General features: G+C 41.8%; 9 protein-coding genes across 14 annotated transcripts; 5 read left to right on the top strand and 4 right to left on the bottom strand.

The window, feature by feature from the left end:
* The first annotated feature begins 2891 nt into the window (after positions 1–2891).
* On the top strand, positions 2892–6629 carry CLDN5 (claudin 5). Its single transcript, XM_032127654.1, has one exon. The coding sequence runs from the start codon at positions 2991–2993 to the stop codon at positions 3639–3641; it is 651 nt and encodes a 216-aa protein (XP_031983545.1). The 5' UTR covers positions 2892–2990; the 3' UTR covers positions 3642–6629.
* A 12723-nt stretch (positions 6630–19352) lies between these two features.
* Positions 19353–31707, bottom strand: CDC45 (cell division cycle 45). The gene is made up of 19 exons (XM_032127943.1): positions 31576–31707; positions 30279–30338; positions 29888–29980; positions 29302–29439; positions 28584–28727; positions 27606–27661; positions 26961–27009; positions 26290–26351; positions 25872–25922; positions 24976–25095; positions 24449–24580; positions 23976–24074; positions 23568–23729; positions 23239–23377; positions 22778–22861; positions 22189–22307; positions 21712–21788; positions 21036–21102; positions 19353–20383 (listed from the first exon to the last, which is right to left on the bottom strand). Exons 1-18 carry the CDS (start codon positions 31624–31626, stop codon positions 21038–21040), a joined length of 1701 nt encoding a protein of 566 aa, XP_031983834.1. The 5' UTR covers positions 31627–31707; the 3' UTR covers positions 19353–20383; positions 21036–21037.
* A 416-nt stretch (positions 31708–32123) lies between these two features.
* On the top strand, positions 32124–38372 carry UFD1 (ubiquitin recognition factor in ER associated degradation 1). Its single transcript, XM_032127944.1, has 12 exons — positions 32124–32230; positions 32370–32502; positions 33216–33248; positions 33664–33785; positions 34108–34238; positions 34652–34724; positions 35229–35297; positions 35825–35890; positions 36178–36225; positions 36585–36673; positions 37077–37158; positions 37558–38372. The coding sequence occupies exons 1-12, from the start codon at positions 32228–32230 to the stop codon at positions 37630–37632; spliced, it is 924 nt and encodes a 307-aa protein (XP_031983835.1). The 5' UTR covers positions 32124–32227; the 3' UTR covers positions 37633–38372.
* C18H22orf39 (chromosome 18 C22orf39 homolog) lies at positions 38372–40180 on the top strand. 4 transcript variants are annotated; one of them, XM_032127950.1, is made up of 4 exons: positions 38372–38604; positions 38696–38863; positions 39109–39304; positions 39475–39566. In XM_032127950.1, the coding sequence occupies exons 1-3, from the start codon at positions 38578–38580 to the stop codon at positions 39259–39261; spliced, it is 348 nt and encodes a 115-aa protein (XP_031983841.1). In that variant the 5' UTR covers positions 38372–38577; the 3' UTR covers positions 39262–39304; positions 39475–39566. The 4 variants fall into 4 exon arrangements, with proteins under 4 accessions (XP_031983841.1, XP_031983837.1, XP_031983839.1 ...); XM_032127946.1 differs by lacking the exon at positions 39109–39304 and adding an exon at positions 39830–40180 and having other exon boundaries at positions 38506–38604; XM_032127948.1 differs by lacking the exon at positions 39109–39304 and adding an exon at positions 39830–40180 and having other exon boundaries at positions 38506–38604; positions 39475–39620.
* A 160-nt stretch (positions 40181–40340) lies between these two features.
* MRPL40 (mitochondrial ribosomal protein L40) lies at positions 40341–43127 on the bottom strand. The gene is made up of 4 exons (XM_032127945.1): positions 43032–43127; positions 42341–42424; positions 41157–41312; positions 40341–40790 (listed from the first exon to the last, which is right to left on the bottom strand). Exons 1-4 carry the CDS (start codon positions 43073–43075, stop codon positions 40481–40483), a joined length of 594 nt encoding a protein of 197 aa, XP_031983836.1. The 5' UTR covers positions 43076–43127; the 3' UTR covers positions 40341–40480.
* A 331-nt stretch (positions 43128–43458) lies between these two features.
* On the top strand, positions 43459–76114 carry LOC116453037 (protein HIRA). Of its 2 annotated transcripts, none has more exons than XM_032128061.1 (25): positions 43459–43590; positions 50508–50570; positions 51324–51434; positions 52236–52326; positions 52828–52922; positions 53754–53849; positions 54678–54838; positions 55680–55847; positions 56376–56489; positions 58018–58088; positions 60439–60544; positions 61106–61327; positions 61940–62025; positions 62481–62675; positions 64064–64234; positions 66211–66415; positions 67189–67293; positions 68097–68245; positions 68963–69124; positions 69882–69940; positions 70914–71019; positions 72171–72293; positions 73231–73394; positions 75094–75182; positions 75685–76114. In XM_032128061.1, exons 1-25 carry the CDS (start codon positions 43554–43556, stop codon positions 75799–75801), a joined length of 3066 nt encoding a protein of 1021 aa, XP_031983952.1. In that variant the 5' UTR covers positions 43459–43553; the 3' UTR covers positions 75802–76114. The 2 variants fall into 2 exon arrangements, with proteins under 2 accessions (XP_031983952.1, XP_031983951.1); XM_032128060.1 differs by having other exon boundaries at positions 66196–66415.
* Positions 76115–78109: 1995 nt separating this feature from the next.
* Positions 78110–145583, top strand: PPIL2 (peptidylprolyl isomerase like 2). Its single transcript, XM_032127928.1, has 20 exons — positions 78110–78213; positions 78304–78353; positions 78770–78815; positions 79435–79497; positions 79659–79710; positions 92587–92638; positions 94901–94992; positions 95696–95785; positions 104347–104422; positions 105027–105187; positions 106738–106813; positions 107994–108100; positions 119806–119895; positions 121249–121282; positions 129370–129487; positions 132006–132062; positions 141628–141700; positions 141839–141901; positions 142388–142527; positions 144207–145583. The coding sequence occupies exons 1-20, from the start codon at positions 78182–78184 to the stop codon at positions 144298–144300; spliced, it is 1566 nt and encodes a 521-aa protein (XP_031983819.1). The 5' UTR covers positions 78110–78181; the 3' UTR covers positions 144301–145583.
* Positions 145584–163649: 18066 nt separating this feature from the next.
* Positions 163650–186071, bottom strand: YPEL1 (yippee like 1). 2 transcript variants are annotated; one of them, XM_032127573.1, is made up of 5 exons: positions 185689–186071; positions 181753–182035; positions 170558–170601; positions 169028–169136; positions 163650–168065 (listed from the first exon to the last, which is right to left on the bottom strand). In XM_032127573.1, the coding sequence occupies exons 2-5, from the start codon at positions 181867–181869 to the stop codon at positions 167976–167978; spliced, it is 360 nt and encodes a 119-aa protein (XP_031983464.1). In that variant the 5' UTR covers positions 181870–182035; positions 185689–186071; the 3' UTR covers positions 163650–167975. The 2 variants fall into 2 exon arrangements, with proteins under 2 accessions (XP_031983464.1, XP_031983463.1); XM_032127572.1 differs by lacking the exons at positions 163650–168065; positions 169028–169136; positions 170558–170601; positions 185689–186071 and adding an exon at positions 184510–185073 and having other exon boundaries at positions 181918–182035.
* A 15055-nt stretch (positions 186072–201126) lies between these two features.
* Positions 201127–240655, bottom strand: MAPK1 (mitogen-activated protein kinase 1). The gene is made up of 9 exons (XM_032128460.1): positions 240319–240655; positions 223509–223691; positions 222283–222472; positions 216788–216904; positions 214947–215061; positions 214267–214398; positions 211988–212097; positions 211138–211265; positions 201127–208873 (listed from the first exon to the last, which is right to left on the bottom strand). Exons 1-8 carry the CDS (start codon positions 240459–240461, stop codon positions 211149–211151), a joined length of 1107 nt encoding a protein of 368 aa, XP_031984351.1. The 5' UTR covers positions 240462–240655; the 3' UTR covers positions 201127–208873; positions 211138–211148.
* Positions 240656–244213: the final 3558 nt, after the last annotated feature.

Below are 244213 nucleotides of genomic sequence, written 5' to 3'. Positions count from 1 at the left end.
TGCTGCAAAAACATTGTGCCTTTGAGTTTAAAGGAATCCAGACTTTTCCAGCAAGGGTTTAACTTACAAGGAGGGATTTTCTTTACTTAACACCCCAAATAAAACATCATGCTGATTTGTACTTCCATTTAAGAAAGTAGAACCTTTTCATTTCTGGGAGTTTAATTTCCAGTGTTTTGACATTAACACCATCAGAAACCACAACGTGCTGATGCTGATGGGGTCCTCAGGCCCCCCAGCAGCTCTGTCAGTCAAGGTACCAGTAAGTCAAGTAAGCAAACCTGTGAGCACCTTGCACCAGTGGTCTCATTAAAGGTAGTCTGTGCAACAGACTTTTAGGATCAGAAAATAAAGTAATTAAAAACAGAGGTTGTTGCCAGTAACCAGGATAAAAGCTAATATCTGGGATAATGAAAAGAAACAGACAAAAGTGAAATACCAGGAATGGAAATGCCTCTAAGAAGAAAGGTTCGGTTGCTCTGTGATTATTAAGCATGTATTTCCCCAGAGAAATAATTGCCTTGGATTAAGTGATTTGTAGGAATCAGTTGCTGGGTTACAGGTAGCAAGGGAAGGTGGGGTGAGGGTTGCAGAGGTAAAACAAGCCATGGGCTGGTTTCCTTTCTCAGCCCAAAGACCCAGGCAGCTGCGCCAGCCCCATGAGTGCCTCCCAGCCAGCACAGGAGCACACACAGGCCATGTATCAGAGGAAACTCACAGTTCCGTGCTCCCGGGCAAGTGGCAAGGGTGGGGCTTTCCTGTGCTTATGGGCTAAGATAACTGGCATTTCTCCCCCCTTTCTTAATTGTTCTTCTGTGCTGTTCTCTATATAATCATTATTATCATCATAAATACAGACGTTATTCAGTTTCAGCCTGTGTTCTGGGTTTCTTCCTGTTCACCTCTGAGATATCTCTGTCTCTGTGGATGATTCTTTTGCACATTCTCCCTGACACCAGGGACTCTTCTGAGTGATTGTAAGCAGCCTCAGTTTGACAGACTGCACAGCCCCAGTCACACATTCCTCCTGGACTTGCACACTGGAATTTGCAGTTTTGAATAATGGAAGTAAACTGTATCTATTTTATATACAACTGGGAGAGGAGATAAATCCTCTGAACTCCGTTTACCAGGCAGCCTTTGTTAGGAAGACATTTTCCATGCTAGAAATGTTTGCAGCTCCTCAGGCAGAGATAATCAAAAGGCTGCAATCATCCTGCGTCAGCATGTCCAACTCCATGACGGTCCACAAGCTCCTGATGTTCTTGTATTTCTTTTTTTGGGTGTCGTGTGGCTATTTGGTGTCTTGCAGCTAAAGTTCATCTTCTGGTTGTTAAAAAAAGGAAGTGAAAGGCCATATCCAGTGTGCTGTGACCTTGTTGTCATCCTCCTGTTACTACACTGGGGTCCTCTGCTGAAGTCACCTGTCAGGATGTGCGCAGGGCATTGCTCCTTGTTACCTCAGCAGTCACATCCTCAGCTGTCAATCCATGTGATTCCTTTAACCTTTGCTTATTTTTTCTTCTGCTGCTTCTGCTTCACATGTGGACCTTTCCATTAATGCTGCATTCATATCAGTCTTAAGATTTGGATCACAAACCTCTGCATGCCACATTATGTGCTGTATATTTTTGTACAACAGAGAAAACCGCTTATATAGGGGCAGGAAATGTGCTCTTTTCAACTCTGTGATCTTCTCTACACTGGAAGGACACTTTGGGCTAACTGAAACTAAATCTAGTCAAACCAATTCAAAAGTCACTGTGAACATAACTTTCAATTTTGTCTAAAACATCCTAACTTACTGCAATCAAAACAAGCCTTTCTCAGGACACCCAGTGCAAAGCCACTGGAACACAGCTCCTCGTGAGTGCTGTGAGGCAGCTGGTGAGGTCTGTTCTCTTTCTCCAGCTTCTGTAACTGCAGCATTCACACCACAAACACTCCCTGCATCTGCCAGCCTGGGGGGCTGAGAGCTGCTGCTGGCTGCAGCAGGGGCTGAACCAAGGCTACTTTGCAAGAACAGTCCAGGACACCAGCAGTCATGAAGAGACTGTAGCAATTACAGTGTCTGCCCGGCCTGATGATAAAACCTCTTGTAAATACAGATTTTTGACAGGGCCATGTAACTCATTAACATACCATAAAGATTCAAAATGTACTCGAACAATTAAAACACTAAAGTCAGGTTTGGAGTCTTTGTGAAAACGTGTAAATTGTATGCCTTGCTCTTGGCACCAGGATCAGAACTAACAGAGTTTCATGCCTGGTGTAAGCTAAGAGCAGTTATTCTTCCTGGACCAAACTAAGAATCTGTCTACTGGTACTGACAGGTGACATGCAGATCCCATATTCAAAGCGCTTCCATTTTCAGGGTGGCTCCTAAGCGTTTGACAGTGTTTTCTTAACTTTTTGCCTGACAGTGTGCAGGAGAGAGCTGTGTCTGTCCATCAGTGCTCAGTCTTCTGAAAAATGATCGATTACACTCCGATAACCAGGACTTCCACACTGCTGGGTGCCTGTATTGGCAAGACCTCTCCACAGGTCTGGCTGCGGACTTTATCAGTAAATAGGAAATACACAGATAACGGCACTGAAAGGAATTTGAACAGCCGAAATCCGAGACAAGATGCCTCCCGCCCCACGCTTAACTGGGAACGGGCAGCGTTCCTGCGAGCTCCTCCCAGATCAGGGTGCCGGGGAGACCAGAGCGAAGTTTCCCAGCTCCGGCGGGACCCCTCGAGCATCAGGAAGGGCCGGACACCCGCCCCCTGCCCCTGGCCCGGTGCCGGCCCGCGGCGGGCGGTGCTGCTGCCGGGCAGGGCCGGGCCAGGCGGGACGGGGGCGGAGGGCGGGCGCCCCGCGGCTCCTCATAAAGCACTGCCCGCGACCGCGCCGCTCAGACCCGGCTCGGCAGCCGCCCGGGGCAGCGCAGGAGACCTGCCGCGCCCTCCTTCCTGCGGAGCCCGTGGGACAGCGGTGTCAGCAGCATGACTTCGGCGGCGGTGGAAATTTTGGGGCTGGGACTAGGCATCCTGGGCTGGGTGGGGGTGATCCTGGCCTGCGGGCTGCCCATGTGGCAGGTGTCGGCCTTCATCGACGTGAACATCGTGGTGGCGCAGACCATCTGGGAAGGGCTGTGGATGAACTGCGTGGTGCAGAGCACGGGGCAGATGCAGTGTAAAGTGTACGACTCCATCCTGGCGCTGCCGCCCGAGGTGCAGGCGGGCCGGGCGCTCACCGTCATCGTGGCACTGCTGGGGCTGGTGGCGCTGATGGTGACCGTGGTGGGCGCGCAGTGCACCAACTGCATCCGGCCCGGTAAGATGAAGTCCCGCATCGTGATCGCCGGAGGGGCCATCTACATCCTCTGCGGGGTCCTGGTCCTCATCCCGCTCTGCTGGTTCGCCAACATCGTCATCAGCGACTTCTACGACCCCACCGTGCCGTCGTCCCAGAAGCGGGAGATGGGGGCCGCGCTCTACATCGGCTGGGCGGCCACGGCCCTGCTACTCTTCGGGGGCTGCCTCATCTGCTGCTGCTCCTGCTCCCAGCGCGACGAGACCTCCTTCCCCGTTAAGTACTCGGCGCCACGGCGGCCCACGTCCAACGGCGAGTACGACAAGAAGAACTACGTCTGAGCGGGGCTGGCCCGCTCCGCAGCCCCGCGGGGCACGGACAGACGGCTGCGGGCCGGGAGCGTCTGCGGGGAGCTCCAGCGCTCCCCTGCCTGGAGGCTTTTCTTAACGGGGACCCCCGTGAAGCGGCGGCCCTAGGCAGGGCAGCGCCCGCTGCCCTCCAGCCCGGCTCCCCGGCGGGTCCGGCCGCTCCGCTGCGGGCAGCGCCGCGCTCGGCGCCGCCGGCTCCCGGTACTGACCGACCGCGCTGCCGGGCGAGCAGAGCCCTCCGCGGCCGCGCAGAGCAGCCGAACCAGCGTCTCCTCCGCCCGGGGCGGCCGGGGGAACCAAGGAGCTCGGGCGAGTCACGGCGGCGTTTACCGGGACGCCCCGTCCGGGCTTCGCCGCCGCCGCCTGCCCGCCCGGCTCCTGCCGCGGGCCTCGGCCCTTCCCCGGCGTTATCGTGACACTTGTGAGTACTTTACCGCCCGCTGTCGCTGCCGGTGCCTCGGGGCACCGCCTGACTGCTGGCACCGGGCGTCGGATGCGCCCTGTAGCCGAGGAGCAGCTTCCCATCTCCGTCATCTCTCCCAAAAGGCTACATTTGGCAGTTCCCGCTCGGACTGATAAGGGGGGGGGTTTGATCTATTTGGGCAAATAAAATAGGGATTCTGTCCAAAGCATGACACTAACCTTGGTCCTTAATCCCGCAAGCAGTAACTGTTTGGAGAAAGTTACTTGGCTTTCTTCAGTTGTTTCAGTCCCTCAGTGAAATGTATTGGTCTGTGTATATGAAACCTTGAAAGAGATTTCAGGTAGTTGCTGTCCTTTAGTGGAGTACAAATCAGATAACACTGAGTTGTCCCTTGAGGTTCTTCATCTCTTCTCTTTCTTCAGCTTATGCTCTGTTTTTACTTGAATATGAAGTCATTGCCAGAATTATTCGAGGACTAGATTAAGAAATCTAGGAGATCACTGTATGTCCTAGCTCCAGCAGGGCCTCTGCTCCTCTCGTCTGCACTACAGGAGACTGGAAACATAAAAACCGCCCCAGATACTGATGGTTGGGGGGAATGATGCCTTGGTGGCCTTCTTGCCAAGTTCTGCTTGCTGCCAATTTTGAAATGTGTGTTCAGTTGGACATGCACTTGGTTGGCTCCCCACTATGATTTTGTTAACATGTGCTTTCCTTCATTTACCAAATCAAGTAAAAAATTGCTAGAAGAATTTTACCAAAAATATCTTGACTGAGACTTTATGCCAGGTGATCGATCAGTTGTGAAGTCATGACTCTCACAGCTCTCAGCTCCTCTGCATTGCCTTGGTAATACTCTGCAGACTGGAAGGAAGATGGTTTGGGCAACACCTCCTGAACTTCACCACAGCCTGAAATATTAGCTTATACTTTTTTATTTTACACTGCAGAGACAAACCTTTTTAAGGGAAGGGCTTAAGGGGATGTGTGATACTCCTCCAATCTAATTCCTTGTAAATCCACACAGGATTATGCTACTAATGGTGGCAGCATCAGCATTGCCATAAGATTTCTACCAAGAGTTAGCGAGGAAATGTGCTGTTTATACTCCTCAGAGAGCAGCACTACGACCTCATAGGTCCTCACAATCACGTACCAATACAGTGCACACCTGCCCTGAGCATTAACTCTTGCAGCTTTCTGATAACACCAAACTTATGGGCTAACCATAGCCGTGGGTCTGACAGATTTACATTGACTCTGTTCTTGCCTTGCTTAGCAAACTTAAAATCCTGGAGGTATCAACAATTCACAAACTGGAATAAGAGACTAAAGCCTTGCCTTTGCAAATTTTGATGTTGAATATTGAGCACAAGATTTACCCTCTTGAAGATAACTGCTTTTGTTTTTTAAACACACAAATAACAGGGTCTGTTTTATCAGACAATACAAAAGTAGAGCAGTATGTCTACAACTACTTCTCTATAAAGAGGTGCAGTTCTAACGCTGTCTCCCTTTAAATAAAAGCTGTAATATTGTTTTTATGATGTGATATGTAGTTTTGGTACAAGAATGAAATGTTCTGTATTTCATCATTGCAACTTTTTAAGAACAGTATAACCTTGTCAACTGTAAATGTATTTAAATGCATCTATTTTGCAAGAAATCTACCAAAGTTGGCTTGTTATATGGTTTGGTGCCTTTATTTGTTTCATGACTACTTTATTTTAAGTTGTAACATCCAACTGTATTTGTCACCCACCCTCACCCTTGCTCAGCTCTCTGGTCTCTAGAAAATGAGTCCACAGATACTAGCTGAAATGCTGGACCTCACTCTCTTTTGTCTCAAGTTAAAGAACTAAACCCCGTTGACAAATGTCTGCATGTCTCTGAACAGCAGAGCCTTCAGAAGTGCTGCAGAATTTGCGGTCTGACCAAAAGATGAACTCTTTCTGGACAGTGCATCACTAGCATTTCAAATCAAAACTGGTGTCTTTGGGAGGGGGAGGGAAACCCACGCCTTAGAAGGGAATTTTAACAAGCCAAATTTCTTGTATCAAGGCAAGGTTGGATCCTCTTATAACCAAAATTCGAAAAAATTACACAGAAAGACCTCTTGGAAGAAGCCGGTGCTAACTGTGCACGTGCTACTAAACACAGCATCATCCTACCAAAACCATAACTTGTGGCTGAGGTCAGTGGGGCAGCACCCAACAATACTTGCAGGAAGTGGGGTCCATTTGTAAAAATATTTTTGCATTTACTCTCATCCTTCAGTATCCTTAGTTGTTGCTGTGCTTTAAAAGACAACCTGAGAGAACGCTGTTACTGATGGCACTGGCTTCGGGGTAAAAGTCTAAGTTGGTTTTTGCTATGATTTGTTTTCTAAGAACAAAGATCTAGTCCTGAACTTAAAAACTTGGAAGTGCTCAGGATCAAGCCTGAACCTCATCCCAACAAAAAGATAAACCTATAGCACTTGTTTACTATTTTTATTTTGTATTTATGATTATAAAAATAAAAACATGTAAACCAATCCCTGAAGAGGGTCACTGTACTTTGTGAAAGCCACTGGATTGTTTGGGCTCAGGAAAGTGGGGTGTGATATTGGTGCCCAGAGGGAAATTACCTGGGCTACCTTTGGGGAGGAGAGCTGGGTCACCTCCGGGGAAGAAGGAAGGGCTGCTCCCTTGCAGAGCAGAGCAGTCAGCATCTCAGCTCTCCACTGAAGCCTCAGACAAAAGAGAGCAAGTAGCAGCAGTTAGTCTTGTGATGTGAGCACATTAGGAAGTGGAGTGTGAGTCCCAGCTATTTTGGGAACAGCTCTAAGCACGAAGCTTTTAAAGCTTTCAATTTCTACACGTTTAAACTAAAAGGAAAAAATCCCACTGCTTGGATCAGCCCCAACCTGACCTGATACCCTAATTCTTTCTGCCAACTATTTCTTTTTTTTTTTCAGTGCATTCAAGCTGGGGAAAAACATTTTCACAGATGCAGCAGAACAGAATCTAAAAAACCCCCCAAAACCAATAAAGACTGGTAAAGTAAACTGTACAGACTAATTGCTAGTGGAGAAATCTGCCTAAGTTATATGACTGCCAGGGAGGACATTCAATATTTTGCAGATTGTTTTTTTTTGCAAGATTTTCAAGCTTTGTTCTAACAAACTGTTGCTTTAAAAATTAAGAAAAAACATCTTCAAAGCCTTCATTTTGCAGCATTCTTGCCAGCTCGGTTGAGATTAACAAAAGCTCCTTGCCACCCTCCCATTGCTATGCACATGCTGAGCTGGAAAAAGGGTGTCTGTCGGCTTGGCCTTTGTCCTGCTAAACGAACCATTTCATAGTTATGAATTTGGAAGTAACCTGCAGTTCATACCCTGCAAATCTGGTTAGATCCTGTCTGTGCAAAGAAGGGAAATGCACCAGGCAAAGGGAAAAGGAAGCTCAATCAGTCACGTTTGCTGCAGGATGTTTAAGGAAATATTTCCTTTTCCTGTCCAGAGATGTTTGTTGGGCATCTGCTCTTTGGAATATATGAAAGCATTTTACTCTTGAAGTGAGAAAGCAGTGTAACTTCAGATTTTTATTTAAAACCTATTCTCTGATCAAATATTATGCAAGGAATTTTTCTTTTTCCTTGGCCATCTTTCAAACTCCATAGGCAGGTGTCCTCCAACTCATCCATGTATCTGTAATGCTAGAAGATAATCCTGCCTGTCAGGAGCCATATGCCGCATGTAAGTGCCAAATTCATGCATATATTCAACAATATATTAATGCAGTATTCAGCATCAGATGGTACCACAATGCATCCCTTTTTGTGTGTGCACCGAAGAAGAAAATCATTAATTAAGTACACGTGTTTGAGGATTTGCTTTTATAAGTCTGCTTGGTAAAACATAACAAATATTCCTGCTGTATTAGATTAACTGGGAGAGAGCAGGTGAGTTCTCTTTTCAGGTCAAATACTGCATTTGCTTTACTTGTAGCCTGATTGTGATAAGACAAATAATTCCAAAAGCAAAGCCTCAAGAGGGTCTTATATTTCTATTTTGGACGTGACTGACTTCTGTCATTCTTATTTTGATCAGACCTTTGTTTGTGTCTGTGCATGTGTGACTGCTCCAGACTGTTCCTTGCTGACTCTCTGCAGCAGTAGGCTCTCTGTCTAGAAACCCCCTTCTACCTACTAGAACCCTCAGTTAGGAGAAAAGGAGAACTTCAACCACTGCGTCACTGATAAAACCTCCCACGGCAACAGTGAAGGCTTTACAGTTGCTTGGATACACAAGACTTCCTTCACCTTTTCTTTTTCTTAAACACAGATTGAGACATCATGAGTCAATTTAACAGTGTCCTTTGTCTGTGGCATTTGGGGATTTTGTTTACAACACTGAGCTTTCCCCTCCTTCCAAAGCTCACCATGTGGATTCAACCCAAAATTGGACAGAGAAAGGTAGGGAGTAGTAGGACTCAGCATGGAAACAAGTGTTGTGCTGAAGGTATCTACCCAGGGCTCGTGCCAGTCTTCTCATCATGCTTGAGCCCAGCTGCACCCTGGCCACTCATCTATTGCCCTGAGCGAGAGCTTTGCCTCTCTGAAACTGGCACCTATAAGTTTGGGTTGCTGATTGCCGTACCCAAATAAACTCAGGATCATGGGGGATCATATCACACAAACTTTACCACTTAAAATGTGAAAATACTCATCAGCATCAGAGCCTGTTTTAAAAGTGATACAGGAAAATGAATATATGAATGAGTCTGGATGTTACCCATCCTGACTAGAATTAATTGGTGCATTAACTGAACTACTGGCTTTAGCTTTTTGATTTGAGAACAATGGAATCATACAGCATGGGGAACTGTACATACAGCACTGATTAAAGCAAAAGAAGAATGAGCCTTGAAACTACTATCCAGCTGTTTTGGTCTCAGGCTACAAAAGGAAAAAAAATGAAAGCACCTCACTCCACAAGCCACAGCCTTTTCAACAAGGCACACAAATCTCATTACATTAATAATGGAGAGTAAATGACAAGACCACCTCTGATACCCAGTACAGAACAGTACAGAAGGACTTTGACCATCTAGAAAACCAGGCAGAAAATAAAATAAGCTGCATCTTTTACTCTGATCCTCCTTGAATGGCAAAAGCCACTCAAATTGACTAAAGCCCTGGCAGCAGCTGGTAGGGTATTCATAGCAGGTACAGTGTGTTCCTGAAGCTCAGTTGATATGTCATCCACACAAGTTACTCTTTCTTTTGGAAAAAATAGCCTTAGTTTAGGCATGAGGAAGTGCCCCAGTGCTATTACGTACAGCAATAGCAGTGGATCCATTCCTTACTACACCTCAGCTCCAAATCCAGGGATGTTCCCTTCTGGTGGATCCTCCAGGCTGCACTAGCCAGGCAGAGAGTTTGCATGGCCCAGGGAGGTGCTCTGGTGTACACAAACAAAACAGATGGGATGAAGCCTGTTCATGTTTATTTACAGTGAAGAACAAAAGTAAATGTTTAAAATAGCTGATTTTTCCAGGCAAACAAAAGATAACCCTCTCAAAAGTGACTCTGGTCCAGTGAGCAAGCTGTGAACTCTGTGCCAGTTGTATCATCCTGTGCCTCTGTCATTGCTGGCTCCTGCAAGGAGGTAAGTTACACATGCCCATTTTAGGTCTTACACCTTCTAGCGCCAGCTGTGCCGGCTGTGGAACATTTTGGGGTTTTTTGAGACAACCAGAAGATTTTCATTGGCTGAACAAATGCTCTAAAAGCTAGGAGCTGCACAAAACCAGATCCTACAACAACAATTTTAACCTGGTAGCAAAAATAGTTTGCCATGTTAAATGCATTTTTGGGTTTCAGCTGTGTATGTTCCTGAAGTTTCAACCAAGCAGGTTAGCTGACAGAGCCCTGAGTGACATTCCTCTTGATGCCACGCCAGGTACTATGACAATTATTCTAACCATATGTGGGTACCTCTGGGCTCCTTTCCCACTTTCAAACACATTCGGAGCTGAATCGATTCCCCTCTGTTACACTCATACATAACTCATTAGCATTAACTGTGCTGGTTATCAGAACACTTCCACAGAAGGTTAAACCTTAAGAGAATTTAGGCTTGGGCACAAAAGATCACTCAGGAAAGAAAAATAGGCACCGCTTGACAAGAACATATGTGAAATCTCAAAATGGTATGATTCAGTTTCAATATACCTTCACATATTTGAAGGATTGGGGCAACAAACAACAATCACCAATTCTTATCAGCTCTAACAAGTGCCTAGCACAGCAGAATTCTTGCACTATGTATATTTTTAGATTACTTGTCCAGTTATAATGTTCTGTCCTTACTGTATATCTTTTGTTAGAATTAGGATATCTGTTGCAGCAGCCGGGATAACCTTTAGCCTGAGCTACAAAACCTTTAACAGTTTCCAGTTATAACAGCAATCTTTCATTCTATAATACAAATAAACCCAAGTGTTATCTCAACACAGAAGACTCACATGAATACCCAATGACTACAGAATGATTTCACCATTTTTTTCCTCTATAATTTCCTGCTATTATTTCATTGGAAGCGACTGCCAAGATCCAAGCAACATAATACATTTCACTGTTTACATCTACTTTATTTTTGTTATACTGTTGACATTTCAAAATGTTGACATGCAAGGCAAAGTTTTAAAAATTGAACATCTACTTGAATTCCATTATGTTCTTGAACCCTTATGTTATTTTTAGACTGTCTCATTTTCTCCTGATTTTCTTGTCTTGTCCAGTTGAGAATATCTATGCACACAAATACCTGCCAGTTTTATAAAATCTTAACTCCCACAGCTTGTGCCATGGAAGAGGAATTTCTATTTTTCAGAAAGGTATAAGACACATTAATGTCCCTTTTCAGACATATGGAACTAGTTTCTCCATAAATATAATCTTTGTCTACTGTAACAATGTGGATTGAGCAGCAGTTTGGAGAAAGAGGGAGTTCCATTGGGTGGGTTAGGAAGAAATTAAACAAAGGCATCATTAAAGCAGTTATTCTGCAACTACAGATAGTGGATATTCCCAGAAGCCAATATCATTCTAAGATTCTTGGGCTAAAATGCTGTTGTTTGGATAATATTAAAAGAGGCTTCTTGTCCACCTGGGGTTATTAATGACTACAACTATTTAAGACATCCATACCATCATTATAGTGTTCCTCCTAAAAGGAACGCTATTATCCATGGCATCCTGCCCAGATTCCTGCAGAGCTGATTACATTCTTTAGAACCTGCACTTTTAGTTCAGTACAGCAATCCTGACTTCATACCTGGATGCTGCATGGGCTCATTTCACGCTCTGAAGCCATTACTGATGTCTGTCCTAAAGGCTGATCATAGGTGGTGGGAAGAGCAATCCATTTTTCTCCTGCCTCTCTCACAAGGTTGTAGATTTTTTTGCCTTCTCTGCAAAATGTATTCACAGCCTTGCAGAAATGGCCTCTGGCAGATTGCAGTGGAAGTGTTGAACTCCACTGGTGTGTAGAAAACAAGCCCACTTCAAAGGCAGGGTAGGAGGGGGCGCTAAATTGTAAGAGGGAGTTTTTTCCCCTTGATAGAGTTACTGAAGTCTGAGTCACGTCACAATATGAAATTGAGAATTTCAGTTTTAGTACCTGTTTCTACACAGGAATTTGGTTTGCAAAGGAAAGGGCAAACTGCAATCATTCTCCTGAACCAAAATGTCTTAGTCTGTCCTGCCCTCATAACATGGGCAGGCAGGATGCAGGAGCACTTAAACTGCTGTGGAACTTCACTTTGCGACCTTGCAAGTAACTCTGAATCAAACAGAAGGGTCTTAACTCAGAGGGAGAAAAAGGAAAGACATAATGATAGTGCTTCACAATGAGCAAAGTCGGGTAAGACTCCACCCTGCTGTAGGCACCAAACTGAGTGTCTGAGGTGACAGAGAAGGCACAGACACTGTACACTGATAAACAGTTAACAGGAATGAGAGCCTGGAAACGGAAATGAACATATCCAGGGCAGAAGCAAAAACTAAAGAGCTCAATTAACTTAAAATGTAAATGTAGAACTGCAGTTAACTTTTTTTTCAGATTGTACCCAAGTTGAAAGTACAATAGGAAAGGACTTTTTTAACAGACTAGAAAATAGTACATAGAACATGTATGTAGGTAAGGCGGTGAACGCCCTGGACAGTGGGAGGGTTTAAAACTGATCTCAGCAATGTACAAGTTTTTTTGTTCTAAAAACAAAAGGATAGAACTAATATGAGTGATTGGACCCCGGATAAAAACCAGCACAAGTTACTAAATATAAAGGCATGAGATGAGACTAGATATTGCTTAGCTAATAACTAATTAACCTGTCACAGTAATGTCCTTTTGGGTCTCCCTGTCCATTTGAATGAGGTGCTCTCTAATGTCCATCCTGATGAAGGAAGAAGTTGAGGCAAAGAGGAAATACAAAGTTTAATGAAAGAAAAGACCACAAAAATGTGCTGAATAACAAAAAAATGAGGGGTCATCACATTTTTTTTCCTAAGGGCTGTAATCAGGGAGGAGGAGGAGTAGCAGTGATTCTTAAATAGTTTCTGCCAAGTCAGTGCAGTACTCTTGGAGCCATGCACTGTATTTGCATCTTTGAAAGGCTCAGACAAGGTACCCTTTCTAAAAAGGAATCATTTATTGGTTTTTTGGAGATAATGGAACAGATGAGTAAGCAGATACATACATACATGGAGATTGGTCAGAATGGGGTATCAGCCCAGAACACAAACAATATCTACATTCACTGGCAAAAATTCCCAGTGAAGAATTAAGAGGGCTGAGAGTTTATTAGATAATATGAGTTAAAAAAAAAGAAGACAAGTTATTAAGACAAACAATGCTGGCTTCAGCTTCTAACTACTCCAAAAAAGTATACCTCTTCCAAACAGATCTTGTTGGCTCCTATCACCTCTTTGTGGAATGAGATGAGGGTTTTCAGACCGGGTAGATGACCCCCGTGCAGCTGTGCTACATTTCATTCCCCCTTTTGTTGCACAGACAGTTTAGTGGGACACACTCCCATATCCTATTCCCCTTCCCTCATTATTCACAGAAGAACCTTTCACTTAGCATTTCTAATAGCGCCATGTAGTGCTGTCGTTTCAGGAAATGCCTGGCTGTATTCACTGCTAAATCAAGCAGGAGTCGTGCTGGCAATTCAAGGAACACCTCATCAGAGGGAAAAAAGCAATTGCTGCTGAGCTATTGTTTTCCATTTCATTTCACACACTCAAAGAGCTCTGGTGACCACCCAGTGGGTGCCCTGAAATACAGATTCCAAGACACCTTCCTGAGCTAGAAAGGCACACCAGATTTACTGCTTACCCTCTATTGTTACTCAGTCTCTCTTTTCCTCTTAGTTCTTTATTTCCTATTTTTGTACTTCACCCTGTCATTTTCAGTCCTTTTCAGCTCCCCTTCTCAGTTTTGTATGCAACAGTTGGAAAGCTCTGTCCCTTTGACACAGTGTGCTATGCTCAGGGACTTTACTAAGGGGATATTCTCCAACAGGAGCCAGCAATTCCATATGAGTCAGAAAAATGAGTCAGAATTCAGTAGCTTTTGCAAGGAAAAGGTCTCATAAAAAGGATATGTTCATTAAGTTATTGTTTTAACTACTCTGTCCTTAACACTGATATCAGCTAATCTACTTACATGGCTACACAGCAAGTGGAACCAGCTGAAACAACAATACTCTTCCCCTTCTTCGTGTTCATGAAACAGCACACAGTGGATTTGCAAAGCAGGTAACCAAATCCAACACCCATGTATGCTGTTTTTGTGGGTGTGAAAAAACTGCAGCCCAATAACAGGATAAAGAAACCTAAACACGGGAGGGAGATTCAGCCCTTTGGTAGGAAGAATGGGAGGCAGTTTAGCTTAACATTGGAGGCAGATAACACAGCAGCAGAAAAATCTCACAAGGAGAGAAAACAGGCAGGCAGAGAGGGAAAAACTGCAGGATGGTTTGGCTTTTCCTTACAATGTTTTAGGGGGACAATATTTCCCTCCCTAGAACAGACATGTCTGGGAAATTCCATGAGTGCTTTACAACATGTGCATACAGGTCTTTAAAGGATTGTGCTTAATTTTTCAAAATGTAACTTTTACACAGTCCAGAAATGGTGCTGTTCTGATAGCACACACTTGCAGAGCCATTAACCCTGGAGGGTAATGCATTTTACTGACAAGAGCTATAAATAATGAAGAGCCTACCAGGTGTTGTATTTTTCAAGTAGAAAATGTTCTCAACCATGAAGATTTTGGCAAGTGAGAAAGTAAAGCTTGAGATGACAGGTAACATCTTAAAATTCCCAAAGAAAATACCACAATCAGTGTTGGGTGGTGATCTGGTCTGGTGCTAGATAGTCACCTGAACTCTCAATTATAGACAAAATTTGATCTTGTCTATAATCTGGATATTGATTTAACCTAGTAAGCAGTGACTGTGTAATTGAGGCAAACATGGACAGTGTAAATTAAACACTAAACAACCTCTGGCTCTCTTTAGAAGGCAATTATTTGAGCAGTGTGGCACATACCAAATTGCACCATGAAACACCACAGTTCTCAACTAAAGTATCAGGTTGCAGAATCATATTACAGCACAAGTTCTGCAGCTGTTGAGATCTTGTTTCCATTGTAGGGCAACAGTTTTTCAAACTTGAGATCCTGTAAAAAAAAGCTCCTAAGACAGTCTGCCCCACACAAGGGATTAGCTGGACATTGCTGAAGGCTCTTCTGAGTTTCATTGCACTTGGCACTTACCACTGGAAAAGACCAGAACTGTTGGGAGAGCATCTCCTTTTTTTTTTTTTAGTTTTAATGTATTAATTTTAACAGCTTCCATAGGATGTAACAAAGCCACTTCCAGTTAAAAGAAACTTCCCTGAAGGAAGCACAGCAGCCTCAGGAAAAAATTTATAATTTTTTAAATTTTTAATTAATTTTAATTAATAATTTTATTTTAATTAATAATTTTTTTAAAGATGAATGTCATCCTGTACAATAAGGAGGGGACATTTTGGTCAGAGCATGTGTCTCAGACGAGGAACTTAGCCAGGGTCCAAGAAGGTCATCTCAGACCTCAGAGCATGCTTGATCCAGTGCATTCTGGATTCTGGCTATTTGAGCCCTGAATTACTATACTGACCATTTTACATGCCCCTTCCTTCTAGGCTACTGATCCAGTTAGACTTTCAGATCAGACAGTAGATCGTTATTAATGGCATATTTATTTCAGGAGCCCTTTGGTGACTTCTTTCAGCAAATAAAAACATACTAAGAGCTGACTGTCCCTGTGAATTCTTTCCAATTCAATGGCAGGTACCTCCGATTTTCCACTGACATGCTGCAAATGAATGATTAAATGAAAGTAAATTCCACTGAGCTAAACAGTGGAAAGAGACACCAACACCACGAGGACTGGAAACACAGACAAGCTGCAGCAATGAGAAGAGGTGACTCTAAGTGCTACATCCACTTAAAAAGACAGCACCCTTTTGTTGTAAGGGAGTATTATCTCTTTTGCAAGGGCCAGAAAGGAATCATTTCAATTAAAACTGGTTTTGAAAAGAAAACAAATGACCCAGAATGTCATGGTACTTGTCTAACACAGGCAACCTAGCCATTAACGTGAAGGAATACCCAGAGAAGTCATCTACAGTTCTTAAGCAAGTGGCAAAGACTTCAGAGAAGGATGGTGTTGAATCAGGGAATAAAAAAATCCCCAGATCTCTTATTAAAATAAACCCAGACCCAGCACAGGAAGGAACTATGTCGTGATACAGCTCGTGTATACATTTTACCTTAGTTTAGTTCATGAGGTATGATTAGGCTTACCCATCAATTCCTACGGGATTGATTCTAATTCTGATTTAAGAATGACTTATGAGCCTTCAGCTCATTGAGAATAGCATGCATCAGCAACTCTGCTAAATGCTTGTTGTGATATCAAATTACCAGACAAGTCTTTGTCTCTCATTACTGAGATCACAGCGTATTGCCCAGCTACAAACCACAGGAGCAGACAGCAAGTCAAGGTAACATATGCCAGGATAAAAACCCAGCAGCCACAACTGCCTTGAGGGGGCAGAGGAAGTCAAAATTATTCTATCACACAGCAGCAGTGACTGGGAAACCCACATTCTCTGCTCTGTCAGACCCAGGGATGTCATGAGTTCGGGCACCATGAAGTAAAGGATCTCTTGCCTATTTTCAATATTTGACCTTTGCATTGCTTCTCTAATTCTGCCACCTTCTGAATGACAAAAATCAATAGTCAAATGCTTTAACAGAATGGGAGTCCAGTCTGAAATAAAAAGCTCACATAAATTTCTTTCCCTAGTGAATGTTCTGCAGTATTTCCTGCTAAGTGTTTATAACCCAAATGCTTGTACATAAAGGTGGCATTTTTGAGCTCCACCCTGGGCAGCTTTTTTTTCAGTTCTTGAATCTGCTCCAAGGGAACTTTTAGTACCACCTTGAAGCCAACAATGGTACACAAGTGCCAAGAGGGATTTCAATTTTTCCATTTAAAGAAACAAACATTTCACTGCTTTCTTTCCCTCAAGGCAAGCTTACTCACAAAGGAACTTTCAGAGGAATGTTTTCAAGAATATTCCTTCTATGAGGAAACCAAAACCATTGATTGACAGATGTACACATAAAATCAACAAATGATACTGTTTATTGCCATGAGAACAGTCCTGGTGTTTTACGTTTTGATTCCTCCTCAGTTGTGATTACTCCATTTCCCTTTTAATAAATACTGCTCTGTACTACTCCCCTCTTTACAAGTTAGCACACCCTGAGAGGCCAATTCAACCCAACAAAACCATCTTCAAAGAACTTCTGTACAAAAGAGACTGATTTTAAAACTTCCTCTTCTGGACCTTACAACTGGGGTACTCCAGACTAGTGATTAGAGTGATGTAAAGTTTTATTTCTCTTGTATTTCTGGACAGGTTAGCATTGGAAAAGTTGTCCTGAAAACAGGAGTGGAAAAAGTGAAACTGGAGCATAAAAGATGTCAAACATGTCAATTCTAAGGTACTTTTCCTACCTGAGTTCTCTAGAGTACGTGGGATTTAACTAAACAATCAAACAGCTCTCCTGCAATTCAACATTTTAAGACTGCAATGGCTCTCTCAGATCCTGTCAGGTTTACAAGTGATGATTGCTATCTACTAATATAAACTCAAATTGCTGATAGAGCAGCTAAAAACATCAGATTCTGAAGTAGCTCTGATTTATTGCATCTGCCATAAATGCAGAGCAGTAGGCTCTAAGAGAGTAGTCACAGGGAGTAGTGGGAAAAACCAGCAGATACTGTAGCTAAATTTGATATGGCTCATGAACTAGAGCTCCTATTGTTGTAGTATCAACTACCTTTTCATCTAAGTACCAAAGCATAAAAGACAGTCTGATGATAAACATATATACTCCTGTAGATCAAGACAAAATCTGCTTATATCGCCAAATATTCAACCCAGGAATGTTTTCTGTTCTTTATAATAAAAAGTTTTATGATAGCAAGTAAAAATAATGAATACTTGCAAAGTAATTTGCTTAGAAATCACTGAAGAGATTTTAACTTCCATTAATAAGAACAATCAGCACTAACACACTATTCCATAGAGTTGTAGTTTTTCATACAATATCTAGCTAGGCTGCAGATCTACTCACCAAAAGATACTGCACAGGCAAGAATTTTGCAAGGATCTGGGAGGAAGTGAATCCAGATTCCCAGATAATGACTGACAGTGACCAAACACACAGAAACCACACCTGGCTCAGGATGTCCTTGAGCACAAGCACTGGGACAGCACTTGTTTGTATCTGGAAGGAAGCACCATATGCAACTGCTTTGTTTCTCTACCCTTCCCCAGCACCTGCTTCTGACATTAAAGAGGCCAAGCCACTGACCAAAGCCCACTGGCCTCCCCCTGTGGCTGTTACTGCCACAACCAAACTGGCACAGACCGTGTAGGTCTTTCATACAAGGAAGCTGTAACATTCCTGAATTTTCTTTTTTTTTATTTCCTCCTAAAGAGAAATAGGAAAGGAGGTAAGAGTGAATTCTTACCCACTATGCAACCTTGACATTGGTAGGTACAAGTCTATTAAGTCACCACAATTCTTTTGTGGAAAGGAATTCACTTCAATTCCAATCAGATCAGGTCCTTACTGTGCAATTTCAATTATGTGTAAATTTATCACCCCATAAAGAAACCAGCCATGAATTACTGAGCAGGAATGGTATAAATCAGCTTGTTCAGTCGCTTCAGTACTTTCGTATTTAAGGTTTTTCATCATTTTATTTTGTTAGAAAAACCTAAAACATTTTAAAGGATTTGTTTCATACTGCTATTGTTCTCAGATTAGCAGCAGCAGGAATATTTAAAGACCTGATTAGGAGGCTATTATTACAGCAAGCCAACATGTTGGAAGAGTTACTGCAGCTTCAATATAATCCTTAGGGAATGTTTCTATTTGCATTCAGAGATGGCTAGGTGGAATATAACTGTACATTTAAGAGGCTTAGTTGATTTCTCAGTGCTCTATTTATTTTAAAATGACTCATTAGAGCCGTAATTTCTGTTTGGGATCATCAGTCAAAAGCATAATTATCTCTTCAGGCAGAGATGGCAAGTGACCATGGGGTTTACCTAACCTCCACAAATTTCAGTGGGCCACTCAAACCATCAAGTTACTGCTGCTGAATGAAACTGCTCCATAATTTCCTCATACAATTATTCTCCAGGTAGTATTAACATATTAATCTACAAATTCTAGAGCCTAAAATAAACTACATAAGGAGCATTGGATTCTATTGCACACATTGTAAAATGCTGACATGCAAATTTTTTTATCTGTTGGCAGACTCCTACCTTTTACATATTAATTGGCCTGTTCAAAAGACAGCAGAAGCTTCTGTGTTTCCATTTCCAGAGATCTAAAGCCCAGTAAGGCACTTCGGAAAAGTGATAGAATTATTGTATGCTGTGTAAAACCCAAAGTGTGCTGGTAAGGGGCAATATCATTTATTGCCAATACTACCTAGTAAGCATGCAAAACCAAAATTGATAAAGCACTGCTTTATCTAAGGAACCACAATTTTTTGGCCATCCCAGCTTGGCACAGGGATTTTATTCAGATAAGATGACAACATATAAAACATTTTTTAAAAACTCAAACCAGGTTTTGTTTGAATAAAAATAGTTTAATTAGGTTTCTATTGGCTACATTTAAATCACATTTAATATTAAATTAATCTGTATTAAAATATGTACAAAGAATGATGTAATAATACATAAACTACTTATTCATTATAATACATGAAAACATTGAAGTCACAGTGAATTCAAGCAAACACTTCAAGTAGAAAAGCATTCCACATGTACACATATACACACTCACCAATGCACAGCAGGGTAAGGCCAATAACCCATTTCATATGGCCAAAGTAAAATGAAAGCTGTTATGGAACAGGATAAGCTACTCTGTCAATATTTATAGTGCTACAGTCTACACAGAATTATCATAGTATTTCAGCCTCCTTCCAGGAAAACTATTCCCAGAGTCAAGCTACAAGTGACAATGCAGTATCACAATGCATGACTAAAAAGGCTTTATTAACACTGGCATTCCCCAGATTTTTCATTTGGTATTTGGCAGTTACTCAGTATTTGGATTTTAAAAACCCTAAAATCTTAAAACTCCTCTCACAAAACAAGTCTTTCAATTAAACTACAAGACTTCAACCTGACAGTACTAAAAACCAGTTTCAATATTCTAGAACTTCAAGGAGAGTTTCAAATAGTTTGTTCAAAAAAATAAAAAGCATTCAAGACAATTTTAAAAGCACATTTGAATGGTAATATAAATATGGAACTTCAAAACCTATTTTTTGTTATGGGTCAACAACTGAACATCACAAGAGTATAGTCTACTAATAAAAGCAGGTCTGATAAATAGGAATCCAATATACAAATACCAGGTGACAGCTTTTGCCATTACAAGGGTGGGATGTTTAGAAAATGATGTGTTCAGTATCTCTGTGCTGAGATCAAAATCCTTTTGACCAAAAGGCATAAAAACACCGGTCCAGGCCTGTACCAGTACCTAAGACACACCAAAACTGCAGCACCATGAACTTTGGAACATCCAAAATAATTTCAGAGGGTCTCATCCTCAGCTTCCAGCACAAGGAGCCAAAAGGCACCACTGCATAACAAGAGCAGAAGACAAAACAATCAGTAGTCGGAGTGTAAAGAAAGAAACAAACCGCCATAGAAATCCTGTAAGCCATGCATGACTCTGCTGTCTAACAAGCAGCTTTGAACTAGTGTGAAGCTACTTGTCACAACTACGAGTCTTATAGCCTCATCTCTGCTCCAGGCAAAAACTACACAGCAACATAAACTACAAACTTAACACTGTGAAAGAAAACTGCAAATTCTGCATTAATGTCAAAGCCAGTGGCACTGCTGTGGCCAAAATTCCATCCTGATCTCAAGCCATCAGAATTAAATGTCAGTAACAGAGTGCCAGCTACAATTGGCTAATATTGCCATTTCTCTCACAACACAAACACACGGTCCTTTTCCACCCTAAGTTAAAAAGCCACAAAAAGTTAAGAACAATGAAAGAGAAGCTCATGGATGACAAAACTTACATCTCTTAAGGAGGAAAAAATTTCATTTGTACATTGTCTGCCTCCTCCTCCTCCAAACGAAAACAATTGTCTTTGTAAGAAACTCCTAGCTTCAATTTATATTTTCACTAAAGGTTGCCACATTTTAAAAAAATATTCTACAGATAGTAGCAGGCTACTTGATTTGTAATAATTTTTAGATTAATCCTTACAGTGTCTTACCTTTAGGACAAGAGAGAAATGAGTGCATCCAGAAATTTGCTCCGATCTTCTGTTTTCAATTCAATTACTAAAATAGGAAATATTTTATTACAGGATGCAAATAACTGAAAGATATACCAGATGTCACACTTGAAGAACAATAAGCCTGAGTATACCAATTTATATTCTTACTCGACTTTAAAAAGGAGAAGCTATTTGGACAAAATGCAGAAGAGATTGTTTATTTTGTGCTTAGATCTTAGCAAACTAATTTCTAGGTGCTCACTACACAATATAGCAGGCACTTCTTAAATCTAAGAGTATTTCTTTGTATGTTCAACATGCATAGATAAATACATATTGTTAAAAAAGCCTGTCTCTTTTTCAAGCATGTGCAAGTTGGGCTGATTTCACTGCCTAAGCGTCTCATCAGTACCATGCTTGGTTCGGCTGCTAAATTTACAGCCTTCACACATAACATCACGGACTGTAAAGTGAAGTGCAAATGTGAAAACCCTTGCTGCATGCAAAATGCAGACTGCCTCGAAAAGATAAGTTTTTGGTTTCTGCAGCCGGAGGCAGCGCTTTGAGCCCGGGCCGAGCCCTCCCGTGGGTTGCGTTTGCAGCACAGACCCGCACAAAGGAGCCGCGCCAGCACCGCCCCCTGCGGGCCCCGGAGCGGGGCAGCGCTACTCACTCGACATCTCGAAGTGGTTGTGCAGCGTCCGGGAGTTGGTGCTCTCCGCAGCCTTCTCGAAGGCTCTTCCAAAAAAGCTGAGGCAGAAGTAGAAATACAAATAAGCGTCACAGGAAAGGATGTTTGCCAAGGTAGAAGCATGGAACTTTTTCCTGGCTGAGAGGTGGAAATGGCTCCCAGATGTTTTTCCAGGTGTATTCAACACGCACCTCACTTATTCACGTGCAAGATTATTTACATTGGAGGCTTTTAGAAGTGAAGTAATGGGCCATATAGTGAACTAGTTCCCTTTTTTAAGAAGGAAGGAAAAGAAAAAGCCTTGTAAGGAAGGTCTTGAAGATCTGTATCTTCTCTTGAAGTATCTCATGCACACTGTATGCAAAAGGTGTGTTTTTGAGAAGGATACAATTCAAGTCAACATAATCAGTGTTAAATAAGTACAGGAAAGATATATTTGCTTGTAAACGTTATGCTTACTTCTTTTTGTCCGAGCTTTCTGTCTCCGGAGGAATCCCCACCATGATCACAGTTCCCTGTTCAACATCCATGGGTGCAGCCATGACCAGGGGCAGCAGCTTGCAACGCTTGTTTTTTGTCTGGAAGTCAGAAAGCCTCTTTGTTACACAAGGCTCAGAAAGCAATTTAATATCAGTTCTCCATGTGAGATAGTATTACAAATAGCCACCTAAGGATACAGCTATTCCACAGTTCAACAGAAGGTGGTTTCTTTACAGGATCTCTTAATCCACTTCTTCCTTACAGTAAAAGTCACTTTAAGGACTAGTAGAAATTTCAGTGATGTACTCCCTCAAAACTTACAAAATTACACAAGTGTTTAGATTGTAATTATCTTAGTAATGAAAACGCAGTGCTATGAAGTGTCCCAAGTAGGTATCTTCCCTAGAGCAGCATTCACAAATATGCTAAAATCATCCAATCAATCAGCAGAAAAATATTATTAATAGTTTCATATAATGCTTTTAATAATCAGCTGCAAGTATCTGACAGAACAATAAGTACTACACCAGCCAGAAGGGTGAGAGTCAAAAGCTTTTGATTTACTTACAGAGCAAACAAACGATTTCAGTAAGTATTTACTAAGCAGGCACAGAGACACTGGTTTGGAAAACAGTTTCACATCTGGTGTGCCCTAGGAAAAGAAGAATTATTTCAATTACAATCCAAGATGATTCTTACACTTAATTAATAACTTAATTTTATTACCTACTGACAAGTCCAGAAGCTTTGTGTGGCTCAAAGAACACTAATAAGAACCATTACAATATAGGAGTTTGAGCTCACCCAGCTTTGCAGAGAAGCCCTCTCCTGTTTGTGAGGGCTGATTCTGCCTTAGGGAAGTTCAGAGCAATGTCGATATTGACCCATCAGAGGACAGCACAGTACAGAGAAATAGGTTCTTTCTTACAAAGTAGCTCTTACTGTGCCAAGCAGTTAGGGAAACTGCTATTCAAGGATGATACAGTCAAAAAGGAGAGTCAAATGAGAAGCCAAACACAGAATTCTGACCTCCATGAGGGCACAGTAGAGAAAGGGCCCCTGAGAAATGACAAGGTTGGTGCAAATACAGCTGGCCACTGTCTGCTGAATGGCACGTAACTGCTTTTTGGCTAGGTCCAGTCCTTGGTGCAGCTTGTCCAGGTTACCCCTGCAACAAAAAGAATAAAAATAGACACTTTCTTATTAAAATAAAGTTTTTCACATGAACACTATTCATGGAGATGTTTTGGTTTTTTTCTTCAATAGCTTACGAAGCAACAATTAATATTTTAGATCCATAATCCCAATACATTTCCCTAAATAAAATTGCAAAATACTTAAGAGGCATGTTTGAGTACCTGGAGAGACTGTCCAAAGCCTTAATGAAATTAGTTGTTTCAGGCCCCTCTTTCTCTATATTCTCCATGAGAGAAGTTGTTGCATAAACTATGTCACTTGCTGAGAATTTGTTCTTAAAGCCAAAGTGAATGCTGAAGGTCTGAACTCGTAAATCTTTCATTCTGCAAAATGAAATAAACCAGGAAAGTTTATCAACATTATCAACATTGACCAGTTGTCTCCCGAGTGTGTTAATCTAAAGAACATGAAGAAAAGCCTTATCCTAACATTTGCAACAAGTCTAGTGTTACTTTGTCAATCGAAGAACCATATTTTTAAAAGAACATATTAGATCTTCTTCATACAAAAATATTTGAACTTAATTGAAAAGTACTTTGAGATAAAGTCTTTGTATTAAAACAATTTACCCAAATTTGTTTGCAGATTCTTCAATCATCTCCCGAAGATTTTCTTTCAAAGATATGTCCATGGAATTAAATTTCTGTTTCACTTGCTTCAAAGGCAAACTAAGAACAGAAGGAAAAAATTAATTGACAGGTATGCCAGAGGAAACAGGTATTTTGCCTTTTTCTCATAGGACTTTTAAAATTATTAGATAATTTACTAAGGTTAAGTCTGACTAAACTTGCAGGCATTTGTTTTTTCAGTCATTGAAAAGTGGATGTGAGGAAGCAGAGGTTACTTTACTGATCTGCCATCCATAAAGGCATACAGCAAGCGTTCCTTGTAAACCAATACACAAGCTGTGTAACTCAGAGACACTACCACCTATTCAGGGCCCCACAATCATATTTAAAAACCAACAGCTTGACTACTTGCAAGCTATATTTTCCTGTAAGTCACTGAAAAAAAAAAAAAGATCCAGATTTTTATAACTCACCCCATGTCTGCCAAAAACTCCTGGAGCCTCTTCTGCCCTTGTACAGACCAAAGCTTAAGGCTAGCAGAGGTGTATGAGGTGTTACAGAGACTTTCGTAGAGAGACCAGTGCTGATACAGTGCCAGGCGCAGGCTGAACAGGAGTTATGGCAAATAACTGCAAGCACAAATATCCTCTGACCCCACAAACTCCACAACAAGTAGGTAAGCATTCAGCTGCCCTTACACATTGCATGTCTGTGCTGCACAAGATGCAGTGAGAAGCTCAGGTGATGTAACACAAGAGGAGCAACACTGACCTCAGTACAGTACAGAACAGTAACCAGTTCTGAAAGGTTAAGCTGAACTGAAGCTCCACAAGCTGCTGAAAGAGGGATTCATGCACAACAAACATTCAGATTTCCCTTTATTTTATTTCCATTCTCAGCAGAGATGGTGCTGGGATTTTTTTTCCCCTAGATAAAAACTCCAGAGGGGTTCACCAGAGAGGGGTAGTGTGTATTTTCCCCAGACCTTCTTTAAGGATACTCATATTCAAATGCAATTCTCATGCAGTCAATGGACAGAGAATTCTCTTCATCCTCGTTGCGGTGGTTGTGGCGAGACACGTGGCGCTGCAGGACCCCAATGTCAGTCACATATTTCATTCTTAAACAAAAACAAGTTTGTCACTTCACTTTCTGCCTGGGAATTTTTGTGCTTGATAACAAGAACACAAAATTGCTTCCTAAAATCAGCAGCATGAAAACTGTAGATACATTTTTAAACCCCCCAACTTGTTAAATAATATTTTTTCAATATTCATCTATACACCCATGCAATTACAACAAAAACCAACAGACTGACCAATGAAATCAGTTACTTATTACATTTATCTCTTCAAAAAAGTCCATGTATTAGTAACAATAGAACACCAGAATTAAAGTCGACACATGTAACACTAGAATTCTGATCATATCTAGTAGGAAATAACAAAAAAAGAGGAAAAATATCTGAAACTTGTTCATTAAAACTGTAAAGGCAGCTGGAGGATACAGAACATACAAATTTTTCCTTTAATAAAGCTGTATCAAGTTCATGATTAGGTAAACTACTATTAAACACCATTTCTTCCCAGACCAGAGGCGATTGATTTATAATTTTGTGAAAAACAAAGTTAGCTTAAAAATTCTAAATAATAGAAAGTAATTTTTTAAGACATATATATTCTTATTTTTGGAAGGCAACAGATCACATTCAGGTATTAATATATTTAATATCACTGTTAGTTAATTACATCTGTTATAATAATACCCTTACGCTTCCTGATCTCTACTAATTGCTGTTAGTTACTCCCAAAACCAAAATTTTAAAAGATAGACAAATAAATAAGGAAGAAGAATAATAAAAAAGATAAATTTAAAAAAAACCAACAACTTTCTTACTGAGTGATTTTATCTTGGACCCATTGATCTGTTAGGCCAACAATAGCCCACCTAAAATTTTTTTGGAAGAAAAAAGAAATAGAAAAAGAAGGTTAAACTCACAAATATTCCAATAGAGTGTATTATATTTAATCCTCTAAGTATATAACAGAATGAATCAGAAACATTGTTTACTAGCAGTACATAGAAGTTAATAACAAAATCATCTACTATTATTCCCTTTTTTGCAGACATACACACATAGTACCATTCTCCCTTTTTCCTTTTAATTAATTTACACAGATGCATCCTCTAGTTGAAGACAAGTACAAAAGAAACTGGAATCTCATACTGAAACCAAATAATTTTGGGAAATCTTGCCTGTCTTTGCGACAGGTTTAAGCTTCCAAACGCTACAAAAATGATGATAGAAACCTACCACAACATGTCATTCAAGTCCTTAGACATTATCCATGCCAGATCAAACATCACCATCGCAGACTACAAGAGGGAGAAGCAAAAAAGACAGGATAAATGAGCACAAGACACAGTTCACTAAACAAATAGAACAGTTAAATCTGCCAAGTACTAGCACGTGTTATTAAAGCTCTAGAAATCACACTGGAGTCTGACAATCTGCCAGCTGCTTCCTAAGATACTAAGTAGAAAGAAAAATATTCTAGAGAGCTCTGTAAATCTGCATTATATATAAAGCAAACACTTAATAAAATATAATCAGAGAGGCCAAATGACAGAAGGAACAGTTTGATGTCCTAAGTGCTATGTTTAGGATAGCCTGACACTTTGAAAGACAAACAACTTTCCTACATGCTCAAGTCTTTGAGACAGTATTTTGTAAATGATAGATACCCTTTTAAAGATCTAAAAAAACCCATAAAACATTAAACTAAGTTAAACTACTTGTATATATATATAATGTAGCTTATATATATATAACAATAAGATACAAAAATAGCAAGATGTAATAATATTATTATATTGAATAGTATTGTTAGGTAATTATATAATTGTAATTATAACATTGGATATTGTCTGATTACCTTTACATTCCCACCTTGAAGTTTTATAGCAAACAGAGTTTATACTTACTGAGGTCCCATGGTATTCATATTGCTCGTAATCAAAAAGAATTTCTCGTCTAAAATGGAGAAAAAAACCACATTTGACTAAATGCTGAACTGGTCATTGGATCCTATGAAAAATATAACCCAGAAATGGTGATTAATACTTAAATTCCATTTTAGCAATTAAAAATATTAAACTCAGGTTAGGAATTATCTGCAAAGCAATTAGTCTTTAGTAACAACGTGGAAGCCACAATGAAATGTACTCATAAAGCAAAAAGGAAAAATTTTTTACAGCATTATTCCTCAACTCCCATTTTATCTGATTTGTTTCTGCTCATTCCTATTGACTACAGTGGAATTGTAAAAGTAGAAAACATAAGCACAAATTTCACCCCAAGACAGGTAAGAATATTACAGCTATTTGAAGTGAGCCAATCCACCTATTGGTACTCAAATTTTAAATTACTGTTTACAATTTCCTCCATTTAAACACTTTTTTATGTACTAAGTATCTCTCTCCCCTTTCTCTAGCTTTTGTAAACAAAACTACAACTAAAGCATCTTGCAAATCACAGCTTAGTATCTTGTGTTTGTATACTTAACACAATTTTAATCAAAGAATGAAAGAAGAAGATAGAAGCAACACACGAAACACCTATTTACACACCTGCGTGCTTCCCATTCTCGCCTTTGTCGCCTTCTCATTGTCCTCTCTATTACCTCCTGTAAATTAATTTACAGCATGTTAAAAAGCTATAAAAAATATTCTAACAGATCAGCATCTAAATACCTCAATTAAAACTTAATTTAAAAAATGTAATTAAAATTTTTGTTTTAAAGCTTTCTTTAAAAAAAAAAAAAAAAGAAAAAAAAGAATATTGCCATTTACAACATCTAATGAGAAAAGTATTACCAACAATATTTCCAAGGAACACACATAAGATCTTTGTGAAATATTTAATAGATTTGAGAAAAGTTTTTGTGTATTGGTAATTTTCCTTTGAATTTGGTATCTTCTTTTGCTAAGATAGTGCCTTTTTTACATTAGTAGTAAAAAAACATACAATGCTAATGGGAAGATAACGTGAAATATATATTAATCTAAGGATGTCTTCGTATTTAGTTGCCCCTTAATGTTGCTGGTCTCATTCCTCTGCTTGCTTCTATAATATAAATAGAAAATACGCTGCAAGTAACATGGCAAATTTAATTTCATGTGTACACTTAATATACTTTTGTTAATTTACTGCTACAAGCACAGACAAAATGCATTGCTAAACTGTTTGAGCTTGTACCTTCACACTTTTGTTTTAGGAGTTCATATCTAAACAAGTTCTATTGCTAGACTGCCAAGCCCATAGCACATATTAGGAGATAGATCTCTCCAGTTCACTGATTATACAAAAAATTATGCATAAGCAAGTTCAAAACATTTTTTTATTTGGAGAAAATATTTCTGTGTAGTTCAGATAAATAATTTTTTTTATGTGAAACTGTACCTGTTGTAGTAGATTATTTTTAAATTGTACACTTGGATTTGTGATCTAATGGAACACAATTTTAAAATTAAATATTATTATGATGTAAAATCTATGTAATAGCAGAGTTATTTTTCTTCCTTTCACAACACAGCAGTGAAACAAACCTCTTCAAAGCGTCTGCGCTTCTCTAAGGGTTCTGAGCCATCACTTTCATTCTCTGAGTCCTCTTCTTCATCCTCTTCATCTCTGAAGATGTCATCATAAGCAGGAACATCAAGATCATCATCTTGCTTGACTAACAGCTTAATCTAGCAAGAAGAAAACTGTATTTTAGAGTAAGTATCTTATATAGTGAGCAAAATGGACTTTTACTTAGTAAAAGAAACTAAAAATTCATTTAGGCTGTGATTGATTCCTGACATTAAAAAATATTGGTTTTTAGTACAAATACCATAGTGATTTATAGACAATAAGAGTAAAAATCCATATTCCTTTGTTACAGCATTACTGAAATAATTATCATTTTAATGCTTGTTAAAATCAAATAATTTGTGCTTAATACTTCAAATTCTGTGTGTTGCTAGATGCTGAGGGATAATACATGTTACATTCTGGAGGATGTTTATCCTCTGATTTATGGCAATTTGATTTATAACAACAAGATTAACAGGTGTTTACTACTGACAACTACCACATTGCTAACATTAGAGATTTTACTACTGGAAAAAGGATTTTTTCTGATCATGTACATTACTACTGCAAATATTTACTTACTAATGCTGCTTTCTGACCTACAAGCTAATGCTCTAATGTCTTGCAAACACAGAAAAGCACTACACTGCTCACCACCACACTGTGGGGAGAAGAAAGAAAAGCTTTTACCTGTGTGTCATTGTAAACATTCACTACATTGATTGGTCTGTGACTGTCACATACAAAAAAAACAGTATCCTCTTCAGGCTGCAAGATTTCCAGGAGGTCAACATTGGCCCCACAATTAATAAGAACAAAATATTTGAACTGCAAACAAAAGCAGAAAAAAAGAATCAGAGTGTTACCCAAATTGCCAGGAAACATGGAAAACTGAAAACACGTTTACAAAACCTCCAAAGCACTCATCATTGCCAAAACTTGTATTTACTTTCTGATATTTGATGTCTCTGAGACAGAAAAAAAATTTTGAGGCAAAACATACAATTCAGGGATGTTGGACATCCAGTATCACCACCTTTGTATCTCAAAATGTGTGCAAACTTAACTTGACTCTATCAACATTACAGCACATTCATTCAAGGTCATGTTAAAAACTTCACTAGTTTATTACTAGTATGTTGAAATGCAACCACAGTTTTGAAGTAACCACTAATAATCATGAGCTTAAGTGCTGATATTTTAAATTGGGGAAGGGAAGAAGTTTATCTTTACAAAAGATGAGCTGCAGCTTAAAAATTTTCCAGTATTTTTTCACCTGATCTTTATGCTCGAGAAAGGCAGTTTCAAGTTCTTGCCACCCAGACACTGGCACGAGTGTGTATTGCACATGGTCACATTGAAACAAAGCCTGCAAGGAAGCAACAGATGTTAGCAAAGGGGAGGGGAAAAAGCTTCTCCTGCAACGCTACACCACGCTATGATTCGATTCCATAAAAATCTTTCAAATAAAGACATCCAAAATGACAAATCTACACAAACTCTGAGAGTATGACTCACCAGATTTCAGTGCTATAACTCATGGTAATGAACATTACAAAAGCAGATTAAACCTCCCCCCTTTTCCCAGTTCAAACCCATTTATAGGATCCCAGGGCATACGTATTTCTCCTACGTTCAGCCTGCAATGATAATGAACCAAGACTTACTTGGAGTATTTTACAGGCACATAATGCATCAACATCTGAAGCAACAAGAAGAAGAACACGCTGCAAAAGCAACAAAATAATAGCATTAATATATTTATATAGGTGCCAAACAGAGTGTGCTGGTACGCGAAATGTATAGAACACTGAGACAGCAGAAATTCAGATAGAGATTATCATAAGCATAAAACGGGATTGCTTCTGAATGGACACTGCACCCAAAATTAACCAGTTTGGATACCTGTCAATATTAAAAATAAGCAACTCCACATACCCAAAAGATGTCAGCTGCTTTAGGGAGATGTAACTACTCAGACTCCTCTGAACCTCACATAGTTTTTAAGTTTCACAACTAGTCAAGCCCTACGATTATTTTCATTGTGTCTAGAATGGCATTCATTTGCAGCACAGATCTGCAACAGAAAATCTGTAGCAAAATCAAGGGCAAGGCAAAGCAGGAAATAAATTCTTTTGCCTAAATTAAGGTTGGCTGGTATGGGGTTTTTTTTTCGTTTCATGAGAGCGTTGGTTTTTTTCTGGGAGGGAGGGTGTTTTGAGATTTCCTCACAGCTGGAGAAATTAAGATAAATACTTCCATTTGCACAATCCATATCATTTCACTGGTAGAAATCACAAAAGACCGTCCAACAAAAGCTTCACCGCCTCAGTGTACACATCCACTGTGAACGGAGTTAAGCAAGCCTGGGTTAAAAATAAAAGTAGCAGAGAGACGTGCCACAAGAAAGACTGCAAGAAAAACATTAAAGATGGCAGAAAACAGTATTTAGCGTCTGGGCAAGTAACACCGAAAGGGCTGGAAAGATACTTTAAAAAGTAGTTCAGAGATGTCATGGTTAAGCATGAGATCCAGAACACACAAAATCACTTGTGAGGAAGGAGGTGAACTGTAAGTGAAATCCCTGGCGAGCCCTCACCGCGCTGACGCTGCTTTGTCTCAGGTTCCCATGGGTAGAGAAGGGGGAAAATACCCAGGAAAGGGATTTTTAGGACCCGGGTGACTGCCGGGCCCGCTGCCCTCAGCGCGGCCGTCTGCCCGGTGCTCCCCGCGGCCGACCCCCGCCCCGCAGCCCCCGGAGCGAGGCCGCCACCGCCCCAGAGCACCGGAGGGCCTCAGCCACCGCCGGCAGAGCCGGGGACGCCCCGCACCAACCCTGCGCCGTGAGGCGCCGAGAACCGCGGCAGCCCTGAGGGGAGAGAGCCCTGAGAGGAGGCCGCTCCGCCCGCCACCGGGGCGCTTGGGGTGCCACTCCCTTTCCCGGTCACGGCCCGCTGCCCGCACCTGGGTGACGATCAGGTCGTAGAAATCCCGGCGGCAGTCGGAGACGAACATGGCGGGAACGGGCGCGCGCGGCGGGAACGGGCAGCAGCCACGGGCCGCCCCCGCTCAAACTGGGCGCCAAAGCAGCGCCGCGTCCCATTGGTCCGCGCCTCACAGAACGCTGGCCAATAGGAACGCGTCCACCTCAGCTCCCCTGCGCGAGCCGCCCAACCCCCTTCCGGGATTTCGCCAACGGGCTGGGGAGAAGGCGGTGACGATGCGCGCTGCTGGCCAATCCCAGGAGGGCCCCGGCCGGAAGCAGCCTCCTGGGTCTTGTCGCCGCGTCCGCCATCTTTGCTGCGGGCGAAGTGTTTACTTTGCCAATAACGCGAGCCCGGCGAAGAGGCAGCAGGGCTGCGCCAACACCCGGTGACCGAAGAGGAGCCAAGCGGGCAGAAGGGGCTCCCGGAGATGGTCGCCTCGGAGGGCTCGAGGGCTCGCGTTCCGCCCTCACCCGCAATGGCCGCGCGAGAGGCCGGCGCCGAGCGGCACTCTGGGAGGGGCGGGGCCGTGGGTGGGGCCCGGCAGAGCCCGTGAGGCGAAGGAGCGGCCCTGGCCCGGCCCGGCCCGGCCCGGCTGCCCCGAGGGAGCGCCCACCGCCGCTGCCGCCGCCATGGTGAGGCTGGGGGGCGGCCGGGGAGGTGCCGCGTCACGGCGGCGACACTTCAGGAGCTCTCAGTGGGTGCTGTGACACTTTGTGTGCTGTAGATACTGGTTAATGCGTTCTTCTCTGTATGTTGTTTTTTCCTCTCTAGTTCTCTTTTAATATGTTTGACCACCCCATCCCTCGGGTGTTCCAGAACCGCTTCTCAACCCAGTACCGCTGCTTCTCGGTATCTATGCTTGCCGGACCTAATGACAGGTCAGATGTGGAGAAAGGCGGGAAGAGTATGTGCATGTTTTATTTTGACTAATAAACTTGTTGGAAGAGTGTTTATGAATAGTGTCAAGTAATGCAGCTTTTGGCCAAGACAGCAGAAACACTGAAAACATGGTGACAGAGTGCTGAGCACCCTGGGTGGGGCTTTGAGGAAGGAGGAGGGGTCATCTTCCGTTGCATTACTCGGTAATTAAAAATGTTTACCAAGTGAATCGGGGTTTATGGGCATTAGAAGGAGACAGTCTTCTTTTATAAAGTTTCTTGTTACAATCTTCGATCTAGTGTAAGCCATGGAAGTTTATTACTTTCTGCCCCCACCGTGTTGTACCTCACTTAATCTGTATAAAGTAATAGATTGGCCAGCTTCATTTTCAGGTTGTCAGACTAATACTATGTTGTTTTGAGTTGGTATGGATTGAAGAGCACCTGTGAGCCCAAACAAGTAAAATCAGCTTTGGGAAAATTTTTCTTTAGTAATGGTATTGTAAAACCTTGTCTTCTCTTTTATTTTTCCCCGATTATAATTCTGAAATCTCCACATAGCAGGGGTATTTGTCATGACTGATTCTACTGAAGTCTCTGCCTAAAAATGAATTTGCAGATTTTAGAATCTGCCCTTTTTTTAAAGGAGATTTTAGAGAAAGGAAGGATAAAATTTTATGTTATGTACTCTCATACAGACGTGCTTTTCCTAATTTTACATTCTTATTCATTTCTGCAGTAATTATGCCACCATCAGCTTTGGATCAACTCAGTAAGTGAATACTTTATTCTGGAATAACAACCTTAGAAATAGAAGCAAATGTGTAGGCAAATACTACAGTATTTTAGTTATCTATTCAAGTCTTAAATAGAGACTGTGAGACTAATTAGTTTTAAAAAATGTATTTTGAAGGTATTTTTTCTGTCAGAATTAATGGGACTTGTCTGTCTTCAAGTACAGACATCTGAAGTCTTGGGTTGCCTGAGCATTTAGAGTTCTGAGTGTGATGCCAACACCGTATTTGTGTATCTGCTTTCTCTGTAGTTTTGAGCAGTTGGAATAATGGTGTGAGTGGAATCCTCTCCTATAGTCTGGCTCATTCTCTTGGTGATGTTTGATCTCTGAAAGCTTCAGAAATGTGCTAGTGGCTTTTAACAAAGAAAATTTTTTTCTCCTTTCTCACCAGGCCGCCTTAATATTACTTACCCCATGCTGTTCAAGCTGACCAACAAAAACTCAGACCGAATGACACACTGTGGAGTGCTCGAGTTTGTGGCTGATGAGGGCATATGTTACCTTCCACACTGGGTGAGTTGCCTCATGCTGGACTGTCAGAACCTGAAAAGTAGGATTAGCGAGTTGCCAAGTTTAATATTAGAGAGGTGGAACGTTTCCTGACAGTGCCTGTCTCTGCTGATCATGTTCAACAGCATGTTCAACAACAGCCTTCAGTTCTGGCTCAGGTTTCCCTCCACAGAAGTTTAACTGAGCAAAGCAGACTGCTTTTTAACATGCACCTGACTGTTCTTCCTGAAGTTGAATATACATGAGAACTGAGATACACAGGAGAGAGATTTGAAAACATCAGACATATTGAAAGGGCTTTGTTTGTTTGTTTCAATTCTTGCAGATGATGCAGAATTTGCTGCTGGAAGAAGGAGGCCTGGTGCAAGTAGAGAGTGTTAATCTGCAAGTTGCTACTTACTCAAAATTTCAGCCACAGAGTCCAGATTTTCTTGACATCACCAATCCCAAAGCTGTGTATCCTTCCTATTCAATTATGGAGTAAGGGGAAGAAATTTCTCTTCCAAATTGGAATGATCAAACAGAGCTAGTTTTTCAGGTGTGACTCATACGCTTCCAGTAGTAGGTGGCCACTGCTGCTCCTTCTGAAAATAGAAGGGATGGAGAGCTGATGTACAGAGGTGTGATCAGCTGTTGGTACAAAGTGTGGTCTGGAGTGAAGAAGGAGGAGTGTTGGCTTAAAATCAAATGAGTTTTGAGTGTCCCTTTGAAAAACTTGTACACCCTAATATTTACTAAAATCCTATCTGCAGTACTGATGGCTTTTAAACCATGTTTGAGAAACCAGGGATTAGAGATCTACAGTACGGTTACTTTAAAGCTTTGATGTTTCTCTGAAAACAAATATTTTATCTTAACATACTCCAAAGACTGGAAAATGCGTTGAGAAACTTTGCCTGTCTAACTACTGGGGACGTTATTGCCATCAACTACAATGAAAAGGTACAGTATAGGGTTGAGGGTTAGAGACTGAGTTCAGTTGTTGGATGTTGGTACTAAAACAATCAACCCAGAGCTGTGCCGTGCTTTGGACAAGTAATGCCACATGGCAGATTTCACAGTTGGTTTTCTATTGGAGGGAAAAAGGAGTCAGCTAAGTCTTTTTCTGAGCTGCTGTTTAAACTTTTAGAAACTTTAGAAACTTTAAAGAAAATAAATGTGCTGTTGAAGGTTTTACAAGTTAAGGGAAAGAATTTATCCTAAATTCAGAATTTGTTTTCAAAAATGTAGATTGAAGTACAGTAGGAGTGCAGCAAGGTACAGTAATAGATTCTCTGACTTCTAAGTTAAAAACTTTTGCTTTTAAGTTCTGTAGAGACCCTGAAGTGTACAGTCCTCAACCTAAAGAGCACTTACTGCAGTTTTCTTCAAGCTCTCTGAAGGGAAAGGTTTAGATATGCTTTTCTTATACACAATGCAATCTTAAAATATCTGTTACTGTTTCAGATCTATGAGCTTCGGGTAATGGAGACCAAACCAGATAAGGCTGTGTCCATCATAGAGTGTGATATGAACGTAAGTTAAAGCTGATGTGGAAAGTCTGCCCTAACTGTGCCTTCCCAAGAGGAGAGGGCACTTGTGCAGGGATAGCTCTGCACACCCAGCCCCTCTGATGCTGCAAGAAAGGTGCAGTCCATGGGGTAGGGAAGATGACTCATTTGAGAGTACTCATGGGCCATTGTAACCCCATCTGTGATCTTGATTAGCACCTGGTGTACCGTCAGGTGACTGCAGTGCCTAGAATTTAATGTTTGGCTTCAGCATGTTTTATCTGAGTTTTATTTAGTAGCCGTGTCTTGACTCATACTCCAGTGATACTGTGATGCTGTTTTACTGCTCTGTTTCAATGACATGCTAAGGCTCGTTCCTAGGAGGCTTGGTCTTTTTTTAGTTCTGAGTAAAACGTTTAACAAGCAAACTTCAGTTCTTTTTAGATCAAATGTAGTGATAATAGTTCATGGAGTTTTGAGGAATAGTAGTATAAAGCTTACGATTTAAAGAAAAATATTAATTTTCTTTTTTCATGCTTTTTGTGTAAATAGGTGGATTTTGATGCTCCTTTGGGATACAAAGAACCAGAAAGAAGTGCACAACATGAAGAGTCCACAGTAGGTTAAGCTTCTCTTCTTCCAAAATGTATTCCCTAGAAGTCAGCATTGCTTGTGGAGGGGAGCAGTGAGTGCCAACATGTTTTTTCTTTAAACAAGTTCTTAAGGTTAAACTTTACTTACCAGAAGCTTTTGCATGTGTTACTTAGGAGATTGTTGTTTACCAGCTGTTGTTTTTTGAAAGGGATTGTTCTGAAGTTTTGTTTGGTCAGAAATACTTGTAACTGTTTTCATGTCATGTACATGTCAGAACATGAACACAATAAACTTGCTTTTTCCCCTCACAGGATGTGGAAGCAGACCACAGTGGATACGTGAGTGACATAGGATTTCGTGTAAGTCCCCTATTTCTGCTGGTTTGTGAATGCTGTAAAATGGTGAGGGAAAGTTGTTCTGAGCAACTACAAAATATTAGTACCTGTTCTTAGAGGTGCTTGTTATTTAACTGGCAAGTGCCTGTGAATGTTTTATGTGATCACAGCCAGGAACAGCATGACTTACTCTGCAAAGGGCAGATGGGAGACTGAAACAGACCCCTACACCCACGATTCATCAGCTTATGTGTACCAAAAAGAAGTATGCTGAAATAAATAACTAAATAAAAATTGCTGTAAGGTTTTACAGAATATAATGTCCTTGTGCAGGGTGCTTTCAAATGCCAGGAGTTAAATTAAAACTCATTATGTATCCACAGGCATTCTCTGGATCTGGAAACAGATTGGATGGCAAGAAGAAAGGTGTGGAGCCCAGTCCCTCACCAATTAAACCAGGAGACATCCGAAGGTATATCTGTTTCATTCAGTTGTCAGCAAGTGAAGGATCAGTGTGTGAGCAGTTTCAGTTTTTATCCCTGCTCCTGCAATATAGACAAACTAATTTCATCATGAGCTTGCCTTTAGAAAAGGAATAGTTTTATCCACAGGCTAATGGAAACATGCCTTTGGCCAAGCTTCCACAACAACTCCAGTATTTGATTATTTACTTATCCAATCTGTGCCTACCTTCAGAAAATAATTCAGTTTAAATATTATAAAAAATAATTCAGTTTAACTCTGGAATTATTTAGAAAAGAAAATGTGCAGTCAGTGTTGGCACTACACTGACAAACAGAGAATAGGTCTCTCTGTGTTCAATTCAATGGTAAGTATAAAACTTAATTCATACTATTTTTATGCTTGTTTTCCAGAGGAATTCCCAACTACGACTTCAAGATCGGTAGAATCACATTCATTAGGAATTCACGTCCACTGGTTAAGAAAGTGGAAGAGGTAAATAAAGTTGAATCCTCCCCAGTTTTTGATCCAAGTTTATGGCCCCCCTCTCTTGTCTCTTGATTTTTTTACAGCATACTTCTGTTAAAAAGTGGTAGTAGTTTAGAATGGTTTGAATTACAGGAAGCAACCTCTGATGTCCTTGTTACTGATGGAAATAGATTGGCCTGATGTCGGTTTAATAAGCCAGTGCACACTTCTTTCAGTTGGCTGAAAGGTCACCAAAATGCTGTTTTACTTTCAGGAAGAAAGTAGTTTTTGTCTAGATTAAGGATGTGAAATATCTACAGTCAGTGGCTGCTCTGGAGTATTCTTGCTAACAATCATTCAGCTTTCATCACACACGAGCAATGAGCAAAGAGGTAACAACCTTTTTTCCCTCTTTTGATTTTCCAGGATGAATCTGGAAGCCGGTTTATTGCCTTTTCAGGAGAAGGCCAGTCCCTGCGCAAAAAAGGAAGAAAGCCCTAAGTTGTGGTACCTTCAGCTAGTTAGGGGGAAAATAAAATAACAGTTGCAGCATCTTGGGTCTTAGTTATTGCAGTTGAGAGATTGTTTTGCAACACTTAATAGGTGTTTTGGTTTTGGTTTCATGTTTAGAGCTGGAGATTTCAGGCTGTCTTGATTTTCAGTTGAAAATTAAGTTCTGGGAATTTGGAAGAAGCTTTTTGTATGTGTTGTAAAGATGGGAACATAGATCTCTGATAAATCTGAGAAGCAAAACTAACAAGCTCTACCTTACTAAGGGTCCGGTTCTTAGACTACATCCTCCCCTCATCTCCCGGGTGATGATGGTCTCATGTTGCTCTGTGCTTGATATTTTCCTCCCTCTGTATATATTTTGCCACAATTTCAGGTCAGCTTTTTTGGTGTGGTGCAAATGAAGGGTGACTTTGGTGTTTAGGACTTTTGTGCAGGGAGTCTCTTTGAGCTTAGCTTCGGGTGTTGGGTTATTAATCATTCTAAGCAAACCCCCTGTAACTGCTTTTTATATTTATAATTAATAACATGCCTTTTAATAGTTGAGATACTATAACGTAGTGTAGCAATCTCACGGTACGTGTAGGGAGAGGAGAGGCCCAGCTGCACTGCCCGGTGCCGCTTTGGAGCGGTGCGGGTGTATCCTGTGCGCCCTCTGGTCTGCCGGGGAGCGTACCGGGGTGCGGCCCCTGCGCTCTCCTGAGAGTCCGAGTAAAGGTTCCTCGTACCCAGCCGCGTCCCTGTGTGGTGATTTTGGAAAGACCGAAGGGCGGGGACTGCCGCGCGTCCCAGCGCCTCAGCCGGCAGCGCTTGTCACGTGCCGGCCGCCGCGCAGCCATTGGCTGGCGGGCCCGGGGCCGGTTTGTGCCGCCCCTCGCCATTGGGCGCGCCCGCGCGTGCAGCCGTAAGCGCGGCGGCCATTGGCGGCGGCGCAGCATGGCGGGCACGGGCGGCTCCTGGCGGGTGAGCGGGCGCGGGGCCGGGGGCGGCGGGGCTGGGAGCGGGAGCGGGCGGGCGGCGCGGCTCAGCTCAGCCCGGCCCTGTCCGTCCGCAGCCGCCGCGGTCGTGCGAGGACTACTGGGGGGAGTGGAAGCATTGCCGTGGGCTGCGCCACGCCTTCCACCACTACTACGCGCACGGGGAGCTGCCGGATTGCGGCCGCTGGCGGGAGGACTACGAGGCCTGCCGCGCCTGGGAGAGGGACCGCGCCGCCGCCGCGCAGGTACCGGCCCCGCTCCTGGTCTGTCCGGGGCTCTGTCGGCCGAGGCTGCTGGGACAGAAACCCCGCGGCCGCGGGGGTTGGGGAGGGTATGGCAAAGCAGGCGCCGGCTCGGAGCGGAGGTGGGTAGGGTTGTCTTAAAACCTAGTAAAGGATCCAGGGAATATTTTCAGTTTTCAGCTGTAAAAGCTCTTGATTTCTGTTACTGTGACATTTCCTTCCTAATAAGAAAAGCCGCCACGTTACAGGCAAAAGTCATTCCTGGGGTGTCCAGAAATGCCGCTGGCTACAGCCCCGCGGACACTGGAGCACACGAGCCCTGCGGCACAGGCTACAGCGGAACTCCTCCCTCCAGCCAGCCAGGACAGCTGCTGGCAGAGACGGTTCCGCAGGAGTGGTAGTTTCCTTCATAACGTAGGAGCCAGGGGCAAAATATAAATATGAGTAAGTTAAAAACTTGTATCCTGGCTTAGATAGATAGCATTTAGCACTTCTGCTTAAGCATGATAAATTTCTATTTCTCCTTTTATCTCAACTATTCACAGCAAGAAATCAGCTCTGTATGACTGGAACATCCAACACTACTATGGTAATATTTTTTTCCTGTATTTCAGGAAGCTTTGTGCAAGAGTGAAAGAGCTCGAGTTATGGAAAAACAGAAATATGCTCCAGTGTGGAAACTCAGGAAGAGCCCACCACCTGACTGGTATCTACCACTTGACCATGACAAATCAAATTAACAAGACTGTTACCTGTGTTGGTCAGTAACATAATACACAATTCAGAATTATGCTGGCTTTTTTTTTTCCTTCCACATCATCTTGAAGTTATACAACTGTAGCTCTGCCCTGCAATACTTTAGCATTCACTCAAAAATAATGAAATTTTATTTAAACATGGAGTATATTTAAAGGGAGATATGAGGTGCTTAATTTGATTGTGGTCTTTTACTGCTATCTTACACTTCAGGATTTCATCTCAGCAGGCAACTTCCAAATTAATGCACACATGATCTAGCTCTGAGGACGTCTTGCCCTACCAGCTGGCACTGAGGCTTTTGGAATGAGGTACTGACCCCAGGCATGCCAGATGGGGAAAAAAAACCAAGCTGGGACTCTCCCCTGCCAGCTCAGGACAATCCCAAACACTGGCATTTAAAAGACATTTCCCAGAATCAGGATTGTGGTGGTTCAAGAGCTTCTCACCTGGGGAGAAGGTGCTGCACACCCTGAAACTGCCCCTTTGTGGAACTGCTCGAGTGGTGGTGTGTGTTGTGGCAATATTCAACACTACTGAAAAATAAAGGTTTAAATGAATGTAGAGAGAGATCTGGTTTGTTTTAGGGCAAACCCATGGAAACTTAGTTACAACAGTTACATGGCAATATAAGAAGATTAAAAAAATTGGCTTTGCCACTGTGTAAGGTCATGTAGCTTTGCTAGGCGTGTTGTTACCTGCATAGTCATTAAAAAACCCCAAACACAGAGATACTTCATTTATTTTTTTTACAGTCACATTCTGCAGTGTTGTAACCTGCAGGAAAAATGTTTATTCTTATTCCAATCTTTCTTCCTTCAGTCGGCTGAGCACCTCCTGGCAGCTGAAGCAGGACCTCCTCCATCACTGTGTGTACACCTTGGTAATGTCAAGGCACTTTCCTTCGGGGGGATCATAGCCAGGAAGGGGAGGGGTGTAACTGGGTCCGTCCCTCTCGAAGGGGAAAAGCCCCTCATCCCTTCGGATTGCTGCCTGGTACAGCTCCTCAGATTCCAGGCGCAGTTCCTTCAGTGCCTCTTGCTGAGATTCTACAAGGGCCTTAATTGCTTTCTTTTCTGCCTCATCTTGTTTCTGTTTAAACAAACACCACTTCTTCAAAAGTAAAACTCTTCTTTCAGACTCTTCAGGAGAAAGAGCGGGAAGACTTCTCACCCTGATGAAGAGAAGGATAACATGGGTAATAGAGGAATAGCCTGACTCCAAAGACCAAACTAAGAAAAACAAAATGCTGAAACCAAAAATCCCACCACCAAGCAAAAAAAAAATCCCCACCAAACCCAGAGAATACATTGAATTCACTAATAATTTAGTCAGTCTGTGAGGTCTTCCAGTCAATCTAACAGGAACTGCACATTACTGTTTTTTCATTACTTTTAGCAAGAACAAATAATATTTCCTTTCCACATTTTTGTCCTGATGGAAGTGGGTACGGTTTTGTGCTAAGGTCGGCACTATGTTCCAGTTGTGCAGAGAAAGAAATTCACTGTGAGTGCAGGTGCATGGTGAAAGACCTACTGACCTGTTGCTGTCTGAGTACTTAAGTGGTGTTATAAAATCCTCAATTGGAATCAGTTCTGGGGCAGCTTTTTCCAACTTTTTAATCCTTTTCTTCATACGCTCCTTTTGTGCTTGCTCTTTCTTCACATCCACTTTCTTCTTCTTCTTTGGTTGTGCTCTACAAGGGAAATGGTAAATGAAAGAAGATATTTTGTCCTTTAATTCAACACCAACAACTTTCACTTTCCTTTCCCATGCTTAATTTGGTCCCTGACACACGTTCCAGCCATTAGCTTTATTCAGGTAGTGTAATTTCCAGGAGTCAGTGACATGTCTGCTGAGATTTTCTGCAGAGAGAACTGTAACTGCCTGGGAAAAGCAATTCTGTGCTGAACGTCAGAATGACCTGAAGAAGTTCCACAAAAATTGGATTGGAATTGTTTTCACTGGCTCAGAGTGCAGCATAGCAGGTTTATCATACAGTGGCTTGTGTTGGAAAGGACCTTAAACCTCATGTGGTTCTAACCCCCTCCCATGGGCAGGGAAACCTTTCCCTAGACAGGTTGCTCTAAGCCCCATCCAACCTGGCCTTGAACAAATATTCCTGTTATTTCACATTAAAGAATGCAAGTGGTTTTACACATGCTTCTAAAATTTCTGCATTTGGAGCCCAGTTGGGCTGTAGATGTTACTTCTCCATGCAGATCCAAGGTATCATTGCACACTCCACAAACACAAACTGACCCTCATTCCTGCCTTGCAGACTGAACAAACAACCTTTGTGGTGTGAAACAGTCCCTCTCCAATAGTACTTAAGAGCTACCTGGGTATTTTAAATCCAGCTGCATCAAAACAAAAACACAGACACTGAAATGTGGCACAGAAATACACGTGGGCTGCCTCTGCCTTCACAGCAAAGCATTTCTGGTTCAGCTGGGCTTTCATTGGTGTTGTCCAGCAGGGAATTCTGAAGCACTGCATAAATACCAACATTTCCAGCTGCCTTCCGTGGTTGTGCTACCCACAAACACAAAGTGATAATTGTATCACCTCTGAACTCTCCACAAGAGGTCAACAGTTCCTAACTGCTTTAGCATATAGCGACTTAAAAAGGTATACTTAAAGGTTAAATTTGGACTTGGGAAAATTTGTGCTCTCCCAGTGGATGAGAACACTTCTATGTAACTCCAAAAAAGCTGCACTCACCTGACAGGGAGGGATGTCCTGAACTCCAGCAATGAGCTCTGCCAGTGACTCCCTCGGAGCGGGACCCTCTGGGGCAGCCAGGAGCTGCAGGAGGAACAGGAACATAAAGAATAAGGAGACAGTGACTCTGGTGTCACTGATTCTGCACAAGAGCTATTTGTTATTCATATATTACAGTGATGAGTTTTGAACCATCTTCGGCCACTTCATTCACGGCAGGATACAGCGTTTGCCCAGAGATGCCCTCAAGAGCTTGAGCAAGGTAACTGCTCCCAAATATGGACTGGTCGGTGTGAGCCCACAGGGTACCGAGGGGTGAAACAGATACAGTGTTTGGATAGGTTATAGCGGTTCTATTTTTAAGCTCTGACAAAGACCCCTTTGAGGAGCTGGTATGGGAGAGGTCAAACCACCGCCGTTCAGATTAGGAGAGCGACGCCCACGCTCGTATCTCCGTGGGTGCCACGGGAGATCGAACTGGCCCGGGAGTCAGGACACCGACTTGTCCAGGTGCGGGAGCCCAGCGCAGGCCCAGCCCGCCGCGGGAGCCCGGGCGGGGGACCAGCTCCAGGAATGGGCGTGCGCGGGCTGGGCAGGCACCGCGGCTAAAGGGCGCTTCCCGGGCTCTCTCCCCGCGCTCCTGGGGCAGGGCGGCCGCAGGCCCGGTCCCGGAGCGCGGCCCCAGCCCTACCTGAGCCGGGTCCCGCGGAGCCCCCGCGCCGCCGCCGCCCACATGGCCCCACTCTGCGCCGCGCCCCCGCCGGCCGCGCTCCGGCCCCGCGTCCCCCGTTCCGGCGCACAAACGTTCCGCCGGGCGCCCTACGCGGAGCTCCCGCCCCGCCGGCCCCGTCCCGCTCCGCCCGGCAGGGGGCGTCCGCCCGGGCTGTGGTGGGGGGCGGTGCCTGGCGGGGGAACGGCGGGGTCGGGGGCGCTGTTTCCCGCCGGGCCGGTTAGGCGGTTGCCAGGCGCCGAGTTCCGGCGGTGCCGGATCGCCGGCGGCGCCGGGCGGGGGATGCGGCGGGGCGGCGGCGGCACCGGGACATGGAGCGGCGCTGAGGCGGCTCGGGCCGGCCGGGGGCGCGGGCACTGCGGCGCCGGGCGCGGGCCCATGGTGGCCGGCGGCCGCTGAGCGCCGCGGCCGCGGAGGCAGCCCGGGCGGAGCCGCCCTGGGGTCCCGAGGGCGGAGGCCGGCGGGGGCCCCGGGCGGGGAACAATGAAGCTGCTGAAGCCGACCTGGGTCAACCACAATGGTGAGGGCCGGGCGGGCAGCAGGTGCCGCGGGTCGGGCGGGCAGCAGGTGCCGCGGGCCGGGCGGGCAGGTGCGGCGGGGGAGCGGCGGGGGAACGGGCGGGCGGCACTCGCAGGGGGCGCGGGGCGGGCGGAGCCTTGGGCCGCTGCCGAGCGCTCCCCGGGCGGCCGCGGGTGCCGGAGCCCCGCCGCCCCGGGAACGGCGGGTGCGGGCGGGGGCAGCGGCAGCAACAAGTCTGCACCCCCGCTGTCCTGGCGGACGGGAACGGAGCCCGGTCCCTGGAGCTGGCCGGGTTCCCAAAGGCCGTGCGCGGAGAGCTCGTCCCCAGGAGGTGGCTGGAGGGGGCCGTGGCGCCGCAGCCCCTGGGACCCGTCTCGCCTGGCACAGCGTGTTCGCTGGGCACAGCCGCGCCCGGGCTCTGCAGGGAGGGCTGCAGAGTCTGAATGAACGCTGAGCTGCTTCCGCCGGCCAGGCACGGCCCCTGGGCCGCTTCGTGCTTGAGAAAGTGCGGAGGGATAGTTTGAATGGAGTATAGCCCGTGCAGGAGAGAGAAGGGAGTTTTGTGGAGAGGTCGAGGTGCCTCTCGGGATGAGTGTCGAGGGATGAGTGTCCAGGTGCCCCTCGGGATGAGTGGGTGTCCAGTGCACTGCACTGACCACACGGGTCTCACGTTGCTGAGGCAAGTACAGTATTAAGTCCCCCAATGCACTAAGCTGTGTTATCATTCTCCGTGAAGGGAAAAGTTTCTTCCAATAGTTCTCTCAAAACAACGCCCTGAGTTTATATATTATCCCACCTGTCAGTCCTCTGGTGATGTTGAGGAGATGTGTGAGCTAAAACAGTTTAGAGTGAAGAAGAAGGCTCTGTACTTTCCTTGTGTGGCAAATACAGGACAGCATCAGTGTTTATGTAGTATTTACATTACTTAGGATGAATTTCCAGATTAATACCTGTACTGTTCCTGGTGAAACAGTGAGAAGAAATCTAATATGAAGATCTCACTTTTGTTTATGCAAGTTTTGCCCTCAGATTCATGGGTAGAGCTTTATTTCAACTGCAAATTTTATACTCTGTCAATGTATAAATGTCATTAGCTGGGCTCGTGTAGCTGATTGGTATCTAGAATAAAACTAAGGTGGAGACCAGCTTATTCAAGCTGGAAAAGTGTGCTTTGAGTTAAAACCCCCAGGTACAACTTTACAGCTGCCTTTCTGCATGTGTTGTGTTCTTTGTGTTCATGCTGCAGATTTTGACAACAGTAACTTAAGCCTCGAGTTGCCATTCGTGTGTGTGTTTACTTGGCCTGCTCTCCAGGGACTCTATAGGCAGCAGGTGGACTCAACTTTGTAACCAGAGGTTGTAGTGAACTGAAGAAATGTGGAAGTGCTTTATTTGAGATGTTTTTTACATTTCTGCTTGGTTACTCTAAACAAATGTAGCATTTACATCTTAATCTCTGTGGTCAGACTGTCCTGTGCCTCTGTGTATCTTCAGTGGGGGCACAGGAGCAGCTGAATAAAAACTTTCAGCCCAAGTCCTTGCAGATCACAAGAGATTAGATCTGTAACTTCTTTCCTTATTTCTTTAATGGATGCACCTTTTGATATGGGTATGCATTTGAAATCTGTAGCAATTTAGAACACATCCAACCACTGCAGAACATAGGCTTCAGCCAAGCAGGGCTTCATTTATAGAGCACTGTGATACTTTGCCTGGTGGATAATGCACTATGCAGGACCTTGATAGTCCTGAATTTTACTCCTATTTCTGCCACTGACCTTTCGGGATGAGTTTGGCCAAGACACTTTGTCACAATTTCTCCACCTGTAGACGTTCACCACCAGCTCCCTTTGTGAGATGCTGTCAGGGCTGCAGAGGTATGCAGGACTGTGTGACAGTCACACATTCCTGTCCGTGGGGCAGGGAGTGCAGGATAAAAACTGGTGAGTTTAGTCAGCCCCTTCTAACGTACCCAGGTTCCGGATCCTCCAGGCATCGCTGCATGTGAGGAGTCTCTGTCACTCCCAATTTCTTGGCTCTGAAACCTCTCCAGAAACAGGGTGAAGAGAATTTACACTGTGTGCTGGATACTCTGATAGTTCTTATTCCTTTGATTTCTGCACGGGTACAGGGGGCTGCCTCACTGTTCTTATTTGTGAGTGAGTCCTGATAGCAGGGCTGGCTCTTCCACACACCAGATCCAGGGCTGTCATTGCAGTCTTTTCCTCTTCCCACTCAGTTTTGGGATTTTTGTTTTACTGAGTGGACTAGAATGATGCTTACAGTCATTCAGGAGATAATAGACACTAGAAGTTAGTGTTGTTGCCAGGTAATCCAGCACACCTGGGAATTGCATGCTGCACAGCCGAGATGCTGCATGCTTACAGTAAAAGCACTTCAGCACATTTTGGCTCTACAGGTTTTTGCCTTGGAGTTCTTAACGTCACTTTTTCTGAGTGCTTATTGGAATTATCTCTTGCTCAGATGCATTTTCTATAAGCTTTTCACGCACTTAATGTGGGTTTATTAGATTTTGAATGAAATTCTCATTATTGTTGTGTTCTTCTCTTCCACGTGTCTTTGACTTAGAGCAAGGAAGAATATTTAAAAGTGCAATCTAATGATGGTCTAATGACTGTAAGAAACAAGTGATGTGATTGGCTTCTCCTTCCCAGTGTTTCATTCAGTACCTCTATACAGATGCATCATGATCCAGCTGTTGCCTGTACATATTCAGCACACAGGGTTTTGAGAGCCCAGGTGCTTAAAGACAACTTATGCAGGCAAACACTGATCCCTGTGGGAAAGGAAGTCCCTTGCTGTTCCAAGAAACCCTTGCAAGCCCCAAGGTGCTGTTCATGTATAACAGCTTGTGGAAACTGGAGCCTGCTGTTGTTTAAATATAGGTATGGAGTTTATCTCTCCAAGCTGTAATGGTGGAATGTAAATATTTGAATTGATTTGTGAGTCACGTTGAATGTTACATATTAGATGGGCTGGAAGCAAATTCAGTAGAAACTCATTCATTTTGAGGTAGAAATTCACCTGAAACTGTTTTTATATTTCATTGATTATTGTATAAACAACAAACAAAAATGGTGCAATATTTAAAATTACTTTTATTCTTCGCTGGTGGATTTTTTTTAAAGATGGGACCTTCTCCTTGAGTTTCAATTATCTTACTTGGATCTTTTTGTTCCAAGCTTATTTCATTATCAGTATTTCTTTAAGTACATTATGTGTATTTGGGTACTTTAAACAAATGAGCCCACAGGACATCTGGTATATCATAAGGTGTTCTGTTTTTAATGAACCTGGTCTGCCTCCTCCTGCAATGTGATGCTGGGAGCTTCAATAATTTAAGCTTATCTTTTTTTAGAAATTATTGGAAGAGGTCAGAATGTCTTAAAACACACTGTGTAAGATTTTAGTGTTACTGCTTAAATATCACATTTTGTTTTGATGCATCATTACTGTTAGAAAACTCAACACATCTCCAATTAGGAGCAGGGGAAAGCTTCAGTCACTTTGAAGCAGGGACCTTGTGCCTTTTGGCTTGTTTCAACAGGCTCTAACAACATAATCTGATAAAGACATGAACTCGGGGAAGAAGGTGATTGCTATCAAATAATGGCTTCTTCATTATTTTGAGAAATTGAAGGAAGTGAAGAAAAATCCAGTATCTGTACTCAATTTATAAACCACAAGTAGTATGGAACAAGTCTTATAGCTTTAACCTGTTACAGTTATCCAACACTGTAAATGGCATTCTCTTGATAATGGTACCCTGGAGGAAAGAGCAGCCTGGCAATGACTTTGTCATGCTGAGTTTCTGTCCTGTGATCACCTCATCTGTTCTTTTCTTTTCTTTTTTTTTTTAGTAATTGGACATTGCGTACTGGGTAGATCATTGTGTATGATTAGTTACCTGTGGAATCAGATCCCTTCCTGGATCACAGTTGAGCCGTGTAGGAAACTTTGTTTTCCAGGGCTTCATTTATTACTGCTGCCTTTCCTGGGTGCAAAGTCCATACCTTCTTTAAACTTCACATCTAAAATAATGCCCTGTGACCTGACAACTTCCACTGAGGTTTGAGTTTTTAGGATTATAATAATTTATGAAAGTATCTGCTCAGTGCTTATTTGATTGAACCCCAAATTTATGCTAGGAAAAACCTAACAATAAAATGTTATCGTGCTGTGTAAATATATGGATAGTTTGTGTTTGAACACATGGTCTTCAATGCCAGTTCCCATTTATGCTGTAAAATAGAGGAGAACTGAAAGTGGTTTGGAGTGACCAGAATGATCAGAAGTGTGAGACAGCTTTTGTACAAGGAACAGCTGAGTAGACTGGGACTCTTTGGGCAAAGGAGTGGGATCGTTGGGCTGAACACAGTTGTGAGAGGCAGAAGAGGGATGAGTGTTGAGTGATTTTAATTCACTGCCCTTCTGTACAAGAATAAATTGCTTTAAAGTAACAAACAGCTGGTGCAGATCCATGGAGTAGGAGGTTTCTCAGAGTCCATGGCTGAGCAGTGGATCTGTTTGTGTAGGGGCTGTTGATGGTAATTATGGATCTGAGAAATGGCTGCTTGAATTTGTAGAAGAAAGTCCATTGAGGGCCCCTCATTCAAGAAGTCAGAATTGTAATTTCTTTGGAGTTGGAAGAAGCATTGTGTGCTTACCATTGTACAGATCCCTAGGGGCTTATCTAATGCTGATTTCTGAACACACAGTACTGGGCTTGGTGGACATTTTCCTTGGTGTGGCTAATTTTAAGCTTTTATGATGAATTTCTAGCTAAGTTACCTCTGGCTTTCTAAGCAAAGTAATTTGCTGAGTTTCTTCAATCCCACATGTGGATTTGTGAAAAATCTTTGCCCAGGAGAAGGGAGAGAGCTGATGTTACTGCTCCTGTAGAGTTGTGCTCTTAAGATAAGGCAGCAATTGAAGAGGCTGTGGTAGTTTTAAACATGTAGTAAAGGAAATGAAAATTATATCATGTCAGTAATTTCTGCAAAGCAATGGGTGCAATGACAATTTTTTGGAATGTGTAGCATATCTGCTTTGCCTGAATAGTAATGGTAGACGTTGCTAGGTTGCTGTTCTTTCTGATTTGCTGGGAAAGTTTTCTCTTGGTGTGAATGATACAGAGGCAAAATGAGCCAGGTTATTAGAATTTAAAGGTCTTTGACAGCTGGTTTCCTACTCTCCCCTACACATTCTAATGGCAAATACCAGAGTATATGAGCTCTTCTTGCCCAAGACTTCATGCAGATTGAAAAGGTCACCTCTTCCACCTCTAAGGTCCCCAGAACAGCCTTTTCAGTAAGTGTCAGTGGGCTCAACTACTTCAAATGATGCTCTGGTTTAATTTAAGGGAACTTTCACATTTTGAAAAGGGTAAAGTAAATGTTTGTTTCTTGCTTGTGCTTTTCTAAATATTCAGCTTAGCCCTGAATGTTGCATTTGAGTTGTTAGAATAGAGAGAATCAGGCACAACAAGCTGAAGAAAAGCCACAGCTCATGTGTGTCTCAGCTCATGTGTTCTGTGCGGTCTGAAGGACTTGGAAGGAATGTAAGTTGAGTGCCATCTTTCTGTGCTTAAGGTCTTTGCTTGGCTGCTTGCAAAAATTTTAAGGGAAATCACATGTCAGAGTTGCAATATAAATCCAAATAAAACAAACCTTAAAACAAGTCAACATAAAGGATACAAAAGTCAAAATGAAGCTGAATGTATATCCCTCAAAAAGTAAGAAATAGTGGGTATTTGGATGAGGATTTTATTAGAAGTTTAGTGTCAAGGATTTCAGTTGCTACAGTTGGACATAAAACTTGCTGTTGGATAAAATCCCCAGGTTTTATAATTTATGTCTTAACATTTCATGAAGATACAGTGCAAGATTGACACACATGGGAAATTTATCAACTAATCTTGGTGTGTGGGTACTGGTACTTTTGGCTGTTTGATAAATTGCCTTATTTTATATATGGCATATATGTGATCTTGCAGAGGCACTCCAGTTTGAAAGGGTTGGAAGTGCTGCCAGAAATTCTTTGGATGTGGAAATCGCATGCGTGTTCTTTCAGATAATCCTTAGTGGTAGCTCTTTGAGCATCATTGAAAGGCAGGAAGCTTATTGCTCCCCTCTTCCTTTTCCTCCTGCAAAGGTCAAAACAACTGTGAACATATAGAGAGCGTATATGAGCCAGTGGTTGGAGCGGAACAGGTTGGAAGTGAGGGATTTTTGGTTTCCAAAGCTGTTCCTCAACTATGTTAGTTATTTGTTACAGAGTTTACATTCTAGTAATGTTATTAACTTTCTTCTGAAAGATGTAGCATGTGGAGAATTGAAGGATTTAAGAGTAATTCTATTGTTGGTTAGTCCTCCTCTTTCTATATGGAAGCCATAAAATTGAAGCTAAAAATATTTGGGTAGAAGAGTTTCATTATCAGAATTTAAATTTGAGACGGGTAATTGTGTGACCAACAGATGCAGCCTGAGACTTGGGGAGGGTTTTAAAAAAACAAAAACAGAAACCAAAAGAAGACTTGCTTCAGGTTGTCAGCTAATGAACTGGAGAAACCTGGAAGAAATTCCATACTCAAATACAGTTTTGCCTTGTTGGCACTTGCTTTGTGGTATTACTTTGCTTTGAGGTATTTGGCATATCCTGCTGGATTAAGTGTCCTTGGTTATTGCTGGTTTTTGTGGCATGATAACTTCCATATAGGCTTTTAATAGGCTGCCATTTCTGTCAGCAAGCTGCTCTCAACCCTTGTAGTCAGCTGTAATTCTTACAACTCGAGCCTTTAGAAGAAGAAAGTCACTTGCCAGCCAAGGTTGTGGCATTTACTGCATTCTCTTGACTGTAAAACAATTCACTGTATGGCTGCTTGTTCTCTAATTCCAGGAAAGCCAATATTTTCAGTGGACATTCACCCAGATGGGACCAAGTTTGCAACAGGAGGACAAGGTAAGTCTGTGTACTGATAGAAGGCAGAATTTTGGGCTATAATAATAATAATTATTATTATATTGTGCCTTCACGGCACTTGAATTGACCCTTTTAAAAAGACATCACTTTTATCTCTAAGAAACAGTTAATTGTGTAAGCTATTAAAATATACTACGAAGTGCTGCTGTTCCTGCAGAAGGCAGGGTTATGTGTTCTGATGTCCTCATCCTCTTGGACGTCATTGAAATAGTTGCTGCTATCAGGGATTGAGTCGCGGTCATATGGGCCAAATTTCTTTTTAATTTGAAGAGGAACTGGATGTGCAGTTGGGCTTTTTCAATTGCTAAATAGTACAGCTATTAGGACAGAAAAATCCAATTATACAAATAGAATAGCTTAAGAAATATATGCAAAAATATTATTTGGTTCACAATAGTGAATAATTTTATGTTGGCTACAGTAATTGCAATTTAGTATTTGAATATATCTTTTCTCTTTTAAAATATATTTTTATTACAAGTAGTTGTCCTTGTAGTTGGTATCAGTTATGTACAGTACGACTTTTGAACAAGGCTGTATAAAATTGTTTTTAATAGCTTCAAGAAAAATAAAGCACTTCTGAATTGGTATAATTATATCAAAGCAGCATCTGTATTCAAATGTTTCCAAAGTCCCCGCTGCCTGCATTTTCACATCTGTTCTGGAACTGAGATTAATTTGAAAAACGTTTTTGCATTTATTTAGAAGGGGGGGCTTTTTGTTCTCTTCCAGGTCAGGATTCTGGCAAAGTTGTGATCTGGAATATGGCTCCTGTCCTGAAAGAGGAAGATGAAAAGAATGAAAATATTCCCAAGATGCTTTGTCAGATGGACAATCATTTAGGTAACAAAGTTGGCTGGTTGGGTTTTTTTGGTACTGACTATTGGTAATTTGCCAAAGCTTAAGACTTACATCTCTGTAATTGTAAAAATCATGCCTGTCCAGTGGTGAAGAATCAATAAAATACAGCAGAGTAGTCTCATACTTTGGCTGTACACTTTTCAAGACATCCAGCAGAAAATGTTGTTAAAATGTGAGGAAATGTGCAGAGGGCTATAGATACTTCTGGAAATCTCCTCCCTATAAACTTTTTTCAGCTGTGGCCATAATGTATTTGATAATACACATTCAGAGAAACTGGAGAGCTCTGAAGGAAAGGACAGGAGAAGAAATAAGTGTAAAAGATATATCATATGAAGTATATTGGTTATAGTTATAAATTACTACACTTATTACATTATAAATCATTACATTTGGAATTAATATGGTCACCTGACAAGCTGTCCCTTCTTTCTTCAAAATATACCTTTCCTTCTTTGCCCTCTTAATCCCACTTTATTTACCAGAATAAGTTTCCTTCATTAGAGGAATATTAATCTTTCTTCCTTCAAGCCTCTTTTGGTGAAGCTTTTTTAGATAAGGAATAGGGTTTTTTAAGTAAGAAATTCCTCAACTGCTACTGAAAGATAAGTACCAATTCATTTATCTAAAGCAGACAGAGTAACTGCTTTGAGTGGAAAAAGCCCACTTAAATCCTAAATATCTCCTGTCAAGTTTTGCTTATTTCTATTATAAATCCTGTCTGCAGTCCAGAATGACTTACTCACATATTTCATCTTACAGACTTTCTTTTCTACATTTCAGCTTGTGTGAACTGTGTGCGATGGTCAAACAATGGAGTTTACTTGGCTTCAGGGGGAGATGACAAGTTGATTATGGTGTGGAAACGAGCTGCGTAAGCATGTTTCTTCCTTCAGCTTTATATTTCATTTCAAGTAGGTTTCTCTGTGACATCTTAATGCTTCCTCCCTGTGCTGGCCTTTGGTAAGCTCAGTGCTCCACCTGGTGTGTAAGGAGCCAGAAGCTGTGACACCAAAGCACTGGTGGTGGTGATGTGGCCTCCTGTCCTTTGGGCTGGAGTGTGTCTGCCTGGGCAGTCTCTCTCCTCTGGAGGAGCTGAGACATTTTCTTCTGTCCTTGAAGAAAGCTTCCTGGTGAGATTTGAAGAGTCACCTTAAATGTTACCATTTTATGCTATCTATAGAAATTGTACATTTTATTGAAGTGAATTTTTTAATAACAGGAATTACTCTCTCTAAAAAACTGCATTTTTTTTCTTCTGTATTGTAGGAATAACTGACCATAAAATATAAGTGTACTGTGCAGCTGATTTTCTTTAAAAAGAAAGTGAAGAGCTTGTGGTGATTCTTTTTATAACTGTTTATATTTTAATTAGGTACATTGGACCTAGCACTGTGTTTGGTTCTAGTAGCAAACTTACTAATGTTGAGCAGTGGAGGTGTGTGTCGATTCTCAGAAGCCATTCAGGGGGTAAGTTTAAAGGTGTTGAATGAACATAATTTGCATGTATTTGGAAAAAAAATGCTTTTAGGTATCATGTTTTCTTGTTTGAAATACATATATTTGGTGGCAAGTCAGTAATTAATATTAAGAGCAACAATGAAAATTTAAAAATATATAATTTTTAATGAAATACAATTTTCATACAAGTAACTTCTGGCAAGTATGTAGGAGAAAAATTAACAACTAAGGAACTTATATTTTACTATTTTCTAGCTTAAAAATGAATCTGAAGGAAGTTAAACTGTATTTTTGATTAAATAAATGTTCACACTAGTAGTGAATAGTCTGATTGGCAAAAGACCAAGTTTTTGTAAACTAAAGAATATAAATGTTGATTTAGAAGAAAAATAACTAAAGAGCAATACAAAAGTTGAATAAACAAGTAATTTCAAATGCATTTTGTGTCTGCTGACATGAGCTATGATTAAAATCAAGATGGAAATCACTTTGTTCCAACACACGTGGAGTGATCAAAGTGAGTGCACTGTAATAGTTTCTGTTACTTTTTCATTCTAAACAAGGCAAAGTTCTTTGTGCAGCTGTTAGTACTTCCTACAATCACTAAACATTGCATTCTTTCCCTTTGGGTTATTTCTTTGATCCTCATTGAACACTGGAAGTTGCGGAGTCTCACTCCCAATGAATGTTGCTATGTTCTTTCTTACCTTCCACTTTAGTGAGGTGATAATAATTTCTCTGTGATAGCAAAATATTGCCACACAAGTTCTTTGTAAAAAGACCTTTTGACTTTCTGATTACCATCAGTCTCTTAAATGGAAACTGCTTCTTCCCAAACAGATGTGATGGATGTAGCGTGGTCTCCACATGATGCCTGGCTGGCATCCTGTAGTGTTGATAACACTGTTGTCATCTGGAATGCTGTCAAATTCCCAGGTGAGAGCTTTTAAGATGTGCCAGTATGTAAAGCTTTGTGACAAACTCTTCCCTCCTTGGGTGTATTTCACTGACTCTTCAAATCTCTAGGTGGGAATGGGTTGTCTGTCTTTTGAGGTGAAACACCTGCAGTCTGGCGGGTCAGTCTTCCTTTCAGGTTTGGGTGGCAATGAGCAGTGGATTCCACACTGCTGCAGACAGCAGCAGCATTCGGGTTGTGCTGCTGCTTTTATGTGAAAGTCACGAATGCATGTGTTTTATTTACATGCCATTTATTTTAAGCCTGCTTCCAATACTTACACCAGAGTCTTTAGACTTTGAAGCTAATTGTGCACCCTCTCAGCCTCCCCTCCCACAGTCTGATAAGCAAGAGTGTGACTGAAAGTAGGTTACCAGGTCTGCCAACCTTGTGTGTCTGTTGAGTCACAACTTTGACTTGGTTCACACTTGCTGCACAAAGCTGAATTAGTTGTGATAATCTTTGGGTGTGGAGGAAAGGGTGAATGTTTAACTGAAATTCCAGTTCAAGTGCTGCTTTTCACAGCTTCAAAGTGCTACTCTGAAGTGCTGGGACTCTGCTGCTCTTCCTGCTCTGATCTATGTCTTCTAAAGAGTTTTGCACTCCTTAATCTGGCCAGAGTTCTCTTTACCACTTTTTTATATCAGTTTTTTCTTAAGTACAGGTTCCAATTTGGTTGATATGTTGTTTCTACAGTAAAGGAGGTTATACTTAATATACTGTTTCAAAAAGATCGTCAATTTTCTCAACACTCTGTCCTAAAGGAGACAGCAGTAACTACTCTCTGTTCTCAATTTTTGTGTGCACAGAAATTCTTGCCACTTTGAAGGGTCATTCAGGCCTGGTGAAAGGGCTGACCTGGGATCCTGTTGGAAAATACATTGCCTCTCAGGCTGATGATCGAAGTTTAAAGGTGTGGCGGACCATGGACTGGCAGCTGGAAACCAGCATCACAAAACCATTTGATGAGGTACTTCAGAATGTCTGACTATTCAAAGTGAATTCCCTTAGAATGAGTGAAAACTAGAAGAGTAACTCTGATTCTGTGCAAACATTAATTAATTGAACAGTGCTGAATCAAATTAAGCTTTCAGATAGCAGCTTCAAAAGAGGGGAAAAAAGGAATTACTTTCTCATACAAAATGTCATTGACTAGAGACTCTTACTGCTGTTGGTTATTGTGGATGCCTAAGGTTTACATGTGTTATGTAAACAATTAAGTAAACTTCTGGAAATGTAGGGGTTATCCTGGGGAAGTATTGGCACACTGATTACAATAGTCTGGCATTCTTCCCTACGGATCTTCTATTGGCCACTGTCAGAAATGAGGTAAGAACTTAGGAGGGATCTTCGGTCTGGCATCATAGGGCTGTTATGTGATGACTTTGATCAAGAGATCAAGCTTCTGGGGACAGAAGCTGGTGCTTGGTGACTATGGTATTGTGATTAGTGCAATTACTCTTTGTAGTAGACCTGATCTGCTTCAATTCACATGTGAGCTGGTGTTGCAGCCCTGTCACTATGACTGTGATAAATACTGAGGAAACAGTATCCAAAAGATGTAACATTTGTGTTTCTTTTCAAAAAGTACTCTGAGTTCCATTTCCCCACCTCTTAATACGGCTTCTTAAGTTACACTACATCACCTGTGTAAATATGACCAAGTGCTGAGAGTTGTGAGGTCATTCTTTTATATTCACAAGAAACTTACTTTGTAATCATATTCTCTAAATCTGAAATTTCAATAGTTTGCATTTAAAACCCTATGTTTGCCAAACACTTTTAAAGCTCTAGTGTGTTTCTTTTGTCAGTGTGGAGGGACAACTCATGTGTTGCGCCTTAGCTGGTCGCCTGATGGTCATTATCTCGTTTCTGCTCATGCCATGAATAATTCTGGACCCACTGCTCAGATCATTGAGAGGGATGGATGGAAAACCAACATGGATTTTGTAGGGCATCGGAAGGCAGTTACAGTAGTGGTGAGTGAGTGATAGTAATTTATCCCTGAAGTTAAAACTTGCATGTGCTTTGCGATAATTTTATGTGTAAATGGGACAAGAGGTGAAGATGGGTGTCAAGATTAGTAAAGCAAATGCATAGTGGTGATTTAAAAATTTCAACTTTGCATGTTGGAAGCAATCAGGTTGCTCTTGTGATAAGAGAGCTGCGTGTAGATGAACAAGACAAGGGAGAATACAGGAGCATGTTAGGAATGTCAAACATCAGCTTTGTTGGCTGTTCAGTGACTTGATTAAAATGATTTAGGTTTCTAGTGGATTTCTGATCCCTAGTAAAATTAATATTGTTTGCCTTTCCTGTTAAGGCATTCAGAAAGCCCCTTAAGAAAACCTCTGCAGCTTTTGTCAGTGCTCTTATAGAGTCTGGTTCGGGACTTTATTTCTGTGAAATGTTGCTTTTTCACTCTTAAGTGGAAAATTTGCTTTTAAAGCAGATCTCCTGCTAAAATGTAATTACTGTGATAAAATTTGAGCATCTCATTTGTTCAGAAATTCAACCCAAAAATCTTCAAAAAGAAACAAAAGAATGGGAGCTCCACCAAGTCAAGTTGTCCCTACTGCTGTTGTGCTGTTGGTAGTAAAGATCGATCTCTTTCTGTCTGGGTAAGTGGTTTCTTTCCTGCCTTTGAACTAATGTGGTCATTGGATAGCTTGGGGGTTTAGCACAAAGGTCACGTGTACAGCATTAGGTCTTACATTTAGTTTTATGTTTAGGTTTTTTTTGGCTCTGTTGTTACAGGTTTAGCTGGGGGGGAAGGAAGTGGATTGGTATTAGTTCATTTCTCTAAAGGCAAGAGCAGTTAGAACCCAGTGGCAGAGTGTCTGCCCTGATAGTGGGGAGAAGCTGTTACAGGATAAAACATGTTACCACAGTTAATAAATGCAACCTTATTTTCTTCCTTTTACTTGTCTTTTGTCTTTGTAAAGGAAAGGGATATGAAAATGAATGAGCTTTTTAAGTATTCTTTCAAATTTTTGATATCTAGTTTGGGTTTTACTTTAAAATCTACACTAAAATTTTTATTCTGGCTAGAGAATATTCTGGCTACTAGAGAGGAGTAGCTATTTTCACATTTTTAAATGCAACTGGAAAATACAGGGAATCAATTTAACTGATTTGTAAAGCTTTGTGATGAGAACTTGTGCTAGAACACACCAGTTGCTAACTGTAATCTACTATTTATAGATTCCAGTGTGATATTTATCCATCAATCTCTGGATGCATAACTAAATCTGTTTCTGGTAATGGCTACCAGTGCATACCCATATCAAAGTATCACTCAGTATGTTTTACTTTCTATTTATACTATGAAGATTTCATTTGGAGTGGCTGTTAAGGTTACAGAAGGTAGTACAGAGATGCAAAGTTATAGGTTGCCTTTGCCCTGAGGAGCTTAATAAACACATATAGAGCACAGGCCTATGGAAGCATAAATAACTACTGAAGGTGACAGTGACACTGCATCTGTGAGCATAAAACTTCCTTGACCGTATCAACTTCTGCTTCCTTTCAGTTATACTATACACTAGAGATACTAAATCCGTTGGTTTGACATTAAAGAGCTTAGAATGTCTGATTTAGAGCAGATTATTGCGAGTTTTCATATTCAGCTCTTTATTACTAAGCTGATTCTTAAGTGCAGAGGAATTCTCTTTAAGAGTAATTGTGAGTCAAATTCCCTTTGCTCTTGATATGTTTCACTTTCTTAGACAAGTAGTCCGAGTGAGGACATGGAAACCTAATCTATTTTCTGTCTTCATGTGCTGGCAGTTTGCAACATCCTTATCTCAGTACAGCTTAGAATAGAAGCTGTCTTTTGCATCTGTGGAATTGCTTTTGGAGCAGCAGAGAGTGTTTTATGACTGTAGTGTAAAGGCAAAGTTGATTAAGAAATTCAGTCTGTGTTTCAGAACAGAGAGTTGAATGTCAGCTATTCTTCTCCAGAGCTTTTCTGTCCCAGCAGTGGAACGGGTGACTTGGTGCCTCAGATGCACCACCAGCCATGCAGCTGTTTCCTGGCCAGATCTTGTTTGGTGCATATTGTGAGGCTCTGGGAGAGTGTTAATGTGATACTATCCATGGTAGTGTAAAACTTCTACATTTCTAAGTGTTGTTTCTTGTTTTCTTAAGCTCACATGTCTGAAACGACCCTTAGTTGTCATACATGAACTGTTTGACAAGTCAATCATGGACATCTCCTGGTAAGTTGATTTCTGCTGTTTGTTATGGAAGCCAAAGCATTGCTATCAGCTTTAGGTGTACATATTAGCTGGAAATGCCTCAAAACAGTACAAATTGTGGCTGTTGGAACACAAGTAATTGGTTGCTGAAGGTTTTGTTTCTACTGCAACATCTTTGGTGTAATATTACCAACTAGCACATGGTCACTTGAGATTATTAACTGAACAAAAAGTAATGTATTTAGAACATGATACAGTAAAATAGCTGTGGAATGAGTTCCTACTTATGTTAGAGTTACCATTCTCTGACATTTTTTCATAGAGCGTATGTTTTGTAACATGACTTGGTGAACTTGGTTAACTTGTTGAGTTTCGTGTGTGTTACATCTAATGAAAAGCTGGTTAGACAATCCACTTTCTCAGCAGTCTACTGTCCCTAGTCTTGTTTTCCTCTTTCTGCAGTGAGTGGTACTCTATTCTCCTGCTTTCTTCCTAAGGCCTGGTCACAAAAATGCAGAAGTTAAAAATAGTTTTAAATTAACTGCAAGACTTAACTAATAAGAGAAAAATAACTGTGATACCACTCACCAAATGGTATAAAAAATTGTCTTCATCTATACATCAGGTGATTCAGAGACTTAAGGGTTATGTACAAGAAAAAGATCAGTATTTTTTATATGTTAGGCACACAGTTATTACATAGGTTGTCTTAATTCTATCGCTTCCTCACTTCTGAAATTCTCCCTTAATAGTTACAACAAAATCTTGGTGTATTTATACTGTGAATTTTCAAGCTTACAATTGTGTAACTTCCTGGTTTCTATGTGCCATGTGGATTTTGCCATGAAGCTCAGTGAACCACAATAAAAAGTTTTCCAAACCAAAACATTTTTCTTCCATCAACAGATTCAGGCTAGAAAGCCAGCAAGTGGAATATTTAATGAGAAGTACTGCTATTGTTATAATACAATAGCTTTGAATTATTTTGTTTTCCTCTAGTGTTTTTTATTTCTCCATCTGCAATTTGCACATTTTTCATGGCATGAAGTCATTTGGAGTAATAGCTGGTTAACATTTTGCAGTTTCTGAGGAAATGGTCTTGTGGGATACTTGAAAGACAAAGGATCATCAGGCAGCTTGATATTTTATATCCCGTTTACAAATTGAAACGGATGGCTAAAATGTCTATAATATGGAGTGTTCCCAGAAACGTGCTCCATTCTGAAAACAGACTGAGTAAATTCAGAGAAACCTAGTACTATTATATTATATATTATATATATATCTCTGTATAATTTCTGGTTTAGAATTTTAGACTTGGATCCATCAACATAATATCTGCGAATGATTATGCTTTTATGGAACAATTGCTTGGATTCAGAGGTCAATAGGAGCTCAGCAATTTTCGCTGCTAAGCAAGCAGAAAACTCTCAACATGATTTTACTGTTCTGTAACTTGGAGTACTGTCGGTGTACCTTATGGTGCACCTTCATGGTGCTGAGGCTGATTTCTCTGGATGTGGTGCTATCAGGGCACCAGCCACCACAAAAATAGGGCTTTCCAAATGCCTATAGCCATGGTACATGTAATAGTTTTTTAATAACTTGGTTAGGACTTTGGAATTCTGCCAGCTTTCCTTTCCTCTTCCCTTCTGTGTAACAATTAAATTGTAAGCCACTATGTTGCTGTCTCTGTGAGCTCTGTACTTGGAAGTGTCTGGGATTCAGTGTCAAAATTCATCAAGTATTTTTTCAAATGTGCAACAATAGGTTATATATGCAAGATTGTAATTCTATTAAGACTAGAATGTATAGTTTCTCCTCTCTGTCTTTGCTAAGGAAACCTTTTGAGACCTCCAGAAGAGGGTTACTACATATCCTCACATATAATCACATGTGCAGTTTGCTTAAAAACCCAAATAATGAACAATAACAAAAGCAAACCTATGTTCTTGCCCAGTACCAAGATTTTTGGACTGCTTGTCAACTGAGGGCCCCTTTCTTCACCCACTTCCATTAGCACAAAAATTTTGTTCATCTGTTGAAGGAAATACATTTATAATTTTCTCTCACTGTTCATTGTGAACACTATTCTGGTTTACCCCTTCAGGAAAGTTTTCATGGTGCTGCTCATGCCATGGGCAAGTGTATTGTCCCAATGCCACTGTCCTTGTGCAGTCTGCAAAGGAGCATTGGCACAGGGACTCTGCTGCTGTCATCCTGTCTCCTCACTGTCCCACTTCTTTGGTTCCATCAGTTATTGCTGTGATAATAAATCTTAAGCTGAGATTTTTATTGAACAATCCATCGTATTGCTACTTTGCATGAATGAGAGAGATGAAAAACAAAGTTGGACCTTTATTTCCTTCAGGACCCTTAATGGACTTGGTATCCTGGTGTGTTCCATGGATGGATCAGTGGCATTTTTGGACTTTTCCCAGGATGAACTTGGGGATCCACTCAGTGAGGAGGAAAAGGTACAGTAAGCACTCAGGGAACCTGTGATCATATTTCAGGGATGTATTGATTCAATTAAAATATTGGCCTATTTATAGAAGTATATAGTAACTGATTTCCATATTACAGAAAATGTGGTCTTGTCTGCTTTACAAATCATTAAAAAAGAGTAGTCAAGAAATGAATTTGTGGTATTAGTTTCTGTTCTGGAAAGAAAGAATTTGGAAAACATCCACTTGCTTACACATCATTATACATGTGAAGTAATTATTTGGCCAAGGCAACAAGAAGTGGGTGCTTCAAAACACTATAAAATTACTCTTTCACTTGCCTATATGCAAGTCTTTTAAAACTAATTGCTCTTGGCTGTTTTTCCTCATTGCTATTAGCAACTAGAGCTTTGAATTTCATTTATTTTACATATTGATTTAGTGTTAGTTGAAAAAAAATCTGGTGTATACATGATACACCAGAGGGCAGCTGCATTTTATGGATTCCATTAGATTTTTGTGATTCCATTGTATTCTAATCAGTGATGTCATGGTAGCACTGGTGGTCATTCACATCTTTAACACCCACAGAGCAACATTCACCAGTCCACCTATGGCAAAAGCCTGGCTATCATGACTGAAGCTCAGTTGTCCACCACCATTATTGAGAATCCAGAGATGCTCAAGTACCAACAGAGACAGCAGCAGCAGGCAGATCAGAAGAACGCATCAATTTGGGAAGGCTCTGGGAATGCCACAGCTCCCAAAGTGGCAAGCATGGTTAATGGGGAGAGCCTGGAGGACATTAGAAAGGTAGGTGCTCTTGGGTACTGTCAAGTACTGAGCCAATAAATACCAAACTGTTAGGAAAGAACCAACTTCTGTGCCCTTATTTACATTGAGTGGCACTTTTCAGCCTGTGTATGGCCCATATGACCAACTTAGTGGGTCATTTACTGGGTCTTGTTGAAAAGTTAAATGCTTTTAAGCAGAAGTAAGGCTACATGGAAACAGGCTTGTGGATGTTTCTGTGATGGGTGCAAAATTCTTGGTGTGCAGAAAGGAAACCAAGAGAAGCTAATGGAAGAGAAGCTGTAGAACTCTGCTTCAGTTTCTCAATGACAGAGGTTGGAAGCATTTTTAAATTCTCTTCTAAACATAGTACACAACTTCTAATTAAAGATTTGATATGCACAATGTTTTAGACTTGATTCTAAAGTGGAGAGCAGATGACATTCTCCACAAATGCCTTTTCTACAGATGGATAGATTGAAAATTGGAAATATGTGTGTTTATGGGAAAAAGTCTTTGCTAACAGATTTTCAATTGAAGCACTTTTTCAAATATACTTATTCTTATCAGTTTGAGGAAAAAAATAGCGTTTTCCATTTGTCAGAAATTATGATAAAATGTATTTCCCAACAGAATCTCTTAAAAAAACAAGTTGAAACACGAACAGCAGATGGTCGGAGAAGGATCACACCTCTCTGCATAGCTCAACTGGACACTGGGTATGTTTGAAAGCAATCTTTAAAATCCTTCTTTACCTTCTTATCTTTTTTTGTTGTTGTTTTTTTCCTGTTCCAAACTTGACTTTTTGTCTTAGAGCATTGCAAAGCACTTATTGGAAATAAGTGTGTATTCTTATGAAATAGAGTTTCAACCTGTGTTCTTTGGCCATAAGGTCTCACTTCTAATAGATCAGGCTAATACTAGTTATTTGCTGTTATAGATGAACAATGCTGTTATGTACTGTTGATTCATATCTATATTAGTACCAGCTTTACTATCCTTTGAAGATGAGAAATTACTCTGAGAAGGTACTGGGGATTTATTTAGGTTGTACATGAGTATCCACATGGGGAAAAAGGAAGAATGGAATAAAAATTCTAGCTAAAAATACTATTTTTCAATTACTTTTAAAGTGTTTTTAAGAAATATATTTGTTGTTCGTCTCTTTGTTTAGGGATTTTTCTACAGCATTTTTCAATAGCATCCCAATATCTGGAACTCTGTCTGGCTCAATGATGTCTTCTCAAAGTAACCAGCAGCTCATGTCACTAGATTCTAACACAGCAAATTCCCTTAATACTTCAAAGCCCTCTGTAGAGCCAACAGCAGCCAGTATAAAACCAACAGATGATGCAGCCAATAAAGATGGGTCAGTATTTGCTGTTTTGTTTTTTACTTACATGAGTCTGTTTAGTTTTTAGTTCTTGTTTATAGTTTTGTAATGAAGAAAATATTAAAGTGGTTTCCTTACTGCAAAACCCCAAGAATCTAACCTTCCTGAAAACATTGAGATTTTATTAGTATTTGGTTACTTTAAATAGTGATAAGTCAGGAATGAATAAATCCATATGCATAGTTCTGGCAGTAAACTTCAGTGCAATGAAGTACACAGCTGATTACTAATGCTTTAACAAAATCACTTACTTATAGGTTGGTGGGTTGCTATTAGTAAACAATAGAAGGTTTTTCCAGTAGTGTAAGTAGTGAAATCTATTTTACAGCGAATTCTGACCTGTGTCCTCTCTTCAAACATGGTAATCCTTCTTTCCTGTATAACAACCCCATCAGAGCACAGTAACATTGGCTTGTCAGTGCACATGTGCTGATTGGCCAGTGTGTCTTTCAAATTAATTACAGAACAACTGAGCTTTACTTGCTTTTCGCTCAGTGGTAGCACTGACCTGACTTCTTGTCAGTATGTTTTTATAGCATTTGTAACAGCATCGTGTCATTGAAACCTCTACTTCTCTGTCAAATTTGGTTAAAATTGGCCACAGATTAAAAAGTGAGCAGGTGGACTATGAGAAATGATTGATAGATGAAACTATTAAGTATCCTTTTCTTTGTAAATTGTACTTCTAGCAGCTTTTTAGTACAAGCATCAGTTATTTTAGAGCTGTTCATTCTCTGAATTCATTCTGCGAATGAATTGAAAAATCTCTAAAGTAAACAGCTATTGAAATAACAGATCCCCGGAATGCTTTAGTGTGGGGAAAACACATTCCTTTGCCCTAGAGTTACGCTTGGAAAGGCCTAATAATCAGTTTGGATTTTTCAACAACAAAATCTAAACCTGGCACAAATTGTTTCATCCCAAATTGTTTGATTGATAAACAGTAAAATATAATATTGAAATGGAAATATTTGGTAACCTGAACAAGGGGTAAAAGCAGGAATCCCTGCGATCTTTTTAAAAAGTAATCCTTTCCCTTTGCCTATGTAAGTACCAGCTGAAAGTATAATTTCCTTCCTGAATTTAAAATACATAATAAATGAATTAGGGTCTTTTAATCCAGATATGCAGCCACATGAAGCTCTGAGCTTTGAGGTGTATCACAGCTTTTGAGAGTAGCAAAGCTTGCAAAACACTGATGCATGAAAGAGTGGAAAAAGAATATCATAATTGACGATGTACTCGAGTGGAAGGCTTTCAACATGGTTTCCAGCCAGTAGCATGAGTGCTAGTTGTTACGAGCAACGCAGGTTACCAGTACTAAATTTCTTTCAATCCTTTTTTGCTGTCTCTTTTCTTGACAGTGTAAATGCTACCTCTGCCTCAGCTGCTCCTTCTGCATCGTCTTCCTCTGTGTTGACAACTCCATCCAAGATTGAACCTATGAAAGCATTTGATTCCAGATTCACAGAACGATCCAAAGCCACCTCAGGGACTGCTGTTGTAACAAACACAAATCAGACTGTTGTGGACAGGTAAGACATAGCCTGGGGAGGGAGGAAGATAATAATGCAGAGTTGAAACACTAATTCTCTGTGGTGTAGATGTCACAGTGCTGACACTCTAGAAGCTGTCTTGGGTTTCTTCCACTATTGGAGGGAAGGGGACGGCTATAAATAGGTACATTCTGTGCTGGTGTTATCCCTTTGTACATTTGTCCCTGGCATTTTGATGTCAAGCAGATTCTTCAAGATATTCCAAGTTAAAACTATTGTTGTAAGAGGCTGTGTGTACGTATGCCTGTGTGACTGAGTGCAGCTGGGCTCCTTAGAAGACAAAACCAGCCAAAAATAGCTAGCCTGCATCTCTGTACAAGAGAGCTTTACTTCAAGATAAATTACCATACATGTCAGCAGACAACCTCTCATCATCATAGCTGTAGTTGTATTTCAGTTTTATGCCTTGAAGGCATGTAGAGAAGATTCTCTGATTCTAAAGGGTTTTGGCTCTGGATCCACATGATTAAAAAAAAAAAGAAAGCATTTTGGTTTGTGACATAGTGTTATGGCATAAGTATTCCTGTTTCACCAAAACAAATGATAAAAAAATAGCAATCTTGAGAAAGAAGTATGTTGTTCCCTAGTTATTTTCAATAAAACATACTTTTATACATCAATATTTTTATGTCAAAGAGCTTAACCATGTGATGCAGAAGCAAGATATGTTAAATTACTCTCATAATTGCTTCTGATGTGTCAGTGAAATATGGATAAAAGTATATTGTTTGGCATAATTTAGATGCCAGAGAAGAAAGGTTTGGGTTATGTAAGGTATTTCTCTGAAGCCAAGTAGTTAAGGAATAAAGGCAAAACAGTGTGAGTTAATAACCAGTTATTGGAGGGAAGGAGAAGAGTATGATTAAATGACCTATTTTAGTGTCTAATGGTTAACAAGAGAGTTCACAGGGGTTGTGCTTTGTATTGGTTATATTATATTTAGTTATATAGGGACATGGATCTGTTGGACCCAAGTCCAGAGGAGGCCACAAAGATGATGAGAGGGCTGGAGCACCTCTGCTGTGAAGACAGGCTGAGAGCTGGGGCTGTACAGCCTGGAGAAGAGAAGGCTCCAGGGTGACCTTATTGCAGCCTTCCAGTGCCTAAAGGGGCTACAAAAGAGCTGGAGAGGGACTTCTCACAGGGACGTGTAGTGACGGGACAAGGGGGAGTGGCTTCAAACTGAAAGAGGGCAGGTTTAGATGAGGTATTAGTAAAAAATCCCTTACTGTGAGGGTGGTAGACACTGGAACAGGTTGCCCAGAGAAGATGTTGATGTCTCATTCCTGGAAGTGTTCAAGGCCAGGTGGGATGGGGCTTGGAGCAACCTGGCCTAGTGAAAGGTGTCCCTGCCCATGGCACAGGGTTGGAATAAGATGGTCTTTAAGGTCTCTTCCAACCCAAACCATTCTGTGGTTCCATAGTTATGTTTCCTGAAATGGAAGCTGTAGCAGTGAAGTCATTTGTATGGTTCACAGATACACATTTTGCAGTAGTCAGAACTGGGCAGAACTTCTGGGGATAGACAACAGAATGACAGAAGTTCTACATGAATAAGCAGAAAGTCTAATGTCCGCTGAAGGGGAAAAGATGAACTGCTCTGGCATCTTAGAGTGCTGAATTATTTGTATCAGCTCAGGGAAAGAGATCTGATTGCAATTGGAACTGAATGGTAAAATAAAGTTGCTATTTCCAGCTTTATCCAGTGGCTAACTCTGGTTTGATTAATTGTTTTTAAAGGGGAGAATATGTCTGATTGGTTCACATATATATTGCACATTGTACTTTTGGAAAGGGTTTGCCATACCTCTTCATCTTCCTCCTCCTGCCTTTGTGCATTTTGAAATACACTCAAAGAGGGCTAAGAAATGTCACTTTACCTGCAAGAGGGCAATGTGTAGGATACATGGCAACTTTTGGAATCAGCTTTTTTTTTACAGACTTTTTTTTTACAGACTGAAGGATCAGAATTTAATTAAAGACAATAAGCCCAAGGATATTCTGGAGAGCAGCAGTGACAGTGAAGAGAAGATTCCAGCTGTTAAACCACTCAGTGTACCCAAACGGAAACTGGAACTCGAGGGAGAAACAGTAGAAAAGAAGAAAAAAGGAAGGCCTCGGAAAGACTCCAGACTTGTACCAGTAACTTTAACTGTTCAGGTAAAATAAATAAGATTCGTTGTGGCTTTCAAAGTTCATTTTATTAAGTCAGTCCCATGTTGACTTGTTCATCGACTCAGGGAAACACAAGTAGTATCAGTCCCTCAGAATTTTTAGCCATCCCTCTTCCATGCCTTTAAACTTACTGATTTTAGAATTTAAGCTTAAAAGAAGCAGGTGCACATGGTGTGGCAAATGTGTTTATTTTTTACATAGATATGTAGCTACTTACTAAAGGTCCCAGCATGCTAAGTAATGATAGCCTGCCAAAGGACTGTATAGAATACAATGAAATGCCATCAGTTTTTGGTGGTGTATGATGGAGAGTGGTCCAAGAACAAGAAACTTGACTTGGATATGATGACTTAAATGGTTATGAATTTCCTCAGAACCCTAAAGTAGTTGTATTAGAGTTTCCATCATTTTAGGGTCATTTATCTATCATATAGATACCTGTGTTTTCAGTATCTAGAGCTTAGATTTTCCATGTAATATACCAGATTTTTCATGAATTAGTTGCAGCTGAAAATAGGGTTGTTTTCAAAAAAAAAAAAAAGAGACCACTTCAAGTTTGTTTTGTTTTTCTTTAATTCTTAGAAGCTATATTAAAAAACTTGTATTCATACAACTAATTTGAACAAGACTAATATTTGCAATTGGCATTACTTGGAATTTTAAGAAAATTCTCTTTCAAATCAATCTGTTTGGTAGAATATATTTGGTTTTAACATTTTTAATAGAAAAATTTAACTATTTCTGCTATTTTTTTCCAGGCCCCAGCTACATTGGCCTCTGAGAAGGATGCTGCTTGCATCTCTGCACCAGCATTAGCACTTAAACTGCCAACCCCAATCCCACAGAAATCGTTTACTTTGCAAGTAAGTGGGCTATAAGGAAAAATACTTTAAAAACAAACAAAAAATCCTGCTTTCTTTTAAATATTCTAAGGTTATTCACATCCTTGGATAAGTTAACATTTGAATGCATGCGTTTGTTGAAGTAAGCAAGATGGTGGCACTTTAGCTTCTAAGAATATGTCTGTATGAATAAAGATAATGGCAAACCAGCTAAAAATAGGACACTTCTGACCCAGCTAAACTTCAAGGAGGAGTGAGTAGCTCTGGTTCATGAGTCCCTCCTCCTGGTTAGCCCAAGTTGTGTGGTGGAGGTAAGAGGCTCTGGTGGGAGTAGCTGCTGCACTGTTACTGCAGTGGTGTTGGGAGTACACCACTGAAGAATAAAAACAAGGCTTTTCTGAGAGCTCTCCGGAGGTGCTCTGTATCTGAACAGGCTGGCAAATAGTAGTGCTTTAGGTATTTGTGAAATAGTTTTTATGTGTGTTTAGGCTGTGGTAGTCTGGTTCCAACTGCAAGACTGTGGGGAGGCTGGGCACATACAGACTTGATCTGGTGCCCATAATTAGGAAGCAGAGACAGACTAGCACAACCTTTCCTTATGTTTGTGCTTCAAATACAAAGAAGTTATTTGTGTTCTAGCCAAGGCCAATTTTCAGAGGTCTGCTCTTTTGAAGTGCCATGGTATATTTTGAAGCCACGTTAAACAGAGAATGCCATACTTAAATCTGTTCTTAAAGACATTGGTTTGGATCTAATAGTAGTTGTTGCTTTTTGGAGTAGTTTTTTTCCTCTTCCAAAAATTATTTTATTTTTTTGTATTTCAGATAAGTTCAGATCCATCAATGTACCTTGAAGTGGAGAATGAAATGACCACAGTGGGAGGTTCAAAGTTGAGCAGGTTAAAGTGTAATCGAGAAGGAAAGGAATGGGAGACAGTCCTCACCAGTCGAATCCTCGCTGCAGCAGGAAGCTGGTAAGAGAGTATCTTTTGGAGGAAGGGGGTCCTGAAGGCCAGAAGACACTTTTAGGTGTACAAAAGTACAGTTTACAGTTATTTTTCATAATAAATGTTTATGGATAAAAGTGTGCACCTCTCTTAGTCTCAGGTTTTGCTTCAAGTATTAACTCTATGCAGTCTTAAAACATCACAAATTCTCATTAGTGAGTTACAACTGTTTTCCTATAAGTTTACATTTCTCCTTTAAATTTCTTCATTAAAGTTGACTAAATCATAAGTGACAGGTTTTCAAGTGCTAGCTACTAAAGAACCAAAAATTTGAAATGGCCTGTTTTTGTCATGTCAAAGTATTTTCCTGAGTCTTTTGCTATTTTTTTCCTTAATTTTTCTAAATTTTGCCTAGTTTCAACTTCAGAGTTTGAAAGTGTATTTCTGAAGCCTGAGCCCTGAAAAAGAAGCAGCAGATTTTAAAGTTAAATACAAGTATAGGCTTGAAGGAGAGCTTGTGTATAACCAAAAGCTTTGCTGGTATTTCCAGCTATGCCCCTTGGTCTGTTTAGTTTATAACTTTTCCTCTTGGTATTGAAAATTTTTTCTTAAAGCTGCAATAGTTACTTTTTGGGGAATTTACCCAAGCTGTAGGACAGCTTAAGAATTCAGCCTGTTTTTATGCTACTTGCATTTGACAACATGCAAATGTTTCTTCTTTGTTTTGTTTTGGTTTTTTTCCAGTGAGATTGTGACTGTGGCCTGTGAGAAACGAACATTATCAGTATTTTCAGCTTGTGGTCGTCGCCTTCTTCCTCCTATAATATTGAACACACCCATTTCCACCCTGCACTGCACAGGTTCTTGCATCATGGCTCTCACCACTGCTGCTACGCTCTCTGTTTGGTAAGGGCCACGTTTGGCTGCAGCAGCTGCCTCAGGCCATGTTCATAGGTACCTTCAGTTGTGTCACTGCACTGCTGTTGAAACTGGAGCTTAAACCACATCAGGTCTGAACACAAGTCCACTTTTGAATAGAATATGTAGAGTTAACTGAGCAGGACTGTTTCTGTTTCAGCAGAATCCTGTTTCTGTTCTAGGACAGTCCATAAAATTGAACTTCATTCTAGAACAAAGATAAAGAATCCGCTAGAAGTCACTAGTTTAAGTGTTTGTGATGCATGTGGAATGGCATGGGGGGGAGGGGAAAGAGAAGCAAGGATACTTCCATCACTTTTAACCAATAAAGTACACAAGTTTTAAACTACTCCAGCCATTTTCAAGATGCCAAGATAAAAACAGTGGTAATTTATTTACAGTTGTTGAATTCAATCTAATGTCTCAGGCAAGTCAGAGCTCCTAAAGGAGTTGTTTGGATCCTCGGTGTTTGCTTTGCTGTAATGAGGTTTCCTGATAAAGAGCCATAAAAATTGTTTTCTGCTATTAACTTCTGTCTTACCATAAGGGGTTTGATTCTGCCAAAGTAATTTTGTCTAAGCAATGAAGAGAGTGTCAAAACAAAAAAAAACAAATAAAAAACCCCAAACAAACAAACTGCCTAATCCCCTGCTTGGTCATGAATAATGAAAAAGTGCATTTGTTAAAAGATTTTGGAGTTTTCAGTTGTTTGTTGACTGCAGACTTGTCCTTTTGTCTTTTTCAGGGATGTTCACAAGCAGACAGCCATTGTTAGAGATGAGTCTTTGCAAACAATATTTTCAGGTAATAAAAAAGTCCTTTAATTACCAACCTTTGAGCCCACCTGTACTATTTAGTGCCATTTATGAATATGCTGAAATTTTATGAAACCTGGAAAGCCTAAACAAATAATTTCCCTTCATTATTGTCTAATAAAGGGAAGTTCTTGAAATAACAGTGATGACAATATCAGTGAGCAGCAAACCTGTGTGAGATTCTGTAGCTTATAGTCTGCCTTGCTTCTGAATGTAGAAATTCAGTGTTGTGAAGATCACGAAATAAATATTTAATATAAATCTGCTATTACAGCAATTTCTCTGTGTAATTTGCATGTTTATTGTCTCAATGATGAACAGCAACTGATTATCTTCTGATTCATTACTTTAAAATCTTCAGTTTCAATCTGGCACAACACAAATCATCAAAAAAGCAGTGTCTTAGAGTACATTAGCTTCTGTTTTAGTACAGTACTGATCCAAACTAGCTAGAGAAGCAGTTGTATTACCAGTTTGCAAATGTCATCATTAGAAGTTACATGCAGAAGCCCTGGGCTTGGAATATGCTGGGAAATGAGACTCCAGCTATCCCACTTATACTGTGCTCTTAGCACACTTTTCTAAATATGCTGGGGTTTATAATTTTAACTTAATGGGAAAAAGAAAGCTAAAGGTTTCTTGGGTTACAAAAGACATAGCAGAATTGCTGAAGATTTTCCCTAGGTAAGGGGAATGTTCCTCATTAAGCCCATGTTCTGTATAAATTGCAGCATCAAGATCGATAATGTATTTTGCAAAATTGATGTTAATGCTACTGCATTGAGCCTGGTGCTTGCCATCATTAACTTGTGTCTTGACTTTCCTATCAGTACTTGAGAACAACATTGAACCTTTTTCTGTTGGTTGCTGTAACTGATAATTAATGGTGGATACAATTTCTGACCGTTGTGAGTCTTAGGCAAGACTCCAAAAGAAACACTTCGGTTTGATTTGACTTGTAGGAAGTGATGCAACTGTCTCTCAGATCTTGCTGACTCAGCATGGAATTCCTGTCATGAGCATGTCTGATGGGAAGGCATACTGCTTTAATCCTTCTCTTTCTACATGGTAAGTCATGTACTGTTTCCTGCTTTTGCAACTCAGAGGAGCATGTGTTCTGATTTACTGGGAAGAAATCATTCTACCTCAGAGTCATGGAAGAGTTACTACTAAACACAAGAAAAGGTTACACAGGAGTCTGTGTCTTGTTGGGGATCAGATAGGCTTTCCCCATGGAAAGGCATAAGTTCCTATAAAAAAATTCCATGGTTAAATTATTTACAGTGTCTTTCCAAAACAGGTTCTTTGTTGTCCTCCTAAGAGGAAAAAAAACATGTTGTAGTCCTAATATAATTGTTGTAATTAGTGTAATGGGCCTGCTTGATGAAAGGGCTTATTTTAACTCCTTCTCAGAATAATTGTTGTTATTCAACTACTTGAGGCTAATCCTCTGGAAAAGGAAAAACACCTTATTTGTTCTTTATGTCAAGGGAGTAAGGAGCAGAGGATGGGCTCTCAGCCATAATTCTGAATTTGCTGCCATTTCTTAGTTTGTACCACAGTTTGGCAAATATTTGAAAGAGCAATGCCTTTAATCATCATACAGATTTAAACATGATGAAGTAGCAAAGGGTATTTTAAATATTTGTACCGTTTTACCCCCGTGCTGTCTGAAGCCTAAACTTAGCATTGGTTTGAGCCACTCTCTTTCTTCTGGCATCTCAAGCAGGTGAAGGTGATATCCTTAATTAGGTGTGGGAATGTAATGTCAGCTCCCTCCATATGAAGGGATAGCTGTAATTATAGAAAAGATTGTCAATGTGTGTGTCTGGTGGTGGGGGGACACCTGACATAAGATAAAATCAAGTTCCTAATGAGAAAGTCATTACCTGTGTTCACTCCGGGCATCATTCTGGGTCATGGCTTCTTATTAGAATGTAAAATGGCAAGTAGAAAATTAATTTCTTTCCAAACTAATGGTAAATTACATTATACAATTAATATTTTCAACTTTGGAGGTAGGAGGGACATGGCACAAGCAGAATTTGGACACATAGTGGGAATAATCAGGGTGCCTGGGATTCCTGAGCACTTCAGTGATATTTTTTTTGGTTATCTCTGAAAACACAAATCAGGCTTTGAGGCAGAACAGAGCTGGATCCACTGACGTTGCTGTTTGCAATCCTCAGACTTCTTTTTTGGTTGTTTGCTTTTTTCAGGAATCTTGTTTCTGACAAACAGGACTCTCTAGCACAATGTGCAGACTTCAGGACTAGTTTGCCATCCCAAGAAGCCATGCTGTGTTCTGGGCCCTTGGCTGTAATACAGGGACGGACATCAAAGTACGCACCCGCTGCCTTCCTGTCGTCAGCACGTTTGTCTGGGTTTTGTCATGTCATTTATTCACGTGCCTGGATCACTGAGTTAGTTCCTGAAATGCCAATGGCTCTGAAATAATCAGTCGTTCATACAGTGGTTTTTTAAACCTTTGCATGTTTATAGTCTGTATCTTAATGTTGTTATGAGATTGTCTGGGGGGCAGGAAAGCACGCTCTACATGCAATCATTTTAAGGCTCCTCTTTATTGGGTGGGTAAGGTATTGGACAACTTTGTGTATGTCATACTTTTATTACCTAAAACAAATTATTTACATTTTGCATTTTAATTTTTAGTTTACCAGCTTTCTGGAGTAGGCCTACAATTTTTGAGCAGTTCAGTTGGCCTCAAAGAATCTATTTAATGAAGTCTTTGAGAAAGTTGAGATATTAGTCATCTAGTGAGTATTTTTAACATGTGAAAATATCACCAAGGAATTGTGTGAGCCAGAGCAGATTCCTGTAGGTAGTTTAACAGCCCATCCTCACTTGGATTTGAATTAGATTTCCCAGGCAGATTTCTTTGCTATTTCTGCCCTTCACATCCAAGTTTAATTTTTTTCTGGAGAGAAACTGTGTAGAGCTGTATGATTTTATTGCTCTTCTCTTGAGGAGAAGGGGAATTAATTGTGAAAAGCATTTGAAATACAAACAAACAACACTCTCTTTTTGAGAGAGACAATAACAGAATGAAAAATTCCATTGGAAAAAAATTCTAATAACTGGTTACTTTTTTCAAATTAGCTTTCTTATGACAATACATTTATATGCAGGAAATCCTTTAAATGCCTTATATCTTGTGTGCCTCTGAAAGATCAGTGCAGTATAGCTAGTGCTACAAAAAGATATATTCCTTAAACTTGTATCTGATTTTATGGCACGTTAATCTTTTTGGTTTTGCAGTTCAGGAAGGCAAGCTGCAAGATTGTTCTCCATGCCTCATTTAGTGCAACAAGAAACAACACTTGCATACCTGGAGAACCAGATAGCAGCAGCACTTATGTTACAATCCAGTCACGAATATCACCACTGGCTCCTTATCTATGCACGGTACCTAGTTAATGAAGGTGAGACCTGCCAGCCTCTGGTACTTCTCTGCAGTTCTGATGGGCTTTTAAGAAACACTGTTCATGTCATGTATATGTATGATTGCCCTTAACATCCTCCTTCTAGCACTTGGCTTCTGGACTCAGAGTTTGCTTAAAACAAATTGGATTTGCTTCTGCAGTGCTCAGTTCTCAGGAATCCTGTTTTGACCCAGTGACTGGGAACAGACCATGGTCTGGGGAAGCAGTGCCATCTGCAGACTCCAGTAATGGCAATTGCATTGTAAAAAAGCCCAGTGGTCTGTGAGGCACATCCTGAGTGTTGTCTTGTAGCAGCTACAGATGTTTCAGGAAAACCAGCAGCACCTTGCAAAATACCTAATGTTCCTCAGCCAGCTGGCAATTGCTGCCTGATGTGAACTGGAGGGGTTGCTCAGTCTCTGACACTTTGTACCAGAGCCCATAAAACTGCAGAGAATTTGCTTGTATTGCTTGCACTTTATTCTTTTACATTCTAAAATTTCAACTGCCTGTACTGGTGAATTCCATGTGTTAAATTCTGTGAGGAAAGAAACACACACGAAAGGTTCTGTGTGTCTATTTTATATTTGAATACATTTTATCTCTGTGCTATTATGTTAAATAAGGTTAACCATCTGACTTTACACTTTTTGGATTCTGAAGATCTCTCTTGTATCTCTGCCTGTCCACATTCATAATTTAGTAGTTCCCATTGTATTAATTCAGCCTTACTCCTCACCTTCCATAATCATTCTGCACCGAGGGAAATGAAATGGTTCGTGTTAGGCCACCTAATAGGTGTCGCCAGAATTAAAATCAAACTCATTAATTCTTGCCTTTTGACCCTTACCTTATTTAACAGGAGAGCTTACTGAACTGCATGTGGTTCTCTCTGTCCTTCCCCAGCTGAAATTAAAATATTCATCTTGGGTCATATGTTAAAGAGATGGTTGTACTTTTAAAAGCCTTCAGTAATTGAGAACCTCTGCTGGGTTCCTCTGGCACCTCCAAATGTTGCTGCCATGGATGGATGGATGGATGGGTGTCACAAAAACTGTGCTTTGCCAGATGTGTATTGCTGCTTCACTAGTTTTCTAGAGCTGCTGAATTTTGAAAATTGCACATTCTATTATTGACCCTTTATTCTTATGATTATTTCAATGTCCACTGAATTCTAATCCATTAAAATACTCCATCTGTTATATGTTGATTGACAAGTTACTCTTGCACAGACTTTGCTTCTTGCAAGGGAATTCCCCCCTCTGATTTTTGGGTGAATAAAGGTGGCCTGGAAACTGTGTGGTTTTATTAAATGTGTTTTGGTTTTTTAACAGCTGGTATGTTTTTTGCGGGCGGGATGGGGGAGCAGTGGGAGAGAGGTTGAGATCAGGGCAGCTCTTAAAACAAGCTGGAGTAATTACTTCAGACTTCAGTTTTTCTCCCTGTTGTAGATCATCTTTAGTAGTGGTTTTGGTTTTGAGAACCTTAAATAAGACCCTTCAGAGCTCTAAAAATCATCTTGTATTTCCAAAGATTTTCTGTAAGAATAGTAATATGACTTTCCAGAACTCAGTATTTTGGGCTTTATTTTATTATTTTATTTATTATAATTCTTTCCTGAATGTTGTCTGCTGCATTGTGGAGTGGTTATATGTAGTGAAATGCTTATGAATGTGATTTTATTTCTGATTATCTCCAGGGTTTGAATATCGTTTGCGAGAATTATGCAAGGATTTACTGGGTCCAGTTCATTACTCAGCTGGAAGTCAGTGGGAATCAACAGTTATGGTAAGTCCTGATAGTAGTTTAATGAAGAACAAGGAAGAGTTTCCCATAAAAACTACAGGGTATTACCTTTTCCATACTCTGCTCTGATCACATAAGCAGGCTTTATCCCATGGCACTGAGATTTATTCCATGTGAAACCACAGGCAAATGCTTGTTGACCCAGAGTCAGCTCTGGTGCTGTCTTGAGTATCACACAGATGAAGGAAAGTTGCATGTTCAGCTCTCAGCATTGTTCAAACAGCAGCTTTGAAACAGGGACATGCCAAAGACAGGTCTTCCCTCTCAGAACACAGCTTGGAGTCTGGAACTGCAGAGACTGCTCCAGCTTCATGAGTGTGCAAATGTAAAGACAGTTTGTATTCTGGGATTCATGGAAGCTGAGTGAGAACACAAAACACACAGCTCTCTCTAGGCAGGAGAAAGGGCATGAATCTTAGAGAGCTCTATGAAACATGTTAATGATAACATAGATTCTGAGGATGCTTTTCTGTTTTCTGTGCAGGGTTTACAAAAGAGAGAACTATTGAAAGAGCTTCTTCCTGTTATTGGACAGAACCTCCGCTTCCAGAGGCTTTTCACAGAGTATCAAGAGCAGCTAGACATCTTGAGAGACAAGTAGCATGTCCCCAGATTTTCCCTGTGAGGCCTGGTCCGAGAGAAACTTCTGAACAGCATTAACCAGAGACAGAAGAGGAGCGAGAGCCCGGTCAGTGGGGACACTCCTGAAGAAGGGCTGTGCCGCAGAGGTCCCAGCGGATTCCTGAAAACGATGAGTGGAGGAGCTAGACAGTTTCCCAAGTGAAACTTGACCATTGAAGCTGTTTCCTCTGAAGCTGAGGCCTCTGTTTCTATGGAAAGTCATGGATATGTACTTCAGGGGGATCCTTTTGGATCTGGATCTCATTTAATATTAAAACGAGCTGAGAACTGTTTGTGCGGTTTCTTGGATGTCCTGTGAAAAGCACAGTACTTCAGAGTACACTGAACAGCATATTTAACCCTGTTTAGGGTTTTTTGCCTGAGGATTTATTGAGGCTCAACACTATATTAAATTAGATGAATGAGCCACGTAAAAAGAAATTTCATAAATATTAAGGTATTATGCAGCCAATAGACTCTTTCCTGTGAATATAATAATAAGAGGCTGTTCTAACACATGGACTATTTTTGTACGAGAATTTGCTAACTTGTAATATGGAATTTTATTTGGCCAATAATCAGGCTATCACTACAAAGTCATCTTGTAGGAATTTAATTACAAAGGCTATGTTTCAAAGTAATTCTACCAAATTAACATGTCATCATCAGGTTTTTAATTTTTCAATGTTTGTAAAAGGCATTTTGGGGGGAGGGGGAGGGATACAATGGGGTGGCTCTTTTTGTAAGTACAAAATAAAAGAACATTGCATTGGTTTAAAAAAACAAAAAGCAAAAACATGGTCTTGAATTATTACAAAGGGCACAGGCATCTCCAGAAATGTCAACACAGGCTGAATCACGTTAATGTGTCTGGAAATAAATAATTCTGTCTGGATGATCTTTCCTCTGAAAGCGTGATCAGGCAAGTGCTGGTGATGTCTGTGGACAGCTACAGCGTTTGCCTCTGGAGCCCCATCTTGGCCGAGGGAGCAGGAGCTGTGTGGGAGTGCTCATCATCTCAGCCAGAGCCAAACAGGCTCCCCTCACCACTGACCAGAGTGGGAAGGAGCTTCATGCAGTTCTGGCCATGTTCCTTGTGGAATGCTCTTGGAATTCCACTGAAAACAAATCAAGTTGTTTTCTTTTCCCAGACTGCGCTTGGTGGTGGGAAAGGAGCAAGTGAAGGTGTTGGTTCTTTGCAGGCCCTGCTGTTTGGGTGTGCCTCAGTTTATGCCTTGCTTTGAAATGTTTTTGAGTAAGAGATTTGAAATGAGTAAGTGTATTTAAACCCTTGTAAAAGGGTAGTTTCTCCCCTAAACCTCTAAAAAACAATATCCTTCACCCTCAGCCAGGACAAGGAGTAGCTGTGGTGCTGTGGCCAGAGTCTGATAGTGAGAACCAGTTGTAATGTTGTAAATAATTCATATGCTGTTGCCAATTAGACTACACTCATGGGAACAACTATTCTGTTCTTCAGAGGAGAACCGTAGCAACATAGAATCATGGAATATTTGGGTTGGAAGAGATTTTGAGAAGTCCTTTAGTCTAACTCCCTGCAAGCAAAGCAGGTTGTGCTCACCCTTGTGCTCATGGATGCAGCCAAGGACCAACTGATGGGATTAAAACAGCAGCTGAACACCATCTTCTGGGGAGAAGGGGGGTCTGGTCCAAAGCCTGGTGCAGTCAGTGGGAGTCTGGCTATCCACTTTCATGGATTTCACTCCAGTGGCTTTGTGTAGACAGCTGCCAGGCTGATGGTTTAACAAGGAAAGAACAAAGCAGGAATGGATTCGGAGGTGTTTGTTAAGTGGAAGCTCCAGGACACCTGGCTGTTTCTTCCTGGTAAAGACAAGGTATCCAGACTCTGACTGTCCTCTGTACAGCCTTGTGCTATTCATACCAGTCTTGTAATGAAGGCTCTTTAATGGGATTTAAAGGTAATTAGCTAAGAGACAGTAAATTTTTTGTCGTTAAGTCTTTGAAGAGACACTGAAATACTTTTTGTGAAGAGCTGTATCCGTATTAAGACACCAAGTAGGTTTTTCTACCCAATTTTTCTTGGGAGGTTCTGTCACTGCCCAACAGAGCAGGAATACAATGATTTTAAATTCCATGCAAGAAAACATATTTTAGTGAAACAGAAGCCCTGGAAGGCTGCTCTGAGGCCCCACCAACCTTCTCCAGGCTGAACATCCCCGGCTTTCCCAGCCTGTCCCCCCCGGCCCGGCGCGGCCCCGGAACGCGTCTGCCGCCGCCGGTGTTTCCGCGCCGCGGCCGTTCCCCGCCGCACCCGGCGGAAGGCGCGGGCGGGCCCGAGGCGCGGCCCGGGCAGCGCAGGCCGAGCAGGCCGAGCCGCCGCCATGGGCAAGCGGCAGCACCAGAAGGACAAGATGTGAGCGGGGGGCGCGGGGCGGGGCGCGGGGGGGCCGAGCTGTGCGGGGCCGTGTCTGTGCTGCGCCTCAGTGACCCCTCTGTCTCGCAGGTACATCACGTGCGCCGAGTACACGCAGTTCTACGGCGGCAAGAAAGCAGGTAAGGGGGGACGGGCCGCTCCCTCAGGTCCCCGGGACAGCGGGTGCTGAGCTCCGACCCCCGGCCTGCGGCCCGAGCTCACGGTGCTGCTCGGAAATGCCGCGTTTGTGGCCAGATGAGCGTCCCCGCCCTCCGCCGGGTCTGTGCCCGCTGGTGGGGCAGGGCCTGAGCGTTGATCATCAGATTTAAATTCAGCGCTGTCGGTCTGTCAAAGCTCTGTTGTGACCTTTTTCCGGCAGTGTAATTTCAGTTCAGAAATTTTAGTTACAGTTTTGTAAGCTTCATGTGTTTATCCTTGTCATCAGTAAATTGCCACGGTTTATGTAGCAAAATGTAATTTTAAAGTGTTTCTTTGTTACCTAGAATACCATGTATTTATTAAAACCGTTGTGTGGGTTTTCTTTTTCCATAAACAGACCTTCCACGGACCAATTTTAGACGTTTATCATTTGATCACTGCAGGTAAGACAACAAATTTACATTATCATTATAAAATGACACATCTAGTTATCAGGCTGGTGACACTGAACTAAAGCCATCTTCTTCTGAGGCAATTACTTTCATTGACTTGTGCCTGCTGGGGCAGTAGCATGGCAAGAACAAGTTGAATAAGAACTGAAACAAAGTCTGTGTGACCCATGATCAGTGTCTGCAGAGGTTGGAGGTGATGGCTGAAAGAATACACAAGTGATAAAATAATGCAGAACAATTACTGTGTACATCCCACTCTTTCAAAATCTGTGTAATCAGGGTTCAAATCTACTTGTCCCTGCTCAGAATGTGCTTGGTCAGTCTCTCATCTTGCTGAGATAGTGATAAAGGTAGCTTGAAAAATATTTCTGCTACTTTTTTCTGTTTAGAGTTTACTGCTTGAAGTGCAGGAGTGAAGGAAGAGAGTTGGTAGAAGTGGGTTAGAAATCCTTGTTACTTGGGTAGTTCAGGAAGTTGCCTTCCATACAGAGGAGCTAACAGCTGCCAGGATTATGGAAGCATCCCTAACAAGGGATGCTGAATGTGATTGCCAATTACATCGTGATTTCCAGCTGATTTTGCCAACAAGAGTGTGTTCTCTTTTTTCCAGTTTGTCTCTGCAGCCATTTGAATACCCAGTGTGCACACCAGATGGGACAGTCTTTGACATCCTGTAAGTTCCTGTCTGTACTTAGCTTCATTTTCCTGTTGTTGAACTGCTTACAGCTGTGTAACCATCATTTGGTCTTTGCAAGTTAGCAAAAACAATCGTGGCCATCAGTAGAGGTTTCTGATGGTGCTTGTCACAAATTACTTTATCCCTTCTCTTTTCAGGAGCATTGTTCCTTGGATAAAGAAATATGGAACCAATCCAATCACAGGAGAAGTAAGTAGTGATGGGTGTATTCATATCATGTCTTTGCTTTCTTTATGCTCAGTTTTTAATTTAATGTTTTGGAGAAACAAAAATGCCTTAGTGAAAGCAAAAGAGATTGAATGGGAGCACAGTTTTGAAGGTGTGTGAAAGAAAGGAAAGCATTACATCTATTTATTTTTTGTAATTGGATTGTAAATAGGGCAGAGGTGAGTGGTTCATTTATATGAACTCCCATTTATATGAACTCCCAGCCTTCCAGCTGTGGCATAATGAGCATCTGTATAGATGGAAATACAAACTGTTGTTATGCTGGTGCTGCCCAGAAAGCCTAACTGCTCATTGATGGAAAAGACTCTACTGCTGCCTCATATAAGCAGAATTCTGGTCTCTACAGGGCAAGGGGCTGGCACCTCTCCATCTGGGTTTAAACTTGCAGCAATGTTTCTTAACCCAAAGGATATTTGGCATCATGCAGATTGAGGAGATTAATAGATGATATTATGAATGGAAAGCTTACACTACAGAATCTTTTGAGTTATCATGACAGTATATTTCAGAAAGCTTCTGCCATCATGGTTCACTGTGAGAGAAACTTTTGTGGGTCTCTCCCCCCTTTTTCTGCGTAAATGACAATTATGAAGGGATTGCTTTCTGTAATAGCATGAAGTTGTAAAACACTGAATAAGCAGGAAGTAGAGGAAATATTTCCCTGTTGGAATTAATTTTTTTTTCTGATGTGTTAAAGTGCATTGTTTATGAGGGCATAGGGGAAAATTTTAAGCAGAAACTGTTGCTTGAGCAGCTGAGATTTGTCTTTTCCTTCAGTGTGTGCAGTTACTTTTCCAGGCACTGGGTGGCAGCCATTGCCCAGGATTGCCGATGGCTCTGGGCTGTGAGATGCCTTCTGAAACATCTTGTGTTTGATTAAAGATCTTCCCGTCGGACAGATACGAGGAAAAGCTTACAGGTGCAACATTCCAAACTCTAAACATGAACAGCCTGTCTGAGACTTAATATCTTCCTGCAGGTGTGTTTGTGCAATGGTGAGATGATTGAAGGTGTTTCTTCACACGTGAAGAGGCCAGTGTGTTGTTGAGAAGGAATGAAATTACAGCTATTTCATTTGTTTTCGCCAGCCTCTCACCAACCTTGCTGCTCTCTGCATTGGTTGGGAGTTTTGGGGTGCTACCAGATCATTTTTTTTCACTCAGAGCAGCTCATTGCAGACTGTGAACCATGATGTGGTTTAAAATTGCTTCAAGTAAATGCTAAGCAAGAAGTGTAACGTGCCTGATTGTGTTGTGCAATGGAGAGAGAGGGAGGCTGTGCAGAATACAGTTGGTGAACCATAAATATTTAAGTGAATTCAGGCCTTGACACCTGTTAGTTTACCAGACTTTTGCCTCTGTAGTTGATCTGCAGTGCACTTCCAGCTCTCCTCAGTGTGCATCCACCCCTTTTCCTCTGTATCACTGTCTGGGGAGCCCTTTCTTCCCCCTTTTGTTCTGTGGTGGACTGGTGCTTGTACAGCTCTCTCCTCCACAGGACCAAGGTGTTCCAGATCAATTGGAAGAAAGAGGAGACACTTGTTCTCCAGAATAGCACACAGCCCTGCTGAATCCAGCCCTGTGGAGCTCTAAGTTGAAGAGTGGGGTTGAAAGAAGGATTGTATTTAGATTTTATTTTTCAGAGGGATAGCTCAGGTTTTTGGTAGGGGAGGATGGCATTGGACAGGAATGGGATAGGAGTGCTGGGATAAGGCAGGGTAGGTGGCAGAGGAAGTCAGTGAATTGAGCTTGTGCATCTCTGGGCTGCTCTGTCCTCTGTTGAATCTGTCACTGTGCGTGCACCCTCTGTTTCCTGTGCAGCTTGTTCATGGAAACCACAAAGTATCTTTCATAATGAATTGATGACTTAGAGAAACTCAGGACTCTCTTTATTTAGAGAGGTATTGAGCCAGATTAGCTGTAATGCCGTGTTGTGTACAGTAACTTATGAAGTTACTTTGCACAGGTTGGTGATGAGGCTCTGGAGAATTTTTCTGTTTATTTGTCTTGAAGTAAAAAATAGTAATGAAACCCTTTGTGGCTTGTACTTCTCTGGTTGTGGTTTGCTACAGGACAGATACTTTAGAGAAGTCAATAGACTATTTGAAAATGGGGTGTTAATGGTGCACTCTTGGCACTCACTGGTTCTGTCTAGCTGTCTTATTTCTGAAGTGGACCCCTCAGTGGAGAACTGGAGAGCCTTGTAGTCATTAATATATTTTGCTGTGCTCCAGGGGGTAGGACTGTGCTAGTCTTTTATTAATTGGTTGTTTGTGAACTGATCTATGAGGGATTTCTCTGATTCTTCTGAATCCTAAACTATTGGACTAGCCTTTGTTTTTAAAGAAATGCTGCAGTGCAAATCACCATTGACCTTTGTCTAGAATTTACCATGAGCTATTCTAGAAAGTAACTTTAGATTTATCCCCCCACACACTTTTTAAGAATGCATTGGTGTAAAAAATGCTTGTTTTACTGCTACACTAATAATTTTGGAGGAAGCAGTGCATTGCTTGCAGCTGAACAGTCTGTCAGCTGAACAGTCTGTCAGTTGGCATTGGCTCACTTTTTTTGTCAGCTTTGTCAGGACACTGCCCTGGCTTATCCTTACGCTAAAATTGCATAGAATAAAGAGGAAAGTGATAGTTAGCTCATTCCTTTTTACTGACAACAGCACTTTGGCATCTTGGGCTTGCAGAGTGTTGCAGGCTTGCCAGAATGTTTCATGTAGTGACGTTCTGACAGCCTGACCAGTGTGCCCACAGGAGGCAGCCAGCTGGGATCAGGATACCTGTTTCAAGTAGTGAGATTGGCCAGAGCATGTCTGGTTGATTGGAATCTCAAATATGAACAGATTAGCATGCCTTTTGACAGGAATTTCAAGGAAATTGTTCTTCTTTGTTGCGTGGATATGTTACATGTGGGCTGAGCTATTTTTCCTCCTGTGCATTGTAATGTGTCTGATGTCAATATCTATTTTTTCCACTCTGGTTCAGTGACATTGTCACTGTGTGTGGGCAGACCAGATTGTTGTGGCTGTACTTTCAGCCCCTATCAAGGCTCTGTAACCTTGGGCAAATATCTCTGTTCCCTTGTCTCAGAAGTAGCTACTGTCTTTGTCCCTTGTTCCCCCTTTTCTTTGGGAATTTAATTCTTTTGGACACTGGAAAGCCAGTTAATTCGATTCAGTCCAGTTAATTTAGCCTGGCCTAAGAGTTAGCTTAGGAGACCTGAAGATGCTGTGTGGTGGATTTATGAGACTGAGAGTCACATTTCTGGTCTGAATGAGGCAGAACAGAATTTGTGCTTTGCCCCATCTCATGCAAGGTTAAGATCCAGACCTGCAGGCCAGAGAGGGTGTTTTCTTAAGCATCACAAGGTTTTAGCTTCTCACTAGGTTAAGGAGGAAACTTTTTATAAATTCTGAGGGTTTTTTACAGGTTAGAAAAGCCTTTTGCTTAGGCTGCCTCTGAAGATAACCATAAAGAGGAGTCTGGTGCATATGAAGAAATAATAGAAGGCAGAGCCACTGACATGGAAAATGAGAACCAACTTTGGAGTCAGAAGGCTAAAAACCCCTGACTTTTCCCAGTGAGACAACTGCCTTTTAAAAAGAGAGAGCTGGACACAAAGCTTTGCTCTGTGTACAATATAAATATTTGCTATTTTTCTCCCACACTCTTTAATCCTGTATTTACCAAATAAAGCTGACTTGAGGTGAAGTTATGACTAAAATGATGAAATAATTGTGGCAGTACAGGTGCCTGGCTCCTGCAGTAAGCCTGTCTGATCTGGGCTTTGGAAGCACCAGAGAGCTTGTACCTGCAATACCCTGCAGCAATGGCAGCCTGCAGTGGACACCTCCTCCCTCCAGCACTGCTCATGAGGAATGTAAACAGTGCCCTTTTTATCAATCATTTGTTTGAAGTAAGGTTGGTAAGATGATGCTTGCCATAATAATTATAGGCACTTTCAAAACCTGTAACTTCTTACCCTCAAAAGAAAAAATTGCAACTAAATACTAAAAAAGTCTTTGGCTATCTAAATAAGGGAAATCCTGTCTGAAGAGGATGCAGAAATAGGGGCAAAGGTGAAACTTCCTTAAACATAAAAGTGTTTTTACCATGTTTGTATTTTGAGAGCATAGAGATAGAAATAGAAAACATTGATAATTGTTTTTTCACCCAGGAAGTGAACATAATGAGAAGGAGGGCTTAGGTATTTTTTTCTGCTTTTTCAATATTCCGAATAAAGAAACTGCAGTGTGTGAGCAATGCGGGAAATATCAAGTACTGTAGGAACAGGTGTTAAAGCACAGTTCAAGTTCCAAGCAGGACTTTATGGTTCACTACAAATTGCTTTCCATCTCTGTCACATAATCAGTGCAGGATCCCTGTGTTTCAGGAATGGATTCCTGAAAGTGGGTTGGATGAGCTTCACACATTACTGAGTCAGAGGTGTTGAGATCACAGTCACAGACAAAACTCATCCAACCCTGAGTCAAGTGGAACAAATCTTGGGCCTGAACTGGGAAGAGGACAAGTTCAAATTTCATGTGACCCTTACTGGCTAAATCAACAGTGACGATGGCTTTTAACTCAGTTCTATGGTCTGTGAGGTAATTTACTGCAGGTTGCTGCTTTAATTGTGTTATTCCAGGTGTGTTTCTAGATAATGAGCAGCAAATAATGGATGTCATCAGACAAAAACCTGTGATTTGAAGGTGACCCCGTTCAGGCCAGTGTAGCAGTGTACATTGTCAGGAAAATGCAATAGCTGTAGATAATGTTCGGTGGGAGGCATTTTCAGAGTGTTTGTTGAGGCCTTTCTGTAACCTGGTGGTAATGTTACCTTAGCATTCTGATGATCATCTAAAACTGGCACGTTGAAGCTGGAGTCAGATTTTCCTTGTGCTTTTTCATGTCTTTGTCTTGAAAAGTTTTCTGCACTTACTGTTCCCAAAGAGATTGTGCTTACTTTGAGCATTTTCATCTTCTGTCTAGATACAAAATACTGGCAGGAAAATGCTGTGGAGACTTCCACAGGCAGGCTATGTCCACATCAGTTTTCCATATCTAGAGTGCTGGGACTGTCTAATTAAGAGCTAAATAGGTTGACCAGTTGAGATAATTTTCATTATGTGGAATTCAGGGTGAGTCATATCCCTCTCACATTGTTTTTTTCCTCAGCATCAGAGCACAGCACCTGAAATCCAAGTAGTCTGCTGTGTTTTCTCCTTGGGGCTTTGGAAATGAGTGATCATTTAGGTGGATCAGTAACTTCAGGTCTCATTTGGATGTAATATGAGTGATGTATAACTGAGAATTTTAATTTTTCTCTAGAGAACTCCTTTCACATACATGTCAGAAGAAGTCAGCACATCTTCAGCTTTGAAATTCAAAGTGTATTTCTTAATTTGTCTGATGCAACTCAGGCCTTCAGATATTGCATAAGTTTAAATGTCAATTGCCCCCTTTTTCACCCTTTTGTTAAACTTACCATATTTTTCCTGTATATTTGAAGTGAGCTTTTTTCCTGTTTATTTGTAAGAAAAGTTTCAGTGTGGGGTGGGAATACAGTTTTTTTCTGGGTGAGTAACAGCTTATTACAGAGCAGAGAACAAAGCTTACAGAAATAAAGCCAAGGGAAGCTTTGTTGTTGAAAAATGATTCAGACAAATCGAGCTTGGTTTTCATGTGTTGCAGTAAGAGGAGTGAAATGATCAGGAGCAGAAAACTGGAAGACTGTCTGAGGTCTTCAGCTGTCTCAGTCTGCTTTGCAAACTGCGTGCTCTGTCTTGAACCAGTGTTTGCTTTCTGCCTGCTATGGCTGCTGAGAGCTTCTGCTGATGGTTTTTCATCTGATACATATCTTCTGTAAATTTTGGGTTTGACCAGCTTAGTCTTGTTTGTATTTGTGCCAAAATTGTGCTTCTCTCTGTTAGTGCTTACAGCTGTGTATTTGGCATGAAGGAATTTAATGCTTTCTTGACATTTTGTTGTTGAGACTTGTATTTTCCTCTCAGATGTTCTTCATACCTTTAAGTTCTCCATACCCTACATGGTCAGAGTTCTCCTCCACATCTCTTAAATTTGAATATATGTTCTTTGAACAGAGTTAATCTTAATTATACACAGTAAATGCTGTGTGAGTGCCTGCTACAGTGGTGGGAATATTTTCTAATCTCTTCCTGAAATACTTTGATAATACTTTGATAATACACGTGATAGTGTAAAACCAAAAACCATTTCAGTGTATGTGAGAGGAAAGGTGCTTTGAGAAAATGGCAATTAATTGCATTTTCTTTTGGTAGGCTGGGTAATTTCAGAAGCAGGTATTTATTTATAAGTAGCCAGGATGAGCAGTAGTTCCTCTTTTTCTCTTTTTTTTGTTGTTTCCAGTTGGATGTTGCTGCCTGTATTTCTGTGGGCAGTAGCAGCCTTTCAGACACGGGTGGTTACAGCTGTCGTCGTCAAGCATCTCTCTCCAGGTGCATTTTTGTCTGGAGCAGCAGACACAGGCTGCTGCTCCAATGCCCAGAATCCACTTTGAACGAGATGAACTCTTCAATATGCAGCAACTGAGCCGTGTCGTCTTACCTCATTGGCCTCAGAAATTATTAGCTTTTACTCAACAGTCTAAATGCATTAATAATTGACTAGTGACCATAAATTTTCAAGGCCCCTGGATAGAAACATATGAGGACATGATTCCTGCCCTGAGGAATGATCAGGAAGTCATGTGTCGTAACTGGAAATGGTCGTAAAACACAGGGGTGATCAAGGGGATGAAAATCCCACTGAGTCATATCCTGACAGATAACTCCTTTTTGGAGTTTTCTGAAAATTTCCCATTCTCCTTTGTTGCTGACAAACATGGATAGCTGGTTCTTTCTTTACCAGAGTTGTTTGTGTGTTTTACAGCAGTGTACCCAGCACTACTAATAGTTAGCCTTTATCTGTCCTAAAAAGGGGATTTATTTTTCAATTCCCTGTATCTTTGGGAAACAGCGAGGGTGAAGAAGATGAGATTTGCCTCTACTTTCTGCTCAAGTGCTTTATCAAAAAAAGACATATAAAACCTTCCAGTGTCATGAGTCACTGGTCAAGCTGCTGTTCCTCCTTCACACCTTGCTGACTGTGCTGGTGGTGGGCAGTGTTTGATCCAGTAACCCGCCTCTGGACACGGCAGATAAACATGTCTACCATTATTTCTAATGCATTATGTCCCTTACAGCAAAAAGGTATTTACATCTAGGTTTTACAGACTGAACAGATGGTCTCTTCTTTTCCTTTTCTGTGTTTTGGTGTAAGTGTGCACATTGGATGGGATTTTGTGACTGTGACACTTGAAAAACTAGCAGCTGTGAAGCGCTCTAGCCTTAAATGAGATGCAGCTTGAGGTTTCCCACAGATCTTTACTTGCCTGTTTTTCACTAAAATTGGAGACTAGATCTTTGATGCTTCTGCAAAGCTTTATTTTCTTTGAACTGTATTTGGCTGTGGGTCTCTGGATTGGTAGACTTCTGACTGCATTAAGACTGCAGGTTTGATCTTGCAATGCAGCCACACATCTTTTTCTCATGGTAATTTCTGTTAATGTGCTCTTTGATAGAGCAGCATTATTGCTGGTATCTGTGAGCCGTGTGTGTTATCAACCATATCTTTATGGTTCTCTGGACAAGGCTTTGGTGACCATATGGTGTCAGTTTAATTAACTTTTAAATATGTAAATACAGTGGTCTGGAAGTGTGTAATGAAGGATCTTCTGTGTCCATTTCCATTCTAGCCCAGCAGTACATGAAAACTGCAGTTAAACAGCAGCTTCATCCAAGAATGTGAATTGAGGGTATCTTTTTAGCATTAGGTAGGCAGCTGTGATAAATATGGAGCATTTTTGTTGTTGAATCGAACGTAGAAATAATACCTTGAATTGTGAGGCTGTTCTGGTCTCTTGGCTGCTGAGCCCAAATTTTTCATGCAGTGTTAAACTACACATAGATGGCTTATCTTGTTAAAACAGTGCTGCTGTTTCCAATTGTAAACCCTAATGTGTAGACCTGAGGATTTCCAATGCCCTTTATCATCATTAAATCCGTTCACAGGATCTGAAATAAGTAACATTATACATGGAATTATTCCAGTACTATTCATTGAATTCATGTCCCCATTTTTTGTGAAGATTTTGTAGCAAGGAAAATTGTAAGAGGGCTTCTTAAAATGGGAAGTTGTATGCAAAGTTATACGTAACAGGTCTCATCTCTAAAGAAACCAAAGCATGTAATACAAAATTCGTTTGCTGTTGTTAAGCTAAGCTTGGTACTTGGTAGCAGCACTGCGTTTCAATATTAGTGCTTGTTCTGGCTTTCTCTTCTGCTTGAGGTAACTCTGTGTTTCTTGTTTTGGTGGGATGAAAAACCATCAAATGGCCATGCCAGCTCTGAATGACTTTTGACCTCCTGTTATGAACCAGTTCAGATGTGACACATTAATTTTTCCCCATGTAGTGTGTTGGCCCTGGCTGGACCCCAGGCACTGCCAAAGCCCCTCTCTCCCTGGTCCTCCACAACTGGACAGGGGAGAGAAAATGTCACTGGGGGTTCATGGGTTGAGATAAGGGTAAGAAGAGATTTTCTTCTTAGATAAGTTATCCCAGAGGCCTTACCACCGTTTCTGATTGTCCCAGCCTTGGCCAGCAGCATGTCCATCCTGGAGCCAGCTGGACACAGCAGAAGCTTCCAGCAGCTTCTCACAGAAGCCTTGTAGCCTCCTGCTACAAAAACCTGGCCACACAACCCCAATACTAGCTTCCCTGGATTTTTGTGTGTTCCTGACAGAGGCCATTCAGTGTGTCTGATCAGGGGGTCCAATCCCCAAGTGCTGAACATTTGAACACTTACTCAGTTACTGTTGGTAGGATGGGAAAGTCTGTCTTTACTAAACGCAGTACTTGCTGCACGTCACCAGCTCTGCCCATGTGTGGGTAGAGAATCAGTGGAGCCCTTTTTGATTGCTTTTCAGGCTGGTGCATATCCAACAGGGTCAGAGCCTCATTAACAAGAAGAACGTGCAGCCAGAGACCAAAGAGATTCAGCGAGTGTAACTAATTGATGCGTGGGGATTGTAGGTCATATCTGCATGAGCCACCCAGCGATGACAGAGAGTGATTTAATTCGAAACAATTGGCGTGTTCCATCCGCGAGCTGCCACAGTGCCCCACTAACCTCCGTGGCGTCATCACCTCTGCCTGGGTATCAATAAAGGATGCTGCCCTTTGGGATCCCGCAGGAGCCACTGCTGTCAGCTGACAGATGAGAGCGTGCGGGGCGCTGGGGCTTCTCGCTGCCGCAGGAAAGTAGGTCACGGCCAAAAGTAGCCTTGGCTGCCTTTGTGGAAGTGTGCCTGTGAGAGAGGAGTCAGCTGAGAAAAGAGCTCGCACGGTTTTGCATTTGTTTTTTTTTAGCCCTTCCTTGCTGTGGAGCAGCTGGCACTACGTGCCATGAAATGCGTCTGCTTTCCAGTATTTCTGCATAAAATATTTTTAGAAGGGAATATGTGGCTCTTATTTCTGCTTAAGGGAAGTGGCAGATGCTTGTGGCCTTTTCATTTTCGTTAGGAATTTAGAATTTAATTAGATCAAGTGTTTTTAATAAACACTTTTTTTCCTCTTGCTTTCTTAACTGGAGCGTGGCTGAAACTGGATGGTGGGTGTGTGTCAGGGAAACTCAGGTTGAAAATAGTTTTGAACTTGAGCTATGTATGCAACATTTGTTCTCTTTTAAGCCTTATTAATAATAAAAAATACATGAAAACAAGTGCTTTAACTCATTTTAAGATTCATTCACTCCTGCTGTCTCTTCCCATGAAGATCGGCACCCGTTTGTGGCATAACAGTCATTTCCATGGCAACAAACTGTGTGATGGTACTTGGAAAGCTTTGACTTTTGATGGAGAATAAATAAAAGGAGATTCACCCACATGCAAGATAATCCTGGTTTTGTGTGAAATGAGAGGAAAAAAATGATATTATACAGGTGGCCTATATCATGTCCTTTTACACTTTCCTGGGTAATGTGTAGGTGTTTCAAAACTGGACCTTCTGGAAGTCCTGGTGTGTGGACTCCCTCCTTTGTGGCTGCTCTGTGTGCAGTTGCCAGATCCTGTAGCCTGGTCCTGGGCACAGAGCAATCCTTTGCAGCAGATCGTCACCTGGTTTTGCTGTTCTGAGGCTCCAGAGATTTCCTTTGACTAAACACTAAATCTCCCTCTTGCCTTGCCACGCAAGCCAAAGCACAGAGCTACTCCAAAGCTGACGTGTCAAGGTCACTTCTTCAAGAGAAGCCTGATAGAAGGCCAGTCTGTGGCAATAAAAGTTTGTAATATTCGTACAGCACTTCACTACAGGGTTCTCACTCCTGGCAGTATTTCAACTCCTGTATGACAATCATTGTTTTTTATTTACTGTTGACATAAGACTGTGTAAGTGCTGGTCTCTGTGGGGAGCAGATCCAGCACAAGCAGCTGATGCACCATGAGTAACTGATGCTGAAAAATAACCTTTTTCCATATTATGGAAAGGTATGACCTGAAATACCATACTATTTCCCTGGGTGTGGAGTGAGAGTCCGAGGACTTGGCAGCTCTTCTAACAATACATCATACGGTGACAGATGAAACAGTGCACTGCAGCTTTTGCTACCTTTAAAGTCTGCACAGCAGTTTAGTCTGTCTTTTCTACTAAATTTCTGTCAAGGTATAAATCTGAATCTTTAATCATGCTAAACTGTTTCTTAGGGAACTGTTTTCATTTTTCTTTAAAGGTGCTCGTATGTTTTGGGCATACCTCAGGTCTGCCAGGAGGATAATTTAAGGACCTTTCTTGAAATTATCAATGTTTCCAGTGGTTGTATTTCTAAAGAAGCTTTCTCTGAAACATAATTTTTGGGCTGTTGCACAACATGTGCACAGATGGATGCTGCTTTGTGTTAACAGTTGTTTAGGTTGAACGTATCTGTCCAGGATCAGATGATAATTTTGGCAACTCTGCAGTTCCCCTACTACTTCTTTGATAATTTTTTCTTGTAAGAAGATAAATAAATAAATAAATCTCTGCATTCACTTAGTCATTTCAGAAGCTGCCATTGCCTTTGCTGTCCTTTGTACCCCAACAGTGGGCAGATATTGGAGTGTTGTGGGTGGTTTTTTTGAGAATCCACTTAAGAAAAAGCAGCGGTACTGGTCTTCCATCACATAACTAAATATAACCGAACCTGGCCTCTTTTTTCCATTCCCACCTTATTCCTACTAGCTCTCATTGCTCTTCCTGCTAATAAATTAGAGAGATTGTTACCTTTCTGGCAGCAAATGAGCCTGCCAGTTGGTTGAGAGCAATTTGAGAAGCGCCTTCTATAAACGAATGAGTCCAGCTGTCATAACATGTACTCTGTAAACCAAGAATATGAATTTTGATTAGGCACAGAAAGCCCACTAACTTAGTTTTACACGATTTCTTCATTGCTCTTTGCCATAATGATTGAAGTAGCAGTGTCGGCACCGGGGCTGGCAGATCTCCACTCGTAGCTGTTTATTAAGAGCTGTCTGGGTTATAAAAACCTCCCTAATCTCTTCAGGTGTGTGTTTTGAGAAGAGAACCGATTGTTTCTTTTAAAAGGCCTGTGCTGTGTGTGCTTTTAAGGATCCATTTGGCAGTGAAACTGTCTCTGACAGCTGATACAATCAAAGGGTTTGTTTTTTTATAAGTCTCAGATCCTGACTCAGCCCTGCAGCTCGTTGGGCTGGACTTTTCGTCTCCAGCTGGGTGCCCCAGTCGGGCACTACCAGACCATCCCAGCAGGCTGTGCTGGTGGGATCACCCAGGCTGTGATGTGCCCTCTCTTGCCTGTGATGTACCCAAATCACATACTGACCCCATGGAATGACTGGCATACGTGGGCCTGTCATGTTACTGAAGGTTCACTGTTATTTTGGGTGTGTTTGCAGCTTCCATGTCTTAGGGAAGGCTGCCGGACAGGAGCAGCCTGATTGTCCAGAAATGTTTGCCAGCCCAACAGCTCTTCTTTTCCCATGTCAGAAAACCCTTCCAGAGAGAGGGCAGCAGAAAAATGCCATAGACATCCTTCTGATGAAGCATGGGAGAGCAGGAGTAGCTCAGTTTGCAGTGTCCTCTCTAGAGCTGGAGAACATTATCCCAACCTTGGCTGTCATCTCAGTTCCCTGTTCAGTGGAATTGTTACCTGGGGATTAAGTGGCTGAAAATCCCTCCTGGGACTCCCTCTGTGACCCCAAGTGCCTCTCCAGAGAACCTGTGCCTCCGTTTCTCTTTATTATTGCTGGCTGTCATGTGGGCTCCACTGCACATTTCCTGAGTAAAAGGAAAATTACAGTTATTTCAGAAAAGGCATTGAGCTTGATTGCCAAAATGGTTTGCTGGCTTTATGACTTTCATCAGAGGTCCCTGCTGAATTGCCCTTTCTTATCAGCAGTGATGATCTTTGCCTCTTAGCTTGTCATGCAAACTCCCTTTTCAGTCTGTGCTAAGAGTTGTGCAACTCCTTGAGCTGATTCCCCATGGTTAGCACTGTACTGTGTCAAATACAGCCCTGTAAACAAATGTATCCCAGTTCTCAGGCTCCCTGAGCCTTGTTTTTGTGGGCTGTCTGTGACTTGAATTCCCAGGGTTCTGATGATTCAGACGACTTGCAATATATTATTAATAAATTATGTACTATTAAAGTCCTAACAGTGATGTTACAGTTTCCTCTTATTTCCATGGTTACATTCTGTTGTGATTAATCTTTTTAATGCTTTATTTTCTTTAGAAACTGGATGCCAAATCACTTATAAAACTGAATTTTGCTAAAAACAGTGAAGGTAAGTGCAGTCATTTTCTGTGGTGGTGTTTTGTTGGTTTTTTTTCCTTAATGAGTTCTTCAATAAATTCTGGTTTGCCTTACCTCATGGTGAACTTAAGTAGTTTGTGTTCTCTATCATGGTTTTTATTTTTTGAGTAGAGTAATTGCTTCTTGTGAGTGATATGTTTACCTTCAAAGTTCCATTTCTCTTTTTCTTTACACTGGGGAGCTGTAAATTATTCAGCAATTTCACTTTACTATAGCTGCTACTGCACTAAGGTACTGTTTACTTTAAGGAAAGAATCAGAAAGAGTGAAATTTCTGTAATGTTATCTTATTTCTAACTTGCCTGTGGCAATATTTGCTGTTCACTTGGTTTTGAACAGCTTTTTGTTTATAAAAGGGATTAGACTTAAATGAACACGTGGGATTTTATGAATAGAAGCACACAAGACAGTTGCCTCGAGTTTTATTTCTGCAAGATATAAAATCTGCTTCCTAAGAGAGCATGGTAGGAACAAAAGAGAAGAGTGGAGATGAATTCATCTTCTACAAAGCAGATAATGATTTCTTTGAAATGAGAATGGCAAAGATTAGGTGGGAATAAAATTCTGGAGTGTCTGTCTCCTTATTTTACCAAAATCTGTGGATTACAAGCTCTTTTCTGTAGCTGATAGATTTCTTCTGCACCTTGTGTTCCATCTGTCTCAAGAGCAGGGTGTTAAAAATTGATCAACAGTCAGTGTGGCCAAAGCTTTTGAAAGATACCATGACATTGTGCTTTCCCTGAAGAAGTCCAGTTCATAATGCTGGGGTGGAATGACAACAGCCATACAGTCTTAGAAGCCTTTTCCTTAAAAAGGTGCATTCTGTGTCATTAACCAATCACGGGAAAATGCAACGAAAGACAAAAATTAAATGTTGCATTTCTGTCTATCAGCAAACTTTTCTTTAAATTGTAAGATGTGCAATGGTTGCTACATATGTAGGATCTTCTCTGTTCACACAGAAATATGATGCAAAAGGTCTTTGGACATTGCAGTTTCTCACATTTAGTGATCACTTATGAGTTGAGTACCTTCTATCCCGATCAACATGTGTGTGCCCTCAGTAGTTTTGCTTGTCCTAGAACTGAGAATATGGTGACTTGCTCTTTTTTATGAAGCTGGAACAAGGCCTCACATTTTACCAGAGTGTTTCTGTATCCATCAGTTGGGCCATACCCTGATGCCGCTTCCAAAAATCCCTTTCTAAACTTCTTGAGTTTCAGTCCCTTGTGGCAATGGCTTTCCTTCAGCCCTGGTGGCATTAACAAAAGTGTCCTCAGCTTTGACTTAGGCAGGGAGGCAGAGCTGCCTCTGATGGCACAGTGAGCACAGTCTCTCTAAGTGTTTGCCTCCCCTGTCCTCACAGGTGCTGGGAGCAGCCTGTTCTGGCCTCCCTGCTGGTTTTGATTTTCAAATGGTAATTTGAAAAACAAGAACCAAATAGGCCCAACTTTGATTTTCAAATGGTAACTAGGAAAAAAAGAACCAAATAGGCTCAACTTATTTCAAAAATCTCACTCGAACCCCCAGGTCTAGCAAACTGATCAAGTATTAATAACCTTCTTCTAATTGCTTTCTGCTGAGATTATCCAGACATTTTTCTTTTTCCTCCTACATTGCCTCCCATCAGTTTGCTTGCTGTTGACTTGCTTAATATTTGTGCTGACCCTCCTGGGAAAATTCACAGCTTGATTAGAGCAGAAGCTGGGTACCTTATTGAGTAACGTGTTCAGATTTAATGGCATTCTGCTTGCCACATTTGAATACAAAATGCTCCCCCTGCTTAAAGCACAACAGCTGTTGTGAACTTTTCTGTAGGCTGTAAGCTAAACTTTTATTCCTGGGAACAAGAGTGATACAGAGCACTGGACTCGTTACAAGGTACAGGCTCATGTTATCAATAGATCTTTGATTACAACAGTAGCAATTGTACTGTGGTATTTCATAAGTATCAAGCAAGCTGGACAAAGTTCCGTGTTGGGGGATTGAAGGCAATAGATTTCAGAACTGCATTTTCCTTGCTTGTTTTATAGTTCTCTTAACTGTTACTTTTTCTAGCACCTTTTCTGTCATTGGAGAATCAAAACGTTGTTGAAACACCATTGAATACGCACTGAAGTTACACTTTATATTAAAAATTAATGTAAATATCATCCACAGAGATCAGAGAAATTAGCTGTTTCAAAACAGTTACAGGTCTTCATGTGAAATTTAAACTTTTTTCCCTCTATCAGGCAAGTATCACTGTCCAGTGCTGTTTACTGTATTTACCAATAACTCCCATATTGTGGCCATCAAGACTACTGGAAATGTGTTTGCCTATGAGGTAGGTTCTCTGTTGCATTCCATTACTACTATTTTATACTTGGTGCATTTCAGTAAAGATCACAAAATGGTTTAGAAATACAGGTAAATTTTATTCTTGTTTTACAGCCAGGGAAATTAAAGGACAGGGAGATGGACTAACTTCACAAATTGTTGTCCAACTTTAGCCTTCAAAATAGGAACAACTTCAGAATATGAATTAAATAATATTTCTAAAACCTTAAGTTAATCTGCATGTACTGAATCTTGTATTTCAAAATAAGTAGCTCTTACATGCTCCTCAGTTGAAATAATAGCCAAATTTTCTGTTGTCTTCTTTTTGATACAGTGTCATCACAAAAACACAGATTGCCTCATTTCTATTCATATTAGTGAATGAAAAAGAGCATTTTAGCTGGAGCTGGGGGAATAGGAGAAAAAATGCCTTAATGGACACTTAAACTGCATTTTTATTCATGTTTTGTGAACATTTATGTGAACCCAAGTGGAATTTTAATCGTGACTTCTTTGTATAATCCTTACTGTAAAAGCAGGTTTATTTATTTTTTCGGTAGCAAAGAAATCCTTCAATTAATGAATCCATATCCAGTGTTGTTTTCTTTATGATGTGTACTTCAAGATTTTATTGATATCACATGTTTACTTGTAACATTTACACACGAGAATCTGATTTTTGCTGTCTGTGTCCTTTGCCTGGCTGTTAGGCAGTTGAGCAGCTGAACATAAAACCGAAGAGCTACAAGGATCTCCTGACAGATGAGCCTTTCACTCGGCAAGACATCGTCACACTGCAGGTAAACTTTTCTTTCTCTTACACCTCACACCATACAGCTTTTTTTTTGCAGAGGGTGAAATGCTATGTACACTGTTCTGGAAGGAAACTAGAGTCACTGAACAGAAAAACTTTGCTGTATTTTCTTTGTTATCCAGATGAGTCACAAAGATGCCATATAACAATCTGGAAGAGTAGTAAGTTGCCCCACGTGGCCTGTGGTATCAAAAGAAACAATGTTTAGAATGTAAAGTATTTAAACTTTTAGGAACTTGACATGTTACATTAAGACTGAAGTGGATTGTCTGTCTTACTCTTTCAATGATGTATAAAAGAGTCAAAGCTTCAGAAAAGTGTTTTCCATGGAATGTTTCTCTAAATGTAGAATCAAACAAGCAGCAAACCAGAGGATTTTCTCTAATTACTTGTTTGGAATGTTTTTCTTCTTAATAGATACCAGTGTTGGTTCTTTGCTGATTTTAAGAAAATTAAAACCTAAATTAAAAGAGCATTGTAAATTTTACAGTGTAAAAGATAGTTATTTGCAGATAAAGTTTCATATCAAAAGATCTAAAACTTTTGTTTAAAAATAGGTACTTTTAAGCTTGCATGGTTTCAAAACAGGGGAAAAAATATTCTAGGATCATTATTATTGAAATCATGAGTTAGTATGCATCTCATGAACTCTTAATTGCCACTAGCCAAGACTAATACAGTCTAATTCAAATAGAAAAATATTTTTCATTTATGTCTAAATTTAAATAAAGCGTAGCCCTTCTTCCCTACTCCCAGTGCTTAACAGCATGTTTTTAAATATTTTTCCTCTGTTCCTTTGGGCTTGTTGCTGTTCAAGCTAAAGCAACAAAGTAAAATGTTTTTATTCCAATGGATGCAAAAAATACAGCTTTTTTTTCAGATTGAAAGCTCCCAACAGAATGTTATTTCTGTGTAACTGCATGGTTGCTAATGGATTTGGAAAAGTGAAAAAAGACAAGTGTCTAAAAATGTGTCTGTGTACCCGTATGGAAAACCAAGTTATTTTGGACAAATAATTGAAATGTGCAGTTGCTAAAAAAATATTTTGGTATGTTTTGTAGGGTTGGAATTGAATGTATGTATAAAGAGTGTCTTCCTGTTACTTGCCTAGCTTTGATTTTTCACAGCTGCTCTAGTCCGCTAAATCTCAAAGTGCAACATCTAAAAATTTAGTCATTCCCTATGTGAGTTTTTATCAATATTTTTCATCTTCCCTCTTGACATGTTGGGCTTCTGTTTTGTTTGGAGGAATATGTCTAATATGAGACTAAGTAGATTCTGGTAGTTGTGCAGTCCAAGGTCACAGTCACACATTGCCTGCACCTCTCCCACCTCCATTTAGGGTGGTGTTCATAATGTGTGAGTAGATTTGATCCTCTTAAGTAAACAGTTCATTATGGATTGGTGTTAACTTCTGCAGTGTACAGTCTTGTGCTACACTCTTCTTAAATAAGGTTAGAAATAGCAAAGACACCCCCATCTTGGGATTGGACTGCAAGAGATTTGACCATCTGAATGCTGTTGACCAGATAAAATTTGACCTTTTACCAGATCGGGTTTTAAATATGTTTTTCAGAGTTATTTTTAACAAACAGTCTAAAATGGCTTCAGGCTATTGAAGGAGAAGTGAGAGCCATTTACTGCACTGCCCAACAGCCACTGCAAACTTGCACATGTAACTTGATTTTTTCCTATTCAAATGCTGCCCTACCCTGACTTGCTCTGTTGAGGCCAGGATTCAACCTGAAGTGGCATGACTAGCATGGATATTAGAATTGCTTAAGTATATGTGGTAGAGAAATGTGTTGTTATTTTCTCACAGTGTTTTCTTCATATAAATTATTGAAAGACAGACTGATGTCTCCTCTACAAGCTCTCTTGTTGACAGCACTGCAGGCAGCGTGGTGGCTTCAGGCTTCACACTGCCAAGCTCCACCACCTGTGGCTCTGTTTCTTAGCCAGAGTTCATGACTGCAATCTGTTGTGTTTCAGAGCTCTACCCCAATTCCTCCTTCTCTTAAAAACGTTTCAGTTCTGTGTTGAAATTTATCACTTTGCTGTTTTCTCATTCCCCCATGTAAATTGTGTGCTGTGGTATCCAAGAGAGCTGGAATTGAGAGTGAGTTGGTATCACTGACCCTGCTGTTTGGCAAAAAAGTAGATATAAAGGAAGTTGCTATTAAAAACATTCTTTACTTTGCAAAGAACAGCTGAATAGGGCTGTCTGTAATAGCTGTGTTTAGCAATAGAAAATAGCATTTCCAGAGGCTGACTCTGAATGTCCTAGGAAACAGATGGGGTACCTGTGTTTGGTAGTGAAATACAACATGGTAAGTGGAAAATAGGAATGATGTATCTTTACAGATTATTTGTATGATCACATTTTTCCTTATTGATACATAAAGGACAATCCTACATCTGCTTGGATTTTACCAGAATAGCAATTGACCTCAAACTTGGCTTCTCTCTCCTAATATATATAATTAAAAACAAAACAAAAAATATTTGCTCTTTTCAGAAGAGACAGAATTGCATAATGTGCTTTTCCTGTTCTTGGTGCTAAACATTATTCAAACACAAGTCATAATCCACCCTGTTATCTTTTCTGCTAAGCACCATCTCATCTGGTCGCTTTGAATTTAGTAGCAGTTATTTATGTGCTATTTACTTGTTAAAAAGGACAACTTTTTTTTTTTTAATTTGAAACTAAAAAAAGCAGAATCACAGCTTTAGTTGTTAATAATACCGTCTTAGGTCTAAGATGTGTTTCTCTTTGTAAAGGAATCCGCAGTGCTTCCTACGTGTAGTCCATATACAGAAATTGCTTTTTCCCCTGTTGAAATGCAAATATCCTGGGGTGGAGCATGGCAGTTTTTCATCAGCATATGGCCATATTATCCAGCCAGTCAGGGCAGGAGGTAAAGAGTAATACCATGTCCTGGTGTGCAAGATACATTACCAGTACTGGAATGGAGTTGTTGAGGCGGAAGAAGTCACGGATTCTAGTTTAGCATCTTGCTGATGATGACAGAAATGCACATGACATTATTCCATATGATACCCTTCCTAGATACAGCACTCCCAGTATGACTGGGTTTTTTAGACTGTAGCTCTTTACACTAAAATTTAAATTTCCTTTTCTTAGCTTTGTGATCTTGCTACAAGCTTAAGTCAGGTTTTCCATCTTCTGCAGTGCAGGTCTTATATTTTTCCAAGTTTCTCTCTCCTTGCAGTTTATCATTATTTCAGATAATTTTTCTCCCAACTGTACTGGTTCATATCTCTTTTAAATGGAATATGCTGTATGTATGTTGTCTGTGTTTCTCAGAACTTTAAACCCACTTATATTCTTTACCTTGAAAGATGATCAGCTCAGCCTAACTCAGCATCCCTTGAAAATGTCAGGAATGTGTTCCCAGCTGACAGACAACTCTAGTACTGTAAGATTAATTAGTTACACTTAATGGGTAAGGCAGGATGTAAAGCACTTGGAGATCTGTGGGGACAGGGTGTCTGTAATGGAAAAGCTGATATTGTTAACACTTGTTTGCAGTGTTCTTACCTCCCTCTTCTGCTTGCCATTCTGGTTCATTGATGTTCATCATTTCACTTTGCAATTGGTTTCAAGGTAGGATTGAGCACAGCTTTTGAAATAATATTACATTAGACCTCAGTGCAGAACTAGGTGATTCTTCCAGTCCTATATTTTACTGGTTTTAAGCTAGTATTCAGTTTAAATGTTTAACCTAATTTGAAATTATCTTCCAAGTTAAATTTTTGAGGGATTGAGTGCTAGATTTCAATATCTGCTGTCAAATCTTTATGACAAAATCTGGTCAACAGTCTGGTAGAAATTATTATTAATTTGTGTGAATGTAAATTGCATTGTGTTTCAATCCTATATCATACAAATTATTCTTTGTGTAATGATGTGGAACTTAATGGCAAGCACATAAATACCTGTCATCTGAATTCCCCCATATAACACCAGGCAGGCTGAAGCAAGTGTCTGCCCCAGCTCAGTGTGGAGAGAGGAACAGGGTCAGGTAGTGCTTTGCTGGACACGTTGGTGGACTTCCCATCCCAGCAAGTGTGAGAGGTCCTGAGGAGAGCAAAGTAAGAATGCTGAAATACCCAGCTTTCACATCCCATTTGGTAGGAAGTGTTCAGAGGAGTGAAGAACAATTTCCCCTTTAGCACCCTGTCAATTTGTCATCCTCCACTGTGGCTCTGTTCACAAACAAGAAACAAACTTAAGTTTGTGAGGATACAGCAGAAATTATTCCTGCTCTGGAAACTCTTCGAAGCTATTGCTGAGCTGTGTGCTGGCAGGGGATTTAATGACAAGTGTGGCTGTACTCAGTGGCAGTGCTGCAGGTGAGGCAGAGGCACACGTGGGAGATTCCTCCTTGCTGAATGAATTGCAATGAAGCCCCTGCCCTGCTGTGCCAGGGGTAACAGGCACAGTGCTCTGGTGGCAGCCTGCAGAGAGCCTTCCCTGGTAGATGCAGGCTAACAAATGCATCTTCTTTGTACTGCAGAAACGGGGGGAGGAAGAGAAGAAAACACCAAGTCTGGGTAAATGCTAACAGGTTTGCTGCTGTTATAGGGGAAAAAAGCCTTATACTGTTATGTGCTTCCTTATGTCAGTTTTATTGTTTCTATATAACCTAATCAGCTGTGGACAAGACATGGCTCCCAACAAGCTGTTAAACACCACTGACATTTGTGGCAGGAAGCACGTAATGAGCAGAGCTGGAGGTAGCTGAGCTGCACAGTGTTAATTGATATTTCACTCCTCAGCTATTCCTCGTTTGCTCTTTGTGTGACAGAAGGTCAGAGCAGATTTCCTCACGGCTGTGGGTGAGGTCTCTGTGAGGGAGAATCCTGCACCAATGGATGTGCAGAGTAGCAGGTAAGGAAGTGGGACATGGTCGGCATATGAGGGTGACAGTCCTGAGGATAATTAGGGATGCAGCATGGCCAGCCAAATGGTAAGAGAGAAATCAGGGCTAAAAGAAATCACACAGTGTAAACCTGCTGGTTTTAACCTGCTTTTTGGGGGGTTGTATGTGGCGCTTAAGATTAGCAGAGTTCAAGCTGTTTCCCTAAGTAGGTAAAACCAGAAAATTACTGGGAAAAAACGAGTGGAATAAAACTTGAGATTGTTTTCAGACCTCAGCTTTCAGGAAAACATTAAATAGGAGATTTTTAACAGTGATGATAGTTAGCAACCCTTTGAAGTCTATATCTGTGCTAGTAATTTGCTAAACTAAAGTTTATGGTTCGTAACCTTAGTAAGAAAAACCCTGAGACTGCCAACCATGGTGTTCTGAATACGTATTTTTAAACATGCTAAGGCAAACAAAAGTAGGCCATGGTTCATCTTCCTTTCTGGTTTCTGGGCACTTACACAGAAATTATTTCTTTAGGTCTTTGGGCCCCAGGCCTTAATCTTAACAGGATTGGGAACATCCCCATGAGTCCAGCCTTTCTCTGACCAGGAGAGGCAAGTAATTGATGAGAGCTTGAGGCTTTGACAATGTGAGTATGTCTGTCTGCCCATCCCTGTGGCATCTTGTTTGGACTGCTCTGATTTTGTGCCCAGTAACTGTCATGGATGCAATGAGAGGAGCTTGGCAGGCTAGTTATTAGTGTTTAGACAGTTTTCTTCCTGAAGTGATATGTCTAAAGACTGTGCAAAATTACAAAATTTTCATAGTCTTACCTTTAAAAAATGTGTCTCTTGTGTTGTAGGACTTGGTTAGGAAATGGTTTGTGTCTTCTGCAGCACAGGTTGGACTGGTCAGAGGTGTTTGTGCTCTTGGGGTCAGGTAGAAGCAACTGGTGTTCTGTGTTTGACTTAATATTCACTGCAGTTCTTTCACAGTATGCTAATTCAAATTCACACTAATTCTAATCAAACTAATTCTGATTGAACTTCTCTTAGTATATCAAGATGCTGTATTTTAGAGGGAGGAATAAACATGTCCTAGGTGTCCTGTACAAGATGATACTCCAATTTCAATTTGAGGAACCATTTTTGGGGGGCTCTTCCACTGCCAGAGGGAAATCTCTTTTGGGGTAGGAGTGTGGGTTGTCCCCCTTCTGGATGTGTGGTGAGACTCTTGCTTTGCAGAACCAGGAATACAAGGGACAACACTGTAAACCAAACCTTTGTCAAGGCCTCTATTGGAACAGATGGCCCACGTGGATGTGATGGGAGGACCTTGTACAGAGGACCTGGGTCACAGTTCTGGGGTTTGGAGTTCAGATCTCCCAGAGGGCAGATGGACAGCTGGTCTGCAAGGAGCAGGAGCCTTTGGCCTCTGCTGTCCTTCATACGGTAATGGATGCATTGCCAAAGCAGGGGCTGGTGGTGATTTGGAGAGCCCTGAGAAACCCCTTGCAAGGAAAGAGATTGTAAACATTTTGCTGGAGGTGCTCGATGCCTGTGATTCGGCTGGTTAAGCCACACAGATGTTTGAATGAACTGTGCCTGTGAAACTGTGTGGACTAATCTGATTTGTGGTACCCTGAGCACAGGGTTTTGTAAGACACTGGCAGTTGTGATGTCCTTTATTTATTTTTAAACAATCAATAAATCAATAAATGAAGAAGCTTTATTTAGAAGAACATCATGAAGGTGTTTTCTGTTTCATTTTTACTGCTGCCTTTCCTCCTGTCCATGAAAAATTGGTTTCAGGAGTCAGTCTTGCCTTTCAGTTTTGCCATGAACTGCAGACATGGATTGCTATAAATCCATTTATCTCTATTAATATTAATACACAGATATTTTTTCCCTTTCCTGAAAGGGTAAGCAGTGCTTCCTTCCTTCACCTTTTGAGGTAGTACATTTATGTGCAGGGCAATGATTGCTGTCTTGGAAAGCTGCAGCTCATGATTGCTGCGGAGTATTTGGGAGTGAAAATGTCTTGTGAAAACACACTGAGTTCTTTCTCCAATCTTTCTCCATGCATCTTGTTGACTGTCAGAAAGCAAGAGTCAAGATCATCTCTATTCACACATATATAAATATGTATGTAAAGTAATAGATAATAAATACACCTGAGTGCTGGTGTCAGAGGAAAGAAAAATGGCTAAAAAATAGATCCAAATTCCCTATTTCTTAGTAGTTTTATTTAAAGATTGTTTCTAAAGCAAGATTTTAAAGATGTAATTTTTGGGCGGGTTTTTTTGTCTTGATGAAGATCTATTGGAGTGGTATAGTAGGACAGGAAACAATAGAAAATTATTATCTGGTGGTTAGGAAAGGGGACAGCAGAAAGCCAGGAGGTCACACTAAGGTGGAGAATCACACAGCTTGATTTCATAAATGTGTTTTGGTTTTACTACCAGCAATAAAACTAAAAATGTACTCTCTGGTGGAAGCATACCATTTCAGGGATGAATGAAAGGCATAATTAGATCATTTTATAAATTATGGAGCTAGTAGCTCAGCTTGTATTAAGCATTACTTCTGGCAGAGATTAAATTCTCAAACTTTTTATCAACTGTGGTAGTCTGAGAAGCTTTGTTAAATTTTTTAGGATAATATATATAATACTATTCATGTTAGGACACAGTTCTTTGCATAGTATGTTGCATTGTTTTATCCTGAACTAGAAACTATTGCATATTATTTTGTTACTTTGCTATTTGAAAGTTTGAATTGTTTTCTGTAAGACAGACTTTCCATAAGTGACTGGGTGTCCTGGACTGATGTTTTGACCTTTCTGTGCTGCAGAGGAGCTTTGAGGAGAAAACCTTGAAGTCATTGTAAAGAGAGGATTAAAGACTGTTTAATAATAGTATAAAGTAACCTAGATCACCAGTAGGCATTCCTTGTCTCATTCTCTCTAACAAAAGGTCAAAGTTCTGCAGCAAGTTGCCTAGAGATAGCATAAAGAATCACAGTTAATGGACTGTGTGTTTCTGCTGTTTTCCTCCAGTGGTCACTAAATTGAATTTTCATAATAGCATTTTTTTTCCCATTATTTTTAAACATAGTTCTGTAAGCACTAGTGAAAAAAACAACTGTCAAAACAGTTCTTACTGCAGAGACTTGCTCTGAGGTTTTATTTGTATTTTGAAATGCATTGCAAAAGTTCACAGAGCATGTGCAAATCAGGCCCAGGGTTATAAATAGCAGGAGATAGCTTATGTGCATTTGCATAGATCTTAAACCAAAGCTCAGAACAAAGGAAAGAACCAGGGAATTGCATTGTTCTTGCTCCTCACTAGGATAGGGTAGACTCAGCTGAGCTCTGGTGGTAACTTCTGTGGGTGATATATGTGTAATATTATGTTTGGAACTGAATTCCAGATCCCTAAGGAGTCTGCTGTGAACAGACTCATTGCTGATGTTGGTTGGGGTTGATTGCTTTATATTTTTTCCATCTTTCTGTGGTTTGGGGAGTATGAAAATTATTCTGTCTCTCCCTGTTTGTTTATTTATTATGGTGGTGTCTGCCCTTTGGACTAGTCTGTTGCTTGGAATAGGTGCCTACCAAGGTCTCTGATACTAGGTTTTTTAATTATTTTCAGGATCCAACAAACCTGGATAAGTTCAATGTCTCAAACTTCTTTCATGTTAAGAACAACATAAAAGTAATTGATCCAGGTAAGGATGAATTGAAGGTAGGCTGAGAAAACACCAACCCAAATATGCAAAATCTGAAGATGATGTTATGGAATTGACTCTGTTTTCTGGAAGGACGTCTCTCAGTGGTTAGCTTACTATGCTCATATCTGATTTTGGGGTTTTTTTAATCTTGTGCAAGCAAGCATTTCTTTCTATTCACCTGGTCAAAGTAAGGGATTTTTGCATCACAGGCCTGGCCATTCAGTGCGGAGATGAAGGACAGAAGTTTATATTGTACCCAACTGTAGTTTGTCTTTATTGTTCTATAAAAATTTTACAAGACTTGAATGGACTTAGATAATTTCTAGTGGTTTCAAATAAATTTTCATGATAGTTGGTTTGATTTTTTTTTCTTGTACATCATATATTTATTGTGCTGTATTTTGGGTTACACTGTCATTAGTCTTATGCATTGCTATTTGTCACTGTGTCTGTAGGAATAAATACAGTTGCTAGACCTTTTTATTTAAAAAAAAAAAGTTGAATTAAAAAAAAATTGTGTAATTAGATATGTAATAAGCTGAAGGAGAACAAAATACAGTTTTTCTTTTAATTCTGAGTGATTTAACTTTGTCTTACCTAGATGAAGAAAAAGCAAAATTAGATCCATCTTACTATTTGAAAAATACAAATACAGAGACCCGAGAGACTTTACTGGAGCTTTATAAGGAATTCAAAGGCGATGATATTTTAGCAGCTACTATGAAGGCTCCTGAAAAGAAGAAAGTGGATAAGCTGAATGCAGTAAGTTGACTCAATTTGTAGTTTGGTACTGGTTGACTTCTTCAAGAATGGTAATAGTTGTTTTTCTTCTTAGAGGCCGTATTGCAGTATAAACAAACACTGCTCCTTCTGTTTTCTCTCACACAGAAATTTGTCATAGATGAAAATATGAGAATCATATCAGGATTCCTTAGACATGCATAGTATATGTCAGTGAGTTTCTATTTGTTAAATCATTGCAAATCAACCTAAACATTTGAGAAGTGGAGCACAGTAAGAAGGAAGAATCCTTATGATGTGGTTATGTATGTGTTGGCAGAACCTTTTTCCCAGGTTGTAATCTCTCACTCTGAGTTTGTTTATCATTGCTTCCTGCATTTATTGGCAGAGAGAGCACACTGTAAGGGTAGTGCAAGTGAATAATTTCTAGTGTGGGCAAATACATAAATCATCCACAGCTGCTCCTCCATTTTTTTTTCCACTGGAATGCAGGGGTTTAGTGGAATATTTTAAAGGATGTTCTTCTAGGTGCATGCTCATGGTTGTCAAGAGAAACAATTCATCTGCATCTAGATTTCCTACATCAAAGGCTGTTTGAAACGGGCAAGAGAGAGTATTCTTCTGTCCTTTAATAATTCTGGAATGTGTGTGCCTACTGGCTTTGTTTACCCTTACATGAAAACTAATAGCAGTGCACCATACAGCTTTTAATGAGAGGGCTTAGGGACAGATTAGGGAATGTATGTGACCAAGGAGTAGGATCACAAATGCCCCCTTTTTTGAGACATTGTAGTGTTACAATAAAAAAAAATGAGTAAGGAGGAGAAAAAAGAGGGCAGAGGCAAGGCTGTGCTCTACACATGTTGGGGAATTGGGATTGTCAGCTTATGATGTGGATTGGCATAGCTGTAAACTTGCTTAGGATGCAGGGAAACCTTATGGAATGAGCATTGACCTGGCCTGGACTCCTTACAGGCATTTCCCTGGAACTGCTAAACTTGTCTCTGGGTTTATTAGCTCTTTGTAATTTACTCCAAAATCCATGTGTGACATTAACATCTCCCATCTGCAGAATTACAGAGCTCAAAATAGACCTTGGGAACCAGGGGACGGTGCCTTTACATGCAGCAGGGCCGGCTGTGGGAGGGGGCTGGTTTGCTCTCCCCCACAGCATCTCTGTGGTTTACTGGATTTTCCTTCCACTCACTCAGCAGCACTGGAGGCTTCTACAGATGTCTTGGCAGAAGTACTCCTTGCCTATCTCCACCCATGGACATACAAATAAATTCTGATAGCAGAATCTTTGCATAGTGATATATTAAACTGTAGTGGAAGCACTAAGCCCCTTTGGCTCAGTGCATGAGCAGCCTTTACTACAGTTTCATCAGAGCAAATCTAGGCAACAGATGGAGAATTATCACTGTGCTGGGTATTTGTTTCTTTCAGTAGGAGCTAGAGCAGAAAGTCTGCCTTCAGAAGGATGACATTGTTTCTAATGCTTGTATAGTATCTTTGGTAGACAAATTCTAAGATCTAATGTCTTTTTCTCTTGCTTTTTCCTCTGCAAACAGGCTCACTATTCCACTGGAGCTGTAAGTGCTTCCTTCACCTCCACTGCAATGGTGCCTGAAACTACCCATGAAGCAGGTACCAGAACTACCTACCTACCAGCTGTTTATTTACTTCCCAGTTTTAAAGTGTGCTCCTTAGCACCCGTACATTTATGAGGACTGAAGGAATGCATTGGTAATTGGTCAGTACTGATGCCATGGAAATGTGTTCCCAGACCAGATATATCCTTACTTTCCAGTGAGCTTATTCTGAAAATAATGGAGCAATTATGATCTAGCTTTGGCTTTGAATGACAGGTACTTCTTTTGAACGGAAATTAATGAGATATTTCTATGCCCAGGGATGACAAAGTGACATATCCCCTTTTCTAAGTTAGGAATGAAATATCTCTCCTCAAATACCATACAAAATCTTGCCCACCTTTTTGGCCTATCCTGCTATTGGTTAGAACAACAGCAAATTTTGTGGTGGTAAGTTTTAGTTTACTGCTTTTCAAGGTTACACAAAAATGCATTTTAATGCAATAAAGTTTTCCTTTTATTCTCCAGCCTAATCACAAATGTATAAGATTTACTTAGTTTGGATATTGGTTAAATAACTGAGTCATTAGTATTTCCAGTTGACAAAATTGGGCACTAAAATTTAGATGTCACATACTTAATCAAAGATTGAACGCATTGCTAAAACTGCGTTTACCAAATTCAGTTCCTTTACTTGGTAAGTTACAGTGATCTGCAGGTGACTGAGTATAGAAAATATCTGTCTAACTGGACATTTTGACAAAATGGGAATGGAAACACCATCGATTGATCCTTTGGTTTGACTTACCAGTAATGTCTCCAGTAACAGCTTCAGTTGTTTTCAGAACTGGGTAGGTCTCTGTATGTCAGCAGTTTGTGGTTGACTGATGATTACCTGCTTGGCTTCCAGCACAAGAAGCAATTTGATTTCAAAGTTTGTGGTTGATAGATGTTGCTTGAAAATTATAGTTTGTAATACTGAATGCTTCTGGGATTTAAAATATAGATTATTTGGTTGGTTCTCAAAGAGTTGGCGGTTTACTATAATGGAAAGTGTTTTGCACAGAGATTAATGCAAGGATATCGTAGATGAATTGCAGAGTAGGATCCCTCAAGACCCAGTACCCCAGGAGAAGGGGTCAGACAGTAGAATCTATGAGTTGTTTACTGATGATTTCTAAAGATCAATGAGTAAGCTTACAGAGAGCTAATTACTGTCTTTTGCTTTGATATAGCTGCTATTGAAGAAGATGTTGTGAGATACCAGTATGTGAAGAAGAAGGGATATGTGCGACTTCACACTAATAAAGGAGACCTAAACTTGGAGCTGCACTGTGATATGGTACCGTGCCCCATACTATGAATCTCTGTAGATAACCACCAGAATTGGAGCTGACAGTGGAAATGTCCAAAGAAAGGAATAATGTGTAATTGCAGTAGATACAGATAGATAACTAGCTTCTAGTTCTTTTGGTGTATTTTCATACATACACAAAACTATGTTGTTAAACCTCTATTTAATTTTATTTATAATACTATATATAAAAATTTATTTATACATTATATATATATATATAAATGAATTAACTATATATATTTACACTATATGTGTAAGTGTTCTCTGTGAGTAGTCCCATCATTTTAGTGGACTACCTACAATATGCCAAAGTACATGTTTAGAGCTTCAAAGGGTCAGGATTAATGACCCAAACAATGACAAGGAAGGAAGAGAGAAAAGAGAAGGCAGAGCACAGTGAGACAGTGAGGAGGGAATAATCCAAGGTTACACAGCAGCTTATTGACAGAACCTCACTGAAACCAAGAGCAGTCTGTCAGTCTGCATCCATGTAGTTAAGATCCTCAGAAATATTTAAATTTACTTCTAAAGCCTGAGCTTTATAGAACAAACCTAAATGAAAACCTTAGAATATGTTTTTACTTCCTCTTGTCCCAGTTCTTAAAAGTTCAAGTTTTCAAACACCTTCCCTTTGCCATTAAGAGAAGTTCATTTTAAAAAACAACAGACTGGAGTTTTTTATAGTATATACAGTCTGATTCTGGGGGAACTCAGTGGCTCTTAAAATAATAAACGTGGCAAGACTTCTGATAGATGAATGAGTTGTGGTGACAGTGATGTCTCAGACGTCACTGCTTGGGTAGTGTGTTTGCTTATTTATTTGTACAGCCACTTCTATAAAAGGAAAAACGTTTTCAAACCTTCGATTGTTTACTGAGATTTTTGTCTCAGGATATTATAGGCCTGAAAGTTGATATTTTAAAAAGTTGAAGGACGTGAATAGGGGTTTAAATGGTAAAACTTCTGTTTCTTGTGAGCCTCACAAAGTTTAAGGGCAGTGATGCTGGGTAGGAGCTGGGGTGCCTGGTGTGAAATCCAGATGTACTGGGAGAATGCATTCATTGTTGTGTGCAAGAAAGAAAAAGGAGCAAACTGCATAAGCCTTCTGGCTTTTCCTTCTGTTCCCTTCTCTCACATGAGTAAGAAGCAAGATAAGTGTAAACATCTCAAGCTGATCTATGCAAACAGCAAGAGAATCTCCACAGCAGCATATCATGTTAGTAATTCTGTAGGTCTCCGTCATCCCTACAGGTGTTTTCCGTGCTCTTAAATAGTAACACTGTAATAAGGCAAAAAGCAGAGGATGTTAGTACAGCAATATTTAGGGGAAGCGGCAGAACGAGCAGATTGCATTGAATCATTTGTTTTGCCATATGTTCTCAAACTGGCTCCTGGCTAAAGCAGGCTGACTGCAGCTATTCTTACCAGCGTGGGCTTTTTGGCCACATGTGTGACCAGTGTCGCTCAGTCCTCAGGACCCAGCCTCAATTGCTCATTATAAACTTCCTGTATGATATCCATTGTGTTTCCTTTTTTTCCAGATGAATTCCTATTTATCTACCTTTCACACACAAAGCTTCTTCATGTACACACTGGAAGTGCATGCTGTTTTACACAACCAGACATTCTCAAACACTGGCCTCCAGCCATCTGTTCCTTTGTGTCAATTAAATCTGTGTGAATTAAGCAGACCTTTGGCACTGCAGAGGGGAAAAAGATATATATTTAGAATAAATAGGAAAAACTTGCTGCTTTAGGGAGGTGTTCACAACATCCACCTTCGGTCATCATCCTAGGTCTTTGAAATCAGTTCTTTCTGAGCGGCACTTGTTTTTCTCCCTTTACTAAATAAGGAGTTTGTGCTTTCTAACTTTGGTTTTCCTGAATCACACTGAGGTTAGCTCAGTGCAGACAGAGCAAACATCTTACAAACATATAGCACATGCAGAGGTCACAAACATATACACAGATCAGCTACAATGAGACTGAAAAACAAAGAAATTGGGGAAGTGCCAAAATTTAAACATTGTTAAACACTTCCAGTTCACCCTGCTTGTGAATATGCATGGCAATAGTCTTAATTAATCATATGCCAAGTTTTTATCAACTTTTCTGCCTTATCCAGTGCGCAGGCTGGACCAGTCCTAGGAGCTAATTGGAACTGGTTTATGTACAGAATTTGGTTTTCCTGTCAAAGCGTAGAATGTGGGTAAGGTCCTTGAATGCCGTCAGGGGGAACAGGACTGTACCATAATGCTCACTCAAAGTGCACAGGGGTTTTTTTTAATTGCTCAGGGATATCCTGTGCTCTGGTTGTTATGGAAGCCACCCTGGCAGTGATCATATTTTCCCAGTACTGGAAGTATATGATTGTGAAATGCTTAAGGAAGCTTGAGGATGATGTTGCTGTATAAATATGACAGATAAATACCTGTGTCCAGAGGTAGGACTTGCAACATTTAAATTACATTTCAAAATAGTCTTATGTTTAGATTTCAATACATGCTTTGAGGTGAAGTCTCTTCACTAAAATAGAGAGCAGCAAGTGACATACTCGCTATCTTAAATGGTGTGTGTACTGAATTTTCAGTTGGATTTTCATGCCTCTTGTCTGTGTTTAAGCAAAATATTTTTGCAGTTGTGCTGTCAACACTCTGCACTGCTTCTGAAATCTGCCCAGTATCTGTTGCCTTCAATACTCTCCTTGGGTGCTCATTCCCTGTCCCTTCACAGCTCTGTTGTCTCCTTTCTTTCCCATTTTTTATGAGCTGTTTGGCAGTATAAATTGTCTGTAGCTCAGTCTATATGTACATGTGGAAACCTTTGTTTAAAAATAAATATAGTGTTCTTCATATACTAGTACTTTAAGGTGCCAGTCAATAAGACTGATAGTGATGAAGTTCATCCTAGCACCAAAAACCTAATCAAGAAATGTTTTGTATTGATCCAGGGCAGGAAATCAGTGTTGCAGTGTGATTGAAGTCATCAGTTACTTTGTGACAGGACTCAGAAAGAGCATGAAATAGGACTAGAATCCACATATTTTCAGTGTTTGAAATCACTTGTTCAGAGCACCAGAAACTTCACTTAGGTTCCAGAAGGATGATGTGTGGTTTAAATCATTGACCTGAAAAAAGGCAATAAAAAGACTTTGGAAGATAAGCTGGATTTTTTCCCACCCTTTTGAATTTGTGCCTCAGATGAGCAAAGGTACAGTACCCTTCTCTCTTGGGATCATTGCAATGTGCCTACTGCTTTTTTTTGGTCATTTGTTTTTCTTCCAATCCTCCTATTCAGATACAGTATGTTCCTCCTAATGGGAACTAATCAGATGGCCATTGGTAGGGATGTTTTCCAGGAAGCTGAGATCAGCTGTGCATAAGCAACATTTGTTGTATATACTAATTGGATAAAAATTTACAAAAATTCTACTTGCCAGAAGTAATTCTGGGAACTACAGAAGATGTAACAACATCCAACAAGTGTTATTCTTTCAGTTTTAGTCTTATGCATGTCAAACACGTAAATTCTGAAGAAATAACTGATGAAAGGCAATTAATATAATTTCTTGTATTTTATTTACTGTGATTTTTGTAGTCTCCTCAAGTTCTTTTAGCTGCTTTAATCAGGGTGTTGCTGGGAACAGCTGCATATTATCCATGTGTATTCTACTGTATTAGTCACTATAGTGATGGAGTTATACCTTGTAGGTGGTGGAGCAACCATTTTTAAAAATATATATCAACATATGAATAAATATGTAAATATAATGCTCCCAAAGATCCTGTCAAAATGATGAACACGTGGTTTGATGTTCTATCTCCCTTCTCTACTGCGTGGGTCCTCTGCATACAAGTGGTCACTGGGGTGATGATCTGGTGATTCAGCACATGCCAAGAGCTGTAATCAAATACTTATCTGTAGCTGCCATGGCAGGTTTTATAAATTCACTTGTCTCCCTCAGGTTTAATACTTTAAGGTTTAAGGGCAAGATGGCAAAACAAAGAAGAATGTGAGACGGATTTCAAAGCTCCATCTGACACTCCACAAATGCTTTTTGATGTTTTAGGGCCTGGCAAACTCTGCTTAATAAAGATGTCTTGGCATAGCTTTCCAAAGAAGCTGTTACTCTACAAACATTGATGTTTTAATCTTTTTAGGCCTTCTGACCTGTTAAATATGCCTGTGATCTCTAAATGTGTAATCCAGCCCCTGTTCTTTGAAATCATCTCTCCTTTTGTGTGAGGGACTGTTCTGAAGATCAGAATCCTGTAAACTTCTTATCCATTTCCAGTGCCAAAGAAGTGAGTTGCTGAAAAAATCCTTTGACCTCCTGGCATGATGAGGTTCTCCAGTCTTCCCAAATCTCTCATTTTCTTTCTGATTTAAACCTCCATTCTACTTGCTTTCTGTCAACATGATAATGGCACTGTCTGGGAAATAACTGGCTGATGTTTCACCAGTATCTGTTCACTCGGTAATAGGATCAGAGGGATGAAATACAGTGGTCTTGGCATGGTTGTAATGGCTTTTTTAATATTTTTTCATCAAAATAGGCTATTATAGGAAGTGCTGCAACTCTCAACTTTGAGAGTTCTTGTCAGCAGAAGCTAAGAACAAAGCTGTGATCTTCCAGTAGAAGAAGAGCTGGATAAAAATTGTTAGAGAGGATGTTGTTACTTCTTGGTGTGCTTTTTCGTCAAAGTGGTACAATAGCAGGCAGATCTATTGCTCTTTGGGGCTGAGAGTAGGATGGCTCTATGCAGCCATCTTGATGAACAGGTCAACTTCTAGGTTGTTCTAAGTGATTGGAAGCTGATATTTTAATAGTTTTAACTTTGGGGGCATAACACTCTATCCTGGTTTAACTCCAGTCAGCAACTAAGCCTCACACAGCCACTCACTCCCCAACCAGTGGGATGGGGGAGAGGATCAGAAAAGGGGAAAACTTGTGGGCTGAGGTAATGGCAGTTTAACAAGTAAAGCAAAAGCTGCACACACAAGCAGAGCAAAATAAGGAATTAATTCATCATTTCCCAAGGGCAGGCTGGTGTTCAGCCATCCCCAGGAAAGCTGGGCTCCATCACCATAATGTTTACTTGGGAAGACAAACATCATCCTTTTGAATGTCCCACCTTCCTCCTTATTCCCGTGGCTTTACATGCTGAGCCACCTCCCCATGAACCTGTCCCTGCTGCCCCAGGCTGTCTATGTCTTTTCCTGGCAGCCTTTGGCACTGAGTAATTGGTGGGAAGGCATTTTGCACATTTGGACCCTTTCTGCCTCCCCAGCTGCCCTGGCGAGCTGGTTCTGGGAAGGGAATTGATTGTTATTGGATCATGCCCCTTGATTTTTGACATTTGCAGACATGAGGTGCAGACATCCCATACCAGCTGTGTCTGCCACTTACTGATCCCAAACCCCGAGCATGAGGTGGATGGTTTGGAGTTACACAGCTGCTGCTCTTCATCTTTCTCTGACGTGTTTCTTGTTTGTACCTTGGCTGCTCTGATGAGAGTGCGGTGACCTTGGGAGGTTGACAGCTTCTCTGTCTAGTATGGAAGTTGTTACAAGTTACATCTTCTGAAAAGGTGGAATTTATGTGCAGGCAGTTGCAGATTGATGAAGTGCCAGGGAGCTGCCATGGGACCTGCATTACTCCAAGTTTTAAGCTGCTGGAGGTTGTTTGAGTGCATCCTCATTTAGACTGTACCTACTTGTGCTGTCCTGCTTACCAGTCCATCCTTATCAGCACCCAGCCCTGCACTGTGCTCTCTGACAAGCTCCTTAACCCTTGGGTGACGACAAATTTGGATGGGTCAGTGGCGTGGGGAGAGGATTGTTTTCTTTTCTACCACTGCAGTAAATGTAAATACAAGTTAGAGGAAAAGTAGTAACTGTGGCTGACTCTGCCTCTGGAGAACTAGTAGTTAACATTGACAAATTAGATGAGTGAACTAGATGCCTTGTTTAATTTGAGTTGTGCTCAGCTAAACTGATTGATTGTCCCTGTGTTTGCAAAAATGTGAGAAGTAAAACTGAAGTGTGTCATCTTTTTACTGGCATCTTGTCTAAGCTGAGCATCTTGCTTAGATTTCAAAAAAGTTTTCAGTAGCATCATGAACGTCAGTATTATGGAATTAGATGCCTTTTAAAAGTGAAATTTAGCTATCTGCTGAAGTCTTTGCTAAATAGCTGATTAAATTACAGTGAGTTTCTGCGTAATGGGAATGCATTAATTCTGCTCTTTGTTCTAAGTGAACTTGGAGGCTTTGAGGTAGCAAAATAGGCAAATATTTACTATCAAGTCAACAATCTATTACCCAAGGCATAGTTAGCTTGTTCTGATTCTTTTTTATTATCAGTAGGAGTCTGGCTGAGTGTTTTACCCCGCAGTGCCCCAATGCTTTCATGTTTCCCAGTGCTCATTCTCTGGAACTGTGCTCTTCTGATCACAGATCACAAATTGCCCGAACGCGTTTGCTCGTGGTATAACCAGACTGAGAATTGTGTGCCTTAGATGAATTGTGGCTTTCTTGAACTGAACCACCATAGGCAGCTGTTGTTTGCCACCATCACCTGTCACTGGCTCAGACCCTCTCACACACTGGGGAGCTGTTAGCAGGAAAGTGGAGCTGGCAGGGAGTGGTGTTTAGGTCTGGAGTAAACGTTTCTTCTCTAGGAAATGTCGTGGGCTTCCCACAGTGAAATTCTTCCTATGCTCTTGCAGTGGGCTTTGTGGAGTTTTGGGTTTTCTTGTCCCTCTTGCTGTGAAACAAATGGAATGTGCTCATGGTTCATTGGTGCAAAGTGAAATGGGGTAGTTTAACTGGCCTTCCAGAACAGTGTTGGACACTGAAACATTTATATGTCCAGTTTCTTTCCATGGCTTGGAGGAGGGAACAGACACTTGCACCTGATAGATGGTGATTTCTGAAATTGTACCATTACAGTTAGCTCTGACTAAGCCCCAAATAAAGCCAAGCTTTTATTGCTGAGTTCTCGTCTGTGTGATGGGTGGGCTGAGTACTACAGATTGAAAGGTAGGGGGAAACTGAGTTTAAACCTTATCAAATCACCTCTTCATGGGCTCACGCTGAATGAACAATTACAAGATTGAAAATGCTCTATGTGAAAGTACGTAAATGGATTAAAGCAAAACAAAATCCACCTTGCATTTTAAAGGAGATCTATGTTAAGAAAATGGAAGGCTTTGTTTGAAGCTTTAGAAATTTCCATCACTTGTTCATGCCTCTAAGTAGCAGGATTCTGGCATTTGTGTGATAAGATAAAGGCTGTAGAATGCAATTTTAATTTGAGAGGAATGAGCTTTTCATTATTTCCTGCTTTGAAACATAGGGTTAATGAGCATATAGCAAGGCTCTGTAGTTTAGTCCCACTACTACAGTTCATCCAATTTAGAGAGAAAAAAAGAAATAAAAGGGAAGTGGAATTAGCACAAGAAAATTATACAGATGTGCGAATGACAGCTTCTGAATGCTTAGTGTGAAATTTCCCTTCAAGGTTCATGCACATCCTCAAGGGATGGAGCATTTTGAAATGATTAGCTCTTCACATAGTAAAGCCTTTTTCCTCGCAGTCATGGCAACAACTCAGGGGCTCTCCCCTCTTTTCCCATCTCCTGCACCTTGGCAACAGGAGTGCTGCAGGTTTTTCATCTCCTCCTGTTTGGTTCTTCACTGCCCAGTACAGATTCTGAGTTAAGGTAACTTTTACAAATGTAATGACCCATTGTAACTAATGAGAAAGGACAGCTGCAGACTGGTTGGTCCCACCCTACAGGTCTCGGGATAAAGCAGGAGAGATGAATTTTACCTGGCTTGGAGCCACCCTTGCTGGCAAAATGGAAACTGAAATTGGCTCGGATAAAAGCTGCATTTATCCTAGAAGTTTGTAGTAAGCAGTTAGGGGTTTTTTTCTGTTTTGCTTTGGTTTTCTAAATTGTATATTCCTTTCTTCAATGTTCACCCAGTATTGTGATTTCACAGTCTTCTGTCACTGCTATTTTTGCAGGGTCATTCTTTGTAGCAATCTCTTTAACTCTGAAATTTGTCTGGGCACAGTAACTGGTAGAGTGCTGGTGTTTCCATGCAGAGTTACCTACTAAGTGTGTTAGCTAAATGGAGACTTAAACCTACTTAGAAAACCATTGGGCTGTGGCCCCATTAAATATATATATCTGTGAGCCAAGCAAAGCATTTGTGGCATCTTCTGGGATAAGTACTCTTCTGGATTCCTGTCTCAAAGCATTTATTAAAATTTTACTGCTTGTCTTGGGTGTGAATTTTCAGCAGTTGAAAGACAGTTATCTGGCATCTACAAAATAAATAGGGAGTGCACAGTTGGAGCAGGTGACTCATTTTTGGTATAAATAAGATTTTTTTCTTATGATTTGTCATTTGGAAAGAGAAGTGTCTTTAAGCTGAAGGACATCATAGAGACACTGCATTCACTTACATGGTCCCAACTTGACCTAAGAAAAGGAGGATTTCTCAGGGCTGTCCTGCCACGCTCTTTAGTCAGAAACCTTCCACAATTTTAAAATTTTCCTTTTTAGGACTATCACAGCATCATTCTGAGAAGATATTGCAGTAGGTTTAAAGCAATGTTTTCTGTTGGTGGGTTTCAGATCAGGTTAACACGGTGGCATTTTTCCCTCAACTTCCTTGCATATAGGTCTAAGACATAGTCAGCAGAATAAAATAATTTAAGTCATTTCTGCTTAATGTAAAAGGGATAAAGAGGGAAAAGTTAGCTGTTGCTGTTGAGGCCAGTTTAAGACAAAACCAGCCAGAACTAAACAGAGAGCCTGAAGCACAGAGTCAGTGGTGAGACAACAAGAAACCGGCGTTACCTCCTGCATTTCCAGGTGCCTTGACCATCCCCTCCTCCTTCAGAAATGGTATGAGGCAAGTGGTGTGCAGGAAGTTTCTGAAGAAGGAGACAGCTTTGCATTCAGAGACTGGGAGTCTAACATCTGCCACAAGATCTTACATCAAATAACAAAGTCAGGTTTGTGTATGTGTATTTGTCATCAGTGTTTGTAGCTGGAACAAAGACTTCAAAGACTGGCCTTGTTTGTATGGTCAGTGCAGAGCACAACTTCATTACTGAGGATCTGCACCTTCCCCATAAACCTCAAGCCTTTTTCTCCTGCTTTGGACAGAATGCTCCTTTTAAAAAATCCCTGAAATGTGCTTGGCAGTGTGAGATTTGGCAAGAACATTAACTGCTTTGAATAAATCAGATAATCTGAGCCAGATATTCTAGACCTACTGCATGACTGAAACTGGGGTTTATTACTGATTAAATGCAAATCTTCTTATTTGTGTCTACTAAAAAGCACTGTAAAAGGTAGTGGTAATGTTGCTAAGGAACTGTTTACCTGCCAAATGTATCTCTGTGATGCATGAGGTGACCATGGGAACCAATTTGGTGGCAATTATTTAAAGAAAACCTTGCAGTGGAATGATTATTGCATGTATACTGAATATTTCTGAAGTTGCATTTGAAAAGCTTATTTCTGGGAAAGGGTATAATAGCTAGAAATCCATTTAGAGACAAGGGTCAGCACAGGTCCTGCATAAAAAATACATTACTCGAGCCGGGTTTTTTGATGTATATTTTATAATCATGTTTTGAAAATAAATAGGAAATCTGTATTGGGTTATCAACTTTGTGCAAATTTAAAATGGTTTGGTGTCTATTCCTAGGGGACTCAGTCTTTTGCCTGGTTTCATTTTTTGTAAAAAAATAATTACAGGTTGCTATATTCCCCCTCGAGAACTTATTAACTATGTCTCTCTCTCCAAAGAGTGCTTGGCTCTCATGAGATAAAGTGCCTTAGGCTAAAAGCTGCTGATTCCATTTCTGATTCATAAAGAAATATTTTTAACTTATTTTTATCCTTACTGACATTTTTCACATTTTCATTTTCACTAATAGCAAAACACTAGGATCAAGGCTGTTATGATATTGTCTTACAAAGGAAGCATGTGCTGCACAAGTGATTCTGCAGGAGTTGAATTTTACTAGAGAGGTTAAGTACAAAGATTATTTTAAAGCATATATGTTGAATTCAAAGGAAAAGAATTCACATTGACTATAAACATTGAAGAAGTAGGAAAACCTCCTGTTGCTTGACACAATTTTAATGGAATATAATTATTTATGAGTTGCCCTCAGGATGCCACCAAAATACGTGTCTTGGTGACATTCTACCATAAAGCCATTATGGTACCACTACCATTTAGCTCAGTAATGAATTCTGTAGGAAATCTGAAATAATGGCTGGTGTAAGATTAGAATTTGCTAATTTTTTCACTTATGGCCCAGCTGACAACTGTCATCTGAGTAGAGTAATTAAGAAGGAATCAATATAGAGAATTTGTAATGATGGGTACAGTTTGTTTGGAAAATTAAGAGACATTTCAGTGTAAATAAAGCGGGATGAGAATGATTGTGTTTCAGATGCGAAAATACAGAAACTGAAGTTCTGTCGGGTTCAACATGAATACTTGTATGGACTGGCTTTTCAAGACATAGAGATTATTTCATCCTTAAATTATTATAATCAGGCTGGCCTTGGATTTTTTGCTTTTAAGTCACATCAGGTTGCATGGCTTAGTCTCTGTCTCTCAGCAGCTCCCAGACCAAGAGTGATGTCACACCAGTGCAAAGTGAATCAGTGCCTTTCACAAAAACAAGTCTTGTGTGTCTTCACTTACAGCCATTGCAGCTCATACTGGGGCTTTACTTGCCAGCACATACAACAATAAGGATATTTTTAAGGCCTGTAAGAACTCAGTTAGGTGTATTCTTTTGTAAAACTGGAATAGATTTATGCACATAATCCACAGTGGGGCTGGAAAACATGTCCAAGTATAGAAAACAGGCTGTTTCTGGACTTGTGTTTGTATGTCTGAAGGTATTTTAGATTTGCAGGGAAGAAAATCCATACAATTACAGTGGAAGGATGATTAGGTGGACGGTAAAGTTTTTCAGAAGGTACTGTTTGAATATCATGGCTCATAAATTCACTAAATAACTTTAATTTGCACTGTAAAAGTGAATTAGAAGTTGGCAGTATATTTAGCATCTTTTTTTTTTATTTAGAGTTTTGAAAATGATTTGGTTTTTTTTATTTTTCCTGTGTTCCAGTGACTTGGGTCAGTCCCATTGTTACTTCCAAGTGGTGAAGAGGACTGAATGCTTCTCTTCCAGTTAGTTTCAACGTGCTCACTTTGAAATAGTGGAGCAGAGAAGTCAGGTTTTTTCTCACTCTGTAAATCAACATTTTTCAGTGCTAGAAACCCGTTTGGAACAGGATTGTGATGCACTGCTGGAACTAAGTTACTTGCAAGTCTTTGAGCTTACCTGTGTTCACCATCATGATGTCAGCTGGGAACTCCCGTTACCTGAGCTAATGTTCAACACTTCTTTGTGCTAATTGGAACATCTGAGTTTAATTTATTTAACACAATGTGTGTCTCTCTAGTGTACCTTAAAAGAACATATATTACAGGCTGTTTTCTGTAGACAGAGCCTCTGTCCTCCTTGAGTCCTCCATGTTTGTTTCTTTGTAAGGCACAAATGAAAAGTGATTCTTGTAACCACTGTCATGATTGTTTAAAAGTTGTGCTTAATTAAAACTTCCTGTTGTCTTTCAGACACCCCGAACATGTGAAAACTTTATCAAATTGTGCAAGAAGAACTATTATGATGGAACAATTTTTCACCGATCAATTCGGAATTTTGTGGTGAGTGTTAAAAAACTCCTGTGTAATGCACAATATGTGATGTACTCAAAATATCAGATACATTTAATTTACCTCAGGTTTAGGTTTTTCCATGCATGACAACTTGCACTAGATGTATATTAAATATACCTTCAGAATTAGGGTTGTCATAACCTATGCCATGTGTCCTTACTGGTCTTACTAACAATTGTCTCTGACTAATGTTGTCACTCAGAACATCACTGCATTCAGCACTGCATTTGCTGGTGTTCCAGACAAAGCCTTGAAGAGTCATTGCCTTGGCTCTTGTTATCTTCCCCAAGATGTGGGTGGGTGGTTAATGAACAGAAGGAGAGAGAGGGAAATGCTAATTTGGATAAGTAATTCTGTGGCCTGTTGAAATCCCATTCAGATGAAACTTAAGCAAGCATCTGAATTTCTGTTTCCTTTCCTAGTGTGCTCCAGCACTGGGTGCCCAGGCTTTCTTGTGAAGGATTTAAAGAACACCTTGTGTTCCTGAATGTGTCTTTGGTAGTCAAAGATCTTTATTTACAGAGTTACAGTCCAGGCAGCTTAGGATATTGTAGCTGCCCTGTAACTTCCTTTCAGAAGAATTAACAACCTGATCCTGAAGACAGAGCACATCTCACAGAGAACATCACTGGATGTTACATTCCATCCTGTCATCCTACAAAAACCTTTCTTTCTTTTGACAGCCCTGTATATCTCAGTTCATAGTTAAATTCACAACTAAAATTGTCCTTCTGTGCTATTACTTTGAAACTGGTTGTGTCACTCTCCCTCCACTGGCATTAGAGTATTGAATATTATTTCTGTAGGTCCTGCATGTACAGCGATTCATACACATAATTAATTTTGTTACTGAAATATTGGTTTCACATGAGGATTTTTCCTACTGAAGATAGTGAGTGGGATACAGATTCAGATACAAAAAATATTCCATATTCCCTCTTTTCTTGCCTTCCCATCTTGTGGAGGGTTGGTAGCAAAACGTAAAGCCTTTTCAGTTCCAAAAGCAGTGCATCGTCAGTTTAAAAGCAGGTTCTGATTCAGCACATAATAAAAAGGATGATCTGGTTAACTCATTTGAGACTGGTTATTTTCCCTATTTACCCATAAAAGACCTATTACTTTTATAAAACTGCCATTCTGCTTATGGATAAGCAATGCCGGGGATGACAACCAGCTGATAAAGGCAGCTCCAAATAAGTAGTAATGGTTTCCTTGTTGCTGACTTGTCAACATAACACAGTATAGAAGGCAGAAAATTGAGCAGAATTGGCTTTTATGGTTTGTATTTGATGTCTTTCACACAGACACATATGTAAAATCGATTTCATTTTAATTCTGCAGATCCAAGGAGGTGATCCGACTGGAACAGGAACAGGTGAGGTTAAGTTTGAGTCAAGTAAACTGTTCTCACTTCATGGGCTCGGTCGTTAGATTTACTTCCAGACAATTTTAATTTAAAATTCTCTAAATTATGATATGTGGTACATTGTGTTTACTTTAAAACAGAGGTTTCATTAATATATTTTTATGAGCATGTTGACTATGTTCAAAATTTCATCTGTATATTCTCAGTCTAAAGCTTGGGCACTCTTCCATGCAGAATTCTTGCGGTTCTTGCTTCCTTATTCTTTCAGAAAATAAATAAATGAAAACTGTAACGGTTTTACAGCTGATCTTCCAGGGCAAAAAACAAAGGAAGAAACACATTCATGCAAAGTTGCTTTCAAATTCAGTGTTAATGAAATACTCGAGACCTGCCTTGGAATTGGTGATTGGCCAGACACCATCTGTTCTCCCAGCTAGTTGCCTTGTAAAGCCCATGCTGCTCTTTTTCTAACTTTTAGGGATCCCTGTTACAAAATTCTTCCACCTGTTCTTTCTCCCTTAGTTGGAGATCTGGTAACAGTCATATCAGGAATGGTCAGGAGGCAGAGCAGTTGAAGGGTGTCAGAGCATTGCCCACCACAGGAGATGTGTCATGTAATACCTCTGGTCACTGCTGTAAATTTGCTCATTTTCCACTTGCACCTTGTATCTGCCCACTTGAGGCTGTCACCAGCATACCCAGCTCCTCACCTGCTTAAATACTTTAGCTCTATTTGCTTTGTAAATAATGTTAGTGTGAGTTGCTCAACAGCTTTTCTTGTAGTGTATGTGATAATCAACAGTTGCAGGATTTGAGACTAGTTGAAGGCTCAGTGCTTCGATGGCAAAAACCCATTAACAAGAATTGTTACCATCTATGCTTGGACTGTCAAATGCAATTTGATTTTTTTATAAGGAAAGTTTTGGTTCAAATCCCAAAAGACATAATTAGGAACATCTTTTGAAATGAGAAATTAAAGAGGTGTCAGGAGACAGGAGTGATTTAATGGGTTGACTCAGACACCTCTCACCCTTGCAGGGTGGAGTTCAGATCCTGCTGTGGAATGAAAATTAACTTGCTGGTGTCATTCCTGTTTCTGTTTGTGCAAACAGCAGAATTGCTGTAAGACAGCAGAGTTAACAGGGGCAGAGGACTGGCATCACTGCTGCACTGAAAGGCAAGACTCAGCTCCACTGGCTTTGCCAGTAGGAAGTGAAATGCTAATAAGCACATAGGAGGAAAATCCTCCTATGTATATTCTTTCACTTAAAAAAGGGAGTCTAATGACCTCTAGTATTTTCCATCTTGTTTTCCTCCTTGTCATTCTTAATTAAATATGAATATATCGCAGGCAAGATGTCTCACAAACATCTGTCAGGACTATTAAAGTTCTAATAAAATGAACAGTGTGCACTCAAATAGACATGAGTCTTGCAGATTTTTAGAGACTGGCTGCAATTAGTGTAGAGTCCAAATGGTGCAAATGTCTTCTTTGCATCTGAATGGTTTTTATTTTTTGAAGACAGTTGAATTTTATATGTCCTTACCTAATTGCTTGTTGAATATGATAATATCACAAGAAAACCTAGATGGAGAGCCTGGTGGGCTGCTAGATTGCTCTGGAACTGTCATGTCTTTGTGTTTAATACTTCAATGAAGCTGCTTAGACAGTTCACAGAGTGCAAGTAGTCTGTCAGGATTTGTTCCTGACTACCAGATAAATCCAGGGCACTTGACTGTGAGGCAGAAATTCCACTTGTGTGTCTCAAGGTAAGAAGATGGCCAGAAGGTATAAGAAGGTGGCCAGATCTGAGCCTTGATGTTCTGTTGGCAGCAGGGCAGCCAGAGGAGGGTTCAGCTCGGCAGCACTGCTTGAGCAGGGCAGATGGACTGATGCTTTCTTGGGCTCCCATGCTGTAAAAATCTTACTCCATTGGTTTATGAATTATTAATGTGATTGCAGGCATTCACTTTAGGAAAGCTCTGCAGTGAAGCACTGGGATTCAGTACTTTGTACCTTTTTTGCCTGTGGCCTGTTTGTAATTTGCAGGATAAATTCCCCTTTTTTATTTCTTCTGCTGGAAGGGATTTCAGTATTTCTTTGACTCACTGCTTCTTAGAAGGGGAAAAAAAAAGATGCACCTTTGAAAGCTAAAAAAGTCTGTAAGATTAAATGGGCTTTAGAAGTAAATAACTTGACTTCTGTAATATCAGAGAAGCATATGAGAACAGAACAGGGCTTTCTTCCCAGATACTTCAATTGGCAATAGGGAGGACTATTTAGAGGTTACCCTTTAAATGTCAATATTATAAACTGTTTCTATTAGAGCCTGTTGTAGGAAGACTTCAGAACAAAAAGAGCATATTTTGTTTCCTCATCCACACAGAACCTTCTGCTTTAACTGATGGTTTCTAGCTAAGATATTTGGCCCTTTTATTTGTTTTTTTGGAAAAAAAACCCCAAAAAACAAACTTTTCCAAATCTATACATGGAAGATGCATTAAGCCTGTATACATTTTTCTTCTATTTATTTAATTATTTCTGTTCATTACTTCAGGAAGTAGAACAGACTGGTTCGAATATCTTCCCACCATTTGGTTTCTGTCATCTGACATTCATCCCATGTGTCAGGGTGTCAGGTTTATGGTTGCAGCCCCCAGATGCTGAGATGATCACCCACTCCATTGCTAACTAAGCCCAGGACTGTTCATCTTCTGGGTGGATTTGGGCACAATTAGTACAACATGACATAAAGTTACTTGTCACACGTACACAGACTGCAACTGTGCTCTTGGCTCACCTGGATTAAGTGTGCTTGTGTTTTGGAAACAGTTCACAGAGGTAAATGTCAAGCTGGTTGTCACTGACCATCCTCTCCCATGGCTACTCTAGCTGAACTGTCCTCTTTGTAAGCAGTACTGACCCTTATTTTGTTGTTTGTTATTCAGCTCCCCAATATGTCCTTTTTGAGTCTCTTTTGGACTGTCATAAAAGTAAATGTGACCCAGCAGGCACGTGAAGGACAACTAATTCCTGGTACTCAGCAGTTAACCTTGGAATGGAGCAGAGCGGAAATTAGCATTATGGCAGCTGGGAGCTGAGATACCACCCTGGGAAAAGAGTGGGGAATAGAGTTTTACCTTAGCAGAGCTGTCAGACCTGCACTGCCAGAGCAGTCAGATACACAGTCCTGCAAGGCTGACACTGGTTTGGAGGACCAGACTCATTTTCCTACAGCCTTCAACTTAATGTTTCACAAGACTACTGGGAGAAATTTTATTGCAGTGCAGCAGCTTATTTATTTTCTAACAAAATAACCACCCATAGAGGCAGTATTCAGAGCAATAAGCTGAGTCATGGTCATTCTTTGTAATGATTAATTATTTGAAAATGAATTTTAGATTTGTGTTGTATCTCTTTCCCTGCTGTTCATAACGAGTAAGTGGTTGAATGTTGTGAGTAATTCTAACTCATGGTCGTGCAAGTGGAGCAGCTGCTCTGTATTTTCAGTGTTCCAAATAACAGAAGAAAATTTGCATGTAGAAAAAATAGGTTTAATGTCCTAACCCTTTTGTATGAAAAAGGGAAAACTGTATGCAAACCGTCACATTTTCAAAGCAGCACAGGCATTTTTCAGCTACTCTTTCTTGCAGCCTGTTGGAAGGTCTCATGAATCAGCCTGTGATTTATGAATCCAGAAGGGCACAAAGGAGGCACATTATAGCTGTAAAAGTCCAGGATGAAATACCTCTGGTAGATGGGAATTGCATTTTGGTTGGCAGCAAGAAGAGCTCCTCTGAAATGTCAATAGCAAAGGACTCTGGACAAACTTGATCAATGCAATGTGATTTCCTAAGATTGCAAGTTCCTAAACTGTACCAGTTTGAGAGTCCCTTTTCTTGCATGATTGAATGTCAGCAAAAGGACAAGAGCAAGACCTTTTAATCCAGAATATACTGCTTTTAATCTGCAGCCCCTCTGCAAATCCACTCTCGGGTTTGTGGAGTTGAGTACCATGTCCTGTTATCTGAGAGAGAGAAGCACTTACTGCCTGAGCTAAGGCTTTCATATTTGCAAAATGATTCCAGAATCTCACTTGGAAAGCTCTACAGAAGTGTCAGATGTTATTATGTACCTCGTTGTTCCAAATGACAAGATGAAAATTACAGAAAGTAAGCCATCATTTTTGTGAATCAGAACCCTCCCACTTCCTTACCACTGCTTAGCAACTTTTAAGCCAGAAAAAGGAAGGATTTATTTAAAATCACAACTGTCATGAATGATGATTCCCAGCCCACACCTGGCTTTTGGAATGCTACATTTCTGAAGCTTTAGATGCATCTCTCAGCTCTTTGCAAGGAAGTTGTACCAATTCTGTGATTGTACCTCAAAAAAATTTTAAATGCTCTTAGTAGGAACAAAGACTACTGAAGAGTAATCTGGTTTGGTTCAAAAGACAATCTGAAAATGTGGCTTTTTTCTGTATAGTTGCTAATATGTGATTGCTTCAGATGTCAGTTTAGATCTGTTTACCTGTTTACCATCAGCACAGGGTGCAGATACAAGACTGAATAACTAACCATGCTTCAGTACAAGCTAAATATATCTTGCTGCTCTGGATAGCCACAGAAATTATTAATGTTCTTTTCTGAGAGCTGTGTGGTCTGTTTCATTTCATGTCTGTGTGAGAATGAGTTAAACACATCTTTAATTTAAGAGAATTTTTTTTTAATGGAGAATGTGTGGAATTGTCTCCCAGCTTCCTTCAGCTTTGAATCATGTGTATCTGAGTAGGCATGTGATTTTTATTTTACAGAATTGTACAAAAACTCTTTCTAGCTTCTGAAGGCTTTGACACTGTGCAGGTTAAATGCTGTTGAATGCCAGTGTATTTCTGTGGCCAATCCCGTTTCCTTTTGCAAGCTTTGTGCAAGCAAAGCCCATGTGCCCATGTGCGGTCTCTAATTATTCCCAACACCAATCCAGCCAGTTGCAGTACATGCTGGGGCCATGGCTGCTGCCATGTGAACTGATTTTTAGCACAGAAGCCCACAGAATTTTTTTCCAGCACTTTTTGTAATAGGATCTGAGAAAGATTTGCAAGTCCAGTAGGCACACAGCTCCACTTGGACGGAAGATAAACTGAGAGGGAGGTGAAGTGACAGGCAGTGCTGCCAGCCGTGAATCCAACACCCAGAGTCAATTCTTGTTTTCCGTGGGCTTTGCTTGTAGGCTGGTACATCAGCACTGGGGTGAGGGGTTTGCATCATCGTGACTCCAAATATAGCCAGCAGAGATCTGTGTGCACTCTGAGGAAGATTTGGGGAGTATAAGGAGGAGCCTCCTCTCTTTATGGCACATACAGGGAGTGAAATGTGAAAAGACTGGAGCCAGACACTGCCGTGCTCCCACCTCTTCTGTCTGCATCCATTCTGCTTTCAGAAAATGTACATCCACACCTCCCACCTGTGTTGAGAATAAACACAGTAAAATCTGCTAGGTACTTACAAACACCTCATAATTATTAGTAGGTTTGGAACCTGTGAGTGGTTTTCCCAAGTTTACATTGAGCTCTAATGTAGATAGTAAAATGTAAAAATGTAAAATCCCTGTTCCAGCTGAGCATTAGGCACTGCGCTGCCATGGCCCTAGACGGATGAGGGGTCTGTACTTAATCTTCACAGAGAAAGTCATGCTGGGTTTCAGTAATTAAAAAAATGTATAGATGTAACTTGCCATCTTCTGACTTGTTCTTTCTAGTCCTGCTTCAAGCAGATACTTGAAGCCTGGAATAATTCCAGAGGTTAGCAGGAGTTTGACAAAAAGCACATTCAGGCTATTTTTAATTTAAGGAAAGTACTTTGGGGTTTTCCTTGAAAAAAGAAAAAAAGTATTCCCTTAAATTATTAAAAAAACCCAAACCAAAACAACAACAAAAACCCCCAAGCCGTGCCTGCTCTGCTGTCTGAGTGCCTTTGCAGCGTCTCTACCGCCCTTTGCCAGTCTGTGCTGCTGGGTCTCCACAGACACCTCAGTTATGTCCTTCACAGAACGTCTGGCCTTTTAGGCAAATGCTGCACAGGCCATTCCCTGTTCCTGCTGCAGCTCCCGGGCAGACAGAATTAGCCTTGGAAACAGCTGTATGGCAGACAGAGCAGGGGCTGTAACTATCTGCTAAAATATTAGCGCGTCTTTCCAGAGAATCAGAATGAGCCAAACTTAGCTTTCATACATATGAGATTAATTCTGACCTGCAGTCCATGATCCGAAATGAAATCATACAAAAATAAATATTCCAAAACCTAAAGATCATGGCTCATTGCTCCTGTCTGCAAGCTCTTGGGTCTGGTTGTTTGTTGTGCCAGAAAGAGAGAGTCTCTCTGTCATTCACAATTTTTCTCTTTCCTTTTGAATTATTTTTCTGACCAGTGAAGGCTTCAGGCTTGATTCCACTCTCTTTCAGCAGCTTGACTGTAATTCCAGCATCAGCTGGAAGCACATGAAGGGTGTAGCAGACTCATGGGTTTGGCCACTTGCTGCTGTGTCCCATCTCAGCAGACTGGGCTCATGTTCTGTATCCTCTGAAAACTTCAGACAGCACAAGCTCCTCTAGAGCTGGCTGCAACTGTACCATATCCCTGTCACCTGCTACTGGAAAAGATTGGCATTTGGGATCAAGCTGATGTAATTTAGCTGATCTTAAAACATTCAGTAGCCAGAGATTGCTGAAGTAACCACTGCTGTACTCCTGTACAGAAAATCCCTACAGGGTTTGTCCACTTTTGCCACCTCTTGTCAAACTGCAGAGCAGGCAACACTCAAGTCTATTAATAGGTCTTTTGAATATGATTAATTGGGTTTTTAAGTGGGTCAGCTTCTTCCAGAATTTCTCACTTAGTTGCAGTTGCAGCTGTCTACATGTGATGCTTTGTTTTCACAGTATTGTCTGGAACTCTTTCCTCATTTAATGCACTCTTGTGATTTTTTGGGTAAGGTTTTCAGTAGGAGCCTGATTCATTCCTTGGTTTTATTTGCTGCTTGTATGTGCAGCCATATCATCAAATTGCTTTCTGTGCTATGTGTGCACATGGCTGTGGAGCACCACAGATCCCTCCCTGACCTCCTGCTTCTCCAGTGATATACTTACTCTGAAGGGCTCTTGAGCCAGTTCTGCAGATGGACAAGTCTTGCTGCCTGTTTGGATACTTTTGTTTGTTTTATTTTTAATACTGTCCTAAGGTGAAATATTTTTTCATGGTTTGTCAAACAAGATTATGGATTTGACTGTAAAACTATGACTCATCTCAGCCTTCATTTTTCTTATTAAGAATGATCCTGGAGGAAAGTGCAAATGAAAATGTCAGATCTGTCATAAATAATGTAAAAATGACAGCCAGGAGGAGAGCTCTCACGGACCCTCTCTCTGTCCAGTTGCAGAAAAGAAATCAGTTTTGGAGGGCTGGGGCTGGGGTTCGTGCAATTTTTGTCATCTTTTTACCTTCACATTTAAGTGTTTACATCATCCAGGTATCTAGTCCAAATGTCTGATTTTTGCCTTTTATTTTGGGGCACCATATATTGTCATTCTTCATTGTTCAGTCCAGAATTAAGCATTTGAGCTTATAGCTCCTATTCTTAGTTGATTCTATGAATGTGTTTCATCTCCCTGATATTTTATTTCTGAAAACAGTGCTATATCCAGAGTGCAATTAAACTGGTAACTCTTTGCTCTGTTTTGTCATTAAGCCAGTTTTAAAGACTTAATGTCTCAAAAGAGAAAAATTATGGTGGACCAGCAGTAAAAAATTAAATCCTTGCCTGTTCTTCAGCACAGGATACATGAAGCTGTTGATGAAGTGTGGTCTGTTGCAGCTGATGGTGTGAGGGCACAGAAATGTGTTGCCAGTTGCAAACATCAGATTTCAAGGTCATGCTCAAATACTGGCCTATTGATAGGGGTGAGGTAACAATGTATTAACACATTGGGACTGGAAGTGCTGGAAACCTTGAATTTAATGTCAGTGCCTGCTACAAAACACAGTGGGAAACTAATGAAAACAAACATTATTCTTCTCTCATTTTTTTCTCTTTTAAGGAGGAGAATCTTACTGGGGAAAACCTTTCAAAGATGAATTCAAGCCAAATTTGTCCCACACAGGACGTGGTGTTCTTAGCATGGCAAATTCGGGACCCAACACAAACAAATCACAGTTGTAAGTAGTCACTTGCTTTTTTGTGCTTTACTGTTTCCCTCTGGACATTGTGTCTCACTCTGTTAAGAAGAAAAATGACATTTTATGAGCTACTCTTTAAAGTTCAGTCAAGTGAAATGTTCTGTCAAGTGCTGCATGTTGCAATCAGGGCTGCAGCTGCTCTTAGCCAATCTAAGAGCAAAGTGAAGCACAGCAAGAAAACCTGTAGGTTTATTATATCAGCAATAATTTGTCTTTTTGGTTGTTATGATTTGAAGTTTTTGTTGGTTTTTGTCAGTGTCCCTCCCCAGTGTAACCCCTATAAGATCATTCATCACATCTCTTCAGTCTGTTTAAATTTAGCCCCATATTGAGCTTTTTGACGGAATGAAATGAAACATAAACTCTATGGGAATATTACTTCTTTTTAGTCACCTGATTTTAAATAAATGGAAACAGTTCTGCTCTGTTGAAATGTGTAGACCTAGACGTGGGAGAGTGTACAATCTGGGATTGAGAATAACTTGTTTTCCAATGTACAAAAGCAGAATGAGGACTAAAATGAGGAAAAATTTAAAGATACTGAAGTTATAATGGCCTTGTTCATGTGTAACATTAATATGGGTGTTTGCCTGCAGTCCTTTAAAAATGTTCTGTGTCACTTTGAGCCAACTATTTATTGGTTGCTCTGTAAGTACTGCAATATAAAAATGTTGTTCTTTTATTGGGAGCCCCAGGAAAGGGTAAGAGAGTGTGTGTGTGCGCAGTACCGTGTCTTGGCACTGAGGAGGGAGGGAGGGATGGGGTCTTGGTGTTCATGATGCTGTGTTATGATGGCTTGTAAACTCTGCAGCAGTGTGCTTTGCTTTAATTAAACACAAGTGCTTGTCTCAGGGCCCCACATTCTTAGGCTTACTCGCAATCTTAAGCCTAAGCACGTGTGGGGCAGTTTGCTGGATCAAGTTGCTATACAACTTATTTTGGATTTGAATGTTACTGCCAGCTCTCACATGCTAAATTAGGGGAGAGTAGAGACTTCTTTCCTCTTTTTTTTTTTTTTGTTTTAAAAAGGGGATTCTAATAACAGAAGTTACAGAGACCATAAGTCTGCCATTTTGAGTCACATCATCTGCTGCTGTAAATGTGATTGTATGTTCTCCTAAAATTTGCAAATTAAATACAAAATTCCTTTATATGTAAGTCCTTAAGAGAGTCCAGCTGCCCATATTTGTAAAGGCTCCTAGGCAGCACTTAGACACATCTAGCAACTACTCTATCCTTAGGAACTCTGTGAATAGCTCTCCCCATAGGTGACAGGCAATGCAGGGCAGAGGGAGCTGGGTCCCCTCTGCAAGGTGAAGCTTGAATAATGCTCAGGACTTTTCTGGGACCATCCTGAGTTATGTTAATTCTGTTGTCCTTAATTTTATTTTGACTGCAGTGACAGATGAGAAGCTTTCCCTGTATATTTGCTACTTCTCAGGGGTTTTTTATCACAGTGCTACATAACTGACCATGTGTTGATCTTAAGTACTGGACATCCAGGAATAAAGTGGTACCCTATGTAGGAGTTTGCAATCTGCACAGCATCCCAATGCTTTCCTAGGGCAAGCTACATCTTAGCAGACTGTCTGGCACATTGCAGCTGCTCCTATTTCAAATCATATAACTTCCTGAGGCAGTTGCTTATATGGAAAAGTGCTTTTGGAATGCTTATATATTTTTAGCTGTCTCCTATGTAGTGTAACAGATGGAAACAGGGAGGAGAGCCAGCACTGCATGTCCAGCCAAGACAGGCCATTGTGGTCTGCAGACCAGTGTGGAAACCTTTGTCTCATACATTTGTAGTCCAAGACTTCCAAAGAAGCATCAAGCTTTAGAGAAAAGCTTTAGTAGTAAAGGTTGCTTTGGATTAGTGTTTTAGTTCCCGTGTTTAAGTTTAAAAGTACAGCCCTCAAAATTAAAAGCCCAGTTAGTTACTTTTGACACTTGGAAGTATTCTTCTGGGATCTGAAGCACGAGTGTGCTCTGTCCAGAGGAGAAATGGATCACCAACAGGCCAGTTTAAGGGAAGAGAAATGCAAAAAGTAAATATCCAGAAAATAGAAGTTTACACTGGCAGAGACTGTTGTGTCATGTAACTTTGTTTGCTGGATACAAGCTGCCTATCGTGCACAAGAAATGTTCTTCCCAAGCAGGATGCACGTCTGCCTGCCCTGCATGAGCTTCCCAGGGCCTGCATGGCAAGGAGGCAGATGCTCAGATTAATTTTGAACTTGCTGCAAGGTCCCCCTCTTGGAGTACTGTTTAAGAATGTGAGTAAGGTGAAAAGTGAGAAGTCAAAACTGCAGGAATCCAGGGTGGAACTCACAAAACTGAGGAGTTAAAGGACATTTGGTCCACAGGCCTTCCAGAGAGGCAGAGGGACTTGGCTTCTCTCCAAAAGCTTTTGCAGACACTTTGTGTTTTTAAGCATTACTGGCTGTTGTTGAGGGTCAGTGGGACAATGTGGTAACTGTTATGTCTTTATTCTTCCTAGCTTCATCACATTCCGCTCTTGTGCATATCTGGACAAGAAGCATACAGTTTTTGGAAGGTAAGTGAAGGATATTTTGGGCAGCAGCATAGCAGACGTTCTCCCCTGTATGTCTGAAGCCTAAAGAGAAGAATCTAGTGACTCTTGTAATTGAACTGGAGCAAAATCCTAGCTCACAATCCAGTTCTCCTGGTCATCAGTAGGTGGGCAACATTGCACCAGTGCCAGTCAGCAGACCCTGCCTTGTTTTCCTCCTTCCATCACTGTAAGTTGCCTCATTTCCCTTCTGTGGGTGGCCCTCCAGGAGTCATGAACAAAGTAATCATCATCATGTAATGAACCATGTTAATATTTGTGCATGTTAATTGCTGGGACACAAGAGATTAGCTCTTCAATACTGCTTTCATCCTCTTATGAGCCATCAACTGAAAAATTAGTCATGACAGGACTGCTCTTCATCTCTTCATCATGGCATAGACCTTCTGCATAGATGAGGTCTTTTGGCCCTTCTTATTCTTTTTTATTTTATTATTCTTTTGGTTTACTCCTGACAATTATCACTGGTATGAAATCTGTATATTTATGTGCATGTGTGTGTGTACATACATACATGCTTATGCACACATATATAAAGATACTACCAATGCCCAGACAGTGAGAGAACTTCATTCCTTAGAAAGAAGTCTCTTCTGAAAGTCTTTTCCAGTGAAGTCTTCACATGATAAAGATTAAGGTATTTATTGCAGAAGAAGGTACAAAGTCTTTGTTATGGTTTGTTCTTTGCTTCCTGTGCTGCAGGTACTTGGTATTTAGCAAGTCAAGCAGAGTTGTTCTCAAACACCCATCGTGCAGGGCAGGAGGGGGAAATGCTACTAGCCTGCTGCATTGGTAGTTCCTGAGAATCTTACAATCTTTTTTACTTGTAGTTTTGGGGTTTTATTCTTTTCGTAGTTTTATTCATTTGGAAGTCGGCAATGGAAAATAAAACCATGTGCTGTTTACTTTGATTGAATGTCATGCAATTGTGCTGTACAGTGAAAGTGATATATTTAATCCATCTTCCCTGCATGCAAGTTCTTGAGGCAGAAACTGCTTCATTTTAATGGCACTTTATTTTAGTGCTGTTAGTTCCAATACTGATTCTTCAATAAATGCACTCTTGGAAATGTATTTTTTTCTTTAGGTTTGTCCTAGAAAAATTCAAAGTTCCCTTGTCCTTTAGTGAAAGGAGATAATACAGCAAATTCTAATACTAAAAGCTGAGAATTGGTATATTCTTGGAGGACTTACCTTATCCAGATCTTAGGACTATTTCACTTAAGCTACACTTTGAGTCCACCTTGCAAAAACCCTTTCAAATCCCCTACAGTAATGCTGTTAACCTGAGCTGGCCAGCTCATCAAATTATGTCTGTGTTAGGACAGCTCAGCTGAAAATGTGCCTGTTCTTCAGTTCTGGATGCAGCCTGGCCTCAGTGAGCATCCTGTGTAGTCCTCCAGTGTCTTTGCTGTGTTTCCCCAGTGCACTCTAGTTTTACCAGAATTCACCAGGACAGAATTTGGAGAGAAGCTGAGCTTTCTGTGGTGCAGGGAGTGTGCTCCCCAAAGCCTTTGCACTGTGCTGAGTGTCTCAAGTACCTTGTGAGCAAAATAGCTCAGATGATGTTTCACACTGTATGTTGCCCTTTAGAGAGGAATTACTTCCAGGTAAATCTGGTTAAGTGTATACAGCAGAGATTTTTGCAGTTTGCAATGACTGTCTTAATTTGTGAACTGTCTTTGCTGCTACTGAAATCTGAGCTTAGGTGCCAGAGTGAAGAAGTGGTGCTGCTTATATTTTTAGCTGAAATACAATGGAAAAACTTTATAAAAAGTGTTGGTTTAGAATCATATTTGGCTTCCTGCATGAAAACTGAGTGACATCTTCATATGAACATAGAGCAGGGAAATTTTACTCTGATCTGTCTTGCATGTAAATGAAGATCAATTCAAAGAAGGTAAAAATGAAGATGCTGGAATATATGTATCCCAGTCAGTCTGTATTAATCTACAAATGGAATTATTGAGTAATTTAATTTACCTCCAAATTTAATAATAAAAGCTTGATGTGTGTAGCTCTTAAGATCTATATTTTGTTATCAAAATCCTTCAGCTGTTTTTACCTGCATTGTTTTTAAAAGTCAGATAAGCCAGAAGATGCCAGAGATTGTACCTCTAGTAAAATTCCAACTTCAGTTTGCTGTTTTAGATCCTGGGTGGTTCCAGGATTTGGTGACTATATCTGAACTGATTATAGCACAATAATATCTGGGAAGCATATCTAGGAATAATATCTAGGCTTGAGAGCAGAATGAACCCATGATATCAGGATTCTTTGTTTCCATCAATGTTTAATTGTATTGTTAACTGGATGCTTACTGGCCTGTTGTGACTTTCATATAGATTTGAGGATTACTTATTTCAGTTAATATAAAAACCTAAATACTCGGATCTGAACTGTACTCTCAGCTACTCATCTGTGACTCTGGTTCATGTTAGTGTCACACAGTTATCTTGGAGAGCACAATTTGACCTGTTTGTAATTTGTATAGAACTTTTCAGCAGGCTTTCCATAGTTTAGAGAACAAAAAAAAGAGTGAAAAGGCAACCATTCCCTACTGTTTTCTTTGTTTCTTTGGTCATGTGTAGGATGCAACATTGAAAAGATCCTTCTCTGGAAATGCACCTTATGCATGTCCTCACTGGTTTGAAACACATTTTTTTACATAGGAGAATCTATTAATGCCCACACCTGGGCAGTGGGACTGTGAAGAGGTGACATGTGTCTGCCTTAGGCACTGGAATTTTCAAGTCTCAGGAGAAAGGTGTGGCTGGAGGACAGGGAAGGGCTCATCATGGTTGTGCTGCCTACCATGGCAGTGATGAGGATGCAGGTATTGAAAAGAAAGGAGATAATCTGGCATGGCTGGGGAGCAAAAAGAGAGAGTGAGAGAAGAATGCCTTCCCTTGGAGGTGTGTTCCAGGCTGCATGGATTTCCTGCTCCAACAGAGCTGCCTAGATTAAATTAGTAATTACCATTTCTAGTAATTACTATTTCTTCTGACTTAGAGAATGATGTAATTAACACGAAAACCAACTGGTGGCTTTTGTGGGCTTTTAGCTTGCTGGGGAGAGGTTTAATATAGAAACTGAGATAATGTAAACCAACTGACATGCATTTGCTCTGCACAGAGGGGATGAAAAACATTTGCAGGGGGCTGCTGCCTGGGGAGGGTTCTGCCTGCTGCTGCCCTGGGCTGTGCCTGGGATCTCCCTCCTACCCGTGCTCCAAGCAGGGCCTCGGCTGTGCTGTGACCTGCAGGAGCTACAGGAACACTACAGCCAAAACAGCAGATAGGCTCAGGTTCCTGCTTGGTGTGCTTTATGAAATTTAGATGCAATCCATGCTGTTATTATGTTTTCTGTTGCAATGGTTCACAGCTCCTGTGGACCGGAGACCTGGTACATTTGCCCTTCATAAGCAGAAATAGAAACATAATCTCTGTCCCTGAGAGCTGTGTAAGTAGAAAAGAGATTGCATATAGATACAGGGAAGTTGTGACAGGGACCCATTTCAACCTACCTTCCACCACCTTTGGGAAAAGAAAGCCCCAGGAAAAAAGGAAATTGCTTCATTGATATTTTTTGGCAACCTGTTCCAAAGCTAAAGGCACACATTAAAAAGTGCATGTGTAAAACAGAAGGAGAGAAATGCTTTCAGAATTTCGGGTGAGATTTAAGACAAGCAGAGCATGGTGGGCTTGAAAATGAGGGCATGTTGCAGGTATGTGATGTGATAAAATGAAGGGCAATAAAGGGAGCAGAGAGAAAAGTGTTGTGGTCAGAGTGGCAAAGCTGGAAATTATCTGTGCAGCAGTTCTGTGTGTTTATTAGAGCATCACTTGTGTTTGTCAAGAGCTGAGAAAAGAAAGTGGCAACGAGACAGGAGATGAGTGTGTCAAGGACAGTTTTCTCATTTGTATGAGGCTGCACATATCTGCTTACATGCATAACTTTTACTGTCTCTTGAGGTTTCTGCTGCTCATTCTTCAACTCTCTTGTTCCCAGAAATAATGAACAAGGTGGTTTGGGAAACCTCAGACTTGGTCAGATTGGAGGCATCAGTCAGTAGCTGACATGCACTCAGCTTATTCTTCTCTTTTTTTCCCTTCTCCCCTTGCCAGATGCTTTTGTGGAAGAGAGTTCTTCCCTTGGATCAGTATCACTCTGTATTAAGTATTCCTTAACCTGTTTAATGCTTTCTACTGCAATTCTGTAGACTGGGGCAATGAAAGTAACTCTCATCCTCTAAAGTAATTAGCAACATAAAGCAACTACCAGGCATTATTCAGCTACCCAGGTACTGTTAAATAACACAGTGTATGTTTCCACTTGTCACATTCCCTGTATGATTTGAATCAGTGAATCCCAGTTGCTTCTAAACTGGAAAACTCATGTTCTTATGGCTCTTCTGCTTTAGTACATTTGAAGATCAGAGAAATTGTGTGACAGCAGAAGAGCTAATTCTTTGTAGGGAGAGTGACCTAATTTTGCACTGCAGAGTCTGCTCCCCAGACACCAGGCTAGGAGCAAAGAGCAAGGTGGGAAAATGAGCCAGGCCTTCCTGTGGAGGCCAGGGCTTTGGTGTCCTGCAGCACATGAGCACTGGGCTGTTGGAGCTGCATGAGGGCTGCTGTCGTTTCCAAAACAGTTGTATGATCTCTGAAGAGGGACCTGTGCCAAGGCAGGGAAGTCCTTTCGTGCCAGGTTCATCTGTTGAGTCTAGTTTCAATAAGCTTTTTTCCAAGTTGTTTTAGTTTTTCAGCACCTTTTATTACCATGTCTCGCCTGCTAGATTAAGCCCTTATCTAGCAGAGAGATGGAGATGTTTCAGCTGCATCCTTGTTGCACACTGGAATTGCTCACTCCATTGCAGATTGGGTGTATGCATAGAAAACATTTTGTCCTGAGTGTACGTGTTTGTGCACGTATGTGTTCTCTCTGTATATATAAATGTATGTTTTTATAAAAATAACCTTCGGGGCAGAATGTGTTTACAAAAGAGCAATTTTTCTTTCTGGTTTCTGTTTGTAGTTTAAAGCTTTTCTTGAAAAAAAAAGTCCAGACATTGTTCTTGTATCATCTTCTGACCAGGAAACTCTATCATGTTGGCCCACTGCCATCCCCAGCATTGCATAAGGCTTAATTCCTATAATTCTTCCAAACAAAAGTAAGAGAAATAGGTTCATGTGTGAATGTCTCTGAGACTGCAGGGGAGGTGCAGTTTTTCTTTGGGGGCAGCACTAACTAATGTACAGTGAGACCTTCACCGGCATGTTGCAAATGGTTAAAGCCTGCTCCGGGTACTTCACTTCTGCATCATGCAAAGGCATAGGCAGTGGTTATGAAGCAAGGTTACTAGTTTACATAAAGGAGCCTTAACAGGAAGTGAGATTTTAATAATACATCTAAATGTGAAATGCAAAGATTTCCAGTGCTAACTTACCCAGCTCTCAAGAAAACAGAATTGCACAAGTAAGGACACATTTTTGTTTTCATTCCTATGCCAACAGAAAAAAATACCCTAAATATACCTGCCTTGTCGCTCATGCTTAAATGTAATGCAACATTTATCAAGCTCCTCTAAAAATACAGGCTATCTCAGGGATGCTGAGCTAAATATATAGTTGAGATCATCATTTCTCTGTTCGACATCTACTGGAAGCACACAGCAAATCCTTGGTTTCACTGGTTGTTCTATTGTGAATGGTGTCTTGAAAGTGTCACCCTTTTCAGTGTTGGATGTCGCCTGAACGTCTTCTTAAACCTCGGTCAATTTAGGACAAAGCATGTGTGACACCTTATAAAAGGAATAGAGCCAGAAGCAGTGGAAAAGGTTAATCTTGTGTATCCCTTCTCCCTTCCCTTCCCTGCTGGCTCCCAACTTGGCACAAGTGGCATTACATGAGACCAGCCAACCCAGTGTGAACGGTCACTGTCTGTGTCACGCGTTTAGCACGTGTGAAGAGTATAAAGCGATGTTCGTCTGAATTTCTACAGTCTTCATTTGCTTCTACTGAAAATTATGTACAGATTTCCTTGAATATTATAATAATACTAAGTAGTGGCTCACTCTTTAGAGGATCTTTTTTTACTGTTTTAATGTAGCGATCTGATGGACTTTTCTACATATAATTTGTATGGGCTTTTTTCTTGGCCCAAAATATGTGTTGTTGGACAGCCAAAGAATCCCAAAAACTTCTCTGGTATGTTGGTTTCCATATTCTGTGAGGAGCAGTTGCTGTAACGGATGCCAGTGCATGGTCTTTTACACATTATATCTCATCAAGCTGATTTTAGTGATGCAATGTAACATCATGAGATTTGACAATAACAAACACGTAACATTTCAAGGGCCTGCATGTACCTTGTCTCTCTCAGATCAGAGGAAAGTTGGTAAAAGCCTTTACAGTTTAGAATATTCAAATTTTTTTGCATCCAGCTCTGACTGCCAGGTTGGCATGTAGTTCCATTTTTACTGCATGGGTGATGTTTGGAATTAGATTTTATCCTTTTTGGATGTTAATTTTTAGTGGTGAGATACCAGCCTCAGCCAGGCCTGACCCTGACAGAGCTCCCAAAGCTCCCTGAACAAAAGTGACTCATAGATTATTATTTCCTGTCCCTCTGGTCAGAGCTCTTGCCTCTGAGCTGGTGCTTTGTATTCAAATTAGTTTTTATTTTTTATCAGTGTTGCAGCACTGTCCTTATAAAGACAAAAACATATATTGAGAGCTGACAGTGTAATACACAGAGAGACTCTGTGCAAAATGTTGGAGGGTGCAAGGGAGAAAAAAGGAAGCAATTTTCCATTTGAGAGACAAGGAGTGAAGAAGAAAAGAGAATGACATGCTCTGCAGGCATAACAACTTTGTCTTCTTCCCCCTTAGCCCTTTACAATCATGTCAAAATAGACTCTTTAGGTCATTTACTGATGACCTGTGAATGCCATGTCTATCATAGCCTTTCAAAATGTACAAGTGACAAAATATTACCAATAAAGTTAAATTAGCAGAGCAACTGAAGAGCTGGTAACCATCAGTAAAATGCATTAGGGCTAATATTGTGGGAGGTCTAGCTATGGGCTAGGGGATTACTCAGATGAGATTGCCAGTGCACAGCTGATCTGGCCATCTCAAATTATTAGAAACCTAATTAAATGAAAACACACAATCAGATAATGAGTGATCTGTTGGCTAGAAAATCCTCTGATATTAAATCAGAAGTTTCCTTTGGGGCAGTTAAAATACAGTGAATATATCTTGGGTTGGGTATTAATCACCAGTATTATAAGTGAGTCTGATACTGGCCTGAAGAGAGATTTTAAAATTGAATTTTTGTTACGAACTTTCCAAAGTTCATACAGGGTCTTCAAGCCCTGTGCAGCCTCCCCCAGTCTGCTCCCTCCAGTCACAAATGACTGAGGCTGTTCTAGCCTACGTCCATGGGTTTTAATTGCACCCAGAAGTCACAGCCTGATTACGGAATAGCAGCAGGCCCTTGGGGAATAAAGTTTGGAGCAGCACTGACACATGAGCAAACACAGCTGTGCTGGGGCAGGTGCTGAGAACACCCTCTCTGTCTCAGTTCCTTCTCTGTGATGAGGTCTGTCCTTCTGGTTGTGGTTACAGCCTGCCCCAGCCCATGGGGTGGCAGTGAGGGCACTGGGGAGTGGTGTAGAAGGTGTATTTCTCCATTGGATCAGCTGAGACCATGGCAGGTGAGCATCAGAGGCCTCTTCTGGTGCTGGCCAGGCAGACACTGCCATGGTGGGACTGACAGATGCCTTTGAGATGGAAATACCCTGGTATGAGTGTATAAAATGTATAAATATGACTGTGATACCATGAGTGTTTTGGTTGAGGCACTGCTTATTTCTTTTATATGAAAGCAGAGTTAGGTGATAAAATGCTCCACATATTCCACCAGTTTGGTATCTTTTTTCCCCACCAGTTTCATTTAATTTGATTTTCCCCCATTTCATCTGCCCATCCCTTGGCAGCCTACTCGTGCTGGTGCTGTTGTCCCAGTAACAATCAGGCTTCAAAACAGTTTTTCCCCTGTGAAAGCTGGGGGATTGCTGGCTCTCAGCTAGCCCTGTCCCATGGGCAGCCCTGGACCCCTCAGTGGCCTGTTCCTGCCCTTGCTGCTGATCTCCTGGCCCCAAACTCCCCTGGCTCCTGGAGCAGTGTTTTTGAGAACTACGGCTGCTTCTCATTGTCCCATAGCCATTAATATGGGCTGTATTTTTGGTTCCTGGCCATGTGGCTTGGCTCTATTAAAACAGATATTGTCCAGCTACAGCCTGCTTTGGTAATAGATTTAGATCACTCGGCATCAACAGCCTGTCTTCCTCTTTATTTACTGCTCTTCTAAGAATAGCTGTTTTCAAATTTAATTGTGGATGATGATGTGCATAAAAGTGTTAAATACCCTGGGACCAAGAGCTGCTCCCAGCAGGACCCCTCTGAAAACACACTGACTCAGTGGTTCCTGTTTAAAATTAGATTTTGACACCTGTCAACCAATTTTTTATTTAATGTGTGCTGTATTCACTTTATATCATTCTGGTTCCTCAATCAAAATATCTGCCGCCTTCCAGAAGTCTGTTCCATGGACACTGTTATCCCTGTTAACCACATCTGTTGTCTCAAAGATAGAAGGTTGTTTGACAGACACTGTTTTCCACAAAACCTTGTTGATTGCTGTTACCTGTTTCCTTTCTTTCTTAATCATGTCCTGTCTCCGCTATTCCATTATTTTGTTGTGACAGATGACAGGATGACAGGATTATAATTATCTGGGTTTCCCCATTTATCCTTTCTAAATATGCTTTTCTAGAATGTTCCCATTGTTCCACACTTTTTTGGAAAATAAACATGCAACAGTCCAGAAAGCCTTCAGCCTTAAACATTTTCAAGCAAGTGTTTGGATATGTTGACTTGAAAAGTGAGAACCCAGGGATCTAAGGCCCTCCTAGGTGAAAACTGCTTTGAGAACTGTCCTGGCCTTACCCTGTGGCTGTGACTTGATGTTCTGCTGCCTTTGCAGTGCCCTCACAAGCTCAGTCATGATGTTCTTCTGGAGGAATCCTGTGCTTTCTGTGTTACTGATGTTAGTGCAGACAGCTCTGCCTGTACTGCTGTAGTTACCATTCTCTTCCTGATATATCACTCTTAGGTTTCATATACAGTTTAAAAACAAAGGAAAAGAAAAGACTTGTTCTTCATCTGGCTGGTTTGTGTGGCTCCCAGGTTTTGGGCTTTGCTTTGCCTTTGTTTGACTTTTCCATGTTCTGTTTAATTTTAAATTCAAACCCCATATTTGAGGAAAAAATTTTTATCTTCCACACTGAATGGCATTATCTTAGGTCTTCCTAACACAGTTACTGATTCCCCTCTCCCCAGACATGATGATTTTAAAATCTGCTAGAGTAATGGGCATAAATCAGATATATTTAAGGTAAGGGTGTGGGAATATTTTGAGTATGTTGTGACAACTGCATAACATGACCTTCCTCTTCTAGGGTGGTTGGTGGCTTTGAGACTCTGACTGCTATGGAGAACGTGGAAAGTGACCCAAAAACAGATCGTCCCAAGGTACACATGAAGCACTGGGGGCAATGGCCTCACATGGCAGTGCTGATCACTCTGCTGACACTTCTTGAAACAAAAATAGGGGGAGATGGCACAACTTAATCAGCAGATGGAATTACTGTTCTTCTCTTCTGCTTCCAGGAGGAAATAAGAATTGAGACAACAACTGTTTTTGTTGATCCCTATGAAGAGGCAGATGCACAGGTGAGGTTGATTGGTTGGTTGAGGCTTTTTTTGAAAGGTCACAGCTCTTCTGTAAAGAACTTTGCCACTTAATGCCTGTTCTTTGCACATGGGCAGCCTCCTGGCCCATCTGGTTGCCAGCTAAGATTAAGCAGCTGCCATTCAACATTGTCTTTCTGCCAGGATCCCAGTTGCTCTTTCAGTGGAGAGTTACTCTTGTAAACTGAGTCTAGCACAGCTCCCAGTCCATCACACTTCTGATGGTTTCCTTTCAAATGCTCCCAGTAGCTGTGGGTAGCTGCAGGTGAGAAGGAAGGAGTCTTGCTGTAATGGCTGCAGACAGCCTGTTTGTAGTGGCCCTTGAGGGCTGTCTCATAAAGCCTGCCCTATAATCTCAGCAGTGCTGATTGCTGGTTTAAAGTGCTTTAAAGCTTCAAAGAATCATAGACATTTTCTCCTTATTCTGCACTATCTCTTGCAACAGATTGCACCCTTTGCTTCCCACAGGTTGCTGCTGAAAGAGAGAAGTTCCAGGAGGAAGAAGAAGCAGCCAAAATAAAGGCTGAGGTAGTCCCACCAAAGAAAGAGGTTCAGACTCCTAAAACTTACCGGCAGGGGATTGGAAAATACATCAACATGGCTGCAGCGTGAGTTCTCTGTCTATCTGATTTTTGCTGAATATTTTAGGTGCCTTTCCTGCTGGATGCTGGCCCTGTCCAGTGCCATTGCTCAGATGTTTGGTTTGGGCTAGCAAAGACACCCTCATGTAGTCCTAACAGTCAAGAGTTTACTTTACTCCTGTTGTTTTTCAAGGTCACACGTTAACTGAGCTTCTCTTTTAGCCCTTGAACATGACCAAGTTGGTCTTTAAAAGTGTTTGCTGACTTCAGAACTGTAGATACAGACTCAGAAGTCTTTGAGGAACTGTACTGTGTCACTTCCTAGACCATCTTTTATCGTCTTCCTTTTCTGCAGCTATTTCTGAAGGCCATGGTCCCACAGATGTTTCTCTTTTAGCAACTTCTGCCCTGCACAAAGTAGCTGCCCCAGGCCCCTGTCAGTTTGCTGCTCTGGTTCCCTGTTCAGCCACACAAACAGCTGTACCAGCACAGCTGAAATGGCTGGAAAGGGGAGCAGGTTCCCAGGCTTGCTGTGGGAGCACAGGGCAGCTGGGTAGCTCCAGGGTACCTGGCTGGTTGGACTGCCTTATCCTAAAGCACCCTCTCCCAGACACCCTTTGTACCGTTGTCAGGATAGGCAGCACTGCTTTCTTTCCTAAGGATGGCACAGAATCCTGTCTGAGTAGCAGCTTAGCATGTGTTTTGGAAAAATTAAAATAAATGCCTTCCACTTGATTTTTAGCAGACTTCTCTAAAAGCATTTGCAAAAATGCTGTTGTCTGTCTGCTACATAAAGGCCTGTATTTATGTATACACAGATCTGGGCAGCCATTCAATCAGCTTGTGTGTGCCTCTGTGACTTACAGGCATTGGCATAAGTGTGAGAACAGAAATATGTTAGCTCAGATAGGTCAGTTTAGTGTGTCAGTAAAATTTTTCAGTTGCAGAATATTGCTTGTCCCTTAAAATACATAAATACATACAGCTTAAAACTGCTGACACGTTGCACTCTTATTTACAGAGGAAATCCAGCAGTTTGTGGCTCTGTGGAAAAGACCAGGTAGTAGAGAAAGGACCTTCAGTCACTGCAGCCTGCTCTGGCAGCTTTAGGGTTCTGTGTTCTCCCTATCAGCTACTGATATCTGACAATAAAACCACAGCACATGAGCTGGCTGCACAGCGTTCCCTGGGGTTGCAAGCTCTGCTCAAGAGAGACTGATAATAGCAGCAGCAACTGCAACAGGCTGGGCTCAAGAAACAGGAAAGGATCTGGAAAGCTCTCCCAGCTGCTTTATACCTAATTCCCCATAAATTCTTTTTCTGCCACAAGTGCAGGTGAGAAGGTGTGCAGAGAACGCATGGCTCATGTTTTCATGACCATGCTAAAAAGGTACAGCTGTTAAATCTTCAGCTCTGGCCTGGAGAACTTACTGTGCTTTGAACACATTCCTGGGAGTGTTCAAAGCCTGGCCCAAACCATCCCCATGGACTCGTTCTCCTTCTTTTTGGGCATGCCAAAGGCCCCTATCCCCAACCCCTGCAGTCCCCATGCTGGCATGGAGCTTGCACTCCTGTCTAGTTGACAAGGGATGGGCTGGCTCCAGTACAGCTGGTGCTGGGAGAGAAGAGGCAGAACAGGCACCCAAGCTGCCCTGGTCCCACTGGCAGTAAAGACTCCCTGAGACTTGTTTTCATTCTGGCTGCAGGAAGCGCAGCGTGGAGGATGACGGGCCCTCAACCAGCACAGCTGTGAAGAAAGAGAAGAAGAGCACGGGCTTCGGGGACTTCAGCTCCTGGTAGCAGCATGGGGAGCCCAGCACTGGGGCAGCACAGCGCAAATAGGAGCTTCCCACGTGGTCCCAGAGAGCCCAAAAGACAGTCTGTCCTGGGGAGGGAAGGCACCGGCCTGCCCTTCCACTGGCAGAGAAGACTGCTGCTTTGTTGAGGCTGGTTAATGTGGCTTTGTTTTCTAGAGAGCGCATTGCCCCACTGCATCTTCCTCGAAGGCTGTTTTGTTGTTGTTTTGCAAAGCAGGGAGCAGGCAGCCCAGCTCCCTGGGGATCAGCTGGAGCCTTCTCTGTGTGCCTGGCAGCAGACCAGGCAGAGCCCAGCTTTGCAGGACACTGCTGCAGTGAACAGCTACGGTGGTGAAAGAGCTCCTTTTACAGGTAATCATTTCCAGACCAGCCAAGTGTGCCAAGCCAGGGAATGAATTAATGTGCCGGGAAGCGCCTGTGCTGCTGGAGAGCTCTGTGGAGGGGCTCCAGCCTGTCCTGCCCCTACCTTCTAGCTGCCTCCTGCTGGTTCTCAACAAGGACCAATTTTGTCTCCTCTTTGCCAGGATCCTGTCTGGACTCACTGCTGTCAGTCTCTGAAGGGTCTCACTCACTCCAAAACGAGCCCTCTCTGTACCTGTTAAAGCCTCCCAACAGCCTGGGAAGCTGTGAGTCTGCATGGGGTGCCTGGGGCAGCTGCACCACTTACTCCTCCCAGTGGCTGCCCTTCCCTGAGCCACTGGACAGCCAGAGGTGCGAGGATGCACCAGTTCACACCTGCCCTCAGGTCCCAGAAACTACAGCCTTGAGCAACTGAGCAGGAATAGAAACAACTCTCTTGTTTGTTTTTTTAATACCCATCCCTAAAGCCTGGTCCTTGCAGGGTAAAACATGCAGTCAGGCTTCCCATCATTAGGAAAAACCACATAATACAGCTGACAGGCATCCCAGATATTTCCATTACATACCCACAAATTATTAGGAATCTTAATAAAGGCCTTATGGGGTAAAGATATATCAGCCTGTGAAGTTTTAATTCCAAAGCATCTGTGTGGTACTGTCACTTAGACGTAGCAGGCTAGATCCTGAATGTCACTTTTCAGCTCATCTTAGGTGTTTTCAGATAAGAGAAATGCCCTCCCTACCTCCTGTGCGGCTGAGGAGAAAGTTTTGTAATCCCCTTTGGAACAATGTATTTGTATCGGTGGTTTCATTCTTTAAGAAAATACTCCATTTATAGGAAATTGCTGTAAAAACTTTTGGAAAATATTTTGCATTAAATGCTGTTATTTTCTTTCGAGTGCTTGACTTTGACTGTTTGACTGTTATTTCCAAGATCACAGCATTGCAAAGTTGATTGTTGTACAAGGAAATGATTAATTCCTGCTTTTTAAGATGCCCATATGGAATTCTGGGATCTCTGCGGATATGATTACATCTTTGCTAAATCATAGGAAGTTTAAACTAATTTGAAAGTAGAATAGGGGGAGTTTGTTTTGCAGACGTCCAAGTTTGAAATAACATGTTTGATTACTGGAACGGGGGATTTGATGGTACTTTCCTAAAGCTGAGTTTCTTCTGTCTTATTGGAACCTCTTGTTTCTCCTGTGCTGGCCCTTTCGTGACAGGTTGTTATTGATCCCCTTTACCTAACTCATACTTCAGCACACTTTTGAGTAGTTAAGTTCACAGCATTGCTAGAGCTGGGATAGGCAATTTTATGAATCCATAAGGATAAAATGCTGGTTTTGTACTAGATTAAAATGGAGACTATTATGAAAGAAAGGAGCTTTTGATTACAAGGAAGGCAGCAGAGGTGTGGCAAGGGCTCCCATTTTAGCAAGTCCTTGCTGCAGATTGATCTGAGGGGCACTTTCCTGTTGTGGCAGCAGGCTCTAGAGATAACTGCCCACTTTCCCTTTCTGTTCCAGCTTTTTGGCAGAGCTCACTGCAGTCCCTGAAGGACCACTGCTGTGCACAGTGCAGGGGGACTGCTGCCCTTCCAAGCACTGTCTTTGCACCCCTTTCCTCACCATTTCTCACCATAACATCGGAGACAAAAGCAAGAACAATTTCCTGGCTTCTAGGAAGGGCTGAGCGTGACCCTTTCAGTTTTGCTCCAAGCAGGGGTGAAGCTCTCCAGCCATGGTTCACCTCTGGACCTGGATCCAGCTCTCTGCCCTGCTGGTGCTCCCAGGCTGGGGGACGCTGGCTCTGGCCCATGCCCAGGGTCCTGCACTGGCCCAGGGGTTTGGCCAGTGCCCAGTGCTGAGTCAGCAGCCAGACTGGGCTTCGCAAGAGCTCTGCAGGGCCAACACTGTCACTGTTCCACCACAGCCAGACCCTACAGTGGAGTTTTGTCCTGCAGAGCCCCGCCTCTGCTCTCTCCCACACTTACAATTCTGTGTATTCAAGTCAATTTCCTTTTAATTTCACCTTCCCTTCTGGTCATTGGAATCCACAGGGCCAGCGTGACACAAGCTCTTCTCTGAAAGATGGCAGTGGCACAGAGAGCGAGCCAGTGTGCTATAGCCCTCATATTTCCAAAACCTGGCTCTTCACAGGGTGACTTGCAGTTTCCACTGTCTGAGCCAGGAAAGGGCAAGAAGGAGGCTGTACTGAAACCTTTTTTCCCCCTTTTATCACTTGGTTCTCCAGCAAAGATGGTATGTTAAGGGAATACCCGACCAGCTCCTGCTATGGCCAGAGGGATCAGCAGAAACTGTGCAGCCTTACTACAGGAACTCACTCCTGGGAACCATTGTGCTGTTTGTAAGCACATTTTTACGTTCTTTCACACTTTTCCAGTAAATGTGCTTAGAGAGAAAAAGTAGGATTTTAACCAGGGGCTGAAGAAGCTTTTGTTTGGCCTTGACTAGAATAACACCAGCCCTCTCGTACTTTGCACTGCTCCATACCTGAGTTGCTCTGCTGAAAGGCACGGGGTGACCAGTGAATTCATTGTTTCCTGAGATCTGGCACCATTGCAGAGAGCAAAAGCACAAAACACCCTTGAGAAGGCAGTGGTGTGTGGTGGGGCTGGCAGCCAGGGCCAATTGTTTCCATACACAAAGAGGGGGCTTATGGGGGACTCAGCTCTTCACCTCTGCTTTTTCTGGCATGAATTCAGCCTGGCCCCTCAAGGAGCAAAGTATTGTCTGTGTGGGAAACAGTGCAGATTAAACGGTTTTTCAAGCCATGTAGCTGCAACTCTGTTACCATATTTACCAAGAGAAAAAGCCAAAAATACTATTGTTCAGTTTAATTTTGCCTGTTTCCTGCTGGTTTGAATGGCTGCAGCCCAGGAGTTCAGGCTACCAGTTGCTCTGCTTCAGCATCCCATGTTTGATCATGGTGGTACCCATCTCACATGGGGCCACGAACTGTGAGAAGTCAAACTGTGTTTGAAGGGCTCCAAGAAAATCCTGCTTTTCCCTCCAGCCCCCTTCAAGAAACAGCTGAGCCCAGCATGGGCTGTGAGTCCCCTCGGCTGTTGGTAGTTACAGACATGGCCATGGCCACCGTGCAGGTGGAGGGAGCAGCTGCCGGATAAACCTCTGGGTTCTAAGTATCAAATATTTCTGGGATCCCCCTGCCACCCATTGCCAGCAACGTTTGGAAGGAACAGGATGTCGGAAACCTGGCATAGGAAGCATCTTTTATAAGCAAGAGGAGGGGATTTGCCAAAACACCCCCAAGTTTCCACACACTGTTTGCTTTGGAGGCGGCAAACAAACGCCCTTAGACTGCACAGGAAGACGCGGCAGCGCCGGGCCCGGCCGGGGAGCTCTCACTTCCTCTCTTTCTTTGGGGAGTGTATTTGTTATCCCAGCCTTGTGGAGGATTTAACCAGCCTGTGCTGGGACTGTGGGGAAGGGGCCAGAGCCATGGCTCCGGGAGGACGTTCCCACTGAAGGCGCACGCAGCTGTTTGGGACAGAGCTGGTGGAGGGGGGCCGATGGCGGGAGAGCTGAGGCCAGGGGTGAAGCCGTGTGGGGCTGGTGGCCTGACGCCATTTTGCTTCAAAGCCTGAAGCCCTGAGGCACCGACCATGAGAGGCTGCTGTGGAGGGGCGGCTGCGCACGGAGCCTCGGCAGGGCCGGCACTGACTCAGCCTCCAGGGAGCTCAGGCACTGCAGCCCGGTGACTTCATCCTCTGGAAATAGCAACCGAGGAGGAACCATCTCTGTCACCACCGTACCCGTACAGACGCACAGGCACTGGCTGCTCCCTGCGCTGCTGCCTGCACCCGGCCCAGCACGGTAGCTGGGTGAGCTCCAGGGCAGGAGCAGCCCCTCCGTTCTTGCCCACAGCACGGACACGGCTGGAGCTGCTCCACACAGAACACCGTAGGATCGGGCTCCGTGGCAGCCCCACGAGGGACAGCGCACGATGCTGCTGCAGGAGTCGGTGAAGTCAAAGTGTGTGTCAAGGCCAGCCAAGTCACAACTGTATCACCCCGCTGCTCATACAGCAAAGACAATACAATTTGCACTCAACCAGTAATGGCTCCTTGCCTAAAATGTGTATTCCCGAAAAGGCACCTGATTCCCTACAAAGGCTTCAAGGGAAAACGACTCCTGCAGTTGCCCTGGTTGCAAGTAAAGCAAAGCCATGGCAGCAGCTGGCAGTGGCTGTCTCAGGTTACAGGGGCCCTCACTCATCACTGGTGAGCTGAGTCTTCCTCAGGTTTGTGCTGGGCAACAAAGAGCAACCCCTGAACGTCCTAACTATGGCTCTGCCGCAATGGCCAGGAATGTTGGAGCTCCCATGGAGGCACCCTGCGGGTGTCCAGTCTGGAGTTTTCCAGGGGAACAGTGCAGGGTCAGGACTTGTGGCACGGGGGCCAGTGTGAACGGCTGGTGTGGGCACAGGGCAGGTGTCCCACAGGCACCAGTCCCTGCATCCACCTGTCTCATCAGTCATGGCAGCCCTGTGCTGGCCACTGCAGCACATGCTGGCAGGAGCTGCTGCTGCCACCAGCACGATGCCTCAACTGTGGTGAGAAAAACCCTCCCCAGCCCCACATCCCCAGGCTGGGGCAAGCCCATGGCACAGGCCAGCACCTGCCCCCTTCAGCATTGCTGTGGAGCTTTCAGGGATTAAAGCATCTCTCCAGGCTGGTTTGAAGAAGGGCTGTCGGACTTTACTGGATTGTGAGGGGCAGAGAAGGCACAGAGGGCTCCAGGAGGGGCTGGGATTGATCAATCTGCCCAAGAGAGGAGGAAGCGGAGTGGGGATCAGGGCAGTTTCCTAGGTCCCTCTACCATTCCTGACGTCACAAAGAGGCCAAATCTTCCCTTTTATACAGAAAAAAAGGCTCATCAGCAATCACAGCAGGCTGAGTTTGACAGCTCATAATTTAATGGCTTTTAAAAAATAGCCACAGCCTGTTTTAAACGCTGGTCAAGGTCTCCTCTGCTCTTCCCCTGGAAAGCCTTCCCAGCTCTCACTTCTTTGATATTAGATACTTTCCCTAATCTTTGGCCTTCATTTATTAATGGCTAATTATATCTATTTGCTTTAGTGCCAGCATTGTCCTTTAGCCTGAATAGCTTTTTTGCCTCCCTAATGTTTGCTTCCCAGTGCTATTTATAGGCAGCAATTGTATCTCCATGCAGCCAGTGTTGTGCTTGGCTACTCGGGCTCGGAGCCTTTGGCCTCCTCAAGCAGCCCTCCTGCCTCTCTCAGTGTCCCCTTCACAAGTGGAGGGGGTCAGATGGACCCCCAGCCAGTGCCTGGCTCTGGGGGAAACCAGTTGGGTGTCAGCACTGGCCGTGATGCTTTTGGGGCAGGAACCTGGGGGCAGAGCCGTGTGTCCCCAGGGAGTCCTGTGGGGTTCTTTTTTTTTAGGCAAAGGCAGGAATCACTCCAGGCTCCTGTTTGCCTTCCCTGTTCCTCCTTCCACATTTCTGTGGGGGGAGAGGAGCGCCCGGCAGCACGGCCCACCAAGGCAGCGAGGGAAGGCGTGTGATTCCTTGCTGCACTTTCATCCCGGGATGAAAGGGATGATAGAAAACATTTGTTTTTGTGATAAAAGCAATTGACCCGGGAGGAATCTGCTTCCCCAGGGTGGCCTGCAGCAAATTGCGGAGATAAGGCACAACAGGCAGCAAACACCAAGTGCTTCCAAGCCTTGGAGCAGCTGCAGAGCAAATCCCTCCCTACGTGGAAGGAAACCCACACTGGGCTTCCACAGCTGCTCCCAAGCCCAGACAACACAGCCAGGGTTGGTTTTAGTGGATTTTGTTGGGAACAGGAAGGTCTGCAGAGAAGGACACTGTTCTGTTTTTTTTTTTTAATGAATGGCCAGATTTTTTTATTGGAGACATCTTCACCACACATCTCAGCCGAGCTTTTAATAGATGGGTTCCTCGCCAGCAGCAATTGCAAATTGATTGCAGCAGAAATGGCAAGTGAAGACAAATATAGTGCAGGCTGCCTGCAGGGAGAGTGCGCGGAGGAAACTTGGGATGCTATTTTTGGTGTTTTGTCTCCACTACTTACAGTATTTCTAATCTTTTGTTTTCCTTAAAAAACTGTTTGGGGTTAGGATTTTTTTTTTTTTTTTTTTTAATTTTGAGAGGTTAAAAAAAGTTCCATTCTCTGGAGAAAGTGTTGGGTGCCATGTCCATGCCCAGCTCTGTGGAGCTGCCAGGTGCTGTGGCTCTGGTTGGTCTGGCAGGAGGGTGAACTGGCACTGCTGCTGCTGCCTCCATCCCCTCCGCTGGGACCAGAACCGGGCCTGTCTCACTCCCAGGCACTGTGCGAGGGCTGACATGGAGCCAAACCCTGATTTCACCCCGATCCATGGGAACCTCGTGGGGGGTGCAGGAAAGTACAGCACTCTGGCTCATAAAGAAAGGAAATTCTCCCACGCTGCTGAGCCATGGCTGCACCACAGGGGCTGGCAGCAGCAGCCCCAGCACTGCAGTGATCTGCACTGCTCAGCACCAATGCACTGAGTTGCCCTTGGTCCCAGACAGCTCCAGGAGCTGCAGCAGCCAGAGGCTCCTGAAACACCGGGAGACCCAGGAGGGTGCTGCAGGTGAAGCACTTGACCTGGAGGGTGTCAGCTGAGGACTGCAAAATCATAAATCCATGTGTGACCAAGGGTGTGTGTGCTGGGTCCAACTGCAGGGAGACCAGGAGGAGGGCGCTGGGAGTCACTCAGGTTACTTGGCAGAGCAGGAATACACTCCAAGTTATTGCTGGGCTTGGGGAGACACAGCTGGGTGACACTGGAGTGATGTTAAAGGCTGATAGCCTGACCTTCTCAGAGCCAAGGGATGGTCAGGACATGGTGGCAGATTGAGGCACAGTCCGAAAAACAGAGGTTTCTCACGGACACGTTGTGTCCATGGATGTGAGAGATAAGGCTGTGGTTAGAAATAAAGCAGCAGAAATGCTCATAAAAGTGATAAGCAAGAACAGGGAAAATCTGGGTTTAACTACAGAATAGTGAAATAAAAGCAGCTCACAGCAGGGCTGGCTGTGACCACATGGCCAGTGTCCACCTGGCAGTCTGGGATGTTTGCAGCAGCAGCTCAGGGGAGACCATCAGCATCTGGCAGCATTTTGGACCTTGGGATAGGGTTTATTTGCTGCATAGGAGGCTTTCTGGTATGAGAAGCCCCAGATGTTCTTCTGCCATCTTTTTAAACATTCCTATTGTGCAGACCCTGTTTTGCCTCAGTTTGATCAAGCTGCAGTCTGGCATTCACTAAAAATCCCCCTATTTCCCATGCTTGCCTTTAAACAATGTAAAAGGCCCCTCTCCACCAGCATGCTGGATGATGCTGGCATTGGAATAGAGACAGCAAAAACGGGAAAAAGAAATTGTTCATCAGTGGCTCAGTGAGCCCTTTAGCAGAGGGCACCTGTGGCCCTGTCACGCCCAGCCGGGCTGAGGTTGCATGTCCAGCACAGCTCAAGGTTTGTACCTGTCATAGGTTAGCAAGCATAGTCCCGGAAGGGACGTCCTTGCTAAGGGGTGCTTACAGTTTCCTCTGGGAACTGATAGAACCTATCAGCTGGCCAGTTTGAATATGGACAATTCTCTAAGCCACCTAAAGTTGTGATCACCTCTGTGATCCACATTTAAGAATAGGCAAACTCCCCCTCCAAGCTCTCTCTCGTTTCCGGCGCTGGGGCAGGCGGCTGCAGGCCCCGAGTGGGGGCCAGCGGGCCACGGCCATCCTGGAGCCATGGACCTGTTCCAGCCATGGAACCCCCCCCACTGCCTTGCTGTGGGCAGCTGGAGCAGCTCGGCTCTCCCCCCTCTCCACTGCGATAAGAAAAATTCAACATTCCAGCTGCAAAGCTGCAAGGCCGAGGTGAGATTAACCCTTTTATTACTGTGAAGAGCTGAAAACCTGAGGGAAGAGAGAGAGGAGATGCTTAAAGCTGAAAGTCTGTTGTGAAGCTATGATATATCAGAGTATCTTGTTGTAATTTCATGAAGATATGGGGGGTGGAGTGTTCAACTCGTGAGCAGAAGCACCTGCGCTGAGATAGGCAGATGCTGACGCAGCTGTAATTTCATGAGAAGTTTGGACAGGGAGAGATGAACCAGATGAGGACTTTTGCTCCAAACGGGAAAGGAGAAAACCTCAGTCCGTAGAGATGAACCAGATGAGGACTTTTGCTCCAAATGGGAAAGGAGAAAACCTCAGTTCCTAGAGATGCTCCCAGAGATAGTCCTAAAGATGAAGATGATGAAGACCCTTTGCTCCCAGGGAAGGAGAAGGGCCTCTGTTTTTGTTTCTGAACGGCTCAACCTTAAAATTGTACCCCAAAAAACTTCAAGAGTGGACCCTCGAAAGCAGTTGCGGGAAAAGCTGCAAGTCGGGGGAAAGGACTCACACGCAGGCAGAGAGACTCCTCTTCCTAAATGGACTGAACGATATTTGGAAGTGGGCGGCTGGCTCGTTGTGATACTGTTTTCATAGCATGAGCAAGAAGAGACTTCTCTTTCTAAATGGACTGAACAAGGTTATTATGGAAGTGGTAAACAGACTGAACATCTTAAGGGTTGTCTTTTCACATTGTCAGTGGGAGAAGGGAGGAAGGTGGGGGGAGGAGGAGAGTTCTGAAGGTGGTATAATTTTTTTTTCCTCTTTTAGGTCTGTTAATAAACTTCTTTATATTCTTTCAAGTTTGGTGCCTGTTTTGCATTTCTCCTAATTCTTATCTCACAGCAGATAAACAGTAATGAGTATTTTGGACCAAACCACTACAGTACCCAGATGCTCAGCATTGCCCACCATGGGCCAGGGTGGGCTGTGGCTGCTGACCACCCCTGGGAAGAAAAAAAATAAAAATAAAAATTTTAAAAACGTTAAAAAAAATTTTAAGGCAGTCACTATCATCCACCTCTGATAACTCTGTACCAGCCACCCAGCCTGCAGTGCTGCACCGTCAGCCCTGCTGCAGGCAGGATCAGGATCCCAGTGCCCCACAGTGCTGCCTGTTGTGCCCCGCTGGGCACCTCTGGCAGAATGGGCTGTGTGCCAGAGCAGGCACAAACCCCACCTCTGCCTGGGGTTTCCCAGCTGGGAAGATTTTCAGCTGGCCTTGCTAGGGCTGGAATGTGCAGCTGTACCAGGAGAAGTGCAGCAGTGCTTGGGAGCAGTCCAGGGTAAATGTATTTGATGCCATACACATCTGCCCAGCTCCACCACTGGCACAGGCACTGGCACTGGAACTGCATCACTGCAGGGTGAGGCTGTGGACCAGACAAACCCCTTTTTGGGGCTGCAAACATCTCAGGGGCAGCACACGCCAGCTCAGCCTCCCCAGGAGGTTATTTCACAAGAGAAGGCAGCTCGTGGAGGAGGTTTTCATGGCTGGGGATCAAAGTCCCTGGCAGCCACCCAGATTCCCAGTATTTAGCTGTTTCACAGCTGGGTTTGTGTGCCAGGCCGCGGCAGGAGGCGGCAGGGAAGGAGAGCCCAGGGCTTGCAGGGGGAGGAGGGCTCGGCTATCCCAGTGCTGGGATACTGGGGTCAGGTCTCTTGCCTCTTCCCTGGAAACATGGAAATGGTGGTCAAGCCCCATGGCCACCCCTGGGAAGGGCAGGTGGGAGGCAGGGATGCTTGGGAAAGGGGCTGACAGTGAACAGGATTCCCAGTCTCCAACAGTCAGAGGGAAGCAGCTTTGTCCAGCAATGGAGGCATCATGTCCAGGTCCTGCAGCATTCCAGCTAGTGGGAGCATCGCTGGACTTTCCCTGTCCTGATTTGGGCAATGCCAGCCTCACCCCAGGCAATAATCCTGCTTTCTCCATCGTGCTCTGTATCTGTCAGTCCTGGGCTGTCTCCCGGTCCCCAGTGCTCCCAGGGTCTCAGCTGAATAAGCACATTTTTCATCATGTTTGTGGCTGCAGACCTTGTGGAGCTCTGAGAGGAGGCAGGCAGGGACACAAGGAAGACGTCAACTGACTTTTACAGCTTTGATTAGTTAAGAGCATATATTTACATAGTGAATAACCTGGAAGGTCACATTTTAAGACACTGATGTATTTCCCCCTCCCAGGCAAACAGCGTGCTTATCCTAGCCAGGTCTGTGGGGTGGGACGCAGAGCTCGGCTCTCTTGCCAGCCCCACTCCCAGTGCAGACAAGGAAACCGTAACACCACACACCCCACCTTGCCAGGACTAAGTAAATATTCCTGGTTTCTCCTCTGCCCGTCACAGTGAGGCTTTTCCCAGGTCTGGTCTTGCAGGGGCGTAGTCGGCGCTCCCTCCCTTGTCTGTCTCTGTTGGTTTTCCGTTTCATCTGGTCGTATTTCCATGGCCAGCTATTTGAGGTGGGGGGGGCGTCAGCTGTCACCTCCCAGTGACTGTAAGTGGCAGCAAAGGGCTGAATGTCACCCACCATTTCCATCGCAATCCGGGGCTGAGGGAGCATGGCTCGCCCACACTATCGCTAATCCCGCCCGCGTTGCTGCTGGACACTGTCAGCAGACACTGGGCTGGCAAGAAACCAGGCTGGCACTTGCCACAAAAAAGGGTAGAAAACTGTCAAGTTTGGGGCCAGGAGCTGTTCCTGCTGTATTATTATTGGCAACTTCTAAGGAAAAACAACAAAATTAAGACTAGATGTAAAGAGCAATATGGTGTTTTCTCTGTCCAGCTGAGCTGTCAAGAATAAATCACTGGGTATTTTTGCAAACACTTGGCGAGGCTGGGGAAATCTGCTGGGAGCCAGAGTGCTCAGGTCAGGGCTGTCCTGCCAAGAGATGATTACAGCCTGTCCTGGGGACAGAGGAGCGGGGAACAGGGCCAAGAGGTGTCTCAAGTCCAGCAGTAAGATTACCGGCTGCGGGGTCAGCAAAACCATCCCGTGCTCGGGGCGGCACCTGAACCCTTTCCAGAAAGGAAACCACCCGGTGCACTGCTGAGCCTGGCAAAGGGCCTTCGGTGGGGGGCAGGGGGCCTCCAGCAGCCCTGCTAGGAGATGGCAGATACTCAGGGGAGAATGAATCAGTCCGTGCGTGGTATTTCTGCCCAGCATTGAGATGAAGGGTCTTGGCTCCTGACGTCACATGTCTCTGGGGGGCAGGGTGCTCTCCAGGCCCACACCAGGCTGTGTCCCACAACCCTGGGGTTGGAGTGCTTAGAAGTGGACCCCGTGCTCCAGACCCCCTGCCTGGAGTTGCACAGAGGCAAGGTGAACATCTTTGCAGACTGTGACCTCCCCGTCAAAGCACAGATGAAATTTGTAATGTTCCTGTCTTTAAAAAAAGAGCGGCAAGAGTAGGTTAAACATCCAGCTCTGCACAGTGTGCCTGGAGTCTATTGGAGCAAAACAAAATAAGTTACATGTTGCTGGAGCTTGGCCTGTTTTTTTAGCATCCATGTGTTTTTTCCAAGGGAGAAGGTTTGCACACACCCCGCTCGCAGGGCACGGCTGCTCTGTCGAGGGATTGGTGCCAGCCTGAGCTTCATTCAGCCCAGGGCCCAGCTCTGCCGCCTCCACACCCCTGCCACACTTTCAACTTCCCTTAAAATCAATCCCACAGAGCAACAAGGCCACAGGGAACAACAGCAGAGCCAAACCAGAGCCACTCAGCACTCGTACCAAGGGGACACCACTGGAGGGTGGTGCAGGGGTGGTGGCAGAGTGCTGAGGGATGGGGAGCAGGGGGACAGTCCTCTGGTCCCCATCCCTGCCCATCCAGTAAGTGCAGCATCCATCCCATAACCTCCTTTCATACAGGCAGGTCCCTGCCAGCACCCCACATCCCAACAGGCTGCAGTACTTCCAGGCACAGGCATTTCCCACCAGGTTTAGGCAGTGGTGGAGCTGGCGGTGCTGACCATAGGGAGACTTCCCTGGGAGAACAGCAACAACTTTCACTTCTCTATCCAGTGTCTGAGGGAATCAAAGATTTGTGTAGCTCAGCTTCATGTAAACGTGGGAAAAAGAGAGGAAAATGGGGGAGAATGCGGAAGAGGGGTAACTATGATCTCTACTGATATTGCTGCTGGTGCCCAGGGCAGATCTCACTGATCCATGATGGGAGGAGGTCCTCGCACAGCCCAGCTGCTGCCCTTGCCTCTCGGACAGAATTCAAGTGTGGGACCTGCTGCCTGGCTCGGAGGAGATGAGCTTGGTTTTCAGAGCTGACATGCAGAAACGAGAGAAGTTTCCATGAAGCCCTTCACACTGACAGCATTGGGTGAAGCCCTGGCTCTTGTTACAACTACTGGGATTTTGGAGTGGCAAAAGCATGGCATGTTAATGCTCACAAACAGGAGCCAGAACAACAGCTTGTGTGGGCAGAGGGCTCGGATGTTGCATCTTGAACCAGCCAGGCTCCCTCCCAGGCACCAGCACCAATCATGCCCCCAGGAAGGAATTACGTCCCAGCCAGCATGGTCAGGCCATGGTATTGCTGGACATGAGCAACTCAAAAAGCCAGTAACTGCTCCTGGCTGTCAGGCTTTGTCTGATTGTGGCACAGCAGAAAGGAAGAGCCAAGGAGATGAGAGGAAAGGAGAGAAGAAGGAAAAAAGAGAAAAAGAAAAGACAGAGAAGAGGGGAAAAAAAAGGACAAAGAGAAAAGCCAAAAGATGCAAAAGAAATCAATGGCAAGGGGCAGCACTGCTGCATGATCAGGAAAAGGCTGGAAAAAGTCTTGGGGGGCTCCCACCCTCTGAGAAGGACAGTTGGGCATGCTGCCCATGTCCCATTGCTGCAGCTGCATCTCAGATTATATTCATTGCACTGAAATAATTTTTCCTTTCAATGCCACAAGCCTGAGCATCGAACAGGCCTAGCGCAGTGCTCAGCAGTGCATGTCCCTGGGTTGGGGCTGGTTTCCAGCAGGAGCTCCCGACTCCATCGCCTGCTGCCCTGGGCAATGCCTGGCAGCCAAGGAGCTCAGCAGCCACGGAGCTGTGCCCAGGCACTGCTGGTCACAGGCAAGGCAACCCCTGGGCTCCAGCAGCTGGACACAGCTCCAACACCCCACGTGTATGTGCAGGCTGTGTCCCACTGCACCATTTCAAAAGGCTGTTTTGCATCCATAGTGCAAATGGGAAAAGCAGAGATTAAAAACACTCCCCCCACCCTCTGGCATAGCTGCAAATGCTTCGTCATGCAAACCTCTGCGTAATGGTCACTGCTGTGCTGATTTAACCAGCCCTGTGGGCTGGGTGTCTGCTTGCCAGGCCAGCTGCTGGATTTCTAGGAAACCAAGGGATGAGACAGGTACTTTTAATGCAGGTTTGTGGGCTGATGTGATCAGATGCAGAGCAGCAGAGCAGGACCATGAGTGCTTGGTCACCATCCTGTGCTGTGCTGGGCAGGAGCAAAAGCCCTTGAGCAGGAGAAGCTGCTGCTGCCAAGGCCAGACGTGAGCAAGACATCCACACCCAGAGTCCCGAGTGGCAAAATGAGTCACTGCCCTGTGCCGGCAGCATCCAGCACCGGGATGCGCTGGCTCCACACCCCCATGGGCCTGCTCAGTCCAGGATGGGTGGCTAAGCAAGGTGGGGGCTCTTCTCTTGGCTACACTGCTCAGGATTTCAGCCAGCAGGACCCATGATGTGGGGTGAATCATGATGCCAGCCCCACGTCTGCTCTGCTCACTTGCCTTTGGGTAACAAGCCCTGGGGCACAGAAAGCACTGCCTACCAGCCTGAGCTCCCCACTGCCTACCTGCCCCTCGGCATCCTCTCCCAGCTGAGCAGGGACACTGAGCTGCCTGACACGGTCCTATGGACCAGGAACCATCAAGGCAAATCCCCGGGTGGGGCTCAGCCGCAGCATCCCCTCCATGAGCAGTCAAGACACTGCTGAGTATCAGGTCAGCCCCCACCGACCCCACAGCATACTCCAGCCGAGCCCCTGTGGGAACTGGATCACACCAGCCAGCGCCTCAGTGTCTAAATATCACCGTGGGCCGCAGGGAGCCTCTAGAGCTCCTGTGGCAGGAGGAGATTTAGCAGCCCATTGCCTCGGTAACAGCCCCTGCCTGCAGCCTCAGCCGTGCCCGGGGTGCTGCAGGACTTTGTGAGCGATGAAAGGTTTGCATTTGTACAGCGCCTTTTGCCAGAGGGATCTCCGTAAATGCTGCAAATGTCGCACACCCGTGTGGAGGCTGCACACATCAGTCACATCACCCCACCTCCGCAACACATCAGGTCCTCCGCGATGGAGTCACCCGGGGAATGGTGGAGAAGAGGCACATGCAATTACCCCGGCTGGAGTTTAGTCAATATGTGGGCAAAACCGCTGCTCTTCTGAAGTTACCCAGGAAGTTTTGACTGTCACACATCTTCAGTACATTCCTTTCTGATCTGAAAGCAATCAGACAGGACCAGGTATTGTACTTGTCTCCAGAAAAGCAGAGATTACTCTTAAGTCTTCAGAAATTACCAAATTTGAGCTGACGTTGGGATGTATTTCTATGCAGATGAGCCTTTGGTAAGTCCAGCACTCACAAGTAAGGTGCAGCCAGGTCTTGGCATCAACCACTGTCACAGATCTGTCTCACAAAATACATGCAGCTATTCCTGCCCAGACAAACCTGACAATCAGTCCCCTGACCCAGTAAATGCTGTGACCAAGAGGGGTTTTTAATAAAGGCCTGGGGATCACAGCCTGTACAGTACGGACAGCTTTGCTGGATTAGAAGCCTGATTAATGGCCTCAGGGGAGATTAGAAATGGCTATTTTGAGAGGGGGTTTTCATAGCAGGCTCTGTGTAATCGCCAGCGGGACAGCCTTATCCTGGCTGTTCCTGGGGGAGCCGACACTTCTGGGAGCCGTGGGAGGCCAGGCCAGGCCAGGGAGAAACATTTGTCTCTGCTAATAGCTGTATTTATGTTTGCTGCAGAGCTCATCGCTGGCTGACCACAGCAATTACACGGGGGAGGCATATTTACATGTTTTAACTCTGAAACATTGAGCAAACAAGGCAAGATAATCATTAACTTTGGGAGCTGTTAACCTTCAGCGTGAGTTTTGGCCAGTAAAGGACAGATCTGCCAGAGCAAGGTCTCTATTTTAGTAAACATTGAAAGAATGATATGAGAAAGCTTTTGGTTTTATGTATTATGAGTAGGTAATTAAAGAGCATTAATTTGTGTCTCCAGCCTCGATGCTGTGAGAAACTTTTCATTGCAGAAGAGAGAGATAAAGGAGAGAAAAAAGCACTGTTAAAAAAAAAAATCCATTTGCTTCATCAGCTTGGAAGCAGGAGGAGTAGGGGCAGTAAAGCACAGCATTGCTGGGTCTGCAGCTCATACATGCTCATTTGCTGTTGATTATCACGCCGAAGAAATTGTATTTAGACCTAAAACTTGCTGCAGGAGCTTAATCAGTAAAGCAGTGATAGTTTAGGAGCAAAGAGCAGCACCTTGTCCTCTGCCCTTGACGTTCAGGTACTGGCCATGCTGGCTCCCAGCACAGGGCTGCACACCCAGCCAGGCAGGGTGGGAGCACAGTGGCTCCCTCGGGTTGGTTCGGCGCTGCATCAAACACCCGTCTCATGCCTGAGCACAAATCGTTATTGCTGCCCCTTGGGTAACACATTCTGTGGGGGAAAGAAGAGGAACAACAAAAAAGCAAAATTCTGCAGACTTTGGACTGTTATGGGTATCATAAAAAAGTGGAGAATTGAGGAAGGAGGAAGATAAAAGAGGAAGAAAGGAAGGGAAGATAATATAAGTGGACAAACAGAAGCAGATTTTCAATCTTATCAGTTATACTTGGTAACAAAGTGGACCATGCGAGCCAGTCAATAGTGCTTGTTTGACCATCAGTGGGAAACAGATGACGAATTCATCTGTAAGGAGATTATGGCCAGAAACAGCCTCTTGCCCCAAAGAGCAGCTGCTGGGAGCTGCGGGTTGCCAGCCCAGCCTGACCTCAGGCAGTGCACAGGAGGCTTTGCTCGCTGCCCAGCACAGGCTGTTCGGGCAGGGGCACATCCTTCTCCGCAGGGCACACAAAAAGCAGTGTCATTTGCCATTTAACTCAAGGCATGGAGAGGGAGAGTTTTGGGAGGGGCCTGAAGTGTCACAAAATGTCACCTTTTCCCACGGATTTACACTTGCGCTCGGTCTGAAGGGCAGGCTGTCAGAGCCTTAGCGATTCAGCTCTTTCCCAGGCAGAGCCGCCCTCGCAGCACTCAGCGGTCGATCCTCACCCTCCTGTCCCAGTGCCCCACATGCCTTTCACACACGGGCTTTATGGCACTCAGCACGTGCCCCTCTAGGTGGTTTCACGGTGTTCAGCAGTTCCAGTTTAACAGAATGAAGGTTCACTGTGATAACATCAGCAGGTTTCCCCTGCGCATGGCAGAGAATCTGTTCATATTTGTTTAGGAAATACATTTGTTTAGGAAAGCCCCCCCCAGTCCTCAAAGGCACGTGTTTTCAGCTTCAACCCAGCCCCAAGATGCAGCAATTTCCCCAGGGCCCAATTGCAAAACAAGCTGCTCTGGCCCTTGGCAGCCCTGCTCCCTGTCACAAGGTTCCGGACTTCTAGTGGGCTTTTAAAGAAAGTTTTGGAAAAAAGTTTGTTTGCACAGGCAATGCACAGAGCTCCTGCAGTTGGGGTTTGGCTTTTTTTTTCTTTTAGTGTTGCACCTCTGTGGGAGTGGTTTTATATGATCCCGTACTGAAATATTTTGAATAATCTTTTCTGCAGAATAAAGCTTATTTGATTTTGCTTTTAAATGGACAAATACCTCGACTCACAATTCAAACACAGCTATTAATGCCACTCAACTAACAGCTAAAAATATCCCAAAACTTCTACCATAATCAGGCAGTTTAATCCACTGGAGTTTTAACTCTACATTTGAAACATAAGAAAAACATTTCAGATGCCCGATACAGCACTGCTGCTCTGTCATCAGCTCCAGGTCCCAAACTGGAAGATTTCGCTCATGTTGTAAAACTAATTTAACTTCCATCAGGTGTAAAACAAAGCAGATGATCATAGCTAATCATGTCAAAAAGGTGTTCTGAAAATTAAATAACATTCACAATCCTTCCTGCAGGTACAGGATGAGCCATGATATTCCATGCCATAATGGACTTTGCACACACGTACATGTTTTAATGTCAGGATGCAAACTCCATTTTGAATAAAGGGCTAGTTTGGCCCTGCCATTGTTTTTGCTTGAGCTAGATAGAAATCACTGAAGTCTATTTGGGCAAGGAAGAAAGTTAATATATGCTTACTATTAAAATACAGAAATCAGACCATGAAAAATCTACTCATTAATTCATTGAACAATGAAAAACTTGTACTGTCTGCTTTCCAGAGTGATCTTTACTAAGTAAAATCTTCAGGCAATCAGGTTAGCATAGATTAAACTGCTACCAGGATCACAGAGCACCTCAGCTCCTCAGCTCAAATCTTATTTGGCAATACTATAGAAATGAATGAGTCAAACCCTGAGAACAGCTCAGCCTCTGCTAGAGGAGAAACAGTTAATGCTCATCAGTGCCATGGCTCAGCAGAGCTGCTTCACAGCCAGGAACTACTTTGTCCACCCTCAGTTAATCCACAGCTGCTGTGCCTGCTGGAGGTGAGTGCCAGCAGCAGCGCAGGTGCTTGGTCCCTGCTCAGACCCATCTGGGGCAGAGCCAAGGGCAGGGAGCAGAGGCAGAGATAGAAGTGGAAGGAACCTCACATGCGCAGTGGCCCAAGTGGAGCCCTGTGCAGAGGATAAGCTCAGCTCTAGCTGTGGCTGTTTCCTGGTTCAGGCTGCCTGGACTGTGGCAGTACCGACCTACTGCTGTCCCCCAGTCACAGCCACAGCGCTTCAGGTGAGGGGGAGAACCCTAAACTACACCACTGCCCAGTTATTTAAATTTAACAGGGGCAAAAAGACATCTAATGGAAGATTCTCAGGCTTTCCATGAGGCACCTGCCCATCCTTGTCTATCTGGAAGTCAGAGATCCTGGTGTTTTCCAGCTGGTAAGACAGAGCACTGGAGTTCACATTTCCAAAGGTACTCTGGTAACCCAGTTGCTGGCAGTTGGTGTTTTTATAGTCCCTCCAATACAGCAAAATGTAATTGGATGTTACTATGAACATCTCAAATCTGAAAGATACTTGTTACTTGAATCTTTATTACTTCAATTATATCCTGTCAGAAGTTAAATTTTTATACAATGAAGACCATACACCTCACATAAAATGCCATTTTATCCTTAGGGTTTGGGGTTTTTTTCAGATCTGGAAAGATCCTTATTTCATGCCCCTAAGACAGCACTTGAATAAGAGAAAGGGTAGCTGGCTATCTTCCATTTTCTCAAGATGGAAATAATATGTTTGATCTTGCATGAAGAGCATCCCTATCCCTTTGTGAGATGAAATGATGGATTATTGAAGATGCTGGGTAAGTGTGCACTGAATGACTCCATTCTGAGCCTCAGGCAGTCCAGAGGGATCATATCAATGACAAGACCAATAATCTGATGAGAGGAGCTACAGGAGTTCCTCCCAGCCAAAGCAGAATGAACAGACGGAGTGCTGTGCTCACAGTGCTCCTCAGGTCTACAGCTGACAACAAAAAGTACACCCACACTTCTTCAATTCCTCTCAAAATTAGTTTTGGGGGGTTTGCAGACTGACTCTCACTGTGCAGAGGTCCCACAATTGGCTCAAAATAGGCAAAAGGCCTAACAGTACCATCACAAATGTCTGTATTTTGGAAAGATTTGTGAAAGGAAAAAACCTCAAATGCTTTGTGGCAGTCCTAAAGCCACATAAAAAAATCAGATTCAACCCATTTACAAGTTTTTAAGAGCAACTAAGAGCACTGTCTTCTCTCTCTGGCCCTACCAGAGGATAAAGCCTGAGAACTCAATTAGCAAGAAAAGATAGCACAAAACCAACAGGTAACCCAACAAAACAATTGAAAGCTTTTATTGTGATACCTCGAATAGATACAATATAGTGAAACAACAAATGATGTACAGTATTGCTAGGACAAAACAGCAACACAGCCATGTCACCTGTAAAAGAAAGCGTTTTAAAGAGTTTAAGAAACGAGGCACAACTCAACTGCCATTTATGACTCATGCTTTAGACCTTAAACCACGCGTAACAGTCCTTTTCAAAGAAACCTCCGAAGCATCTGTTTCTTCTCCATTAAGTGTTTATACTGCTGGTTGGCTTAACATGAGTCTCAGTGAAGTCCAATAAAGTGTCCAAGAAGTTTAACAATAATTTGACAGCTTCTTCCTCTCATGGCCAATATCCAAGGCTGGAGATGACTGAAGTTTGGTCTGTGAGACTGGAGGTCACTGCTGCTGCAATCTGGCTGCTGAGATGAGCGGGCAGGAGGAGCCCTATGAGCGTCACTCAGAGAGAAGTGCATGGCCACCAAACCTGGTACCGCCTTGGAGAACTCTTGCACTGATCCACCAGTGGGAAATACAGATGACCTTTGGTTATGGGCGCAGTGGGGACTTGCTCAGCACCTCTGAGGTCAGTTTTTAACTCAAAGAAATATCATAACCCATATTCCCCCTCCTCTCCCATGGACTGCAAGCACACAGGCACAGCACCCACACAGGTCATTATGCTGGGCCTTGCTACTGAGGCATTAAGATGGAGCCATAACAATCTTCCTTCACACAGTTTGCCATTGTACAGCTTACAATCAACAAGGGAAATTCATATCCTGGCCCTTTTAACTGGCAGATAAAATTAAGATTATCAGGCTGCTAAAAGCATACAGCAGGAGTGGTTAGGTTGAAGAATCAGCAATCCCTCACCAAATTCTGCAGCTGATTTCACAGCAAGTTTGCAGTGTGACAGAATTTTTATACATGGCAGCATTGCCTTTTAGTAATCAAAAAGGTACTTAAAGTAACCAGCCAAAGACCTCTAGGGTTTGGAGGCAGACTCAGTCCTGAAAAACCATTGTTTACAACCATTATTTTGGACCTAGACAGAGAATGTGTGGTCAGATTACTAAAGTCACACCAAATTATGATCAATTACTTTAGGACAGGCATGGCTTTAGAGGTTCAGTGGAAAAAAAAACTTTCAATACATGTACATTTTTGCTAGCAAATTCCTATGCATCCCAATGAACATTTCTTCTAAGCCAGCTCATAGTCAGTTCATTTGGTCCAAGAAAGAGCCAGCAAGAAACAAAGGTTCACAAAAGCTTTTTGTTACAGTTTATAAAAAACAAAATACAAAATAAATGTTAAGACCAACAATAAAAATAACCAGTACAAGTAACAAAAGTGCTCAAGTTGGAGGGGAAGTAAACTTGCCCAGAGCAAACACATACAAACTTTAAATATAATCTTCAATATATTACAAAAATTGGTTAGAGGGAAAACGCTTTAGTAAAATTTTTTTTCAAGTAAGTTTATTTTTCTTTCAAATGACTCCTGGAAGGTTCAGTGACCAGACTGACCTCTTCACATCAGCCAGCAGTCATTGCTATCTGGATTCAACTTTCACCAAAACCAGTAACAAGAAGTCTCTATATCTTCATGAGGGGAGAAAGTAATCATTGATGCTGCCAAACAACATGGGAAGAAAATTCACATATTCCCTCAATAGAATAAGCCTCAAGAATTGTTACATGGCAGCATAAAATAGTGATTCTGTACTAGTTCTACTCTTTACTCTTCTAAGCATCCATTCTCAATAAAAGACCAAAAAGAATATTGCTTTGTTTGGTTCTCTTAAAAGCCATAAACATCACATATAGGTCATTAACTCTTTATGCCAGTAGTCTGAAGCTCTATGTGCTAAGCACTTGAAGTCCCAACCTTTGGCATCAAAGTTAATTAAGGTTTTGGTGAAAATGTCCAGTTTGAAATATAAATAATGCACTGAAGAAAGAGGTTGAATTTCTAAGAATCAGACTGTATTATAGACAGCATTAGCTTACTAACAAGAGCTAGCCAAAGCCCCAATTTTGGAGAGAAAAATCTTTTAATACTTTGCATATTTTCTTTGATTTCAACTCTCTCTGGAAAAGCAGCCATTACTTTTGCCTTCAGTCCAGTGTACTGCCTCAGCAAGTCTGTAGCCAGGAAATAAGAAAAGCCCAAAGATACACAAACCTCACACAAGCTGTTCACAAGTATCAACATTGCAACGAGACTTAGAAGCCAACACAAACTTTTTGCTGATAGAAGTTTTAGTGCCTTCCCTGTTGGCAACATACATTGCAATGGTGGAAAACAAAATCCCAGGAATTCCAGGCCAAAAAAAGCACAAGACAGGCAACACCCAAGCCCATCTTACATCAACAATATTGTTAAAAATGAGACCTGATGTGAACACGAAGTAGCAACGTGTAAGCCACAAAATCCAGGTTGAACATGACTGTACCACCTCAGGCCTCTGGACTAAAACCCAACAGCTTGAACAAGTTACTTCTCTTACATTTTTAATTCATGGGTATCAGTCATGACAACATCTGGCAGGCAGTTCAGCCAGCCTGCATCACAAAGAATGTGTACACCTGGGAGGATGCTCTTCTCACTCCTCTCCACAAAAACACTGGAAAGCTGGTTTTAAAGATTTGTATTGCCCCTACCCATTGGCATAATTTTTCATGTCTGACAATTTCTAAAGTGCAGCAGAGTTCAGAAAGCCTATGAGAGATTCCCAAAAATGGAACAGCAGCAGCAGCACCTGTGACTAATTTCACAGGTGCCATATTAGAATTGTTACTGAGAGAAAGGGATTTCATATTGCAAGGCTTACTTATGTAGTGTTAAAGGGGTTTTTTTCCAAACATTTTGTCCTCGAGCATTAAAAGGATTAACATACAAAAAGTCTATAGAGACAGTTTAATTTGAGAATTAAGTTAGCAAATTTGTGTAGAGTGTTTCTTTCACAGTTGCTCAGTTTGCATACACAGATACCAACAGCTCATATTGTGCATACACTTTCCAGAAGTTTCTCTCATTAACTGATTCCATTAAAGAAACAGCATGAGAACAAAAGAGAAGGTGAGTTTCATATAAATTTTTATTATAAAAAGATACTTGGGGATGATTTAGCCAGCAAACCAGGAAACCCTTTCCCCACCCCCAAATTTTAAAAACTATCTTGCTATTTTATTTTATGAAAAAACAAGTCAAACTTCCCTTCCCCCTTTTTACTCCTCCTTTTCCTACAGGTACTATATTAATTTTCATGTCATAGGCTCTGGCCATTTCTCACAAAAATAAATATTTTTGTTCAAATGTAGCAGAAGACTTCAACAAGTTTCCTTGACATCAACCTCTTTGTCCAGTGCATTAGGACTATACAGTTACATGGAACCAGCCATAAAACTTTACTGATGCACAAGTCCCTGTTACTGGCAAAGGTACAGTACCAAAACTTTGTTTTTTCCTAATATACCAACTAATTTTTTTTTCCAAAATAGAAGATGCATATATTTTTCTGTCTTTTTAATCTTTCAAGCTATAGTTTTATAAATTTTTTATCCAGCGAACTCCTTAGGGAATATGTTGGTTTTAAAGAAACATATTCTATAGCATTATTGATTTTAAATCTTTCTATGTTATTCCTTTAAGACACCAAACCTCTGGCATAACCTTTCCTAACAACTTGAGACCTACTAACTTCAGTCAGTGCAATTGAAGTAATTTTTTGAAGTGAGCACTGTACCTTTAACCAATTCACCTACAAGATGTACATAGGTTGTGGTACACTCAAATTTAAAAAAGAAATTAATAACTACAATACTGCATCCTCTTCACTGCCAAACACATCAGAAATTGCTACATATAAAAAAGCACCCCATCCCATACATTCTTTTAGACTGCTCAGGTACAGAACTTCTACAGGACTGGAGTGTAGGTGTTTAGGCAAGAAGCATGCACAGCAGAAGTAGCATTAAAGGCATAGGTCAGAGAGAGATGCTAACCAGTAAAATCCGTCTTCAATTAGTGAACTGTTTCTCTAGACTGAGAGAATTTAGAAAAAGGTCATCCAAAATATTCCAAAACAACTGTTCACACAATAATACACGTACAAAAAGAGGGAACTTACACAAGGAGAAAAGGCAAACATGGCCTGAAATAGCCACTTACACTACACTACTCATTTGTGAGGTTTCAGAGTTCAGTGATATTCTCAGGGCCACTCTAGCCAAGCTCTTCCTTTACTTTGCATTAGTCTTTGTAAAGCCTGCTCCACAGAATATAGTCCAAAGAGAAGGAAAAACGTTGTGGTTCACTCCCAGCCATTGTCTTTTATCATGTGGGCAAGTTCAATGATAAATTTTCCTTCTTTGTATTTCTGACTGCTCTCAAAAGCATGTTCCTGAAAAGAAAGGAAGGAAAAAAAAAAAAAATCAAGACAACACTGCATTAAGCTTGGGAAATTAAGTATTTTAAACATCACATTCGCATTAAAAATACAAACCAGGAGCTATTACAGTTAACAATCCATATTGGTTACACCAAGTAAGGGGAGGGAGGGAAGAAAGAGAGGTTGGAAAGCACTGAGAAGGAAACAGAAGCAACTTCTCCTAAGTGGAATCACCAGATCTACTGTACAGATCTTGCTGTGGAACTGTCCATGTTCTCTCTCTGCTTAGGGAATTTTAATGCTTTTTTTAAGTGAAGGTTAGGAAATGTTATGTGTGTTATTTCCTTATTCCCAGAAGTAATGAAAAGAGGGAGTGCAAACCTCTTCAAAACCTCTATATTCATCATGGGAATGCATTAGGAAAACTTCTAAGATCAGAAGCTACACTGAAGCAGTGAAAATCCTACATGCAACACCAAAAATCTAATATTTTCAAAACATCAAACTTGCAACACATTTGCAAGTGCACAGGTAAATTTTCAAACAACAGAACTGAGTCCACATTATTTGTAAACAGTGTAATATGCTCAGCACCATTTATTGTAATCAATATTTTTTCTGTATAACCAACTTTTGCAATCTAAGACATTACAGACTCACTTTGACAATTTCCCCCACCTGGTTTAGTGCATGTGTGCTTGGTAGTCTTGCAAAAAGATTACCAAATAAAGAAATATTAAATAGCTGGAATAGCACCTATAGCTCATGCTTGATTTGCAGTCCAGAATAAAGTTACTATCTGCTACAGTATTTCTGCAGATGCAAGGAAGCAAGACTATATTAGAGCCTGATATATACAAAAGCACCAGAGCTAACTCACCTAAACTATCAGGAAAGGTGCTACTCAATGGCCAACTCAAACATCTGTGCTTCAACATACAAACATTTCTTGAGGATTTAAGTCTATTACTTACATATTTCCATCCAAGAGTGGTTTTACAGTTTTCACAATAGATATCTGCTACAGCATGTAAACCTGTCAGAAGAACTCTCTCCTCTGCTGGACCACAGCCCACATTTACCCTGAAAAAAAGGGAGAAATTACATTAACAGCATGAGTGTGTTTCTTTTCTTACCGTTCCCTGCCTTTTGTCCAGCAGACAAAAAATAGTTAAAAAAAAAGCCTAACTTATTCAATGCTGCAAAAGTAACTTCCTCTGTTACACTGAGCAGAGGGACAGAAAGAAAAAAGGAGGTTGTTTTTTGTTTTTAAATGGCTGTGCTGTCACTGTTGGTGATACCACTTACTCCCAGCAACAAAGACGAAGTTTAAATAGTTAAGCTTCCAGAGAACAGAACACTACACAGTAACTGGACACTTCTACAGTTTCAGGCTTTTCTTCAAAAACAATTTGAGACCTCTGTAATGGAAGTCTGTACCAGTGAATCAGCACCAACAGCTGAATTTAGAACCAGCTCCAAAATGGCAGCAAGGAAAAAGCCTCATAAATATTTCTTTGCTACAGATCAGCAGACTAAGCTCTGATGAACAAACAGCAATTTCAAAACAAAACACCCCATGAAGTACTGCATCAAGCCAGTTTTTCCACAAATGAGTCTATGCAGAAAACATGAGGCAAGACTAAACCAAGTTTTTAGACAGTTTTAAACAAGAGCAAAATTTTGCTATTTTTGCTGTTGTAGTACCAGATTCTTACTATAAGATTTATAGCAGAAATCCCAAGTCACCACTGAATGACTACATATTAAAAGAATTTCAAGGATCTGCAATCAAATCCTTTGCAGTTACAGTTCCATTATCCTGGTCAAAAATAGACCAGGACACTCAACTGCATCTCTTTTTCAAAATGCTGCAACACAAAAAACTGCTGAAAAATAAAGACAAAAAAGCAATCCTGCATATTAAAAACTCAAAATACACCCATTAACAAATGCAAAGAGCCTTTCATCAAGGGAAGGACATGTCTAAGATGGCAAATATTAGGCTTGATAAGATCACAAAGATCTTTTCCCTCTAGCACATTTGCAATATTCAAGGTCATTTAAGATGTACCAGGTTTACTGAAACATTAACCTGTAAATGTATCCAACTATCAGACTGGGAAATTCTTTAGACCACACCAGAGTTGTCTAAAGAAAATTTACAGTCACTCAATATATTGTGACTTCTGGAGTATCTCAGAATGGCAGATCCCACTCAACACAGTTACCATTACATACACAAAAGGAATTTCACATTAAGACACTCCCCTAATCTTTCAGCTCTTAGCAGAATTACTTAAAGTACAAGATAAACTCATATATGTGCAAAGGAATGCTCCAGAATCAACCCAGTAGCTCTTTAATAACTATTGCTGGTGAGTAAAGCCAGCATTTAAAAGAACAGGGCAAAGTACAGCTACACTAATTCCTACTGTTTTCCACTTTGGAAGCATAAAGTTACACTCTGCAGGTGGTGTGCAGAACCATAACCACATACTTACACAGAATTGAAGAGGTAGGCTCGTCCCTGGCTTCCCTGGAAGGACTGCATTTAAAAAAAGAAAGAAATTGCACTTGTTAAACACAAAGTCCCTCCAAACAAAAAACCAAATAGTTCCAGAAGGGTATGTTAGTAAACATAAAATGATAATACAGATATAAACTATTTCAGGTCAATTACTTTATATCCATTCTTTGTAGGAAAGTCTGGTCAGACAAGTTTTCACCTACATTAGATTTTTAGCAATGATTTAATTTTACTTTGTCAAGTGCTATTGCTCAAAATCAGACATCCATAATGCAAGCAAAACATAGTTTTTCCTACCCCTCTGCAAGATATCAATTCTCATTTTCCTAGACATCCTTCATGCTAATTGAAATAATCTGCTTTTAACTCAAAGGGAATTACTCCCATCTCCTGTCTTCCCCTGCTGCAGCCAAAAGATGATTTATTTCAATTTCATTGCATCATTTGATATAAGACCAGTGAAATTCTGGACCAAGCATAAAACCAGCATACTGCACTCAGGAAATGCATCTGATCAGTTTATAATTCACAGATAAGCTCAGCTTCATTTTAGTAAGACAACTGTTACCCTCAAATGCCTGACCCACAAGCATATGCTTTCAAATCTCTCACATTCCTGATAGATTATGGACAAATGATGACTGTTAGACTTTCTTGGCTGGATCTAAATTAATATTTTAGTTCAGAGCAGTAGCACAGTTGTGAATTAAAACCCCTAATCAGCCACACTTACTGGGGGCTGGTTTGGCTTGGGAAGCAGTTTCAGTGCCTGGAAACTGCACCCTTGATCCTTCTGAACCAACTAAACCAGCAGCTCTTGCATGCACTCAGCAATGTTAATGCAGACACAGACCTGAACCTGTGAGCAGGCTGTGAGATGTGGACATCCTGGGAGAACTTGTGAGCAGAGCAGAGCCAGCCACAGGTAAAACATTCAAAACAAAACAGACACATCACTGCTTTCATCTGGTTCCTTCTGCATTGAATTACCAAGTAATTTAGACACAGCCATTGCTTCCCATTCAAACAGGATCACATTGGAACTGAGTTTTTCTTTTTTCTCTCTTCTATACTGAATTCCATTTTTAAAAAAATCTGTAAACTGTCTTAATTTCTTTTTTCTTCCAGCCTTTCCATTCTCTAACCAACTTTCAAAGAAAATTAACTATTTTATCCATGACGCAGAGAAACTACAATTGTTTTTAAGAATCCCTGTGGTTCTAGTGTTGAACATCACAGACCAACTTCTCAGAGGCCTGCATTAGATCAACATGGAAGGTTTTTGGAAGGAAAATATCAACCTGAATACTTTTGCATGGTTTTAGTATCATCAGGCATAAAATCATAGGCAGAAGGTCCTTTCTGTAACAGATTCTTCTTCTGACATGTATTTAGTTACATCATTACAAGTCATTTGACACTAAAATAGGTATTTTGCTAGTCTACCAACTAGCAACACAACAGCAGTTAATTCTTGTCTTTTAATTACTCAGAACAGTTTGCCAAAAAAAAACCAAAACAAACCAAACCTTGTAAAAGGAAAATGCATATAAATGAACCCTTTTTGATCAGTATTAACTAGATTATATACTGCAATAAAGAATGTTTAAAGAAATCCATGCCTCTGGACTACTCTAGGTAGCAATAGTGGCAGAGTAGTTACATCTAGCCCTTACGTACTTGCAAAATCTTGTATTAAGATGAGAAATTCTACTTAACAGTTTATAGCACTGCTATTTTATTATTTTAGCAACCATTTAAAAGAAGTATTGAGAGAACATATTACTGTTCTCCCCAACTACTTGAAGGGAGGTTGTAGCAAGATAGGGTCAGTCTCTTCTCTTACCTAACAAGTGACAAGACCAGAGGAAATGGCCTCAGGTTGCACCAGGGGAGGTTTAGGTTGGATACCAGGAAACATTTCTTCACCAAAAGGATTATCAAGCATTGGAACAGGCTACCCAGGGCAGTGGTGGAGTCACCACAGACACAGATGTGGCACTTGGGAACATGGTTTGTGGTGGACTTGTCACTGTTGGGTTTGTGGTTGGACTTGATGACCTTACAAGTTTATTCCAACCTCAGTGCTTCTAAGGAGGTTCTAACTTTAGCAAAGACAAAAGAGAAAGTATTGTCTCCACCAGCCAGAACTGCAAGTCTTATTTTTCACCAGGCAAGGAAAACCAGATAGGCTCTGCAGGACAGTGAAAGCTGAAACTTCAGGTGGGACTGACCCTGAAAAGGGGATACTTGGTTGAGGAGAGAGTCTGAACTGCTCTGCCAGAAAGTAATTTATCCTTACACCTGCCTTTAAAACAAACAAACAAAAACCCCACCAATAGTTCAGTTCTCCTGAGATACTTAAACACACATCACAAAACTGGCAGAATGGTGCAGACCTACAGTCTGCAGTCCCTACAGAATAACCAGGACTTTCTAGACTAGAGCCAGTAACAAACAGAGAATGCTTACTGTGGGTGAAAACAAAAACTCTTCACATATATACTCTTAAAAACTGCCCACTAACAAATTAATAACTAGCCTGGGTAAAACATGCATTAATTTAGAGAAAACTACAGATGTGCAACTCCAAAATTTAAGAAAAAGCAAAGGAGACACTTTAAAAATCCTCTTAACTCAGTAAGAAGTAATCGTAAAACTAGAACTTCCTTGTTTCACATACCTGAAATTATTAAAAAGAACTTCCAAAGCTATGATGACCATGATATTTGCTTAAGCTATTGTAAAAATTCTTAAAATTAAAAAAGTGGCAGCCATTTCCCCTTGCTTTAAAAACTCCATGTTGTCAATTAGAATTCACAAATCCTTTTTCAAACTGCACCAAGAACTACTCTCTATTAATCATGTGCTAGTTTCTCTATTTATATGTAATTACACATGGCAATCATATACAAATTAATGTGGTGGGTAGGGTTTTTTTGTCTGGTCCTATATAATAATTTTTAAACTACTTATATGCCATACCTGAAGTTCCCCAGCAGGATGGGGAAGAAAAAAAGACTCCAGAACAAAATAAGAGTCAGGGGACCTTCTGAACAATCTTATGCAATTACTTCTGCCAAGTTTATGTTTAGTCTTGACTTAGTATCACCTAATAAAAGCTCTCCTTTGACCCTGCATTTTTCAAAATTAAGCAGAGGGCAGTAACAGGATGCCAAGAATAGCACAAAAAGCAGCTCTTCCCCTCTCTTCTTTCATAAGCTGAAAAAAAATTCAAGCCAAATGAAATAAAAACCACAGGTTGGAAAGCACTGCTTTAGTTGTTTTTCTTTTCCTAATATATTTTTAAAGATGACTTGACTTTTCTTGCACCCTTTGCTTTGTTGCTCTAGACATCTTGTACTCTCCTAGGTTTATTTTCCCACAGAAACGGCCATTACCTTCTAATCTTCAGGATTGTCAAGGTAGAGTGGAGGGAGAAGCAACACAAAACCTTTTCCTGTGTCAGTGGCTCTAATAAGAAAGAGTGTTCACAAACATCTCACTGTAAAAAGCTCCTCCATTCCAGCCCTGCTTCTGTTCCCAGAGTATGACTGATTCATTTGATACCATCTTTTCTTACCTACACTCATGTTTAGAGGCTAAAGATTGTATTTACATGCCACAGAACACTTGTTTCCTTGCCCAGCTGCAAAGAGCAAGTTCCTCCATGTTTACATCACTCAGATAACTCAACAGGAACCTGCAGCAACTTGTGCAACTGCATTCTGGAACACAGAATGCAGGTCCAGGCAACTCAGACTTCCCTTTAAAACCAGTGTCCAACCACACCATCTGTGTTTCACTGAGCACTGAATGGTCTGCAATCCAGCCATGCAGAACTCTTATACACCTACTGGAATAAAAGCACTGCAAAGATATCCATTTTTAAATTCCTATGCTTTTTAATTTTTATTATGAATCTCTTGTCAGCACTTGGCAGTCATAGTTTCTTATTCACATGAACAGCTGAGATTTTTTCCCCAAAAACTGTACTCAGACACCACAGAAAGGTATACATCTGGCACATATGCATTCTCCTAATCACAGAATATTAGCGTGTAGGGTTCCACCCACTAAAAGATGTAAGAAAGATTTTATTATCAGAGTTCTACTTTCTGATGCATCCTACTGCTAGAAATTAAAAGAGGACAACTCAGTTTGGCACTTGAGCTACTTGCTAAGCTTGTAACTTGGCTATAAACAGAATATTTTGCATAACCAGAAAAAAATTAATACTGAACATTTGTTTTTACCAGCACTAGGTTTCTCACACTCTGCACTGTATGATTCAGTTACACTGATATGAATTTTAAGAGACTGACAGGTTAAACGCCTTGTGTGTCAACTGCTCAAAGAAAATTAAAAAGTATTTTAAATGGCAGTGTCAAGGACTAACTGGCATAACTGTTCAAACCAGTCTCCAGACAAACTGCTCTTCAATAGAATAAACATCACCTATGCAAACACAAACTTTAACTTTGCAACATTCGTTCAGCACTCCCAAGATCACAAGCACTATACATAAATCAAAACTAAAGCAGAATATTCTATTCAAACTGAGTCTTAAATATGTCTTACCCATTAGACAGGAATTAGAACAGAATGGCAAGTGTGTTCATCAATAATGACTCACACCAACCAGGATTTTTTATTTAGAAGCTGGGCAATTCATCAGTTCAACTAATATCTGCAGTTGAACTTTAAACTTGCTATAAGGCTGATTTTTCATGGTCCTCAATTAATAATACTGGATTGATTTATGAGTTAACTTATTCCTTAGAAAATCCACATCTTACACCAGCCGCCCATTTATACAGAAGGATGTACAAGATCTATCATGTTTTCTTGTTTCAGCACAGCTGAAAGTATCTAGAATGTCTAACAGTTATCAGCAGTAATGTCCAACTGTGCTCACAAACTACAGTAAAGTCAACTGCAAGAATAGTTTGGAACTAGGATCTTTCCAAGTCATCTGACAGACCTCTGTCACCAGTGTATTATGTAGTAAATATATACATGCTTCACTTGCACGCTTGCACATACCTGCAGAATTAGGTATGATCTATGCTTGTAAATTAAACCCACCCTTACCTCTAGCGCCAGGATTAGCTGTTTGACCCAGGAGGAAAGGAAACAGCAGTCAAGCAGAACATGTATTTACTGCCCTAAGGCACAGCTGAAGGCATGGGTGGGGGAAGGGATGCTACTGAAAAGCTTATGCCATCAATTATTCCCCACAGATGGGATTAGATTGCATGGCTAGAGATCACGCTCCACAGCAAATATCCCAGGAAACTGCCATCTTAGCATGTATTGGGGGCAAGCAGGGCTATTCTGAGCAAGTCACAGTGGCATTAACAGTGTCTGCAAGCTACTCAAAACACAGAAATAAAATATTAAAGAATGAAAATGAAAGAAGTCCATAGGTTTTTGTTCAGTTTCATTTCCTTGAGTTTCCTTTCATTTGCTGGAGTTCCCTTTACAAGCTAAGATAGATAAAGCTGAATCACTTCTCTGAACAAATAAGCACATTGGGGAAATACAGAAAATTGTATTTGTAGGGGCAGGATTCCTAAAGTAAACCAGAAACACAAGGGCTCTGATGTCTGAAATTATCTCCTCAGCAAGACGCATCACAGATTGTAAGGATATCCTCTCACTTCAAGACTTGCAACATAAATTCAGAAAATTGAATTCAACACAAGCTACAGACAAAAAAAATTATCGGGGGAAAAAAACCCCACATTTGTTCCATTTGGTATTTCCCTCACATCCAATTCCTTGATAATGCAGACCACCAGACATGCTGCTACTCAGCTGCTTCCTAGGCAAGTTCTAGAAGACTCCTTGATTTTTTTTAAGTTCACTTCCATTCACTTATTTACTGAATTGAATAAAGCATGTTAAAAAGTTTGATATGTAGAGAATAACCTTAAAAAATTCTACCCCAAAACCTGCATGCCTGCAAACCTGGCAAATGGTATTTCCTCAAAGTGAAGACTTTGTCAGGCAGGACAAGTTATCTTGACCCATGCAGCATTTTGAATAGATTTCACAAATAATTATATCAAAATACGCAGAGTAGAACACTTCCCTGGCACTTTCCAGCTCCTTTAAGCTTTCAAATCTATTCTTGAGTATTTTCCAAAGATTGCCTCTCTTTCAAAAAGTAGATTCTTCCCCCAGAAGAAAAAAATTAACCCAGAAAACTAGAAGCCTCCTGGGGAAAAAAATTATCACCAGAATATTTATGAAAATGAAAATGTCCTTCAAGCATACATAAAACAGGCCCAACTATGTTTCCAAATACTCATTGTATCATAAGCAAAGGAGGATTACAAATTGAACCAAGCTAAGCACAGCATATTTACTTAAAGACAATAAACCCTTTAAAAAATTCCTCTTGATCTCATCAGTTAAGCAGTGGGGGACAGAACCACAGATTGCTAAGCAAGGCTAAAAATGTTTTTGCATCTATTTAGACTGAAGACTCTTCCTTCTCATCAATAATAGAAGAGTAATCATACTGAAAGCCTTGGAAAACTAAATTTAACCACCAAGATCATTCTTTCACCCACAAGTGAAAGAAGGGTGCAAGGATTTCCCAGTGCAGTCAATGACAGTTACATATATATATATATGTGTGTGTGTGTGTGTGCGCGCGTGTGTGTATTTCTTTACATAGAACTCATTCTTGAAAATATTGACACATCTAGTCTTGTCTGTGACTTCACATGACTTTTTCCCCCTCTGGTCAGATATGCTTTGCAATGAATGAGACAGAAGAAAGTGACAGTATTTATACAGACATTTATACAAAATAATCCAAATTCTCTCCATTCCCAGAATTAAGGCACACTGTAAAATGTTTCAACAATCTTTCAAGCAGGTCAACCTTGAGTAACAAAACATTATCCTTTGCAGTATGTCCACTAGGTTCCAAGATTTCTATTAAGTATTTCGTACTTTTTTTGTAATTTGTTGGATCATACCTGAAGTTCTACGCAACTACTGGAACGTAGTAGGTACAAGCCATTCTCAAGTGCTTTGGGATTTATGCTCTTCAAGTAACATTTGTCTCCTATAAAATTAACTGCTCCTAATAATCACTGCACATTTCCTACTATTACATAACAAATCAAAAGAAAGCTCTTTCAGTTAGGCCTTTCACAAAACTTATTCCAGAATTGCTCCAAGAGCAGCAAATATGTAACATTTTATTCAGGCCACACAAGTGGCCACCTCCCCTTTACTTCAAGGAGTCTTGTAGAAGTTATCTCAAAATTAAATTATGTTTGGATTCTTTTAATTATTATTAACATAGACTGTTTATATATATATATATACACATATACATATTTTTATATATACACACATATACTGTTTAATAGCACTTTTTATGTGCTATTTGAACATCTTAAATCCATGAAGTGCTTCCTATGGTATCAATTCTAAATCCACTAAGTGCTTCCTATGGCATCAGCTCCTTGCCTTACTCTTACATTAAGAGCTGTGGTTGTTTGCTCATAGCTTACTTCTCTTCTGTGCCTACAGTCATGGTAGGGTATGATTCTAAAAATATTTGCCTCTTTAAAGAAATTTTTAAAAGCCATAGATTCTTCCCTGTCTTGTGAACATACTCCAGTGTAGTGATGACTGGTTTATTCTTTCTCATAGCAAATAATATTTTAACATCCACTTTGAAGTCTTCACCAAAGAAAGAGAAAATCCAGCACTCACAGACCTGTTAGCAATGCATTCAGTCATGCCTAAGATGCACCTGACACCACTTCAAACTTACTTCAATTAAATGTCACCTAGTTTATTAGCTCTCTGACTGTGTATCCTTCAAATTAATGGTTTCCCCGAGATAACTTGGAGAGTTATAAATTTTTATGGCAAGTGTTCATATATGTGTGCATGTGTCCAGCTGTACAGACTAATGTTTGTCATTCTCTACTGCCAATGACCTCCCAGTTTGGGGCTCCTAATCTCAACCAGTCTTCTTCCCACACCTTCCCCAAGCTCCTTCCCAGCTGCAGAAAACACAAGGTTCTTACAGAGTGAAAACCTCTAGAAATGTATGTTTTAACCACTAATATCACGTTGATTTCAACACTGGGCAACACACAGAGCCTTTTCACAGCTGCAGAGAAAACTAAAACCACAACTGAATTCACTTGAGCAGGTAACACATTTTTGTCCTGTCTCATTAATCTGCATTCTTTCTTCTAAGCCATTGCCAAGACTCTTGGTTGCCATTTTATCACCAGCAAGGGCACAAGAAAGAGAGCTTTGTGATTCATTCCAGGGCAAGAAAGAGATCCTGCTGCTCAAACAGAACAGAAATAAAATGAAAAGGTGATTCGTGTATGCTGCCATCCTTGTTAGACAACTGACATCAACAGTTCTCAAAAGCAGAAGAATTGCAAATCTGTATTGAAGTCAGGTATTCTGAGGATCAGAATCAAAGGGATGATTGACAGACACATGCAGCACTTTTTGCTTTTCCATGACAGACCAACATTTAAGAGAAACACCACTCATTTCACAGTACAGCTTATCTTTTCAGCTTCAAGTCAAAAAACATTACAGTGTCAGGTGTAATAAATCCTTATACCACATTAGAAAGCCAGTTGGAGCTGCTTTAAATTAGAAGTGCACCATATATTTTGGTTCATTTTTCCCGACCCCACACAAGGAAGAAAATCACCATGTACCCAGGAAAGATGGGGTGAGGGACAACCCCTAAAGGAAGCAGCTATAGCCAGGCATGAAATAAATACTGTTTGCCTTTATCTGCTGCAGAGGACCTGTGGCACTGGGGTTCTGGACTGAGATGGTACAGGAAGCATTTGGAAGAAAGCAATAATCTGCAACCAAAAATTGTATTTAGAGAATGTAACACAGAGCTTCAGCTTTGAACTAGGCCCTCAAAGTAAGGCAGCAGGGGGAAGTCAGGTTGAACAGTCTAAGACTACTCCATCAATAAATCCAAACCAGCCCAGGAACCACACTGCTCTTAGTTAACTTTACATGGTTTAGAATCAACTTGCTATGCTTCAGGTTGGTTTGTGCTTGTTTGGGGCTTTTTTCCTGCATCTGAGTAGTTACAGTAACCAGGATTCTAGATATGTTAAAAAACGGTATCTCTCACTGACCTAAGTTCATTGCACATAATGTGCCTCAATGAAGGCACTTCAAGAGTTCAGAAAAAAACAATCAAACTGTATTTGCACTCCCCACCCTCCCCAGGGCCAGCTGTACTTATTTTTAATGATCCAAGTCTATCTATTGCTTTGCAGTTGTTTCCATCAGAAGAACTTCTCCAGTGTTGGATTGTGTAAAGCTTCAGCCTAAGTAGGATGGGTTTTCCAAAGCTATGTCCCAAATACAAGTACAATAGATGACAAATGTTCTTTTTATTTCAAAAAACATACAAAAAAATATATCTCACATTTAAATGCATTTCTCTTTTACCATACAGATTTAGACAATAAAATACGGTTAAGAAATCTTAAATTGACAAAATATGGATCAGCTGTCAAATAAGCATATGGTCAACCTGCAAGTACAAATACTTTTTTAACGTGTCTTCACCAAAAACTAAGGAAGCCAGAAATAAAGCAGACTCCACCTCTAACACCCTTCCCAACACCATCAGAAACAACTTAGAAGTAATTACTTGTATTCACTATAGATTTTTTGAAGAGTCCTCTAACAATCAAATTTTCAATTCAAAGAAAACATAAGGTTTGAAATTATTTATGAAGCTGTAAGATGAACACATGATTTGCTTAACATATTCAAAGTATTCTGTTGACCAAAGCTCCCAAACCCCTGGAGAAAACCGGCTATGTGGCAACTGTGGCAGCTTAGCTGACGTGCAAAAAATCTAAGTCCACAAAAAGAAGAGCTTCCTATTAAGTATGTGTTGGATTGCATTTTCTCAATGAATTAATACATCTCGAGACACAGCAAAAAAATTTCTTTCTTCCTGTAGGTATCTACAATCTGAAGTTCTGGAAAGATGAACCCCTCCCAGTATTTTTTGGCCCAGAACACAAAGTGAATAATGTAACTATGAGTGCTTGCAATTTAGAATCCAGTGGTGCCAAAAAGGCCTCTTAGATTCTGAAATCAACATGGAAAAAAAATAAATTCAAGTAAAAGGAAAAAATTGTATGGGGAAAACCCATTATTTCCTGATAGCCCCTGGATAAACAAGCAGGTATACTTTCTCCTCACCCAAAGAAAACCTAAATTCAGAAGCAGCAGCATTCTCAACTCCTCCCATCTCTTCAGCACCAAAGAGCAGCATCACCTTAGTGCTGCTGAACACACAAATATACAGGAGCAACAGAGAGAACTTTTAGTGGCAAACCCTTTATAACTAACTTTATTTGACAAAGTACTTATATAGAGAACATTTTGTATTAAAAAGTTTGAAAAGCAACTGAAGTGTTTTCTCCAGGACAGTATAAAGAGTAATTTAATCAGGAGTTTGTTTGAAGCAAAGAATGAATCAGTCTGTCAAGTATTTATCCCAAACTTCAAGCTTTCCTACATATTTCATACATCACAAGTCTTGGTTTCTTCTAGCAACAGGGAAGAAGGGCAGGCCTAGCCTGTTTCAAGGTTCCACCTACTCTCTAAGCTTACACAGTCCAACTATTCTGAACATCTCTGGCTAATCATATTCCTCAGGAGCTGGTAGACAGCAAAAGTGTGTTTACAGATTCCGTAACAGAAGCGGGACACTCTGGAAACAGACAGTTTTGTGACCTTCAGTCCAAGAGAGTCAAAAATAATCTGTCTGGAATAACCATAACCAGAATAATTTCCCTACCCAGTGATCCATGCTTTCGTCTGACAGTTTTCCTTAGCTGACTTTTCAGATACAACAGCTCACAAACAGTACCCACCTGACAGCAGACACAGGTTGTTAACATGGGGAATATATTAGATTAACCTTTATGTCACATTCGGAAGTTTCCAGAATATATCCAGTTCTCAGTACACAACATGTATGACCCGAGAGTGAACCCAGGAAAGATACTCTGAAGTACGCATCAATTTGCATCCCTTATCTACTGGGAGTGGTGTCACAGTGACAACCATTTTGGTTAAGAAATAATTCATGAGGTCTCTAAAGAAACCACTTGCCTTGGAGATCAATTCATCGTGATTGGCGAGATGGGCTCTGCAGTGGATACAGCTGTAGGTTCGATGGCAGTTTGGCAGGTAAGCCTGGAACGTTTTTGATTTTGTCATTTTTACCATCTCTGCTGGTGGCTCCTCACTCAGCTCAGGGCTGGCACTTGAAGAATTACAACTTTGCTGAACTCGCTGACAAAAGAAACACTGGAATATGCAAGCAAAAGCCGTTGTTGTTCTGGAGTGTGTGTGGCACTTTCCACACAAATGACAGAAGAGAAACAGTCACAACCTGTAGGTGAAAAGAGCAGAACAATTAGCAGCTTACAACAAGACCAGAGTTAACTTGTTATTCAGCAAGTCCAGCCATAAAGCAAAGCGTTATTTGGAGCAAATGCCTGGCTGCACTACAGGCCCCTTTTTCTAAGGGGCTGCGCAGTTCAAGTTCCATTCAACACAGCAAAAAGCAGTTCTGTTCCACGAATGGCTTCTACTCCATCACACTTCTAATGAGGGACGAGAGTCAAACAGTTCTCCATGAAACACAAGCACTTTCTACATTATACCAGGTGTACTCTTTAAGACATCCATGCAGAAAATCACACTAAAAATGTAGGGAATATGAGAAAGTTAATTGTTTTTTAAGTTCTAGTGGTCAGTTCCAATATAGCAAGCAACAAGGCATTGTGGAAAACACTTGCTCTGTCCAACAGCAAATATATTTTGTAAATCTGCACTTCAGTTTTCAGCAAAAATCTTGCAGTATCACATCTGGCTTTGAGTCAAATACCAAGTAAAATGCTGCCACCCTATTCAGGGATCCGTGTCTACTCCTCTTTCAAGCTCTGCAGAATTATGCCTTCAGGCAAAGACCTTCTTGACTGGTGTCCTGATCAAAGCTAATTAGGTACTTCCTCACTGTACCTCAGAATAGCCTTAATAGAAGCTACCAAATCCACAATCTGATACTGAAGCTAAATTCTGCAGAGAGAACACCCAACTGCATCCTTAATCCTCAGAGTGCATTTCAGAGACATTACATGTCAGAGCATGCCAGACCCTCCTGCTATGCTGGAAAACAAACTTTTTTAGTTTGCCTGAAAACGAAACAGATTCTAAACACTGGTAACATCTACGGGTCTGTCAGAGGCCAGCAGTTCCCAGGCTATGCATGCACCGTGCTAATGAGCACTGCGAACACTGCACAGTCACTTATGTCATCGGCTGTCAGGTGACTGCCAGAGTAGGTCAATAGCACAAACAGAAATGAGAGACAATATAAGGAATTTACAGTATGTTGATCCAACTAAGAGCATGCAAATGACTTATCACAGTTGTAAACTGTGTGCAGGGCAGCACTAACCACTCTTCCAGCAGTAGGATAGTGGTAATACAGCTAGAGCAGATAATGAAAGCCACATAAATTAAAGACCGTTTATAGGAAGCAGTCACTGTGCTTCAAAAGAAGCCTTGAGAAAGCAATCTGCACAGCAGGCCCAGCACATGAGACAACCAGAGCAAAACTTAAAGGGTTTCGGTTTAAATATATTTTTTTAATTCTAAGCAGAAGAAAACTCAAACTACTGAAGGACGTGCTATAAGAATTTCTTACACAAAGAATTGCAAGGGCAGAGATAAGCCACAAACAAAACACGTAACACAACACAGGCAATCCAAAAAACTAAACAATCAGAACAACCTGTCATCCAAAGCATGGGTCTACACATGAGACTGATTGGGAAAACATTTGATAAGGAATATATTTATATGTTTGAAGTATTAATCTATTTGGCATGAAGAGCAGGACTTAAATATCAATAGTAATTTAAACAAATATTATATACTTAGTGTCCCAAGATAATTTAATTACAACTGCACAAGGAAGAATAATTACAACATTTGCAGAAAATAGCTTGCTCTTGTAGAACAACTAGATACGAAGCCACATTTATTAGAAATAAGATATACAAGAAAAATAACCTAAGAACATGAGGTTCCCATTAAATTCCCTGTTTGAACTCGATGTTAGATACAGATCCTGTGTAGGTTCACAGAAATAGACAAACCCAGAAAAAAAACAAGGTTTCAGAATGAAAGGCAGCACATGCTAAGGCATTTTAACTTTGGCTTAAATTAAACCCTTTCCACCAGTAATTGAAACACGAGTTCAATCCCTGCAAAAGTTCAGTAGGTGTAAATGTGGCACTTGGGGATGTGGGTTAGTGGTGGCCTTGGCAGTTCTGGGTTAATGGTTGAACTCGATGACCTTAGAGGTCTTTTCTAACCTTAACAATTCTGTGATCCTGAACGTAAAAGGAAAGTATTTTTCTTCAAGGCATTCCTAGAAGTGTTTTAAATTCACACTTCTAAAGGCAATCTGGACTCTTCCAGATTCAATGTACCAGGTTCTTCAACTACAGAAATTAAAGTAACTCCAAAGCTCGTTTGACAATACTGTATTTGATATTGCTCTCTTCAAAAAGACGACTGTTTGATATACACCATAGGAACCACGGACTTGTTGTGCCGTTAAAGGCGCAATTCAAAACAAACCACTTCCTAGCTCGCTCTAACAATGGTAAATAAATCCAGTCTCACTTCCCTCTCATAGTTACGAGCAGCTCCTCGGGCTGCTGCTCATTATTCCGCACAGAAGAGATTAAAAACCTGCACCAGCTATTTCTCTCATTCTTTCTCAAAGCCCGTGCTTTGGTCCTGCGCAGACACAGGTGTGTCTCCTGAAGCTCTACTTGTGTTCGCACCTACCAGTTCAGCGCCCAGGGGCTGTCCCGGCCGCCGGAGCCGGGCACGGCGATCTCCGCCCTCCTCGCCGGGGCTGCCCCGCCACGGCCGCCCCCGAGCTCCGAACTCCCCCCGGGGCGGGCGAGCAGCGGCCCCGTCCCGCCGCCCGTGACGTCACCGGGGCGGGGCGCGGGGCGGCCAATGGGGCGGGGGCAGCCCCGCCCCGCGCGGGTCCCGGATGTGTAAACAAACACCCCGATAAGCGTGGCGGGGGGCGGGGGGGAGGCGGCCCCGCACGGGCCCCGCGCCGCCGGCCGAGCAGCGGCTGCCTGCCCCGCGTGGGACGGCAGGGGACGTCTCAGGAACCGGCCTGCGGGGCTCCAAGGAAGGAGCGACATTGAAATACGCTTAAAGAGTCTTTGGGCAGCTGCACAAAGCCGGACACACAGCCTGTGCATGTATTGTCAGTAACCTGCGGTGAGCTTACTCCAGCAAGGAAAAAAATCTCCAAGTTAAAGACTAAGCCACAGGAGTCTCGTTTTCACCTTTGCATACTGGGAAATAACAGGAGAAAAGAAGCGCGGAGAAAGTTACCGACTGACACCCCGCTCCCCCGCCGGGAGGGAGCCGCTGGCCGTGCGCCTTTAAGCCGTTTCCTCTCTCACGCCGGAGCACGAAGCTGCCGCGGCGGGTGACGCCGCTGCCTTTTCTCTCCCCACCGCAGCGATGCCCGCAGGACAGTGGCTCGTTCCCCCCTCTACCCGCCGGTACGGCCGCGCGGCCACCCGAACACGGCCCCGCGCTGCTCCGGCCGCCGCCGGCCCCGTGCAGGGACCCACCGTGCCCGGCCCCGCGCGGCGCGGGGGAGAGCGTGGGGGATCCACCGGCCCCCGGCTCGCCGAGCCCTGCCTCGCCCCCCCTCAATTATGTAAATCGCCCTTACCCGCCCCGCACCGAGGAGGCTGCGGGCACACAGCGCTGCCGTCATTTCCAGGCGCTATAAATAGCGCCCAAGCCTCCTCCCGCCAGCAAAGTTGCCTCAGCGGCCCCGCGCACACGGGGGACCGCGGCCCCCCCGGCTGGGGCGCAGCACGGGGCTCCTCTAGCAGCCACCTTCCGCCCATTCCCCCCCCGCGCCCCGTTCCAAAAAAATAAATCCCAGTACACGGAAGAGGGGCCGCTTCTCGCCCGCTCGGTACTCACCGCTGCGCCGCGCCGACTCCGCTCCCAGCCCGGGCTCCGAGCAGCCCCCGGGCCCGTCTCCCTTAGGGGGCACGGGTAGGAGGGGAGGCGGGACCCCCGGTCCTCGCGCGGCGGGCAGCGAGAGCTCCGCGCCGGGCCTTCACCGAAAAACAAAGAGGGGGGATCAGGGGAAGGGGGGGGGGAGGGGGGACACGACGGCTTCCCTCGCCTCGAAGGTACCGTCTCGGCAGCGGCCGCCGGGAGGTCATAGACGGGGGCCGGGCGCGCGTGTGCCGCGCTGAGGGCCGAGGAGCGGCCGAGGCATCGTGCCGTGCCCGTGCCGAGCGCTCCACCCGGGCTCCCGCTCCCGCCGCCGCCGCCGCCTTTGTTTTGCTTTGCCCCGGCCCGGCGGCGCAGCGCCCGTTAAACGCGCTCCCCCCGCCGCCGCCAGCCAATCCCCGCGCGCCCTCGCGCGCGCGCGTCCCCCGCGCCCGGCCCCGCCCCTCCCGGGGGGCGGGCAGAGGTGGCGCGCGCCCCTCCCCTCCTTTGCCCCCGGCTTTGTGGAGGCGGGAACGGGCTCGCGGCGGGGGGCGGGGCCAGCGGGCCCGCGAGGGGCGCGCCGGGGGCGTTGGCTCCGCCCCGCCTGGCTCCGCCCCCCCGCCGGCCGCGGCGCGCGCGGCGGGGCGGGGTGAGCGCGCGTGCCGCTGGGCGCGTGCCGCGAGCGCCCCCTTCGCCTTCGTCCCCCACCCCCGGCGGGGTCGGGCGCGCGGCGGCGCGCGGCGGGAAACGGGCGGCGCGCGCCCACCGAGGGCTGAGGCGGGCCCGGCCCTGAGGGGGAGAAGCGGCGGGACGGGAGCGGGAACGGAACGAACGCGAGGTAATAAAGCCCCTGCCGAAGCAGCCGGCTCGGTTTACGATTTCATCGCCGGGTGCGGTTTCCACGTCAAGGCGCTGCGGTCGGCAACGTCGGATTGCTCAGAGTTTGTTTTCACACCAGAAAGTATTTGTCCTCCGCGTTTCTGCAGGAACTAGTTAAAACCCTGGGAGGTGGCACTGGTCTGGTAAAACTTGAGTGCTGTAGAAAAAACATTGAGGAAAAGAAGGCCAGTTGGAGGCTGAAAGAGAAGTAGGGTCGGTTGGAGCACTTGATTCCAGAGAGTTTGGGAAAAGCTTATCCCTTATAAAGAAAAAATACCTAGGTTTTATGGTGCAAAAGAACAATTTTCAACACTAGGGTACCAAAACACAACTCACATACAAGTAGTTTCCCAAGTATTTGAGGCCTGTTGGCAATGATCGTGTTTTTCTTTAAAAAGTCAATAAAAGCCAGCCCCTGGTTTATTTTGGCTGTACCCTTCTATTTCCACAGACGAAGAGTGCAGGGACACAAACTGCTGGAGCCTGTGATGAAGTTGTCATTTACACTGTGCCCCCAGGCAGGGCTCTGCTGCCATGCTATGAACACACACCATCAATAACATTTGTCGCTTCCTCTTCTTGTCAGTCCGGACATATTTTTCTTTTTTTCTAATCTTTATCAAGTGGTTCGTTTTCTTTACCCAAGGGGCTCTGGTACTTTGCAGAATACTAGAGAGAGGGAATCCATTACAATTCAGCTAGTGGCTATGATCAATAAACCATGTGCTAGTTGATTTTATTCTGCCTATCCATTTTTTAATATAATTCACATGTTTATGTGAGGGTTTTGTCATATCCTTCTTCTTTCTTAATGGCAAATTAACAGCCAGTCTTGAACAGTACAAGAAAGCCACGCTTGCACAGTAAAGAGGAAATATACTTTGTTGAAACAGCAGGAAACAAAAATCTGTGAGAGTATTTCCAGTAGGGCTTTTATTGCAATTTTCCCATCATCTCTCCAGCTCTGGTGCTGGTAGCTGTAGTCTTGTAAAAATAGGAGAAAGGTGATAATCCCTTGGATTTACTTAGCTACACTTCAGAGTGCAGCAAATCCAGCTTCCTAATCCAGTTCCCGCAAGATGAGTTAGATGAGGCAAATGCTAAAGACAAACAAGATAGTAATTGGAACAGAAAAAGAAGCAGGGATGTAGCATCGTTTGATAGAGAAATTACATTTAATCTGATACATTGCATATTCAGCAGTGAGGAGAAAGTCATGGTACAAACAGTGTTGATCTCTGCATTGTCCTTCCAACCCTCGCAGGAAGGTGTCACTCCAGCTAAGCCATGACTGACACCTCTCGACTGACTAAAAGCAGAGGGGTGTCAGCCATGGCTTACATGGCCTGGCATCTCCCTGGTTCACTGGAACTGGTGGCAAAGCTCCCACACGACCCACAGCCCCTGGCCCTCCGAGGCTGCACAGGCTCCTGGTGCTGGAGTGCAGCAAATGCTGCCATACCCCTCATGCTCTCGGAAGTCCTGATGATGCTCTGATTCAGTACAAACTCAAAGTAGCACAGACCTGGCACTGTTAGTGTGGCTGTGTCTGCTTTTCTATGGGTATGAACATAACATCAGGGTTCTCTCTTCTGTTTACCTCAAGAGACCTGCTGTGATCTTGGTTTAGGTGTTAGGAATTGATAAGGTTACACAGAATTGGGAGTTAAAGTCTACGTGAGGAATCAAAAAATAACCAGCAGTCCAGTTGGAATGTAGAAATGACTCCTTTTCAGAGATAACAAGATGGACAAGAGGGAGAAAAAAGTGTCTGTCATTCAGCAAGGACAGCAAAGGATCCTGAGAGCTGAACAGTGTTTCCATTGTTTTAACACAAGCTCCACTTCTCTACTGAAAGATCCAAATGACAAGGACACTGAGGGTTTCTTTCTTTTCACTGTTTGTTTCCCTAGTAACAAATACACAAGCTGCACTGTTAGATATCATCCTTTTCTCTTTCTTTTTTCTTTTTTTTTTTCTTTTAAGATAAAGACATCTCAAGGATGTATTCAGTGCTTTCAGTGGTAGCAGGTTAAGGTTGCGTGTACAAATGGACCTCTGATACAGCGTGATGTACTTGAGAGCACTGCATGTAGTCAGTGGCTGAGACAGTGAAATAACTTTAAAAACATGGAAGAAAAATGCTTGCATCTCAATGTCTGGATCATTACTTCCTTTGCTTCTTCAGGATATGTTAAATCTCAAAGGTTTGGAGAATTTAACCAAATTTTTAAATCAATTGGTCTTAGAATTTCAACCTCTAGATTCTCTGTGTTAGCTGAAAGAAAATCACTGAAAGAAGGAAAACCTAATTTTTAAAAAACTAATTTAACTACTTTCCTATATGTTTGCCGTAAATGCAAGCTTAGTAATGAGAAACAAAATATCTGATCTTATCTTCTCAGTTACTCAGGTTTATAACATTGTGTTTTCCAAAGTTCTCCAAGGAAAAGAAAAAGGCATCTTTTTTCTCAGGATATAGCAGCAACTGGTCTAAAGAGTGTAATGTAGAAATAACTGACAAAATTAATATCAAACTTCTGATCATGTAATATGGAAATACAACATTATGCATTAATTGTAAACCAGCTTGTTGCTAGGTCATAAATTACACTGATATTTGTCGCCATGTATTTTAGTTGTTTGTCTGGAACTGCCTGTGTAGGGAGGTTTCAGGTGAACAAATAACTTAAGATCCTTTCGTTTGGGATGCTTTCTGAAATCAGTAGAAGTATTAAATTGTACCACTTATGCTGACATAAGACCTGCAAACCCCGAAAACGTGCAGTGAAGCTGCATCTTCAGTGGATCAGGGAATATCAAGTGATGTGATCAGCTGTCCTGAGACATTTTGATGTTTCAAGCTATTCTCAAGTGGAGAATAGGCAGAGGAATTTGTTTGGGGGCTATGAATCAAACAAATCTGTATCATGATTTTTATGTGATGTAGACATCTGTTCATATACATATAAATGGATGTGATGTGGAAAAAATTCAGAATCACCCAGAGCTCCAGATACCTAATTTAGGAGAGTATATGTTCTCTCTATTAAAGGGGTGAAATATACACCACTGGAGGGCAATTTGTCATGTGCAAAATCTGAATTGCTCTGTTTATGCCCACCATCACTGTGGAAAATCTACTTTATCTCTTGTGTGACTTTTGAAATAGCAAACCCATATGTTAATTAAACTTTTCTAATATTCAGACTGACAGATATACAAGTGTCCTACCTAGAGCAGAGAAGTTTGCCAGGGAATGAGCCAGCACACATGCCCTTCAAGCCTCAGCATGCTTTAGTAGCTAGTAACTATTTTTAGTAACTAAAAATAATGTTATTATTTTTTTTCCTCTGAATTTGTTTTTTTAATAACTTAATATTCACTTTCAGTAGAAAATCTAGACCTTTCTCTACATGGTAACAGTAAGAGTTGAGTTTTGGTTTATACTTCTTTTTGGTCTTTAAACAAAAATATTAGGCCAACAAAAGAATCATCATGCCATAAGCACAGTAATGAAAATGGTGATCATAAGAACAAATGACAGCTGTATTTATTGTTGAAATTTGGTTTTTTGTACTAACCAAGCTGTGGAGAGATGAAGTTTTGTCTGTCCTCAAAAGCAGAGGCAACTGTGACCAGGTTGTGTAAGTGGGGAAACCTGCAACTGGTTGTGTCTGCTTCTCCTGATGGCTTTGGTTGTTGGCTTTGCAGAAAGTCTGTCAGGAGACTCAAGAGCAGAACAGACAATTGCAGTGTGTAAATACATGTGTGTATCTCTAAAACTTGCAACACTGTTTTTCTAATGTGCGACTTTGTTCCTTTTGTGCTCATATCTGGCACAATCGATTACAAGCCCTGGAACTGCAGGATTCACAGGTCAGGACCCAAAGGTGAGATACAGTAGAAATGAAGTCCTAAAAGTGGGTGAAGTCCAAACACAAGTGTTTTGACTCCTCTAATATGCTTTAGACTATTACAAGAGAAGATTTAGGACCAAAAAGCCGTGCTAAAAATATACATATACATATCTACATTTTTAATTAAAACTGTAGATATAAGCAATGATACGAGCTGTACATTATATCTCTCAGTTCTAACTCTCAAATTCCACACCTTAGTGTCTATGGGCAATTTACCTCAGGCATCTGTTTATGGGAAATAAGCATAAGCATTTTATGTATCAAATACAGACTCATTCTGATAGTTAACATTGTGAAAGGATACTAGAGATGGAAAACAGGATGAAAATGGTGGGCAGTCTTTACATTTGTCTGCAACCTGTTTCAGAATTCAGTATTTGGATTTAATTTCTGATGATGAAAGTGCACTGGTATAAATGACTGAACTGGACAAAATCTGTCAGCAAACTAGAGTCCTAGCCTGTTAGCTCTGTAACTTCCCCTTCATCTCTGAAAAAGAAGCAGTAGTTCTTTTAAGATATCTCAAGCTTCTTTGCAAGGGGTGATGTCTAGATCATCTCCAGAGACTGAAAAGACAGAATTGTTCTGAATCCCTCCCTGATAGTGGCTGTGTGGTTCTGAATGCAGAGATGGCTGGAGGGTGTGCCTCCAGCATGAAGCATTGAGATTGTAGACAAGGATCAGACTGCACTTTACTAGGAGACTGGAAACAGCATCATCAGTTTTCCAGCTGTTCACTCCTGGTAAGTAAATTACACAGTACAGTGGAATATTTAGCATGCAAACAGGAGTGGCAGCACAGTAAACGAGCACTACAACATGTAGAAACTAATTGCACTTGATGAGTACCATAGCATTTAAATCACAAAATCAGATGCTAGCAGGGATTGTCGGTATTTAGCAGAAGAGAAAGCAGATGTGTCTTTCTGAGGCAAAAGGAAAAGGTAGTAGAACAAAGAGAACTACTTAAGCTTTTCAATATATACATACATTTTTAAAACTCCACCTTAGTGTAGGATTGTCATCTATTTCATGCAGCTATCGACTCCTTGGCTGATTGTTGGCCAGCTGTTGCTTATCTGGGAAGTTAAACTTGTGTTTTGTGAGCCGCAGAAAAGCAGAGATTAAATTTCTGTTTATGTGTGTTTTGTAAAAACACATTCTGCATATGCTTGCCTGTATATGCAAAACAGTTGGCTAGAGGCAGGGATTCAAGCTTTTTTGTGTTGGAATTGTTCAGTTTCCTTTTTTTTCCTTTCTTCTAAGAGATGTGTTTCTCATCTTAAAACCTAGACTTATATTCCATCTTCATTTTCTATCCTGCCCAGATTAGGGCATCCAGCACAAGCATATTCTGTAATTTCACAGATAAATAGAGGCAGGGGATTACTGTAATCATGTGGTACAACTCACTGCAGGACAGAAGCCATGTGACTGGTGATATTACTTGTCATTTAAACCAGAACATCCCTTAGGGAAACATCCTAAAACATCCTGTCTCTACAAATTGTTAATTCCTCGTTCCAGTCATTAATTACTCTCATTGACAGATACATATATCTTATTTCTCCCTTTAATGTGTTTAATTTTACCTTTCCATTGCTGTTTCATCCATCTCTGTAAGATGAAGGAGACAATAGGACTTACTATAGACATAAGAGCATCCTTTTAAGTAATAGCGTTTTATAAAGCACATTTTTCAAGTTCTAAGTTGTTTCTATATCTCTTCTTAGATCCTTTTCCAAGGTATCAAATGATTTCTTGAGCTGTGGATTCCAGCAGTGATTTTTGTCCCTGTCAAGCATGGGACTGTCCTTTTCCTATTTAGATAGTCAGATGATCTTATCTATCTGTTCAATTAATTGCCAGTTCAACTGATTCTTCACTGGGATCCCCGAAGGCATTTCAGAATTGCTGTTCCCACTTCAAAACTAGGAAATAATAAGGGGCAAGCAAACCCAAAGTTAGCTAATTGATGGTAAAAACATTTTCAGCTTGTTAGTGTTTTCTTGTGAATCAGGCAAGACATACCATACAAATTAAAAGCTTGGCCACATTCAGAAGGCACCTGTTATCAACAATGACCAGCAGGTCACCTGGAGTTTTTCACAGAAGGTGAATTTCATTTCAGAGGTGAATTACAGGTTTCCATAGCAAAGCAATACTCTAGGAAAAATTATATCAAAACAGATTTTGATTAGGATTGACTTCCTGTGGTAGCCAGCCCATTGTTTACAGAGCAAAATGCAACAGGGCATCAAATTATTCTCTGGAACTCTATGAAGATAGATATTATTAAAGAGCTGATTCCTTTTGCAAAGTTGAGATAAATATACAAAGTAAAGAGTAATGTTGGCCATGAAAATTTTCTGAGAAGGACAAAAATAAAAGCTTTTATTGTAATTAATATGAGTCTAGTGTAACTTTGAGTGAGAAGGAGACAAGAGAAGAACAGTAATAAGAAAAAAACATAGATGTTCTGTGACTATGAGAGCACAGGGTTGTACACTGTAACTTGACACTTGACATGTATTCTTTTTAGTAACTTATCTAAAAAGTGTCTACAAAGATTGCTGGAAGGAGAACATACAAAGCAACCCCTGTCTTCCTATCCTTCACACTAGGACTTTTAAATTCGCTGTAGCAACTGCTAGAGCTGCCTCTCCTGATTTATTACTTGTATTGATGCACCTGATTCTGTAAGATTAACTCAAAGGCCTTATTTGCCACCCTGTAATTTTTTTCCCTCCTCTTAATCTTTCCTTCTTTTTTTCCCTTAGGTCATTTAATTCCATAAACCCCTGGAGAATGCAACTGAGTCTAAAGACTAGTTTTATTTAGAGTCAAGAAAAAGCATCACTCATTTTTATTTTTTGTGGTCAGATTACCTGCATGTTTCATTTGTAGGTTGGAACAAGTTATGTATGAATTCTGTACCCTAAATACTAGATATTGCTGATTTTTGTTTTCTCCAAGGGATTTTTATTTTCTCCAAGGCTATCTTAGTAACTGAGAAGTGAACAATCCTATTAAAACTGCTGAAGGATTTAGAGACAAAAACAGCCTAACACTGTTCCACTGGGAAGGTGTGCCTGATACTGTACTGGCTCCATCTTGTGGCTGAACCTGCACGGATTCTTTGTCACAGGTTGACCCTTCTTGCCATCATTCTTACGTAAATACTGATAAATAAGTATGTGAACATCCTTTATAATTATTAGGACAAATGGCTCCAATGTTTCTGGTAACAGAGAAATGGAGAGACAGGTTGAAGACAAGATTAGCCCAAGCAAGCATTGCCTTGTTTCCCTGTGTAGCACTATCACAATTTGGTTACATCCTCCCGGTTACTGTCAGAGGAGCCTCTGCCAGGCAGAGGGAGAACAGGCAAATACCAGCACTTTTTAACTCCAACCTGCACTAATGTTGCTGTTCATTATTAACTTGGTGTGGCCAGTAAAGCAATTCACCATTTACCTTCAAGAGCAGCCTCGCGTTTCTACCAAAACATAAACACAGGTCAGTGTTGTTTATTTTGGCAGCATTCTTTTTCTCTTCTAAAACAAATATTTTTTCACGTAGTTGTAATTAAACAGTGCTAGCATTTGAATGGAAGACAAAAGCACAAACCTTTCAATTAACCTTTTCCTGCCATCCCTGAACTGTATTCAGTAAGTGCCTCGACTTGACTGCTCAACCACCCAAACCATGAACTCAGCATAGGAAAGGACAAAACACACAGCAGGAATTACAGAAGGCTGCCAACACCCCAGCTCACTGACCACATGGCTCAGCTAGTGCCTGCTTCATATCCCAGTTATGTAAGTTCATATTTTGGTGTATAGCACAACTATATATTTTCTTCAGACTGCAAAGAAGTAAATGGTTCACTTTTAGCACTTTCAGTGTTGGCAGCAAGAAGGCAGTGAGCTGCCAGGGCATGCTGGATGTTCTGTTCTGTTGTGTATCAGCTTGAGTGTTACTGGATAGAGCTTCTAACAGGCACAGTAGAAACGGCATTCAGCTCTAAAAATATTGCCACAGTTGCAAGATTGCAGAGATCAAGAGAATACAAATTATGTTTGCAGAAACTGGTAGAGGGTTGGTTACTGGGTATGAGGCAGGATAAGGCTGGCTGCACCCATATTTTGGCAGTCTTAATATGAAAGACATATCCCCTGATCCATATGACGTGGAAACAAAGAAAGTGCCTGTTTCCAAGGAGTCACAGGCCCCGCAAAATATGTATGGCAAGAACAGTCTCTCTTGCTATGTCATACAGAGCATCCATGATATCCAACCGTGAGTGACAAAGCAGCTTTACCTTATTATGTAGGTGCCAAGCTGGAAAACATTGCATATCTAGAATTCCATTTTATATCTCCTGCAGACATGCTCAGAAATCTGAAAATAAATACAGGTTTGCAAGACTGCCACAGTGAGTTAATAGTGTCAAAGCCTCACTCTCTCTGCTGTACATAATACCCACTTCATAAAGCAAATTTGCTCAGAGCTGCACTACAGTTTTATGTGAAGAATTCCTTGCTAGATTTTGTACAAAGAAAAAAATCTTTGCATTCTGTCACTTGGTCAGGAGGCACTATGCACACAGTGCATACCTACTATGCTCTGTACTGTGCCACACAGCTGCTGAATGCTCCCTCTCTTCTGCTCTGGTACTGACATGTCTGTCAGAATGTTTTCTGATCCTGGCACAGGGACTGGTGCAGCTTGTGGCCCAGGGAGGCAGCACAGGAGAGGAACGGGGTGGCCAGGCTGCTGCAACCACAGCGTGATTAGTGTTTGAAATGACTGGAACAAGGGTGGGAGGAAGCTATAAAAGACTCTATTGCCTCTGCTCAAGACAGCAGCATCCACCACTACATATAAAAGTTACCAGGATGTGTCATAGAATGTAATAACAATTACTTAAAATAAAGACAGAGGTAATGCTGCTGCTTCATGTTCCGCAGTGTGCCAGGTTAGAAGGTTGTCTGGTAACAGAGGGGTGAAATGCAAATATTGCAATGCCATCTCAGCTGGTATCTAAGTTCTGGAGAGGCCGGCGCTCAGATGCATCTTGCCCACACCAGCTGGAGGCTACAGTCTTCAACGTCCTTCTCTGCATCCATATATTCTAGAAAAGTAGCACTGATGCTGGCATAACGTGCAAAGGAACTGTCACAGGTGCCTTTGTCTTTGCTTTTCTGAAACCCATTTTGCATCCTAGGTTTTGCTTTTGTACTCCCCAGTATCCTTGAGAAGACCCTGTTCAGCCAGAAATAGCCACATTCCAGTGCCTTTCTGGGGTATCTTAAACTTTTAGGTTCTAAAAAAAGTCACCTGAGACATCTGCATGGCTCAGGGGGCACAGGACACAACCAAACCAGCTGCTCTGGCAGGAGCACACAAGCACAACTCAACATAACTCACATTTGATCAGAAAAATGATACCTGCTCTTGTGTGAGCTAAAGAATTACAGAGCAGAGCAGATAGCATAACTGTGTGAGCAGGGTGCGAAGCAGGGCATGGAAACTGTCAGAAAAGCTACTGTAACAGCAAAATCCCCTGAGCATCAGTATCCAGAAACTTCCTGCAAGATGCTTTGCTGCTGCTACAAACAAGATTCTGCAATCTCTTGGATATTGTTACAAGAGAGAAATAAGTGTCATCTAAGATGGGGGTATAAAACACAGCAACAGGATAGTAAAGTTAATTTTTCATGTTACAAGCTATAATACTGTTCTCTCAGTACTCTATTGAACTGCTCTTTTGATACTTCTGCCAGTATGTATGGAATGGGTGGATGGGAACGGAGATGAGAAGAACAGATTGTACAAAGTTTGACAATCATAACTAGCATAATCATAATCATTAATATTCATATTTTAAAAGTTCCCAATGCCTCACCTTGCTTCTGTGCTTCATTCCCTAGCACGGTGGTGTGCTTTATTCATAGGTGGTTGGAATTGCTTGGACCCACACCAGAAACTGGGGGGAAAAAAGGAAGAATGATCACATCAGTCCCACGCAACAAAATTTTCTTTAAATTCTCATTTCTGCTGCCTTGACCAGTCACACTGTACACCCACTGTGAGACTCAGACTGCTTTAAAAAACCACAACTACACAAATAACCAAACCCAAAACAAAAGAACCCCCAAACCTACCACATAGAAATTATTCACTTACAGTTTCAGAGGTGTGCTTGTGTTGTACCCTGTCACTAGGTTAGCCTTTTACAAACGCTGGAGCTATAAATCTAGAAGACTTATATGATATTTTTCTAGACAGTCTGGGTATTATTAGTATAAATTCTGCTTTATAATGATTGCGGTAGACTGTCGTCAGCAAGGTTTTTATTTGTATAACGCTGTTCATGGCAGCTTTCCCCCAGCAGATGGCACGAGCACAGCCCGTGATCATCCCGACAGCTCTGCAGGACCAGGCTAGGCAGGAGCGCTTTGCAGCACTGAGCTACGGTTATGCTTTCTCATTTCCTTTGAAAGCTTTTATTTGGATTTTAACAGAGGCAAGGTTTCTACTGTGAGGCTGAATAAAAAGTGTCATTACGTCATTTCTACGGTCAGTTTTATCTCTGTTCTTTTTGCTTTCTGAAGACTAGATTGCTGTTGCTGGAAAAACTTGACCCGCAGACAAAATGAATAGCAAACATTACACAAAATGGGTTTTGATCTGTAGAAAAAATGTGTAAAATCCAGTGCTTGAAACGTGCAAAGCGGCACAAGAACGAAAGCTCAGCCCAGGAGCAGGAACAACACAAACTCTGGTGGTGCCAGGCCAGGGAGGGCAGCCTGTGCAGCAAGGAGGGGCTCAGCCTTTGCAGCTCTGTGGTGGCTGAAGGCTCTGTAGAAACGGGAATCACATCCTTTGCTGCCAATGTCTTCCAGTCAAAAGAGAAAAAAGGATGTGAGGGGTAGCCTCACACCCAATGTGACTGAAGTAGGGGTGAAAGTGATTAAAGGATAAATTTCATGCCTAAGTCTCTGTCTTGATCACTCTACTTCTTAAAAACTGCGAAGTTTAGCAGTATAAGGCATTAGCAAGTATGAACTAAAGATCTACTTTTCTGCTCCCTTGAGCAGGTCCTCTTCAGCCCCATGCAGCCCAGAGGTCTCTGGGTCACCACATCTGCACTGTCAGCAGGGTTGGGGCAGGTGACCTTCAGAGGTTCCTTCCAGTGGAATTTTCAATGGTTGCCTTCAGGAGCTTGGCTACATTTGACAACAGCTACTTCTAATTGCACTGAATTACAAAAAGTTCTTGAGATGGACTGCCTGTTATCCAAGAGGGCCAGGCATTCATCTGACCCCATCACAGCCTTTAAGTGTAAGAGACTAAAGAGAACAAGAAAATAACTGATTGCACAAGACAACAAATGGAAACAAAATCATTGCAAGAAGATACCAGGCAGGACACCTCTGGCTGAGCCCATTACTTCCTGAGGGAGACTGGGCACTGCATGAATCCAGTTCTGGGGCTGGTGCAAGAAAACTAACATGGCATTGGAAAAAACACCCAGTAGTATTGTAGCAGTTGCTAATTACCAAGCCCTGGAAGCTGACAGCCCGTGGTGTAGTCTCCAGCAGGGTACAGGAATTGTGCTTATAGTAAGAGAGCGTGAACTGGGTTTACATTTTCTATTCCCCCCAAGCTTTTCAGGAATTGGTTAGCTGTTCACTGCCTGAGTAGGTGCAAAGGGTACACATATGTATTTATTATCCCTAAAGAGACCATCAAAAGTTTGCAATTTTTACTAGTTTACCTGAAGATAATTTTATTCCAGGGCATAGAAGGCTTCACTCCCCCTGCTCCGAAATCTAGCACAGTTAGAAAGCTGGAGCAAGACAGATCACTGAAAGGCAATCACGCTTCTTTTCACAGTGAAAATTACTAAATGTTGAAGTGATTCATAGATTCAAGTAAAACCAAAATATACACATGCAAAATTTCAGTAATTGAACACAAACATGTCATCATGAATCCATTCTCAGTGCAAGTAGATGCCAAGACAATTCCTGAATATTCTGAAATGAACACCTTAAGAGCTGAAATGGACTCTCCTGCTAAATTAATTGCTACCTTTGTTTGATGAGGAGCATGGCAATTTGCAGATAGAAATATTTATACAAGAAATGCCACAGGCTTCATTGTTGCTGCCCACCTCTCTACCCACCAAACCCACCTGGGTTATAATCACTACCTTCAGACAATCCCTGTTGCACACACAAATTTCATTCATTCAAGCACATTGATTTGGAGACATTTTTGGTTTATAGCCCCTTTTTTCCCCCCAGAGATTTAATTCAATAGCTATCATGGACATGGCATTTTATTCTGAAAAGGATTGCATTTGTATTTATTCTTTGAGCTAAGTGTTTAGTTTAATATGCTTGTTGTAAGTTAACTCTGTTACCCCTTGTGGTAAAAGGCCACAAGTTCCTGCTTCCAGAAACTTTGATCCATGTTAAGTGAAATTGTTTCCAGATAAATGTTTCCATGTGGTATTTGCCTCTTAATTCACTTAAATACCTTTGAAAGACTCAGGGTCCCAAAGACCATACGTAACAGTTGCAGGGAAAGAAGTTTAAAGGGAAGAAATCCGTGAAGAATTACAAGAGCAGTTGAAAGTTGGGAAGCAGAAATATTGTCATCTCCAAAAAGTGAGTTTTCCCCTGCATACATGAGACAGCTGACTGTAGCCTCAGGTAGTTGGGAATTACAAGCTGCATCTCTCTTCAGCACTGCAGAAAATGCAGCCATTTGAATATTTCCTGAAAGTATTTCATATTCACTGCCCAAAGAAAAGGCACGAAACCCCTTAAATTTTATCTACTGCACTGCCCAATGACAGGTCTTCCACAACACATGGATACATGCATTCAAGAGGGCAAATTGTTCTGAAAAGCTTCACACCTGGCTGCTCATTCCATCTCCTCTGGACCAATTTCTAGGAGAGAGAGAGAGAGAGAGAGCACTGCTCCTGAGCACATCTCCCCAGCTCCCAGCATTCCTGCTGTCCCTCTGCTCCAGCCCAGCCATGCAGTCTCTGCTGCTCCACTGCCAGCCTCGACACCCACAGAGAGTGCAGCAGAGCAGTGCATCTGGATTTTTAACTAAAACACAGCACTTTGTGTTCTCCACACAGGTCAGACCTCTGCCATTCTTTTCCACCCCTCTCTAACTTGGATAGGAAACACAGCAACAGGCTGCAAGGACACAACGCCCCAGCAACAGCTTCCTCATCAGCCTCCAACTGTAAATAATCCTGTGTTCTGTACTTGCTATACAAATGGTTAGTTATTTACATAAAACTGTATTATTACTCCACTGACAATCAGTCTGACAGAAGGGTTGATTTGCTGTCAGCTGGCAAATGATGTGGCAACATTCCTGCCTAGAAATAATTGCTGTCAGTGTTAGAGTTGCCTGGAACTTGTTAATAGGACCAGTTTGCTGTGCAGGTTGGTCAGCAAAAGGTTCTTCATACAAGGCACAGGCACAGGCTTTATAATCCCCAAGTGATCTTCCAGGGAAGTGCAGTGAGAATTGACAGCTAAGGCAGTGTCACACATGTACAGAGCAGCACCACAAATAACTTGACTGTGCGTTTACAGTAATTTTATTTACAAGTTACCACATGACACCTGTAGTACTACAGTTTTTATAACACCATTAGCAGTAAAATAAGTCACATCTAAGAAGAGTAGGAGGCAGCAGAGAAAAATGTGCACAGAGAATGCAGAAAAGCTATTTAGCTATAACTGAAAGTAGGTATTTTTCTACAGACATAGAAAGCGAGAAGGAATATATGTTGAGAAGAGCAAGCTCTTCAGCCCTCTTATTTCTGCAGCATAAAATTTTTTGTACAGTGACAATTTAGTATAATGAGTACTACACTAGCAGTGAAACGCAAGTGATAGGGAGAAAACTGTCTTAATATCTTGCCCTTTTGAGCACGCAGAAATGAAACCCAAAGCTTCCCTTTGAAGTGAGTTATCCAGGGCTGGTTTACTTGCAGAGCCAGTAGTGCAGAATTGCTACTGGGGGGCAGGAGGGAACAGACTAGAGAGTTCCCAAGCATTGCATGTTGCCTGTGAGGTCTTATCTGGTCTTGAGTTAAGTAGTTGGTGAGCACAACCAGTTGCAGCATTCCACAAGTCTTTTTACAGTGCCACGCTCTAAAGCTGTGCACAGCTTAGCAGAATTCCAAAATCAAGCAGAGAAAAAAGCCCTTCTGCTCTCTTATAATCCTTGGCTCTAATGATGCTGGTGTTGAGCCTGGGCCTTTCTCAAGAGGAACAATGTGGAGGAGCAAATCTGGAGAAACACGCTAGACCTAGATGAAGTCTGATGACAAGCCTCAGAAGAAAATAAGCTTAATGCAGCATCAGGTGCGACCCTTTTCTGCTTCAAAGTACAGCAGCAGCTTCCAGAAAGCAAACAAGTGTTATTCAGGACCGGGTTTTCTCCCCAGACATCTTTAACAGCCTGGAGTGACTGTCAGTGCACACGATCCATGGTAGGGGCTGCAAAGACAATGAAAATACAAGCTGCACAGTAATAATTATTTCCACTACTAACTACACACAGGATATATTGCTTTTGGTACAATGCCATTTATTGTCACAAGAAGAAAACCAGTGATTAAGTTGAGCACATGAATTATGCAGACCTTTGCCATGCTGGAACAACAGTGTATTTTACTTACAGAAATGTCACCAAGTCAGCTGGAAAAACAGCTTAACACAGTTCTTCCAAAATACCAAGCATACCCTCAAACCCAAGCTTGTATTACGTTTAGCTACAACAGAAAAATTAAGAAATGGTTTTGTTTTCAATCCCCACTTTTGTCTGGAGTGCTGCGCTTGTACCGCATGAAGGCAAACACAGGATCAAAACACGGAGCTACAGTGACAGCAACAACACCCACTGAAATACTTCTGAGTGGGCAAACTGCCTGCAAGTTTGTGTCCCCTCCACACCTATGCAAACCTACTCAGAAAGCCTGCAAAGGTATGTATGTGTACAAAAACTAACAAGTTTTTTAAAAACACAGAATGCATTAAAAAGTCCAAAGTTTGAACTCTTGAGTCTGTGATGCCTCAACTATAAGTTAGAATATCTGTGAGTTTTAACACTTCTAGGAACAAAGAAAGGTTTTTTAGTCCAAATTTCCTTTTCAGTACTAGCTATCAAAATGAAAGGTGACCTAGGCTTGACTAAAAAACCTTCCAGCTCTCTGATGGTATCATCAGAGAGTTTCAAGCCAAAATTCTGAATATTCAGCATTTTTGCATTTGCAGTTTTAAGGCAGAAAAAGATGTTCACAACAAGCCATTTAGTCTTGGGTGTTACAAAAAACCCCCAAACAACAAACCAACAAAAACAAATAAACTAACAAAACCCCCTAAAAGGTGCATCTCAAGTCTTTTAGTAAAAGCAAATTTTACAAAATTCTATGGCATTCTCTTACAGCTTTGGCGTTTGTTTTTTTTTTTTCCTAAAAAAGCCTGAATTTTCAGACACAGATCACACATCACTCAAGGTCAGAATTAGACTTGCAAGGTGGAATAAGAGATCCCTGCACTGCCAACGCCCTGGCTGGTGCCATCCCAGGACTGACCTGGGACTGGAGCTGCTCTGCGCTACCCTGGTTTTCTCCCCAGGGCCAGTGGCTGAACCAGGGCTCCAGGGTCAGCTGCCTGTACCCAGGCCCAGCTCTGTGAAGCACAACTGTGTCCTTGGCTCAGCTGTACAGGGGTAAAAAATGAAAGAAGCAAATCAAAGCTGAGCTGTGAGACTGCTACAAGCATGCAAGGTAAGGAAAAGTAAGAACAAAGCAGTGAAGTCGTCAAGTCAGAGCAGACAAGGGACTTTGGAGGAAGATCCCAACATGGAAAGTGAAAACCCCTGAGGAAGGGCAGTGTTGCTGGAAGAGGAACTCAGCAAGATCAAAGGTCAGCCCAGTGCAAGCAGCAAGGGAAGGAGACAGGGAGGAGCAGGAGTGCAGGCAGCAGCCAACAGCTGAGTGCACACAAACTCACAGACTGGGAAGAGAAATGGAAGTGGTTTTTTTACTGTCTTTTTAGGTGAGAAAACAGTGCAAACCCAAGACCCTGTTAAGGTATTTCTTGCTCTTTTCAGTAAAATCAGGAATGGAAGACTCCTCTCTTCAGCCTTCACACACAAACATAAGCTACCTCTGTACTAAGCCAGAAGGCTCACGTTTCCCTACTGCACTAATGAATCAGCTGGAAAGAAAAGGAACTTCAGGAAAAATGGGCTCTGTGTGCGTGCATGTTGAGAGGAGAATGAGATGCAGCTTTAGGGAAGTTGCAGGAAGTTTTCAGTATTCACAAGGTATATCAGTTTAACTAACAGGACCAATAATCTGCTGTTTATCATCAGAAAGCTCACAAAACCTATAAAAGAAAGATTTTTTGTAACAACTGGAACTTGTTTAGACTCAGTTTAAACACAAAGTAAATTGTCAATAGCAAGATGTACTAAAAAAAAGCAGAATTCTGGAAAACACATGAAGGAAAGCTGTCAGTGTATTTATTAAGGGAACAGATGGAGGGGTTACAGAACAGTTCTCACACGCAACTCCCAAGATCAGGCTTCACACAAACAGCACGTGAGTGAGGCCACCTTTCTGATGGGGGATGTGAACACCTCTGACACCAGGCTGGTGTTTAGCAGACTGACCAGAGTTGCCTTTGGAAGCAGAGTTGAGGCTCTAGAACTCCTTCTGCAGCTACCTGGACTTGTGTGGTGAGAAGACACCTCAGAGCAAGGTAACCACCAATAGACATGGCATACGTTGATGCGATCATGTTTGTAAGTCTTCTACATGCCCTTAATGTTTTTACTTTTTAAGCTTTTCAGTGTTACATATATCTAATTTAGTAGAAAGAATAACTGAAGATGAAACATGCACAACACAGAATCATCTTTGGTCTGCAAAGTCCTGGGTCAGAGCTCTACATAGCATGATGCCATCAGACCTACATTAGTATCTCTTCCAATAAACAGAGCTTGTACTCAAAAGAGCTCCTTGCCAGCCTTCCTGAATATTTGAGTGCACCATCTACCCCAGCACCTGGGGTGCTCACTGGAACCACCAGCCCCACCCCGACCCACTCTGGCTCCAATAGCTCAGGAGTGGCCACTACACCTGGAGCTTACAGATAGAGAGGGTCAGCAGCCAATTCTGGTGAAACACAGGAAATCTGTGTGGTACTTCAAACTAACCCGACTGAAACAAGGATCACAACAATGTTAAGTCAATCAGTTGCTTGTAAAACCTTCCTGGAGCCAAATGGCTGTGCAGTTGTACCTTGAAGTCCCTCCCTGAAGTGCACGCTAGGCGAACACGCCTTCTGCCAGAGGAACAGTCACAGCCAACAAAAATGTAAGAACACACATAAACCCACCTATGGCAAAAATGTATTATTCTTGGAGGAAAAATGTACTCTGCAGTGAAAGTCAAGGAGGGGAATGAGAGATGAGTTTTTACAAGCCAATTCTCAGAGCTGTTACAGACCTGTCAGTTATGGTTAAGCTTTCTTTAGTTTCAAGTCACATTTTGTGTGTTTTCATATTAATTAGTTTCTAGCTGCCATTATCCAGCTACACCTTTTAAGAGTTCAGTTCTTTGGCACAGTCTTCAGCACTTTAAGCGTAAAAAAAAAAATTTTAAAAAAAGAAGAATTAAAAGTCCATGACAGTGATATGAGCTTACTTGCACAGCTCCCAGAAATCCCACATTTCAAATCCCTGGTTGGAGAAGAGCCTTTTTGTATTGAAACGAAAACATTTGGTCTCTAAGGATTACGCAAGTAATAATTTTCAAGATTTTGTGGGAACAGTGCAATATGAATATCCATAGAGTGTCAAAAAAGCCCGTGAATCATCAGATACACAAATCGATTTGCATCACTCAAAAGGTCAAGATTTCATAATTTTCTCACACCAAAGATAAAACATTTCTGCCTGTCTATAAAGAAACCTCAGCTGTAGGGTTTTTTTGGATAGTTTCCCTAATTTAATTCCAAGCTGGTACAATTATACAGGGGGATACACACCTTGAGCAGTTATAGCTGTTGTCTGCACGCTGCTCCCTGTGCAGTGTTCCAAGGAGGGGCAGTTTTGGATCAGCCAATGGACCAGCTCAGGGCAAAGCAAAGTCCCAGTCATTCTAGATATGCACGGAACTATGTTGGTTTGGTAATACAGGGACACAATTTAATGATTTTCTTTGCATTTGTTTTTACAAGATTCAGATGCCAAAAACAAAACAGAACATTAAGTTACCTGATTTAAAAAAGAAAATCACAAACGTTTACAACATCAAAAGAATAAGACGAAATATAAACCTTTGCTACTTACAATTGATCTATACAGATTAACCAAATCACAAATCTGTCACAATATAAATGTTTAATTGTTACAATGAATAAGAACATACAGAAAATGATTTATTTTTTATAAAATCTTCCTTTGCTTTTTTATTTTAAACTTACCATTAACTAAATTAGCTATGCAGGACTTGTGGGGTACATGACTAAGAAGGCACCAACAGTACAAAGCAAAGACAAAGCAGTTTGAGTATTTTAAGAGTGCTCTACACTGATACAACACGAGAAAAGGCAACAATAGTAAGTAAACCAGCTGCAACCTTTAGAAATTTGTTCTAGATTACACATGTAGTCCAACTTTTACATTTCCGCCAATGTGTCACTTGGTTTGATCACAGCACATGCTACAAAAACCACTGTAAGCTTCACTTTACTAATGTGCACTTTTCACTAATTTAGTGTCTTGATTTCAATTGTTAACTAAACCATTTTGAACCACAAATGTATTTAAAACTTAGTAAAAGGATTGTTTGGACTTTTTTGTTTAAACCACTGCATTTACAAAAATATTTCCCCTAAAATCTGGGATTGCTTGAAGACATTGCTGTACAAATATAAAAGTACTATGCAAGGGACCAAATTCATAAGTATATGGTGTGTATGTATAGATCTATATTTATACCATATCACTGTGCTGTAACAACACAATAAATTTATCAATAACCAAGGGCTATATAAACTACACTAACATAAGCAAATATATATTAATAAAGTTTAAATCTATAGTACAGTTGCTCAGCAAACAACTTCGACATGGTATAAATATATCGTAGCATATTACAGTGGGCAGCAACAACAGGTTTTTCTTTCTCTCATTCTGCAAGGAAAGCCTTGCTCAGCTCCTCAGGTTTTATTTGGCCACTGCCGAGTTCTGTCCCCACTGCCACTCCTGGAAGCTCCCGGCGTACACGGCCCAGCTCTGGTGTCACAGGGGTGAGGAAGAGTCTGGCCACAGGCAGGACAGCAGAGTCAGACGCTTGTTTGCCAAAGCATCCATGAGAATTTTGTGTTTGCATATTTTTCTTCAGCTGTAAGGTTGGAATGTTTTTGACAGTGAACTGTTTACATTCCTTATTCCCAAAGCATCTTTACCATGAAATATGCATGCTACTTCAATTAAGAGTTGCTGTTCTCCGCTCTAAAATATAAAAACTGCATAAAGAAAATAACCCAATGTAAAACGATGAAATAACTGACCTAACACAGTGTTGTTAGAGGCACCTTCTTTTAAACTATTTTCAAAATCTGACCAAAAAAAAAAAACATGCTTCAGCATTTGACGCATCAACAAATTCAACCCAACAATGTTTACTGAATTCAGTAAAAGATTGATGAATATGGTTATGGATCCTGATGGATGCCAATTGGATTCAGCAAGAGTAGCTAAGGAAGAAAGCCCGAAAGCACCAGACATTAGGTAAAGCAAACCCTCGGCTTCTCATTTGGAGAGACAGGATGCAAGGGTAAGTCTGCACCTCCCCAAACATCCCAAATTAAAGAGAGTATTAAAAAAATAGAATTGGGAAAGAGAAGGGTGAAGTAAGCTGCCAAAGTTCTTCCTTAATAAATTAAAACTGAGGTGTTACAAACTAATTTCAGTAACAGTCATCTTTCCAACCGTGCCAAAAATGATTCCTGTTGTAATGATGATCATGCAAGTAGCAGAGATTCTAGAGATATTTCAACTTTTCAAAACTGAGTGAGAAAAGCATTTTGGTAAAGATGTGTAGAAAGGTCAAGAGAAATTTCTACACTGGTATCAACAGTCAAGTGCATATTTCTTCTATAGAAATGTTTTTAGCATAGGTTCCATACCACAATTCCATAATCACTTGTGCAGTGTCCTGACAATGCTCCGAATTTGTTCCCCACAACAGAGATTTATGTACCACAGGAACTTCCTAATAGAAAATGCCCTTTTAATGATGAACCCTTGCTTATTAAAAATTAGTTTTGGCAGACTAACATTTAAACTATAGGAAAAAGAAAATTTTGAAATGGAATCTTGTAAGCACCCTTATCTACTGGAGTCTAAGTGAATGGCTTTCTAGTTTTCTCTGAAGAGCAAACTAAATGGTATGAGGAAGCCTGGAGTTATTAACTAGCCAGCATCCTTATATACTACAGTAGCAATTGAACCTGATTTCCATTCAAAGACATTACCCAAGAGGAAACCAAAAACTAATTCTTAATGTTAATGTGAAGATATAAGATTTAAATTTATTTCCAGGAATTACAAGTGCATTTTGTTCATATTAGCAAGCAGTCTTTATACAATCCATTCTTCACTGCTGCCAAAATAAAATGAGAAAAAGACAGCAGAGATATGAAAAGCTAAAAATAGAACTATTTTTCCTAAGTTATTTGTTGAATAGCATTTCAGTTGAACACAACTCAGAGGTAACAATAGATTATTTTTTTTTCTCAATCATAGGCATGTGGCACTTAGACAATCATCTTTGCACAGAAAGCTTTAACAGTCATGCGAGGGCACAGTAATTATTTTAAACAAGGCAAATTTCTCACCACAGAGAGCAGTGGGGAAAGAAAAGGAGGCACTGCACTGGAACATAACACCTAGTAAACTCCACATTATACAATTTCAGTAACAAATACTTGAAAAGATCATTAAAAGGTATACAATTTTAAACGTTATTTAGTGCTAGCTTTGTTTGGTTGTCCTAACTCAGCATTATCAGAAAAGTTTGATAGTACTTGACAACAGAACAGTACTTCATGTCACGAGCTCATGGAGGCTTGATTACAAATCACCATAGTGTAGGTTGCAAGAAATGAACTTGAGATGCTGACATGCTGTAGGAGCAAAAGTAAAATCAAACTTTCTCATTTGAAGATGCAGTGTTCCTCTCTGCAAGAATTCTGAATGTCAGTGATTAGATTCAAATGTCAAAACTATCAATCCTCATTTGAAGCATTTCATTGGTATGCAGGATGTAGACTGAGTTAATTAACATCGTATTTTGGTTTCTTGCTTGCCACCAGATACGGCTGCCTTGCCCAGGAAAAGCACTGGCCATGGGGTCATGGTGCCATCGTGGTCTGTGTTAAACCTTCCAGCATACGGGGAGCAAACAGCAGCTGCAGCTGCCACCTCGCCTTTGCACAGGCTGTACAAACACTACTGCATGGTAGGAACTTTGGAAGTACTATGCCTCCAACATGGGTAAACTTTAAATGATCTCTTTTAGAAAAACAGGGTGAAAAAGGTACATGTTTTGTCAATACATGGAATATGTTTCTTAGATGAATTCAGTTAAGTTGGGCTCCTATGCGGCTCTTACACTGGATAGAATACCTGTATGTACAGCACAGGACACCCAAACAAGTGCATAAGCAAGATTGACATGAACACGACTTATGCTGCAATCCATAGCATAATGGTACACACTCTGCTGGATGCTAACCAACCATTTCTATTTAAAAAGGACGTGCAAAAAAAATCTGGGATGTCACTGACTTAAAGTGCCCTGAATAGTAGCTTTTCTAAAAAAAAAAATGCCAGCGACTTCAGTAAAGTCAGAAAAACATAGTTCATGGTGTAAGTGTCTTACAGGTTAATGAATTATCTTCTTGGATATTGATCCAGGAGTGAAAGGAACCACTGCATCTTTCAAACCAGAAAGCAAGCAGTTAAAACACAGGCAGCAGTAGGTGCACGTACAGTACAGTACTGCAACAGGTCAACAATGGGCATTACGCATAGGAGTGTCAATTACAATTCTTCAGGCTTAAAAGATTCATTGAAAGCATGAAAAGCCAAAACTACCAGGAACCGCCCTCCTGAATGGCTCAAAGGAGTTAGTGGATAAGCTGAGAGAGGCCACAAGACATGACCAACAACAAAGAACTGGGAAGAGGAACAGCAACGTTTGAGCATGCCCAGTCCTTTAAGTCCTTGTCCTACAAAAGAGAGCAGAGACATATTTCAGTGAAGGAAGTTTTTAACATCACCTTTTAAAACAGGCCCTTTCCTATTTCTGTGTTCTGTGCACACTGTGTTTACCATGAGTCAGAGCCAGCAGGATCTACAGATGTTAAAAAAGGATTCAGAGACAATGGATATCGGGGCATTCCATTTTAAACTACTAAATCTTCAAAAGATTAGGAAGATTAAACATAGCTAATCAATGAAGCACATTCTTTGTCTGAACCAAAAATCTTTTATTTTCATATTACATCTCAATTCCAAAACCCACAGCCCAGGGGACACTGAATCTTGAGAAACAGCCCAGTGAGAAGAGCTGGCTGATAAAGCCCAGGGGGAGTGCAGGGGAACAGAAATGCACAGCAGGACACTGTTACTGTGCATTTAAAGCCAACTCCTGGGGACTGGCTCTCACTAGGATGTCAACCAGCTATGTTTAAACTGTTGTGCTGTGGCATAGCTGGCAATCCTAACCACAAACGACTCAGACAAATTACCAGCATCCTTATCAAGCTAAGTACAATATTTCAATTTCAGTATTGTGCTGGGCAAATCAACTCTGCATAGTAGCAATTCAAAGGTAACATTTTAAACAACCAGAAATTTCTGCTAGCAATGGATCACTGATATCTTTATCCCTGATCCTTTTATCCCTTAATCCCTAAATACAACCTAGGTAAGTATGGTCTGGGCAAAGAGGCAAGCAAGAGATCACGAACTATGATTTACCACAGCAGTAACTACTTTGCTGTCCTTCCTTGAGACCACAGCCTATTAGGAACAGGCTCCATCTTGTTCCTAAAAATTGATGTAATTTTCTTCCACAATGTGTACATGCACAGCTGTGCTCTAATACAGAATCAGCTTTAGAAAACATGGGTGGGACATTAACACCAGTCATGCTACCGAGTCCCAGGTCTGTTCTATTGACAATGCCAACTAACAGAACCAGTGTGTGAACCTCAGATTTCCCTATCTTTTAATTATTACAACAGTTCCAACATCACCCAGCAAGCATAAATAAACAAAATGCAGTATTTGTAAAATTTGAAATTAGTTCATTTGTGAGCTTCTAGACATCTGAATATTCAAGCCAGTGGCAACAGTAGTTACCCTATTAAAGTAAAAATTGTATTTTTAGAAGTTTCCCCCACTATTTTTTCTTTTTCTTTCCTATGAATTCATCATTAAGTAAAAACCTGGGGGTATACGCAATGAAGACACTAAAATCCTATTTTTAGAAAAATAATTGCTTATAGCAAAGCCACAAAGCTGCTGCACTCTGCCAGCAGAGCTGTGGATTTTGGCAGCAAGGAAGTTCCCTGGCTCAAAACTTCACCTTCCTGGTGGAACTGCCCACACAAACCAGTGATTGCGGAATGCTGCTCTGAGGGAGGAGAGCACAGACCAGGCAACCCAGGTCAGCCTGTTGCCTTTGGCTTGTTTTTCCTTTCCAGTCATAAAACTTTGATACTTTAACCTATTAGTATCACAGAAGTTTCACAGGTACTCCAATCAAGTCAGTATTTGACCAATTTTGTATGGAACTCCTGAGACTTGCAAGCCTTGTGGTACAGGAAGACCAGTTAAGTTCATTGATGTAAAAAAAAGAGTCAGAGTCAGTGAATATCAGTACATTTCATTTTAAATTAAACTTTAAGACCTTCAAAATACTAGGAAGGTTAATCATAATTAATTTATTACTATTTAAATACCTATTCATATTTACTCACACTACTTGAGAGTTACTTAAAACTAAAAATAATTCATACTAAAGTTTCAAGTGTGGGTTTTTTCCTTTAAAATAATTTAAGAGTTTTCTCCTCTGTACATTGCATTTAGGAGGAGAGGTTTTTTTGAAGCATTTGAAGCCATATGACAAAATAATATATGAAGAACATTGCCCCTTAAAATGGTTTTCTTTTTTTTTTAATAAAATTTGCATTTCAAAGTGTTACTATTGCTTTTATTCTAAGCAGCACTATTGAAATGCAATTCTTATTCCCTAAATGTAACCTACAAACAAGGTAAACACCTCAGACAATTGCCTCAATTCCATGTGGACACTTCAATGCTGTGGGCAAACAGAAACTTCCCTCAAGAACAGGACAGGACTGAGCTCAGGTCCTTGGACAGGGAGTTACTGAGCACTGGGAAAGGCAAGTTCTACATTTCACCAGCAGCACCGAAGTCCCAAATTTCCCCCCTGCCCAAGTGTCCCATATTTCTGTGACTTTACCTATGCACGATTTAAGATCGGTATCCTGGCTGGAATCTTGCAGTTTCCTCAAAAATCAATTCTTTCAGCTTTTCCTTCGGTAAGTCATCCAACTCCATATCAAACTTGAAGGGTGCTTCAGCTACAGGCTTAATAATACAAAGAAATATGATTACTTTAATGTCACTGTTCTGTTGAATTTCATGCAGTCTTTTTATGAATGGGGGAAAAATCTGAAAATGTCCTTCACAAAAATATCTAACACTGAGCAGTCTTCAAGGCAGAACTCCTCCTATTAGTCCGATGCGTGCTTTACGTATTTAGTTTACCCAATTTTAAATCAACCACAGTAAGTAGCTACTCAAATCCAAACTACAAGTTGAAATATTTGTTCAAGGCTCCTAACTCAGTATCTACTTGAAGAAAATACTATCTCAAGCATTTTTATTTCTTGGAATAAACATGTCTGACCCTTAAGGAAAACTAGCTTATTTCCTCCTCCTCTATTTTGTCACAAAAAGAAGCCAGAAATCTCCTCAGAACTGTACGCAAACTACAGCCAGTTCCGATTCAGGGTTTTCAAAGCATGATCTGATGGCAAACTCAGTCATTCTCCTCCTTTACCCCAGACATTATGAAACCAGGACACATGAGCTGAGAATCTCCATTTTCTAGAGAGGACACCTTAGCATCTATTTATTGTGTGGCATCTCCTAAGTGTTGTACTAAAGTGAGAAATACAAATTTTGGTTAATTGATGCAATTCATTTTTCAACTCCATCAGTGCAGTAGAAATACTACCCTTAAACTAAAGCAGAAAATAATCAGCTATATCATTTTATCAATGTTTACATTTTAACAATGTCTTTACCTCATCACTTGGATCATAATACTGCTCCAGATATGGATGGGCTAAAGCTTGCTCCACTTCAATCCGCTTATGAGGATTAAAGGTCAACATTTTATCCAACAAATCAAGTGCTAAGAGGAAAAAAAGTGAGCAAGAATTTAATACACACTCTGCAAAAAGTGTTACAAGCCCTGACCTTACACAGACAATACTCACCACCCCAAGGTCTATGCTAATGACAATGCACTGCTGGAGCTCCCCTGCTGTAGCAGCACTGGGACCTGTAACTCGGGCACAGGAGCTGTGCCTGCCCCTCTATCGGCATTCCTGGGCTACAACAGCCTTGGGCACGACCTGCTCCAGTGGAGGTGTTACCCTGCCCAAGGCCCTTCAGCCCCAGAATGGATGTCGAGGCAAGAAATGCAAGGAATCCTATGGTACAATCTGGTTTTAACTACAACAGAAATTAAATAGATTAGACTTTTTCTTCTCTCAGAAAAATGTTTTGGATTTTTGTGCCAAAATCTAAACTAAGATGGAGCTTATCTGAAAGAAGTAATTATGACTATGCTCTTATTCTGAAAAGAAAACTTGGCTGTTCTGGAAAATATCCAGAAGTCATTAGGAGTTCCAGATCATCACAGGGAAATACTCTTGCCCAACTGGCAGCACAGAAGATACTCTCCAGAGAAGATGCATTTATATTCATAAGATTCAGGCAAAATCTGTTGAAGACAACTCGTAAATAATCTATAAAGAACCTGAAGATCCAGTAAGACAAGAGAGTGAGGTCTGGTGAAACTCTGGATGGACATCACAAGTCAGAGCTACTGCAGTTGGTCAGTGACTTTGCCTGTAACACATTTCCCTTTTCCAAGAAGAGAAAACCAGGAGCAAGAAGCCCTAAGATATCTGCAGTATCCCAAATTCCATCACATTTCTTCTCCTCACCATATCATTTATGAACCAGAACTTTAACAGAGGCTTCTTGCTGCAGCACAGCAGTTGCAGCTTTGCCCCAGGATGAGGAACACACCTGTGACCTCAGGTCCTTGTGCGGCTTGGGGAGGGGGGATGCACCATCACCATCACCCCACCACTGAAGTGAGCTCCTCTGGGTCTCTGCAGTAGCCAGCACTGCACAAGAGACCCAGCTTCATTCGAAGGCAGCTCCAAAAGCCTCAGCCTTGCACTGCAATCCTCACTCGGTGTTTCGCTGCAGCTCCCTCAGCTCCCGTGCTCACCCGGAGCTGGAGTGTGTCGGGCACAGCCCTGTCACTGCCCTGAGTGACAGCCAGCTCCTGAAAAGCTGCCCTGGCACAGCTGCTCTCGGGGTGCCATTGCCAAGGTGCCGCACCAAACGGCACATCCCCCCTCAGCTGAGGTACCAGCACTGCTGCCATCTGAGCTGTCAAAGCCCACGGGGAGGATTCTCACATCGATGAGCACTGTTATAAAAGCAGAATAAATCACTGCTGTTTCCCTCAATGACAGGGATAATCAGCTCCATACAGTTCTATCTGCAGAAATCAGCTTTTACATGGTAATTCAGTACCTGATCACATCCACTAACAGTAAATTATCATATCAGGTGAAAAAGAAGCTACTTACGAATTGTGCTAGAGCAGGCAGAAGAGCACTGTACTGTGAACACAACCACCCTTAAACTGTATGGAGTTGAGTTTAAAAGGTAATAATAGCTATCTAGCAAAACAAAATCATATTTACCCTTTACTAAAGCCTTGTAAGAAAGGCAACAATTGTTATATTCCTTGCTTTTAGAACTTTTGCTCCACTTATCATAACTGAATTTTTTAACCCTTTAAATTTTAAGCTCTCATGGTGCCTAAGGACCCCACTCACTGACGAGACCCTGTTTGGCCTACAACTGATGCACAGTCTGCACAAACTCTACCCAGGGCAGCGGCAAGCAGCTGCCTCCTATCTGATGTTAAAGACAATGTTCAAGACTTGTTTGATGCCAGTGTCGAAATACAGTGCCGATGTTCAGCACTTGAATAATGTCCTGTGCTTCCAAAGACACTGACAAGAGTTTGGATTTTACATGTAAGTTAAAGACCAAACTCCACAACAGACAACCTCAGAGTTACTAAAAATTGAATTTAAAAGATTAACTAGTATGAGGACTTTGTGCTGGTTTATAACTGTATATTAGATATATAGTGCTATTTTAAGGCACCTTCTTGTTCTATTTCCAATATAGAGAAAGATAAATTCTTAGGTTATAAAAACTCCCATCCTTCCATTACTTTGACACAATATAATAGAGCATAAGATACCTTTGGGGTCAGCGTTTGGAAACAGCCTGTTCCATGGTACCTTATTTTTGTGTGGTAAGGAAAGCAAGTAGTTTCTGGCCTTTAAATTTATTATACAATTCAAATCTTCTTGGGAAGGGGATCCAAGTATACCTAAAAAAAAGAATACAAACAATAGTACATTCTATGAAAAGCACATTAATACAGTTGTATCATATCTACTAAAACTCAGTATTAAAACTGCTGGGAAGGAGATTCCAGACCAAATGTTTTAAGAATATGAAATACCTGAGGAGTTTTTAGAAACTTTTACTAAAAACCAATTTTTTTAATAAATAAATAAATGCATCTGAGTTTTCTAATGATCTGTAATCTCTTAAAAAAGATCCCAGTAAGTGGTGTACCTATAGAAATTTTAAAAAATTTGACCTGGACCTAATAATATATAAGCTTTTTAAATTGTTTTGTTTTGTTTTAAAAATGCATCTGCTGACATAAATAAATTGGTAAGTATTCTCTAATTGTCCCCAAAACAATGATTACCTGTAGCAATTGCTGCAAAAATAACTAGAGGGAACAGATGACACACCAGCAGAGCCACACCTTACACACTGACCCACTGGAGAAAGACCAGCCCAGCTGGCAGAAATGATGGAGAGAGACAGATGGATGTGGAAATGCTGCTTTTCCATAAAGCTTACCAAGAATATGGTTAAGTTGGTCAAGGTAGTGTTTTCCTGGGAAGATAGGTCTGTTGGAGAGCATCTCTGCCAGAATGCAGCCCACTGACCAGATGTCAATAGACTTGGTGTAACCCTGCAAGTGAAGCAGAAACACATTTTTGTCAAATTTTTGCATAAGAGCAGAAACAAGTTACTTTAGTAAATTGTGGAAGTGCACACAAATCATCTTTTTCCTCTTTAGATTAGTCATGCTTGCTCATGATGATTTGTTTTTCTGTACAAATGAAATAATTAAGAACCATATATCAAAACAGTACTTTGAAGGGGTAGCAAGAACTGAAGTCTCCAAGAGATGCTTTTCCAGAAGGATTCTTTAAGTTTAGCTAAATCTGTTACCAATTGCAAATCGTTGAGATGCCCTAATTTTACAGCAAGTTTAAACTAAAAAATTTTGGAAACCAGGTATTCTTAATTGCACAGCCCCTGCCAGCATGCTGAACACGGTGAAAGCAGCCGTCCCTCCTGAGGGGACCTAAGCAGCACTCCAGGAAGAGGCCTTTGGCAAAGGGGGGAAACAGCCAAACCAATCGTTGTTGGTTGGTTGCCCTGTACAACACAACAGGCAGGAAGAGGGGAAGATGCTGGGAGGAGGCCACACCATAACGGGAATGGAACAAACAGAGGAATATCCACATGTATGGATAACCCGTGCCATCCACAGGAAAAGGCACAGCAGTGACATCCAGCAGTGACATAGACCCACTGTGCCTGGCCTGCTGCCACTGCTCCTCCCTTGGGAGGGGCTCTATCCTCACTGACCCCACAGCCACCGGGCATCAACTCCTCAGGGTGTCATCCCTTCACATTTGTGTTCAAGGCACCATAATTATAAAATTAATCACTCATTAAGCCACGAACTTTTAAGCTGACCACCTCTTACAAACATAACATATCTTCTTTGTAAAATCTTCTGATAAGTGGATGTGGATAGCCACAAATACAGTCAAGCTGCCCTATGCTGTGGCCTCAGTGAGGATTTAAAATACAAGATGTGAATTTAAAATAAGAGAAGCTGGGGGAAAAACCCCTCAATTGGTCAGATGCCTATTTTCTAAAAGTGCCTTGGACACGCTATTGCCACAACAAAATAAACCCACCAATTGGAAAAGCTGTAAATCCTACAGGAACAACAGTCATCCCAGAATATAAAGTACAGCCCCAGGTGTCACCCAGGTGTTTTGCTAACAAGTGTCTGGCCGTGGGAACGAACACAGGGGTTCTGAAGGACACCCACCAACCACAACAGAGACTGGATGCACCTTAAAATGGCCACAGAACACAACAGTAATTCCAAATATATAGAAACCAAAGGAATGATTTCATGAAGACTATGGGAATGCAATTAAGACTGACACATAAGAAGGATCACATGCCTTCATTCAGAATTAGATTCACCCTCATTATACACTCTAAACCTAAATTAAGATGTCAAGATAATATTAAGGCAACATTTGCAGCCTTGATGGAGGCAGCAATGGAATGCTCATTCCTAGCACTCGTGTCCTGCTCAGTGGCACAGCAACTGATGGAAGCAGTCTCATGACTGGCAAGGAACTGGAGGTGTGGAAGTGGAGCACGTGATTACTCAGTTCTAGTATCCAATAACTGATTCTGGAATCACACTTTATTGCAAGCCAGCTACAGCTTTATTGCAAGCTCTACTGGAAACCCATGGTCACTTCTCCCCAAGACAATGTGTGCGTTCTGATCCTAAAAACTCAGAAAGGAGAAGCACAGTTGGCACCCACAAGGGAATAACCAGCAACAGCAGCACCACAGCAGCTCGCTGTGGCCCTTACCTTAGAATTCAGCATGATTTCTGGAGCCCTGTACCAACGTGTGGCCACATACTCTGTCAGGAATCCTGTGTGATCATGATCAGGATCTGCAACGCGAGCCAATCCAAAGTCACAAATCTGGTTTCAGAGAAGTAAATAGAAAAAAAAGGCACATTAGACACACATTTCCAATATTGTTACATTACTAATTCACCACTCCCCAATCAATGATGTAACACCTACAAACGCAGTGACGGCCACCTGTGTTTTTAGGAACAAATTATTGCACAAAGGTGAAGAAAAATGTTTTCAATCAATTACAAAGAATATCCAATTGCCATTCAGGGGCCAGGAAGAATAAACAAGAAAGAGAACAAGAGAAAAAAAGATGTTCCTGGTGCACAATTTATGTTCCACTGTGGGCTTGCTTAACAGCATCTTTGCCAAACAGGTAGTAAGATACACTGCTCCAACCTCTTAGAAATTTGCCAGAAGACATAAAGAAAAGCAAGTAAGACTTCCAGAAAACCTAATTAGCAACCAACATACTTTGTAACCAAGTTCAACACCCCATTTTACAAAAGCTATCATCATAACTGCATCTTTGCATGAAAAACAACCTATCCAATCACGAGATAACGGTATACTGGAGAGATTATAGGCTGTTGAAAGAAGCATGAGCCTAAAAGAAAAAAAATCTCCCAAAAACTAAACACAGGCAAGAAAATATTTCTCAACCCTTTCTCAAGAAAATAGTTTTATCTAACCATGAAAAGAAAAACAAACACTGATTTAGACTAGTGAGTTCAGCAAAAAGAAAAAGGTGGTTTTAGTTATGCTCTAGTAGTGAGGCTCCATGGCTTTCAGAGCTATTTAGTGTCTAGAGAGAAATTAAGAAAATTGAAAATGTGAGGACAGACTGTTGTAGAGCAGAGCAGCTGTTCCTTTCTTACCATCCCAAAGGTCAACGGCAAGATTGTTGAGTGGTACATTAGACACATTCACAAGCTTCTGCTGCCCCCCAAAAAGTACCAGGTTATGATTGCCACACACTGTACTTCCATGAAAGAATACATACTCTCAGGAAAAACAAGCATCAAATGTAGGAGTGGCAAACAGTGGGAGGTTCTTCTGCTACGTTTGTTTTACAGTATTTACTCCTAGATAGTTAATTGTGTACAGTGATTGTACTGAAAATGTGAAGTGAAAATAGGCTGTAGTCAATAAAGTCAGTAATGCAAAATCCTACCAAAACCACAGAAACCTCACTGTGCTGTGGCAGGTATTTCTTAATTTTCCTGTAGGGACAGCCTGTCAGCGAAATAACTGATAGATCAGTTAGGGAAGAAATACTTCAGCTGACTAAAAGCTACATCTGAAAGACAAGATTCAGCAGCTGACTTTTACACAGAGGGTCTGAAGAAAAGGCAGTGATGAATGTCGTAAGCCAAGCTGCATGCCATTACTTTAGCTACAAATTTAAAAAGTAAACCCAACACCCTGAATCCTTAGCAAACAACCCCAAAAAGAACCTTTTTAAGCATGGCAATGTTCTCCCAGGCTACAGGAACACAGCAGCTGCCTTGTGTGCAATTAGCAGCTCAGATAAAGAGACTCAGTACAAATAATCAGAAGAGCCTCCTCTAAAGACAGAAACGAAGAAACTGTAGAGGACAGCTTAGAGACTCCAAAAAATAATTATGCAGCAGGCAAAAATGGTTATAATCTCTTCCTCCTAACCTCAGAAAAAAGCTAGATAAGATTACAGGCAAGGAGACGTGCAGAATCTTAGTGTTACACAAAAGCAAAGTGCAGTGGTTTGCTACTATTAAAACAAAAGAAGAAAGACACTCTCTGGTCCACAGTGAAAAGCAAGAACTGAATTACAGAAGGTGTCTCTGAATCTCTCAACTCAAGTAGAAAAATGCACATGGGATGGAAAGGAAGAACAAGGACAAAGAGTGCTCATTAAAATGACAAAAAGCCCCTGCTGACTGGAGCAGAAACAGGTTAAGCAGAAAAGCAGGAACACCATTAGTGAGAAAGACTTCAAGGTTGAAGCTGTAAGAAAGAGGTTTTGGCTGCAGAACTGACAGGAGTGATAGCACAGAGGGTAAGGGACGCTGGAGATCCAGGGCTCTGCCTGCAGCCCAGGGTGAGGGATGGGCACAGCTCTGGCTGTACCTGAGGAGGGCAGACACTTCCCATCCTGTGGCACCAGGACACACTGAAAGCAGCTGCCCTGCTGGGGGGGAATGTGGGGCCACTGGGCCCGTACAAATGATGATATGTAGCAGGCAAAGCACCAGGAGTTGGTTTTTAGGCTTCTCCACGTGAATGAAAATTAAAAAAAAGAAGAAATCATGTGCGAGCAATATCGTAACAGGCAGATTTTCTTGGCATTTTGGCTAAGTCACAGCAGAGAACAAAAAACTGCATAATGAAAGACCCAGGTATATCAGTTAGTGCTTCATGCCTTGGAGAGACAGTACAGATGCTGCTGAGACAGAAGAAATTACTTCCCAGCTAAATAAAGAAATAAATAAGAAATGCCATCATCCTATTTATATATTTAGCTTCCACTTTTTGAAAACAATGTTCTAGCAATCAGTATCAGGGATGGTTGGGGTTTTTTTAAACAGAGATGGCTTAAAATTGGATGAAGCTATCAAGCAGATGGGAAGATTTAGGAGGATCACGTACATATGACCATTTACTAAGCAAATGAAATGACACCCAAAGGTACTATTAATACAGTGAAATATCTGCAGTTGTATTGTTGAGCAGCCTGTGCCTCTATGTGTGCATTTGTATAAAAGGAAACAGAGAGGCTACCATTAAGTTTAATTGTTACTGATAAGATGGTGGTTGAAACAGTTGCATCTCTAGAGTAATTGGAAAAATCCTGAAACAGACGCTAACCTGCCGTTTTCCTTAAAAAAAAAAAAAAAACAAACCTCCCCCATCACCTTCTTTTCACGCCTGTCACAGTAGGTAACAATTCTCAGTTGTTTTAGTAATTGTGAGTTTTCATTGTGTAGACAGAAAAGCACAACTTACAGCATCACTGTAGTGTGTGCACGTTTTACCTAAGGCAAAGAAGGAGATTCTCAGCTGGAGTAACTTTGAACACTGAAGGCACTCCAACACACCAGTTGAGAACCTTGTTTAAAATAACTTGGGCTTCATTTTCTGAAATATATTAATGCCATTGGCCTACGAAAATTCTATGGCTATGAGAGATTTTATGCAACTTACTTCATTTACAGAACTACAAACAGGTCAAATTGCTGGATGCAGAGAATCATGAAATCAAGTAAAAACCTTTCTAAAAGAGTTAGATACTATTTAGAGTATATTCCAGTCTGTCAGTGGCATGTCAGTGTACATTAATCTCATTCATGGGAAAGATGCCAGGCTGTGAAGGAGAACACCAGTATCTTTATTACACACGATTCTCACTAGAGAGATCCCAAGATAGTAGTTTTCGTGGAATCTTGAGTCTAATCTTCCACTGCAAATACATAACAAGAGACAGTACTTAAGTGACACGATGTACTTTCACCAACTTTCATTCACTGTGTGGTAAGTCACATTTAAGATCTCAAATATTTAGGTCTTTAGCTTTGCCTATGGAAACAGAAACACCTTTAGGTTCTGAACTCCTGCCTGAAGACTTTCAGCTGCTCACCACAAGACATAGGGCTCACAAACACATTATGTCAACAGAGACTCTTACTTTTCTTTCCTAGAAATTAAAGCATTAATACAGAGGTCAAGATCATGTTTAAGGGAGTAGAAAGAAAGAAAGAGCTCGTTATAACCTGTAGAACTGAGAGTTTCAGAAGAGAGCAACAACTCTCTCTCACAATGCCATTAAATAAAGAAGCTAACAGAACCACCACTCAAGATGGACAAACTTTCCACTGACCTTCTTCCAAAAATATGATTTTTAGTATGATTTTAAGTCGTTTGTTTCCACTGTATGCCGTGTTTGAGTTTATGTACCATTTCCTTCATGAAGGGGTTAATGCCTTTGAAGGGGTCTGATGTAATTACAGCTGCTGAAATCCCACAGCAAGAGCCAGAGGTGACCAGCCCAGCAGTGCACCAGGAAGAGCTGACAAGATGCAGTGGGAATATAAAGCAAATTGATCATGCAGCCAGTACTTAGAATGGACCAGCATACACAGCAAGGAATTGTGTGACACTTGGAATTGTGACAAACCTGTACAGCCCACAACTGGTTCACACTTCGAAGAAGGTTATTTTTGTTTTGTGGTTTGTTTATTGAGAAAGTTAGAGCTACACTAAAAAATAAAGGGTAATTAGGAGCAACACAGTATTCAACAAACACAGTTGTACCATCTCAGATCAAGAACTGTAAACTCTGCAATCTCACTCCATCAGTGGCCAGCAGCAAATACATGATGTACAGTGTAAAAGGCAACATATTCCAATGCCTCTCTCATCTTCCTTGGATTTGCCACTGTGGGACTAAACCACACAGAGCACTCAATAAGGTTTTTTTCTGCTAACTTGCTTGGTGTTTTTTTAAAAACTGCAACATCTACCGTGCTCTGTGATACCAAATTCCACAGCTTAACAATGCTGCAAGTAAATTTCACCCGCTCCTTTCCTCGCCCCCCAGCCTTTTCCATAGGTAAGGACAGTGAACACAACTGCTCTCTATTCACCCTCCCTATGCCACTGACAACTTTGTCAAATTTTACTGGATTCCTCTGTTCCTCATGCACCATCTTCCAGCAGAGGAGATCCAGGCTAAATAGCTCTTTGTGATACGGAGAGGAGTACTTTGAATTCCTGGTCTCCTCATATCACAGGGAGAAGTGTGGTAACTATGATCACACTAAAGACTCAAAACTACCGAAAGGTACAGAATGGCATGGTTTTTGTTTTATTCTCTATTTCTGTTTTAATTCTTCACACTTGGTTTGCTTTACTGAATGCCACTAAGCATTGAGCTGACATTTTCCAAGAATCATAACAGCTCTAAGCTCATCCTTCTGTAGTATTAACGAGTACAGAGCCCATCTCTGGAAATGCAAATTAGGAACATTCTCTCCTTAAGTAATTGCCGTGCATTTAATCAGCACTGAATCTCACATGCCACTTTAGCTACCCACTAATACAAAGTCCTTTTCCAACAACAAAACATTAACAGTGTAAACAGAGAAACCAAATCTTGAAACATACCCAGTTCTGAGTTTACTTTTGAGGTAAACATGATGCTGCTTCAGATCAGTATTTTCATCCAGCTTTCAAAGAGGCTGTTTCCAAGTCAGCCTCCAGATGGAAACAGTGATGCACTCATCAACCTAACAGATTCTTAGTCACTCAAATCTTGATAATTATTTTATCAAACCAAATAATGTTTTGGCAATCTTTCCAGGACAAAAATCACATTAATCCCCAGTAAAAACCCCATATTCATGGTTATAGCAGTTCATTTACAAAGACCATGGCAGGAAAATCTGTAAGAAATTTCAACTCACCTTGAGATCACATGTGGTGTTAAGCAGCAGATTTGAAGGTTTGAGGTCACGGTGAAGCACATTGGCTGAATGGATATATTTTAACCCTCTCAGAATCTGGTAAAGGAAATAACAAATGTGGTCGTTGCTGAGGTGTTGAGTCTTTAAGAGCTTGTAAAGATCTGTCTCCATAAGATCTTGCACAATGTATCTGTGAGGCATTAGATGTAAGGCAGCAAAAAAACTTGGGTGTCATGTCAGGTATCAACACACAGTACCCAAGGAAACTTCTAGAACTTTTTTTCTCTCTTATTTGTCTGTTTGATGATAATTATGAAACTGCGTAGTTGATTCTTGCTTTAGAAGTTTGGAATCCAATCAATCCTGTTGCATGATGCAGCCCTTTACAGAAATAAGAGGCACCAGCATGTGATCCTCTCAAATTAATCATCATAAACCTCTATTTCTTCATAGTAGAGCTTGACTTTTATTGGAATCTTAATTTCATCTGATTCCTATCCTGCTTGCCAAGAAACAAAGGTGGTTTCTTGGTTAATGAATAATAAGCTTCCAAGATACTTGCTTGCAGTTGCATAAAAGCATGAAGGTAGAAGATCTCATAACTTCTGATCAATTTACTCTACCATCTCCCCACTTAAAAAATTCAGCTGTTCTTCTCTACTATATATTTATTATGCTACATTGAACACAACAGTCCTTTTCTTACCAAAATTAAATCCCAATATACTCAGTCAGCTGATTTTTTTTACACGATTGCAATGAAAATTAAAAGAAGGGTTTTTTTTTTTCTGCTTTGACAGGAACGAGTTAAGTAAAATTTTCTTCCTCCTTAATTCAAGAAAATTTGAAACAATTATAGCAGTGTCTGGCCATTTTACTTGCTCCTCAAAGCAACCAGTTCTAGCAGCAGCTCTATTAAGAGCATATATAGTTTTAGAACTATGTGACTAAACTAAATCTTCTCTACAATGTTGAGTTCTTTGCCTTGGAAGATAGGAATTAACATTTTTTTCTTTTCCTGGAAAATAAAGAATAAAACTAGTGTTCATCAAATTTATAAATTTATCTACAAACTGATCAAATACTATTAACTTCCCTTTTTATTTACAATAATAGAAGCCAACTTTTACTAAAATTTAGGAAGGAAGAGGATGAAGGGGAAGAAACTATCAAAAGAGAGAAGACAACCATTACTAATGATGCCAAATAACACTTTGAAAGGATACACATCTTTCATCTGTTCAATAGTTGGAGCTCTGATAATGTCATTTATTCCAATAATATTCTCATGCCTGAAGCGCAGTAGGATCTTGATCTCTCTCAGAGTTCTCTGGCAGTACGTCTGATGCTCAAAAGGACTGATTTTCTTTATGGCGACTCGAACTTTGTTGACGTTATCATAAGCAGAACTAGAAGAGAATCAATAACATCAGTTATAAGGAGCATTAAATTCATTCAATTCAGAACGAAAGAATGTGAATTCAATTGAATATAGGGCTGGTGCATTTTGTTTACATTTACTTTTATCAAATGAGGAGAGGTGACAGTGACACACATCTTTTAGTTTGGCGAACTGACAAAACACTTGTTCTTTCACCAGCCCATTTGGGTCTCTACAACCATTGGCTTTCCCAGCTGACTTGGAGTCTGCTGATTTGTGGGTACTGCACAAAGGAAAAGGTATTTGTCTTCTTTATCAGCCTGTGCAACAACCAAGCCTGAGGCTTTTTCTATACGCTGTAATCATCAGAAGTTTGAGAAAGTTCATCTTACTGCATTCATGTTGGGGTGCAGAAAAACCTTCAGCAATCATCTTTCAAGCAGCAGAATTCCACATCCTGTGTCCAACTCCCACAGGTAATACCAATTGTCACCATCTTTCACACTTCCATCAATTTACACTGTTGACACCCCCGTAACAGACACGAAAGAACAAAAGGGATGGAGACAACATCTTTCCAAGTTCAATTCCAAAGATAACAAGAGTTTGAAGAAAGAAAGCTGTATCCAGGGACACACAAGGAGGGGAAGTAGGCAGCAGCACAATGAGGATCACATTGTGACTGTGACCTGCAGTAAGGAACTCACTGCCTCCTACATTTACAAGGCTGTCTTTCCAGGAGCTTAGAACTCCATTCCCAGCTACACCAATAAATAGGTTCAATACATTGTATTTCTGTTCAACATACCTAAGCATTCATGAAGAATATCACAGCGTGAGTCTAATTAAAGTCTTGGTAAAACATACCTAATCTTCTAAAATCTGGACTATGAATCCTTACAAGTTTTAGTATGTTTTCTACAGTCTTGTTAATATGAATGACAAACCATCTCATTATCATAGCTTCTACTTGTATTAGAAGTATATGATAATTTAGTAATTAGAATTTAGACATATATATATATATATGATTCTTGTTCCAACTCAAGCTCACTACTGCCCCATTAGGAAATTAAAAAATAATCAAGCCTACATTTCTGTTAGCCCCAACTATTCCATATAAAAATATAAGCATACTAGCCAAAGAGGCTTCACATCCCACCAATTTTCTATAATTGAGTCCCAGAACTTCCTTTGAAACTCTTTTAACTGGTCTTACTCTGCTGAGACATCCAGGTACCTGGTGACCAGGTAAAGCAGAATCAAGTACAAAAATCCAGCTAGAAAAGGATGCCTCAGAGGAATTCAAATGCCTGGCCACATCAAGGCTCTTCTACCACTAAGCGGAGATATGGTGCAACAAGGTGTTTTTGAGATGGTACTGTCACCACTGGATGCAAAGGAGTTTAAAATTTCTCACTTTCATTATTAAAATTGACATATAATTCAGTCAATTAGGGTCATCAGTAAGATCTTCATACAGCACATGCATACGTAATGACACCCTCTTTGAACGGTTTTCCCCACATAATCCCTTTGACCTGCCTGCATCCCTAACCCTGGTCTGTACCCACAGACGGCACCATTTATTTTCCTCTAGAAACACTGAACTCAAATGCTCCACGGGGAGCTTTGAAATGCCACATGCTGAGCAAGTATTCATTACAACTGTTGCTACTGCATATGTATAGATAACACATTAGCAGTTCCTCAGTCCCAAAATAGATAATAACCAAGTGCCGTAAGTGGAACTTGGCATCGCCTCCAAGAGAACTTGGGCTCCAGTAATTTTCTTAGCTCATCACCTGTGGTGCTTACAATAGACCAGTGAGGTTGGTCACAAGCAGAAAACAAAACTAGAAATAACTCTGAAGCATGAACATCCTGGATTTGGGAAAGAAATGGAAGAATCCTACGGGCCATTTCATCATTATAAACAAACCTCTTGCCTCCTCCTTTGTATTGACTCGAGCATTTTTTCTGCCACAATGCAGAATCTTACTTCCTTTCAAAGGACTGGACAGCAGCATCTATGCAGAGTACAAAAAGGCAAAATGCCAATATTTACCAGTTGATGCTGCTTAAATAAAAGCTCCTAGTCTCTTACAACACTTGATAAATCAGTTATTGCTTCTCAAGCAAAGGTTGTTTATTGATGGAAAATATGTATCTTTCCTTGTACAGATTAATGAACATGAATTCTTCAATTAAATATACCAAGATTCCCCCTCTTGTAGCTGTTTCACCTACAGTCCTTAAAGCATTTTCTTAGCAAAAGGTTTTTTGCTGTTATTTAGAAAAGGATAGATAATTTTGCATTCTGATGGTTCAACTATAATACACATGATTCAGTGAGGAAAAAGGCTGCGTATTTGGAGTAAAGATGCAATCAATTTCCTCTCCAGGGTACTTTCCCCATACAGTCATTCTCTCTTTGTATCAGATCTCCCCACATTAACACACCTAAGCTTTCGTTGCCTCAGCTGATGAGAGCAAAACTGAAACACTGTCTGGTTGAAACATTAAAAGGGACACTGGATTTATTTCTGATGTCACACTTTTTGAAAGATGAGCCTTTCTGTAACATGATTAAACATCCAAGGGATTATCTCAATTTCTATGAGCAAGAAGCTAATCATACAAGCAGTCAGGTACACTTGCTTGTGCGTAATATTTTAAATGTCATGTATAACACAGGTACACTGAGAAACTGTATTATCTAGTTAACACCATTTCACATTGTCAGTCACAGCTCTTAAAGCACATACTGCTTTAAGTAAACTCTGTGACCCTTTAAAAATGCTTTCTCAATTTGACACATACTATAGAAAACTGTAAAAGCTACATTAGACTGAACTTTAGTGGAACTGAAGAGTCAGGCTACAACCAGACCCCTATTTGGCCTATGAAGCCATATTGAAATAACCAATTGACTATGCAGGAAACACCATAAACTCACAAAACTGGGTCCTTTGTAAGACAGACTGAATCATTTCCCAAGCTTTCGCTTCATCCAACTGTTCATTGCCTGCCACCAGCATTTACACTCTCCTCTCCAGAGCTCTGCTGAAGAAACGCGCTGCTCATAGTGTGCATTTTAGTGTTTGCAAACAAAACCACTCTGAAGGTGCAAATGCAGGCCCTGGTGCATCCCCCCCTGCAGCCCATGCACCGGCTCAGCTCCGCGGGTTCATCTCATGGGTTCGTTCCAGTCTCAGCCGGAATTACAGATCTCATCGTATGACTCCTGATCACCCGTACTCCCCCTGCAGTCCGACCAGGATCAGCTCCACAGCACATCCCATCCGCCTCCCAGCGGATCCTAAATTTAGATTATTTGTATTCTGGCAGTGCTGTCCCAGTGTGCACAGTGTAATGTATTTGTCTGGGCTGTCAGCTTCTACTAAACCTCACAACAACTGGTTATATTTGCAATGAAGCACTTAATTGGGACATCTTCTGAAGTCAGGAACTTTCTATTATCTTGACTTTTTTCCAGAGAAGATAAAAATCTGTAAAGTGCGAACAACAGTTCCCATATTAACAACTTTTAGAGTGCCAGTTTATAGCTTTCTAATCGTTAAGCACACGTACTGATCATTACCCACAGAACTGTACCATTATGATGAATCTAGTCACCAACACTTTAAATATTCAGATAGAAGGATTTATTTCCGCCCCAATCATGTGCAGCCTCACAAGCTGAAGCAACCATTCAGCTGTGAGTGCTATTTATCTCTAATGTGATAAATTTAAATGCAGATTTTGCAACTGCCCTACTGTTGTAGCCACAACATTACTCCTGTTTCAAGCTGTGGTTAGCAACCTATGACAACCTGCAATAGCACTGTTATTTAGATACTTTTGCAACATCATGTGAAAATCAGTACAAGCCCCAGTAGCAGAGTTTATCGTTCCTGATTTTAAATATCTTGTAAATATATAACAAAGTTTTGACTAAGTAAAACATCAAGCGCAACTGTACAAAATAAACAAATGAGCATTTATAACCCAAGAAGTTGCACCACATAACTTTTAAAGCCAGTTTTTATCCTTCTACTCTCTGGTACCAACTTCCTTTTTAAACAGAAGCCCAGGGAGGGGCTGCTTCCAAGAGCAGTGACCAGAAAGGCACCGCAGCTCTGAGCTCTGAGCCCACAGCACTGCCGGCTCAGGGGAGGGAAGCTTTTCACCAGGCACATGTGGCCGAGTGCCAAAGCTCAGCCCCTTCTGCCCACAATGCCTGCTGCATGTTCTTCCACCCATTCCTATTCCTCGCAAGTTTCATTTGGGGCAGAACGGGAACAAGTGAGGGCATGCTGCAGCTGCCGGCAGGAAAGGAGCCAGCTCCTGGCAGTCCCTGCATCCCACAGAGGGCTGGTCCTTCACACTGAAAAACAACTGCCTGCTCCTCTGCCACGCTGCCTGCACGCTTTCCCCAGCATGGGATGTTCTTCCAACACTTTGAGGATTATTCACCTCGTGGCTGTTTCACAGGCTGCTCTCAGCATACGCGCACACACACAAAATAAACAATGCTACCGGCAAACATCCTAATTACAACTCTAAATAAAAGACGATTTGAAGTTTAAAAGGGATTTTTTTATCAGTAGCTTTGTGTTGCTGTGGAAACAGGATTCCAAGGGCATATCCAGAGATAAGAATCTTTCTGAGATATTGGATAATTCTGCTTACATTCAGAATAGGAAAGGCAAAAATAATTCCCAGCAAGCAAGCTGATCTATGGAGATCTTTATTCTTTTCATTCAGTCTACATTTAGCTCAATCATGGCCATTTCCACAACACACTGACATTTATCAAGTTACAATGCAAATAGCTTAAACTTATTTTTAAGACTGCTGTAAATAAAATAATGCAATATTATGAGACAGTAACAACCACCCTAACAGACTGTTCGCTACAATTTTTGGGGGTGGGGGAAGGTGGTTGCAGAAGTGCAGATTTGCAGAGGGTTTTGGGATTTTTTGGCGGGCTTTTTTTTAATAATCAGATGTTAACCCTTCCAGATTCTTCAGAATAATTAGTTTCTTCTTCTACATGATTAAGCCACCATCATAGTGTATTATTTTTTTAATAAAGAGAAAAGACTGGAAAAAGGATAAAAATAGTCAAAGACTATTTGAGGACACTGAGTAATGTGTCATTTTTACACTGTTTAATGTATTTTTTATAGCCAACTGTAAACACCTACGCTTACTAGAAATATTTGTTACTTTCCTTTATTTATTCATAACATTTTGAAGAGAAATAAGTGTATTGTTCATGAGGCTTTTTTATTAGCACTAATTTACAAAATCAGCACCTGGTTTTAGAAGGAACAAGTGCCTACTCATATTGGGATACATTTGCCGTGTTTCAAGAAACCTCAGTTTATGAACAGACAACCCATGTTGCACTCAGTTTTCGTTCTGATTTCTCAGCTTTCTCTAGAAGAGGTTTTCAATAACAAAGCGTTTCTTAGGTTTGGAAGCTGTGAATTCAGGAAATAAACTACAGAAACAGGGCCATCTTAATACACTTCTACTTTTCTCCATTAAAGATTTAGTTTTACAGACTAACTCCTACCATGTCAGAAAGTCACCAACCCATGAAAATGGAGTTACCTCACTATTAGATTCTTTGAAAAACAACAAACAAATAAAAAACCCTTCAGCCTTGAGGCTCTAGTTGCTTTACAACAACTTTATAACAACTTTAACAGGAGCACCATGTACTCCTTCATCCTACTCTGAGGGCAAAAGTCAAATAAGCTGTAATTCAGGACTCTGGAATCATCTATTGGTTTGCTACAAACACTCCCCATTGATTATTACCTTCTTAGTCTTTGGGAAACATCCATAAGCACTGACAGCTTATAATGAAAAAAGAGGCCAAAAAACTTGAATTCAACTTTGAGATAGCTCAGAGCAAGTCTAGGTACAAGACCTGCTGTGACACACAGCTCCCCACTGAAAACCACTGACAATTGGTCCCCACTTTCTTGTTACAAAAATGGCAGCAGGAGACAACTGAGCAACAAGGGAACATTAAAATAACTATACAGGAGATGTGATCCAATTTGCAGCAGTATGAATCTGGCCTTACCTGAAAACTCCTAACTAAATGTTATTTGAAAATCTTGGGGCTGGTTTGAGGCTTTTTAAGTAGTTTTTAATCAGTCAAGATTCTTGTAACAATGGATAGGTTATCGCTTTGGGGTTTCTAAACCTTTTATCATGACCCCTCTGCAAAGCAATTGTCATACTTACAAAGTCCTCATGTTCTTTATATATTTTATATATGTATCTGCATATTCCTTACTCTTGTCATCTGTTGCTTATCACCAAATGATCATTACTAAGGCTTTGGTTCATTTTTTATTATAGAAGATACCTAAACAAATTATTTTTGTTTGATATTTCTTTCAAAGTTGATTGTTTTCTTTTCCAACAAGGCAGAAAAGAAATATAATTTCTAAATGAGTGCCCTTTATTTTACCACAACCATAGCAAGGTGCCCATGTGACCCCTGCAGACTCCACCATGCTTTTAGTCAACCTCTGAGGCTTACTGGGTCAAACTGGAACAGCATTACCTTCACCTCTACCATCTACTGCTTCAGTCATCTTCCTCTTAACAATCCAAATCAATCCTGATAATAAAGCTTCCTGCTACAATTACGCCAACTCCTTCCTCCCATGACAAAGGTGAATAATTACTCTGAAGCGATTTTACTCAGATCTGATCTACTACAGGTTATTACCCTTCACACCACAAATTCTTAAGGCACCTTCATAACCTCCTAAGGAGATTTGCTTTCATTTCATTTCATTGCATCTGCTCAAATAATTCTAATTGATACTGGTGAAGACACTGGCACAGGCTTCCCAGAGAAGCTGTGGATGCCCCACCCCTGGAAGTGTGCCAGACCAGGCTGGAGTTGCAGGAGCAACCTGGTTCAGTGGAAGGTGGCCCTGCAGGGGGTCAGTCCTACTCGATGCTTAAGGTCCCTTCCAATTCAAACAATTCTAGGCTCTAATAGGTTACAAAGACACAATTTTATTTTTCAGAATTTGAAAAGCAGAATTTGATGGATCCTTGCAAAAAATTCAATTTTAAGCTATTTACTATGCAGATAATAATTACTTAATAGTGTATTTTCTTAGATCACTCCTAGTATTTTGAAAACAAATAGCTAGTCATGCAAAATGGAGTCTGTTAAATTAATTACTTTTGCCAGAAGCTCAGTCAATTCATAAACCTGGGTGTGGCAGACCAGATGATTTGTGTTTTGTTAGCACCTACTAAACAGAACTATGAAGAGCAGCAGTTCTAGAACTACACCTTAATACTAGCATTAAAAAAATATTGGCTATTTCACCCAAGGTTCTGTACTGTTTGGCTAAAGATGTTATTTAATTTATGGTGTTTTGATTAATCTTAGTTGTTTGGAAAAAAAATCAATTCTCTCAATCTCTTCTAATACGTATTTTTCTTTCCATGCCTTTAGCTGTAGAACACTGTGACTTCAAACCACCATGTATGCCTACTCTGTTTTATGCCACTTCACTTCGTCTTCAGAAAATAGAAAACTCTTACATCTCACTTTATCTACTTCTTCCCTTCCCACTTCCCTTCCCTATTTTAGAGGTTTACTGGTTCTCCACTGCCAGTATTTCCTTTGATAGCATTGATGCCAAATTTAACAAACTTCACTGCTATGTTTAAAAGGCCTTTGGCTATCTGTGAAATAGACTCTTGATTCCAAAGGCACCCATTGCTTTTGATAAAGTATTACAATATTAAATATCACTATTTTTCTTCTCAATATATAAATTCCTGTGGGAATGAATTTTGGGCTAAAATTGTAAGAGCTCCACAACATGAGACAACCTAAGTCTCACTGCATTCAAAGGAGTGGTTGTGGTTCACTCTCCCTTTTGTGCCTCACATGCCTTTCTCACTTTTTTGATATGAGCAGTGCCCTTTTTTGTGTCAGTTAAGAGAACTGAAGCAGCTCAAAGTTGAAGCAGGAACAGTAAAGAAGCCTTTACCTGCATAGTCCTGTTCCCTTCCTGTGTCAGCACCAGCACTCACAGGGCTTTGTGTCCATCATTTCAACTTACCACCTTTCAATTTTACTGTTTTATTAAGTCACTCTTCAGCTAAACCAGCTTTCCAACACAGCAAATGCTCCAGCTGTGCAGGCCCCAGCACAGGAGTGGAGGAAGAAATGACAGAGGGGAGGCGTGGAGGGAAAAGCTGCCCCTGCAGCAGCAACACAGCCCGAGATCAGCACAGGTCAGCCCTGCAAAGCTCAGCTCTGGAAAGCTCAGCTCGGGTGTCTGGGCCTGCCAGGAGAACTCAGCCTCCACACAGCCCATGAAGTGCCCACCTTGTCCCCCTGCGCTTAAGGCTCCCCAAGGGGCAACAAAAAGCCACCACAATAAAAAAGGAGAGGTCAGTAACATCACCACTGTTACTCCAGAGCCTGGAAAACAACCACCACATCCCCAAGCAGCAAAGCAGGAACCATAAATGCATGCAGGAAACATTTCTCCTTTCCTGGAGAGAAGGGAGAACACTGCCAGAGAGCTGTGAGTGGTGATGGGATTAACAAATCCTTCAGTGTGGTTTAGTCTTTTGTCTGCTAAGGTTCTAATTTGACTTATATCTCAGATACTCCTCCTAAAATCAGCTTATTTAATTGATTCCAAGCCACATAAATCTTCAGAAGAGATAGTTCACAGTATTTCATTCCAACAGAAAATAGAACAAAATCATCCATGTACACTAAAAAGCAGAGATTTTCCTAAACCTGATGTAGAAATGTCAGTGCAAAATGAAAACTATCCCAAAGCACTGATGAAAACAAGGTCATTGTTACTGTCCACTCTGCCGTGGTTAGTTCAGTATTTCACTTGCAAACCAAAACACAACAAAACAACCAAACCACTAGCACTGAGTGTGCATCTCACCACTATCAGAAGTTATTTCCCTTCATATCTGATTACAAGGCATTTTCTGCATGTTTGTTCCACCTTTCTAACAAGACATGCCAACAGTAAACCCTCAGCATACTCACAGCTTGGTGTTTTGTTCAGATGAGGTATCAGCATTAAAACACTCTGGCTACTTTAGCTGAAAGGAAGCTATTTCACAATTATGAAACACTTTAAAAAAATACAATACAAAAGTCAACCTGGATGTAATTTTGGGATATTTTGCAACATCCAAATCCCAATAAAATTGGGCAAATTCTGGACTGAAGCATTTTGGGGAGTATTGATTTGGAGTGCTCAAATTATCTTAAATTTTACATCAGCAATATTTGTGGAGCAATCTGCCTTCCTTCCAAACAGGCAAGAAGTAAGGTGCCACAGTGGCATCTGCTAATTTTAAGAGAATCTGCAAAATGAAGCAATTGCACATTATAATCTGTAAGCCTAATTGCGAGTTGCTGGTACTTAAAACATACCTACAACACAGACGAATTACTTTCCACCATGTAACAAAAACTCTCATTTGCATCCTAATCACCACAGAGTATTTCAGTATTTTATGAAAATTCTCTTAAAATACAAAAGAAGAACTTCCAAGAGAAGAGATTTCCTCTTAAGAGAACTTAGGCAGTTGGGATTTTGGGTACTGCAAACCAGATGGACAGTAAAAACGTGTGCACCACAACGCTGCTAAAACAGGACTGTTGTGAAGATCCTGCCCCAATCTAACAGAAAAATATTTCTATTACAGCCTTTCTACAAGACATATATACACAAACCAGTATTTAATCCACCACTAAGAAGTCACTGGGCTGGAGGGGCACAGCACAAGCCCAGGCAGCATGGAGGCAGCCGGGGCACCAGGAGGCTCCCGGGTGCAGAAGGGGCTGAGGGGACCCGAGGCTGTCCCTGTGCTGGCTCTCCTCAGCGGAAATGGGTGGAGACAGGAATGCTTGTGAAACAGAAACCAACTCCTGCACCTCGATGGAGCACGGGAAACCCTGCCAAAGTATCTACCAATAGCTCATCAAATAATCCCATCTGAATCAGTGACATTTATTACGAACTGGATCTTATTAATCTATCTGCTCAAAGCTGACAATGAAGTGTATTTGGATTTTTGTGCATCTTGCAAAAAGATGAGTTTGAGAATAGCTTCTTCATATACCCAAAAGTTGTATTAAACCAAAGGAAAACAAGCTCCCTTCTGAAAAGGAGATTCATCCCCAAGCAAACCACCATCTTTAATAACTGTCCTGCCAACTAGTAGAATGTAGATTTTACACAGACAAATCACCTGAAACAAACTACACTGCTGAATTTCACATTATTACACTACTATTTTTATTTACCTTACAATACAGTAAAATAAAAAGTTCTATTTTTGAATATGTTTATAGCTCCATATACTTCATTTAAGTGATCTGGAAATCAAAATCAAATACAATAGAAATCACTTAATAAAATGTTTCTGGGTTTGGGATTTTTTTCCAGATATTATTTTTAAAGTTCCTAAAATACTTCACTTTAAGTGAAAGCATTCTCCAAATTATCAGAACAACATCCAACTTCATCCATGAGCAGTGCCAGCTCCCAGCGACAAAGGCTGACCAAGGACTGGGCTGCGTTACATGCGCAGCCAGCAGGTCAAGGGAACTGATTCCTGCTGTGAGGGCACATCTGGAATTCTGCACCCAGTTTTCCTCCCTCCCAGTACTGGACTAAATCCAGCAGAAAACCATTAGGATGCACAGGGAACAGAAGGATGTGACATTAGAGAAAAAAAATTGAAGAAACTGGGTTTGTATAGGCTAGGAGGGAAAAAGGGGGTGGTGATGGTAAACATCCAACTGCTCTTTTAAGTTATATAAAGGGGAATCACTGAGAAAAGTGATCCAGACTCCTCTCAGAGACAGAGAGTACAAAGGACAAGAGGGGATGGTCCCGAGTTGCAGCAAGGCAAACTCTCATATTTTTAAGGGGCAAAGTTTCACTGGACAATTGGTTCAACACTAAAACCAGAAGCTGCCCATAGATGTAGAATCTCCATCCCTGGAGATTTTGGAAATATTGAGTGGACACGTTGAGCAACTTGGTCTAATTTTGACATCACTCCTGCTTTGAGTAGGAGGTTGGACTACATGACCTCAGAAAGTCCCTTTCAACCTACATTAGGCTGTGAAATATTCCATAGCAAGATGTCATAAAATATTTTCATTAAATACCAAATCAATCAGTTATTTTCATTTCTAGATCACAGCTGAAACCTATGACAAGGCATCAACAGAAAAAGCATTAAAAAAATTACTATGTTGGCGAAGTACTAGTTTTCAACACAAGCTGAGCTCTACACCTACTCAGTTGGTAAAGCACCAACTCTTCTGTGGGCTGTAGATCCCCACCCCTGAACAAGGAGCCACTGAACTAACAGAGCCTGGTGTCCTACAAATACACATTTCTAGTCTCAGGACTACCAATAAATCCATCTGTGAAACTGGGGCATGTCATATCTCCTTGGGGAGTCTGATTTCTCACATGTGACCTGATGCAATCTCTTCCCCAGTGGAGCAGCATATAGGATCTCTTCACTCTAGCAAAATACCTATTTTTGCAAAACTTGCAGAATATCTTCCCATCTTGAAGACTTCCACCATCTGCAAGATTTGATGGAAGGCAGGCAACAGGTACTAGAATCATATGTAAGGGTATGGGAGATGGACTGACGCAGCCACATACAGATGCTGTGAACATATAAGCCTTTTTTCCTTAATAAAGCATGCTTCAAAGAAAACCCATAAGTTATCTCTGTCTGTTTCCATGGGATGGATCATGCTTTGCTACAAAAATGTGTATTTATTTATAAAATGCAAGTGTCCATGAGCTGCACTCTCCAGCTAAGCCAGTATCCCACTGCTTTGGGCTGGCAGCAAAAGTTGCTACCTCTCATCTTCCACAAACTTGGAAGACAGCTCTGACACAGAGCAAGTGGCTGCTGCCCATCCCTGCTGCACAGCTTGTGAGGGCCCACCTGTCCATCACTGGGAAGAGCAGGAAAAGCAGCTCTAATTGCTTCTCTGGGTTCCCACGCCAGGTTAGGCAAGTGCTAGAAGCCTGAGTGACTGAAGGGAAGTGCTTACATCTGCCTTCTCCCCAGAGGGAAGAAGCTGATAACTAGCCACCAATTACACTCCCTAATTCCCTCCTCTGATCCTTGCACGGGAGGGTTGGCTAACTTGTATCAGCTCCCTGTTCTCCTTATCACGCAGACAGAACATGTTAATTACCCATACTCAACCTGGGCTCCCTAAAAGCACACGCAAACAGGGACACGGATCCCTGCGCTGGCTCCATCATTAAAGGGCTCTCTCTCTCTGGATCAAGGCAAAAGTTAACAGAACAAACACGACAGGCTGTTTCTGATCACTGCCACTGAGCGGACCACCCCAAAAATCAGTCTGACCCCCACAGAGGATGAAAAAGCTACCTTTTTATGTAACTCGAAAGAAACTATTAGGCAACCATCAATCCCATTCAAGTTTTCATGTTTAAATATAAATATCTATGCCTTGCAGATCATTCTATTCCTGATTTCTTTCTGATTTTAGTTTCTTTATTAATATGCTTCTCTTCATTTTAAATTATCAAGGCTCTAAAAGTAGGGCTGTTCCATGAGACAGTAGAGAGAAGTGTAACTTCAAAGAATCTACTGCCAAATATTTGAAATATTCTTTTCAGCATCACTTTAACATTTATCTATTGACTACCTAACTTCTAATATCACTCTTTCACAGCACATCAGTAACACAAAGCTCTCTTTGTAACAATGCAAACTCAAAGCAAGAAATCAACGACTTGAGCTTGAAAATTATTTTCTTCCAACTGCACTCATCTGCATTCAACTGCTTATTTATAAGCAGTTATTTGAAGCACTGATATTACTTCACATTCATATAAGCTTGATGACCAAAAAAGCTTCCAAAAACTAGGATAAAAATGAGAACATCCCTATCACATTCAATTCACCACTTCTTTCCAAAACCATTCTTTTTTTACTGTCAAATTATATTCCTTGCCAAATTACTACTGACCAACTGGATGAAGAACAAGTCACGCCAGAAATTTAAAGCTCAGCTCTATCATGTTTTTATTGCTGTTCCAGTGTATTTGAAGTATGGCTTGTTAACAGGCTGCTTTAAAAAAATACTACTAATAATAATAAAACCAAGCCCACATTTGGGGAGAAAGAAACAATCCCAAAAATTTTTCCCAGTTTGTTGTGTCTGAAAGGTATTTCTGAAACTTTCAGACCTGGTCTAAAAGTGGGTTCCATCTGACTCTGATGTCGATAACGCCCTATCAATGAATGAAAGAGAAAGTCACCTAAAGAACTTTACACCAACCCCTCTCAAAACAACTAATTCTTAAGTGAAAGCAGAGGGGAAGAAGACAACACAATATTTACATATATTTGGATAAATTAACTAAGAGTAACAAACATGACTGTATGACTAAGTAATTGTTCAAAGAATGTCCTGCAGTCCTAGGAAGTGCTGAGGATCTTGGCTCAAACTTTGCTCTGTGCTCACCCCCTAGTTTCACACGCAGAATGACCAAAACAAAAACGGTTAGAAAGGGGCTCTGACAAGGATCCACCTCCTGCCACTTCACCCTCTGCAACAAGAGTAAGGCACAAGCCTGTATCACAGGCTGAACGTTTTTGGCAGAGTTGAACTGGAGGACATTAGGATGGGGTTTGGCCTGATAACGTGCCTTTTCTGCTTACGAAGCTGAGAAAGTGCAACCACAACACAGCAGTAAATATACTGCTCTGCTGAGTTTATTTTTACTCAAAACCTGATTATGTAAAAAAATGACTGCACTAGGGAAAATAGTTAAATGCCTTTAAAGGTTTTCAAACCCAGATGAGAGAACATTCACATACAGTCTCTTCAGCCAACATCTTCCTCTATTTCCTGTACTGGTATTTTATGTTGTGATCAATATTTCTCAAACATTATTCTCTCTGCTGCAAAAATCAAAATGGAAGACTGATCGTAACAGCACTACCCGAAGAATACTTCATTTGCCCTTTTACTCATATAATCAAAAGCATTTTATTGTTTTCAAATCCCTAATCCAATAATCTAGAAACATAAGAATCAGGATAAAAACGAGAAAGAGTGTGAAGGATTTTAAGAGTCAAAAGACATTCGTCTGCCATATAACAAGCCTTATGGCACAGTGTACTTGTAAATAACCATCATCTCCGAAGAGGTCCACATTAGCTGCGGGTTTAAAACAAAACCATCAGAGCCTGCTTTGCTTTCCTTTATTAAAGTGTACAAATTTAAATGGATTTTGTAGTTGCAGGAAACATCTCCATCTGCACACTCACAGCTTGCCCTCTACGCCACCCCCCAAGGGAGAAGCTTCTGCAGATCCTCACTGCATTAGCAACCAAAGCAAAACACGAAACATAGAGCATTAAACTGCACAACCTGCATGGCTGTGATTGATCGGTAATTGCATTTCATCGCAGTCACTACAAAACAGCACAGCTGCTATGGCATTAACTACAAGTGCATCCAACACTTTCCTGACCAAGTACACAGTATAAACTGAGACTTTGTTCCCTGTCATTTCACACCCAAGGCACAAGAGCAATAATCAAGAGCACAAAATACATAACGTGACATTTTACATTAATAAATTAGAGTAGAAAACACAGAATCCAAGTGTATATTTCAACTGAACTGGAGATTTAGAATTTTTGTTAGTAATTTTGTACAGCATTCACAGCAGACACAAAGTGTGAGAAGAAGCTTTCAAATAAAAAACCTTTTGGATTTGGAGGGGAAACAGCTTCAGTGCAGAAGTTTACCACACACTATTTGGAGGGGCAGAAGTGGCCCCATTTCCCCTGTATCTGCTCACTGGCACAGGGATGCCAAAAAAGGGCATCAACTGCCATTGTGCTGCTTCTCGAAGTCCCTGATCTGTGGTGAAATAGTTTAGCTTTTCAGTTTGTCTGTGAAACACAGTTTTTAACACCTCGTTGATGTGAACTGGACTGTCCCCAGCACACACCTTGGCAGTGCTATTCCTCAGGACCTTCAGAAACCTGACTGTGAATGCAAACCAGTGCAGCCACTACTGAGATTATCTGCACCCGTTTCCTTGCCCTGGCTCAGATGATAAAACAACCATAATAAAATACAGCCTGTACCAGAAGCTACATCAACAAGTTTTGGACTGGATATATTGCTGCGATTTCTAACACTGAAACAATAACAAGGATATTTTTACACTGTAAATGGGATTTCTGATTTACATTTTGAAGGTTCTTCCCGTAGCAAAAAAAAAAAAAAAGTGAAGGCCACAACACAAGAGAGGCTCATCTCCCAGCTAAACTCAGGCCTAGATGAAAGCTCCCCTCCCTGAAACACACAATGACTTCATCCTGACAGGCCAGCACAATTCAGTGACTATGTGCAAAAACCTACAGCTATAAAAATCTGTAACACACAGCTGAAGGCTGTGAGGTGTCCTTGCTGAGAAATGCACTGCTTTACAAAAGATTCCTTATCAGAGAGAGAAATTAATGCTGATAAAGCTTTCATGAAGTCACAGCCTGTAAGTAAGTCTCATTTAGTATCTCTGGTCAAAAATCCTACTGAAGAAACAGAGGCAGTGCTGGAAGAAAGTTGATAAAACAACAACAAAAAAAGAGTTTTTCACCTGTATCCTTTAGGTTATCTCAGGAGTAAATGTGTTTTTTAACTAACGGAAGGGGTTTTACTAATGGAAGACAAAATATGAAATCCTAAGTAACGTCACTGAGCATGCCAGGTTTATAACCCAGTCAACAGATACACAGATCACACAGCATCACCCCAGCTCACTGAGATTGCTAAAAAAATCCATCTCACACTCTTTATCCAGTTAGTTCACGTTTTTTGTAGTTCGTTAACCTCGCTCTTTAAGACCGATGTTACGCAGAGCAAACACACACGATCGCTTTTTAGTGAGACTTAGTCTAAGTCTTTATAATGCAATATAATCTAGAGCTAGGATAACTGAAGAGAACTTTCACCTGCACACGTTAACGCAGGCACTAATCCGGCCGGCTCTGCAGCACAGACAGCGCGTCCTGAGCAAAGTCAGGCAGCGGCAGCAACTCCTATGCTCAGATTCACCTTTTTTATCCCCGCGACCTCGGGCTGCTGCAGCCAGGTGAGCCCTCGCTGGGAGGGACGCGGGGCTGCCAGCAGGATTTACCACCTTCCCCCCCTTCCTGAACGTCTGCAATCGCACTACGGAGACGGCGGAAATAACGAGAGTGACCAACTCCAGAGGAAGAAGATATTAAAGAAAATAAACGCAGGAGCGAAACAAAACGAGACGCTCAGCTGCATCCACCGACGGAGGGATGGGGGGGTGCAGGGAGGGAGGGCAAAGAAGGGTGATGCCGGAGGGACAACCTCGGGAACACGCAGGGAGAAGCAGAGCTGAGGAGAGGGAAGCAGAGCTGCTCCCCCTCCCCGAGGGCAAGGGCGGGCTGGGCCCGCGGCCGGGCAGGGCGGCGGGAGGGAGGGAGGGAAGGGAGGAGGGAGTTGTCCGGGGCAAGGGCGCTGCCCCGGCGGCCGCACTCACCACACCATGCCGTAGGCCCCCTCGCCGATGTAGGAGAGGTTGGTGTAGCGCGGCCCCACGTCGAACACTTGTCCCCGCACCATCTCCGGGCCGCCGGCGCTGGCGGAGCCGCCCGCAGCCCCTGCCCCCGACACCGCCGCCATGTTGTCCGTGCCGGGAACCGCGGTGCCTGCGTGCGGGGGGGCGGAGGCGGGCGAGGAGAGGGGCGAGGAGGAGGATGAGGGAGGGAGGAGAGAGGAGGACGAGCAGGAGGAAGGAAGAGGCGCCGGCCGCTCCGCCGCTCCCGGCCCGTCGGCCCCGTCAGCGCCGAACCCGCCGCGGCCGCTCTGAGGAGGCGCCGCCGGCCGCGCGCGCGCGCATCGCCCGGCCCGGGAGGTGGAAGCGGGGGGGGGGGCGGGGGGGCGAGGGCGCGCGCGCAGGGAGCGGCGCGGGGCGGGGCCGCGCGCGCGGCAGGGGGCGGGGCCGGGGGCGGGGCCGGGGACTGCGGTAACCGCAGCCGCTGGGGAGGGGGGGCGGCGGCCATGGGTCACGTGGGGCGCGCGGCGGGTCACGTGGGCGCGCGGCCGTGCGGCGCCATTAGAGGCGTCAGGTGGCGGGCGGGAAATGGAGCCGGGCGCGGCCCGGGCTCAGCGGGCGGCTCGCTCCCAGCCCGCTCCCAGCCCGCTCCGCGCTGCGAGCGCCGGAGCCCGGCGGCTGCCAGAAAGGCGAGGTCATCTGTGACACTCCCCTGCTGCAGCGCACAGTTTTGCAACCTCTTTTTAGCGTGTTGTTTTTACATGTAATTACGTTTTCCTGTTCGCTGCTTCCCGTATAAATGTAAATAAACTTTGTAGGGGAGGTGAAATCGCAGTTGAAGGTTTATCTCATGCTTTAAACATTGCTTGCAACAGTGTCGTACCTTTTCTGTTTTCCTGCAAGGCAGAGTTTTTCTAAAATAGCTTTTCGCTGTTTGCAGGGGTTTATGCCCAAGGATCGTAACTCCAGTTGTGACTTCTTTTCTGCAGTTCTCTAATGATCCTGACAACAACCGCTGGTTACTACTGACATTTTCACTCCCAACATCTCTGCTGCTTCTCAGCTGTCCCTGCTTTGAAGCTGTCCCCACCCCTGTCCCTGACAATGTCTTGCTTCTCCCAACTCCCCGAGCTCATTTCTGGCGTCCCACCTTCTTCTGGCCCTTCCTGCTCCAGACCAGCTTCCTTTGCCATCGGCCGAACCACCGCAGTTTTCCGCAGCTGCTCCCGGCTGTGCGATCCCCTCATTACCCCTCGCTCGGCTCGCCGGGCTCCGGGCAGCTTCTGCCCCGGGGTGAGGGGAAGTCCCTGGGTTCGGCTGCGCAGCCGGGTGTCCCCAAGGCCTCTCCCTTGGGGCAAGGCTGGCCCTGCGGGGCTGGCTCCAGGTGCCACCCAGCCTAGGCTGAAAGAGGAAAAGCTGTCAGGGAACAGCAACAAAATCTAATAAACTCCTCTCTGTATTTAACAGGCATTCAACTCTACAGCTTGTGTTTTTGTGTATTTGAGTGGGATAATGCTTCTGATGTATTATTTTTTATGTGTGTATAATGCTTTCAGTTCCATGATGTGTTCTTCTGCTCTTTAGAAACACGGTGTTATTTTTCTCAGAAATTTTAGCAGTAAATGCAAGTGTTTAAATTTTCTGAAACCAAGTAAAATATTATTTTAAAGGTTCTCTTAACTCTAAAAATGAAATTTGCTTACAGTTCTGATTACATACATAAATAAATCTGTCATCAGCAAATGCAAAACAAATTATTATGGAGACTATAACTTAAACACAGCCTGTCATAGCAAATTTAATTAAAAACTGGTGTGTATCTAAATTATTTTCTACCTTCACTGGGATGTGTCTGATCAAAAAGGAAACCGACCGGGCAGGCCAGGAAATTGTGGAAGGACTGTCAGCTCCTTTGAGTGCTGTGTTCAAATATATGTCTAATCCAATTAAACCCAAATAAGTGGTCAGAGGCTGTGGCATGCTTTCCAAACAACTCCTCCCATGACAGAACTCGGTGCAGTATTTCAGTAAAGCTCTGCAGTTGTTGAGATAGGCAGAGCAGATCGGAGTGGTATCAATCGGTTTTCAGCCTACTTAAATACACTGCCGTTACCTGCACTTAATGTTGGGTCTTTTGCCTTAGCAAGGTGACATTAAAGCCTCAATTCTGGAAAGCATATAAACGTGTTTTAAGAAAACTATGAGTTCCATGATCAAAATAAAAGGGCTGTGTTGGGGGAAGAGAGGTGATACTTACTAAAAAATGATAGCAGATAATGAGAAGCAGTAAGAAAACCCCATTTTACTTCAAACAGAAATCAAGGCACTGCTGAGAAGAGTTTGTGTAAGCAGAAACAGGAATATTAAGAAAAAGCTAAGCCATAAGCTAAGTCAGTGTAAATACACCATGGTTTGGACTGTCTCCATCTTCAGTCAAGTTCAGGAGTCACATGAATGAATTCACCCTACAACCAGGATCTAGAAATTCCCTGCACTGTTACTCATATCTGCCTTAACTGTTAATTTGTGTTCTGTAAATGGGTCTCTTGAAAAGGGAACATTGTACCACAAGGCCCCCCGAGCCCTGGGATCAGCAGTGCCGGGTCAGGCTGAGGACAAACACCACGGAGCTGCCCTACAGCGCCCCTCTGTAGTGGGGGTGGGAAGCATTTCAGATTTTTGTGCTAATTTAAAACTGAACCCACATCTCCCAAAACCATTATAATTATACTGGTTGCGTGATTTGCGTGGGACATTGCAGCCATGGCTTTCTTGGTAGCTGCTGTATGAGTATGTCAGCATGAACCTGAACCTCCCCATCATCCCAGCAAAACACAGGCATTAAGTATATACCAGAATTATTTAAAAAGACCTCAAGCCTTTGTGCGGGGGTGATGAGAGAGAGAAATAAGACATGTTAAAATGTTTTATAAAGATATATTTTAACTTCTAAGGCACTCAGGAACCATGGTGATGGTTCCTGAAATTGCTTAGATATGAGCTCTGATCCACAGGGAACTATCCTAAGATTCAGAAAGAGCATCAGCTGGTAATAACTTCTAGTCAGTACCTACCTGGGCTTGACTGAATGGGTGACACACAGCAGAAATCCCTTGAGACTGATCTTCGTGTGAACATCGACCACTGCTTTGGCAGCATAAAGTGACCTCAATGAAAATGAGGCTCTCCCTGTAATCTTGCACTGTTCGGAGGTTAAAACCAGTCTCTCATCCAAATTGCTGTGTACTTGGTACCAGAACAAATTTACTTTTCCCCCCAGTATTTCCTTTTTTCCACATTCAACACTCTGATGGACTTTGTAGGGAGCTTACTGTGGCTTAGACACCACGGAGTTAAGATGAGTAAACAGATTGCTGTGGCTGTTCTGTGCATGCCAAGGGGAGCACAAAAGATTATTAATTGCAGAATGATTCTGTCAGTAACAGCCTTGATCCTGCACTGGGTATCATTCTGTCACTGTCAGAACCTGTCACTGTTGTGGGAGATGTCTTGTATTATCTATCATGTTCTAGTTAGATTTGCTGTTCACAAATATGGTTTGAAAACACAGTTACAATTTCAAGTCATTTTTATGTTCCTTAGTTTTAAACAAGTAGTTTACAATCATATGCTAAATATTTTTAAAGGGATCAATTTTACAGCAATCTTAAAAGCTTATTACATAAATCTAGCTATTTTAATTAATATACTGAAATTTTGTTGCTGTCTGTATAAAACTAAGTTGCTTTTATTTTTCAGCTGCAGTAGTAGCAGTATCCAGGCACTGTCCTGCAGTTCAGTAATGGAAATTTCCCAGCCTCAAAGCACACTCTGTCTCAGTCAGCTGCAATAAAACTCTGAGTGATTTCAATATTGTTGT

The sequence above is a fragment of the Corvus moneduloides genome, chromosome 18 (assembly GCF_009650955.1).
Source record: "Corvus moneduloides isolate bCorMon1 chromosome 18, bCorMon1.pri, whole genome shotgun sequence".
Classification (NCBI taxonomy): domain Eukaryota; kingdom Metazoa; phylum Chordata; class Aves; order Passeriformes; family Corvidae; genus Corvus; species Corvus moneduloides.
Note: the sequence above shows the minus strand (reverse complement) of the source record. Positions and strands in the feature narration are given on the sequence as shown.

Bases quoted from the DNA above. Each gene is read 5' to 3' on its own strand.
- CLDN5 (XM_032127654.1), top strand. From the start codon at position 2,991: ATGACTTCGGCGGCGGTGGAAATTTTGGGGCTGGGACTAGGCATCCTG.
- CDC45 (XM_032127943.1), bottom strand. From the start codon at position 31,626: ATGTTCGTCTCCGACTGCCGCCGGGATTTCTACGACCTGATCGTCACC. The intron at 25,096-25,871 runs GTAAGAAAGTTG...TTTTTGTTTAAG, and splicing joins GTCCAAGATAAAATCACTCA to AATGAAATATGTGACTGACA. The intron at 21,103-21,711 runs GTGAGTAGCGCT...TTCCTATTTTAG, and splicing joins CAACCACTTCGAGATGTCGA to TAATTGAATTGAAAACAGAA.
- UFD1 (XM_032127944.1), top strand. The intron at 34,239-34,651 runs GTATCCTTCCTA...CATACTCCAAAG, and splicing joins ATCACCAATCCCAAAGCTGT to ACTGGAAAATGCGTTGAGAA. The intron at 36,226-36,584 runs GTAAGTCCCCTA...ATGTATCCACAG, and splicing joins TGAGTGACATAGGATTTCGT to GCATTCTCTGGATCTGGAAA.
- C18H22orf39 (XM_032127950.1), top strand. From the start codon at position 38,578: ATGGCGGGCACGGGCGGCTCCTGGCGG. The intron at 38,605-38,695 runs GTGAGCGGGCGC...GTCCGTCCGCAG, and splicing joins GCACGGGCGGCTCCTGGCGG to CCGCCGCGGTCGTGCGAGGA. The intron at 38,864-39,108 runs GTACCGGCCCCG...GCCACGTTACAG, and splicing joins ACCGCGCCGCCGCCGCGCAG to GCAAAAGTCATTCCTGGGGT.
- MRPL40 (XM_032127945.1), bottom strand. From the start codon at position 43,075: ATGTGGGCGGCGGCGGCGCGGGGGCTCCGCGGGACCCGGCTCAG. The intron at 42,425-43,031 runs GTAGGGCTGGGG...TTCCTCCTGCAG, and splicing joins CTCCGCGGGACCCGGCTCAG to CTCCTGGCTGCCCCAGAGGG. The intron at 41,313-42,340 runs GTGAGTGCAGCT...TTTCCCTTGTAG, and splicing joins AGGACATCCCTCCCTGTCAG to AGCACAACCAAAGAAGAAGA.
- LOC116453037 (XM_032128060.1), top strand. From the start codon at position 43,554: ATGAAGCTGCTGAAGCCGACCTGGGTCAACCACAATG. The intron at 56,490-58,017 runs GTAAGTGGTTTC...TGTTTTCTTAAG, and splicing joins ATCGATCTCTTTCTGTCTGG to CTCACATGTCTGAAACGACC. The intron at 62,026-62,480 runs GTATGTTTGAAA...CTCTTTGTTTAG, and splicing joins ATAGCTCAACTGGACACTGG to GGATTTTTCTACAGCATTTT.
- PPIL2 (XM_032127928.1), top strand. From the start codon at position 78,182: ATGGGCAAGCGGCAGCACCAGAAGGACAAGAT. The intron at 79,498-79,658 runs GTAAGTTCCTGT...TTCTCTTTTCAG, and splicing joins GGGACAGTCTTTGACATCCT to GAGCATTGTTCCTTGGATAA. The intron at 104,423-105,026 runs GTAAGGATGAAT...TGTCTTACCTAG, and splicing joins CATAAAAGTAATTGATCCAG to ATGAAGAAAAAGCAAAATTA.
- YPEL1 (XM_032127572.1), bottom strand. From the start codon at position 184,943: ATGCACAGGCTGTGTGTCCGGCTTTGTGCAGCTGCCCAAAGACTCTTT.
- MAPK1 (XM_032128460.1), bottom strand. From the start codon at position 240,461: ATGGCGGCGGTGTCGGGGGCAGGGGCTGCGGGCGGCTCCGCCAGCGCC. The intron at 216,905-222,282 runs GTGAGTTGAAAT...CTCTGAAACCAG, and splicing joins ACACCACATGTGATCTCAAG to ATTTGTGACTTTGGATTGGC. The intron at 215,062-216,787 runs GTAAGGGCCACA...CTTCACTTGCAG, and splicing joins AAATCATGCTGAATTCTAAG to GGTTACACCAAGTCTATTGA.